General features: G+C 50.7%; 6 protein-coding genes and 1 non-coding gene across 22 annotated transcripts; 3 read left to right on the plus strand and 4 right to left on the minus strand.

Annotated features, from left to right (window-relative positions):
• Nucleotides 1-9,209: 9,209 nt before the first annotated feature.
• On the minus strand, nt 9,210-15,752 carry NDUFA11 (NADH:ubiquinone oxidoreductase subunit A11). Its single transcript, XM_037042680.1, has 4 exons — nt 15,580-15,752; nt 10,842-10,934; nt 10,601-10,723; nt 9,210-9,389 (listed from the first exon to the last, which is right to left on the minus strand). Exons 1-4 carry the CDS (start codon nt 15,674-15,676, stop codon nt 9,277-9,279), a joined length of 426 nt encoding a protein of 141 aa, XP_036898575.1. The 5' UTR covers nt 15,677-15,752; the 3' UTR covers nt 9,210-9,276.
• Nucleotides 15,753-15,816: 64 nt separating this feature from the next.
• On the plus strand, nt 15,817-19,683 carry VMAC (vimentin type intermediate filament associated coiled-coil protein). 2 transcript variants are annotated; one of them, XM_037042679.1, is made up of 3 exons: nt 15,817-16,096; nt 16,525-16,936; nt 17,814-19,683. In XM_037042679.1, exons 2-3 carry the CDS (start codon nt 16,746-16,748, stop codon nt 18,130-18,132), a joined length of 510 nt encoding a protein of 169 aa, XP_036898574.1. In that variant the 5' UTR covers nt 15,817-16,096; nt 16,525-16,745; the 3' UTR covers nt 18,133-19,683. The 2 variants fall into 2 exon arrangements, with proteins under 2 accessions (XP_036898574.1, XP_036898573.1); XM_037042678.1 differs by lacking the exon at nt 15,817-16,096 and having other exon boundaries at nt 16,104-16,936.
• A 1,334-nt stretch (nt 19,684-21,017) lies between these two features.
• On the plus strand, nt 21,018-22,813 carry CAPS (calcyphosine). Of its 4 annotated transcripts, XM_037042677.1 has the most exons (5): nt 21,028-21,194; nt 21,278-21,376; nt 21,452-21,629; nt 21,821-22,027; nt 22,103-22,813. In XM_037042677.1, exons 2-5 carry the CDS (start codon nt 21,294-21,296, stop codon nt 22,202-22,204), a joined length of 570 nt encoding a protein of 189 aa, XP_036898572.1. In that variant the 5' UTR covers nt 21,028-21,194; nt 21,278-21,293; the 3' UTR covers nt 22,205-22,813. The 4 variants fall into 4 exon arrangements, with proteins under 4 accessions (XP_036898571.1, XP_036898572.1, XP_036898568.1 ...); XM_037042676.1 differs by having other exon boundaries at nt 21,018-21,194; nt 21,821-22,813; XM_037042673.1 differs by having other exon boundaries at nt 21,113-21,194; nt 21,270-21,376; nt 21,821-22,813.
• A 993-nt stretch (nt 22,814-23,806) lies between these two features.
• RANBP3 (RAN binding protein 3) lies at nt 23,807-76,190 on the minus strand. Of its 9 annotated transcripts, none has more exons than XM_037042665.1 (18): nt 76,104-76,190; nt 57,891-57,946; nt 51,805-51,993; nt 43,978-44,014; nt 43,804-43,890; nt 41,852-41,923; nt 36,126-36,191; nt 35,123-35,215; nt 34,032-34,150; nt 32,813-32,932; nt 30,922-31,025; nt 30,483-30,561; nt 29,327-29,429; nt 28,667-28,776; nt 27,189-27,309; nt 24,901-25,043; nt 24,420-24,603; nt 23,807-24,252 (listed from the first exon to the last, which is right to left on the minus strand). In XM_037042665.1, exons 1-18 carry the CDS (start codon nt 76,123-76,125, stop codon nt 24,209-24,211), a joined length of 1,749 nt encoding a protein of 582 aa, XP_036898560.1. In that variant the 5' UTR covers nt 76,126-76,190; the 3' UTR covers nt 23,807-24,208. The 9 variants fall into 9 exon arrangements, with proteins under 9 accessions (XP_036898560.1, XP_036898558.1, XP_036898564.1 ...); XM_037042663.1 differs by having other exon boundaries at nt 28,667-28,791; XM_037042669.1 differs by lacking the exon at nt 51,805-51,993 and having other exon boundaries at nt 28,667-28,791.
• On the minus strand, nt 72,187-72,307 carry LOC118984668 (small nucleolar RNA SNORA26). Its single transcript, XR_005065964.1, has one exon. It is a non-coding gene; the product is annotated as a small nucleolar RNA SNORA26 (small nucleolar RNA).
• An 8,803-nt stretch (nt 76,191-84,993) lies between the features above and the next one.
• Nucleotides 84,994-167,619, minus strand: RFX2 (regulatory factor X2). 4 transcript variants are annotated; one of them, XM_037042681.1, is made up of 19 exons: nt 167,544-167,619; nt 125,330-125,442; nt 122,671-122,760; nt 122,078-122,143; nt 120,630-120,709; nt 118,624-118,885; nt 109,324-109,398; nt 103,096-103,277; nt 102,126-102,245; nt 99,519-99,634; nt 98,394-98,512; nt 97,895-98,007; nt 97,376-97,530; nt 95,711-95,808; nt 94,626-94,775; nt 93,502-93,710; nt 87,910-88,063; nt 86,867-86,909; nt 84,994-86,341 (listed from the first exon to the last, which is right to left on the minus strand). In XM_037042681.1, exons 2-19 carry the CDS (start codon nt 125,432-125,434, stop codon nt 86,238-86,240), a joined length of 2,241 nt encoding a protein of 746 aa, XP_036898576.1. In that variant the 5' UTR covers nt 125,435-125,442; nt 167,544-167,619; the 3' UTR covers nt 84,994-86,237. The 4 variants fall into 4 exon arrangements, with proteins under 4 accessions (XP_036898576.1, XP_036898577.1, XP_036898578.1 ...); XM_037042682.1 differs by lacking the exon at nt 122,078-122,143; XM_037042683.1 differs by lacking the exon at nt 109,324-109,398.
• Nucleotides 167,440-212,397, plus strand: ACSBG2 (acyl-CoA synthetase bubblegum family member 2). Its single transcript, XM_037042770.1, has 14 exons — nt 167,440-167,633; nt 187,539-187,639; nt 190,833-191,068; nt 194,402-194,490; nt 195,155-195,275; nt 197,497-197,583; nt 198,758-198,907; nt 203,575-203,751; nt 205,792-205,979; nt 206,106-206,339; nt 209,195-209,412; nt 211,085-211,224; nt 211,368-211,614; nt 212,324-212,397. Exons 1-14 carry the CDS (start codon nt 167,440-167,442, stop codon nt 212,395-212,397), a joined length of 2,256 nt encoding a protein of 751 aa, XP_036898665.1.
• The last annotated feature ends 14,854 nt before the right edge of the window (nt 212,398-227,251 follow it).

Genomic DNA, 227,251 nt, shown 5'->3' on the forward strand with positions numbered 1-227,251 from the left:
CTTCAGCCTCTGCAGGGCACCTTCCTGGGCTCCTCGGGAGCCCCAGGGTCCAGCAGCTAAAAGGGGCGCAGCTGACAGGGAGGCCCCTAGCATCCCGTGGGGGCAGGGAGCCTCTGATGGGTGAATGCCAGTCACTATCTGGGCGTTCATCCATAACGCAGGAAGAATGACTGAGGCTCCCTGTCCCTCTGGCGGGATTAGAAAAGGGCGCCAGGGAGAATCCAGCTAAATCTGAACTTTGGATAAACAACGAATCACGCCTTAGCTTAGGTATGTCCCACATATTGGGTGGGCTATATACTGAAACGTGGTTCATTTTATATCTGAAGTTCAAGCGTGACTGGCCGTCTGTACTTTTATTTGCTTAATCCGACCCCCTTGGCTGGAGGGTCCCAGGGAGGGCGGGCAGTGATGATTGGGCTGCCGGCAAGGTGACTCTGGTGAGCTTCACGGGGGCTGGAGCGGAGGGAGGGCGGGGGCAGGAAGCAGGATGGGGTGGGGGCCTCGGGGCCTCAGCCCCCAACCCCCTCCAGGTCTTGCCGGCCCCTGGGCTCATTACTCATTTGTAATGACGGTCACCGGGCCAACTGTGGGCAGGAACACCTGGCCTGAAGCTGCCGCAGCAGGCGGCCTCACTAATGGGGGTGAGAGAGTGAGTGGGCTGGGGAGGGGGTCCCAGCCCACCAGGGGGCTGGCCCAGGGCAGGAAGTATCCAACTTGGGGCCCTTCACTGGTCTCCACTGCCACTCCCGGCCTTGCCCCACCCTCTGGCTCCCCAGATGCCAGTCTCCGCCCGGAGCGTGTCACCGTCAGGAGGTTATTGAGGCCTCACAGCCATGCTGAGGAGTGGAGACTGAGGCTGGAGAAGGGGCTGACTGACCACCACTGGCAGAGCCGGGCCTCGGGCCTCGGTTCTTTCCTTCTCACGTCCGGGCCATCCTTTACGTGGTTCTCCTGACCAGGCACTCTTCCCCCTCCTCCTGGAAACCTGAACACAGGAGCAGGTGCCGTCTCTCCACCCCCCTCCGCCTGTGCCATCCCAGTGCAGCCCTGGTCAGCCCGAACTGTACACGTGTCTGCCTTTTCCACGGCACCTAGAGTCCTGGGAGGGTGGGTCGGCTCTGTCTTGGCCATGGCCGTGTTTCCAGCACCCAGCACAGGGCCTGCAGCACTGCAAACCAAAGGGCGCTGGAGTCAGCCACCGGGTCCTGGCTCTACCCCCACTTGCTGTATGACCCTGGGCATGGAGCTATCCCTCTCTGAGCCTTGGTTTCCCCATCTGTAAAATGGAGCCCTGGCAGCTCCTTCCTGAGTTGCAAAAAAGTCACATTTTATGACAGATGTTGGAACCATGCTTGGCTCCCCAGGGGAAGCTCAACAAATATTGAAATATTTTGGCAGTTTAAAACTACGTGAGCTGTCCCTACACGCCTGTCAGAACGGCCAAAATCCGGGACACCGACACCACCAAATGCCGGTGAGGATGTTGGTGTCCCGGTGGAACAACGGGAACTCTCCCTCCCGGCTGCTGCGAAGGCAGCGTGGAGCTCCCGCTCTGGGAGGCAGTTCGACCGTTTCTTACAAAACTAAACAGACTCCAACCATATGATCCAGCAACTGTTCCCTTTGGTATTTACCCAAGTGGCTTGAAAACTTACAGCCACACAAAAACCCGCACATGAATGTTTATGGCAGCTTTACTCATACTTGTCAATACCTGGAAGCAAACCAGATGTCCTTCAGTAGTTGATGGGTAAATAAATCTGTGGGATGTTCAGACAGCGGGATGTTATTCACTGCTAAAATGAAACGAGCTCTCCAGCCGTGAAAAGACAGGGAGGAAACTTAACCGTGCGCTACTAAGTGAAAGCAGCCCGTCCGAAAAGGCTGAGGCTGCACGACTCCAACTCTGTGACCTTCTGGAGAGGACGGAGCTCCCTGGGCTGCAGAGGATCAGAGGCTGCCAGGGAGGGGTGAGGAGGTGGAGCACAGAGGGCTTTTAGGGCAGCGAAGCCACTCTGTGTGATGCTGTGAGGGTGGGGACACCCGTCATACAACTGCCTAGACCCACGGAGTGCACGGCACCGGGAGTGAACTCGGGGTGAGGACGTGTCCGCGTTTACTCCCCGAGTGTAACGGATGCAGCCACAAGTGCAAGGTCTTAATCTGCAATAGGGGAAACTGCATGTGTACCTCTGGGGGCAGGGTGGTGTATGGGAACCCTATACATTCTGCTCAATTTTTCTGAAAATCTAAAACTGCTCTAAAAATACTTTATTAATTAAAAGTTTTCAGGACGGTTGCAAGTATATTCAGCCACATACAAAATTACATTTGCTACACTATTTATAGGAGCAACAACCTAGGAATAAGGAAATATGCCTTAATGGGACAGCACCCAGCTGCAGGACACAATATTATGCAGCTGCATAGAAGCAAACAACAGCCCTGGCTGGGTATCTCAGCTGGTTAGAGTATCATCCTGATACGCCGAGGTTGTGGGTTTGATCCAAGCAATGAATATATCAACAAGTGAGACAACAAACTGATGTTTCTCTCCCTCTCCCCCCCCATTTCTCTCTAAGATCAATAAATAAAAATTAAGAAAAAGAAACGAAGAGAAAGTTCTTTACAGAGACCTGAGATGTACTGTTATGAAGAAACCAGACTAAGGTCTGCGATCCAGCAGGGAGCGTGAGGCGCGTTTCCACAGGGGGAGAAAGTACCCAGACAGGTTCGTTTCAGCGGGGAACGCGGCTGCGGGGGAAACAGGAAACTTGGCCGCTGCCTCTGAGGGGAGCGAAAAGCATGGGGAGGCTGGGGAGGATGGGTGCAGAGAGTTTTTTCTCAATACCCTGTGGTTTATTTTAAATCCTGTGGCCTGGGCCTGTTCTACCTATTGGAAATCGTCGGTACCGTCTACAACTGCTTTTTGACCCAGCGATTCCACTTCTGGGAACCCAACGAACCTCGACACACCAGTTCACAAGAATGTATGCACCCCTGCTTTCATAGCAGTGTTATATACAATAGCCACGATTTGAAAACAGCCCAAGTGCCCATCAGTAGATGAGTGGATAAGAAAACTGTGGTACATTTACACAATGGAATGCTATGCAGCAGAAAGAAAGAAGGGCCCTGGGCCTGTGTGGCTCAGTGAATTGAATGCTGGGCTGTGAACCAAAGGGTCACCAGTTTGATTCCCAGTCGGGTCACATGCCTGGGTTGCAGGCCAGGTTCCTGGTTGTGAGCCTATGAGAGTGTGTGAGAGGCAACCAGTCAATGCTTCTCTCCTTCCCTTCCCATCTCTCTAAAAATAAATAAATAGCCCTGGCTGGTGTAACTCAGTGGATTGAGCATGGGCCTGCGAAGCAAACAACCACAGTTCGATTCCCAGTCAGGGCACATGCCTGGGTTGCAGGCCAGTTCCCAGCAGGGGATGCACAAGAGGCAACCATACATTGATATTTCTCTCCCTCTCTCTTTCCCTTCCCCTCTAAAGATAAATAACATCTTAAATAAATAAATAAATAAATAAATAAATAAAATCTTTAAAAAACCAGCAGAAGCACTGAAAGGCATCAAAATCAATGAGTTCAAAAGCTGGTTTGAGCAGGAAAAAATGTCCTGATAGGTGTGTTGCATCCAACGGAAAGGACTTTGAAGGCGACTGAAATTTAAACATGTGAGAATAAATACACAGTTTATTATATATTCCAGCTTTGTCGGGGTCCCCCTTGTAGTGAATCCTTCCATAACTCAATAAAGTTGGCCGATATAATAAATTTTTTAAAGCGTACAGTATACTTTAGAAAGACGGCCATAAAAAACAAGGGCAAAAGCAAAGCGCCTGGATGGGTGTAGAAAACGGAGGGGGTGGTTTAGGCTCGGCCGTGGCTTTGCCTGCAGCCCTTCCATTTGGGCTGAAAACCCTCCCATGGGCCCTGAGCCCTGCTCTCGCCTGGCTCACACCTCTCGTGCTTTGGTTCAGCGAATGTTCAGAGCCCAGCGGGGCCCCGCGGGCTGGGTTGGGGCCAGGCCTGACAGAGCCCCTCAAGACTCAGCCGACCACCCAGTGCTCCAAGAAGCCACTGGGAGGTTTGGCTGGCTCCGAGGAGGGAGAGTAGGGACCCCTATGCACCAATATGGGGCACCAGTGAACCAGGCTTCCCTTAGCCCTCCTATGCAAGGAGTACCTGAGGGAAGGGGGCGGGGTGACTGGAGGGTAGCCTGGGGGGAGGTGCCGTTCTGTGCCTCAGTGGCCCCACAGGCAAAGCAGTCTCTGGCAGGGGATGCCCGAGATGACCTGCATCAGAGAACTGGGGGTTCACTCCACTGCATTGAGCCCTAGATGCGGAGCCAGACAGGTAGGGAGAGGCAAAGCTCTGCCCTCCCAACTTCCAGACCCCTGAAGTGATGGCCTACTCAGCTTCAGCTTTGGGCTTTGAGAGTCAGATGGGAGGGTGTGCTGCCCCCCCTCCCCCCAGAAATTAGCCAGAAAAAGAGGGTCCCCCTTTCCCAAAACCTCCACCTCTCCTCTAGGATGGGGACCCTGTTAGGTACAGCAGCATGGTGCCCCCAAGGCGGCCAGTCCCTGGCCCTCTCCTACAGCAGCCCCTCCCTTTTGGCACTGCTCCAGGGGGCTCTGCCAGGACAAAGGGCCCACTACAATGAAAGTATGGATTTTGTGGTGCTGGTGGCCAGTGCTCCCCACGGCAGTAAATCCTGCCCTGATCTGCTGCGTCCCCCCGGGGCAAGATGCCTGACTGGGCCTCTCCTCTCACTCAAGGTCCTCCCGCCCCACTGCAGGACTGCCTAGCTGTCCCAGCGAGGGGTGGGGTGTTCAGCCAGCTCGTCCCAGTTCCAAGGTCTTTACACTCTCCGCTCCCTCCACCTGGAACAGCCTTCCTCCACAGTACCCTGAGACTGGCTTCTTCTGGTCCCTCTCCGACCACCCCTAGCTAAGGACAACCTCACCACCTCACCCGTGTCTTTCGTGTCACCTTGGTTTTCTCTCTCAAGCACAGTTCATGTCCATTTACATGTTTGTTCATGAAAAGATTTTTAAAAATTTATTGGTTTTAGAGAGAGGAATGGGGGTGGGGGGAGAGAGAGAGAGAGAAGGAAACATCAACTTGCTGCTCCATCCATTGGTGACTCACTCGGTGACTCCTGTATGTGCCCTGACCAGGCATCGAACCCATAACCTTGGCATACAGAGACAGTGCTCCCACCAACTCTGCTCCCTGGCCAGGGCTCATTTTTTCTTTAACTGCCTGTTTTACTCTTTCTCCCTCCAGACCAGAGTGAGCTCCAGGAAGGCAGAGACCTTGTTGGCTGACTGCAACCTGACCCCTAGGCTCAGTGGGGACCACGCCAGCACAGAGAGACAGAGAGACGTGAGTGCGTGTAGGCAAGCCCCGACTCTTGACTGGAGACTGATGCCTCGGCTTCTCTCCCAACCTCCCTCCCACAGCCTCACCTGATGGGGTGGGGCAAGGTGGGGTGGGGAGGGGCCTGCCTGGAGCTGGCATCCAGGAAGGGGGCCACATATTAGGGAGTCCTGCTGTTTCTAGGCTGGGTGCAGACCCAGGGGTGACACCAGGATATGTCACAGCCCTTAAGGAGACCCACGCCCCACCAGACAACACATGTGATGGTGACATGGGATTTAGAAGTTGAGTGCCATGGGCAAAAGTGGAAGGGGGTAAAAGGGATGTGGCACCCCGGACAGGAGGGATGGTGTGTCAACGAGGCTTCAGGGAGGCCTCGATGAGGTGACATTTGGGCTGAGAATTGAAGGAGGTGAGAGAGTGAGCTGTGGGAGCTCTGGAAAGAGCAGTCCAGGCAGAGGGAACAGCACATGCAAAGGCCCTGGGGCAGGACAGTGTGGGGTGTGTTGGAGGAACAGCAGGGAGGCCTGTGTAGCTAGAGCAGTGATGACGGGGAGAGGAGGTGAGGACAGGGAGGGGCCCGGGGCAGATGGAGAATGGTTCCGTTAACCACAAGAGGACTTGGGCTTTTTATTCCAGAAAGGTGGGAGCCCTGGAGGGTGGGGGTAGAGAGGGGCAGGACCTACTTGGGTGCTCAGTGGCGCCCCTGGTGGCTGCAGCAGGGAGAAGAGCCTGTTGTTGGAGATGAGCGTAAACTCAGGGACACCGGGAAGGACGCTGGTGAAGCAACCCAAAGGGAGACTGCCTGAACTAAGGACGGAGCAGTGACGGTGGTAAGAAGTGGGGGGATCTGGACGCAAACATAACTTTTTCCATGGAGGAGAAATTTTCTATGGGGACCAAGGGTGACCAAGCAAAGGGAGGGGGTCTGACTCGTACTCACAGGCGCCCTCCGGTGGCTGCTATGGGGAGAACAGACCGTCGGCGGAGAGCGGTGGGAGCCAGGACCAGGGTGGTGGTGAGTGCCGTAGGTCCAGGCAGGTGAGGAGGGACTGGGCCTGGTGCCTGGAGCCTGTGAGTGGGCCATGGAGCGGGAGAGAAGTGGGCTCACAAGGGGGTGAGAGAGCAAAAGGACCCAGGCTCCTGGCCCAGACAGCAGGGGCAAACCCCAGCTCCAAGGAGCCTTCTCCATAGCCTTGTGTGTCCCCACTGCTTGCACAGGCACCTCAGCTCACATCCAACACAACTTTGTAGAGAAACTTGTGGGGGTGTGATTTTGCTCTTGAGATCTGCTTGTCCCACGGGGTTGCTTTTGTTCCAGTCACCGTGACCCCTCCACTTGGAAGGTCCTCGGAGACAACTTAGTGTTGCGTCCTAACAGTAGCTAATAATAACAAAAGAACCACATTGAGTGCCCGCTGTGAGGCCAGCCCTCTGAGGTCACCCCTCTGGACCTCAGTTTCCGGTTTGTAAAACAGGACTCATATGAACAGCGGCAGGCGGGGAAGGTTCCAGGGTTTTTCTTTTGTCTGACTCCAAACGCTTACATTTTCTTGGGTTACAGAGACCTCCGAGACCCCCTGGCCACAGTCCTTGTAGGCTTGTCCCTCCCCCGACCTGGGAAGTGTCTCAGGGCTGGGGTCTTCAGGGAGCACCTGTCGCAGTGGGAATGTGATCCCCTTTCACTCCCCTGCTGCGCTCTCCACCCTACTGCCCCCCAAGCAAGGCCTGTGATCCTACCAGGTCCTCTGCCCCATGCCCTTCTCCCTCATGCAAACCTGGAAATATGCCTCCGCCCTCACCTGAGGCTGGGAGGTGGAGCTCTGTAACAGTCCTCCACTGTCCCAAGCAGGGGCTGCCAGGGCAGGAGGTAGGGTCCCAGGCAGAGGGGTGGGAGGCTGGATGCTGTGGACATGGGCCTGCGTGTGGGGTGGGATGATGTCAGCCCCTCACAGCCTAGTAAATGTTTATGGGCAAGGGGCCCCGAGTTTTGGGGCTCCCTGGAGCCCGGCAGGCAGCTGCTCCCTCCTGCCCCATTCTGGGGGGCCTGGCAGGTCTGTTTCATCACTGGCAGCCTGCCTGGGTGAGGGCTGGGTGGGCAGTGAGCACAGCCCCTGGTCTGAGCTATTTAGAAGGGAAACCAAGGCTGGGAGGTAGGTAGAGGCTGGCTGGCTGGCTGCAAACCTTCTCTCCTTTCCCACCTGGCCCAGGGTTCGGGCTTCACGGAGAGGTCGTGGGGAAGGCTAAGGATGTGCAGGAGAGGGAGGCACAGGCAGATCTGGTTCTGGCTGCAGGTCTCGGACCAAGTGACCAAGCACAGGTCCTTGGACAGGTCCTGGCCCATAGTACCTATCCTTAGAATTTTTCACCCCTGCTGCCTCACACAGAGTGAATGGGAAGAGGAAGGAGGAAGCAGACAGGGAAGCAGGAACATAATGTGGCTCCTCCTTGGACACCGCAGGGCTGTGGACTTGGGGATGGCCAGCCGTCGTTGAGTGTGGTAGGCCCTGCCCCCTGCCGGCCACCGCAGGAACAGACCAGGTTGGTGCAGGAGCGGGGCTGCCCTGCCCCCAGAGGGTGTGGGGAGGGCGCTCACCCCCAGGGTACAGTTATTTCCCTCCTCACCGAACATCCCCAAGGGACCCCATCACTCCCACTCGCCAGGTGGGAAAACTGAGGGCAGAGCCCGGAGAGAACCAAGTGCTAGGACCAGGAGGCAGGGCTGGGAGCCCAGCACCCTCTCAGGGCTCATCCAGGCCCCTGGGCCCTCCCCTCCCAGCTCATGGCAGTGGGTGGGGGAAGAGGAAGCATGTCTCCATCCTCTCTCAGGGAACCCCAGGTCCAGGAGAGACCTGGGGTGGCTACACCGGGGCAGTGAATGATCAGCAGTGAGCGCCAGCGGCTGAAGGCAGCAGTGCCAGGGCGCTGTGCTCTGTGGAGGTTTAATTTTAGCCAATGAACACCCGCCTGAGTTATTACCTGGAGTGGGGGCTGAAGAGGAAAGCAAGGGTCCAAGTCTGGCTTTCAACCATGTCTAGGCCCCAGAGGTGGGGGTGAAAGAGGAAGGGACAGGAAGGAGGAGGGTGAGGAGGAGGTGGGGCGTGACGGCTGTGACCAGCCTGGTCTGCCCCTGCTGCCCCCCAGGGCCACCTGCAGAACCCAGACCCCGCCGTGGCACAGCCCTGCTCCCGAGGGTGGGGCCTGGAGAGCTTTAATTTATGACCATCTCAGCATGCTGCAGCAAGCCAGGCCTTCCTCTCCAGCTGCCAGAAAGCACTGGGCCAGTTCCATGGAAAGCCTGGGGGCTGAGCAGGCCAGCGTTCTGGGGCTGCCTAAATCACTGTGCCTGACAGGAGGCGGCTGGTGAGGATGTTGAGTCTCTCCTCTTGTTGCTGCCCTGGGCCTCTGCCCTTCAGGCTCTGGGTGGCCTGTCACCCACCTGTCAGATGAGGACAAAGCTCTGGGGCCAGACCATCTGGGACGCTGTGCTCCAATGCACGGGAATTTGGAGTCGGGCAGTGAGTGGGCCCTGGGTGTGTATTCCACGTGCTGTTGGCTTTGGAGGAAGGCCCAGACAGGGGGTGCCCTGCTGCCGGCACCGTCCTGGCTCCCACCTGTAGGCTCCTGCCCCGCAACGCCCTCTCCCTGCTTCAAGACGCACCCAGCTGATGTCTGTGCCTCAGTGGGGGAACAAGATGCCTAATCTGCTCCCTTCCTCACTTCCTCCCAAATCCCGCCCCCCCAGTCTCCCTGACCAGAGCTGGCCTGTCAGTCACCCTGGAGAGCAGGGGAGGAGACAAAGGAGACGCACACGCATGAACATACACAGGATTTAATTTAAGGGGTATTTCCACCTGCCCAAAGTTGAGGGAGGCGGTGGGGCTCACACCTTGGGCTCTGCAAACAACTTCCAGCCCTCCAGGTGGCCCATCTTGACCAGGGCTGCCGTTATGCCCATGTACGCGCAGGCCGTAGCTCCGATCCCGTAGCTGTGAGCTGTGAGGGCAGAGAGGGCAAGGTTAGGAACTGTGGGGCCCATGCCCACTCCTCCCTGGAGGAATTAAGTCACTTGACCCTGACTTTGAAGGCTTGATTGGAAACAGGCAGAGAGAGGCAGGGGCATAGGCTGTCAGGACTGGGAGCAGGGGCAGGGAGACGTTCAAGCTGCTGAACAGATGCCACGTTGGTGGGTCTCGGCCTGTGCCCGGGCCACAGGCACTGGGCCAAGAAACAGATTGCCCCTGGTCCCCGAAAGCTGCTGTCAAGGACAGGGTTCTGCTTGCTGTATATGGGGCTCATACTCCTTCACGGGCTTGGGGACCTATGTTAAACCCAGACCTCACCCCAGGTCTCAAAGCAAAGGCAGGATGGTGTGTGCTGCCCCCTCTATGATGCCCTCCTTCCCTGCCTTCCACTGAGCTGCGCCAGGGTAGCTGATGTGCCTGTGGCCTCTGAGGCTGTGGGAGGCAGGACGAACAGGAGGCTCCACCATGCCAGGTGGGCCCGCGCCAGCCCACTCCCACCAGGAAGCCATGCTCTGCTGGGTCCCAGGTGACCGCTGGCCACCTCAGTCCCCGCTCTGAGCCTTAGTCCCTGCATCTGTATGTGGGGACAATGAGAGTAGCCCTACCAGGCTGTGTGTCTGTCAACCAGGGCCGTGGGCACTGGGGAGAGGGATGGCAGTGCAAGAACCAGCACCTTTCCGTGCTCATGGGCTGGTGGCAGAAACTGGCAATTTCCTCAAATTCTCTGACAAAGTGTAGCAGACAAAGGAGGGGAATATGGGGTGAGAGCGGGGGTTCTAGATTGTATGCAGAGAAGTTGGTGAGAAAGAGAACTGTTTTGGCATCTGGTAGAAGGACGTTCAAGCCGAGGGAACAGCTTGTTGCAAAGGCCCTGGGGCACGACGGCACCTCCTGTGTTGGAGGAGCTGGCGGAAGCCAGTGTGGCTACAGCAGACTGAACAAGGGAGAGAAAGGGGCAGGGGACAGGGGGCAGGGCTTGGTGAGGTGAGTGTGCAGTGGGTGTGTAAGCAGCAGGAGCTGCTACTGTTACTGAACTGGCTGGTGGCTGAGGTTTGAAAGCACTGGGAGCTTTCATCTGCTGAAGCAGGTGTCCTCCACAGCCGGCCCTGCCTGGGCCCTGGTCCACAACAGAACACAGAATGAGGAGGGTCAGTGGAGGGCAGGGTTGGGGAGCTCACTCACTGCGTGCTCCTAGGGTCAGGCCTCCGGCGCAGCCTCCAATGAAGTAGTTCAGGGGGTCGTCGGGTTTTTCGCGGACCTGGGCACTGACGCAGGAGGTAATGCCAAACACGGCACCGATGGCGGCTATAGGACAGATAGGATGGGGTGGGCACTGGGTCAGGGGCCCAGAGGGGCAGGATGGCCAGGCCAGTTTCGAGGAAGGATCCTGAGGAGAAGCAAGATGCCCCACAGGCTCACTCACCTGCAGTAAACGTGTACCGTCCAGTCCTGGCCACTCCTTCCAGGAAGGAGTCGGGAGGATTGAGTGCAACGCTGTAGGCGGAGGTGATCAGGCCTGTAGAACAAGAGGGGTACCAGGAGGCTCAGACTTGGGCCTCTGCACAGTGGCCCTGGCTGGGGAGAGGGCCCCTTTGTTGTCTCACGAACCCTCTCTCCTTTGGTCCCCATTGAGCCCCACAAGGCAGCTCAGCTGGGATGGGAACTTGGGTCCGCTGCTGCAGGGCCTGGGCCCTTGCTCCACCCCAGCCCCAGGCTTCACTCCTAGGGCCTGGCCAAGCCAGTTCCGGCAGAAGGCCTGCCAAGGTCTCTGTCACCCTCATGGGCCCACCCAGGGCACCAGCCCAGCATGCAGAGGACCTGAGGATGGGGCCCGGGCCTCCACAGCCAGGCTGCCCCCTGGCTGAGAGCAGGCACAGCTAGCTGCGTCCCCAGAGCCCTTGGCACCCAGCACCCCTCTGCTCCCATGAAAGGCCCTGTTCTCCTGTGGGCCTGGGGCTCCCTGGCCTAAGCCTTCTTGGCAAAGGTGTCGCTCTCGAACCGCCAACCCCGCTTCATCACCGCTCACTACCCCTTCCCCACGGGCAGCTCTGGCCTGGGCCTGGCCCTCACACTGGGCTGGCTGCCACACTCACTAGGCCTCGACACTTCTGTCAGCCTTTCTACCTCTGCCACTGGCCTGGCCACCATGATCCTGACTTTCATGCATGAGGGGCCTGAGCAGGGGCTAGGCTGGAAGCTGAGTGCCAGTGGCTGGCAAGTACCAAGATGCTGTCCCGGAGCGAGCACTGGTATGGGCCAACATTTGGGTCTGGGGTAAGGCCTGGGCTGGGGCAGGCCCTCAGGCAGCCTCTCCCACCAGACCCTCCTTGGGGAATGGCCAGACGAGGGCCTACCTGGCTGGCTGCTTGTCACCAGAACAGCCCAACACGAGGCCCTCACCCTCCAGCTGACCCTGCTCAGGGCAACAACACACCTCTCCTTTCCCTACTGACCCCCCCAGGGTTGCCTAGTTGCCAGCAGGGACTGCTTGGGCCAGCCCATTTCATCCCAGACAAAACAGAATTGTCACCTGCCAGGTGGCATGCACAACCACTGCCCCACTCACCCTCCTTGGGACCCAAAGGGTTTAGCAGCTTGGTACCTGTTGCTTCATGGGAGGGGAGTGGCCTCAGAGAGGCCGAGTGATCTGCCTGAGGTCACCAAGTAGAGCAGTCTGGAAGCCAGGTGGGCCTCTAGGGCAACGGCCTGTCCCTCACTGCAGCCCCGAGGAGTGGGTTTCACCCTAGTCCCCAAGTCTCCAGCTTCTTAGGGCCCACCCATGGGCCTTCCTGGCTGAGTGGTGCCTCCCACCCCAGCCTGGCTCGGACCCAGCTCATTGGAGTCACTGTGGGGGACTTTTCACTCTGGACTGTGGGGTTAATCTTCAGAGCAACCACGAGAAGGGCCAGGACTGCCACCTCACTTCCAGATTGGTAAACCGCAGCCCCAGGGACAATGGGAAAAGAGCCCCATATAAAGAGGGCCCTAGTATACCTTCAATTCTCACGTTACATGTCACACTGTCCGCTACAAAAAAAAGAGGGCCCTCATGTGCTCGGCACCTGTTCACAGACTCTCCAAATCTCATTTTTCCCAGTTGGTCTCATGACGAACCTGTGTCCCCATCTGAGCTCAGAGAGCCTAGAGGCTGGGCGGGGTGGGAGGGGCCAGACTGCAGCAGCTCCATGAGCACTGCCCTCCAGGCGCCATGTTCCGAGCCTCGTCCCCCACCCCTTGTAGAGACTTAATTGGAGGGGCTTCCAGGCCTGCCTGGGACCTAGTGAGTCTTGATCTCAGGAGCTAGGCCAGGAACGAGGGTCTTAGGACCCCCTGATGGGGAACCACCGACAAGAGTCAGTGATGTCCTCAAACTCAGTCACGCAGTGAGCCCTGGAGGGCACCCGGTCAACCCCATCCCATATGCCTGTGGTCCTGGCTGGGCACCGAGAGAGTGCCCCTACCATCCTATGGGCCCTTAGAGGCCCTTGAACTGGGAGCGAATGACCCAAGAGCCCCCTGATTAACCCCAGGTCAAGACTGCTCCATGCCAACTCTCCCCCAGCAGTCACCCAGTGTGGTGACCTGCCACAGCCCATCCCTGCAGAAGCCAGCTCAATCCTCAGGTACCATGACCCCCTGCACCCGGGGATCTCTGACTCAGACCTTTCCCAGCACCCCCACTGCTCCTGGCCCAACCTTCAGTCTGCCCCGGGCTTCCTCTCAGCCTCCCAGTTACCTCAGGACACAGGGTACATTCATTCTTCCATCTATTTACAGTTACTGTGTGCCATCCTTCATTCATTCCTCACTTACTATGTACCCACATCCACCCATTCTTTCAGTTATCCACGACCCCGGTCCATTCATCACCCTCTCACAAATAGTTACGGTGCACCTACAACCATTCATTCAAAAATTCGGCCCTGGCTGGTGTAACTCAGTGGATTGAGCACAGGCCTACGAACCAGAGGATCGCGGTTCGATTCCCAGTCAGGGCACATGCCTGGGTTGCAGGCCGGTTCCCTGCAGGCCAACTCCCAGCGGGGGACGCACAAAAGGCAACCATACATTGATGTTTCTCTCCCTCTCCCCTTCCCCTCTAAAGGTAAATAAATAAATTTTTAAAAATATTAAAAAAATTCATTCACTCACATAGTTATTGTGCCCTGATTCATTCATTCCTTCCTTCCATCATTCATTCATAGATACTGTCTTCCTTCCTTCCAAAATAGTTACAGTGGACCTACGAGGTGCTGGGCTCTGTTGGCAGTAGGGCTCCCTCCTGGGGCTAAGCAGCTCAGGAAAGCAAAACAAGAAAGCTGTCCTCTTGTGAGGGCTGAGGGGAATTAGGGAATGAAGAAGTGGGCAGGTGAGGGAGGGTCCAGGAGCATGTTTGAGCCAAGTTTTGCATACTTAACGGTGCTGGCCAGTGAGAGCACACTCCTGCTCACAACACCGGCACTGATGTCCTTCTCAGTTTCAAAATCCCCCAAAGCAGCGGTTTTAAAAGCACCTGCCAACTGGTTTGCTGTGGCAGGCACACTCTGTGCTCCAAGGGTTTTTAAACCACGCAATACCTGACTTCAATCAGGGGCACTGATTTCTTTCCCCTTAGATTTTTGAATTAAAAAATGACAACAGCTAACACAACAATTGCTGTCTTGTGTGAATAAATCAATATTATACCTTTTTTTTGCCAGACCAGCAAAAAAAATTTTTTTTGGTGTGCCATGACATGAAAAAGGTTGAAAATTGCTTCCCTAAAGCATCCACGTCTTCAAACCTTCTCCCTGAGAGCCTCCACACCCCTCGGCAGATCCCCTTCTCCTTCGATTTCCTGAGATGCAACTCGACCGACCCTCTGGGCATTAGCCAATGTCAGCATCTCCCCACAAGCATTCCCCAGAATAACTTTTCCTACAGTGACCCGACCCCAAGCTGTGCAGCTTGCCAGGGCCAAGTGCCCCCATGGAGATTCCCCTGCACACCCTGAACTTTCCCAGTAAGTTGCCATTCCAGCAGGGTCTACAGAACCCATCCCATGGGACTCCCTCTTCAGCCCTTTCTTGTCACCACCCTGGAGAAGGGCCCTATGCGCACATTCCTTGCCCCAATCCCCCCCAGGAGATCAGTAGACCTGGATTTGCAGCCTGGCTGCAAAAGACCCTGGGGACAGCTAATATACCTCCTCGACCTTCAGTCTCCACATCTGAGAAATGGGGATGATAACGGTCTCACTAAATGTGCAGATGATGACAGTGATGACTAATTAGGCCTATCCAAGTGCAAACACCTCCCAGGGGAGGCTCAGCTTCTGCCAGGCCCTGTTTCATGGAGACACAGAGGTGCCCCAAACCCCCACATCTACTTCTCAAGGACACTGAGAATGAAAAGGGACCAGAAGTGGCGAGACTTGGGGGTCTCCTCTGCAGGGGAGTGCCAATGCTGTGAGTCCCCTCAGGTCCCAAGGCTTGTCTTATAGAAGTGATTCACTTCACCAAAGATCTCCTCAGCACCCCTAGGGTCCCTCTGGTGGACCCAATAAAACAGATGTCCCTGACCACCCAATTCTTCTGGATTCTATAAAGACCTCATCCCATTCCAGAACTTTCTCAAATTTCTGTACCCCACTCAGTAATAACCAGCAATAACCCATACCCTCCAGCTCCTTTGACCCTGATAATGTCCCTATCCCGCTCCATGAGTTCCAAAGAGCCAACTCCAGCACCCACACGGCTTCTCATGATCCCAGTGGCTAGCCTGTAATATGTATCACCACCTCCAGGTGCCCTGCAACCCTGCCAAACCTTCCCCCCACCCCTCCCAAAACGTCTCTCACACAAGAGTTTCCCATGACCGCCCCAGACACCCCGTCTAGGGCCACGTACCGATCCACGTGATCCCCAGCTCCTCCGTGACCCTCTTGGACAGCTCCCACGGACCCTATGACCTCCCCGCACCTTTTGAATTAGTCCGAACCCAACAAAGGCCATTTCACACAGGAGCTCCCCAACGTCCCAGGGCCTCCCCAGAAACCCTGAAAGCAACCATATTACCCCCACCTCGAGGTCCCAGCTCCTCAAGCCACCCTCGCATAGCCCCCAGGGACCCTATGACCTCCCGGCACCTTCCGCCCTCAGGGCCGGGCAGCCGGCGCTCACCAACGGCACCACTGATACTGGTGCTCACGTAGGCTTTGCGGTGACACTCAGTGCCATCAGGAATGTCCCAGTACCGCTGAATAAGCGCCCGCGCCATTACTACACACGCCGAGCACCGAACTACACAACCGGCAGCCCTCCGCGGCCAAGGGCAGCAGCCTGCTATCGCGAGACTTCCTAGGCGGCGCGCGCAGCATCCCTTGTGGATGGGCCCTCAACAAGTGTGTAACTTTATTGAGTGCCGCCACCTTGGATACGGGATGCGCGCATGCGCCGAGTTCGGAACTGGAGTAAAAGAAGAGCGCGTGTACCCTCAGTCAATTTCTGGGAGGGGAAACTGAGGTCAACGAAGATCAGTGAGGGCAGATTTCACTAGTTCTAGCTCAAGAGGTCGTAGGTTAGGAGTGATCTGACTCAGGGAGGTGGGGCCTAACCTAGGGGCTGCACTACAATAGGTACTAGGCAGGAACAGATTAGGGCTAGGACGGGGCGGTACTGAGCTTGATAGGAGGAAGAGGTAAGTATGGGGCCCGGCACAACGGGAATGCGGTCACTTCTAGCACCAGACTCCGTGTGGAGGCGTGGTCACGCACTGTGGCCAGTCCCCAAGTCGGAATCTGAACCGCGTGCGACTATTTTGGGGCGTGGCCAGGATCGGGGGCAGGGCTTAACGGGAAAGGGACCAACCCTAGAGCGGGGATCTTAGAGGGACACGGCCAGTACCCAGCTTGTGGTTTGTCCAAGTCCTGCGCCAGATGAAGTACAGACTACGCTTGGGGGCGTGGCAAAGACCAGAGACGGAATTTACAGGGGACTTGACTAACCCGGAGATTGCCTAAGGGGTATGAATGAGGCCAATCGTGTGGATCTCGGAGAAGCGCGGCCGATTCCCGAGACGTGTTCAGGTTTGATCGGTCGCAGAATCTGGACCAATCGTGGTTTTAGCTCCTGAGCAGGGTGGCCAATCGCATTGCCAGAGCCTGAACAGAGGCCTGAGAAGAAGATTGGGCCTGAGGGGCGGAGTTTTGAGGTGCCGGAACCAGTCAGAATGATTGGGCTTGAGGAGGCACCACCCAGTCGGCTGCGACCAATGGCGACGAGGTCTGAGCCGACCTCTGGGGGCGTGGCCCTTCCGGGAGGCTGGAGCCTGAACCATCGCTGGGGCTATGTCCGCCCCACCGCCCCTACAGATCCGCGAGGCAAATGCACACCTGGTGGCTGTGCACCGGCGCGTCGCGGAGCTGGAGGCGCGGCTGGACGCGGCGGAGCGCACGGTGCGCGCCCAGGCCGAGCGCCTGACCCACCACGACCAGGAGCTGCGCGCCGCCCTGGACGAGCTGGGCTGCGCCAAGGACCGGTGAGGCCCGGGGCCCGCCAGCTGAACTTCTAGGTGGAGGTGGGCGGAGTCGAGATTGGAAAGGGAACGCTGGCTGGGGGAACTGAATGCATTCACGTGAAGGCTGGACTACTGGAGGGATTGAAAAAACAAACACCAAAAAACCTTGAATTAGTCATCGGTATATAAATGTCACACACGTGTGGATTTTTAACTTACAAGTTTCCCACAAGGCAAAACCAGCTGGTACTGAGTGGTGCAGGGGCCACCGACCTCCTGGAGCAGATATTGGGAGCCAAGGCTGGTGCTTGAAAGAGGAGGATGTGATCTATCGGAAGTTTTGGAGTCACTCTAGCAGTTGACAGTTGAAAAGGATGAGACAAGTGCCCAAGGAGGTACTTGGGCCCAGGTGGGAAACAATTAATTCAGAGCTGGTTGGATTCATTCATCAATACTGAGCACCTACTGTGTGCCAGACACCGCTGGATACTAGGGCACGTCTACACAGCTCTCCCTTTAGGCAGACACATTACTAGGTGATGGTCACCTTATTGCGTGCTCAGGGGAGCGGGTGGGAGAGCTGGGGAGGAGAGAGAGCACTCTGTTGTCTCTTATAAGAGCGCCAATCTCATCATGAGGATCCCACCCTCATGACCTCATTCAACCTTACCTTCCAAAGGCTCCCACCTTCAAATATCACCCGGGGATGGAGGAATTCAGCATAGGAATTTGGAGAGGACACAACCGAGATAACATGGGGAGGCCTTGAGGCAGTGGGGAGAAGGATCACCTTTATCCTGACAACAATGGGGAGTGGCAGCCCCAGAGGTCACAAGTAGGGAGAGGAACCCCTCTGGTCCCCTGGTACCATTACTACTAAGTTTTGTTTTCCTACCAGTGAGATTGCGGCTCTCCAGGAGCAGCTGCTGACCTCCGAGGCCACTGTCCACAGCCTGCAGGCTGCCGTGCACCAGAGGGACAAGCTCATCAAGCAGCTGCAGCCCCGGGCCGAGCTGCTGCAGGACATGTGCCGATGGCGGCCACCCTTGGCTGGGCTGCTGGCAGCCCTGGCTGGGGCCGAGCGCCTGGGTCCCCTGCCAGCCAGTGACCCTGGCCACCCACTCTCTGGCGAGTCCAGTTTACTCCTTGCCAACAGCACTGGGGAGGAGGGGGACGGGGACCACCTCCAGCCAGCAGTGTTTGGGACCACTGTGTGAGCCCCAGAGGAGATTGCAGAATGGAGACAGAGGATGCCTGTGGAGACTCCACTGCTGTGGGTGTCCTGGGGGTAGGGAGGGGTGTGTCATCACTCTGCCAGAGGGAACCCCCTACAGAGCTGTAATCCTTTCTGAGCATCAGACCTGCTAAAAAGTCAGGTTTCCAAGAGGCAGCCTGCAGACCAAATGAAAAATGTTTAGCCCAGCCATTTTTTAAAAAACGGAACCAATTATCTCTTTTGAAAAATTGGTGACATTTACACACAAAAATCTGGAGGTCCAGCTGAAGCTGGCCATGACTTGGCCGTGCCTGCTGGGTCTGAACCCAGAATACCCTCCTTAGCCAGATTGTGAATTATTACTTAGTGCCCTCATCTCTCCTAGGGCCAGGTGTCTGGGCCCCGAGGCATCTGAGTTTGAGACCTCTCTTTCTCTGGTAGAGGCAGGTGACAAAGTTCCACATCATTAGACTTTTTCTCATCCCCTACCTGCCGCCCTGATTTTTGTCCTTCCTTCCTAAAGAGAGGCATTCTCCATCCCAGGCTAAAGCTTTCTCTTACTCCATCCCAGACCAGACTTAAGAGCTCCAAGCTCCATGCCATTTCCATGCCATTTGCATTAGTTATTGTGAAGACAAATTTTTAGTCCTAGATGTTCTTTTCCTAACTCTATCCTAAACCCTCAACCTTTAACCCAGAGGGCAGTGTGTGGGGCGTGTGAGTGCTGGCAGCCAGGCCACACTGCCCGGGAAAACTCAGGCATCCCTTAACCTTTTCTCCATCATGTGCTGCCTCAGGGCCTTTACATTGGCTGCTCTCTCTGCCTGGGATGCTCTTTGCCTGGGTGTCACATGACTGATTCCTTGTCACTCAGGTCTTGGCTTTGATGGCACCTCCTCAGAAAGGCCTTCCGTTGACTGAGTTACTCCCCACCCCTGGTCACTACCACTGCATTTATTTTTCTTTATGGAACTTTTTACCATCAGAATGTAAGCTCCACGAGGGCAGAGTTTTTCTGTCACCAGAGCCTGGTGCACCCCAGGCCCTGGCAGGAACAGGATGGGTTGTGGGCCCTGAAGGGAGTCTGGTCCCCAGGCCCCCACCCCCACCCCCACTACTCCAGCTTTTGTAGTAGGCAGCTGGCTCCTTTTTTATAGTCCCCAGAGAATCTATTTTTTTAACTTTTTTCTACATTGCCCTCTCTTGGCCTGAGACATTCAGGCAGTTTCGCTTTTTATCAAACCAGGGGACCCCCACGCCTTTCTTAGCCCACTCAAGTGTCCAGCCCGAGCTGTTTCCCCACCTCTTCACTCAGGCAATTGTCACTCCAGGAACTGCCGTGGGGCAGGGCCTATTTCAGCCTGGAAAGGCTGGTGTCCATCGACATCCTCAGGATGGGGACGGCTGCTGGGCCTGGCATCTGACACTGACCCCCCCCACTGTGTATAACAATAGCCCTATTTTTCTCTGGATGAATAAGAAAGCCGGGCTGTTTGTCTGAGGGAAGGCAGGCTGGGGCTTGTCGGCTCAAGAATAAATGGGGTGATTTGTCCACCTTGGTCCTTCCTCCTTTCTTCTATGTGAGGGTGCTGGAGAGGTGGCCCCTGCGTGGGTCACGGTCCAGGGAGCAGCCCTGCTGGTCAAGGCCTTGTCCTAGTCACTGGAACTTGTGCCACGGGCAGTCTACACACACACACACACACACGCGCGCGCGCGCGCGACTGTATCTAATCTTGGCAGCCACCCATGGACACAGGTTGCCCCATTTCACAGCTGGGAGAGTGAGGCTCAAAGGCGAGGTGAAAAGGCCTCTGGGTCAGGAGGGCCTGGGCCACTACCAATTTATGGAGGAGTTACATTAAAGGTGTCAAACAGCTACAATAATTGTGGTTAGATTTTACATTCTCTATAGAAAAAAAACCCCAGTTTTTTTTGTTACAGTTGATTGTAACACTTGTTAAAAAATGCAATGCAGTATTTCTCTGCCTACCCAAAGAATATGGAACTACAATAAGCCACTGGAATTTGTGCAGCAGAATGTCACTGTAGCTTCTCAGAGCTGACAGTGTGACATTGGCCATGGCTTGAATTGCAGCGCTGGGTCAGTCATCCTCCGTGATTGGCTTCCTACAGCAGCAGAGACTCCCGAGCCCGTCCCTGTGCTGAGTGCAAGACCACGCTTTGAAAAACCTGACGACCTCTGGGTCTGTGTAGGCGGGGAGGTCCCCAGTGGGAACCACATTTTCAGTCCTGGGAGGGAGATCAACCTTTTTTGGATCCTGCTGGTTAGCGTAGTGCTCCCTCAGTTGGCAAAGTTGTCCAAAGTCTGAATCGAAGGCCATCTGTGAGGGTGGCCTTGGTTCCTCTTGGATATGTCACAGGGCTTAGGGCCTCTCCTCTGTTCGGTACCGCAGCCCCGGCTCACCAGCTTGTCACAAGAAAGCCCATCAAGTGTTTGAGAACTGAAAACCAACAACCAAAAGACTCAGACAACAAAAAACACTGTAACTGGCCCCTAAATAACCACCAGAAACCGCTTTGTGGGTCTTCACTCTGCTGTGTCCTGACTCAGCCAGCACTGGCCTCAGGACCTTTCCACTGGATGTGAGCCTGGGCCACTTCCAGTCCTTTTGAACTCAAACCCCTCAGCAGCTTTGGCTGCTACCCTGTGAAATGGGGTAGGGGGCCTGTCTCAGGTCACATAGGAACTGGGCCTTGAGCCTCCTTCCATCTAGGACACGCCCCCACAGGGCTGTGGCTCACCCCTCCTCACTGTGACTGGAAAGGAACCCCACCGCCTGCCCTGGGCCTGGCTCTGCCCCAGGCCTGAACACTGCAGCGCTGGGCTGGGCATGAGCAGTACGGTGGGGGCCAGGCCGGTACTGGTGACGTACTGCTGTCTCCTGGCCCTGCCTCCTGGCGGTGTCAGGGTTATAGCTGGGGCCCCTCCCAGTCTCCAGAGCCACTGTCCCTTAGCAACAATCCTACCAGGCAGGACGCACTGCCAACACCGGACAGAGCAGGCAGGAGCCAGAAGAGGGGCTGTGGGACGGACAAGGCCAGGTTAGTGAGTAGGGGCACCCAGGGTGGAGCCTGGCTGGCCGAGTGGGCAGCCTGCTTGACCTCTCTCTCACCCAGCTGCCCAGAGAGCCTGGTCCTAGCATGAACACGGTGGACACCACTGTAGAGAAGCTCCGGAAACAGTGCCTGTCCCGAGGGGCCTCTGGCATCCAGGGCCTGGCCAGGTGAGCTGTCCCCTCACCCCTCCCTGACCACTCAGCTCCAGGGACCACTCTCCAACTGTACCCCTTGCTCCCCAGGTTTTTCCGCCGCCTGGACCAGGACAAGAGTCGATCCCTGGATGCCAGGGAGCTCCAGCAGGGTCTGGCTGAGCTGGGGCTGGCGCTGGACATGGCTGAGGCAGAGGGCGTGTGCAGGCGCTGGGACCGTGACGGCAGTGGGACACTGGACCTAGACGAGTTCCTGAGGGCACTGCGGGTGAGGCCCGGCTGCCTGGGGCAAGTCCCTTTACCCAATTGTCTGGGGGATGGTGGGTGCCAGGTGCCCAGGGGGTTACCTGTGTCAACACCCAGGGACTCATCCCTAAGAGATGCCTGAGGACCCCCTGAGCTCTGCGTTCCATGCCTGGAGGAGTTGGGGTCCCTCAGTCATCACCCTCCCCGCTTCAGCCCCCCATGTCCCAGGCCCGGGAAGCGGTCATTGCAGCTGCATTTGCCAAGCTAGACCGCAGTGGAGATGGCGTGGTGACTGTGGATGACCTCCGGGGGGTGTACAGCTGCCGTGCCCACCCCAAGGTGCGGAGTGGGGAGTGGACTGAAGAGGAGGTACTCTGCCGCTTCCTGGACAACTTTGACTCCTCTGAGAAGGATGGGCAGGTAGGTGCCCAAAGGGCACTCCCAGCTCCTCCTGCCCTGGCTCTCCACACTCACTCAGCGCTCATCTGCCCCCAGGTCACCCTGGCTGAATTCCAGGACTACTATAGTGGTGTGAGCGCCTCCATGGACACGGATGAGGAGTTTGTGGCGATGATGACCAGTGCCTGGCGACTGTGAGCAGTACTCACTCAGCCAGCCCAACCAGTGGCATACGACCCCCACCATGGCACCTGAGTGTCCAGCTGGGAAGCCCCAGGGGTGGGGGCTGGGAGGATTAAGGCCACTGAACCGGTTGGACCAGGTCTGAGGCCCTTGCTTGGTCTGGAGGACCAAGTGGAACAAAGGCCCCCACGTTTCACGAGGCTACTGCTGATGCCTTCCCCTCTCAAGCCCTGTTGTGCTCAGTGAATCCTTGGCCTGTTAGCACCCCACTGTGCCCCTCCCTTGTGGTCCCTGGGAAGCCAGGAGGACCCTGGTAGAGTATGTGAGAATGCAGTGGGGGTGGGCGAGAAGCCAGGCTCTGCACCGAAGAAGCAGGGCTTGGAAAGCAGCTGAGTTGGTGGCCTGTCCAGGCCTGGAGTGTGGGGTAGGGGCCCAGGGCAGCAGGCAGGCCAGGCTGCTCGAGGAGCCTTGCCTGGGAGGCAGAGGCCATTCCTGGCCAGGCCCTCGGGCTTCCTGATGCCCCTGGGGCACACAGGAGGCCAGGGTGTTTAGTTAAAAGATTTAATGTAGTTCCCAAATACATTTCATATGACAATCTTACATAAATGTTCCAAAACACATGGGCATTATCTGGTTTTACTTGTCACTAACTGGCTAAGGCGTAAGCAGAGGAAGGTGACCAGATCTGCTGGGGGCCTTTGGTGTCTTCCCACGGCTCAGGCTCGGGCCACACGTGGCTGACCCAAGGTTCTGGTGGCACAGCTGCGGAAACTAAGCCTTCTCCCTCCCCACGAGGGTGGAGCTGGGCAATTTCTTCTGCAATCCCTCAGGGCCCTGTGTACAGGGACCTCTGCAGGCAGGCAGTGCCCAGCCGGGCTCTCAGCCCTGCTCTGGGGCAGGGGGCACAGCACCTGTTCCTGTGTGTGCTGGGACGGTGGCCTGTTGTCTGGAGCTGGGCCCTGCCTCTCAAGAAGGTGCTGCTAGGGACTTCCTCTGCCTGTCACGGAGGTCTCAAGCCCTGGATGTCTTGGGTGTGGTGATGTCCAGGGCTGGAAAGGAATGGCCAACAGCAGGAAGCAGGTGTTTGCCCAGGTGCCTGATGATGGGTGACCCACATGATGGGGATAAACAGGAGGGGAGGGGCGCTAACGGCTTCGTCAGCAACGCCCGTGGGAAGTAGTGGCCTCGCCATCAGGTCCCCATTCTGGAAGGCACCCTATGCCCAGGGTCAGGCTTCCACACCAAGACGTCACCCTTGGGCCAACCGCAATGGGTGTGAGAGGACCTAGGAAATCAGCCCCTCATGCCCTCCTAGATCCAGTGACCCTTTTCTAGAAAAGTTCTCTCCAGGCATGACGCCTACCCCTCAAAACCCCATGACAGCCTGGAGGAACCCCAGGTGGGGAGCAAGTGGGGGCCTCTCCTCCCAGCTCCTCGGCGTGGCCCCAGCACATAGGCCGTGACCACGGGGAGAGCACGGGCGCTGGAGCTGCGCCTGCTCAACATGTGGGAGCATCCGTCACCTAAGAGACCAAAACAAAGCCTTGAGGGGAGGGGGATTAAAAATACACACCCCAAATCGGAAGGGGGAAATGAGATCAAAATAGTAGCAGAACGTCCAGCAGAGCCAGTGTTTACACTTGTGGGGACAGACCTGGTGGCTGGGCAGGCGGCAGGAACCCACAGGTGTGGTGGTGGCAGGAGGGGGGGTGAAAAACCAGGCGTCCCAGTCCCAGTGAGAAGCCGTGACAAGTCTTAATGTGCCATTTCAATTCAAAGGGGGGAGGGAAGAAATGTTCTTTTTGTTTTGCTCATCAATATGATGAGGTCTCGTGTCCCAAACCACGCTCAGGCAGTTCCCAAGTCTGCGTCTGAACGGGCCGTGCGGATCCGGACTGTGGCCAACCCATCGGGGAGTGTGGTTCCCAAGTCCCGCGCCTCAACACTGCCAGGGAGGGGCGGGCGGGCAGGTGGACAGACGGACAAAGCAGCAGGCTCCTGGGCGGCCAGCTCCCGGCGCTATGTGCTCCCAGCCGTCTGCCCGTCCCCTTCGTCACCAGCACCTGTGGGAAGCAGTGGCCTTGCCATCAGGTCCCCATTCTGGAAGGCACCCGCAACCCCCAGGGTCAGGCCTCCAGACCAAGATGTCACCCACAGTCAGTGGCAATGGGTGACGGGATTTAGGAAACCAGCCACCTCATGCCCTTCGGAGCAGGGACTGCTGGCTCACCGCCTCCTGTGGCACCTGATGGAGCCAGGACGTCGTCATCATCACTGTCATCCTCGTTGGATGGGGCTGCACCAGGTTCGGGGGCAGGTGTTCTGGCCTCCTGTTCCTGCTCCACGCGGCTGCGCAGGGCCAGGATGCGGTGGTGCAGGGCTGCATACAGCTGGCCCGTGTCTTTGGAGCTGGCCTGGTGGGGCCGGGTGGGCGGAGGAAGTGCTGGTTACAAGGCCTCATGGGGAGACTACCCCCCAGGGCTCTCCTCAACCTGGGGACCACAGCCCAAAGCTTCCACAGCCCAGGGACAGTGGCTTCCCCGCTCTCTCCCTGGCCCATGCCCTCAGGGCAGTGCTCAGTGCTCCCCTGCAGAGGGGCACCCAGCCATCCAGCCCTGTAGTGACCGCATGTGACGAGGGGCTTCCTTCCTGTGGTGGCTCGGCGTTGCTGCCCTGATCCGGGCAGCCCAGCCTGCCTCCAGGCTGCTCACCGAGATCAGGAAGACCTTCACACCCTGGTCCTCGGTGTCCATGGCTGTGATGCGAATGCTCTTCTCACTGGCCTTGTCGATCTGCATCTGGGCCCACAGCTTAGTGTTGAGGATCAGCCGCAGACTACCCTGGGTCCGCATCACTGCAACCAACAAGGCCACTCAGCCCTGGTCCCAAATCCCCACCTAAAAGCCAGCTAGAACAGATACAACTTGGAAGAGCAAACCCCAAGGGCAAAAATCCCATGCTTCTCAACCAAGGTCCATGAAAACCACCCACCTGTCCACTGAACTACAGCCACTCACATGCTGGGGTTGGCCCGGTGCCACAACCTGGCTTCCCGGGCCCAGAACCACTAAGGCCACTGGTGGGGTCAGAGCCCACGTGTAAGAGTGTTTTGTTGGTTCACACATCATGTGTCAGGATTGGCAGCTCCCTTGTGGAAGGGGGTGATCTGGCAGAAGCAGGAGACAAACTACAAGGAGGCAGAGCCAGACAGGGACATTCCCAGGCTGCACATTGGGGACACTCACACTTTGTGTGACACATGTCACATAGAAGTTGATGCCTCCTCACAGGCCAAGTCCCAGCCCCTGCCCTGTGGTTTTCTTAGGAAAAAGGGTTGAGACCTCCCTAACCAGTGTGGCTCAGTTGGTTGGGCACTGTCCCACAGAGCAAACGGTTGCTGGTTCGATTCCTGGTCAGGGTGCATGTGAAAGGCAACCAACAAATGTTTCTTGAATACATGTTTCTCTCCCTTTCTTTCCCCTCCCTTCCCCTGCTCTCTAAAAATAAATAAAACCTTAAGAAAATAGGGTTGAGGCCACACTGTGCTCAGAGCTTCCAATGGGAAGGAGATAAACAGACTGAGGGAAGCATATGGCAGAGAAAAACTGGGCACAGACCTCCCCTCTCTGGATGGACACGTGACACCCCCAGTTCTAACCATAGCAAGTCCAAGGCCATAGTCAACCTGCTCGCTTGTCAGAGCCCTCCCAGCCCACCCGTGCCTTGACCGCATGGACATGGGTGACCCTCGCCTGCCTGCCAGCCCAGCTTTCCCCATTGGAACAGGCCTGGAGAGGATTTGTCATGCCATCCTGGGCCACGGAGGGCCACATAGGACAGGGAGCAGCTTGGGGAGCCCTGTGGGGTCCTGGGCCCCTGCTGACTGCGTCCTCTGAGCCCAGTCCTGCAAGCCTGAAGTGCCCACCTCTGAGGCAACAGAGCATTTTAGATGGGCTTGGAGGGAAGGGCTGTGACAAGCATCAAAGACTGGGGGAGTGGGGGGGGATGAAAGGAAAGGGTGCCCGGGGTGGATCTCAGTGAGGGAGGCGAGGGCGTGATGCAACAAAGCGGGCCCCAGGCTGCAGCCTGAGGCGGCGGATGCTGAGCGGTGGGGCTGGAAACACTGTGCTCTCTCCGTCCACACACACTCGAACATTTCCCTAAGAAAAACGGAAAAGGGACGTCCACGGGGGGAAAGAATGGTGCCCAAACAAAAGGGCCTTCTTCATCCCTGTTCCAATCTTGGGGTCCATCCTAAAAGGATACAATGTGAGCTACTACTGGGCCCGAAACTGCTGTCTCTGTAAGGGCCAGAGGACGATTTTAGTTTGGAAAGATTACACACACACACACACACACCCACACCCATTTCTGCAACCAGCATATTGCTGGGAATAAGATTCATGAACAGACAATCCCAGAGCATCATTCCTGATAGTGAGAAAAATCAGGAACAAGCTGCATGTTTGTCACTGGGAAACGGTGACACACGCTCACTGTCAGCAGACATGTTACTGTAACAATTTCCCAAACAGTTGCAGTTTTAAGATAGATTTACCGACACAGCGACATGCTCACCACACAGCAAGTGGAAAGAGCAGAGTACAAAGTCACCCCAGTTCCCTAAAGAAGGACCACAGAGCAGAAGCGGACCGCCACAGCACTGCTGGTAGAGAATTCTCTTTATAGAGACACTGCTGTTGATGATTAATTTCTTTTCCCATTCTACCATAAAACAGTGGGCACTTTCATGATCAGAAAATAAGTGTAAAAATTGCTATGTGCTTTTATCCACTTTCAAACCCAGAAAGTGGCAGAGCTGGCAGCTGGGTCCTCTGGGTCAGACCTGAGTGTGGATACTGGGGTCTCCCCTGTGGGGACCCGCTTTCCTGCTCCTTGGGTTGAGGGGTAGATTTGGGGCCTTGTCCTTCACCACCGTGGGAGCTCTGCACCAGTCCAGGCACCCCCCCCCCGCCGCCAGGGGCCCACCGAGGCTCACCTAGTCGGGACTGCAATGTCCCATCGTCAGTCGATGCCATGTCGTTGAGTCTGAGCAGCCCCCGGCCTCTCTCCACCCAGGACTGAGAGGTCTTGTCAAAGACAAACAGCTTACACTGGATCTGGAACACAGGGCGTCCCTCCGGGTGATCGGGGCCCTGGCTGGGGGAGCCATTGCCGAGGGGCTCCTGGGAGCCTCCACCTAAATCCTGTGAACTACCTGGGTCACTAAACTACACCCTGGGATCCACATTGGGCACTTGGCCAGTTTTCTGTTCTGCCCTCAAACTAGAGTGGATTTTTATACTTTTAGGGGGCTATTTAAAAAATTAAGGAAATGCAACCCAGAACCCACCCAAGGAGAAACTTCATAGTCATTAGGATGGCTACAACCAAGTGGACAGATGGTAACAGGCATTGGAGAGGACGGGGAGAAATCAGACACCTCACACAGAGGAATATTACTCAGCCTTGAAAAGGAACAGAGCGTTGACTCACACTACAACGTGGGTGACCCTTAAAAACATGGTGCTCGGAGAGACTCCTTTTATTAAAAGGTCTAGAACAGGGAAACTTGCAGAGACAGGAAATAGATTCTTGGTTGTCAGGGGCTAGGGGAGTGGGATGGGGAGTGATTGTTAATGGGTACAAAGTATCTTTGGGGGGGACAAAAATGTTCTAAATTAGAAAAACAACAAAAGAAAAACTATTCTAAATTAGATAGTAGTGACAGTTGCACATCTTTGCAAATATACTAAAAACCACAGAATCGCATGCTTTAAAAGGGTAACTTTCTTAGTATGTGCATTATGCCTCAATAACTGTTGTATTAAAAAAAAAAGAATATCAACAGACCATAGGCGGTCCTTTATAGAAGAAGTTTGCAGATCATCATGCCAATCTCTCTTAACACAGAAAGATTAAAAACCAGTGCTGACTGGGGAAAGAAGTACCATTAAAACCCACACTAAAAACTCCTTTATCTACATTTATACAAGGTTTATAGACACATGTGTGTGTGAAAAATGAAAAGCAGAGGAAAGGGCACGCAGACCTGGACATGCTGCCCGGGGCCGGCCGGGGAGGGAGACGGGGGAGAGGAGAGGTGGGGCTGCATCTGTGGTTCTTCTCCCAGTAAAACAGGACGAGGGGCCAGCGGGACAATACAACCACAGCTGTCACTCTGGACAGCAAGAGAAGTCACGACAGTCTTATAACCCCCTGATCTACCAGAATGTTTCAAAACAGAATCCTTTTGTTGGAAAACAAGGCAATATAGACCCTTAGGGCCGGGGTGAGCTCTTCACAAAAGTCCAACCAAGGTCCTGAATCAGGGGGGCACTCAGACCCCTCTGGCACGTCCACAGGAAGCCCGAGCCTTTGGGAACTGGACCCCCAGATGCACAGAGAAGCTGCGGGCTACTGTCGGCCCTCGCATGTCCACCTAAGGGCCGCGAGGCCCACCTGTGGCCACCTCACCTGTAACACGTTGCTCTCTGCCTCCTCCCCGGTGATGACTTCCACTTTTTCCAACAAACACTTCCGTGCTGTTGCCTTGGTGTAGGCAGCTGCCGACTCAGCCAGGGACTCTGCAACGTTATTAGCTAAACGACATTGACTATTTACGTGGTGGGGGGAGAGTGTGTACCTTACAGGAGACAAAACGGCTGGTTTGGCCTCCAGGGTGCCTGCTATCCCAGGCAGGGACACTGGGACTTGGGAGTGGACCCTGAAATGTGCCAAGTAGTTTGCCCGCAGGATCTGTAGGGAGGCCAGCGAGGAGCTGCTGGCATGACTGCGGGTCTCCCATTTCCCATTCAGGAGGGGACAGACCTCCAAGAGGGCACTCAAGAGAAACTCCCTCTGAAGGGAGAGGGTGACAACCATCTCAACTGCCCTACCCCTGAGCCACACGCAGAGCCGAGGGCCTGGCTGTTTTTAGACAAACATGCCCCCTTTGTGCTCACTGGAAACCAGAGCCCGCGGCTTTCTGGCTCTGCCCCGGCAGCTGGCTCCCGAGGTTGTCACTGCTGTGCTGAGTTTGAGTTGGCCTCTGCGTCCCTCCCCAGCAGGGGCGTGGAAGGACAGCGTCCTGTCACTTGGCACCCTCCCCTACGAGGCAGCAGGATTGCAACGTACCTTTCTCGGGGGTGGCCTCCTGGGACGAGGACTCGGACCCGGACTCGACAGCTGAGCCTTCCCTGTTGGCATCTGAAGTGGCCTCATTTAATTTGGGTGGGCTCTGCAGGAAAACGAAGGCACGCGGGTAGGGGCGTGTGTGAGGGGTCCGGGGGCCAACTCCAGAGTAACAGAGAGCCCCCGGGCCTGGTGGGCAGCCCGCACAGCCCTTTCCCTGCCAGGTGGGTCCTGGCCTGCTCCCCGCCCCGGCACCACACAACCATTGCCAAGCATCGTTTGGTGTTGAAACCTAACAGAAAGCTGTCCTTGCAGACCTGCCCTGGTGGACCACACATGAGCTGCCCCAGGAGCCCCCAAAATGGGGCTTCTTGTGGCCTGGCTAGAGGCGTGTGCCCCCAGCTGACATTACTTTGGGCTGCAGTGGTCACCTTCCTCTGTGTGAGGTAGTTCTGTGACTATTTCATTTTAAAGAAAGAAGAACAGCACTGATGCTTGAGAAAAGCAGCAGGGGCCACCTCGATGTAATGCAGACTGAGAAAAACACACAAAGAACTGGCTGGGCCAAAAACAGCTCCTTAGCCACACTGACGACAGACCCAGCGGGGCTGTGTGTACGACTGGGGAAAAAAGGCGCCGAGGGAGGGGGCACATGGACAATACCAGAACCCAGCGCTGGCTGTGGTGTGTATCTGGAGAACATGGCACACAGGGTCCCTGAGCCCACTGTACCCATCCCCCACTCAGGGCTGCAGCCCCGCTCCCCCCCAACATCAGGTGGAGCTGACCACCCTTGGCCCCAGAAGCAGCTCAGGGCCCCAGCAGCACGCAGATAAAGGCTGAGGTTCTGACGGCTGCCACTGCCCTAGCCCCCGTGGGAAGAAGCTTGGCCTGGGGCCAGGAAAACCTGTCTCCGTGCGGAGAGACAGGAAGAAGGACACCAGCTCTGAGAGAGCAGATAACCACCCCCAGCCCTTGCTTTAAGTGGAGTCTAAGCTGGGTTTACTTTCTCCTACTTACAACTGAAATCACCCTAATTTTCCAAGAGAAGTGGTAGCCACACCCATTTCCCTTTGACCTGAACGGGGGTGGGGTGGCTCTAAAGGCCTTCTGGGCCTTCTGGGTCCCAGGGAGAACAGTCCCTGCAGGGGCCACTCACCAACACGCGCTCGCTCATGTTCTGGCCAAATATGAACTTGTTGCTGGTGGCATCGGCACTGCTGTTCGAGTTCTCTAAACTGAAGAGAAGATGGGCTGTGAATCGGGTGGGACCTGGTGGGTAACAGAAGGCAGCTGGGCTGCCACCAGCCCACTGGGCTCTGCTTGGGGCACCAGGTCCAGGTGACAGAGGTCACTGGAGGGCTGGGCTAGACAACCGCACAGAACTCAGGCCTGCCTCAGGTGTCCAGCAAAGCCCACTGTTTTGGCCCCTCCAGAGCTGTGCCAAATAGAAAAAAAGGAAAGGGCTGGAGGGCAACCGGGATACTGGAAGATGCTGCCCCTCTGGGGGTCTGAGTTGGGGCGGATGACTGACCTGGGCCCCTCTGAGGCTGAGGCTCACTCTGCACAGGGCAGGGCGCAGGGCCCAAGACACATACCTGGGGCTGATATACTGCAGGAAATAGTTGGTTGCGGCCGGCGTTTCTGAACTGGGGTGTCCGGCATGCTCCACGTCAGCTGCTTCGGTGTTCTCATTTATCAACTGGGGAGCAGAAACCCCCGCACTCAGAGAGCGATGCGGTCGGGCCCTCTGCAGCAGCCTGGCCTGGCCGCACGACCTCTCGGCCGGGCAGCGCAGCTGCCCCCACACAAACCCCACCAGATGTGCGAGGTGGTTTGTGCGCGCACGCAATCAATGGCACAGCCTTTTGCCTTTAATGGCTGGGGTATAAAACAATTCATAAAGTGTTAGGGAACTTTTTCTACCTTGTTAAAAAAACACAAAAACGCACTCAGGCTGGCATCTTGTTAGCATTTTCATCAATACTTCTGCACAGAGATCACAGAAGGCTTAGAAATCTGCTGCTTTAAGGGGTTTACTACGAACATAAAAAGCACTGTTTCTTGACGGCTGCTTTGATGCCAGCTGCCACGCCTGCTCCCTGGCACAGGTGACCTGACACACTGCTCCTGGGAACCTGATGGGGGGTGCAGGATGGACCTGGTCCTGCGAGCGACGGAGCACAGACGTGGCGCAGCTTGGAGACTGTGGCCTGGAGTCACCTTCTGGGAGGGGGTGGGGCATGACCAAGCTCTCAGAGACGTGAGCCCTGGACCTCTAGGAGACACTGCCCCAGCCCCGACGTCCAGGCGGCGTACCTGAGAAGCAGACTCGACCTGAGGTCTGGCCAGGTGCCTCCCTGAGTGCTGGTGGGTATCAAGGCCCTCCCTTTACTTCTGTCCTCTTCCCTGGAGGAAGCAGTCCCCCAAGGGACTCATTGTTTTGGCTACAGTCAGATGATGGCAACACCCATTTCTGTCTCCCGGGGCACCTGTGCTTCTCTTGGACACTGCTAGCACATGAGAAATGTAGACGGTGTGACCCGCTGTTTTCTATGCGGTGGTGACTTCTGTTTCCTCATCTCAGGGCGTCTTACCCTCAGCATCACCGACACTGGGGCGGGATCGTCCCAGGCACTGTGGGGTGTTGTTGAGCAGCACCCCTGGCCCCCACCCAGTCAACGCCAGGAGTGCCAACCACAGATGTCCCCAGACATGGCCTCTCAGTCCTCTAAAGGTGAGCTGCTGGGAATGGCACAGCCCGTCCCTGTGGCTGCGAAAGGTGGTGCCGCCTGCTCTAGGCTTTCTGGGGCACTAGCAGCACATGAGGCGCAGAGCTGAGACCCTTGCCACTGCCAGACACCCTCCGCCCCAACTCAGTCCCCACACTGGACCCACCTGCCTGGGGGTGGCCAGGAGGTGACAGACACGGCTGCTCCCATGGGAGCAAAACTAGTACTTCTCACCTGCCCGGCTTTAGAAAAAAAGGTGATGGTTCTCAGCCAGGAGCGATTTGGTCCCATGAAAAACCCTCGGCACTATGTGGGGACACGTGTGGCAGTCACGACTGGGAGGGTATACTAGAGGGTGGGGGCCAGGGATGCTGCTCGACAGCCCCCACGTGCTGCACAGGGCAGGTCCCCAGCTACTAGGCACAATTCGGGCTGACTGCTGCTAGTGCTGACATAGAAAGCCCCGAAGGAAACAAACCTCTCTCACGGGCTGCCTCTCTGTGCCCTGCCACCAGGAGCCACTGCTCAGTCCCACTCAGGGGGGAGGGGTGCGGGCAGCCTGGGTGCCTGAGCAGAGGAGTGTGGGAAGGACGCAGGACAAGCAGCTACCAGCTGCGCTGTGAGTCACAGGACCACCCACACCCCGCTCTGTGTCTGCCCCATCCTTAAGAAGCCAACTCCTGGTGCTGAACCTGGGGGAGGCATAAAAAGATCAATGCTTGTGCTCGATAGCTCGTCCAGCCCTTTAAGTGCGTACCTTAACTCTGTCCCTCAAGTTCTGCCCGAACACAAATGCTTGCTGTGCGGCGTGTTCTTTCTTCTCACAGCTGTCCTCCTCGGAAGGATTGCTAGACTCACTCCTCTCGGGCTCCTTCTCCTAGTTAAACAGAACAATGACAACTGAAAAGAAGGGACACATTGCCTTGATGAGCAAGCTGAGCCACCTTACTGCCGCAGCACCTATCCTTTGGCGAAGGTCCCGGGGCTGAGGGACAGGAGGTGGGGCTAGAACCAAAAGGAAGGGTGAGGCAGGCAGACCCCAGGACTGGACGGGGTGAGCTCTCGGCAGCTGGGAACACGGGGGCACAGGACAGCTGGGCTGCTTCTGGATCTCCCTCCAGCATGGAGCTGTGCGGCTGACCGCCCGCCCTAAACCCAGCCATCGACGTTTCCAAGAAGCGTATGGTACAGAAACAACCTTGAGTTCCAATTCTGCTAACTGGTTTGAAGGTGGGGGCGCTCAAGGAGGTTTCCAAATGGAATTGTAGATGATCGTTTTTCACCATCTGAGCCTGAACATCTACAAGGGGGTGGGGTTGGGCACGGAGGAGGCAGAAGAAAGAAAACCTTCGGCAGCAACTTGTCTGCCGAGGTTGCTGGAGTGCAAAGCCCGCGGCTGCAGGCTGACTCGTGTACGAGGCCTGGTGCGGTGCTGCAGACCAGGCTCCGAGTCGGTTTCTGCCAGCCCCAAGGGCGGGCGCTTCGTGAACACCCGTGTCCCGGCTGCTCTGCAGCACTCCTGGAAACCGACGCGCCTGGCCTCTATAATTTCAGAACCCGGAGGACTGTTTTTTAAAAAGAAATAATTTCTGAACCTACTTCGATCAGAAAGGGCACACTGTATGTATCCCCAGAGTTGCTGGAATATGGAAACAAAGAGGGGAGACACTGTCCGCATGAGACGGTGCAAGGCCCTCATTAATGAAAGCCATCCTCCCAAACGCTACCTGGGACACGTGGAAGGTCATGCTAGCCTTGGGCAGTGCAGACTGTGCCAGAGCTGTGCTCATGGCACCTTTCTCTCTGGACCACGGGGACCCCCCACCCGGCAGACTCTCGGTGTTGATGCCGCTGAGCAAACCCAGAGGCCCGAACACAGAACACTGGCGCTGCTCAGAGCAGGAAGTGGCCTATGTGCTCGGCAAGGCCCGAGGGGTCTCTCGTGAGGTGTGTTCCCCTCCTGAGCACAGACGAACCTCAGGGGCTGGCGCCTCATCAGGCGGACTTCTCCGTGTGGGGATGCTGGGTGATGTCGACGTCGTGGTTCCTGTGCAGTCTGCTGGGACACTGAGCCCATTTGTGCTGCCGGTTGGGACTGTGGGAACAAAAGGACAGGGGGAGATTTGTGGAGTTGGTGCTGCATCGCCTCTGGTGCTTCCTTCTGCCCCCATTTGGACCAACAGCATAAAGGACCTGGCACACCACTGAAAGCAACACATTCTTAGATTAAAATAAAACCAAAACTAAAACCACACAGAGGTGGGGATATCTTATTGCTTATTCTACAAAGACTGTGTGAGTTTTCAGTGTATTTAGAAGCAATACTAATGAAGGTGGGGGTTGGGAAGAAAAAGAACAAATACTGAGGGAATGATTATGAGTTTCATACAACAAATTTTACAAATAACATCCTCATTCTGCGCGGTTTTTCCTTTAAACAAGTGAGATTACATGACACGTACAGCTTTAAATCTGGCTTTGACTGAGCACTACATAAACTTCCCCTGGAATTAAATGCTCTTCAGAAGCACGTTCATGTCCCTTGTGTGGGATGCTGTGTTGCAGCTGCTGAAGAGTTCCTGAATCACAGCACGGGTCACGAGGAAGACAGGAAGAGCTCACTCACACGAGGGAAACTAAGGGTTAACTGAAAATCACTGCCTGTGCGAATGCAATGGAAATATGGTTTAAAAGTCATGTCTCAAGATTGGCGAGTGAAATGAAAACGCACGTGAAAGCCACCCTTTCAGTTTTGGAGACTGCAGGGCTAAGCTCTGCCTGTACTCAGTAGGGGCAGACCTACTTCAGGTCTGGGAGTGGAGGCAGCGTTTAGAAGGCTGGTGCGTGCACAAGGTAATGTTTGCACCAGGAGGCAGGCTCAGCCTTCTGTCTTTCCTGGGCTCCCTGGGGACATCAAGGGTTGTTTTCCCAGTGCTCTCTTTATTTCTTTATTTCTATGTGCATTTGGCAGATATGAGCAAAGTCACCTGTGTGGCTGTCCCAGGCACGACTTCTGAAATGCTCTACTCTGCCATGCGAGCCTGGGCACCAGGGCTGCGTTTCTTACCGGCCTGCGACAGTGCCTTTGGCTGTGGGGCTTGTAGCACTGCCGGACGAAGCACGCTCCGCTGCTGCTCCTTGGGCTTCTGGCTTGGCAGACCTGGGAACAGAGGATGGTTTGCCCAGGGCCCTTGGACCTCTCAGGCAGAAACATAATACCTCAGGCTCTCAAGCACTTTCCAAGACAAACCCAGTGATCCATTTCATGGCCCTTACAGACTACACTCTGTAGGGAAGCAAAAAAAGAAAAAGAAAAACAAAACAAACAAAAAAACCCCGAGGATATTTTCTTTACAACTGGACATGCAAAGTCTGGCTACTGTTATTTTTATATGTGATTGAATGGCACTCCCAGGTAACTGATCATGTCTGTGAGTTAATGCAGTGAGTACAGTAATGCTTTGGGAAAGCCAAGGAACACCTGTTCTCAAGTGCTGGGCTCAAGGGTCAAGCACAGATGTGAGGGGAACGAAGTGAAGCCAGGAGACACTCCAGTGTAGAATGCTGCTTGGCAGTTACAGAAAGACACCCTTTGCACCTGCTGTTTGAAAATGCCAACATTGAGAAAATGCTTCTGCCAAACATGGCTTGGGCAAGGACCGTGAAAGAATGTTTCGGCCTTCACTGGGCCCCACTCACCAGTAATGTGCCACTGGATGGAGGCCACTCTGCTAATCAGCACTAATGCCAGGGCATGCTGGGGCTAGAATGCTCTGGAGAAACAGCCTGAACCAACTGAGCTATCGCTGGGCATGGAGCCCAAACTCCCAGACCAAGCCAAGCCCGTTCCCTTGCCATCTGCACTTCAGGGCAGTGAAGGGTTCACAGGTGGGAGAAGCTCCCTGGTCTAACAGGCTCTTTAAAGTGGCTTTCCAGGGCCCAAGTGTCAGGTAACAGCCCAGAGAGTGCTGGTGGGGCTGCCTTAGGCAGCTGTGCAAACAGATGCTGCACAGAGGCCTGGAAGGATATGAGAACCGTTCCACTCTCCACCAAGGCGGGCGGGCACTTACCTGCGCTGGGTGCCTGGCCATGGATCAGCGTTGGTGGCTTCAACCGGAACCCACTGCTCTTTTCCTCTACAAGTACAAGACAAGAGATAAAAGCAGGGGTGGAGTGGCAAGGCTGAGAGAGTGTGTGGGCAGGAGAGGGCCGTGGTCTGGGCCCTACGGGCTGTGGGCCTGGAGAACCAGGGAAACAATTCCAAACTGAAACAGAAATGCAGAAATCCTGTCCAACCACCAAGGCTGCCAGGCAGCCAGGGTGAGGTGGCAAGGGGCTGTGGGAAGTGTGGTTTGGGGGCCAAATGCTATGGGCTATGGAAGACCAGGGGGTGTCAGAGATGCCAGACAGAGGTGAGGGCGACCACTCCACCAAGGAGCCCTTCTGTTGGAGGGTGAGTACGAGACTGGCCAACCCATGGACCACCTCATCCAGAGGCCTGCCAGGAGGAACTTGAATGCCATGCTGCACTTGCAGGCCCTGGAGAATGTCATAGGGCCACAAATAAAGATCTCCAGGGACCCATTTCCCTTTCCCAGAGGATTTGTCAGGGATGCATCTCTAATTAGGAGAGGTCTCTGTACAACCAGCAGATGTCTGGGAAATGAGACACGTTTTCTGTGGCAAGAGATCAAGGGTGGCAGTCAGCAGGCTGGCTCTCTTTCCAGATGTGCCTGCAGAGCTTTGCCTTGTTGCTTAATGAGAGCGCCAGAAGGTCCAGGAAAAGGCAGCAGGGCTGTTCCTCCTGGTCACGTGTGAGCAGGCGGATCCTCCTCCAGGCCTAGATTTCAGGCTGACAAACACAGGGGTTCCTAGGACATTCAAAGTCTGGTTTCTGCTCAGCCATGTGTCCATAGATCCCTTAGTCCATACACCTTGGTGACTCTGACCATCTCAGGAGGGGGCGGGGTGGTGGGGACAGTTTAATGCAATCTTTGGTGGAAAGGATCAGCACCCAAAAAGCTCTGTGGCCCAAACAGGCCCAGGTCTGTGCCCGCGGAAGCAGAGGGATGGCAGCATTTTGGGTCACCAGAGGGAGCCTGGCTTTTGTGCTAAGGTACAACCCATGAGAAACAAACCCTTGTCAGGTTGCAGGGAACAAGATCACCACACAAAAATCAGTTGTGCGTTTCTATACACTGGCAATAATGACTCAAAAATGAGCTCAAGAAAACAATTCCATTTACAGTAGCACAAAAGGAAATAACATACTTGGGAATAAATTTAACAAAAGAAAACTACAAAACATTGAAAGAAAGTAAAGACTTAAAATAAATGGAAAGATACCTCAAAATATCATACAGTATGTATTTTCATTAGTGTGAAATGTCCAGAACAGACAAACCCAGAGACAGAAAGCAGGTTTGTGGTGCCAGGCACTGGGGAAGGTGAAATGGGGAATGACCAGTAAAAAATACAGGGTTTCTTTGGGGGCTGATTAAAATGCTCTAAAATTAATTATGGTGAAAGCTGCACAACTTTGTGGACACACTAAAAACCAACCAACTGTGCACTAAAATGACAACATAAATGCTTGGTCAGACCAGACCTTCAGGTAGGAAACAAAACCCAATCAGAATTCCGGATGAAACAGAAGGGCCCTCTTCCTGCTGTCTACATGCTGGTGAGCCAAGCTGCTCTCCTCAGGCGAAAATGGGATTATGGGAACTCTCACTGCTACTTAGTAAAAAGGATGGAGGCTCTGGCCGGATAGCTCAGTCAGTTAGAGCATCGTCCCAATGCATCAAGGTTGCAGGTTCAATCCTTGGTCAGTGCACATACAAGAATCAACCAATGAAGACATCAATAAGCAGAACAATGAATCGTTTTCTCTCTCTAAAAATAAATAAGTAAATAATTTTAAAACATTTTAAAAAATTAAAACAAAAACACAAAAACAAGTGGAGCCTGCGGACTTCTAAGGGCCTGTGTTTGTGTGCTGATGCCTCTCCCACGAGAGTCTAGGTCACAAAAACCACACTCGGGAGAACCAGACAAATAGGATACGGGAAAACGTGCTGCCAGGTGTTCCTTTTTAGAAGGAAAATATCCAGTTACATTTTCAAAGCTTGGAGCAGGGGCGTCAAACTCATTTTCACTGGGGGCCTCACCAGCCTTGCAGTTGCCTTCAAAGGGCTGAGTGTAATTTCAACTCCTTAACAGTTAAGGAGTAGTTACATTTACACAGCCCTAAAATTATTTCAGCCCTTTGAAGGCAACTGTGAGGCTGATGTGGCCCCCAGTGAAAATGAGTCTGACACCCCTGGCTTAGAGTTATTCAGCAGATGACTGGCAATTTAAAAATTAAAACTGAGGTAAAATTCACAACTGAGATCATTTTTTAAAGCCCCAAAAGCTGGCCCTGCAGTGCTCTCACCGTGGCCACGGTGCTGTGTGCAGAGCCAATGCTGACAGCCGCCAAGCCAGGGGCCGACCTGGGCTGACCAGCGTGGGCAGCGGGCCTAGGCACTACTGCCGCTGGACACCCATGAGCTGTGGGCCTGGGGCCCAGCCCACCCTGAAGGTGCACAGGAAATCTATGCTGCATGCTGCAGGGAACCGACAGGCAGGCGGACAAGGTGTACCACAATTCTACTGGAGACTGGGACCTGGGACAGCAGGGGCCCAAAGCAGCAGGGAAGCGTGCCTGCAGGGCAGCCACACCCTGAAGATCCTGTCACAGGCCTCAGAAATCCACTTTCCCTGCAACACAGTCAGGGTATAATGAAGCAGCATTGCCTGGAGGCCAAAGTGCATCTCCCCACCCCATGCCAGGGTCATGGGGTTGCACAGGTGGCTGCGCTGGTGTCTTCTCAAGAGCACATGCATGCCCTTCTGTGAGCTCGCTGGGGAAGAAAGAGGTCTCTCCTTCTGGGGCACCTTTTCCCTCTTCCAAATCATGTCTCAAGCCAGCAGCTCCTTTGAGGGAGCTTCCTGCCCTGCTCAGGAACATGCTGAGTGGTTTCTGAGCGATGCTTACCCCTCAGGGAGCTGCCGATCGAATGGTAAAACATATCAGACTGTAACCTGATGTACACCAGAGGTTGAAAAGGAGCCCAGAGAAGGCAGCAGCCTGATGAGGGCTGGGGCCTTAAGGGCGATGCCTGTGCAAGGCAAGGAGAGCGCTTGGCCACACATGGGGGATGGAGCAATGAGAAAATGCACTGAGGACAGAGGGAGGCAGGTTTCATACAGTTGGGAGACAGGTAGAAAGACAAAGAGGGGAGGCTAAGATGAACCCTGTGGTGCTGAACTGGAAGTATCCACACGAATGTGGAGTTACCCACATCTGCAGATAGACAGCTACAGAAACACAGGTAAATGTAAGCATACAGGTGCACACAGGTGCACGTTCCTAGCTGTGAGCGTGTTCCTAGCTCTGAGCACTGAGTGTCCTGGGAGTAGTGACAGCCCAATGGTGGTGAGCACATAGGGCATCCAGATCTTGGTCCCTTGAGGCTATGTTCCACTAAGAAGAACCAAGACCCCTTTGAAAAAAGGGGAAAGATGATGAGCCTGGAACCCCGTGTGATGACAAACAGTACAGAACGTGATTAATATGATGGGGACCTACCAAGGGGCCCAGGAACGTGGCTTGATGGGGCCACTGGCTAAATCTGGAACAATGAAAATAAGCTGATCAAAATAAAATCTGAATATTAGCCCTGGCTGGTGTAGCTCAGTGGATTGAGCACGGGCCTGCGAACCACGCGATCGTGGTTCGATTCCCAGTCAGGGAACATGCCTGGGTTGCAGGCCAGTTCCCAGCAGGGGACTCACGAGGGGCAACCATACATTGATGCTTCTCACCCTCTCTCCTTTGCTTCCCCTATAAAGATAAATAAATAAAATCTTAAAAAAATCTGAATATTAAATAGTAATAACAACAGATTATAACCCACAGATTAAAATAGGAACCAGTAAATCCATGTGATACAAATGACTAAATGAAGTGGGAAAAAGAAAGCTGTTCTTTACAGTACAATGCTGATTAATAAATGTCCGTTTGGCCTTCATCAGAGTAGTAAGTAGTTCAAGAACACAAACATCAATGGATGCTAACACAGGATGGCAAAGTGAGAGAAGATTTCCTCATGTCTCAAAATCTCTGTCCATAAAATAGCGACCACGAAGGGGCAGACACAGGGCAGACCCCACTGTGACCAAGTGACGACAGGGAGCCCCACCAGCACCTGCACGGGGTGCACCTGCAAGAGCATGGCTGCACTTCTGTGGTTCTCCAGCCCCAAACACACAACCCGGTTGGCAGCACCAGGAAACGCTGGATACTTCTCTCTTCGGGAGAAGTCCCCCAGTGGAAGGTCTTCTCCAGAATAACTGGCCTGTAATCTTCAAGGTCACAAAAGTCAAAGAAAGAACGAGGAACTATTCCAGATGGATAGAAAGACATGGGACAAGGGACTGGAATCTGATGCCTTGTTCTTGCAGAAGGCCCAGAGCCTTTGGGTAAAGGGGTAAAAAATTCCCTTAAGTTTCTGGGTTTTTCCAAATTAAAGCTAAAAAGTAAAAGGCGGGCAAAGATATGAGGTTTCCTTTGCAGAGCTAGGGGCAAGTCTAATAGGACAGGCCCACTGCACCAGGCTCCAGCTGCTCCCTTTCTCAGGTCTAGCCCTGCTCTGTGCTGCTGCATAAAGGTTTTGGGGGCAGAGACGGGGGAGTGAGGCTGCCACTCACAGACCTCAGGGGTGATCGTGAGATTCAGACAGAACTCCACGGCATAAAGGGATCAAGACATGTGTCTTTAGCGACTGATCCCTGAGCCAAAACAGGCTCACAAAGGCTAACACCGCCCACACAGCTCAGGACTTGGCTTGCTAGGCAAGTGCCCCAGGTACAATCAGATTTTTAAAAACTGAGCTCCTCTCCAGGACTGGGAAGGGGGTCAAGTCTGAACAGTTTGCTTTTAGAGTCAGAATCAATTCAACAGTTTGAAATGCCACCATCAAATTAATCCTCAGAGTTATAAAAACTTGCCTCTTCCCTTGACATTGCTCTCATGCCAGAATATGAGTTATCTCGTAATGCTTTTGAAGTTGGGAATGAATTTATATAAGGCAGGTTGGGTTACAGAATCCGGGTGGTTAAACTTGCTCATTAAATCTTTTATGAGGAGAACCTTCAGGAATTACTGGAGTTGGTTCTGCTGCAAAAGACCAAAAAAGGCAGGCTCCATGTTCTTCAGGAGGGAGCAAGCTTGCTTCCCCTCAAGTTTTAAAGCCATGAATAAAAATATGTATTTATCTGAACACATCTAAGAAATGTTAATTAATGTGAGAATTTAATACACAGAAAGGGGTCTGGGCAATTGCACTTCATATTAGTTACCTCTGGGATGGTGGTAAGGGGGGGAAATAGGCAGGCTAATTCTTTGAGTCTATGTATTTCTAATTTGCCTTTTAAAAATGATATAAATTGTTACTCTTGTAAAATTTTGAAAAACTAGTAATACACCTCTTTATTCTTTTTCCAAAGAGGACATAAAAAACCCCTGTAACCAGGCCTTACAGAAACAGAAATAAAGGCTCATGAAGCCTCTTTCACACTGGGTCCAAATGTGCCAGCTGAAGAGTTGAGAAAACATTTAGGCACTGGAAAAGAACCCTCATTTCAATCTGCCCACTCTTGTTAAGACATTATTTTACAGTATCGACTGCTTTTCATCCCAGGAAAACCCCCAGTGACTGCCTGTGAAAAGCAAAGGGATGAGAGGGCTCACCTGGTTCTGAGTCAGAATTGCCTGCAGATGGTTCGCAGAAGGTTGATGGCATAAAAACATTGTTTTTTGATACTGTCAGCAAGGAGGTGCAGGCAGGGAAGGGAACAAGAGGAAAAACAGAGTGAGTTGGAGGGGCAGACATGCCCCAGGTCACCTCTCTGACCTGAGGGGTTGTTCTCCAAGCCCCACTGTGGCGAGGGAGGTGGGGTCAGCATTATGAATAAGGCCTTTACACACTCCAGACTCTCTACGGCAAGAAGGGGGCGTCTCCAGCCTAATGGCCTGTGTCGATGCCTAGCAGTCAACTCTGGCCTATTCTGGCCACCTCCCCTATCCTCTTTCCCCTGGCTTTTCCTTGGCACTCTGGGCTCCTATGGGAGCAGCGAGGAGGGAAGTGGAGCACACCAGATGTTCTGAGTCTTACCTGGGACCAAGCCCTACTCCCTGCTCCTTGTCGCCACTGAAGGCTCAGATGTTGGCTGCACCCCACCCCCACAAAAACCACATTTAGGATTTTAATGGCACCGGTCATCTTTCCATTTCCCCTGAGGACCGGGAGCTGGTTATCTCCTAGTGTCTAGGACCTAGATCAAGGCACTAGAGAGAAAAACGTTTGGTGTTCCTTTGCCCCATCAGCCTAGGGCCACAGCACGAATAACCTAGTCTCTTCCCTGCTGCACCTTCCTGATAAGAAAGTATGGTTCAGTGGTAGACAGTGAACGGGAGGAACACAGTCAAAGCCAGGAGGTGGCAGCTTTCTCCTTCTGCAGAAACACCTATGCCACACGTGGGCATGCCACCTATGCCACACCCTCAAAAAGGATGTCCACAGCAGCCTAGGCTGCAAACTGGACAGTTCCTTACTGTCTGATTGGCAACTGACAGTGCACCCATTCAGGGGGTGAAGAAGAGCATGGCAATGTCCAAAAAAAGCGTTAAGGACAACAGGTAGGAGACCAAGTGTGTCATAGAGACAAACTTGAGAGGATGCTCACTCTGCCCTATTCCTGTAAAGTTCACATTACTGTTGTAAAAACAAACAAATCTTCCAAGAGTGTCTTTCCCCCTTAAAGTGTCCTTTTTAGGGTTCATAGTTGTAAATGTTTTATATGAACTTTCCAAGGATGAAGTGCCACTGGGATAACTGGATATCCTCTCCCAACACACAAGTATCTCTAGTCATGGGTACAGAGAACACCGGACAATGCCGGAGTGAACCAGATCCCAATAAGATGGAAAGGACCGGGGGAGACCCTGCGGAAGCACTTACCAGCCAATCTGCAGGGGCGTTCCAGGCTCGAGGGGCCCCCATTAAGTAGCCCCAGCATCCCTCTCTACTCTGGAACCAGTTGCTATTCTGTACCAGACTTTGTACAAGCCTTGGCTGGTCTACTAGCCTTGTACACATGCTCAACCTGTGCCTGGTCCAGAGGCTCGGCCCTCCCTTTAAAGACCCAAGCCCTCTCCTCTGGGAGCTCCAGGCATTCCACCACCAAAGTGTCGGCTGGAACCACTCAGCTCACTGTGTACAGTGTGTGTGTTTGGGCTTCTCAACTGGACCACCAAGCTCTACGCACACGGCAGACAGGTCCGACGAACCCCCCTCCCACCTCCTAGTGGCGTTTGAAAAGCAGACTTGTGATTAACAGTCGGAGGCCCCAACAGGGCTCGGACAGTCCCTTCTCCATTTTGGAGGGATGTTTTTTCTTGGTGCATCTTCCTTTATCAGTCCAGTAGGCCACACCTCTCTGTAAGTGTCACCAATCCCAGACTAGGGCACCTGGTGCCACACTTCGGGCAAGCTCTAACCTTATGGCGACAGCGCCCCAGTCTCAGGGTGGTTCTAACTGTGTCTGGACAGGAGACAGACGACAAGTGGGGAACAATGGAGGGGAGCAGGGGGCTTCTAAACATGATGCTGTCACTGCTCCATAAAGGTCTGCAGCTGTTACCTGACTGTGAAGGTGGGAACTGGGTTAAAGAGGACGTCCTTTCTCGCTTGACAGGAGGGCAGTAATTTCCATCTTCTCGGTCAGAATCTACAGAAAATAATAAGAAGAGGAGAAAATCAGGCCGCTTTCACTTTTATAACCAAAGACGGTGAAACGTTTTAGAGGTTTCCTTACCTTCTCCACCTTCAGGGCTGGAGCCGCCAGCTGGCCTCTGAAACAAGAGCACATATCAGGGTGGAAGAGAGGGCCAAGCTGCCCTTGCACCCAACAGCTCATGGTCTCTGCAATAAATGGGTCCCAAGGGCCGACCGCCTGAGCTTGGCCACCCGAGTCACAGATGAACTTCCAAACTCACGCTCAGAACTCCACCATGAACCTTTTACATCTGGCCATCCAGGTCACGAGCCAAGGAACCCTCTCAGTGACTGAGAGCATCCTTACAGCATGAGGATCGGTTCCTGTTTCTCTGCAGGTCATAGCTGACTAGTGTGTCACCCCCAAATTCAAACGCAGTGAAACTATCTGGCCAAAACTCGTTTTGCCACGAGCTGGAAAGTGGCCTGTTCTCTACTCTGAAGGGCAGCTGACTGTCTAATTTTAAAACGGTTGCCTAACACCAGATTGTGGCAGTTTCCATTCCTTGCCTTGGCACATTTTGTGGCAAGGAGCCCTGTTTCCAGGTAGGCCATTGCTTCCTGAGCAAGTCAGAGCTCTGGTGCCGCAGACCAGAGGCTGCTGCAAAGCGCTCAGCACAGAACACGCCAGCAGACCGCAGAACCGTAGACACGCTGAGAAGGCGGCTGCAGAACCTCCCCCTGACCACCTTTACTTTTTGAATGGGAACTAGCCATTAAGAGGCCTGAAATGCGTCCCCTCCCTATCCAGGACAACACTTGATCCCTTCCACTCACGTCCCTGGTCCCTTCTCAGCGACTTGTGCTTTTGAGAACTAAGCCACCTGAAGCCAAGGCGGGAGGGTGGACATCACTCCTCTGGGGCTGCTTATGAGCCAGAGAAGGAGCCAGTTTTCTTAAGTTTGAGCAAAGCCCCTGAGGCTTGAGTTTAGCCAAATGCCGACCACCTGCCTGGAGGAGCTGTGAGGGACCAAATGAGCCAGTGCCTGTGGAAGTGATTTGCACGCCACAGAGCGAGTGTGGAGGCAGCAACCATACTAAACCAGACTGGGCAAGAGGGAGCTGGAGGGACCCTCCTGCAGCCTGGACAGCTGGGCTCCTGCTGTTGAGCCAACGTTCTCTCATTTCCACCCGAAGGTGGAACCTCAGACTGTGCTAGTGAGCACCTCCTAAAGCCCGGACAACACATTGTTCTCATTAAGGGCCAGAAAGTACTTCCTACTCCGTGAGCCACAAGTCGTGTGTGGACTGACCCCTGTCCTGAAGGACAGTGAAAGCTGGGACATTAAGGAAATGATCCCAACTCTCCTGTGTGAGCCAATGCCTCAGATTTAGGTCAGAAAAACCAGCCTGGCCTTCTTGATCCAAGTCTGTGTCCTGAGAACTCCCTGGAAATGTCTGTGAAGGGAAGAGGATGACACTGTCCCCAGGTGTGTCTCAGGGGATTGGAGGCTCAGAGACCACGCACCCAAGTGCTTGGCGAAACGCAAATCCTTGTAACAACACGGGCTCAACAGTCCTTGGGGGAGCTGTGAATATACTACTGGGCCCAAATGGAGCACAAGTGGGGCATGAGGCTGCTCAACCCCCCTCTCAAAAGGTCGGTAGGTCTAGTCATTTTCTCCCAGCTCTTCCAATGCCTGAATGGGAAACCTTGGGCAAACAATCTCATTTGGAAAACAAGGTGCTGGCATCTCCCCAACAGGAAAGTGGCAAGGGGTCAATGGGATAAGCAGGAGATGCCAGCTCAGCCCAGCACCTGACCTTGGTATAACTGTTCACAGCTCACACCTGGTGGTGACTGCGTTCCCTGAGCAAGCTCACATCTGTTGGATATTACACCCTTAGGCAGGGCTTGAGAGCTCAGAGACAGACGTGGATGGGAGAGTTGGGATGTGGAGTCATGTCCCAGGGATGGCCGGGAGGTGAGGGGCACATTTGGGGAACCCTAGGACTTAATGTGGGGGCCTGAGAGATGCACCCCCACAGAGCTGATTCTGCAGAAGCCAGGGCCTGGGGTAACACATGTTAATGAAGAGCTATGTTATCACCAGGGCTCCTTCAAATCATCCCCCTCCTCAGGTGACATCATCAAGGTGCAGGCTCCTATTTCTTCACAGCAGGCCCAGCCCGCCTGCCCCATCTCCACCCCTATTCTCAAATCCCATGGCTCTGCAAGTCCTGTGGGACCTGCCACTTCCTGGATTAATTTTTGGGACCTGGAAATATCACCCTCCTTGGCCTCTGCAGACACGGCTCCTTCAACCGCTGATGTCCTTTCCCTACTCAAGCCTCTCTTTCTGAACTTCCCACACGAGAACAGACCCTTTGGTCCTCTAGCCTCACTGCTCTCTCTTACTCTGACTGTTTGATCTGTGTCAGGTGCCCGCCAGACTCAGTTCCAGGCAGGCCTGGCCTCGGATTTGCTCAGAGAGACTGGGAGAAGCAGAGAGGGCCTGCGCTGCTGAGTTATGCACGGGGCAATGGCTTGCGTCCTGGCCGTGGACTCCTGAAAGTTGTCAGGCCCAAGTTTCCTTGGATGTTGTAGAGGATATTCGTCTAGCACCTCGATCTCAAGAAGCCTCCATACTTAACTTTCCTTTGCCTGCTGGGCATCTAGGTTAGTTTCCAAGCTGTGAATCTTCCAGGCTCCTTCTGCTGTGAATTTCTAATCTCATTCCGCTGTAGGTGGAGAAGACTGCATGTTTTCAATTCTTTTAGATTTAATGAGACAGGTTTTATGGCCCAGCAAGTGGTCTACCCTGGAGAATGTTCCTTGTGCCTGGGAGGGGAACGTGCACGCTGCTGGGTTCTAGCTGTTTGAGTCCTCGATGTCCTCATTCATCAGTCTGGATGTTCTACTGATAACTGAAAGTATGGTACTGCGGTTTCCAATTGTTGATTGCATTGTCTACTTCTCCCTTCAGTTCTGCCATTTTTTGCTTTCTGTATTTTGGGGCTCTTTTAATGACACCAAGTTTCTTTCTTTTTTAAAAAATGTTTTACTTTATTTACTTCAGAGAGGTGAAGGGAGGGACAAAGAGGGAGAAATACATCAATGTGTGGTTGCCTCTCATGCGCCCCCTATTGGGGACCTGCCCTGTAACCCAGACATGTACACAGACATGTACACAAACCGGTGACCTTTTGGTTTGCAGGCAGGCACTCAATCCACTGAACCACGCCAGCCAGGGCAGACACCTAAATTTCTTACCAATGATACCCCAAATTTCTCTGCCAATGACACCCCAAAACCTCAGGCACCTGGCTGTCCTTTTGAATGTGAATGGTCCTAGGAGCCTCTCCCCAGACCAGAAGCTGAGGCCTCTGGAGCTTTAGCTCCATCACTCAGGGTCCAGGACTGATGGCCAGGATCCTTGGTCTGTCCCGCACCGACCCTCCTTACCATCATACTCTAGCCTCTGTCTTCTTCCTGTTTTCTGAGCATGTCAGCACTGTTCCTGCCTCAATGTTCCTTTGCCTTGTACTACTCCCAAGGCCTGGAATGCTTTTCCTGCAGGTCTACCCACTGAAACCTCCTGGAGGCCTTTCCTAACCACCTCCAGGGTGAACCTATGCTCATGACTACTTCACTGCCCAGAAGGTGCAGGCAGCTCCTCTCCACCCCACACTCCAGCCTCTCTGGGCCTCTGCCGTTTTGTATCACAGTTGGAAATGATTGAATGAGTCCATCTGCTGTGCCTCCAGCTATGATGAGGCCCTAACCTGTCTGTTATCCAGGACATGAAACATCCAGGACACAGTGCACAAAAAACTCGCTGCACAAATGGAGCCCGTGTCCTCCACTATAGCTCCTTAGGTAACCTGGAAAAGAAAAGGTGCCTGGCCAGTCACGATTCACACACTCCTAGTCCTCTGACTCTAGAAGATCCTCAAATCCATGCCCCAAGTCTCTTGCAGAACCATCCTGTGGGCATGCGGTGGGCTTCTTGGTCCTGGAAAAGCTGCGAGGCAAAGGCCTGGAAAGGACAACACAGTAAAACTCCCTGAGAGAACCTTGCAAAACTGCTGGAACCTCCTGTGGGGTCTGAAACAGCTGAGATGCAATGAAGAAACTGACGCTGGCAACTCTCTTCAAAAGAAACTAGTGCAAGGACACAGGAAGACAGAATGCAGTCATTTCTGCATTAGTCCACCTCTCCCCACCGTAGAGTCCACCTCTTCGAGAATGACGCCTAGGGGGTGCTGGGGTCAGCACCGATTTGGGACACCATGACGAAAATATGCCTAAGTGACACTGACTTAAGGAGGCTGAAGAGAAAGTCAAGCAAGATAAACCCTTCAGCTGATTTCTCTGGCGCCAGGACATGAGAACGAACACAGCAGGCGCACAAAGGTGGAAAAGCCCTCTGAGACGGCAGAGGGCTGTGGGCTGGTAAGCAGGCCAGCCTGCAGAAGACTCAAAGGGGCTGCTCACCATGCGCTTCAGGGCGGCAGGGCCGGGCCAGCTGGCGGGGATAGGCAGGGGCAGTCCTCTCCCCTCAGAAGCCACAGGGTCCTCCAAGGAAGCAGCTCATTCTGGGAGGTGTGTAAGTCCCTGTCACCAAGTACAAAGTCAGGGGTAACGTCTAACCCAGGATGGGAACGCAGGCATGGGATGCTTCTGTTCTTTGTATAAAGGATGAAACGGTAAACACTGCAATCATTACATTTATTAAGTATCACTCTTCTCCAAAAAACCATGGCTCTGTGAGGCCAGCTGGTGTGGCCTGAGGGAGACGAGGGCACCAGTCCAGGAAAGGGGACGGAGTAGGAGGCTGTCTCAGTAGCAGACACAGACACACAGGGAGATGCAGGCGGAAGGGTGCTGTCTTCCAAGACCAAGTCAGAAAACACTGGACACCACTTGGCCTGCCTTGGCTTTGGTGACTCTGGTCTGGACTGACCAGTTAGAAAGCCTGGCTGGCTATGGCAGGGGTCCCCACCTCTGGGCCTCGGGGCCTGTATGGGAACCAGGCTGAGGGAAGCTTGCCTGAGCTCTGCCCCCTGTCCCATCCTCTCCTGGTGGGCAGGGCGGGGGGAACTGGTCCCTGATGTTGAAAAGGTTGGGGACCACTCACTGGCTATGGGGTGAAAATCAGTTAAGAGCAGGGCCTGCTGACTGTGTACTTCAAACTAACTATGAGCCAATTCGATGCTATTTATTCTGTGACTGAGGCAACCAGCTCAGAAACTCTTACGAAAAAGGCACACTGAAAAAAGAAAAACAGAAGTGGTCTCCAAAGACATGAAATAGGGTGGTGGGGGGGGAACAAAAGTCAAATCCTGTGCAGGAGCTGGAAGATGAGGGAAGCTATCCAGCCACGGAACTTGTTCCAGAATCCATCTAGACTTTCCAGTGGGTCTCATACACATAGTTTAGGCTCATCAGCGCCTTGGCTTGGAGCTTCAGTCCAGCAGACTTCAGCCAGGCTTGGAGTAAGCATGAAGCTGCTCGTTTCCTCCCGGCCAGAGAACTGAATCTGAATGTGGTTTGGTCTTTTTCAAACTGCCTGCCGAGAGCCAGGAAGTCTGATATATACACTTTTCTCTGGTACCGAGTCTTCCATGGCTAGAGTGCTGATGAGACTGAAACACGATCAGGGCCCTCTTTAACAATTCAGCGATCCACTATTTACCACAAAGGGCTTGTGCTTTATAGCCCCCCGAGGGACAGCGGCACAGTAAAGAGACATAACATGATGGATGAGACCTGCTGAGTAACATGTGGGTGACTTCCTGGACTGTGGTGAGATACAGAACAAGATCCAAATTTGTTCTGATGCAAAAGCAATGAGTTAACCAAGGGAAAATCTCAGCCTGAGAAGCTGGGATTGGGTTCCTCTGCCTTGATTTATGTTCTAACTGACCTACAAACCCACGTGTACTTTGCTTGAACTTGTCCACTCAGTGGGGAAAGCCAGTTGATAGGAGCCACTAGCAACCTGCCAGGGTTTTCCCTGCAGAGAGCCCCACGGAGCAAGCCCTGGCTGAGCCCTAGGAGCTGTCCCCGGATGATGTGATGGTGGCAGCGCTGCTGGTACTTCAAACAGAATTGAGGATTCCTATAGTTACAAATGCTGAAACAATGCGTATGTGTATGTCAGATGCATGGCCTTTGATGCTGTGCTGCTCTGTTCACAAACCGCTTCAAGGCCTGGCTACCTCCCACGGTGACTTCACAATCCACCCTGGGGTTCCCTGCCAGAACACTTGACCTTGCATTTGCCAGTCCTGGGACCATATGAATTTCTTGGAAGTACAGCCTCCAACCCCAAGTACACAAGAACGGAGGAGAGTTCCTCAGATATCAACATTTGGACTGGCTGTAGGTGGAAGGTAAGACCCTCCAGGACACTTTCTGCATGGGTCTCTTAGGGGCAGGGACCCACCAGTCTTACCACGTGGGTCCTAGAAGTGAGAGGACCCAAAAGAGCCTGCATGCCTTTGGAAGAGTAGCTGCCATGAAACAACCTCTGTGATCTAGACACCTGCCAATCTCAGTTGAAAACTGTCAACCTTTCCAGCTGATGTCTCTGTAAGTTGTGTCTTTCAGACTAGGCAGCAGAGCCTCTCAGGCAGATCCGTGTGAAGGTCATCTGTTCTTGGGACACTGAGAACATGACGTCCCGTGTGTGTGAGGGCTGAAGACACAATAACGAACAACACTCAACTCAGAAAGAGGTTCCAGGAGCTGCTCTGCCTGGAACCAAAAGAGCAATCACCTAATTATTGCTCTGTCGGCTCTCGTGTGAGGGCTTGGAGGCCAGGACACTCTGGCCTAAGTGCCTCCTGGCTGGAATCTTCACTGAGCTTCTGAGTTCAATACCCCAAACCCACTTCTATGCTAGCAACGACTGCTTCCCTGCTGTTCCCAACCGTGGTAAAAATGGTTACTTCTTTATCCACCACACACTGATTTCTCCAAAGTGTTCAAGGTGACTCCAGTCTCACCTCGGCTGACACATGGCTTCCTCCTGCGTAGCCTAGGGTTTGGTGCCTGTAACTGAAATTCAATGGTTTCCTTAAGAACACAGGGTGCTGGTAATGTGACACCGGGACTGCGATAGGCCTGGGCTTGTGACGCCCTGGAATGCTGCCTGGTGTTCTGTGTGGCAGAGTGGGGTCCTCTCTTTTCTTGTTAAAAGTCATTTTTCCCTGTCACGGCATTGGGGAACTCGGCCATGAGGTAGCTATGGAGTTTTGATCCTGAACATACGATGATGTTTACCTCTCCCAATTTATCAGACTCCAAACACTCAAGACATTTCTTGTTCTAGAGAGTTCACAATCTTCTCCACCTATAATCTTCAAAAGCCTTCTTAATACAAAGACAGAGGGCTCAGGGGTTCCCTCTGGGTTCAGAGAAGAGTCTTCTTCCTGCCTGACTGAAGGCAAGCAGCTCCCAGCCTGGCCAGTGCATCACAGCCAGCCTTGCGGGGCATCTGTCAGGCCCCCTCCCCCCCAGTTAAGGGAGCCAGAGCTCCTCGTGTCCTCAGACACTGAACTGGGAGGCCCAGACTCAGGGAGAAGAGAAAGAACAAATGGAGAAGGGGTCGAATCTGATTTGGAAGGTTCTACCCACTACGTGTTTCCTCTTTTGGCCCCTGGTGTCTCTTTCAACAAACAGGATTGGCTTTTTGCTGTGGGTATTTCCCCAGCTAGAGAAGTCCCCATGTAAAGGGGACCTAATTTTCCCTGGCTCTTTGGCAGCACGAATTAAAGAGAGGTGAAGAGATCCTGGTCATCTTTTCAGTTACCATCAGCTGCTTATAATCTAGAGTCTAAACCTGAGGGACCCGGAGGGATAGGGTTGGTCTGGGTGGGGACCCCTGGGCCACGGAATGCTGGGTGGAGGCGGACTTACCCCTGCCAGTTCTCGTGGAAAAGGAGGAAGATGGGCTTCAGGAGCGCTGGCTGAAGCGCTAGCGGGGGCAGGAGGCTCTAGAGCATGCTCACCAGCTGACTCGGGGTGACCTGTGCCACGGTCAGGAGCCTCAGCCTCCCCCCGAGGCTCCTCTCCCGAATCCGACAAGTCTTTTTGCTCTGCAGAGGACTGGGAGCAAAAAAGACAATTTTCCTTCAATGTAAATAAAGGCTGCAACATGGGGCAGGGGGCGGGGGTGGGGATCGAAGGGCTAGAGATGGCTGGAACTCCAGCAGTTCCTGCCCAGGAGGATGGGCCAAGAAAGCTGGCACGAAGTGTTGCTGTGCAGGAAGTCTGGACCTTCGTTTTCAGAAGTACAAGGAGGCCTGGCACAAAGCTAGCCTGCTTATGGGCCACAAGTGAGGAAAAACACTCCTGGTGATGAAAAGGGGGGCAGTGCCTCTATCAGATGGGAACAGGGATGATTACATGTTAATAACATGTCTCCTCAGAGATACGGATGAGGGAACTGCCCTCAGCACCATTTCTGTCTGCTAGGAAAGGTGGGGGGCAGGCTTGGGACACCACACAGATGCAAAACGGCACATCCAGGGTCAAGGGCTTCTGCATCTCACTCTAGTTCTTCTAGCTGCTTAAACCTGAGCTGAAGGAAGAGTTTCTCATCTCAGTGACTGCACGTGTGGAGTGACCAAAGGAGCTGGCAGAGACACAGAGAGCTGGTTTCGTGTTGGGGAAAGGGTGGGAGTTTAGCTGGAACCTTGGCTGGGAATTTCCCCGGGCTCAGTCCAAACACCCTGGGCGGGGGCTTATTTGGAAAACAGCCAGGGAAAAGAAAGCTGGCTCCAGAAGTCTTCATCCTTGAAAGTGTAACACCCCTGGCATTCTTTGAGCTGGTTCTTGGGCTTCTGTGGCCAAGACTCTCTTCTTGAGAAATGGGTTAGAAAGCTGATGTTCTGGAAGAGGTGGGGGGTCTGCTCCTGCTTGGCCTCTCCCACAATGCGAAGCCATTTCTCTGAGTTTGTGAACTAAGTGACCACGGAGCTCCCTACCTCCTCGCAGATAGCACTGTGTTTCTTCTGAGTGTGATGCGACTGAGACCTCTTTGGAAAGGGTGTGGGGCTATTTCCTAACACGTGAGCTTGTCGAATTAAAGGAACTACGTGAAAGGAAGATTTAAGAGAACTTTCAAATATTCTTAGGAAAGCAACAGCAACATAGTGTTAACTCATGTATACATCTAAAAAACTACCAAACCAACTCTGCCTATCCAGGGTCTGAGACCCACAGACACAAAGGCCTCCTCCCCACGCTGCTCCTCCCGCCTGCCAGGGGCGCCCAGGTCAGTTCTTGCACTAGTCAGCTGCTACTTTACGGCTAGAGATTTAACACCCGACAAGAGAAAATTAAACCCAGAGCTCTGTGGGAAACTGCCTTTCTAATTCAAACCACTTGGATTTTTTTTTAATCACTGCTTTTAGAACATAAAATGCCCCCATGGCATGGGGGACTCAAAATGAAGTCTAAATCGGAGCACCGAAAAAAAGTACGAGTGCTATTCTAGCATTCTCTCCCTGGGTCTGGGTGTTTCTGCTGGACAAGAAAAGCTCAAACACCCAAGACAGGGCCTGCAGTTCTCAATGTTTGTTAAAACTAGACATCAGATCCTGACCCTAAATCATATATCATCAAATGTATGTGGCTGACGAAAGTAACAAAAAACGCAAACAAAAATGTGCACATAGGATATACTTGTTCTACTAACAATAAGCTTCAAAATTAGGTCTAAACATGCTATACAGCGTTTTCAGCAAAACTGGACTTTCTGCTCGGAAGCATTTCTGCAACTGCTTCCTGTCTTTTTACCAAATGGGCATTATCCTGCCAGCACAACCTCAAAGCCACCCCCTTCAGGTTAACAAATATTTGGAAGACAAACGAACTGAAAAAAAAAATTAATCATCACAAACAATAAGAAAACCTACAGGAGAGTCAAATTCTTTTCACATAAAAAAAACTGCCTCCAATCAAGGCAGTTAATAAAAGGTTTCATTTTTGCTTTAAAAACACAAATGCACATAAATGTAATAAGCATTTCACAAGGAGTGCCACCTTGAGGAAGCCTGGAGACATGCAAAGAAGAGAAGACTGCGTTCAGGCTGTGAAAAGCTTCTCTTAACACTGGATGACAGGAGGATCTGACAGCTCAATCTGGGAGGCCCCCGCAGGCTACTAACAGCGCAGTCCGCTGTGACCGCGTGGATCGCCAATGGGGGACTGACAGTGAACAAGTGGCTTCACCGCTGCACAGAAACAAAAACACCTATGGCTGGCAGCTTAGTTTTTCTTTTTCCTGATTTCAAATCTTTCATCTCAATCCTGATTCAGTGACAACAGCTGGGCCTGTGGTGTGCTCTCTTTTAAAAGGGGAGTGTATAGGGGTTCTTTGAAGCACATACCACTGGTGGGTTAGACACCATTTACTGACAAAGAAATGAATGGTCCCACAATGACAATGGGACTACTTAATCTTTGTGGATCAAGAAGTGGCTCAAAAAATAGCTGTAAGGGATATTTTGGTGACAATTAGGATGATTTATATACTGGAGGTGGCTTCTGAATTAATGATCATTTTCTACACTTGATCTTAGCCCAAAGGCCAAGAAGCAACACTGACCACATTCTTACGGGTGGCAATGGCACGGGACACGGACCGGCGGCCCCTGTGGAAGTCAGATGGGCACACACTGCAGTCGTGTGCTTCGGCCGCCAACAACAAAGATGTTACAGTGAAACCTGGTGGAGCATACCCACCCGAGTGTCCTCAGCACCATTCTTCTTACTTTTCTGAGGCTGAAAATTTCAAAATAAAACACTGAATATCAAAAGAGAGAGGAAAGTTCGCTCAGAAAAACACCAGCTCCAACAACTTTTTCCCTGCCCTGGGCCTACAGTGTGAGAGGGAAGTGGGCAGGGAGAGAGAATGAAACAGGAAGATTCTCCACCGCTAACTTTCATCCGAGGTACTGTGGCTGCCCCTCAGAGGTTGCCCTTGCATCTTTCTTGAAATGGGACGTCAAGGAACAAAGCTAGCCGAGCTACTGTGTACTTCCTGCCTCACTCCCAAGCTGTCACAGCAACAGGGGAAGAAAGGAAGATTCTGTGTCCACATGGCCGCTATCTACCTGACAGCTCAGAAAGCAGCCCTAAAGGACAGTCACAAAAGCCCCTCCCACTCCTGCTGTCAAACCCAGAGGTTTCCCATACCCCTTTGGTGATCTTGCAACAGAAGTGGGGAGCTGACCTCTGAGGACCTGGGGATCAATTATTTTTAGAAATCTAGCCAAGTTGGCTTTGAGTCAGTATTTTCGTAAGAACTGCATTTGCACACTTTAAGATGAGGATGACCATCCACCACTCTTCCGGTTCAGTGTCACCATTTACATAATTTCCATAAAATTTATGAAGGTAATGGGGGGGAGTGAGGAGTAGAAGAGGGTAAAGGGGGATAAATGGCAATGGAAGGAGGCTTGACTTGAGGTAGTGAGCACACAGAATACGATGATGTGTTATAGAATCGTATGCCTGAAACCTTTATAATTTTAGTAACCAATGTCACCCCAATAAATCTGTAACAAAGTAAACAAAGAAAAAATGCCCCAAAGCAACAGGACCACCTCAACTGTGAAAATAATACTGAAACAGGAATTAGTAATTTTTAAAGCATTTTGAATTTAGCTGAACAAATATGACATTTTAGTTTTTCATCCTGTTGGCTATTCAAAAGTCCTCAGGTTTAAAGAATTATTAAATTCTATTGCTTACTTAAATCTGAGGTCGGCAAAACTTTTTCAGTAAAGGGCCAGATACTAAATACTCCTGACTCTGCAGGCCTATAGGGTCAGAGTCCTAATTACTTTACGCTGTTAATGGGAAATTAGCTTCAGCTACAGTGAAGGGGCTGGGCCAGTAAAACTTTATTTACAAAAACAGGTGGTGGTGCTGGGCCTTAGTTTGCTGATCCCTGCTTTAACCTAAAAGGGAGTCAAAAGATGATCATAATAAAATTAAAAATTCTAGAAAACCCTGACTTAATGGAAAACCTGAGAAGTGACTTTTACACCTATAAGAGAAATAAATGGAATACATCTATTTCTAAAAAGCTAGAGGAAACACATCAACCCTTCAGGGACTGACCCTTTTCCAAAGGAAGGATGATTAAAAACACAGGTAACTAAGCTGTTAGTACATGTCAGACTCCCAGGGAGAGGAGACAGCAGAGGTTGATATGCCTTTAACATACCTCCTGGAAAACAACAAAAGCAAACAAAAACAAAAGGAGGGAAGAACACTCCCTCGGTTTTCTGCTTCTTCAGCAGAGGACTAAAGATGGGAACGTTTAATGTGGGAAAGAGCCTAGCAGAGAAGCCCCTGCCCATACAGAAGACACTGCTAAATGAGAGGGGGTATGGGTGATGGGTTTTAGGGCAACCTCCCTCTCCTTCTTGTCCCCTCTACACACAAGCTTTCTTCCTGGTCTAGTACTTGAACATTTTCCAGAAAAACTGGGCTGCACCAAAAAAAAAAAAAAAGTCTGGCCTTTCCTCCCAGACCAAGAGACAAAATCTACAGCCCTGGCTGGTGTAGCTCAGTGGATTGAGCACGGGCCTGTGAAGCAAAGGGTCGTTGGTTCGATTCCCAGTCAGGGCACATGCCTGGGTTGCAGGCCAGGTCCCCAGTAGGGGACACATGAGAGGCAGCCACCCATTGATGTTTCTCTCTCACTCTTTCTCCTTCCCTTCCCCTCTCTCTAAAAATAAATTTAAAAAAAATCTATAAGCAGTAACTGTTCTAGCCCTGGCTGGCGTAGCTCAGTGGATTGAGCGGGGCCTGTGAAGCAAAGGGTCGTTGGTTCAATTCCCAGTCAGGGCACATGCCTGGGTTGCAGGCCAGGTCCCCAGTAGGGGACACATGAGAGGCAGCCACCCATTGATGTTTCTCTCCCACTCTTTCTCCTTCCCTTCCCCTCTCTCTAAAAATAAATTTAAAAAAAATCTACAAGCAGTAACTGGACTGCCAGGAGTCTCAAACTGCCAGGCCAGCAGCCCCGAACCTCAGAGCTGGCCACCCTGCTGCAAGACTGGGGATCCAGCAGAGCACCTGGCCTGTGGATACCCAGCCCTGACCCAAATCTCAAATGTGCTTCTTATTAACAAGATTGCAAATGGATTTCACAACACGCCGGTTCCTCTGAAATCTTGCTATGGGCATTAAATTACCTGCTATCTTGCTTGGGTCACGGGTGGGGAGGAATCATCCTTTTTTTTTTGGACAAATAGAGGGAGTCCTCAGACAAGCTTGGGAAGCATTGCCACAGAACATCAGCTAAGTTTGGACACAACCTCGACCCTCCACACTGATTTGTCAGACAGGGATATAAAACCTGTGACTTCAAGATAAACAACATGAGACAGCTGAAATGTGACTGAGGTACCAGGTCATCACTATGAATTGGACAAGGTATTTCCAACAAGAGTTTGATCAAGACATTGAAGATCCAAGAGGGGAAAGTAACCCAACAAAGATGACTGGTATATATACAGTACCAGCCAACTAATAATTATTCTAAATACATTTATGCCAAGTTGGTTGGGGCCAAAAAATCCCGCGAAAATCTTTAGATAAAGCTCCTATTTCCCCCCCATAACCACCAGCTGGTCTCTCACACAGCTTTTCTCCCCCTCCAGTCCCCCCTCTCCTTCCTTCTACATTTTCCTTCTACTCTTCTCATTCCCACTGGTTTCCCTAACGTACAGTAGTATTTCTAAGTCAAATAGTTCAGAATGAGGAGAAAGCTTTCTACCACCATTTTTAAGGGGAGGGTCTGTGAACCCTTTCCACACATGCCTGTCTCAACCTCTCGCCATGGTAACCGGAAGCCACTGGACCTTTTTACTCCAAGCTCAATGTGAAAACGCTTAAAGGGCAGAAGCACCCTTGGCCGTGTGACCTAGGGAGAGAGATCCCGAGGAGAAAACAGGTGAAGAGAGAACATACCAGCCCCTTACCTTTTGTCCTTTATCCTTCTGAAACACAAAGACGGGCGGAGCAATGGCAGGCTTTTCTGCAAAAAGAAAAATTGGTGTTTTTCCCCCCAACACTATTTCATACAGTAAACAAAACTACTTTCGTTTGTAATAAGTTAAAAACAAAAAACAAACCCAATACAAAACTAGTCAAACCCAATACAAAACTACAAAGGACATCAAATACTTAGAAAACAGTTTTGTGACTTGGAGACGTGGGGTGTTCAGTTTGTGACAATGCAGCACTTAATGGCAGGTTATGTGAGCTTGTTACACACCAATAAAAAGCCTTTAAGACTCACTTAGAACAGGCTGAATCACCGATCAAGGGAGCGTGGTGGGGAGTGTGCCTTGCGGCGGGGTGTTGGAGACGGCATGGTTGGAAGAACCCTGACATAGGGAAGTCGATCTTTATGTGGCATCTCCTGGATTTCAAATGCTGGAGACTAGCTTAGGTTTTTTATTCTTATTTTCTCAAACCACAGGCCCACTGAGGCCACGGGGCAACCAGTTTGTAACCTCTGCCCACACGGCTCGAGCTTGTGGAGCACTCCACCTGGTTCTCTGAGAGCAGCCAGTAAAACAAGAGGATTTATGGAGCTGTGTGAGTCTGAGAGGCCAGCTTCCATGGCTGCTGAAGGAGAACACCCTCTGAGACGTCCCGTCACTTGACGGGACCAGGGCTGTGCTGCCTGCTGTTCTCAGGCAACACAACTTGTCTCCTATCCAGAGGCAGCCCAGGCAGCCTCTGCGGGGAGCCAGGGGCTGTAGTTAGGACAGCCTTTACCCCTGGAGGCAGCCCCTTGTCCTTGGCTCTGGGTGTACTGACAACCCTGAGGGAGGTGCCCAGGGCCTCCTTCGGCATCCAAAGGCAGGCAGTGGATGGGAAGCCAGGGGAGTCAGGAATTCACAGGGTACCCGCACGGTCCTGCCGTCACAGAGCCACCAGTCGGGGAGGCTGAGATTTACCAGGAATTTACATCCACCCGGCTCTCCCCCAGCAGGACTGCCATGCAGAAGGGAAACCTGTGTGGGTCACAGTTCCTAAGGGAGGTCACGTGGGGGGAGCTGGGAAGTGTCTGGTCGTGAGTCTCAGGAAAACGTCCCTGAGAAGAGGCTGTTGTCCTGAAGTCTCACGAAGAGCCTGGCAGGGAGAGTGGCAGGTGTGAAGGCATGGTGCCCAAGGGCAGACGGTGGCCGTGGGGAGAACTTAAGAAGGCATGGTGGTTGGTTTCAGTTTACAGAGACAACAGTTTGGGGGAGAGGGTGATATGGGGAGACCAGTTGGGAGGGGACAGCGATCATCCAGAGTAAAAACAGGGCGAAGACAAGGTTTGAGGAGGAAAAGGGAGAAGACTGAGACAATCAAACAGACCCTCTTCCACTCCCCACCCCCCAAACTGTCCCTCCCTGGAGAAGGAGGACAAACATCAGTCTCAACCTGGGGACAACGACCCACTGATGGTGACCATTTCCTCTGGTGTGCTCACTGATGCTGCACCGTTCCAGAGTCCGATTCTCCGCGACAGTCCTCAGTGTGCACAGCCCATGGTGGACACGGGTGAATGACATGCATGAGACCAAAGTGCTAAGGGAGGAAGGCGGAAGGATCACCATCAAGGCTTCCATGCTTCTGTATGCAGCCATGTCCCGGCACGGTGTGCAGCTGCTGCCCAACACACTGGGATGGGGGGGATGAATGAACATGCCTACGCCAGGCAATAAATAACAGCAAAGCAATGCTGGAGGGACACTTGGGGTGGCAGCAGCTTACCCACACGTCTACCACAGGGAATCCCCAAAACCTTCCTGGGCTGCCCTGTATACCACAAGCCCAGCATCAGGGGCTGGAGGTCCAGGCCCCAGCCTCATTTCTGTGTTCAACTCCCCGCCAGCAGCAAGGCACTGGGGTACACAGGAAGCCAGGATTTTGGCCAGCCCAGCTCCTCCAACCTCTCATTTTCTTTAGAAAACCACCTCTCCCCCACCTCCGAGTTTCAGATGGAGCCTAGCCCTTGGTCCAGCCTGAGGAGAGAGAGGTACTGCGTGCCCTGAGCCCTGGGGATGCAGTGACGTGGTAAGGCCAGGTTGCTGATGGTGAATGAGACTCAAGTCCAGGATTTTTGTTGGAGCTACTGGGGAAGGGGAGTTCTCTCTCTGCTGAGCTGGTGGGAGGTAACAGGGGACTCTGGACTTGGAGCCAATCCAGTGGGATGTGGAAGAGGAAACTAAATGCTGCTGCTGGAGGCCCAGGGTCCAGCAGGCCCAAAGCTAATCCCACCCCCAACACTTTTCAGCTAAGTCAACAGATGCCGAGTTTTGCTTAATGCACTATGGATTTCTGCCCCTTGTGCCTAAGGGCCTCCAGCCTGACAGTGGGGCCCTGTTGCTGCGGACTTCATTAAACACACACACTACTCCCCAGAAGAAACCATGTTTAGCCTTACAGGGGTCTTTCTCTTCACAGCAGGGATCACCAGCTGATACACGATGTATTTACGGTCTATCTCCCTGACTAAGATGTCAACTATAGGAGAAAGGAGACTGCCTGGTTCCCCGTTGCTGTCTGTGGTGTGCGAACAGTACCTGTGCCTTGCAGCGGCTCCACAAATACCTGACGAGAGGATGAGCAAGGGGAGAGGACACTAGAGGAAATTACTGCCAGGCTGGTTGGGAAGGACTGGACAAAGAGAGAACCATCTAGATGGCAGAGGAAGGGCTTTCTGGTCTGCAGGCACACAGGAGGGTAACTAAAGGAGGCCTGGGCCATCTGTGGGCCCGGGGACAGGACAGGACCATGTGGCAGGGTCCAGTGTAACTGGGAGAGGACCTATTCCGAGGAACAATTCTGTATTTCAACTGGCATGTTGCTCAGCTGGGGCAGAGAGAGGTTACGGAGGGGACCATGGGGGTCTGAGCTCTGAAAGCAGCCACACAAAGAGCAGGAGCACCAGGTGAGATCCAAGCAGATCTGTCCTTATGAACTCCCAGAAGCGGCTGCTGGACCCACACCTGCCACCACCTTCCAAGTGCAGATATTCTTGGCCTCTGCTTGAGGGCCCCCTTAAGCCTGGCTTTTGCAGAGCAGCCACAACCACTGGGGTGAAACGCACACTTAAAACTCTGCAATGCCCTCCCAGACTAGGGTTGGAGACCCTTCAAACAGGCCATCTCCCGCCTGCCCATTACGGTGGCACTATCCCTTGTGTACCCCATGCTTCTGTCACACTCCTGGAGTTCTGCCTGGTTTAATCCCTCTGCCCAGAACACGTTCCCTCTTCCTCTTCCATGGTCAGCACTCATTCATGACACAGACACAGACACCATCTCCTTCAGGAAGCCCCCAGTTTGTTTATGTATTTACCTTTATTAATTTTTTTTCTTTTAGCCCTGGCTGGTACAGCTCAGTGGATTGAGTGCTGGCCTGAAAATCAAAGGATCCCTGGTTCGATTCCCAGTCAGAATACATGCCTGGGTTGTGGACCAGGTCCCCAGTAGGGGGCTTGTGAGAGACAACCACACATCGATGTTTCGTTTCCTCTCTTCCTCCCTTTCCCTCTCTAAAAAATAAAACCCTTAAAAAATATAAATATAAAATAAAATTTTTCTTCTATTGATTCTAGAGAGAGGGAAAGGGAAAGAGAAATAGAGGGAGAGAAACATTAATCAGCTGCCTCTTGCACATGCCCCTACCAGGGACTGAACCTGCAATCCAAGCATTTGTCCTGACTGGAAGTCAAACCCGTGACCTTTGGGTTTGCAGGATGACAGCCAACCAACTGAGCCACACTGGCCAGGGCAAACCCCCAGTTTAAACTGTGCTCCCAAGCATACTCTAGCTTATATGGATCATATACCTAGGCTACTTGTCAGGGAGACTGGGAGACTGGGAGACTGGGAGACTATGCGTACAGCATCCAAAACAACTCTGCACCTTACCTGATGGGTACCATGTAAGAATCATACAATGAATGTTTGAACACGAGCTGCTATGTAATCACGAGTATCTATTAAGCTCTTATTCTGTGCAAGGCATCATGAGAAAAATGGGAACTGGAAGCTAGGGGCAGAAAACTTTAGGCTAAAACATTTGATTAGAAGAGAGAAGTATGTTTGTGTACAAGGCCCAAAGCTCACAGCGGGTTGTGTACCTGCTCGTTGGCGGCTTCTACTTCTGGAAGAGAAGCTCTGTAAGAGCCAGGCCTCTGTTGTGTTCACCTCAAGTCTTCAGAGCCACATATGAAACGAATGACCAACAAGCAGTTACTGAGTGAATGAAATGTTCTTCACTACAAGGACTACGACTGAGAAGGACAGAGCTGTGGCAGCCCACATTGGGTCCTATGGGGACCCCCACTGAGGGGAGGTTTGGCAGTCATGATAAACCCAACCATCGCACTAAAACATACCAATGAACTTCAGTCAGCCAGTTCTCTACCAAAAACATGAAGCACCAGAGTCACATTTCATTTCTGCTCAGCTCCAAGAGAGCCAGAAGTCCACAGATTGCCAAATTAGTACTGGCATTACAAAATGACAAGACATGCACCCCTTCCAAATAGGCTGGCCCTGTCCTCATTGGAGTAGCCACAGATGGTTTTTTCAACTATTCCATCACCAAATAGCTTCTGGTTGTCAAGGAATGAGGTTTCTACATGATCTGCTTGAATGCCCAGCCTAGCCTTTCTTTTACAAGGGAAAACCACCTCAGAAACTTCTAGAGATCCAGGACACCACTAAGACCAAAAATATTACAATCTTAATCAAATGCAAATTATTCAATCCAGACTCTGCCAACCAGGTGTTTTTGTGGGGTTTTTTCTTTTTCTGTGAAATGCTGCCTGATCAATTAGCTTGTAAAAAAGCAGCCTTCCTGGAGAATTGGCTTGACACACCGACACAGGAAGGGTTACAGAAACTCACAGTAAACAAACTTGTCTAACCAAATGCTGCCCAATTACTTGACCAGGCATCCCCCCCACCTTCCAGAACACCCTCGACAAAAGCCCAATAACTGTGTTCTATGGATGACTGTGGCCACAGTGGTGTGTGCAACACGGTGAGATACAGAATGCCCAAGTCACCTCAAAAAACAGCCCGTCTCTGGGTGGCATGGGCTCTACTGTCTGGGATGTGTCAGGTGCTTTGGCCTCACCATGGCTTTTCGAGTGCCACATGCCAAGTCCAAGATGGCTACTCTGCTCCATGCAGACCCTTTCTGTGCCCAGCAGAGCACCAGCCCTGTGCCTGATGATGATCACACAACCCAGGGGAGCAAAATCCTGGCCTACCGTCCCCGTCCTCACCCCCCAGGGCAAACTGTATGTGTGTGGGTGGAGGGGGGCTCACTGGTCAGCGGAGGAAAAGCGTGAGCCCCTGATGACATCCTGGCTCACAGCATGGGCTCTCCCCTCCACCACCCTCCACTTAACTGTGAGGTTCAGATGCAAAATGGGAAAGCCCAGCTATAATCCCTGAGGGCAGGGCCTGTGTCCTGCATCTGGTCCGTGCAGTCTTGGTGTCCTGGTGGTGAGCACGGACAGATGAGCCCAGGTGCATCTCTGCTCTCATTCCAAACCTGTGCCAGATGTCTGGGTCCCCTCTGCACACCCTAACCTCTGCTCTCATGGCCCAGCTTCCAAAGGCATTGTTGACATGGCCACAACTGTCAGGGCTGCTCTGCCCAGCCAGCCCAATAAAACTAGAGGGCGAGCGATGAGTTCTGGAGTTGGCCCAAGGCTTTCAACAAGTAACATGCCATCTGCTTTGGTCAACTGTGCACTTAAGTCAGTAGCCGATTCTTTGAATCCTGATGGAAACTGTGAATCAAGACACATTCCAAGATACAGTCAGTGGGGCAACAAATTGCACTGTCTTCATCGTCAAATGTTCAACCATGTAATGCTTTACGTAACAAATTCCGATTCTAAGCTGGAAATACACATGTTCTCTACACTCCCCCCTTTCACATAAACTTTCCTTCCTTCAGGCCGTGGAGGGACTAGCACACGGAGATCCCGAAGGTGGACTGTCCTGTGATAAGCTTTGGCACCCCCCTGTGGCTGCCTCCGACCTTGTCTGAGGATCTTGGTTAAACTAAATGGAAGAAAACACGCAGACCCAGGAAAACACGGAGAAGGGAACTTGGATTACCTCTCCTGTTCTGTTTATACCCCTAGTAAACGATGACTCGACCACCTGCCAGGAAACAGTCCCCCTCTGGAAGGCCACTTGGAATTGCTGTCTAAAATGTCAGCGAGGTTCTTGTGTAAAATGAGCTTTAATCCTGGGCTGATGTGTCTTAATCTTCTCATCTGTGCAAAAAATATGGAAAGCATCTCGCCCACACAAATAACAGTATTAATATGTGGCAACTGCTTTAATCCTGTGACACCACCTCAGCCCTTCGAGTCATTGCTCTTCTCAGGAATTACTATAAACAGCTCTGCGCAGGAACATGAAGGTGAATTTGTCACTGAAGTGTCAACTCTGTTCACAGGCTAATTCTCTGGTGAAGAACGACACTGATCTCAACCATGCTGTTGCTAGGTGATGCCTCCCTGCGTTAGTGGACCTGCTCAGTGGCTGCCCAGCCCAGGTAGTAGAGGGTAGTAGGCCCCTGGATTCTTTTTCCTGGCACTCAAACACATCAATATTTTTCCTCAGGTGACTCTCAACTGGTCCCATGCAGATCACAGGGGGCACAATTCTGGGAGACAATGCTGTCTTTTATTTTACTCATTTTTTTCCTGGAATGCTCTTTATCCTGCCATCACCCTCACCTATTGAAACCGAAGACAATGTTTACTGGTCTCATCTTACTGCCACACCTTGACATTTTTAACAACAGTGAGAGCAACAAGTAACTCACGATTGTTGAATGGCCTTACCAGACAGTGGTAGGTGCGCCACATGCCCAGTCTCACTGAATCTTATCATAGCCCCCACAGCATAGATACTATTTATCATCTCTGATTTGCAAATCATGAAACAAAATGAAGAGGCCTTGGACAGACCAGGGTCTTGCCTGACGTCACGAACCTGGTAAGTGGCAGAGATGGGTCAGAATCCTAAGCCTGACTTTCCAAGGGAGCAGGGTGCCTCCTGGCCCGCCCCACCCTGCCCCCAGAAGCCCTGCTCAGGCCAAGCAGCAGTCTGCCTCTTCTACTTAATTGGCCTGCAACCAAACCCTCCACCCCCGCCCCACGCACCCAGACTAGGCTGCTGAGGGAAGACGTTATACTTTGGGCACCTCTGTACCTTGATTTCAAGGGAAACCCCACAAACTTACTAAATAAATCATACAAAGCCAGCAACTTCACCTAAAATAGCTGATAAATGCAGGGATCCAGTGTTGATAGCACTTCTCTCTTCTGCAACTAGATAGCATGACACAAGCGCAGCTGAGGTGAAGTATAGGTGGCTGAGGACTGGAGAAAAATTTCAGTAAAGACAACAGAAACCCCCTCACAGAAAGGAAATAAGGACTACAGAACTCCTGCTAGGGCTGCAGACCCAAATGACGAAATTCAGAAATGCGGGCTCTGGTTTTCGCGTGCACTCAAACTGGCCTCAACCGTGTTAATTCACTTTCTTTGTACACTGTCCTTCGTCCAACAGGGCTGGTACCTAGACCCCAGAGAGCTTCGGGAAGGACTGAATGAGCTGATGCCCACAGAGTGGCGGGTACCCAACCCCAATTCCATGTTGGCACTATCATCATCATAATTACACAGAGAAGACTGCAAATACTCCCCCTTAAAGCATGGGACCTCGGGTCCCCAACAATACAAATGCCTTACATTTAAGGGAGGGTTTGGCCCTTACAAGAGCTGCCTGGACACCAGGACACCTCAATTCAAACACTCGGCAGCTCAGATCCCCTCCGGCAAGATCTGATGGAGGGCCAACTAGCCAAGCCTCGCTCCCAGAAGCACGATTCAGAGTGCCTGCTCCATGCCAGGCACCAGGCTCGGCATGGTCACAGCTCACTCGTGGGAACAGAAAACAAGTACACAGAGGGGCGAGAGATGATGAGGTAACTCTGAAGACAGGTGCTATGATAACGCAGGGGGTGGAAAAGAGTGGCTGGGTAGAAGGGGATGGGTGGGTAAGGCTTCTCTGAAATATCATTTGAACCTTAGACACAACGGGGTGAAGGCCAAATACACTGGGTGGAGAGAACCCCAAGTATGAAAGTCCTAAGAAAAACAAGAACCTGGAGGCCAACATGGCTGAAAGTGTTCACAGGGAAAGGTGGAAGGTGAGCTGGGGAGGGGGGGAGGGGTCTGGATTTCTCCAGTCTAGAGGGAGGCTTGTGGAGTCCTCCAAGCAGTGGAGTGACACAATCTTGTGTGTGTATATGTGTGTGTGTTTAAATCCTCACCCAAGGATATGTTCTTATGGATTTTAGGGAGAGGAAGAAAGAAAGAGAGGAACATTGCTTGGTTGCCTCCCATATGCACCCCAATTGGGAACTAAACTTGCAACCTTTTGAGTATAGGATGATATTTCAACCAAGCCACCTGGCCAGGGCTACTTTATATTTTTAAAAGATCCACCCTGGCTGTGGCCCTCATGTGACCCTCCCCTTTATGTGTGTTAGATAAGTTTTGTAATAAAATGTTGGGACACATCATCCTGGGAGCAGCGAGGAGAAAAGATCTCAAGGAGGTATAAGTAGATGTAAGGGGAACACGAGGAGGCCTCCAGGAGTCATCCAGTGGGAAGTCATCCAGGGAAGTGGCAGTGACAATGGTGGCTCAAGCTAGTCTTGTAGCTTTGGAGAAAGGACAAAGTGGGTGGGGCTGCATATCCTGGAGACAGAGCCTGCAGGTCCCTAGCTGTGGGGACAGAGACAACTGTAATGAGGCTGTGAAGGCACGTCCTGCACCCTGAAATAATTCTTGCTCCTCTGACAAGAAGACTCCACAAGCAGGGTGCCCTTTGCAACGTACAGCAATGATGATGAATAACCCAGACCCTGAACTCTTGGATGCACAGCTCCCGCTCAGTGGGGAACACCAAACTCTCAGAAACTGTTTTCCCCACTCCTGCTCTGTCGTTACAGATGCACTTGTAGGCATTAACTGAGTCAGCAAACTCCCAAGATTCTGTGTGGCAAACCTGGGGTAGTTTAACTTAGTCAAAGCATTTTAAACTTACTGCAGAAGCAAGGCCTGCTTTCTAAACATGTGCACGGGGTAACCACTAACGTCTGAGATTTCCTACTTTTGTCAGAGTGAGAGCAAATACAGTGCCCCATGCCTCAGTTTTCAGGAGAAGCTCCTATTAAGCTGACAGAACTGACCCACAGGAAAGGATGCCCATGGGCTCTTTGACTCAGTGCCTGGAAGTAGGCATGCCGGTACCAGCCAGCTCTCCTTGCTTCAGCCCCATGCAATGGAATGGCCTGGACCTGAAAGGCCATAGAAAATACGGTTCCCTCTTACTAACAATGATATGAAGTCCACAATGCCTACGTAGATGCTAAAAGGCCACAAAGGAAAAGGCCACGAAGGTCAGGAGGGTGAGCTCTAAGCTCTAGTTGGCAAATAATTTATTCCTGGATAGTTTTATTTAATCCTATAAGCCAATTCTCACCAGGGGTGTAGAGGGCAACAGGCATTGTCTGGGGACATTTTTGGTTATCACAGTCAGGAGGAGCTGCTAATGGCACCTACTGGATAGAGACCAGAGATACTGATCAACATCTTAGGGTGCACAGGGTATTCCTCCAATCACAAAGAATGGTCTGACCCCAAATGTCAACTGTGCTGAGGTTGAGAAACCCTGCATTAATTATTCGGGAAAAAACTGAGTCGCAACCCTGACTCGTATCATACACCAGAGTAAGTTCCTGATGTGTCGGACAGTACAAACAGGAACGAGCCCCAGCTCCTGTGACTCACCTCCGTCCTCCCTCCCTACTCAGTCTAAGTGTACTCAAACATGTGCAGGACTAGGACTTTAGAAGACTGATGATTACAGAAGAGTCCCGGGGGATACTCAACAGACTCCCCTAATGCAGGGAGTCTGAAATGGGGTGACTCTGCCCCTGGGGGGACATCTGACAATGTTTGGAGACATTTTCCTTATCATGATTGGAGGCAGGTGGGTGCCACTGGCATCACAGGGGTAAAAGTGAGAGACACTACTAAACATGCTACAGGCACAGGACTCACCCAGTGTCAATAATGATGAGGGGCAGAAACACAGCTGCAATCCCAGAGTTTTTCTCTACTCAGGAAGCCAGTCAGAAGAGTAATAGCCAGTTGTGACTGACAGGTACCAGCACATGCCAGAGAGTCAATGACCAGACATAACTATCACACGACTATCCCCAGACTGGATTAGCACTGTTCCCATTCCACAGATGCAGGAACTGAGGTCTGACAATCTGCTTGAGGTCCTGGGCAAGTAAGTGGCAGAGATGAGGCACAAACTGAAGTCAGTCAATCCTGGCGCTTCTAAACGTGGCACAAGGTATCTACTGGAGCCAGCTGGGCAATCCCAGTTTAAAATCACCTGGACGGTGGTAGAAGGACGGGAGAAGCCCGAGTGAATCTCCCTAGAGGCCCTGCTCAGACCCTTTACATTGGGGATCCACATCACATGCCAGGGATTCTCAAACTTTTTAGAATTAGAACCCCTTTTCCCACTTGCAAATTATTGAGGCTCCCCAAGAACTTTTGTAAATAGCTACCGATACTTACTGTATTAGAAATTAAAACTAAGAAAATGTCAAAAATTAGTTAGTTTAACAGTCAGTAAAGGTTTACCTAAATAAATTTTTTAATGAAAAACAGCTTTTTGAAAACAAAGTAAACTCATGAAAAAGGGGCATTCTACATTGTGACAAAGCTCTAAAGCATGGCATAGAAAACAGCCAGACTCTCACTTGCCTCTGCAGTCCATCTGTCGCTATTATAACCTCTGGAAAAAACTCCACTGTCCATTCGCAAGAGAATGTGAGTGAAAAGGGGAAAGGATGCCTTTGTATTGTTATGAAAATAGTTCTGAACTCCAAGTCCCCTTGAAAAGGCCTTGGGGCTTCTGGGGCCTCCGGACCATCTCGGAAAACCGCCGCCACCTGCTGCTGAGTATGAGCACCGGAGGACACTGGATCCTGAATCAATCGCCGACAGTCAGAGCTTTTGGCTGGAGTAAAGAGTACCCCCAGTGAAAAGGACGCTACATCAAAGAGGGGTACGGGAGGGCCGAAACCCAAATGCCAACCCGGGTTGGGCAGGCGCCAGAGGAGGAAGAGGGCCAGGCCCAAATGACCCAGTGGGAACTGTGGTGTCTAGGAGGGCACACAGCCTATCTCAAGGGCAGCAGCTGCTCCTCAGACCTGGCAAGTCATGTTATACAGGGATGCAGGCCAAGGCTGGTTCCTATTTTTCAAGAGAAATCAGAAACTTGGATTATTTTTCCCCCCAGAAACCTCAGAATTCTTAAGTGTTGGTTCATAATTAAAAACAAGCAAAAACCTAAATGGGCCAAATTAAACATGTCTGCTAGTCCCTAAAGCAACTTGCAACTGCCTGTGGTTTTCAACTCTGGCTTCATGTCGTAAAAATATTTGTGGGGCTTTTTAAAACCATAGATGCCCTGTATCTTCTGCAGCAATCTCTGACCGTATGGCCCAGGCACCGGTTTTTATTTTCCTCCCCGACCTCCTTAAACTATAAACAAGTGGGATACAAATGGGATAGCAATCAGGCTTAAGATTCACAGTGAGTGCTATGCAATAGCTCCATGTGGCAACAACCGAGCAAACTGTGGATAAGCAGGGCTTTACTCTGAGGCCCTGTGCTACATAGTTTTGTAGTTTGCTACTGAGTAGCAGTAACAGTCACATTGAACAAGACTCCATGAGACTGCAAGAAGGTTACTGCACACAGGCGGCAAAGGCAAAAACAAATTCTGTTCGAACAAAATGAAGAAACTTGCCACCTGCACTACCACTAGGTCCTGGGTAGGATGCAAATGATACAAATGCAAACCTATTTGCCTCTTAACTGCTTTAGAGTACCATGGAGAGCTACAGAGGCTCCGCCCAGTGTTTACCAGCCACCTCTGCCATCTGCCTTTCTCAAGTACAGGAGATCTCCCCAATGCACCACACTACTCCGGGAATGGCCCTCCTCTCCCACTCTACCCTATTCTATGGCCCTCCTCTCCCACTCTACCCTATTCTCTGCCTGAACTCATCTGTAGGCCAGAATTCAAGTGGTGCCTAAAGTACTTACTTCACCAGCCCCAAACAATGTCCCTTCTCCAACTTTGTTCTAACCTCACCAAATGTCTATCCCCTCCACTCACTCCAACTCCCTTGGACTATAAGCACACACCAAGTCCTGACTAGCCCCAACTCCCAATGAAGGCGAGAAGGTAATGGGACTGCTGGGGCAATTCTGTTTTCCAGTTAATTTAGAGGCAGGCTGAAGATGTGGTTTAAAAGTTTAAACTTGCAGAACTATAAGCTTTTCAGTTTATACATAAGAGCCTGAGCAAAACTGAAACTTTCTTCAAAGTGTATAAAGATTTTGTAGCCTTTTAGGCAGCATGACACCCCTCACTACTGCCAGGACCCATGTGCTGCAGACATGAGCGGCGCTGGAGAGTCGAACGTGCATGCTCTGACCTGAGGACAAGTCTCAGAGTTAATGTTTATCACAACTTCACGAAAAATTTTAAAATAGGTGTCTATCATTTATCCTAAAAAATTAAGTTTAGTGTAGGGGAAGGGGATGCTGAGAATCCAACTGAGTTATGGTTCATCAAAAAAAAATTTAGTCGCAACTCATTCTCTTGGGGTTTAGGCTTTAAGCCAACAAGTAAGATAAAAACTTAGAAAAGCCAAACCATTCTTGAAAATGTCTAGACTGACAGCTGGTCAGGCTAGAGCAGTGGCTGAACTGGAGGCAGCTGTGCCACCCTGCCAGGGGACACTGACCAATGTCTGGGGACATTTTTGGTGGTCATAACTGGGGGAGGGTGCCATTGGCACACAGTGGATCAAAGCCAGGGAAGCCCACCAACAGCCCACAATGCACAAGGCCGCCCCAAACAAAGAATGATCTGGTCCCAAGCGTCTACAGCACTGGAGCAAAGAACCCACCGCTGGATGATCACAATGAGGCAGGACAGAAGCTCCACCAGCCTCCATCGCCATGGAGGGCTGACCCACAGACAGTCGCCAGCACTATTCGAATTCATTTCTTAACTCTTTAAAAAATTTTGTTTAGATTTTATTTATTTATCTTTAGAAGGGAAGGGAAGGAGAGAGGGAGAGAAATATCAATGTATCGTTGATTCTCATGTGTCCCTTGCTGGGGACTGGCCTCCAACCCAGGCATGTGCCCTGACTGGGAATCGAACTGTGATCCTTTGATTCACAGGCCCGTGCTCAATCCACTGTGCTATATCAGCCAGGGCTTAACGCTCTTTCTTCAGCACTCAAGCTGAATGTGTCTATAACATGAGTTCACTGTAGTAAAAATAGCTCTCATTTACTGTTTACCACTATGGGCTGAGACAGATACTAAACAATTTATATGCATTAATTCAGCCAGTGCTCCCAGAAACCATGAGATAGACATGATCATCATTATTCCCATTTATTGTGGAGGAAACTGAGGCTCAAAAGGGTTAAGAATTTCCCTAAAATCATTCAGAGAGCACAAGACAGAGTCAAAACACAAATCCAATTTATAGGGCAAAGCCTGTGTCTCATCATCACTTTATTATTTTTTTCAAAGATTTATTTTTAGAGCGAGATGAAGGGAGAAAGAGGGAGAGAAATACTGACTGGCTGCTTCTACCCACCTGACTAGCGATGGAACCCACAACCCAGGCATGTGTTCTGACTGGGAATTGAGCTGGCGATTTCTTGCCTTGTGGGACAACACCCCAGCAACTGAGGCACACTGGTCATGGCTCACCTTCAATTTATACTAGTGGATCTCCACTGCTGATGTTTCTCCTCACCCCCTGACCTGGGGCATTTTTGGTTGTCACAACCCCTAAGGAAGGAGTGCAGGGGAGGGTGTGTGCTACTGGCATCTTGTGGGTAGAGTGAGGGTCGCCACTAGGCTGCTGACATCCTATAAGGTACAGGGTAGCTTCTATCACAGAGAATTATCTGACCCAAAATGTCAATGGAGCCAAAGTTGAGAACTCGGCTTCATACTGGATCTCAGGTTTCTACCATACATATCTGCAGGCCAGTAAGGATACAAATGTATGAGATCTTTTTGCTTGTTTTTGTTTGACCTGTGACTCCACACTGGTTTCAAAGAGGAGTTTATCATCTTGTCTCTGGGTTTTATGGAGACTTACTTTATCCTTCTATGTTAGCCATCTAAGACACTGCATCAACCTTAAAAGAGCACAGGAAAGGGTGACTTGGGATTTTTACAGGGTTTTCTATGGCTTCCTGCACTCCTCTTTCATCAACATCCCACGGATCTGAGTGGTTTCTTTAAGAAGTCTGAAACCCATTAGATGCCTGTTGTTCAACCCAGGGAGCTTGGGGATGTAAATTTCCTTTCCACTAAGGAGAGCCAGATTTCAGCCTTTGCACCAAACTGGAGCCTAGGAACCTTCCCATTGCCATTTGCCATGTGCTCTGGGTCATTTCATTTCAAGGACAGGGACATACAGAAGCTTAGAAGTCAAGATAATAGAGACAAACTCCCCAGGCCCAAGGTAGGTGTGGGACAGGCTCTTGCCCTAGCCCTACAGATAGGGTAGGACCAGAACCCCAACCTGCCACAAATAAGCTGCAGCTGCACCTGCCAAGTTCCACGAGACTAGGAGGCCGGTGACCCACGTGCACTGCAGAAACTGGTTAGGCATGTATGTGGTATCTTTTAACACTGGAATCTTGAATTCAAGACTTCCTATAGCTCAAATACACTTTGCTTACCCCGTTCCCATTCTTATCCTTACCAAGGTCAAAGTGCTGCCATCCAATGTCAGCCTACCATGAAGAATAACTCCAGAGACAGGATGATTAGAATTTGGGATGTTATCAATAGTGAAATGCCAGAATATCCCAAAACACAAGTGTAAAACAAACACACACACACACTCACTCACTCTCTCTTCTAGGGGAAAAGCATCCAACTGGACTTTAAAAGTCACAGACTACAGGACTACCAAGAAAGGGCTATGGGAGTTGCTGTCAGCATCCCTGAAAAGATCACCATGGAAACAGGGGCCAACAAGATACTGTATTGGATACACTACTGGAAATGTTTCTTTGTACACAGAGGTACTCCTAACCTGTCCAACTCAAGCCAGTGGTTCTCAACCCTGGCTGCATAACGGGATCACCTGTGCTGCTTTTTAACTGTACAGATGCCTAGGGCCTATCAGACACCTCACAGAATCAGAATAGACAGGGTGTGGGGACTGAGCATCTGTGGTTTTAAGAAAGTTCCCCCGACAATCCTGATGCCCAGCCGGGGTGGCCAGCCACTGTCTCAGACTCACACACACAGAGAGGCAGCAATGGCCTAGAGAAGAGAGATAAAGGGTGTGCAGATGGACTAGTTTAGGATCCCAGTCTGGAAAGACAGAATCCAAGAGGGCAGTTGGAGCTTAAACAGCAAGAGGAAAGCACACGGATGGGGACAGCCCTCAGAGCTTCAAAATGCACAGGTAAGGAAGTCTCAGTTTACACAGTGGATAAGAAATTAAACATCCAACAAATGGAGTCAAGAAGCACATATCAACAATTAAAGGATGGCAGTGGTATGTGAAGCATAAAAAGCCATTGAGAGTTGATTTTCTGAGGAACACTATGCCACAAGTAGTGTTGGAGGCAGGTATTAGGTGAGTGTGGCATTTATCAGCAAAAGACATTCCACTTCTCTATTTTACACTTACCCGGTCAACTATGTAATTTACAACTGACAGCTAATGTGTCAAGCATATGCTAGAAATGGCATCCCTAAAAAGGAGGAATTCATAATTTTCACTTTATGCTAAAAGATGTACCTTACAATGAAGGTCCTCACTGTTCACTCATTCATTCAACAGATGTTTCTTGGATACCTACTCTGTGCCAGGAACTGCTCTGGATGTAAGGGCTCCACAGTAATAATGACAGACAGAAAGCCTTGCTATCATGGAGCTTATATTCTAGTAGAAGAGTAGCTGAACAAACAAGTAAGCCTTGCATGCCAGATGGTGACTAAGTGCCTTGGAGTAGAATGAAGCAGGGTAAAGGGGATAGGGAACGTGGATACAATTTAACATAGGTGGGCAGAGGAAGTCTCAGTAATAATCTTTGAGTAAAACTCTGAAGGAGGTAAAGGAGTGGGCCATGGGGACCCATGGGGAAGAGTGATTCAGGCAGAGGAACCAACATAGGCACAATGGAGGGAGTTTATGGACTACTCAAGGGGCATTGAGAAAGCCAGTCAGGGAGAGAGTGGTGGGAGAGGAGGGTAGGAGGTATTGGGGGCCACTATGGCTTCTGGGCTAAGCAGTTGTTGGATGGGTAAGGGAAGGACAAGGGGTGGCAGTGTGGGTGGTAGGTAAGTGGTCACCCTCTGGAAATATTTTTGAGGCAGAACTGATAGAATTTGCTGTGGCATATAAGAGAAAGAGAGAAGTCAAGGTGACTTCAAGGTTTTGGGCCTGATTCAAAGAATGGAGTTGCCATTTACTACAATAAGAGAAAGACTGTGGGATGGACGCGTTTTGGGGGACAAAGACAGGAGTTTTGTTTGATATGCTTATTAGACATTGAAACGGAGGTGTTAAATATGATGTTGAAAATGAGTCTTAAGATCAAGAAACTGGACAGGCTATAGATGTAAATATATAAAGTATGTCATATTGATTCCCACTTGCCCAGTCCCTCTTCTGCCTTTAAATGGATCTTATGAATGGAAAGCTCAACCCTCAATGGGCCCCTTTATCTTATAGAAGACACCTGGCATAAAATGGCCAAGGTAGGAGGGGGTTCTGAAGCCAGACCTCATTGATTCATCCCTGCTCCTTACTAGCTGTATGACCTGCTTTGGACAAATCATTTAACCACTCTAAGTCAGGTTTCTCACCAAGAGCACCGGGCTACAGTACCTACCTCAGGGAGCTTTTGTATCAATCAATAACACATGGTGATCAAGACTTTGAATAGTACCTGGTACCATCCCAAATGCTCCACCAGGGTGAGCACTTATTATTATCATTCATGCATTCATGCGGTCCAGTATTGAAACCTCAGGACACCCTCCCATAGCAGGGAGCGTGTTACTGGGAATCAGGGCCAGGCAGGGAGATAGCCCGACTGTAGTTGCACCTAGAAAAAGAGGGAGCTAAAAATAGGCCTCGGAAGTCCAGAAGCTACAGCGGTTATCAACCCATCGGCTTATGGATTGTTTTCTCTGGGGATTCGGAACTGTAATCTTGTCAAAACGCTCAGGTGAGGGTGTCAGCGCTCTACAGAGGAGGGAGATCACAGTCTCCGTCTCTCTCTGTAAGTGAAGCAAAAAAGGGCCAGAGAGAAGCCAAGACTTTCTGCGGCTCACATCCTGTGGCCGGGCCTAAATGTGGCTAGACCAGGCGCGACTCTCAGGTCGCCACTAAGGATCTGGGGGAACTGGCGGGAACTGGGGGCCGAGTTCAGGGCGGGAGGAGGGATTGAAATCAGACCGGGCGTATGCTGTCCTCGTAATGGGGCAGGCCCACAGTGGACGAGAACTCCACAGGACCAGGTGGGTGGGTTGGCGAGGCAGCCAGGTCGAGGTGTAGGGGGAAGGCCGGGTCCCCAAGAACGAAGGGACGGGGAGAGAGTGGGGTGTGCTGGGCCCACTACCAGGCCGGGACGTCTATTTACAACAGAGGCCGAGGAGATGAGGCCGCACCTCCCACGCCCTTCAGCCCTCGGCCTGGTCCGCAGGCAGAAAGGCGTCAAAGCCGCGGCCCCAGCGGCCTCCCGAGTCCTCTAGTGGGTCGGCGGCAGGGTCGGGGCTGCTGGGAGTGATGGGCCGGGCCGGTAAGCTCGGCCGGAGGGGACGCAATACCGGGCGGCTGCGGGACTCACTGTGCCACTACCCCAGAGCAAAGGGACCCCCAGCACGCCGAGGTGCTGACCTCTCGAGCCTGTGACGCCTGATCCTTCCCCCGCCCGTTCCCTGGCAGCCAGCTGGCCCCCGACGGCGCCTCCCCTACCTTCGTTCGCCAGGTCCGCCATTTTACTTCCTCAAGCCCTCCCACAAGGCCCCGCGCCGGTCGCGGCTCGCCTGCTTTCTGCCAAAGACTCCTGCGCGTGCGCACTTCCCTAGCCGACTCCGAGCGTGGCTGACAGGACGCGCCTGCGCGGCGAGTCCGGCGCGGAGTTGAGCTCGGTATACCTGTCAGGTCCTAGCCAAGCTCTGAGAGAGCGCCTGCGCACTAACCTCCCTGCCGCCTTTTCCCGCCGATCTAGAGGACTGGGACCCGGCAGAACGCTTGCGCAGTGCCCCTAACAAACGTCGCCGGCCAGGTGGGACAGACGTTGTGTGAGGCGGGAGCGGCGGGCGCTGGGTTTTAACGCGGGTGCTTTCCGCGGGACCCCTGTGGTGGGAGCCATCCACAGCACCGCGATGGAAGCCTTCCTCTAGGTAAACCTCTGGGTCTGCGGGCGGGGGAGGCGTCGGGGACTTTCCACGCGTGCAGGACAGTGACTGGAGACGGGGGCGGTTTGGGGTTCTCTGTCACCTCGGGCTTCAGTTTGCCCTTCGAAGGGTCAAGTACATTGGACGTACGCTTCCTTAAGGCCCCACATGGAGATGGGGGAGTGGTTGAGGGGAAGCGGAGGTCAGAGGTTAAACATCCCCGTCCGGAGGGAGGGTGTCCGTGAGGGAAGGACCCAGCGCCAGGGACCTGACCTCTCCGAGCCAACAGAACGGGAGCTCCAGGACGACTGTAGCCCGGTGCTGCTTCTCCCCTCGCCGCTCGGCCCCTCTCCGAGCTCCCCGTGGGCCCTGCCTCAGTCTCCCGGGTCCAGGCCAGACCAGAGCCGTTCTTTGGGAGTCTAGACAGCCCCCTCTCCCTCCGCTCTCCTTCCCTTCACTCCCCCAGAGCTCCGGGCTCTGCTCTGCGCGTCGCAGCGCACCGAGGAATCTTCTAAAGATATAAACTGGATCAAGGGCTCTTCTTCCCTTTTAATGCTCCCAGGCGGCCTGGTGCCGAACTCAGAGTCGGTGCTCGGCCTCTCCTCTAGGCTCACACTGCTTACTGCCGTGCTCCCCCCGCCCCCTGCACTGGGGCCCTTCGGCCACGTGGCTCCTTCCTCCCCGAAGCGAAGCGTGTCGGGCTCCTACCAGCCCCGGCACCGTTGCATTTGTTGATCCCTCTTCTTGGGACTGGGTCCTGTGTCTCACGTTAGGTGGGAGTCCCGCTTTCAGTCCTTCCCCGAGTCACCTGAACGAGAAGGGCCTCCAGCCTGTGGTCCAGGTCTGCCTGTGAGCTAAGGATCTTCCATTTTTAACAGTTGGGAAAAATTCAAAAGAAGAGTGTCTCAGGGCATGTGGCAATTGTGTGAAATTTACATCGCAGTGTCCATAAATAGTTTTACTGGAAAACAGCCACACTTACAGAGGTTGGGTCTATGGCTGCCTAGAACTGAGTCCTTTTAAGACACTGTGTGGCTAACAAAACTTAAAATGCTTGCGATTTAGGTCTTTGAAGACCTAAATAGAGGCCTGCCAACCTCTAATGTAGGACACGTGTACCTACCTTGTCCTCCTGTGTGTGTCTCACAACCAGTGGGGTGTGGTAGGTGACCAACAAGTGCTTCTCTGGGGGGAAATGTACGTGTCCCTGTGTACGGGGTGTGTGTGTCTACTGATATTTTTCTATTTCTGAAATCTTAAAGACAATAAATCAGTTAATTGAACTTGTCAGGATGGGCGGGGTAGGACAAAATGGCGGCTGGACTACAACCCAGAAAAGACGGTTGACATCAAACCAGGGAGCCCAGTTGGCGGGCTCTGCCAAACGGGTATCTGCATAGCAACCTGAGCCCGAGGAGAACCACCAATGATGTATTGCCGCTTTGTTTAAAGGGGACCGATCCCCAGCTCCCACGAAGAGAGCCAACCAAAATAAAACCCCACCACATTCCCTGCTTGCATGGCTTCTTCAGCCCCTACTTTGTGGGACCAGAGAACCTCGCCTGGTGCGCAAACCCCAATAAAGCTCTATACTGCCTAACTTTGTGGCTGATTGGCATTTCTTTCTCAGTGGAGCCTAAGAAAACTTCAGAACCTTGGTTTGCAGTGCTGATTTTGTTTTTTTCATTTTTATTTTATTTCTCTTTTTTGCAGTGCTGATTTTCTTGGTATAAATACTCCTTTGCCGATTTCGGGCGAGTGGTGTGTGGCACTAACCGTAAAGTTGGGAAGAAATGCACAGCAGTACACTCGATTTCTTTCTGGAGCTTGCTGCTTTCTCAGTCGTCCCCAAACCAGCAGCATCCACATCACCTGGAAGCTTGTTAGAAATACAGAATCCTGAATAAGAATCAGCGTTTTGAACAAGCTACTCAGGGGCTTCCTATCCACATTAGATCTTGATACTCACTGTTCGGAAACTTTTAAATAGAACTTTTATTTATTATTGGGGGTATATTTAATACTATTTTTCGAACTTTGTTTTATAGACACTTGGGTTCTCCAAACCTTGGTTTTGCCACCACGCCCTAGGAGGGTCACCAAGTCCATGTGGTGGTCTGCAGCAGTGTGTGGATCAGGCTTTCTCATTTCTAGCTTGTTGGTTTCATTATATCCATTACATTTCATTGCATATAACTCCTTCTAGGCCCCTGTGGTATCCCTGAACCCCCTGACCTTTAATGAATTAACACTTTTCTTTCTCTGTCTTTTTATTGGTTTAGAGTTATATTAAATAGATACTGTATGTCACCATTTAAAATAGACAACTACAGACCACAAATAGAGAAGTGTAACAAATAAACAGCAAGACAAAATAAAGTTTTAAGATTCTGGGTGGCTACTGTTGCCTGCCAAGGTGAAGAGCCCCAAGCTGGCTTTTTCTTTGGCATAAAGAGAGATTAGCAAATATTAGAGGTGGATTAAGGGCCTATTATCACTCAACTGCACTTTCTCCTTGACACGATGAGGAGGCATGAAAGATCACTGAAAATGGGACAACTGTAATCCATGTGATTTGGTGTCATAAAGCCATGTCTACATGTCTCTTCAAGTCATTTCATGTATTGCATTCATCCCACACTTTGGGAAACTCCCAGAAACATGTCATCACTTGCTAAATGTAATCCAGCTGTGGTTTTTCAAGGCACTCGAGAGATACTAAACCCATTAGCCTGACAGGCTGACTGAATTTCCACTGGTTTCACAGTTTTCATCACTCTCAGTGGCTGCCAGCATTGCACCCTTTAGGCTTTGCTTTCTTCGTCTGGTCCCCCTAACAAATTAACGTAGCCAATATTTATTTGTTGAACAAACATTTGTTCATTACCTGCTGCGGTGGTTTTAAGACAAGGCCCCAAGTTCTTTGACCCTCTACCCGTCAAGAGGTGAAGTCTCGGCTCCCTTCCCATTAATGGGGGTGGGTGTGTTACTGGTCCATCAACATGAGGGAAAAGACACTGTGACTTAGAAGGCTAGGTCACAACGGGGGTGTAACAGGATGTAACCCGCCTGCTTTGCTGGAACAGTCTTACAGCCTTTAGCCATCACATAAGCAGTCCAACTGCCCTGGGGCTGCCGTGCTGCAAGGAAGCTTGTGGGGGCGACTTTCCTTGCAAGACCCAGGCTTGTGCCCTGACCAAGAATCGAACTGGTGAACTTTTTGGTTTATGGACCACACTCCCAACCAAATGAGCCACAGGGGTTAGGGCAGAAAGGATATACTTCAGGTTGGCTGATCAGGAAAGTCCCCGCTGAGGGGGTGACATTTCAGTAGAAGCTCTACAGGAGTGGCATTCCAGACAAAATTGAGTGCAAAGGTCCTGAGGCAGGAACCAGGGCAGGGAGGAGTAGGCAAGGCCTAGTGAGCCACAGGGAGGAGTGGAGTTTTCCCTAATACAAGGGTTGGAAGTGGGAAGTGGAGGGGTCTAAATTATTTACCTTAAATTACTGAGTGGCTGCCTGCTTCCTCTTTGGCTTACCAGGAGATGAGGTCCCCAAATTCAGGCTAAGCTCTGAGAACTTCGAATATCCTTATCCACAGCCGAGGTGGAAAATCACTTCTACAGCTGGGCTCCAGGTATAAGGACCTTCACAGCTGTAGTTCAGTGCTTGTTTCCCCATCGTGGGCAGGGAGCAGGCACATGAAGGAGTCTGCCCTGTGCCTGGCCCCACAGAGGTCAAAGACTCAGAGATGGCTGAGCTATAGTTCCTGCAGGGACCTTAGAGGCAGGTGGGGTCCTCCTGGTTCCCTCCCCTGCTCCGCCTGGTTCCGGGTTTTCCCTCAGCCCAGTGTTGAGCTCCTGATAGCAGGATGCCCACCGTGGCTGCCACTGCCACTGAGTGGGGCCTCTGACCTGGGTATGTCAGCTTCCCTCCTGTATTCTGAAGTACTTACTCTTCTTTATTTAATTTTTTAACTTTCAAATTAAATTCAGACTTACCAAAAGTTGCAAAAATAGTACCAAGGCATCCTATGTAGCTTTCACCCAGCTTCCCAGTATTCACATTTTATGGTATGTGAGCAGTGCAATGATCAAAACCCAGAAATTGACATTGATGCAATACAATTCACTAAGTACAGACCTGAGTCCAATTTCATCCATTCACCACCAACGTCTTTTTTTCTTGTTCCAAGATCCAGTCCAACATCCCTCGGTGAATTTAGATGTTTCACTGTAGTCAATCTCTTTCAGTAGGGATCAAATTCCTGTCTTATTTTTCCTTGACCAGGATACTGGTAATGAGTACTGCCAGTTATTTTGCACAATGTCCTTAATTTGGGGTTTGTTTGATGTTTCCTCTTGATTAAATTCGGGTGATGCATATTGGGTGGGAATAACGTGGGAGTGATGTTGTGTTCTCAGGGCGCCCTATTAGGAGATGCAAGACGTCCATCTGTGACATTACTGATAACTTAGGTCACTTGGTTTAGATAGTGTCTGACCGGTCACTGCTTTTCCCTTTGTAATTATTGAATATCTAGCTGGGAGAAAGGTGAATAGGGAATATTTGAGGGAGAGAAGGCAGTGTAGCAATTTACTAAACAAAACAGCCCAGGAAATAGGCAAAACCAGAGCTCGCAGTGTCGCGGGGCCAGAAGGAAGAGGCTGTGTTACACAGTGACCACTGGGGGGCGGTAGAAGATTGGGATGAGTTCCTGTGACTAGACCACAGGGGGAAAAAAGCAATTCATTCCCTCTAAGTAATTAACTTGGGGGAACTCAGAGGTTCTGTGTACGTTGGGGTCTGGTATCCTGGGACCCAAGTCCGCAGACTCGGCTGCGCCGGCAGAGGTGGAGTATGTCTCGGTTGCACCGCGCCTGGCCGCTCAGAGCGTGACGCTCCGGGCAGCTCGCGTGCGCCGCCTCTAAAACAGGGGCTGCAGATCCTGAGGGAGGCTTCAGGGGTCCGAGAATCCATTATGAACCTGCCTGCAAGACTCATGGGACTGAGAGTGTCTCGGTTTGGAGACTGGTTGCAAACGCCAAAAATTACCTCTGGCAAATGTGAGCAAACGGGGGATTTGCTTGAAATTTAAGAGGATGCTGATAAGACCAAAGAGAAAAGAGCGCAGCGCCATTCCAGCGGTTCTCTGGTTGGGAACCGTGTGACAGTATTGGAGGGGCACCCCGGAGAATGCCCAAACTTCAGTTGCTTTCAGTCTTACATCAGCTCCCGGAGGAGTGGGCCCAGCACCACAGGGCTCGCATTAACCCCTGCCCTGCCCGAGATCTCGCCTCCCATGGTCCATTCCTCCACCAGATGGTGATCAAGCAAGTGCCTCTAGGTGCTCAGCTATTGATGAGATGCCATTGGGAGTGTCCTGATGCCAGGGAGGCGTCCTGAGGCCTGAGGGGGGGACTTCTCAATTGATTTTTCAGTCATGGGCCTCTCATGGGCCACCACCCTGGAAGGAAACCCCACGTCCTCCCCAGGATCTAGGCAGCCCTCCCCGTTCCCCCTGTGTCCCCTCCTGTCCCATCGCTCACATACACAGGCCAGGGCAGCCTCCTTGCTGCTCCCCACACAGGACAATGCCTGAAGCAGTGTCCTTCAGTGAGTGAGGGCGCCTGCACAGAGACGGTGTTTAAAACAGTGAGAGAAGGCTCCTCCCAGAAGGAGGTAGAACAGATGCTGGGTAGCAAACCCCACAGTCGTCCATCCCAGAGGTTCTGGAAGGAACCCATGACCTCAAAATAGGGTGAGAAATACCCTCTCGTATTGTGCCTTTTGATACATATGAACATTCAATACAATACAACCCAATTCCATACACATATGTATGATACATGGATTAATACATACTGAAATTCAGATTTTATGAAACCATGTTTATTTTTATTACATAGACACCCCTGATCTCTTCTATTTCTGTCCTGGTCCATTTAAAAGAAAACTAAGCTGGTCCTAAGCCACAAGCATGATTTCCTAACTCACTCTGCCTGCCGCTGGGTGCAGAGCTCCCGCAGGCCCCTCAGGCCCCTCAGGCCCTTCCCCACCCCGCCTTCCGGCCTCCCATCCAGCCCCCAAAGCTCCCACTCGGTCAACCCTGATGCGTCCCCAGGGGACTTCCTTGCTTCCAGTCTCCTCATGAGTAACCCACCCTGCGAGAATCAGCCCAGCTTTGATCAAAAAATTCTGGTGGTGGCCTCCTTTTCACCTTTAAAAAATTTTTAAAAAAGATTTTACTTATTCTTAGAGAGAGGGAAAGGGAAGGAGAAAGAGGGAGAGAAACAAAGAGAAATGTTGTTTGCCTCTCACATGCCCCCAACCAGAGACATGACCCACAACCCGAGCATCTGCCCTGACTGGGAATCAAACCAGTGACCTTCATGTGCAAGATGACACCCAATCCACTGAGCCACACCAGCCAGGGCTCCTTCCTCTGCCTCGAGTCCTCCTCGTTCCCCCCCATTTCTGCTCTTTTCCCTTACCTTCTCATGACCACCTGGAATAGTGCCTCCTCTCAGAAACCTCCCTCATTCCCTCATTCACTAAATGTTTGCTCAGCAAATAGTCTTGAGCAAGGCAGACAAGTTAATCCTTTCGGTTGGGGTATATGTAGGCATCTTGTATCTTGCTTGAATTCTTGCTACCAGTTCTTGGAGGAAGGAATATCAATGCCTGCTCCCCCCAACACACCTTGGCTTATTGAATTCTGACTGGAGGCTGTGAGGGCTGTAATGACCACCAGGGACACAGGCTCCTTCTCATTTCGCCATCCTAGTTGTGTAACATCCACCTCAAAACCTAAGATAGATGTTGGTGCTCCACCTATCATGTCTGTGTTCCAGCCAGCAGCTTCCATTTTCCCACGTGTGCAATGGGGGTAACACCTACCTTGGAAGAGCGTCAAAAAGAGGAGATCAGACCACTGTCTATAGTGGAGCTTCCGTGATCAGGCAGAAGCTCCCAGAGGCTCTGGTAGGGCTGGGTTCCCCCTATTGTGTGGTGCCTGCTCCCCGGAGCCCTCCCCAATGGGCCCTCGGAGGGACTGGACAGTCTGTGGGCCTTCAACAGGGCCCCCCCCTCTCTCCGGCTCCTGGGGCAGCAAGCATGTGCGCATCAACCAGGTTCACTCCCTCACCAGCCACTCAGGCCCAGTGGGCGGGCCTGGTTCTCCTCCTCCAGGGCCTCTGCCACNCCCCCCCCCCCCCCCCCCCCCAGCCAGGCTCTCTGAGGCGGAAAACCAGGGCTGGCTGCTGTTCAGGAGCTGAAATTTGTGACCCACCACAGGGCAGGGGTGAGTTGGGGCCCGAAGCAGGGGTGGTTCCCCAGGATCAGCCACAGAATTTATGGGGCCCATTGCAAAAGCAAAATGCAGGTCCTTTGTTCAAACATTGGAGAATGTTGAGATAGTGACAGCAGAGCATTAAGGTGAGCAAAGACTCCGGAGTCCCAGCCCAGGAAAGTGATGGGTGATTTTAGTGTCGCCTGGGGGCCCCAGGGCCTCGTCCTGGGACAGAGGGGCCTGCTCTGGGGCCCAAGGCTGAGCATCCCTGGGGGGCTGTGGGGCACTGGCCTGGCAGTGAGAAGCCGATTCCAGGGGAAGCTGATTGGGAATGGTGTCACTCTCTTCTGCAGGGTTTTTTCAAGGTCCTGTGGTCCCCTGGGAAGGGGTGGTCATGCTATGGATTCCCAGCCCCCACCCCAGTCCCAAGAGGCAGGCTTACCAGTGGTAGGCTGCTTCAGAGGCTGGAGTGGGGATTTATTCTGTAATATCTGAATGGACTTAGTCTATTTATGAATGGCCTCAACCATCCTGGGCTGGGAATTGTTTCTTGCCGTCTTTGGCCCTGGGCTGGCCTTGCTAAACAGAACGTGAAGAACACACTCCTTCTCCATCCCCCCCGCCCCCCCCCCAGGGGCTGGGAGGAAAGTGCTGGAGACACAGGGGATGGGCAGAAGGGAGGGCCTATCCTCCAGGACCTCTGGCGGGGGGGGGGCCAGTTGGCATGTGGATTGTGACCCCCAAATGGGTCACAATATGTACTGCATATGTACTGCTTAATATGTACTGCAATGCAAAATGAGAATGGGCTCAGAAGGCTTGTGTCCTCACTGTCATTTGCCATCCTTCCTGTGGAATCCTGCAAAGGACAAGACAAAGCCCAAGGTGGAATCCAGCTGGCCTGGGAGGGAAGAGAGGGGTGGAAGCAGTTCCTGGACGGCCAGCGTCAGGGCCCTCCAGCAGAGGGCGTGTGTATTTAAAGACGCTCGGCCTGTTTCTGCTTCAGACTGGAACTCTTAAGACCAGACAGACATTGGGATCATCGTGGACTTTGGGTTTTTAGAATCAGCACGCATCTTTCTCGCCACCCCAACCCCTACTCTGCACACCAGGCAAGGGCTGAGGTGAGCCCCGAGCTCCTGCTCGACGTGAATGAGGAAAATCGCAGATGTGCTGCGATACACATGAGAAATGTTCTAATAACGACTGGAGACTGGAGCACAAAACTATTGGTATAAACATATTTCCAAAGAGAGAAACTATTGCATTGCATTTGACGGCACATCCTAGACTAGAGGTTTGTCTTTCTTCACTGCAGTTCCTTTTGGGACAGAACTCTCGCACGGAGCTGGCCAAGTGCAATGTGTTGCAGTGGACACAGATTGGGAGTTTAAAGTTCAGGGCTGTGCAAGTCCTTGGGTCTGTTTGTCCCCAGAGAAGATCTCAGCTTCGAACAGTTCGGCGGGACCTGGCTGGGGTCACGGAGCTCCAACGTTGCCAGTTCCAGGGCAGGCCTTCTCGAAGGACCCGTGGAGCAGGCTGCAGGCAGGGCTGTTTGCACAGACTCGGTGGGAGGGTGGCCCTCTGAGGGCACCGCGGAAACACTGACTGCCCTGGCCCCCTGTGACAGACGTATTCCAGACTCTGGTTTGGCTCCCTGTTGGTTGTGACCTTGGACAGAACCACAGTCCTCCCTGTTGCTGGTCACCTCTGGTGCTACCTCTTACAGGCACAGCAGGCCTATTTCTGGGACTTGTTCTGTGAGCCACGTGGGGCAGTGGGCTGCCCACCATCCAGGGACAGGCTGTGAGGTCCTCGGGCATCTAGAGCTGGGGACCCCACAGGGTGGCCTCCCTGTGTCAGCACAGGGAGGACAGGAGGCTGAGGACAGCCTGTCCACAAGAGACCATGAGCACAGTGCAGAGACGGTCCCTTCCCAGCACAGGCAGGGTCTCCGTGGACGAGGACAGTGTAGGGCTGCCCTACAGCTGCGAGACACCCTTCCTTCCAGAGACCTGCCTGAGCTTTAAAAGTCATGGTGAAAACTGGACCAGGCTGGATGGAGCAGAAGCCCAATGTGGAGGTGCCGACTCGCCCAGCACAGCCCTCCCAGCTGTCGGCAGGGTGTGTGGAAGCGGCCGGGAGGCTGCAGGCCAGCAGACAGGAGGACTAAGATGGTCTGGAGCAAAAGGAGACCTGGGCAGTTCCCAGGGGAGCCATTCAGGTTCTGAGAACTGGGTATCGCCTTTGGCTGTGGGGAACAACGGTTTTTCTTCGGGAGGAAGAGCGTGTCCTTCCAGGGTGCCCATGCCCTGGGATCCCGTGAATCAGAGTCAAGGTCACTTCATGTAGGAGGCACAACTGCGGTGGAGTGTGAGGAGGTTGGGTGGAGCTGAGGAAGGGTCTCGTGCTGGGTCCCTACAGGGAGTGGTTGAGGTCGCTGCGCTCCCGTTTCACCAGGGGCTCGCCCAGGCTGCGGGCATCTGCATCAGCCTCACTGCTCCGGTCTTCACCGATGTCTTCTGTGGGATCAGTATTGGGGACAAGGGGGTTGGTGGGGGCCATGGGAGGGAGAGAGAGAGAAGCACACCCTCAGAGAAGTGCCCAGACGTGAACAGGCCTCAGTCCTGATCTGGGTTCGCCGGGCACTTCCTGGCACCTTGACCAGTGCTCCTTTGCACGGGTCACGTTCTTGGCAGGTTTACCCTTGGCACTCGATCCTCTGGCCCATGGGGGCAGGGATGGGCCAGAGGTGGAGGGATTTCTGCCCCACTCCCCCCCTCAGATGCCCCCTCCACCTCATTCCTGGCTGTGGCCCTGCTCCTGGTGTGGGGGTGCCCAGGGATCAGGATTAAAGGTCTCCCCAAAGCACCACACATGAGTAGGAGGGAGCAGGGCCGCTCCTCTGAGCCCCGCTGGGCCCAGTCCTCTGGAGGCTTCTGCCCCAATGGCATCTGCCATCTGGGTGCCAGTTCTCGAGGCCCTCAACCCACCCCACCAGGCCACAGGTGGGGGGAGCCTTGTGGGAAAGCCACAGACACACCTACCTTTGTCCAGCAGTGTCAGCGACAGGGAGGCGAGGTCGCTGAACTGAAAGAGAGAGGACCAGAGTTAGGGCCCCGCAGAGCGGGTATCAGTGAACGTCAGCAAGGTCACTGCCAGCAGCTACAAACTGGTTGTTGCTTTGTGAGGGAGGGGCTCTGACACAAGGAGCAGCCCTGACGCTGTGTGTCCCCTGATGCTGCCTCTGTGAGGTGTGGCGGGGTCGGGGGTGCTGACGCTCTGCCCAGCAAGGCGCGGGGCTGTGGCCTCTGAATGGGGACAGTGGAGGAAAAGCTGGCATTCATCAAGGGCATTTGTTGTGTTCCCAAACTGCTTGAGTGTTACGGCCTTTCTCCCTCAAAACATCCCACATGACCCAGAAATTCTACTCCTGGGCAGGTACCCAAAATACCTGAAAACAGGTGTTCAAACAAAAATGCGTGTACACATGTTCCCTGCAGCACAACTCGCAGCAGCCAAAAGATGGAAAGAACCCAAATGTCCATCAGCAGATGAATGGACAAATAAATGCGGAACACCCACGCACTGGACTGTCACCCAGCCAGAAAGACACTCACTGCAGGTGGGTGAGCCTCGAACACGTGACGCTCAGGGACAGGAGCCACAGTGTGTGGTTCCATGTGTGTGGAGTGTGCAGAGCAGGCACACCCAGAGACAGGAAGTGGGTACGTGGGTGCCAGGGGCTGGGGAGGGGGTGGGAATGGCTGCTGGGACAAGGTTTCTCTTTGGGGTGATGGACTGTTCTGGAATTAGATTGAGGTGATAGCTGCCACTGAATTGTTCACTTGAAAATAGTCAAAAGGGTGGTTTATATTATGTGGATTTTACCAGCTAAAACCCTCCGCAGGGTGGGGTGGTTGAGGCCTCACTCGGAGGCAGGAAATCCTGCCCCGGGTGAGAGTAAATGGGTGGAGGTGACCCCAGGGCTGTGGGCTCCAGCAGGAGAGCTCCTTCCTGCCCTCTGTCCACTGTGCCCTGCCCAGCAGCCTCCTCTCACCCCTGCAGGCTGCTCCGCGGCGGCGCTCACCTCTCCCATCACCGCAATGGGTGTCTCCCCGGTTGCCTTGGCGACGCGGTGCTCCACCAGGTAGAACATGTACTCATCATATAGCAGGCGAATCAGGTGGAAGGAGCCGAAGCTGGCAGCGCTGCGCAGGGTGAGGTCTCTGATCACCATGGAGCTGGGGGATGGGCAGACAGAGGCTAGGCGCCTTCCGGGGGCACGGAGCCCCGCCAGGCAGGTGAACTGGGCTTTTCTTCAGCTCTGAGGTTGTCTGGGGACCCTTTAGACCTACAAGGGGTCTGCTGGCTGCCAGACCACCCCTGTGTCCCAGTGTGACTGAGGAGGGGACAGGCAGATGTCTCAGGTATAATAAGCCTTAGAGACCGCCTCTGGGAAGGAGACTTTTCGGTGCGGTTACTGACTCCCCCACAGCAGGCCGCCCTCCCTGCCTCCCCCGAATCCTCCCCTCCCCAGTTAGTGCTCGAGGCACCTAAAATCCAGACAAAATTTCAGGGTGCTTTTGCCTCTGCAGTTGGCAAACCAGTCCAGACCAAACCCAGTTCACCGCCTGATTTTGTACAACCTGTGAGCTAAGAATGGTCTTTATTGGGCCAGAAAGTTCATTTAGTTTATTCTGTAAAATAAGACACATTTTTCATTTTCACCAATAACTTTTTTGATTTGGATATTCTGAGTGTGTCAGCTGTCTCCCATGTGGTAGAACGTTCATTGTTCTCAGTTAGTGTCTCGATTGGATCATTGTCAACTTCAACTGGTCGGCCCAACCGTGGAGCGTTGTCTGGTGGGAAATCTCCAGCACGGAACTTGGCAAACCACTTTTAACACGTTTGATCAGTCACAGCACCTGCATACACCACACAAATCTTGTGTGTGTTTCAGTTGCGTTTTTACCTTTCTTGAAATAATAAAGCATAATATGCCAAAAATGTAGTATATTTCCTTCCGTCTTCAATATTAAAATGGCCACACAAAAATTCACCAATTTTTTTTTTTTAATTTCTAATGAGAGTTTTTTTTTTTTAAAGATTTTATTTATTTATTTTTAAGGGGAAGGAGAGAGGGAGAGAAACATCAATGTATGGTTGCCTTTTGTGCATCCCCTGCTGGTAGTTAGCCTGCAAGGAACCGGTTTGCAACCCAGGCATGTGCCCTGACTGGGAATCGAACCGCGATCCTCTGGTTCGCAGGCCTGCGCTCAATCCACTGAGCTACACCAGCCAGGGCTCTAAAAATTCACCAATTTTGATAAATTTTTTAAAATGCACACTGATACGACAGCTGTCACAATACAATCTAACAAAATTGTTTCAAATGAAGTTAAAGACAACTAAGCACTGCTAGAGCCATTTTATGGAAAACAAACAAACAAACAAACTTTTTGGCCAACCCAATACATTTTAAATCCTGGGAAAGAAAGTCAAAAGAAGAATTATCTTGTGACCCAAGAAAAGTGCCTGACATCCACATCTCAGTGTCCATAAATAAACTTTTATCGGCATACAGCTGAGCCTGTTTGTTTACATGTTGTGTGCCATATGCCTATAAAACTATTATTCAAAAATACTTAATATCTGATTCTTTTTAAAAATAAAAAAAATGACCCCTGATTTAAAATAAGTGTTTAACATGACCCAGCCAGAAACCCTGGCCTACAAACGCATCTGCCGAGTGGCCACAAACACTACAATGCCCATCTCAGAGCTCACCTACTCTCAGTCGAGTCTAATCGTTACTGCAGCAAAGAAAGGAACAGGCAGGGGCAAGACAGGGAGAGAGAGACCATTCCAGTAGCTGAATAAGAGGGTCAGCACCCTGGGGTGGTTCTGATGTCCTGAGTCTGGTAAGCAAACCAAAATCTAGGCCACATCAGTGCCCTGGAGCCTGAGAGAGAAACTTGCAAAGGAGGAATCACCAGCAGCTGGTTCCCAAACAAGGCAGCTGCCGGAGCCGTGGCCAATTAAACCACGTCCCTGCTTCGCTTCCTCGTCTTCCCCACAAACCCTGGCCCTGGCTCCTGTCCCTGGGTGCTCCTGGCCACTTCGTGTTTGATGCCACCCAGTGCCGACCAGTGTTTGCTCAAATGTTTGGACATGTTAACGTGCCTCTGTTGAACTTGTGTGTTCAAAATAGGGTTGCAGGCCAGTCTGTAAAGACAGCTGACAACATCAGCGTATTTCACCTTCTGGCACCGTCCTGTGCCAGTGCGTAGGCACACTCTGAAGGCAGTTTTGTTCAGCCATAGAGACAAAGAGCTGATTTAGTTGGTTGTGGCTTTGAGCTGACTCAGGAGGGGTAACCATGAAAGGAACCCGGGCGGTCACTGTGTCCAAACTTGCACTGTAGAAAGCAAAGGTCACTTGAAGGCCATTCATGAACACAGAGGCTGCACGTGTAAGGGGACAGCACGAAAGGGCTCGGGGCTTGTGGGGTGTTTTCTCTGTAGAAGCTTCTTTGGCTCTGTCTGGCCAACTCCGCCTGAAGTAATGAACGAACATGGACTGCAGGTCCCGGGGCAGGAGGCTGTCACCCCTGCCCGCCTCTCCCCCTAGTCCCTACCCAGGAAGCTGTGTGTGGTTTGACTTCGTGACAGCTCCCTTTTCTGGGACGCTGTTTGCCAGCCACGAGGCAACAGAGGTCTGGATGCCCCTGCCGGCTCAGGCTGCTCAGACACTGCCCATCTGCTGCCGCTCGGTGAGGGGCCTCAGGTCCACATGCTGCAGGTCTCGGTCCCCACCTGGGGCCCACCCCGAAGGTATTCCTCACCCCAACCCCCCGCCTCTGGTGCGATGCTTCAGCTCAAGTAGCTTTTCCAAACCATCTCCATGGTTACTTGGTAGGTTTTGGGCTCTCCACATGGTCTAGTAGCTTCCTGCTGGAGGACCGTCAGCTCAACCCGAGCTCCGCGATCCCCGAGGAAGCCCCTGCTCACCCATTGACCACCCTCTGGTGGGTGCTGCAGAACTCAGGCCCTCAAACCTCATAGGATGAAGTCAGGTGGTGCTCCAGTCCCTGCAGAGAAAAGCGCCCTACGCCACAGAGGCAACAGCCCCTTTCAACCCCAGCTGTGTTCTCGTTTCCACATTTCTACATCACAGGCTCGTCCTGCTGCTCTCGACTCCTCAGGTCACGACTGTCCCCGAGACCCTCCACCACGGGGACACTGTCTCTGTGGCCCCTCCTCGTCTATCGTCTCAACATTGGCTTACAGCACTGTTGTGCTCAGTCAGCATTCCCTCATGCTGCGATGCGGTGTTGAGTTCACAGCAGAGCCAGACAATGTATCAGGTTCACATTTCCTTCCTTGTTCATTCACTCAACTAACATTCCAGTGCTGGGGACAGTGCGGCAGACAAACGTCCTGGCTCTTGAGGGCTGTGCTCAATCATGACCAACAACAGACAGAGAGCAAGGTGACTGGTGACCATCAAGAACAGCGGGGCGTGGGGGGCAGAGGATGAGAAGGTGCACGCTGTTATTTAAGGTGGTCTTGAGGGGCCTCTCTGGTGATGGTCCAGCCACGCAGCTATCTGGGGGAAGGGTGTTCCAGGCTGGGGGGCAGCAGTGCAAAGGCCCTGAGGCGGCAAGGCTAGAGTAGAGCAGGAGGAGGGAGTTGAGAACAGAGTTACTGGGTGCTTGGCTGAGAGACCAGCAAAGTTTTTTTTTAAATCAGACCCAGACAGTAAATACTTTCAGCTTTGTGGCCACATGGTCACCATTCCACTAAGGACCCATAAATGATGAGTATGGCTAAGTGCTGCCAAGGTGTTATCTGCACAATCAGGTGAAGGGCGATCCAATCCGCCAGCTGTAGCCCCCGGTCAGTTGGACCATGCATGGCCTAAAAGCCTTAGAATGACTATCATTTTCCTGGGGTCAACTGCCTCCTTCTTAAAAAATGCTCAGTTCTCCATGCATTTCTCACTAACTGAGACCAGGACCCCTGACAAAACTGCTGGGCTGCTGTCCGCAAGCACAGTCCATGTCTCCTGGGCGGTGTCCCTGTGAAGTCCCAGTTCCCTTGCTGCTGTCTGGGCGGGTCAGAATCGCAGCCTGCACACTTTTCCTTTGGAATTCTGAAGATACTGCCTTCTCACCGACTGCATGCTGCATTGTGGCTCAGTCGGAGGACACTGTTCCAGGACTTCAGCGGTCCAGTCGCTCCCTCCTGGAAGCCTGCACAGCTGTCCCCCAGCCTCGCTGCCCTGACGCCCCCTGTGGAGGCTGCCACTCCTTGTGACGGGGCTGTGGTGCTTCTTCAGTCCAGTCACTCGCGTCCTGCAGTCCTGAGACGGCTTCTTGATGACGGTTTTATTATTTCCTTTCCCTCCATTTTCTCTCTCACTTAAAAAAAACCCTATCCTTTGGATATTGAACCTCCTGGATCCAATCCTTTCATTTTTCTTTCAGGATTTTTCTTACATTTTTTCTTTCTCCATATACTTTTCTCTCACGGTTGCTTTCGGGAATGGTTCATGGCCAGGCTCTAGCACCCAGTCATTCAGTCCAACAGTGGTCTTGGTGCCACTCAGGCGTTTTGTGGCTGAGGTTCACCTCTATCACCAGTTGCCATGAAGTGAAGAAGATGGGCCTCATCCAATCAGCTGAAAGGCCTTCGGAGCAAAACTGAGGTTTCCCGAGGAAGAAACCCTGCTCACGGCCTGCGGAGCCCGCTCTGGTCCGAGACTCTCCAGCCTGCTGGCCAGCCCTCCAGATTTCAGACTCGCTGGCCCCACCACTGCAGGAGCCAGTTGCTTGAAGTAAATCTCTTTATGTGTTACCACATAATAATAATTAGTTCCATATGTATATAAATTATGACTCACTAGAATACATTTACATATATAATTTATGTATTTATAAAAGATTTTATTTATTCTTAGAGAGAGGAGAAAAGAGGGAGAAAGAGAGGAAGAGGAACACGATATGCGAGAGAAACAGTGACCAGCTGCCTCTCGCACGCCCCCTTCTGGGGACCTGGCCCACAACCCAGGCCTGTGTCCTGACTGGGAATGGAACCGGCAACCTTTCAGTTCACAGGCTGGCGTTCAATCCACTGAGCCACAGCAGCCAGGGCTGTGTATAATTTAAAAATATATAGTCCCTGTCACACCTGACCCTTGCCCAGTTCCATTCTGAGGGACACATGGATCACAGGGGAACTGACGCCTGTTTTTGCCTCCTATTTGGACTTGGCAGTGAGGAGACAAAAGTCCAATGGTAGACCCCCACCTGGGTCCCTGACCCAACTGACCACCTCGCACCATCCCCCAAACTCTTGCTCGTACTCCTCTCTTCTCTGCCATCACCCGCTCTCCTGGTTTTGTTCTGGGGGTACCTGCCTCCTCACCACTTCCCTTAGTGCCACTTGGTAGGGTTTTGCTAGGGAGAAGTAAGCGTGTGCATCAAGATGCTTTGATCCTCTACAAGGCCTGAGGATGATTTCAGTCTGCAGAAGCCTCCCACCCACTTTTAGGCCACAGGGGGCTCTGGGCCTGGCCCTGGGAGCCAGCGCGGCTGGATGAGGCCCACAGGACAACTTGTTACACCCTCCCCCTCCCCCTCCCAGAATTCTTGGGGAGATTAAGGGGCTTTTACCTATAAAAGGACCATTTCAGCAGGAACTGCCGGGCAGCCTTGGGAAAGCTGGGGCTGCCTGCGTGCTGCTTCAGGACCTGGGTGACCACGTTGTCAAGCCAGCTGGCCCACTGGTCCAGGGAGCTCTGCTGCTGCAGGGTCAGCTTGAAGTCCTGCTCCAGCTGCTGCACCACGCTCTCCTTGCACTGGCACACCCATGAGGCCTGCTCCTGTGGGTGCAAGGGCAGTGGGTCAGCGACAGCCCCCACGTTGGCGTCACGGGTGACAGCACAGCGACCCGGCTGTGGCGGTCTCCTGAGCACCAGGTGCTCCAGGCCTGACCTCACAGCAAGCATGCGTGCATCCTCACCCGTGGCCTTTCCCAACTGCAGCCAGGCACAGTCAGTGCCCACCTCACGGGGGCAGGGCAGATGGACCAGACAAGTAGCCTGCCTGGCATGTAAGGCTTCCTGGACCCATCGCTCTGATTACACTGCGTCTTTGTGCTGTTTTATTTTCGAGCGGTCACTCTTGTGAGTGCATGTGTGTGTTTAGTGGGTAAACCCAGGGCCTGAACTAGACATAAATACAGAAGCCGATCCATTTGCTGACAGCCTGAACTTTTCTAAGCCCAAAGAGAGAACTATGGCAATACAAAGGCACTTTTAAAAAACATTCTCATCCGGGGATATATTTATTGATTTTTTAGGAAGAGAAAGAAAGGGGGTGGGGGGGAGAGAGAGAGAGATGTTGATCGGTTACCTCCCATATGCACCCTGACAGGGGATTGAACCCGCAATCCTTTGGTGCACGGGGTGATGCGCCCATCAACTGTGCACCTGGCCAGGGCTGGAAGGCACATTTTTAAAGAGAGTGAACACAGGTGGCAGGCACAGCTCCTGGAGAATCAGAGATCCTAGAGCGAGACCTGGGTCCCTGGGTGGGCCAACCCTGACTCTGGTTCATGCAACAGAAATGTGTGCTAGCTTTGCTGTGAGCGCAAGATGGTCTGGGCACTTTTTTAGAAGGTGGGAGGCTGGATAGAGGGGTGGGGGGCACACGCACATTGCCCCTGCTCTCCCGGCTGGTTCCAGAGACCTGTCCCCAGCTGAGGAAAGACCTGTCCCCTTGTTGAGGAAAGTCACCTGCACGTTGGCAAAGTCCACGCGGTTGAGGTCGCTGAGCATCTGGTTGATCTGGGAAGTGTTCTGAAGCACGGCCCGGGCCGCCTGTGCCAGGTGATTGAGGGACGTGTATCTCCGCAGGGTCTGGGCGAAGGCACTGACCACACCGACCTGTGGCCACAGACGGCACCAGAGGGTGAGCTGCACGCATGCATGCTGTACGCATGAATGCACTCACGCACACGTGTAGGAAAAGCCTGTTCCCTCTGCTCCTTGGAGGGCGTGGGCTCATGCACAGTTCTGGGGCACCTGTCTGACAGTCTCAAGGACCCAAAGAGTGAGAATCAGTGAAGGACACAGATGTCACCAATGCATCACGTGGCATCTATAGAAGACACCATGGCATAGGTGGGTTAGAACTCAATTCCTTCCGCCTTCTGGAGGGGCTGGTGAGAGTACAGGTTTCTGGGTGCTGCTGGGTCACACTCCGTGGGGGCGGCCTCAAAATCTGCGATTTACCAACTACCTAGGCAGTTGTTTCTCTCCCTGAAGTTGCAGTAACACCAGCCTAACGGCAATTCCCGGCTGCAGGCGGGTAGACCAGATGCCCAGAATCTGGCCTTCTCTGTACATGGCAGCTTCTTTAGAAATGTGTGCAAGAATAATTGCCAAGGTTATTTTCTTTTTCTCATGTGGGCCAACTATCCACGTTTAAATTCTGATTTGTGGCCAAGACTACAGTAGAAACAGTAAAGCAAGGAGATTAAATTCCTGTCTTTTCGTGAGCACAGAAACACTTCATCTGTTGTGAGTTGACTCAGATGTGTCACGTTAAGTGGCATCTTCCGCTAACCCTCCCTGACAGTGCCCATCCCACATCCACTGCATCCTCGGGACCCCCTGAAGGGATCACTGACCCTCAGGACACACTCTGGGGTCCCGTGGTCAAGTTTCCCCAGAGCAGAGGGAGAGGAGCCCCCTCCTCTGAGCCACTCCCGGCCCCCTCCCTTCACAGGGTAGCCGGGCCTGAGGGGTCCCCAGGCCTGTGGCCTTTGCTTCTGGCCACAGTGAGGTCTGAAGGCCCAGCCCCCAACCCCAGGGGTTACCTTGGTCTGGATGACCTGCTGTGGGAAGTCGCGCATGGCGTTCGTCAGCCAGCCTTCCAGGCTCTTGGCGAAATTGCGAATGGCCTGTGTCAAGGTGCCTGGGAAGTCGAACCAGAGTGTTAATGGAGAGAAAGGCAGAGTCTTGCCCAGCAGGATCCGCAATGAGCATAAGATATGCAAACTTAATGAAAGCTCCCACTCAGTGAGCAACAGAGAACAGGAGAACGAAGGAGCAGCACAGGCCCAGGGCAACCTGGGGAGACCCTCAGGGCAACCCTCAGTGAGGGGCCTGGGTGGGTTCAGGGCCGGCAGGACTGTTCGTCTCTCGCACCCAGGGCAACCCTGTCCCGAGGGGACACTGGGTGATACCTGGGACATCTGTGGTTGTCACGACTGGGGGTGCTCCCGGCATTAGTGGGTGGGGGCAGGGATGCTGCTCAGCACCCCAAAGACTCTGGGACAGGCCCCACAGAGAGTGGCCCGGCCCAGTGTCAGCCGTGCCGAGACTGAGAAACTCTGATACACATGCATGTAAATACATTCCAGCAAGTTCTAAACGTATTTTGAGACAGCTTACAATAGGAAACAAATAATAAGACTCTTTAGAAAAAAGAAAAAAAATCCCTAAGTGTAAAGCTAAAGTGTAAATCCCTAAAAGTAAAGCTACCCAAACTCAAACCTAATATAGACATGCAGTTGCACACAACACTTAACAGTTGTGGGGCTAGCAAGGCCGCAGGGCAAATGCAATTGTTTTGCTGCTTCCTGTTTTTGGGCACAAACGCAGCAGCCGCAGCAGCTGGTTTGTTAAGAAAGAATGAGGTTTTCCGAACGCTGACACAAAATGTGTATAGGTCATGTGCCAAGTGCAACCGTTGGCGCCCCCCAAGTCGCTGATTAAGAGAAAGGCCTCAGTGCCCAGCCTGCTGGCCCGTCACTGGGGACAGTGCTTCCACCTGCAGGATGCTAGGAGCCCACCAGAGAGCCTGAGGTCGGGACTAGTATGATGGGTGCCCCCTGGTGGTGGGTTTTGTCACCACCACCAATGGCCTGGCAGCCAGGTCCTAGTGGTCCTGGGAAGGTCCCCCAGCACATGTCAACCCCAAGGCATGTAGCCACCAAGGCCCGTGATTTCATTTTTTTCACCTTTCCTCAATTAAGGACGCTGGAATCTGGAGAAAATACTATAGAGTCCACCTTTTGGTGCTAAAGAGATAGGGGGTTGGAAGGAAGCTTGGCTCAGCCTCAGATCAGCATGGGTAAAGGGTTAAAACCGAATTCAGGCCATCCACAGGGCTTTTAGCAAATGCAGAGCCTAGAGGGGAAGAGACATCCTGTGACTTTGGCCCCATCCTCTGTGATCTCCTTTGGGGACAGCAGAGCCCAGAACCCCACAGCACTGGGCAGCAGCTCAAAGTCCCAAGCCTAGCCCAGGCCTGGGTGGGCAGCCCTCACCAGAGCAGGTGCTCCAGCCCCACCCCCCCCGCCTTCTCTCCCTGGGTCAGTGACAAAGGAAGCAGGCAGGCGAGGGTGAGCACCTCCAGGGGTGACTGCGCTGCTGCTCTCCCCGGACACTTGGCGTCCCAAGTCTGAGCTGGACCTGACAAGGTGGCTGTAGGGGTGTGGGGACGGGAAGGAGGGAAGGCAGGGCAGCGAGCTTCTTACTGGGTACTGGCCGCAGCACGTCGGGGATGAGGACCTCCACCAGGGCCTGGTAGAGGATGTGGTCACAGCTCCTCATCCACTTAAGGATGGGGTCGCATTTACACAGAGACACCAGCTTGTCCTTCGGGAGGATGACGGCTTTGGGGTCCTCGTCACTGTGGGGAAATGGGGCAGATCAGGTGAGCCGCAGTCGAAAGACCACACGAGGAGTGTGCCCACCCTGGCTTGTATCTCCATGGGGGTCTCGCTGTCCCTTCCCCCACCCTGCCTGCAGCCGAGGTAATGATGTGTCCCACTGTGGCTACAGCTGAGGTGAATTCCCTCTGGGATGGCACACGGTCACCAATAAAATCACTCACTGGAAACAAGTGAACGGGCAACACAAATTACAACCACTGTCAGAAGGTCAAAAAGACCACGTGGTTGGGAGAAGCGCCAGTTCTTGGAACGTTTACCCATGTGTCTGTGGGTTACAGTGTGGGTGTCATGAGGCCCCTCTGGGGGGACAAGGACAGACACCTGGCTGGTAGAGAGGCAGGGCTGTCGCTGGAGGAGGCTTTAGAATTCCAGAAAGAAAGCCACAGCTTCTCGATGTAGTGGAACTGGAGGTTCATCACGACATCCAAAGTTGCCTGGAAGTAAAAGCGTCTGGATAGACACGCGGACATACACATTCGGAAGGTGTGGGTCACCCGTCACTGGGATGTTCCCGGGAAGGGGCTGTGATGCAGGCTGCAGGGCAGGCAGGGGGTCTTTTGAAATCCAGGGAGGGACCACAGAGGAGATGGAAATGGACAGAGGGGCACCATCTAGGGGGCAGAGATTCTATCTGCTCCATAGCTGGAGGGAGCAGCATCCCGGGTCCTCTGTGTTGTCAGGGACACTGGGGACATCTGCGCGTTTGGCGGTCCTGAGGAGGCGCGCCAGGCTCTGCACCGGGCCCTGGGGGCACTGAGTCTCCCACTGAAGCCCACAGACTGGCTGTGGGCTCACCCCAGGGCCACCTGCGGGTGGTCACCTCGCAGTGCTGCCGGTAGGCCAGCTGCAGGGCCTTGATGTCCTGCAGCGTGATGCTGTCCTGCAGCAAGAGGCCGCCCAGGTCAGGTGCTGGGAACTCCGGGAAGACATGGGAGACGTCTGTGGGGGAAAAACAAAGTTGTCGGCAGACCCGCAGAAGGTCCACACACAGAGGCCCGGCTGGGAGGCCCTTGGGCTGGGGACGCTGTCCGGACATGCCGGTGACTGCTTGACAACCCTGGGCAGCGTCCTGGCTCCCTGGGCAGTCACACAGCTTTTGAAAGCTTCGGTTTTCTCAGGTACAGAATGGGGAGAGCATCCTCACCCCCCAGGCACATGAAATACGTCCACACAGACAAGCATTCAGCCACAGGGCCCAGGACACAGTGCGTGCTCGCTTCCCCCCGGCCCGGGGCCAGCCAAGGCAGCACATCTGGGGACAAGGCTGGCCTCATGGTGACCTCCCCAGCCTGACAACCTCTCCAGAAGACCCAACACAGGTGAGCCCTGTCCAGGTTTGAAGAACACACTAAAAGCGGACCCAGGCCACTGACGTCTGAGTGGGGGCATGCTAATGACGCCGGTCTCAGCGGCCCTTCCTAGGCGTGCCTGGGCCGGTGGCAGGCTCCAAGTCAGGATGCAGTCCCAAGAAATTGGTGGTAGGGAGACTGTGGCTCCCAGGGAAGAGGGTCAGGCAGTCCCGGTGAGGGCACTGGGTGGGGAAAGCCCCGTGTCAGGGGTCCCGAGCACCCCAAGCATCCCGGTAAGCAGAGAAGAGTGCCCAGAAGGGCAGTGGATCCTGCTGCCGCCCTGAGCTGACAAGTGTCAAAGCCGGGCCTCTGGTCTTCCTTCTGATGGGCATTTCATTCTGTTTACTTTCTTTGTGATGGTCACTTTAGGCATTAATTTGGGGGGCATATGCTTACTGTTTAAAACCTCAGGAATGCCACAAGAGAAGTTTATCTAGAGTTATCTATGTAATTGAAGAGGTGTCACACAAGAAAACTGTTTAGTGCACCCCTTTAGGTGCCGCTGGTGACGAAACCCAGGAGCGCCCGGAAGCTCGGAGGAGAGCCGGGGTCTCGCTCGCAGCAGGCGCTGCACCCGGGGCTGCGCCACCGCTCACCGATGTACTGCTGGTGGTGCTGGCTCTGGGCGGCCGCGGCCGGCTCCGTCGTGCTGTGCAGGCTGTTGTGCGAGCCACTGTCCCCAAGGCTGTCTGACTTCTGGGCCGGCCGGTACCTGGGCAGGGGACACACGTGCCATCATGAGGCCCCAGCAGCACTGCCCAGAAGGGGCCTGAGGAGCAAAGGGCTGAACGGGATGCAGTTTGGTGTGTGTGTAACTTTAAAATAATTGTGCTCAAATACACACATACGAAATGTATCATCGTAATCATTTCCAAGTGTATAGTTCAATGAAGTACATCACATTGTTACACAACCATTATCACCACCCGTCTCCAGGACCTTCTCACCTTCCCACACTGACTCCGTCCCATCACACACTGACTCACACCCCTCCCCCGCCCCCGGTCCCCTCTGTCTACTTCCTGTCTCTGTGGATCTGACTCCTCCAGGGACCTCCTGCGAGTGGAATCACAGGGTCTGTGTCCTTTTGTGCCTGGCTTCTCTCACTGAGCATAATGTCCTCCAGGCTCATCCCCATTGTCACATGTCTCAAAATGTCCTTCCTCTTTATAGCTGAATCCTATTCCAAAATGCATGTCACACCCGTTCACCCGCTGTTGGATGTGCGGGTGGTTCATACCTGTGTCTGTGCATATACAGTATTCTAACACTTCTCTCCTACAGAATTCCAAACACCTTGCTACTGCACTGTCTCGAAGGGAGCTCTGACTTTCCTTTTGCCCCGAGACAGGCAGCAGCGGACAGACGGCCTGTGTGGCAGCAAACTGAGAGGCATGAACAGGGAGGACTTCCCGGGCGATTGCCCCTCTAAGCCCAGAGGGGAGCTTCGAGGTGGTGTGTGTGGCAGAAAGCGGGGCAGGGTCCTGGCCTGAGCTGGGAGTGCCACCGTGGAAGGGACCGCTCACTGCGAAGAGGAAGAAATGCCACTCAGGTGTTCGTGGACCACCCTACTCAGGGCGGTTCCAAGTGCTGCCATGAAATGCATGTGGCGGCTCCCAAAATAACACCCTGCCTGGTGCGTGTGAGGCCGACACCATGTCCGCTCACAGCCCGGTCAGGGCGGACTGCCTGCTCTGCTCTGATGTGCGGGCTCCTGGGGGCTCTTTTCTGGGACCTCTAACTCTTGGGACTGGCCGTGGGATGGGGAGTCCCTGGGACACTTTAGAGAGGCCAATGTGGGACTGACAGCCCCACAGACTTGCAGCGGCATGGGGACCATGGGGGCCATGGGGGCCATGGGGGTAAAGGACCCAGTGGGGGGCGGTCTGGGCTCTGCAGAGGGGCCGGGGGGCCTGAAGGCTGCAGGGGAGGCGACACTCGAGTGGGAGCCCGAACCGAGGCAAACGTTAGCCGTGGGGGGCCAACTCCGCCACTTGTTTGTAAGTTCACAATTCAGGGCCCATAAATAAAGTTTTATTGGCACATATCCCCCCCCTTATGAATCACCAGTGGCAGCTCTCACGCAAAACAGGAGATTTGAGTGGATTGCGAAGCTCAAGGTACTTGTTTTCTGGCCCTTTATAGAAATGTTTGCTGACCCCTGCCTTACAAGAGGCGTAAATCAGATCAAAACGTCAGGAAGAAAGCAGCAACTTAAGTCCACAGGCTTCTTTCTCTTGGCTCCCTGGGCTATTTTCACTGTTCTCTCTCTCTCTCGTTTTTTGGTAGTTGAAAAATTAAAGATCTATGTTTCCAACTTTTTGACATTCTGGGAAAGCAAAAACTATGAATCAGGGCTGCCAGGGGCTGGGGGAGGGAGGGGTGGGCAGGCAGGGCACAGAGGACTTTTAGGGCAGTGATGCTACTCTGTGCAACACTGTGGTGGTGGTGGACACATGTCATCAAACATCTGCCCAAACCCACAGAGCGCCCCACACCAGGATGAAGGCCAGTGCAGACTACAGACCAGGGTGATCTCGATGTGCCAGTGCGGGGCCATCGGGTGGCAGGAACCCATTGCTCTGGAGGGGGACAGGACAGCGGGGAGACTGTGCATGCATGCAGGGCTGGGGTATATGGGAAATCTCTGCACCTTTCAGCCAATTTTGCTGTGACCTAAAACTGCTCTAAAAAATAAAGTCTATTTTTGCCCTGGCTGGTGTAGCTCAGTGGATTGAGCGTGGCCTGCGAACCACACGATTGCGGTTCGATTCCCAGTCAGGGCACATGCCTGGGTTGCAGGCCAGTTCCCAGTGGGGGACTCACGAGAGGCAACCATACATTGATATTTCTCTCCTTCTCTCCTTCCCTTCCTCTCTAAAGATAAATAAATAGAATCTTTAAAAAAATAAAGTCTATTTTTTTAAAAGGGAACACTCTGGAATTTCTGTTGGCTAGCAAGGTTGTACGCACAGCCCTCGAGTCCTGCTGGCCTCCCTGCCCACCACTGGCGGTGAATGTCTGCGCTCTCCCAGGACAGTGGAGACCCAGGTTATCGCGGGGTTCTTTTCCCCACCGGGGGGTGGTAGTCCCTTTGTACGAATGCACAGTACCTAATGTTTGACAAACTCCCTCCCGGTGTCTCCCTAGAAAAACCCAGGCCCCGCCCCCTTCCGCAGGCCGGACTCCGGCGGATCACCCACCTCGGTTTCTGATGCACAGGCTGCTGCCGCATGGCCATGTACTGGGTGTCCTCCTGCAGCCGGTTCAGGGGTGAGTCCGGCTTCAGACGGATCCCATAGTAATGGTACTTGGAGTTGCCCCTAGAAACCAGACACCCGGGCTCAGCTCTCCCTGTGCACGTCCTGAAGGTCAGGCAGTGCTCTACCTCCGTTGCCGCACTTCGGGCCTTCCGGCCCTGCGTTGCCTGGGCCACGAGGGGAACGCTCACTCCGCACACCACTCCCCGCTCGGGCGGGTTCCCCTCATGCACTTTCGTGATAAAGGCTCCGTGAAGTCCCGAAGTCAGAAAACCAGTTCTCTGCCTGCATCCAATGAAGATACCCTCCCTCTGCCAAGGACCAGAGGCGGCAGAGGATGCGAGGAGGCTCTGCCATCCATTCTCCTGGCCAGGACGCTGGCGTCTGAGAGCCCCGCCCGCCGCGTCTGCGCGACCTCACTGAGGGCAGGCACCCAGCCTGCCGCGGATCACGGCTCGTGAGCTCGGGCCTCTCACTTGAAGGAAAGTGTGGCCACCTCTTGTGTGTTTGTGTTAGTGAGAGCGGTGTTCACGATACTGGCTGGTTAAGTTCATGACACGTGAGGTTCCCTGGCCGCTGTAGGCCAAGGGCAGGCCGTAGCAACAAGCATCGAGAAGTAGTAAATCCAGCTCTGTTAGATAACCCAGAGGCAGCCTTTAAAAACCTGTTATTGTGAAAAACTTCAAGCAAAGCGAGGGAGCTGAAGTGAACCCTGGTGTCTCGTCACCCGGAGGGAACGGAAACACAGCCCACACCCTGGCCCTGGCCAGGCTCTGCTGCTGCCAACTCGGGGCAGCTCCACATTCACCCAGAGCCATGCCAGTCGGGATGCTCGGGCAGGGGAGGGGGCCCCAGGTTCCTCAAAAGCTCCATTTCCATATAAAGAAGGAGGTCGGACGGTCGCCCCACCCACCTGGTGCCCAGCCGCCGCGTCCGCAGGCCCATGAACACCGAGCGAATCAGCTTCCCGAAGGAGGCGGCGTTCACGGGGTCCAGCCTGTGCTCCTGGCAGTGCCGAAGGTAGTGGCTGTACAGGGAGCTCCGGGGCAGGCTGACGCCCTCGGCCGTCTCGTAATTGTCCAACAGCCACTGGAGCTGGAGAAACAAAGACACGTTTCCGGTTGTCGAAGTCCTCCCAGTACCAAAACGCTAAGGTGGACTCCTTAAGGCAATAACATGCTTCCCCTCCGCCTAACACGAGGGGGCAGTTCACAGCTACTGCCATGGACTTGGGTTCAAGAGACTCTGGGCACGTTACTGAGCAGCTCTCTTTAACCTGCTTCTTGATTCCCGCTATTTCAGCCCGGCCTTAGGCTCTTTGACTTCACTGAGAAAAATGTGCATGGATGGAGACCTCGTAGAAGTGGTCCTTGTCATCATTCAAACGTGCACATGCCCCGTACCTGCTTCAACACCAAGTATCTCCAAACCTTTGGGAATGCAGGTCAATTCTGATGACGAGAAAGGGGCAGAGTCAAGAAAACTCGGGGGGCCTGGGAGCGCCACACCCCACACTGGCTGTGGCTGTCAACAAACTTCTATCTCCTGCAGGCCCAGACCCAGTGGGGCACAGATGGAGATGGAGTAAAACACCTAAGAGGCACACGGGCCACTGCATTTAGGCTGAAGCCGAAGATCCTGCTCCCAGAGGTGGAAGGGCAGGAGCCCTCCTAGGAGAAATCCCCGCCCCCCCGCGGGTGGAGGCAGGCCTGCCTGAGAGCCCCAAGCACAATGCGCCCAGAGCTGGAGTTTGATCCCGGCTTCTGCTCTGTTGTGTGAGCACAAAAGGCCAGTGTGCAGGCTTTTCCGACAGGCAAGAGCCGTGTGCACAGGAAGCAGCCTGAGGTGGGATCCCGTGAAGGATCCAGCACCACTGTGGGCGGCGGTGGCCTGTCCAAGCTGCCACCCCTGTCCAGACAGGCACCCCCACCCCACTGGCCCCTGTGCAGTCCTGGCTGCTGGGCTCTTGTGAATCCCCGCGCCCTCTGCTTCCTTCCAGACCCAGAGTGAGCACTTCCCCTGGGAATCAGCGCTCCACTCCCCGACCCGTGGCCTATACCTCACCGCAGTTCGCACCCCACTGGCCCCACGCAGACTTAGCATCTGGGCTGGGAAGTCAGCCTTCACTGCCCTTTTAAAGTCGTTTTATTAAGTGAAGGTTCTAACACATACAGAGGTAGCCAGACCAGCCTAAGGAACTCCTGCTTCAAGGTCAGCTGGGGCCGCCGCTTTCATCTACGCCCCACCGGGACCATTCTAAACTGAACCCCTCCATCTCATCCATGGGCCTCTCCGTTCTCCCTGGAGCCAGCTGGGGGGCCTGGATCCCCAAGTGAGGGAGGTTCCAGAGGTGGGCATGACGGAGGTGCAGGACGAAGGGGGGGACAGCCAGAGACCCAGGTGAAGGGGCTCCTGGGGACGTGGCGGAGCAGAGGGCCTTGTAATGAAAAGACAGGCACTGGGCATCAAGAAGGGCTAGGCGAAGGGCTCTGTTGGGGGGAGAGGGGTTCCAGTGCTGGGCTGGTGCCGGAGGGCCATTTATGTAGACCTGGCACAGAGGAGACACGGCAGGGTCTCGGGGGAGAGGGGCACACAGAGGGCTGGGGAGGGAGAGGGGTGTCAGGCCTGATGTGGGGGCAGCGGGAGAGGCCCCTCCCTATGCGCCACAGTGAGCTCTCAGCCATGCAGCCCTCCTCACCGAGGGGGTGGGGCACAGCCCTGGCTTATTCCTGGGAGTTGGGTTGAAACCAGGGGCCACCCCACCCTCAGGTCACCAAAGCCTCCCTCCGTTCTTTGTCCCGCGTTTCCGAGCATGTCTGTGTGTGGCCCTGAGGTGTCCTCCTCTCCTGGGCTGTGTGTCTGCGTGACTGGTAAGTGGCTGTCCACTCTGTCCGTGTTGGGTGTTGTGCGTTTGGCCGTTCCTGCAACCCCAGGGTGGGCCTGCGCTCACCAACGGGGTGAACGAGAGATGGTGACAACAGGGAGGTGGGAAGGAGGGTGCAAAGCGACAGTGGGAGGGTGGCAGCTGTCAAGAGCAGAGAGCTCTTGGCAGAGCCTCTGAGGCACGAGGTGCGCTCAAGGTCATGGGAAATGAGGCAGAGCCCTGCAATGAGACTCATCCTCTCCAGGTGTCCCTTCAGGAGAACAACAAACGGTTTACTTTCCACCAAGCCACTCTGACCTCCCATTCTCACTCTTCCCTCAAATGCGCGTTTTCTGATTGGGGCACAGCACCTCCCCCAGAGCTCCGCTCAGGCCCAGGGCTTGGAGCCTCAGGAGGCATCTCTGTGGTCCTCCCTTGCCCCTCACCTCCCTGTCCACGTTTGCACCCCCAGGATCTTAAAGATGCCTCAAGAAAAACCAACCAAAGACGAGATCCCAAAGAGCAAGTGGGACCCCAGCTTGTGGGTGCAGAAGGTGGGGGCTTTTCCTCTCCGCTCTGGAGCCCAACACTTCAGAGCCCACCGCGCTGGCGGGTGGGGCAGGGGCTGTGCAGTGACCCTGGTCCTAGCTCGAGGCTGAGGCAGACTGTTTGGGGCGGGGGGGGGGGGGGGGGNCGCCGCCCCCCCCCCCCCCCCCCCCCCCCCCCGGGGCCCTGCTCCAGGAGTCCTGCAAGATGAAGGCCAGCACCTGGCCCACTGCTCAGTATGACCTTTCTCGTGAAGAGAAAGGCCTGGGAAATATGATGCCGCTCCACACCCGAAAGTTATTTAAACTAGAGGTAGACCTTCCTGTTTGGGTGGTTCTGTTGAGGTGATGGCAAAGGCGTTGTGAAACTAAGGACGCGCGGTTACCTCCCTGCAGGAGAAGTGACCACAGAGAGAACTGACCCTCCAGCTGCCTCCAAAAGAAGAGCTGGTCACACTTCCTCTCTCTTTTGCACTCACAAGTCATCAGGAAGGAAAAGCGATTTGAGTGGTAAATGAGTAAAGACGGGCAGAAGCTGAGGGAGGGGCCACCAGGGAAGTGTTTCAGGCAAAGGACCAGCTGTTCAAAGGCCCTGCGGCAGGCCCCGGCCTGCAGCAGGAGAGACGGGAGGAAGCCTGCGTGGAGTTGGGGGTGGGGCTCCAGGCGGACGAGGCCTGGAGGAAAACAGTCTGTTTGGCCAGTGGCCAGGGTGGGGTTGGCAAGGCCGTGAGGGTGGGTCAGGAATACTGAACGAACAGTGGTCCTGCCAAGACCACTGCCAGGCAGTTGCCACAAAGACTGGGAGCAACTCCTGGACAAGGGACCCGCCCCCTGAGGCTGCTGCTCTAGCCAAGCCCCAGCGCAGTCTGCAGGTGACAGCTTGGGCAGTGCACCAGCACGTGGCCGGCCACCAACTAAAGGCTGACGGATCTTTGACCATTTGTGTTTCTTGATTAAAAAGTCGTATAGTCTGAATACAATTAATCTAAAAGCAGGGCTTGGAAATAAGAGTTCATTTTAGTGGACAGTGGCCAACTCCCTGTGACAGTGACCTGGTGAACATGCTGTGGGGTCCCCGAGTCAGCGAGCATCAGGTCGGGGTGCTTCCTGAGCCAGGATCTGGGGGACAGTGGGGCAGAGGCTCTGGGAGGAGCTGGCACCTTGGGGCCTGTGACCGAGGCTCCCCAGGCCGGCCGCAGTAGGGAGGCCGCAGTGCCACCCCCATGGGTGGAGGTGTCTTCACCCTCAGCGCCATCTCTGTCACCGCCTTCCTCTGAAACAGCTATCCCTTATTGTCACGCCTCCAAATCACAGCACCCCCACCCCAGTTTGCAGCCGGCTCACTCGAGGCTGCGGGTGTCCCCGTCAGGCTGGAAGGCCCTTCAACCTGCAGACCCTGGGGCTGAGCCCCTGCGGGCAGCATGGGAAGCTCCGGAGGGACCCTGACGCCAACTGGGTCTCGAAGGTGCTGCCCAGCCTTCCCAGGCTCTGGGTATCACCACCCGCGCTCTCCCAAGGCAGCGGCAGGGAGGGAACCAAGCTCCACAGGAGACGGGAGTGGTTCCCAAGGCCAGCCTCTGCGCTGGCCGCCTGGGCAGCCTTGGTGAGCCTGCACTGGGGTCCTCACACCTGCCGAGCCCTGCCACACTGTCCGAGCTCCCTGCAGCGAGTGCTCGTCCCCACAGTCCCCACGCCCAGGGCCGGGGAGGGGGACACTGTGACTGGGCCCGCCCCCCAGCCAGGGTCATCTGCTCTGGGGTTGGGCTGGCAAAGGATTGGGGACATGGCCTGTATCACCCAAAACTCAAGCAATCCCAGCTGTAGGCCTCGGTGGTGACAACTGTCATGGGTGAGTATGGAGAGCTGGCGGGAGGGCAGGCTCAGCCAGCTGAGACCAAGACAGGTGTCAGCAGGACTTGCTACCCATCTGTAAGGCAGGTCACGCTCTCCCTCTCCCCTCCCTCCCGCTCTCCCATCTGCAAGGGCAGCGCCAGGAGATTCCACCCAGGGTGCATGGTCCACTCTTTGGAAAGATCTGCCGTCTATTCCCTTTGAATCCAAATCACCAAGCCCCGGCTCTTGCTCCTCACAGCTCCTAATGGAAGGAGGCTCAACCACAGATCGCCAGGGAGAAAATGGACACGGGGAAATTCTCCTGCTGGGAAAGTGAGCTCGGGAGTGTAGACCAGCTGGAAGCGTACAGGAAGTCTGCCTGGCAAAAGACTGATGTTAGCAAGCCGGGAGCAGCCCTGCAGCCAGAGCAGCAGCTCATGCGATCCCCCCCCCCCGCCCCCCGAGGCATTTTCAATCTCCCACCGACAGGACACGCAAGCTGCCTGCCTGGGGGTTGTGCCCCCATCCACCTGACGGAGGCTGAGACATGGCCACGTGTTCCTGCTGGGCAACAGCTAAGGAAATGCCTGTCTCCACTGAACAGAGACTGTCCTCGCTGAACAGACTGTCATTCTGCAGACTTTTCCACATGGTGCACTGAGCTTTTTAAGACAGGGTTGGTGGTGGGTGGGAGGTGTCCTTCCCACCAAGCACTCACTGAAGACTGTCCCTCCCCAGTTGTGCCCAGAGGGTGACACTGTCTAGCAGTGAGGACAAGAGGGTGGCCACGATCCACCTAGCCCTGGGGGGGGGGGGGGCACTCGGGAGAAGCCTGTGGTCTTTTGTGTTTTTCATTTGAGACATTGGGTGTGAGGCTGCTCTTCCTCCTAGTGACCAGCCTCGGAGGCCGAGGAGCGCAGGCCCTTGTGTGCCTGGCGCAGCTGCCTCGCCGGTGGCCCCAGGTGCCTGGAAGTTCGGGGCCGTCTGGCTGGGTTCTGCCCGGCACCCCCCACCCCCTCTGAGCAGCACTTTCCCCTGAGCGCGTTGGTGCGAAAGTCTTCACGGGGCTACAGTTAGGATTGTGGTCACCGTTTTCTTTGATGTTTTAATTCTCAGGAGAATTAAAGAGATTTGGGGTCAAATCCCAACCTGGTGCTTGAGAAGCACGTTCTGACTTCAGTGGCCCCCCACCCTACTTTCAAGTTTCCAGTAACTGGCAGAGCTGATTGAGCGCATTTGGAAGAGTGGGGGGAAAGGGACGAGTGTGAGGAGACCAGAGCTTTCCTTCTGAACTGTCCCAGGAAACAGACTCTTAGCTGGTCACCTCTTCCAGTGCCATCGTGCCCCAGGACGCTTCCCAGCGACAAAGACGTTTGCCACCTCCGGGCACAGGGCCCAGGATCACTGTTTCCCCCGGAGGCAAGAGAAGATCTTACAAAGCACCAGCCAGTAGGAATGAGTTGCTTTGCGTTTTTCTCAAATTACTACTTTTTTTTGCTTTCAAAGAGCTGGTCCCGGGAAACTTTGCTAAGAAACTCTATGGCATCTGCAATCCTGTGTCATCCTTGGTTATTGTTGCTCATTTTAGTGTAAACTTTATTTACAGTGCTTGTGATGTGCCAGGCAGTGCTAGCAGTGTGTCACGTGTATTAGATAGTCTAACCCCCACAACACGCCCCCGAAGAGACAGGGGCTCCAGTCACCTGCCTTCGGGAATGAAGAACCTGCCCCCACCCCTCCTGCACTGCGGAAGATACTTCTGACTCGTGGAGAACTCTAGGCTGGCCCTTACTCCCCCCTTCAAAACGAAAACGGTGTCACTTCAGAGCCTGCACTTGTCTTGGAAATGCCCACGCAGGTCCACGCACAGTGGGGCAGACCGCCGGCGACACGCACTTACATGGCTGTTGAGTAAACCGCTTTTGTGTGATGTGATCCCTTCGCTTTTTTGGAGGTTTTCAATCGCCATTTCAAGCTAAAGAAAATGTGTGCAGAAACAAAACAAAACAAAATGGGGGAAAAAAGGGAAATCAGATGGTTAGCATCAGCCAAGATTGGTTTTTATTAATATCCAAATAATGATTCAAGCTCCTACAAAATAAAAACAAGGCTCGAGGCAGGCAGGAGAGATGGGTTAAGTCGGGAGCTGAAGCTATAGCCAGGCTGTTACTTTGTTACGTGCAGAGGGGCCAGGAGCCCTGGAGCACAAGCAGCAGGTGAGGTCATGGAGTGGACACCGGCTATGGAGCGGAACACAGCGCCTGCGTGCGCGCATGCACAACGCGAACTCCTAGTTGTTGCCTAAGTTCAAGAGGAAGCAGAGCCAGCAGAATAATTGCCAGCTGCTCCCCGCACATGTCATCTGTTGCTAGGGAGAATCAGGTGACCAACAGAGCCCAGGACAGTTGGTGGCACTGACGTCCTGGCCAGCCTGTCTTGTCACAAACCCAGGGTCTCTCTCCTGGATGCTTCAGGAAAATACCAACAAGGCCAAAGACCCAGGTCCTGTCATCAATGGTGTAGGACCCTGGGTCACTGGACACGTCACAGAGATAAGCTCCTGAATGTTTATGAAGTGTGAGCTGTGCAAAGAGGGCTACACAGCAATGAGAATTATACACAGGGGAATTATACACAGGGGAAAGTCACGTGATACTATCAGGGAGGCCTTCCTGGGGGAAGGGCCTTCTCAGTTGGGTTCTAAGGACCCCCTTGGAGGCAAGGAGCTGAGGTGGCGCCCAGGTCTAAGCAGAGGCTGAAACACCCAACTGTGTGTGGCTACCGCATTTGTACATGCTGAATTTGACCTCAATTTATATATGAAAAATGAAATTTTAAACTCTGCTGTGGCCCACCACGTAGGCAGAGATCTGCACCGTAAGGAAATGAACCTAAAGTATGCTCTGTCTGTCTTCAAATACCGGGGAAAGCAAAGACTTTAGTGACGCTTCTGCAGAAAGCAGGTTGAACGTGCCTTCCAGAAAGTGCAGCTGGGCCAGGTTTGGGGCTGAGAGGGCTCCTGCCCCACCCACCACATCTGACCGCTGTGGTTTGTGTCCACTCCCGCCACTTCTACTCCACAGTGTGTGGGAAGTCCTGGCCAGGGCGATTACACAACAATAACAGACAAAAGGCACCCAAATAAGAAAGGAAGAAATGAAACTATCTCTATTTGCAGAAACCATGATCTTAAATATAAAAAATCTTAAAGGATCCACAGAAAGCAACTGGCACTCACAAGTGAATTCACAACAGTTGTAGAATACAAGGTCAACATACAAAAATCAGTTACATTTCTGAGCAATGAACAATGTGAAAAGGAAATTAAGAAAACGATTCCATTTACAATAGCATCAAAGGGAATAAATATTTAGGAATAAAATTAACCAAATGGTGAAATACTTGGACAATGAAAACTATAAGACACTGTTGAAAGAAACTAAAGATGACCAAAGTACCCCGCCCCCCCGCCCCGCCCCACCCCAGAAAGATACCCTGTGTTCATGGATTGGAAGACTTACCACTGTTACCATGGCAATGCTCTCCAAACTCATCTAGGGAATCAGTTAGACCCCTGCCAAAATTCTCTATTAAACTCCCAACTGCTTTTCAGAAATAGACAAATTGACTGTAAAGTTTATGTGGCCTTGTAAGGGACCCCAGAGAGCCAATACAACCTTGAAAAATACGAACGAAGTGGGAAGACTCATACTTCCTGATTTCCAAAGAACACGAAGTCCCAGGGACTGACCCAGTGCAGCGCTGGGGTAAGAAAAGACTGCAGGTCAATGGGATGGAATGGAGAATCTAGAAGTAATCCCATACATCTGTGGTCAACTGATTTTTAAAAAAAGATTTTATTTATTTATTTTTAGAGAGTGGGAAAGGGAGAGAGACAGAAAGGGAGAGAAACACTGATCAGTTGCTTCTTGCACACCCTCATCCAGTGACCTGGCCCTGCAGCCCAGGCATGTGCCCTGGTTGGGATCGAACCGGTGACCTTTTGGTTTGTGGGACAACACCCAGCCCACTGAAACACACCAGTCAGTTCTATGGTTAATTGATTTTTGACAAGGGTGTCAAGACCATTCAATGGAGAAAGAATAAACTTTTCAACAAATGGTGCTGGAATAATTGCACAGTCACTTGCAAAAGAATGAGGCTGGAACCTTACTTACACCATATACAAAGTCAGCTCAAAATGGATCAAAATTAAATGAAAAAGGTAAAACTATAAAATTCCTAGAGAAAAAAATCAGGTAATCATGTAAAACAAGGTTACCTTTTTTAAAAGACTTGATTTAGTTATTTTTAGGGAGAGGGGAAGAGAGAGAGAGAAACATCAATAAACTGCTTTTCACACACCTCTAACGAGTGACCTGGCCCAAAACACAGACATGTGTCCTGACTGGGAATCGAACCGGTGACCTTTCAGTTAGCAGGCTAGTGCTCAATCCCCTGAGCCATACCAGTCAGGGCCAAGGTTATCTTTTTGACCTTGGATTTGGCAATGGATTCTTAGATATAGCATCAAAAGCACAAACAATGAAAGATTAAAAGAAAATTTAAGGATAAATTTGACTTCACCAAAATTAAAAACTTTTGTGCATCAAAGGGCACTATTAAGAAGGTGAAAAGACAACCCACAGAATGGGAGAACATATGGGTAAGTCACATATCTGATAAGGGTCTTGTATGCAGAATATATAAAGAGCTCTCACAACTCAACGGCAAAATGACAGATAACCCAATCAAAAATGGCAGAGGTTCTGAACAGACGTCTCTAGTTAGCACATGGGAAGATGCGCAACACCTTGGACGCCGAATGATGCAGCTGCTGTGACAAGCAGTGTGGCAGCTCCTCAAAAAGCTAAACATGAAGCCAGTTAAACCATGTGACCCAGCAATTCCACTCTTAGGTATGTCATCGAGCTTAAGACTGGCATTCACACAAAAAGTTGTATGCAAATGTTCGTAGCAGCATTATTCATAACGCCAAAAAGAGTGGAAGAACCCAAATGCCAATCACAGATGAAAGGATAAACACGGTGTGGCCCCTCCACACACTGGGATCTCACTCCGTCGTGAGCAGGGGTGAGGCGCTGACACTCGCTACAACGTGGACGGACCTTGAACGCATCCATCAATGAGAGAAGCCAGACAGAAAGGCCACCCGGTGTGTGAGTCCATTTAACTGAAACGTCCAGAACTGGCAAATCTGCAGATGCAGAAGGCAGATTGGGTGCCAGGGCTGGGGAATAATGCTGACTGGTTACCGAGTTTGCTCTCAGGGAGATGGCAATGTTCTGGAACTGGAGAGGGTGATGGTTACACACCATGGGGAGTATACTAAACGTCATGGAATTTTACATATTTAAACGGTACACGTCATGGAAATGGTGAGTTTTATGTTATGTGAATTTCATCTCAATAAAAATATATAATTAATTTAAGAATCCATTTGTCCCTCTTGAAATGTGAGTGACTCTTACTCACATGCATGGTTTTAGTATCATGCACTATTCACTAGGAAAATATTGGTTAACCCACTTTGCAGATTTTCCCAGTGTCGACACAGTTCCTTACACAATACCAACAAATCACACTCATTAACATCACTACCAGTCTCATTGGAAGGACACCAATTTTTCAAAGTCTCTTCTTTCAGCCAAGAAGGGTTGAAAATGTACTGGTAACACACTCTGTCAGTTGTTTTCATGAACCCACCAGGCTCACACCACTCCTTTCGGAGAAAGTACCAGCCACATCCCTGAGTCTGAATAATCACAATTTGTTGTTGATTCTTTCGAGCAAAAGTGACATTTCATGAACAAAGTGGCTTGTTCTGCTCACACTCGTCACACGAGCACTTTTCCTCAAGGTGCTCATTGCACTCTGGCGGGCTGGCTGTGGTGAAGGATACAGTAACTCCTAGGAGAGTCTGATGCCTCTGCCTTGACTCCTACCTTGATTTGTGACCACGTGTTTCAAGGGTGTTGATTTTGCACAACGGGTGCAAGAGACGACACAGGGAAAACGGCAATGGATGGCTTTGCGTTGTTACAAAAAGTTTTAAGCTCGTGGAGCCCCTTAAGGGGTCCTGGGGACACCCACAGGTGTGCTGAACATATTTAAGACTGACTGCTAAAAACCATGGTGTTATGAGTATAGAGGAAAAGAAGACAAATTAAGATTTGCTGAGTAAGACCATCTTCAAAAACCCATAGCTATTGACTAGGATTTAAACAAGTCCACTGATACAGAAAATCAATATTCAGTGGAACGTCCCAAGGTGTTCACTATGTTTGAAAAAAAAAACATCCCTTAAACGTGTGAAGGCGATGAAGATCAGGAAACCACCATCAAGCCCCAGAGGCCAGACCCCAAGACAGGGAGGTTGATTCCCAGGAACCAGGACTGAGGGCCTAGTGGGCACTTGTGTCCAGCAGAGGGCGCTGCTGCACCACCTCCCGGCCCTGCGTGGGGAGACCTCTGCAGCACCTTTGGACAATGAATGTGAGTGACTTGAGGGAGGGATTCTTCTTGCCTAAGTACAAGTGCCTTTATTGGTCCTCTTAGTAGCTGGATAAGTTAAGGGCTAATCTTTAAATTATGCTTAAAATGAAAACTAATTTCATGCTTGACTGGAGTTTGTTATTTTAAAGGTCTCATCAAAGTGCTACCTGCACAGGCCCACGAGCCGTGCAGCACGCAAGGGCCAAGGAGGGAGGCGTGCAGCGAGCCCAGACCCCAGCCCAGGCCCGCGCAGCCTCCCTGAAATCATCTCTGATTTGTGACCTTCCGGTAGTTTCCTTCACAGTTGGGTATTATGCATGTGCTTGTGCATCTGCTTCTCGATTTATCAGGAGCTTAATCTTTCCTGATCTGGTACAGAGCAGCACACACTCCTCATTGGCCATTCGCTTCTGCCACACAAGTCAGTAACAGAGGCCTGGCTTAAGGACTCGTCCGGATGAGGACAGAAAATGTATAAGGACTTTTGATCAAAGATACAGTGAGTGTCTCGAGAACCTAACATAGTAGCAACAGATAAGTATTAAAGCTCCCAAGTATATTAAAATTAGCCAGTCCTTTCAAAAATTTAAAAGAAAAATTTTTAGAAACCTTTCCTTTCATGTATAATCTTAGCAAGATTTTACCTGACTTAAAGACTATTCATACCTCCTAAGGGAGGGTGGAGGTTAATTTTCAAGTTCATTAGCATCTGCCCCCAAAGCCACTCCATTTATACCATAAAAACCTCATTAAAAGGACCTACCGGACAGGGGTCAGCCCTGCAAAGGGCCAGCAATGACCGCTGCTCAAGAAACACCCTCTTCTTTACGCTGGGTCTGCCCTAGTTCAATGTCTGGACCATGTCTCCTGGGGCTAGAAGTGGGAAGGGGCAGCGAGGCGGGGGTTCCTGGAAAGACCACAAAGGGGCGGGGACAGGGACAGAAGCCTGCTGCAGCTAGCCCTCCATCCTGAAACACGGCTGACTTGTGTGACTGTAAAAGGGGAAATAAAAGTTCAGCTGGTGCACGAGCAACCCCTTTGGATCTTTAGAGAAAACGGAGAGCATTTTAGAAGAAGGAAGGCAGCGGTGCACGACTGGGGTTTTTGAGGCAGGTCCACAAAGCATAGAATTACACCTGAAGAAAGGAACCACCCAAGCTGCACAGTGCGGGGCCAGCAGGCAGGGAGAAGGAACAGCGGGCTCACCGCTGGGGAGAGGGGGAGGCCGGCTTAGGGAAGTGGGCCATGTTGAATGTTTGTCCATTTTTATTTTGCTAATTAAATATCTTGAAGTTATGTAAGTAATATTGTACAGGCTTGCTGTGAAACATCTGATTCAGCCAGTGGCATATAAATCTCCACACTGGACCAGGACTGGGGTGGGGCCCATGAAGCACCCAGGACACCAAACTTAAGGAGATGAAACCCTCCTTACACTTGGCACCTGGGCACTTTGCTCTTTGGGTTGTGTCAAGGAGGTTTAACCTGGACCGAGATGACAAGAGCAAACCTTTCAATTTAGTGTCTCTGCCCCATGTAGTTAAAAAAAAAAGTGTAACAGAAAACAGTTTTTATCAAAAACTAACCACCTGGGCAATTCACTCGTAAGATTTATAACACTGGGGGCATTTGAGATTGTGCTTCCCAGCACATCGTCTGTGGGGCTCAAATAAACTCATAAAATATATTTTAAAAGACTTACAATACTGATGAAAATTTAACCAGAAACCAAGACTCAAGAAAATTTGTCTCCAAAAGTCTGAAATCACTGAGGGTATATAGGTGGTGCGTTGCTCTGGTCCTCATGCTCCCTCTCCAGGATTAACGTAAAATCCCAAAACTTTGACATAAAAGAATTGGCAGGCAGATACAAGAGCCGTGTTTTACCTCTTTTGCGGCCTCTGCACCGTTTCTGTCTGTGGCTCCCAGAAAGCCCCTCTGCGCTTTGCTGCGTGTGTCCTTGAGAGAGACGTTCCCAAGTCCAAGCCGAGCCACTAAGCCACACAGACAGGCGGCATCAGTGACCAGGTTCTCATCTGGGCCGATCACTCCCTAGGGGCTTTCATGGGGACGTGTGTCCAAACACAGACCATCCACGGATTTCCAACTGATTTAAAAACTTGCTCCTTCAAAAGCAACACAGACAACAAACCAAAGTAGCCAGTGGCCTGGGGTCTGAGATGCGCACTTGCCTGCGACCAAGAGGGTGTGAGCCAGAGAGAATGTTGCTGTCTCTCAGTGAATTTGTTGCCTGCAATTCTAGTATTTTCTGTTACTATAAACTGATGCAGTTTGATAAAACTGAGCCTGCTGTGTCCATGAAAACTAGTGTAGTATGTGAGGAAGGCTTTCTGATCGATGAAGAAAAAGCATTTGACAAATCTCAACACCCACTTATGCTAAAGACTCTCTGAACAAACACTAGGAATAGAAGGAAACTTTCTCAACCGGGAATCGAGCGTTTAGGAAGACCGAACGCTGACATCACACCTGCCTGTAAAAGGCAGATTCCCCCAAGACTGGGGACAAGGCCACAGCACAGGAGTTCTGGCCAGTGCAGCAAGGCAAGAAAAAGAAATCAAAGTCACCCAGATTGGAAAGGAAGAAACAAACTTGTTTCTATCTGCGGACAACAAAAGAACGCTTAGAACTAAAAAGTGAGTTCTACAAGGTGGCAGGATTCGGGGTCGACAGCCAAAAATAGCCGTATTTTCACATGCTAACAATGAACAGAAACCGAAATTAAAAATTAATATCACTTTCAATAGCTCCCAAAAGGTGACACACTTAAGTATAAATCTAACCGAATAGGTACAGGATCTGCATGTTAAAGATTACAAGATGCCAATGAGAGAACGCAGAAGAAAACAGGGAAGCAAACCATCCACGTTCACCGACTAGAAGACCCACGTCAACTCTCTCCCAAATGGACGTACAGGTTTAGTGCTGTTTAATCAAAATCTTACTAGGAATATTTGAGAGATACCGAAAATTCTGAATTTATATAAATAGCTTATACTATATGAAGCAAGAATAAAGTTGAAGAAACCACCCAACTATAAAGCTACTGTGAGTAAGACAGCGGTCCTGAAACAGCAACAGGCACAAGGACCAATGGAACACACCCACGCAGGGCCGACAGATTCCTGGCCGCGGTGCAAAAGCAATCCGATGAAGGGCAGTCTTTTCAATAAATGGTGCCAGGACCACCATAGGGAAAGAGTTCTCAGCGTGACGTCAAAAATATGGTCTTTTTAGATAAGAAACATCAATAAATTAGATTGTACAAAATAAAGTTTTTTTTTCTTCTGCAAATGACACTCTTAAGAGAATGAAAAGACACTACAAAAAGTGGGAGAAAAATATTTGCAAATTGCATATCTGACAGATGATTTGTTCTATAAAGAACACGTAAAGAATTTTCAAAAGTCAACAGTAAAAGAACAAACAGCCCAGTCTGAAAATAGGCCAATGACTGGAACTGACACCAAAGAGCATGTACAAAAGGCAAACAGACACGTGAAAAGCTGCTTACCATCATTAGCAATTAAGAAAATGCAACTTACAACCACCACGAGATGCCACCACACACCTACTAACACGCTAACACGAAAAACGCAGACAACACGCAGTGCCCGCGAGGGCGCGGCGACGGGGACTCAGACACACCGCTGGCGACGTGAAATGGGGCGGCCACTCGAGGAAACTGTTGGTGAACTCGAATAAAGTTAAACACTTACCATATCAGCCAGCAATCCACTCGTAGGTGTTTACGCAAGAGAAAGAAAACGTATGTCCACACGTCTGATCGCTGCTTATTCATCTCGCCCCAAACTGGGAACCTCCCCACTCGCCCCGCACTGAAGGCGGAGGAGCGCGCGCTCACTCAGCGCGGAGCCCGGGGGAGCGCCGGCTCGCGGCACCTCGACTGCGTCTCAAAGGCACCACACGGAGCGAAAGGGGCCGACCCAAGGACTCCGTCTGCACGACAGTCCCGGAAACCCCAGGCTACAGCAATGGAGACAGGGTCAGCGGTGGCAGGGACTGCGGGAGAGCGGAGGCGGGGAGGCCGGACTGCGGAGAACCCCGGGGGAGGGGCGTGGGGACAGACGGTCGCCTGGGTCCGGACTGGGCAGTGGTCACGCGAGTCTGCACGTGTGCCGAAACTCAGGGCTGCACGCCCTGAAGAGTGGGTTTCACTTTGCATTCATTTAAAAAGTAAAAGGAAGCAGGGACACTAACGCTCCGGAAGGTGAACCTCTAAAGCGGGCGCAGTTTGGGACCGGAGCGCGGCCCACGCAGCCGGGCACCGCCTCTAGGAGAAACGGCCTCCGGTTGCGTTCAGTCCGGCTTCCTGCGCGGGGACTGACCTCAGCCTCGCGGAGCTGGTAACAGTGGCCGCGGCGACGATGGCGCCGCCCGCAGCAGCACCTACCAGTATGGAGGTTTTTAAAATTCATGTACTATGTTCACAATAGCTGACAATGGAAGATTCACCCCCTTTTTTAACCAGGGGAGGAACTGAGGTTCAAAGAGGCCGAGACTCGCCTCGGGTCACAGGGCCTGGTTGTGGCTGGCAGGGCTCCATTCAGGGGCTCCAGGCTGCCCTCTACTCACCCCCGCCCCAACCTCTGCTGCTAGTTCATTCGGACTCTGACCTGCTGCCCCAGAGCCTCGTACGTACCGTCGCTGGTGACGACCTCGAAGTGTGGGCCAGGGCATGTCTGGTGCCGTCCATCCCCGCATGGATGAGGTAGGCTCCCGCGCTGGAGACGATGGGGCTCCCGCCAACATCCATGGCGATGCCCACCATGCTGTGGGAGGGGACTGTCGGCGGGGAGGAGGCTGCCACGGTCACCTGGGCGTCGCCGGGGGCCTCGAAATAAGATGCCGCGCTGCTCGGGACGTACATCGGAGGCTCCGGGTTATAGGCATAGGCCGTCCGCCTGCCAGAAAGGGAGAAGGTTCCTCCTTTGAGTCTCGAAGGAATCCACGGAAACTTCGTGTTGAAGCGGGAGCCTGACAAGACTGAGCTTACGGGTAAGTCAGACTCCGAACGCCCAGGCAGAGCCAAGTCCAAGTCAATCATCTCTGCGAATATTCAGAACTGAAGGCTGACTCCCAGAAAACCGACCATTGAAAAATTCTACGTGTACAAATGGGCTGCACGAGGGAGCACGTCTTTGGGGACGGAAGGAGTCTGGGTCTCACTGTGCCTACATGAAATCTATACCCAAGAAAAAGCTACAGAGCAGCACACACGTGCACACATGCACACGGATGCTCGGAGATTGGTGAGTCTGAGCAGGGCCTGTGGGCAACCTAACACATCGTCCAAGGTCATTGCCCTGGTGCTGTCCTACAGTCAGAGAAGATGTCCCCACTGGAGGAGACTGGTTTTAGGTTGCTGAGTGAATCTTACAACTTCCTGTAAGTCTATAATGCTATCAGAAAAGGTTAAAAAAGAAAATTGCATAATAAAAACAATCTCTAAGTGATATAAAGAATTTGTCTAATATTCCTTTAACATCTGGATCAAATGTTTAATTAGCTATATATGTCAACCCTTAAAATTTTAAGTTCCAGCCCTGATCGGTGTGGCTCAGTGGGTTGGGTGTCGTCCCACAAAGCAAAAGGTCGCTGCTCTGATTCCCAGTCAGGGCACATGCCTGGGTTGTGGGTTCGGTCCCCAGTTGGGGCACACATGAGAGGCCAGAGATAGATTAAGTTTCTCTCTCACATCGATGTTTCTTTCTCTTTCTCCCTCCCTTCCCCTCTTTCTAAAAATACATAAATAAAATCTTTAAATAAATATTAAAAAATTTTTTCTTTAAGTTCCACTCCAGTAACGCTGGCCGTAGTACAAGGCAGTTTGTAACGGTTTTCCCTCGGTGGTGACTAAAGGTTAGTGACCTGTCCCAAGAGAAGGCCCCTTTGGGTGGCAGGGTAGCCCTGACATCTGGGAGGCGCACACTCCTGTCCCGCCCCCCAGGTGATGTCACATATGACTGTAGTGCAGTCAAACACAGGAAGTCAACAGTGGTCAACCCACACACCTCAGTCAAATGTCATGGGTCTTATATGTGCTCATACGTGTCTGTGCATAAGAACCGCCAATGTTGGGCTGCAGAAGCTCATATGGCTCTTGACCGACGCCCTCACTCTTGACCCCTGAACTTGCGAAGGGGAGCTGTTCAAATACAATGAGCAAAAGGACTCGTGTCTCGAGCACAGTGAACCTCCTGGGAAATGTGTCATTTTCTGCCCCAAGCATCATGTTGTCCACAAGCAGAAAACTCTTTCAGTCCTGACAAAAGACCAAGTCATATCAACAGTGTAGGGAGCAGGGGGTTCCCAAGGGCAGGGGGAGGAAGCAGAGACAGAAATGGTTTCTGGAATGTGAAGACTTAATCTTCGTGAAGTCTCAGAAGCTAGATTAAGGTTTATTTTCTGTTTGTTTTTAAGACTGCCTTTTCTAGAAGTAAAAGTCACGCAGGTGTGTGGTTTCTCTAAGCCCCACAGGGCTGACATGACCCGTGGGGATAACCTATCCCCCAGGGGATAAGGGAGAGGAATTTGTGCAAACACATCCTGGAATGGACAAAGGTGGGGGGGGTTGTGGAGGAAGGCCCCAGACATGGCCTGAGGTTCTCTGCAGGGACCCCTCCGAGGGGAGGAGAAACCACGTACAGGGCTCCGTTCGTGTAGACAGTGTCCGCGCCGTCCACATACTGCACTTGGGGTGGGAACACGTGCTGCACAGGCTGGACCTGAAACATCAGATGTCTTGTGTTACGCACAGAGAGTCTACTTGTTTGTGATTTTCTGTTACTTAAGCTGAAAATAACTGTGACTGCCCTTAATAGATGTTGAGTACCGCACTATCGTTTTCCTGCCCACAGTTGGAGCTTCTACAAAGAAACCAGGAGAGACAGCCCTGGAAAGGCACACAGGGATATAACTGTCACTGATCCACTGCTGTGCACGAGGGGAGCCAGGCCTGTTCCACGGGGAGAAGAGCCCAGTAGACAGCTGGGAGCAGGCTGCAGAGCTAGGGATGGCCCCAGGGCCTGCCAGCCACTGGCCATAAAGGCCAATCGCGCCAGACAGTGGAAACCAGAGTTGTGGACAGAACGCCAACCTCTGAGCATTGGACCTGTCATCTCCACCCAAGGGATAGGCAGAGGGCTCAAGCTAGTCACACTCCACACACCGCCACCCCCATGCACCCTTGAGGTGGCCCTGGTGCCACTCCCCAGCAGAAGGGCCGGGGTCGTGGGAGTCACACTGGGGTGAGACTGTGAGGGTCTGGACAGAACTGGAAGAAATGATGGGCCCGGGTGGGCGATGGAGAGAGGGGGTGATGGGAGGAACCCAGTGGAGCCCCGCCTGGTCCCCGTCAGTTCAGCACCTCAGCTGAAGCCCCTGAGGGGGGGCAGAGGCCCAGAGCTCTGCGTGGAGAACTTCAGAATCTCACCTCAGAGGGAGCCTTAACCAGCAAGCACCTAATTCAACCTCCTTTGGGAGTACCAAAATCGAGGGCTGGGTCCCATTGTGACCTCTCCCTAGGCCTGTGTGTGGAGCTGACTGCCACCCCTGATGACAACACAACACGGTGTGCGCTCACACACGCTCAGCCCCAGGGTAATAGGGCATGGTGAGGAGCCTGGGGGGACCATGTTGAGTGGGCTTTGCCTGAGGGGACCAAGTGAAATGCGCAAGTCACCCCACAAGTCCAAGCTGCCCATAAAGAAAGAGATGGCACAGGCCCAGTCCCACAAAGCAGGGGAAGGAATCGTGACGTTGGTCTTGGTCTCCCCTCCCTCAAGGGGCTCAAGTTCCTTCTGGGCCTGCTTAGAACATGTGCTTCCCCTCCGACCCCACAAGACTCCTCTTTTCTCAGAACAGACAAACCCCTTACACACTACTCATCGGAGCAGGAGCCCCTGAAGAAAGTGTCGTGTTCTCTTGGCTGTCTCTGTATTTCACTCATGGTCCCTTTGAGGCAGGAGCACGCACTAATTTTAATTCAGCATCTTGCAGGGCATAGGCCGGCAAACCCCAGCCCCCAGGCCAGATCCGGCGTGCCTGCCTCTGCAGATAGTTTTACTGGCACACAGCCACGCCCCTTCTCTTACATCTGTGGCTGCTTCTGGAGACCAGGCAGAGTTGAGTGGTTGTGCCAAAGACTCTCGCCTGCAACACTGAAAAAAAAATGCAGTATTTGACTTTTTCCCAAAGAAGAGGTTTGCTGACCACTGTCCTACATCCCCTGGACTGTGGGAGCTGATGGCCTGCTGCTCTTTGGTGGGCGAGCCCGCGCTCTCAAGCTTTCTTCCCAGGTAGTGTAACTTCACGAGAGGCTCCTCCTCAGCCACGGCGCCTGCCCCAGGAGGGTTTGCCTCCCCCAGAGCTTCCACACCCCTCCGATCCAGAGCACCTCCGCTCTCTGCTTGCACGTACATCCACCTCAGCACCCAGTGCCCTATCGAGGGGCTGGCTTGCACCCCACACATCGAACTTCTGAATGAACAAAATAGCACCAGCTGTCTTGGCCTGCTGCCAAACTGTTTGAAGTGAAAAGATTTTTTAAAAAAACATTCCCTCCAAAAAGCTTTCTGGTAAGGAAATGAAAACATCAAAGAAAAAGGAACAGCAAGGAGAGAACACCAGAGAGGGCGCCAAGATCCCTAAGTGCTCGTATGTCCCATGTTGCCTGTGCTGTGGTTACCTGCTGTGGCACCTGCTGGACTCTGGGGAGGGAGATTGGCTGCATCTGGGACCCTTTGGAAGCTGAGCCCGCTGCCTGGACCAGCACTCTCTAAAAGGGAAGGAGAGAAGGACATTCAGACTTGTCAGAGGTTAGGCCTGAAAGCAGATACAACCCAAACCACTGCTGCTCGGCCTGCTGTTGCTTTCCTGGACACTCAAAACTATGAAATGAACAGGAGCAAATGGACCCCAGAGTCAGGAGGGAAACAGGAGTGTTTTGTCTGCGTAAAGCTGGGGCTTGAGAAGTCAACGACTTTGATTCTGTGAGTTTCCGATGTGGACTCTAAATGCCACTAGCTGTGGTGATTCCGCAGTCTTTTGCCTCCTAAACACGACTGTATAAAAAGAACTCTGCAGGGACCCAGCACTCCACGAGCTCACGATCGAAGACAAAGAGACCATGAATAGTGTAAAAATCAACGGACAAATGAATATACACACTGCGGTCCCTCTCCACAACGCAGAATATCACTCAGCCACGAAAAGGAGTGCAGCGCTGATGCGCTACACGTGGACGGGCCTTGAACCCAGGGAGAGGAGAACCCTGGTGCTCAGGGAGAGCAGCCAGACTGAACAGACCACACGGGTGGGATCCCACTTACGTGAAACGTCCAGAACAGGCAGATGCATAGAGACAGGAAGTAGTTCGTGGTTGTCAGGGGCTGGGGAGGGGTATGGGGAGTGGCAGCTAAGGTGAATGGGGTTTCTGTTTTGGGCTGATGAAGGTACAAAAAATGCCACGATTTGTTCACTTTAAAATGGTGAATTTTATATTATGTGAATTTTGCTGCAATTAATTAAATAAGAGCACTAAGGCTTTACATTCATACATTCTAAAACTGAGCTGTCCAATATGGTAGCCACAGTTATGCAGCCATTTGACCATTTAAATTTTACCTGAGTCAGCCCTGGCTGCTGTGGCTCAGTGGATTGAACGCCGGCCTGTGAACTGAAAGGTCACCGGTCCCATTCCCAAATGGGGCACATGCCTGGGTTGCGGGCCAGGTCCCCAGTAGGGAGTGTGTGAGAGGCAAATGGTCTATGTTTCTCTCACACATCGATGTTTCTCTCTTTCTCTCTCCCTTCCCCTCTCTCTGAAAATACATAAATAAAATCTTTTGAAAAATAATCACTTGCCCTGGCTGGTGTAGCTCAGTGGATTGAGTGTGGGCTTGTGAACCAGAGGGTCGTGGTTCGATTCCCAGTCAAGGCACATGCCTGGGTTGCAGGCCAGTTCCCAGCAGGGGATGCATGAGAGGCAACCATACATTGATGTTTCTCTCCCTCTCTCCCTCCCTTCCCCTCTAAAGATAGATCCTTAAAAAAGATTTAAATCACTAAATAAAATCTTTAAATAAATCTTTAAAAAAATCACTTGATTTAAATAAACTGTAAAATTCAGTTTTGCAGGTGCGCTGGCCACATTCCCAGTGCCAGAGCCACGTGGTGCTGGTGGTGGAACACGACTGCATGCCGGGAAGTTCTGTTAGGTGGCTCAAGAGGGGCTGTGAGAGGGAGCAATGCCCCGTGGGAACCAAGCTTCGAGGACTCCTCTTTCTGGCAAGGAACTGGTCAGGAAGCCCAGGGCACAAATTATGCAGGGAACACAATGCAGCCTGTAGGCAGGAGAGCTGGAGGAAAGAGCGTTCCCTGCATAGGCCTGGGGAGGCTCAGTAGGAGCAGCTGATGGTGCACCTGGGGATGGGAAAGGAGGAGTAAAGCGTGAGGATGTTGCCATTGAGACTGTGGTAGTGGGGTCCTGGGTGCGTCTCTAGCAAGGACAGGAGCCCTAGAACCTGGGAGAGACACGATGGCTATGGCAGGATCCATTTCAGCCACGGCCACACTCCTCCGCAACCACCAACCTGTTCTCTGCACCTATGAGCTTAATGTGCGGTTTTGCATATAAGTGAGGTCCTCTGGTCTTTGTCTTTCCCTGTCTGACTCATCTCATTTAGCATAACCCCCCTGGGTCCTCCAGGTCCTTGCAAAAGGCACGGTTTGAGCCTTTCCTGTGGCGGGGTGGGACTTCGTTGTGTCTGTGCGCTGCCTCTTCCCCACCCCGTCTCGGTTGGGGGCGCCGCGGCCGCTTCCACATCTTGGCTACTGTACGTGAAGCTGCAGTGAATGAGGGGTGGCCGAGATCTTTTTGAGTTAGTTTTCGTTTTGGAAGAGGCTTAATGTAAAAATTATATCGCCACAAATTTTAAATATATTCATTCTGATGCTAGATTCAATTCTGAACCAAATGCTGAGAATTTCCACTTTATCTTTTGCCTTACTCAAAAAGTCATTCTGTGTAAAAGGGTCATTCCCAAGGTGGAAGAAATTTTCCCTTAAAAGAAAAGAACAAGTTAAGTCAGATTTGGGGGTGTAGGGCTTTCTTTTTGTTTTCGTCATTGATTCCTTGGTGAGACCTTTTGAACAAATAGACAAAAAGCCAAATACCCTGACGTGGGGAGACAGAGAAGTTGCAGCTATTTCAACGACCGTGGCCTTGGGGCTTGGAAGGCAGGTCAGGAGAACATGAATAACTCCCTGCTGACTCAAGTGCTTTTCCAAACCACAGCAGATGAGGCCACACTGGCTGTAATGGTCTTTCTGGGCTGGTCCATTACCTGTGGGGAGGCTGGCACGGGCTGGGCCACAGGTGTCTGGGCGGCTGATGAGGAACACAGAGCCACAGAAGCTGGCGAGTCCGCTGCTCCCTCTGAACTCTGCATGCTCAGTTCTGAAGAGAGGCGGAGAGAGGGTGAGTGGGCAGGGCGGGGCTGCAGTCCCGAAGTCCACAGGGGCAACTTCAGGGGCTGACAGGACAGGCAAGCAGGAATTCCCTACAGCCTTCCAGGTCCAGGGCAGGGACTCGGCCTGGCTGGGTAAGGAATGGGGAGCAGGTTGCGTAACTATTGCAAAGAAAGGGAGAGAGAAGGGGACCAGGGACTGTTCTTTCAAACATCAAACCAAAGAGTAGCCCTGCAGGAGGCCCTCAGGGGCAGGCCCGGGACAACTACTTGTCCCTGTTCCAGGCTGATCAGGCTGAACTATTTCCAGGGCTCGTGAAACTGTTTACACATTTACCCAGCAAGTCCCAAGCTCCTGCTGCATGCCTTATGTTTGGGGAGCTTGGCGAGTGCACTCCCCTAGGGCAGGGTCTCTCCCTCTCAGCACTGTGGCACTGGCCCATTCCCTGGGCCAGAGTTCTGGGCACAGGGGGGTGTTGAGTAGTGCCCCTGGCCCCTACCCTCTAGATGCTGGGAGTACCCCCTCTCCAAGTCAGGACAACCAAAAATGTCTTCAGAGACTGTCCAATGTCCCCTGGGGGCAAAATTGCCCCAAGGCTGAGAACAAATAACCTAGGGAGGAAAACATGATATTCAGTGAGAGTGAAGAAACACTTTCTCCCGGGCTGGATAAAAGTCCTCAAGAATTTCAGCAGTAAGTCAAAATTGCCTTCTGCCCCTAGGGATCTTTGCCCATGAGAAAGCAGAGTGTATTTCCTTGTGGCCAGATTCATAAATCTTTCTAACAGGCAGTTTTACAATTCTCTACAAAAAGACTCATTTAATATTGGAATGATATGGCAAATGATACAAACCATTTTTTTAAAAAAAGTTTTTATTTTTAGAGAGAGGGAAAGGGAGAGAAAAGGTGAAGGAGAGAAATATCAATGTGCAAGAATGGATTGGTTGCCTCTTGCACGACCCCCAACTGGGGACCTGGCCCGACCCAAAACCCACGCACATGCCCTGACCGGGTACTGAACCAGCAACCTTTCAGTTGACAGGCCGGTGCTCCATCCACTGAGCCACACTGGCCACGGCGAAAACCATTCTATAAAATGCCAAAAGTCAAACTGTATTCACTTTAAAACAAACCACTGGCTGCCTGAAGCATTTGAGAGGCAGTAAATACACACACTGCAGAGAGGAGGTGGCTTTGTGGGCAGACCCACCCATCCCATCCCTGTCCTGTCCCCGGCTCTGAGCAGGCCACCCCCACGAATGGAGTTTCCGGGCCCCTGCCTCACAGGGAGGGCTGACTGGTGGCGGCACGGGCCACAGAGCCCGGGCCACAGGGCCCGAGCCTTCACCCATGTTTCTCCATCACCCCAGGAATCCCCACCTGCAAGAATGAGTGAAGAACTTTTTAAAAGCCTTTTTTTTAAATGTTGAGAAAAGCTAGTTACGGAATAAAATAATTTGCCTAATGGAAGCAAAAAGGGGGGTGTGTTTGAACCTGAATGGATTTGTGTAATCTCATCTTTATTTACAGGGACTGTTCCATTTATAAGGACTTCCTCCAGTCCCCTTCCCAAATGCCTTTGGTACCCGTGAGAGCATCGGATGGATCCGTGGTCTGTGTGACATTTTCGTTTCCTGGGGGCCTGACTCACTTCTCACCACTAGATGTCCCCAGCGTCCCATGGTGACTGGTAACTCACACAGAGGAGGAAATTCTGAGTTTTCTTTCAGTCCCCTATTACCTGGGTCTCCAACTCTCTCTGCCTTCCTGACAGAAATGATCTTTGGAATATTCTGTTGGGAACTGTTTAATTGAGGTCTCTTATTTACAGTTTTCCCTAACATTTAAATCAATCATTTGCACATTATCGCTGCTGTGTTTGCATTTGAAGCCAAGAAGTGGGTAACTCCAGTAACACTAGGAGGAAATAAGTGGACTAAACTCTTTGTGAAAAGAATCCACTAGCTCCCAGTCAGGGCACATGCCTGGGTTGCGGGCCAGTTCCCGGCAGGGGACACACGATACATTGTGTGTCCTCGGCAGAGGCAACCATACATTGATATTTCTCTCCCTCTCTCCTTCCCTTCCCCTCTAAAGATAAATAAATAAAATATTTAAAAAAAAAGAATTCACTAGCAATAAAGTGAGAAACCTGACTTCACTGAGACCAGTGCTTTGTCCACAGGCAGAAATCCTTTTGCTCCGAAGCCCAAGTCTTATCGAAGCAAGGAGAGCTGTAAGAGCCTTGGGGGTAGTGAATCCATTCTCAGCCTACTATGGGGAGAACACACCTTCCAGAAAACAGGTTACTCCATATCACAAGTTTTTTTTTTAAGAGAGGGGAAGGAAGGGAGAAAGAGGAGAAAAACACCAGTTGCCTCTACTGCAACCCAGGTGAGTGCCCTGACCAGGAATCAAACCAGCGAGCCTTTGCTTTGCAGGATGGAGCCCAACCAACTGAGCCACTCGGGTCAGGACTCCGTGCCACGTGGAGTTTTCCTGCTAACAAGTTCCCTGGTTTAAGACACAATTTTCCATTCACTGTCTGAGTTTATTGCACTGCTCAGCTTGTATTGTTTAGGGCAGGGACAGCAAACATTTTCTGTGAGGGACAGACTTTCGGTCAGTCCCCACTGCAATGACTAGACATTGCGTCACAGCACAACAGCGGCGTTTGCTCGCATGCGAATGAGGGATCTTGACTGTTCTTTTTTTATTTTTAAAAAATATGTTTATTGATGTTAGAGAGGAATAGAGGGGGAGAAAAATCAATGTGAGAGCAAAACAAAAGGAAGTTCTTGAGGATGAAGGGAAATGATGCCAGATGGTAAACTTGGATCTAATTTAGCATCTAGTTTAGTGAAGAAGGAGTAACGATTATTTGAAATGATAAATATGTGGGGTAATGACAAAAGACAGTGTATCTTTCTTGTTTCTTTTAATTCCTTTAAAAGTCTAATGAAGAAAGCTGGAGTGGCTATAATTATTAGACAAAATAGATTTCAAGAGAAGGAATATTTCTAAAAATAATGATAGACATTTCATCATTATGGTATGATCAACTTATCAGGATGACAGAATCATTACAGAAGTGTGTACATCACATAAAACAGCTTCAAAATACATGAAGAAAAAAATCAACAGTACTAACTAATCACAGTTGGAGATTTTAAACACCCTTTTCTCAGTAATTCGATAGAAACTAAACGGAACATCAGTAAGGATACAGGATACCTCAATGACACGGTCAGCCACCCCGATCTAAAGGGCATTTACTGGACACAAAAAGCAAACCCTGCACATTCCTTTCAAATGCACGTGAAATAGTCACTGAGCAGGTCATATTATTGGCCATTAAGTAAATAGATCTCAAAAAACTAAAATTATACAGAACATGTGCGTATTTTGATCACAATGAATATATAGATCAGTAATATATCTAGAAAAATGCCACACATTCAGAAAATGTAAAATATATTTCTAAAATAACCCATAGGTCAAAAATAAAACATGAGAGAAACTAGAGAATATTCTGAACTAAACTTGATGCGAACACCACCCATCAGAAACTGTGGGATGCATCTAGAATAGCGTCTGGGAGGAAATGATCAGCTTTATAGGCTTACATTGGGAAGACTTAAAATCAGTCATTTATGTTATCAACCTCAGGAAGCCATAAAAAGATGAGCAAATCAAACTTCAGTGGAAAAAAGCAAATAATTAAGATAAAACAATGAAATAAAAAGCTCCACAGTAGAGAAAATGAACAAAACCAAAATTTCTTCAAAATTGAAATTTCTTCCAAAAAGAAATGAATTTTCTAGCCACGAAAAGACATGGCAGAAACATAAATGCATATTGCCAATTCGAGGTAAATGTACACACACAGTATAACTCCAACAATATGACATTCTGGAAGAGAAGAAAACTATGGGGACAGTCAAAAGAGCAGCGGTTTTCAGGAGCTTAGGGGAAGGAACAGTGAACAGGTGGAACAGGAGCGTATTTGGGGCAGTGAACACACTCTGTCGTACGTGCGCCTTTGTCCAGACCCACAGAACGCACAGCACGAGACTGAACCCTAACGTGAAGTGTAAACTCTGGGTGATGGAGATGTGTCGGCGCAGGTTTCCTAAGCTGTAACAAACGCACCGCTCTGGTGGGGGGTGTGGACAGCGAGGGAGGCTGTGCAGGCGCGAGGGCAGAAGGTATATGGGAAATTTCTGTGCCTTTCTCTCAGTTTTGCTATGAACCTCCATAAAACTGCTATTAAAAAATCTTAGAAAAAAGCCCTGGCTGGCGTAGCTCAGTGGATTGAGTGTAGACTGCGAACCAAAGGGTCTCCAGTTTGATACCCAGTCAGGGCACATGCCTGAGTTGCAGGCCAGGTCCCCAGTGGGGGCATGTGACAGTCAACCACACATTGATTTTTCTTTCCCTCTCTTTCTCCCATCCTTCCCCTCTCTCTATACATAATAAATAAAACATTATATACTAAATTAGGGAATAAATTTTTAAAAAATCTAAAAAAAACCCCCAAACAAACCAAAAAATTCCTTAAAAAAACTGGTAAGACCAATGGAAAAAAAAAACCATGAATTGCCTATATCAGGAATGAAACAAACAAAATATATCCACTACAAATCTTACAGAAATCAAAATGATAATAAAAAGCTATTATAAACAGCTTTAGCCAATAAATTCAACAATTTGGATCAAATGAATTTTTTCTGAAAAAGACAACATACTAAAAATAATACAAGATGAAATAAAAAATGTGAATGTCATATCTTAAAAAAACTCTGAATTATGTTGAAAAACCTCTCTATAAATTCCAGGCACAGACAGTTTCACTGGTAAATGCTATCAAATACTAAAAAAGGAATTTCATACACAAATTCCATCAGAAAATAGAGAAAGAAACACCTCATAAATCACTTTATGAGGTCAGCAAAACCCTATACCAAAACTTGATAAAGATATTACAAGAACAGTATTTAGATCAGTATCTCTCATAAATATTTTTGCAAAAATCATAACAAAATAAATCTAACCCAGCAATATGTAACCGATACAGCCAATGCTCACACTGTCATTTGATTTTTAACAAAATGCCAAGGCAATGCCGTAGAAGAAGCGAAGTTGTTTAAACAAATGGCACATTCACACAATGGGGGGAAAAGCCACTCCAAGTCCTACCTCCTGCCACACACAAAAATGATTTCAAATTGAAACACAGACTTAAACATAAAAGCTAAAACTGTAAAACTTCTAAGAGAAAACATAGGGGTGTAGGCAAAGATTTCTTAAACAAGATGCAGAAATCATAAATATAAAAGAAAAACAATAAATTAGATTTATCCAAATGTAAAACTTGTGTTCATTGGAAGACTTCATTAAGAACACAAATAGGCCCTGGCTGGTGTAGCTCAGTGGATTGAACGCGGGCCTGCAAACGAAACAACTGTGGTTCGATTCCCAGGCAGGGCACATGCCTGGGCTGCAGGCCAGTTCCCAGTGGGGGATGCACGAGAAGCAACCATACATTGATATTTCTCTCCCTCTCTCCTTCCCTTCCCCTCTGAAGATAAAAAATAAAATCTTTAAAAAAAAAGAACACAAATAGGTAAGCCACAGTGCTGCAAGCAAATATTTGCAAAACGTGTATCTGACACAGGGCTTTTATCCATGATACCAAAAGCTCCTGCAATTCAACAGGAAGACAGATAAACTAATGGGCAAAAGACCTGAACAGGTACTTCAGAAAGATACACAGATGCTCAAAATGTATACGAACTAGTATTCGACACTGTGAGTCACTAGGGAAATGCAAATTAAGACACTCTGATCGAGGTTCGATCCCCAGTCAGGGCACTTGCCTGGGTTGCAGGCAAGTTCCCCGCAGGGGCCAGTTCCCAGTAGGGGATGCACAAGAAGCAACCATACATTGATGCTTCTCTTCCTCTCTCCTTCCCTTCCCTCTAAAGATAAATAAATAAAATATTAAAAAAAAAAGACACACTGAGATCCTGCCGAATGCGCACTAGAATGGCTAAAATAAAATCTGACCACAACCAATGGGAGCACGTGGAGGAATCGTAACTCTCACACACCTGTGGGGATGGAAAATGGTACAATCACATTGGAAAAAAGGTTTGACGATTTTCCAGAAAGTTAAACCTATTCTTTAACCTGGAATTCTTCTCCTAGGTACTTATCCAAAATACATGGAAATACATGTCTTCAAAACACTTGTACCAGCGTGTTCACAGCAGCTTCATTCACAATCGCCAAAAAGCAGGAATAATGTAACCCAAGTGTCCATCGTCAGGAGGATGGATAAGAAACTAGACAGTGGTAAGTTAAAAATGCATACGGTAACTTCTAAAAAAAGTATGGATATAGCTAACAAAGCTAATAGGGAAATACCAGTCATTAATACAAAGGGTTGAACTCACATAAACAATACATGGGTGAATTTCAGAGTCATTATGCTGAATGACAGAAGCTAGACCCAAGGCACAGAGTGCAGAGTGGAGCAAACGAATCTCAGGTTTAACACACAATCGGAACAGTGAGCGGCAGGGATGACTGGCAAGGGACAGACGGGAGCTGCCCAGGAAGGTGGATGGACACATTCTCTGTGATGAGAGAGTGTGTGTTACATGAAATAGCCAAATATTAGATGCCAAGGCTTGTGCATTTACTGTAGGTAAAAGTTAACCTAAAAAATCCTGTAAAGATACAGTAACAAAGTGGAGACTGGGAAGCGGTCCAAGACAGACAGAAGGGCGATAACTGTAGAGGCCGGTGATGGCTACACAGCCTTCGCTAGCCTGTGTGCTGACTTTGTTAACATTTGGAATTTCTGTTATAAAAAGTGAAACAAAAAGCTGATCCAGCTATTAGCTTCCAGCCCAAAAGAATAAGTGCCAGCATGTTTTATTGCTGGTTCGCCATGCTAGCGCTCCTTCCAGAAGGGGTGAGGCTAGATCCGAGCGACCCTCCAACTGGCAGAAGAGGGGGCAGCAGGGGGAGGAAGCTGGCTGGCCCCACATTCAGCAGGAAGTTCAGAATCCCCCTTTCCTACTCTGCTGTGCCAGGCTCCTTTGTGACCAAGGTTACCCTAGAAGCAGTCTCATAGGCCTGAGTGCAGGTCTCCACTTCTCTGGACTTGAACTTGCGAAAAGATCTGGGAACCATTCAGTTGCTATCTCTGTCACATTTGTTTGTCCTCTCTCCCATTTTTCTTCCCAAGGCGGGATCCTGAGTGTGGCCTCAGGACAGCCAGCACAAAGGAGAAGGGACTCCAACTCGACCCAGCCTGGCCAGGCTGGCCCAAAGTGCCCAGGGGCTCAGAAACACGCCTGGTGCATTTATAAGCCAAGCACTTTCCATCTGTCATCTGGTCCAAGATAAGGGCAGGCTGGAAATGCAAGTGGGAAAGCGCAGCGTCATCGCTGCCACTTCTCCTCCTGGCAGCATCAGTGTATGGAAGGCACATCTGACCTTCTGGAGATGCTGCCAGGAACGCCCACCAGCGAGGCTACGTGCTGAGGTTCCTGAGTGCGTGTGAGGGGGCACAGACCCGTGGTCAGCAGCCCTGGGCTGTAGCCTCCATGAATGAATCTGCCCGGACACAAAGGGAAGAAACTTCTGTTTACAGGAAAATACTCTGGTTGCCTAGTAACCAGTAATGACAGAAAAGGAAATGCAGGAAATGCTGAGGGCAATTTCGGGGCCTGCTTCTGGCCTGACACTGACTCACCGGGACAATCTCCTCTCATTTCCGTTCCTCCATATGCCAAGCCGAGGGATCACCTGCCTCACAGAGGTCGGGTATTTAGAAAACATCGGTCATCTTTGGGTAATTAGGAAAGAGCACACAGACGTTTTTAGTTCCCGTCGTTCCTATTGGCTTTGGGGAGACATACGGCCTCTTGTACTTGGAGGAGAGACCGGGTCTCCTCAGGCCATCAGTTCATGCTTTCCTGGTACTTGGTAGCATCTGGATGGCACCAGGGATCATTTTCCCCAAGAAAGCAATTAACTTCTTCCACATGAACAAGAAGCAACAAGTCCAGAACACTCTCAAGAGTTCTGGCTCTGACTGATGTCGGTGCTGACATCCCCCGTGGTGTTACGGTGACCAGAAAAATCAAGGCCATTCCTTCTCTTGACCCGCTTCGATCTGAGTCCAGGTTTAAGGAGTGAGGGACGCGTGGTTTGGGTTCTGTCTTCACTCTCCCTGACCGAGTGAGGCCCAGCCCTCACCACAGCCCCACTCAGCTCCAGGCGCCGAGAGGAGACTCGCATGTCTGCGGAACTGAGTGTCCACCACTCTTCGCCGAAAGGTGGATGCCCTCACAGTCCGTGACGGCAGAATCCACGTCCTTGGTCACACCTGGCTCACTCCCAGCACACCCAGCGGACACTAACTCAGGGTCGTGGGCTCGGCCTGCCCACATGCTCTGTCCTGGGCACTGCGGATGCTGAGAGGCACCCCTGGCCTCTGGGAATGCCACCAACACCCTGCGTCCCAGACACTGCCGAGTGTCTCCTGGCAGGCAGGACTGCCCCAGATGAGAGCCACTGCTCTAAACGAACGTGAGGTGTCTGAGAAGTGAGCGGGTAAATGGTGCTTCAGTGCGATGAACCTGCCCGCAGGTGGAGAATAACAGGGGACTGCAGGGACCTGGACGTGAAATCATTGCAATTCTGTCCGACAAGCAGTGTGGAGTTAGGGGGGAAATGAGGGACCCTGTGAAAGCTCCCCACCAAGGAGAGGGATATAAGGGGACTATATGGTAATGGAAAAAATACAATGAAAAATTGAAAAACAAATAAAAAATAAAAGCTCCCCAGCATTTCCAAGAGTATCAACTCCAACTTCCAGCAAGGGTGACCCGTCAGATTGTCTTGGCCTAGAGCTTTCGGACATCTGTCACTCCCTGGCAATGCCTGACTCTTTCCTTTTGCAATTAAGGACTTTGAAGGATCAGGGCTGGCCCTGAGTTTCTCTGGAAGTATCTTCAGAGTTCAAATTCCTTTTTCTTTTGGTAAGAACTGGGCATCTGTTCCTGTTTTCTTCTTAGCAGCCAAATTTTTCCTCTTGCTCCAGCGGAGGATCAGGCCCGAGCACTGGAAACTGGCTGTCTGTCCGAAGGGCTCGAGACAGGAGGCAGCCGGGCCCCAGGCAGCCCCTGCATCATGGCCGTCATCCTCGGTCACCCGGGACAGCAGCCTGTCCCCCCTCCCCCGTCCTCACAGGAGCTCTCTCTTACTTCCCTCTTAGAGAGAGAGATTTGACTCTAAGGTCTGGCTACCTCATCTGGGATGTGGCCTAATTTTAGCAAGCGACAATGTCAGAGATTCAGGACAAATGGGAATTAAAGAACCTTCACCAACATTTTCACCCAGCAAATGTTGGAGGCAGGCTCCTAATAGCAGCTCTCATTAGTAAAGACTTAAACACCGCAGGATTTGGTGTTCAGGAAATGAAACTCCCCCCAGGCTGGGGGTGGGTGCCCCAAAGTTCGTCACATCAGAGGGAGTGGGAACTGGGTGCTGAGTGGGAGACCAACTGTCAGCTGTTGCTTTGTGCTAGGAGAGTGAGCAAGGAAGGTGTCTTACACTCCCACGTGTACACACAAACAAGCCACATCACACTCACACACTCAAAACACAGTGCCCACACAAACACATGCAGTGCAAACATATGCACACACACACACACAAACACACATAACACATACATGCTCACACAGAGAAGCCACACACACAAAACACACATATGTATATACATGTATAACACAGGCTAATATGAGAAAAATGGCCAAAACCACTCAGAAGACACTACTGACATGTTCCTTCTTACTCTAGACATTTTTCTATTATGTGAACATTGAGCAGTCCCCACATAGAAAAATCAATGGTTCTCATGGTAAAAAGGGAAGGGAACCTATGTTTACATATTTGCACCCGTGTAAATGGGGAGAATACCTTGGAATGCAGGTTTTTCTCTGCGGGTAACTTCCTCATCCTGGGGTCCTGCTGTGAGACTGTGACCCCACCACCCAGACCCTGACCCAGCCTCTGCCCCCAGCTCTCAGCTCCCCTGTGCACAGTCCCTGTGTCCTTGGCCCCGCCCCCGCAGCCCACCCCCCTCCCTCTGTCCACAGCCTGACCCTGACAGCTCTACTCCTCCTGTCCCAGCACCCTCAGTCCCCGTCACACGCTGTCTGTGGCAGCTTCCCCGCTGCAGCGGCAGAGTGGGGTGGCCATGACAGCGGCGGGCAGAGACTGTTCCTCTCCGGCCCTTCTCAGAGCTCCAATCCAGTGTGGGCGTATGTTCCACAGCCTCTGTCCCCACAGAGGATGCGCTGCCCTGGACGTCCTCTGCCTTCTGCTCCAGCCCCATTCTCGCAGCCCGCATGTCACATTCTGTCACACCATCCTGGAGGCACGTCCATCGCCCCCAAGGCTCCAGGCCTTAGTTCCTTTGCTGGCCCAAGGCCTGGGGAGAGAGCCTGTGTGTGCTCTTTTGGCATCTTTGCCTCCCTCTCATGCTCTGCCCTCCATGTTCTAACGATGGCCCGGCGGTTCTCCCCAGCCGAGGTCTTACTGGGCAGTTTCAGGTTCATCTGAACTTGACCTCTCCATAGTGTTTGGTGTTGTTCCTTGAGATGCTTTCCTCTTGTTTCTGATCTCTTCTGCCCCCTGAGGATGTCTTCTCAGGCCCCTGCTCTGGTCCCTCTTTGTCCCACACCCTATTGGGGTCCTCCCCTCCTCCAACTCTGTCACCCTGCACTGTAACTTCTAACACCACCCACGTGCCTCGCTCCAGGTTCCATTTCCAGTTGCCTCCCAGAGCTGGATGCCTTTCAGGTGCCACAACAAACCCAAAAGGGAACTTCTTTCCCCCAAACTTGCCACTTCTCTTGTATGTCCTCAGCCACTGGGCTGTCAGCCAATGGGCATCTCCTTTGGCCTTGGGGCCATATCCACCTGGGACCCTGCCTGCTGTTTCTGCTGGGCACCACCTCTCAGGGACCTAGGGCAGTCCCTGCCCCTTGCCACACATCTGGAAGTCTGGTGCTGCCTCCCAAGTGGATACTACCAAGATGGGGTCTGAGACACTCGGAGGTCAAGGGTCTGTGGCCCTTGAGGAGGTTAGGTGTCAGGCGCTAGATGCTTCCAGGCTTGCCCTTCACATTTAGGGACAGTGCAGCCTACTCTGGGCCACCCAGACCTTCTGACCCAAAGACTGTTGATGCTCAGTCAACAGTCTTTGTTGAGAGCCTGCTCTGCGGATTGCTTCCAAAAAAGGGACACCTGATTCTCTTCCTGCTCCCCAACCTGCCGCTGGATCTTAGTTCCACCAGGGAAAAAACTGAACATCCTAGATAAGAAACTTGACTTCTGAACACATGCTGAGGTGAGTGTACAGTTAGGCAGGGAGGAGGTGGGGCGGCATGGACTTTGGACTCAGACACTACCAAGTTCAAATCTCGGCTCTGTCGCTTGCTATGGCCGTGGCCTCAGTTTCTTCATTTGCCAAAGGGATGGGGAGGATGAAGGGGAATGAGGTACTGGATGTGCCGCCTCAAGCCTGGGTCCCATCGTGCTCCACAGATCGATACAGCTGACTTTGAACAACATGGTGTGAACTGTGCGGACCCACTTATATGTGGGTTTCTTTCAATAAACATATTGGGAAACTTTTTTAGAGAGATGCAACAACTTGAACTTGCCTTGGCAGATGACCCATATGATTTTCTCCTAACATCTTATTTCTCTATCTCACTGTATTGTAAGAACAGAGTATGTGATACAGAGAACAGTGGTTTCCAACCACTGTGCCACGGCACACTGGGGAGCTGCAAGGGTGTGTGACCCACGCAATGTCTGACTGTTCAGCCAGGGGCACTCATCTTGTCCCCTTAGACTGTCAAACGAAAAAACGACAACAGCCAATACAACAATGGCTATCCTGTGTGAACGAACCAAAGTTATACCTATTTTTGGTCAGATTGGCCAAAAATACATTTTTTGGTGGGCTGCAGAATTTTATAACTAGTTTATGTGTGCTACGAGAGGAAAGGGTGAAAATTGCTGACACAGAACATAGGAAATACGTGTTGCTCCACTGTCGATGTTATCGGTAAGGCTCCCAGTCCACAGCGGGCTATTAGCAGTTAAGTTTTAGGGAAGGCAGAGTTATGTGTGGATTTTGGACTGTGTGGGGGATGGGCACTTCTAACCCCACGCATGGCCAAGTAAAAAGGAAGACCAAGGACCCGGAAGACAATCACAGACAGTGGCGGCAGCGATTTCCTCGGCACTGACTGCATGTGTGCCAGACTCTGGCCCACGTGTGTTACACGTGTGTTCCTACTTAGTCTCAAGGAAGCTGGTCCATCGTCACCCTCATTCTAGAAACAACAACAGACGGACTGAGGCTCTGAGGGGTTTGGCAGCCGGCTGGAGGCCACACATGCACATGAAGGGGCAGCGCGGGACTTGCGCCAGGACGTCCTCCTTTACCAGAGGAGGCAGGCGTGTGGAAAGACCCCCGAGTCTCCTGCTGTCTGAGCTACACAGCCCTGCTGTCTCCCCAGAGAGAACGCAAAACAGGAACAGGAGTTCGGCTTGGAGACCCCACCATTTACGAATGGCGCTGGGGCTCTGAATGGACAGCAGGGCCCACTGGCTGAGTTCCATGGTCCTGGTGGGGACCGCACACGTCCCTACCCTGCTTGGTTCTGGTTAAAACGGTGCTTTATCCACCCCTGTCACTGGTAAATAACTGCCCTAACCACCACCGCCCCCTCTCTTCCCCACAGGGGCTGCCCACACAGAGCGCTGCATCGGAATGGCGACATCNTGTTATCGGTAAGGCTCCCAGTCCACAGCGGGCTATTAGCAGTTAAGTTTTAGGGAAGGCAGAGTTATGTGTGGATTTTGGACTGTGTGGGGGATGGGCACTTCTAACCCCACGCATGGCCAAGTAAAAAGGAAGACCAAGGACCCGGAAGACAATCACAGACAGTGGCGGCAGCGATTTCCTCGGCACTGACTGCATGTGTGCCAGACTCTGGCCCACGTGTGTTACACGTGTGTTCCTACTTAGTCTCAAGGAAGCTGGTCCATCGTCACCCTCATTCTAGAAACAACAACAGACGGACTGAGGCTCTGAGGGGTTTGGCAGCCGGCTGGAGGCCACACATGCACATGAAGGGGCAGCGCGGGACTTGCGCCAGGACGTCCTCCTTTACCAGAAGGAGGCAGGCGTGTGGAAAGACCCCCGAGTCTCCTGCTGTCTGAGCTACACAGCCCTGCTGTCGCCCCAGAGAGAACGCAAAACAGGAACAGGAGTTCGGCTTGGAGTCCCCACCATTTACGAATGGCGCTGGGGCTCTGAATGGACAGCAGGGCCCACTGGCTGAGTTCCATGGACCTGGTGGGGACCGCACACGTCCCTACCCCGCTTGGTTCTGGTTAAAACGGTGCTTTATTCACCCCTGTCACTGGTAAATAACTGCCCTAACCACCACCGCCCCCTCTCTTCCCCAGAGGGGTTGCCCACACAGAGCGCTGCATCGGAATGGCGACATCCTGGCTGACCCCGACCGACTGCGCACATTCAGCACCCGCTTTCACTCTCTCCCCTGGAGTCCGGTGCCGCTGGTTCTCCCTGCCCGCTCTGTCCTCTTCGAACCCCGTGAGCACACGTGCTCACGCCCCTGTCCACCCAGGCGCGCTGTGTGTGCCCTGTGTGTGCTGCACTTCCCCTCTGCCCAGGGTGCTCCCTCACTGGCACTCTATGGAGAAAGCCACTTTCCTCTGATTTCTGACTGAGGGTCTAACTGGCATGCCCACCCAACCCCTCGGGCCCCCCAGTTCAATCCAAGTGGAACTTGATGAACCAGGCGTGAGGCCCAGCCCTGCAGGACCCCAGGTGGGCCACTGACTGCACTGTGTTGCCTACACCTGTGAGCCGGTGTCTTTACGGAATCAAGGGTGGCCAGCATGGTGCCAGTGGTTCAGAACCAGAGTGACAAGCAGGTGGCACTCATTTTGGCATGGAGGGCCACTGGAGGTTGGACATGCCAGGACCACTGCCACAATGGCACCTGCCAGAATGGGACCAATGTGACCCCCATGGAGCAGGGCCACAGCCAGGCTGGAGAGCACTCTGTTCCTTAAAAATCTACCTGCCTGCTACAGCTAAGGACAGAAGGGGTGCTCAGGTGACAGGGGGCAGGGAAACCCACCATTGGCTCCAAAGCCGCTGTGACAGGGGCGAGCGGTGATTAAAGCCCTCCGCCCTGCCAGAGGGCCCGTGGTCCAGTGCGGGGTTCCTGGCCGCAGCGCTGTGGACGCAGGGCAGGGCATTCTTGGTTGTAGGGCCATCCAGGCACTCTGGGGAGTTGAGCCACATCCCTGGTCTCTGCCAGATACACACCCATCATCCAGCTGTGACAACCACAGACGTCCTGAGACATCACCCGATCTCCCTGGGGGGCAAAGTCAGCAGGGGCTGAGAGGCACTGCTTTGCCTTTCATGGGACTTCTCATAAATTCTAATCTGCATTTTAATGCAGTTCCCAGGAGACCTGCATCACATTCGAGTTTGAGAAGCACGGCTCTGGACCAGGGTTTCTCAGCCTGGATAACGCAGACTTTGGGACCAGGTCGTTCTCTGTGGGGCCGTCCAGGGCACTGTAGGGTGTGGAGCAGCCCCCACCCACTTGATGCCAAGACCTCCTTTTCTCTCCCAGTCATGACAACCACAAACACCTCCACATATCACCCACGAGTGTCCCCTGGGGGGCAAGGTCACCCCCACTGGTAACTACTGGTCTAAGGCCCTGCCTCACGACACACGGCATTTCCAATCAGCCAAGCTGTTTAGTGCCCTCAGTGCCACTTCTTGCTTAGTGCCCTCAGTGCCTCTTCCCATCACACAGTTGTTCACACATCGGCTTGGGGACCAGCCGGGCCTCCTTGAAAAAACCAAGTCTGGGTCTTAGTCACCCTTGTGACCACTTCCTGGCCCCCGCTCGCCACTGCTGGCCCCTGGCATGTTCCCCATAGTGTTGATCCTCCAGAACTATTCCAAAGTGAAAGGGGACAGGAGGTTCTTGCTGCCCGGGGCTGCCCACCCACACTGCCCACATGGGGCTGAACCCCGGCCTTGTCCCAGGTAGGCTGTGGGTCTGGGTTCCAGGTTCTGGGCATGGTGTCTTCGGGGCCCCGCTTTTAGATGCTAGCTCATCCTCTCAACAGATGTTCCTTCCCTCTGACTTGCACCCTGGTTTCTACATTTTTCTCTCTCTTCTGCACACTCTCCAGCAGGTGAGCAATGTGTGAGGCTGGTGAAAATGTGGAGAGCCCGGGGGCTGCCAGATGCCAGGCTGGAGACTGCTTTAAGTTGTCCCCTTCCACCCCGGCTTTCACATCTCAGAGCCACCTAGACAGCTGGTGGGAGGGACCGAGGCAGGGCCACCAGGGGCAGAGCAGGAGCTTCTTCCTTGATAGCATCTCCTGGGTCTGAGCCTGGTGACAACCTGGCACAGGGCACGGTTGACTGGTGGCAGGGGTCTCCTGTTCTGTCCCCACTGCCACCCCTAGGGACAGACAATGACCACAGGCAATGGGCAGTCCCTCCACAACTGACTCAGGCAGAGAGGAGGCTGACTTCCTTTGTCCTACCAATATCGCACTCGGGACCTTTCCAATTTACCCCGTATCTCCCCTCCTTCATCACTTACTCTGAAATTTAAAAAGGCTTAGTGGAGAAATGGCTCCACTAAGAATCAAGAACTTCTGGAAATCACAGCTCTGGATGGCCCTGGGCGATTACGTAGCCCAACTCTTTCACCCAGTGGGTAGTGGGTTTACCCACAATGGTAAATGGTTGGTCGAAGCTACAAAGACTAACATGGAGTAAAGCATTTCCATTCATTCAAAAGAACATTTTAAAATGAGGCAGTAATTCCTGAAAAATAACTTGCTTGCCCTGACTGGTATAGCTCAGTAGGTTGGGTGTCATCCCCCTGAGCGAAAGGCCGCTGGTTTGATTCCCAGACAGGGCACATGCCTGGGTTCCAGGTTCGGTCCCTGGTTGGGGTGTGTATGAGAGGCAACCAATCGATGTTTCTCTCTCACATCAATGTTTCTCTCCCTCTTTTTCTTCATCTAAAAAATAAATAAATGAAATCTTTTAAAACTGACTTGCCCACATGAGACTGGATGGGAAACAGCTTCCTGGAACGCAGGGTAGCATTCCAATCGGAAGGATTTATCTTTTCCAGTCTCGGTGCTCTGCAGCGACCCTCTGCAACAGGCTTGCAGGAACAACCGTGGGCTCGAACGAGCCATCTAGGGAGTCTTGGGTAAGCCAGAATTCAAGCCGCTGCCAGCAACACTCACTGTGATTGGATCTCGATGACTATGTTGAACAGGGTTGGTGGCTGAAGAGCTTGCTTTTTTTCTTTTTTACACGCTTGCTTTTACCTGTTCTAGATCACAAATGACACTCCATTGTAAGTTTCAGCTGCAAAAGACAGCTGGGAAACTTGCTCAGGTACTTTAAATTGCCCTGAGACGCTAGCTGGAATGCTGGCATGGAAATGAAATGAGCATTTCCTTGAAGCTACAGGGTGAGCTGCCCTTAAAGGAAAGAACATCCGTGTAACTAAAGCACGTCTCGCCAAAGGGCTGTTTTGCTGACCACAGGCTGTGGCGTGCTGATACGGGCGGCACTTTTGTGGCTGGTGGTGCATTGGTTGGGCAGATTGCACTCCTGGTGAATAAGACAGGATCAAGTGCCCTCCGAAAACCTGCACTGCCTATCATTTCTCAATTTATAGCCCTGGTTGGTGGGCAGCAGCAGGGGGGACAGTGCTGAGAGGAGGGAAAGAAATGTGTCACCAGCTTTGAATGAAGTTCAGGGGCAGTGTTTACCTAAGCAACCAGCCCTGGTAAACAGTCACTATCTCTGGCTGGCCCAGGAGGAGGTGGGGGGAATGACACTGTTTTGATCAAAATCCACCCTGTGGCTGCAAAGTGCCCATTAACAGGGTCAGGGTTTTCCACTCCCCTGTTAGTGGGGACACACCTGCTTTCCCTAATGTAATATTCATGTTCCCCGGAGGGTCAGTGACCTCTTCGGAGGAACAGTGAAGAACCAGAAGGTTCTGGGTTCAGTTTCCATCGGCGGCTGCCCTTGCGTGCGAGCCGTCAGTGTTCAACTCCTCCTCGGGCGGCAGGAACGGAAGCCTCACACTGAGAAGCGCTCCGGAAGGCGCAGCTCACTGGAGACCTACAGTAGCAGGCTGGCCAGCCAGTGACTTTGTAAACGTGAGAAGGTAGATCAGAAAAAAAAATTCCACAAGACTGAAATATGTCTTCAGTTGAGAGCAGTCTAGGACAGATTCAAAAGGCTAAAAATTCCCCCCCCCCAATATCTCCTCTTGGTTTATACACAGGGTAAGATGTCAATGTGACAATATGCTTCCTTCTAAGTAGACCCCAGGCGAACCCCCCTTAACCTGTCACAGCAGATCAAACATAAACATAATTTCATCAGAGAAAAATATATGCAGATGTTCAATTAAAGCCCAGGAGTCTGTAGTCCTGGCTTTGCTTGCCAGCCCTCATTGTTTGCTGAGTAACAACAGTTGCCAGGGGCGACGCAGTCCACTCCCGTCTCCAAGAGCCTGTTGCTGGGCAACCAGGAGAATACTTCCCAAACCAAACAATGTCATCCCAGGAGCAATCCTCTCTATCTCACATTAACCAGATCTAAAAAAAAACCCTCCCAAATATGTAATCTATTATTTTCAGAAGCCCTAAGAGAAAGGCAAATAATCTCTTCTCTATAGTAACCAAGGGGGAAAACAGTTTACCATATTTGTTCTGAAATAACAAACCCGAGAAGGACCAACTCTGTGAGCAGAAGCATCAGAGAAGGGACTTCTTCAGGCTTCCCCAGTGCCCAGAGGAGAAAGTGCCTTTTTCTCCAAGAAGAAAGAATTTATTTAACATCCAGCAAACTGTGGGGTAGTTCATAGCTGCACAAGGGTTTTTTTGGGTGGTGATTTTTTTGGCTGGGGATTAAACTATTTGGAAAAAATGTAAGAGAAACAGCTCCTATTAAAAAGACTTTTGAAAACGTCATGGACACACACAGTAGGTGCAAACTGAATCTTTGACTCAGCGTTAGAAAATGCCTGCCGGGGCTTTGCCGGAAGGAACTTAGAGCATCTGGCGCCCCTCTGCCTGCTCTTCCTGCCCCACTCAGTGAAGGGGGGGCTCTTAGAAGAGGAAGCCAGGCCACATCAGAGGCCCCAGATGGCAGGACGCACCGGGACACGCAGCCCCAGAAAGAGGTAACAGGGAGGTCCCAAGCATTGGCCAATCTTGACCCACAGGGGAAAAAAAAAAAAGAAAAACAAGTTAAATGGAAAGCACACAGCCTTGGCTCTGTCCCTGAGCGATGCAGGCAGAGCATGGACCCCTGTGGCTTCAGCACCGGCACAGGGGGCAGGCAGCACCTGGTCTTACAAGGAGCCGAGAGTTCTTAAGCGGATGTCTTACTTGGTGATGGTGGGGGGCAGGCCCAAGGGTGGTAACACATTTTGATAGAATGGGGAACATGTGACTTTAACTTCGAGGCATCCACATCTTAGAGGATGAAAGCCCACAGCAAACAAGGCCTTTGAGACAGATGCAATCGGTGTTCAGAAACTTTGTTTCCATAAGATAGTTTCCAGGAGTTGATCTTACAACAAACAGGAGGGAATCAGCATGTCTCCCCGAGAGGAAGGGAGGTGGATGCCATGCCGTTAGCGTCTGAACCTGCGCTCCGGGAGCAAGAGGAATTTAAAGCCGGACTCCTGTGCCACTAACCAACGGTGAAGCGGTGACGAGGAAGGAGGCACGTCTCTAGGCCTGGAGGTGAGACCACCAGCAGCCAAAACCACCGGAGCTGCTGCCCGGGCCCTGCCCTGGGGACACTGACGACCTGCCTGGGCTCCCCCTCGAGGGGAGGCTCTGCCCTGCAGCATGAAGACCCCAGACTCTGTCTCTGAGAGAGGATTGACACAGGGGTTCACTTGCATTATCCATTGACCTCAATTAAAAAAATATATTTACTGACTGCCTAGCACGGGCCAGCACTGGCTCGTAATCAAAACAGGCATAGTTCCTTCCCCAGTGGAGCTAATATTCTAGTGGAGAGTGAGTGGGTGGGGAGGGGTGGTGATGGCTATAGCCAGTTAACAAAATAAGTAAGAAAAATGTATATAGCACGTTGGATGGTGAGGGGCGCCAAAGGGGAACATGGAGCAGGGAGAGGGAGTGCTGGCGTAGGGCTGCAATTGTCAAAGGGCTGTGTCACATGCCTCGGTGAGAAGGTCCATTGCAGCAAAGAGATGAGGAAAGCGAGGGGCCAAGCCCTTCCGACAGCCAGAGAAAGGATGCTCTGTGGAGGGAACAACATCCCAGGGGAGGGAAGAACCGGAGCAAAGGCCCTGGGGTGGGTCAGTGCTTGGCTGGTGACTGGAGCTGAGTGAACAGGGACACAAGGAGAAGAAAAGACCCACACAGACTGTCATGAGCCTCAGCTTTTGCTCATCGTGAAATGAAAGTAAGTGATCAGAGGGTTCGAGGCCAGGAACGACCAGATTTGACTTCTGCTTTTACCGGGTCCCTCTGGCTGCTGGCTGAGAGCAGGAAAAGGAAAAAGGTAAAAGCAGAGAGAGCAGTTAGGAGACGAATGTGACCTTCCAGATGAGAGACGGCCGTCCGGGGAGGCGACGGTACAGAGCGGTCAGACTCCGGATAAACCTGGAGGTGAATCACAGGGTTTGCTGATTGGTGGAAGATGGAGCGTGAGAGAAAGGACTCGGAGTGTCTCAAAGGTTTTTGGTGACTGAAAAGACGAGATCAGGAAGAACGCAGGAGAAGGTGGCCTGAGGAGTGCCCAGGAACTGAGTTTAAGGGTGTGAGGTGTGAACGACTCCTAGACCCCCAAGTCGGGAGGCTGAGAAACCAGGCCGATGTAGTGTGTAAAGGAGGGCCTGAGGGGCGAGGGCCAGGCTGGAGCCCTCAGTGTAGAGATGACCCATTTAAAGCCATGAGACTGGCAGAGCTCGTCACGGCACAGCAGCGAAAAGGCTGGGCTCTGTGGCTGTCCACCACTTAGGAGCCCTAAACAGGAGGGACTCTAGCCAAGGAGCCTGAAAGAGGAGGCCAAAGAAGTAAGAGAGAGCAAGTGGTGTGCTGAGCACCGAGTGAGTGGCGGCCCAGAACCGACCACTAGATTCAGTGAAGTGAAGGTCACCGTGACCATGAGAGAGCAGTTCCAGGGGAATGATTAGGCCAAAGCCACAGAGATTGAAGTGGGTTCAAGAGAAACCAGGAATCGAGGAGCTAGAGACCCCAGGCACAGATAACTCCTTAGAGGAATCTCTTCTGGAAAGAGGAAGGGGAAGAAGTGGAACCTGGAAGGGCACGTCCAGCTGAGAGAGGGTTTCTGAGATAGAAGTAATAGCAGGTGCTATTGTGATGGGCAGGACCCTCGGGTGGGAGCTGGCCCGGGAGAGGGGAGAATTGCTAGAGGCTGTTCTTACGCAAATGGGACAGGATGAGAAGTCTTGCAGAAGAGGTGAGGGCTTGGCCAGAGCTGGGTGGGCAGGTGGCGGTCCACCAGCCCGGGTAGAAGGCAGCGCCTCTGCCTGGATTTAGGGAGGTGGGTGCCACTGAGTCATAGATGGTTATTCCACACCTGCAAGCCCCTTCAGGGAGCCCCTGGCCCCAATCCCATTTTTTTAAAGATTTTATTTATTTTTCTTTAGAGGGGAAGGGAAGGAGAGAAGGAGAGAAATATCAATGTATGGTTGCCTCTCATGAGTCCCCTGCTGGGAACTGGCCTGCAACCCAGGCATGTGCCCTGACTGGGAATTGAACCGAGATTGTGTGGTTCGCAGGCAGGCGCTCAATCCACTGAACTACACCAGCCAGGGCCCAATCCCATTCTTTAGCCATGGGATCCCTGTGTCATAATTCAAGGTTAATTAATTAGATTAATTAGATAATTAAACAAATTAACACGAAACTGACTGTGCTGCTTTCTGCCTACTTAAATATCTGAAGCCCTACAAGCAGCTGTGCACTTGGCTATTTCAAAAACAAACAAGCATGACGGGCAGTTCGGGGAGCACCTCGAGCTGTGGGCTCTGCTCACCACCGGGCACATTCGGGCCGGCACTTGACCCTCTTTCCCAGCACCATGCGGAACGGGCACCTCTCCTTCCAAATTAACGCCCCTGAGCTGCTGTCAGAAAGATCACTTCTTATCATCAGCCCCCTTTTTCATCTCAGACATTGCACTGTCCTGTAGGGCATCAGAGCACGTGCAGTACACTCTCCATGGCTGGGTGTCTCATAAATTGCCTGACAAATGGTGACAAAGACAGACTGTGTTGAGTGCTGTCCTTCCCAGCGAGAGAGCTGGTGAGTTTGTTTAGTTCTCCATAAGGAGATCCTCTTTGCTTCCTGTACTTTGCCCCAAGTTTCTGGGGTTCGCATCACTACACCGCTGACTTGGCCAGTGCCCTGTCCAGCACTAGCTCAAAGACGGGTGAGGGCCCCGGGAGCACCCTCCGTGAGCGTGTGCGACAGAGGCAGACACAAGGCCATGTGCTCTGGCTGCTGGGCAAGGGGTGGGGACTTCTCACCCAGAACAGGGGACCCTCAAGACCCAGGAGACGTCCAAACCCACGTAGTGAGAGAATGAGGAGCTGGCTGGAAGCACGTCTCCCTTCCCCCTCAGAATTTGTCTTATGGAAATACACATGTCCAGGATCCAGGAAGGCACATGGTCACACAAGCACTGTCCACCAATGTCCATGATAGCATGGATGATAACAGCTCCCACACACAAACAACCCATTGTCCATCAGCCGATAAAATAAAATGTGGCCCGCCCACACACGGACCGCCACTCAGCCATGAAAAGGAGTGAGGCTGGCGCCCGCTACAGCCTGGATGGACGCCGAGCACATGGTGCTCCGTGAGAGACGCCAGACACAAAGGCCGCACCATGTGTGGTTCCATGTGTGTGACACGTCCAGCTCAGGGAAACCCACAGAGACAGGAGCCAGACTAGTGGCTGCCGGGGGCTGGGGAGAGAGACAGGGAGTGACTGCTCATGGGGCGGGGCTTCTTTTGGGGTGGGCGTGAGGTTCTGGAATTAAGAGGCAGCAGTCGCACAACTCTGTGGACGTACTAACAACTACTAAACTGTAGGCTTTACATGGGCCAACTTTATGGTACATGAAATAAATATATCTCAAAAAAGTTGTAAAAAAATAAAGGTACATGGATGACATGTCCCTGGTAGCATTATTTGAAGTCATAAAAATTAGAAACTTTAATGTTCATAGGAAAAAATCTCAATAAATTATGGTACATCCTCGCTGTATACTTCGATCCCATTAAAAAGAATGAGGTACATTCTCCGAGACAGAGCTCCAAGAAATGCAGAGCCTGCCACGTGGCAGGCTCTCGGGTGTTCGTAGGATCTATGTGTGTGTGAAAGCTCAGACACCCTGAGAGGTGAACATGACTACATAAACTTAAACCAGAAATGAACAAAGAGAGAACATAGTGAATTTACTGAAGGCCAGGCACTATCTGAGACTCTGAGCGCTTACAGGTGAACAAGTCAGATAAAAGCCCTGTTCTTGGGGAGCCGAAGTCCTTGTGCAGGGGACTCAGACAAAAGACCAGACACCCGATACACAAAGCGACTGCAGAGAGACCTGGGCTGGGACAAAAGGATACAGCAAAGGGACGGGGCTGGGACAGTGGTGGAGAGGGGCTCCCAACCTCTCAACAGACCAGCTGAGACCTGATCCAAGCAGGGGCCCACCTGGGTAGATGTGGGAGAGAGCACTCCAGGCACAGGGAACAGCAGGTGCAAAGGCCCTGGGGCTGTGGAGGGGGGTGTCCAGAGAGATCAGTAGAGACCCTGAGGGCGTGGCCACAAGTCTGGATTTTATTCCAGTTCCTGAGGGAAGCCTAGGGTGAAGGTACAGTATGATCCGACTCATGCATCTAAAACAGCACTTTTTAGGCTATTAAGAGAAAGAATGAAAACAGGAAAACCAGGGAGAAAGCTCCCTTGGCATTTACAATGTTACAATTTTAACAATAATTATAACTTCTTAAGTTCTTAACTGAGCTTCTTAAGACCTACATATGGCAGCTGAGCAAGAAATGTATCATTTTATAAAAGAAGCCAAGTAAAGTCAGCCTAGTAAATGAAGGGTTAAATAATTAAGCGCTTAATTAATGGGAAAGTAAATGATGGCCTCTACAATTTTAATACAGGTAATTTTACACTCAATCATCATAATCCACAAGCACCAACTTGCTTCTTAATTCAGTGTGAATTGTCCCTATTGACTTATAAATGACCGCCAAATTACAAGTGTACACTCCTTTTTAAAAAGGCACATAAAACAGTAGACAGAGGGAGAAGGCATTGAATCCGTAGTCTGGTTGCAGTGACTTGTTGTTTGGGATTAATGTAGTAAATTGATTTCAGTCAGCATGGCAAACTTTTTTAATAGAGGGCCAGAGAATATTTTTCACTCCATGGGCCATTGGATCTCTGTCGCTCTGCCTAGAAAGTCACCACGGACAGTAACGAAGTAAGGAGTGTGGCTGCCTTCATGCCCTTCAGAAGAATTCTACCCGAGCCTGGGGCAAAGGAAAAAAATCAGCAATGCTGATTTGGCCCTTATTTAAAATTTTGATATTTTGCTCATCGTGGATTTTTTGGCATTTATTTGGTTTTAAAAATATTGCATTAAATTATTATTCATCTTAGTGACAGGTTTTTTTTTTTTGGCACCACCCGCCCCTTAAATTTTGTGTTCACCACTTGCCTCACCCTAGTCCCAGGCCTGGAGCTGTCCGATAAAACTTTATGGACAGTGGAATTTGATTTTCATGCAATTTTTATGCATCACAAAATATCCTTTTGATTTTTTTTCAACCATTTGAAAATGCAAAAACTGTTTTCAGCTCTCGTGACTCACACAAACACAGGCTGCACACCAGACCCGCCCCGGGGTCAGGTTGCTGACTCTGTTAGTCGCCATTTAGGAGGTGTTCCTTCACGATCTCTAGTCACAGAAAAATAACTGCTGTCATGTGGGCACTCAGGGGACCCCGAACAAATCAGTCCTGTTGTCTTCTTTCCGAAACCCCTGTTAAGGTTGCCTCTCCCTCTTTGTCCATCCCCGGACCCTCAAAGGCACACACACCCGGGACGTGACCACGCACAAAATAAATTTGTAGGGTCTTCACGAAACTGTGAGCCTATGACTCTGCAGGAGAGGAGGGGCTTACAAGGTGCAAACTAAGAAAGAACACACCTCTTTAATGTCTTACTGGAAATACAATCCGAGTAACATATTTATTATTGTTATTTTTAATAGTGGTAAAGTAAAAAATTTAGCACTCTAACCAATTTTGTGGGCACAGTTCGCTGGCACTAAGTACAGCCGCAAGGTTGGGCAGCCAGCACGACCGTCCGTCCCCGGGACTTCCTTCCCCTTGCAGAAGTAAAACTCTGTTCCCACCGAATACCCTACTCACCAGCCCCTGGCACCCACCATTCTCCTGTCTCTGTGAACTTGACTCCTCTAAGCTCTCCTGTGAGTGGGAATCATACAATATTTGACCTATTGTGACAAATACTGGGATTATTTCACTTAACATAATGTCTTCAAGGTTCACCCATGTTGTAGCAGTTGTCAGCATTTCTTTCCTGTTTAAGGCTGAATAACGCTCCATCGTGTGGACTGGCCCCCATTGTTCGGATGGGCCCCGTCGTGGGGATGGCCCTTGTTGTGCGGATGGCATCCTGCGTCAATGGACATGTGGGCTGCGGCCACCCTGGCTACTGAATGAAGCCACTGTGAACATAGGTGTGTGAAGATGCGTCCAGTATCCACCCAGAAGTGGTTCTACGTGCAATTGGTTCAACCCCATAGTGGTTCTACGTGCAATTTTTTGAGGAGATTCGGTACTGTTGTACACCAGCCACGCATAAGGGTTCCAATTTCTCCACACTGTTGCCAACAGGTTATTTTCTTTTCTTCTTTTTAAATAATGGCCACCTCTAATAATGTGAACTAGTATCTCATTGTGATTTTAATTTGTATCTCTTAGTGATTAATAAATCTGAGCATCTTTTCATGTGCTTATTGGCCATTTGTATCTTCTTTGGAGAAGTATCTGTTCAAATATTTGCCTATTTCTTAATTGAGTCAGTTTTGTCCTTGAGTTGTAGGAGTTCTCTGTATAGCCTGCATATCAACCCTTTATTGGATAAATGATTTGCAAACATTTTCCCCTTTCCATGGGTTGCCTTTTCACTCTACTGATAGTGTCCTTTGATGCATGAAAGTTTCTCATTTTCATGAACTCAAATTTATTTATTTTTCTTTTGTTTTCCTGCCTTTGGTATCACATGCAAGGACTCACTGCTGAATCCAATGTCATGTAGCTGTTCTCCTGTGTTGTCGTCTAAGAATTCTATAGTTTCAGCTCTCACGTGGAGGTCTTTGATGCTTTTTGAGTTACTCTTTGTGTGTGGAGTCAGGCAAGGGCCTGACTTCAGCCTTGTGCACGGGGACGTGCGGTTTCCCAACATCACGTGTCGTAAAGACCGTTCTTTCCCCCACTGAACGGTCTCGGCACCCTTGGAGTAAAACATTATAAACAAGTAATTAAAGCTAATTAGTAACACATGAAGATTTAATTGTGCCAGAAAGAACACCCGGAAAGTGAATATGTGAAAGAAATTCATGTGCATTAGGTGAATTCTGCTTTCCCCCGGTAGTAATGGACATATCTGAGTATGACCTTTATTCCTATTCTCAATGGCGGCTTCTTTACTATCATTTTCACGTGGAATTCATGGCTGACTCACACCACTCTACAGAGATACGAACATCACTCAAGGATCCCTCCTGTTTTGTTTATAACAAAGTGTTAGGTTTTCACCTAATTTTTGCCCTTCTATTTTTAAAACCCAGAGGATATTTGGAAAGCGGTTTAAATTCTGCAATTTGCCCTGGCTGGTGTGGCTCAGTGGATTGGGCACAGGCCTGTGAACCAAACAATGGTGGTTCGATTCCCAGTCAGGGCACATGCCTGGGTTGCAGGCCAGTTCCCGGCAAAGGGCCACTTCCCAGCAGGGGATGCACGAGAAGCAACCATACATTGATGTTTCTCTTCCTCTCTCCTTCCCTTCCCCTCTAAAGATAAATAAATAAAATATTTTAAAAAATAAATTATGCAATTTGCCCATTCAAATGACTACAGTAGCATCCTATAACTGGGCCCATGGATTCGTGAAGGTATACTTCAGAGAGTCTGTAAACCTGAACTTGAACATGAAACTCAAGTCGGGGGAGGGGGGTGCATATGTGTATGCCTGTTCTTCTGGGTAAAACATTCCCAACTTCCAGCACATTCTGAAAGTGGCCTTGACTGAAGAAAGGTTAAGAACGACTGGGCTGTGGTGGCACGTTGTGTTTTTTTTTGTGGGGGAGGGGTGCTGCTTTTCACTTAAGTTCACAAGTTCAAGGATTCCAGTTTTAGCTGAGCCCCACTGTACAATCCAGGCGGGTCAGCAGTCTTCAGACATGACACGACTAATTCACTTCCTGGGGGAGGGGCAGAATGGCGGCAGTTGGCCGCCAATCACATATGGTAGAGACAGGGGGCCAGACGGGACAGTCCCAGGAGTGGAGTGGATGCATGTCCCGTCTCAAGTGGGAAGCCACTGTACAAAAGCAGCTAGACTTCTTTCCCACATCCCATATTTAGGAATTCAAACAGTTCAGGAAGGGATCTGCTGACAATCAGCTAAATAATCTTCAATGACCACCTTGGTGTTACCTAACATACAGGCCCCCAAGCCCAGGAAATGCCCCAGATTTAAGGAAACCTGAGAGAGAAACATCTGCCGGTGGGGAATAAAGAGAGAAGGGAGAAGTCACGTTTTCTCTATGGTCTATCCCAAAGGAACCAAGGACACGGACCTCCTGACGTCTTTGGTGGCGCACGTGGACAACTCCCACAGCGAGGGGGTTAGGTGAGCTGCATTTACCTTCTCACCCCAGAGAAGCCCAACACCAGTTCTCTTCCTCCCGGGGCCCAGCTGGGTCTCAGTCCTGAAAAATCCAGCTACAGAAAACGATTTCGAAGTCATGGAGAGTGCATTTCAAGCGGGGTTTTCGCTGTGTATGGAAAAGACTAAACTGTGGAAATAGTTTGTTTTTTCGATCTTTATCTAGACACTGATATTTTTCCTTATGGAGGGGCCACGATGCATTCTTCTCCTTGTGTGTCGCTGTCAGAGTGTGCTCCCATGCGAAGCTGACTAGTTTTAGGTGTCGGTGTTTCCCCCACGGGAGCCTGTGTCCTGGCGCCATCGTCAGCAGCTGCCCTTCATTTCAGAAACCGTGTTGGTGATGCGCACACCAAACTGCAGAGCTGGCCCAACCTGCCCAGAGGGAGGAGCTGTCCTTGAGTGACAGCCACCTGGAGCCAAGTGTCGGGGAGCCTGGGGCCAGAACGAAAAGGAACCAATTCTTCCTGACTGGAGTGCCTCGCCACCCAGGACTGTTGGTCTAAACCTAACCCCAGCTCTGGGCCTGAAAGACAGAGAGGAATGCCACGGAGGGAAAGGCTGGGTGCTGAGGAATTAGAGTTTTAAAAAGGGCACAGTTTTATAGACATAAAAAGGCAAAGGGGATTCAGCCTGCAAGACCGATGTGGCCAGAGGAAGGCTCTTCTTTAATTACAGCAAACGAGAAAAAAATAAGATAGATACTATTCCTCCCACCAACAAAGGAAGCGAAAAGCATGTTAAGCACTCCTACAGATTCTAAGGGGTTTCATAACCCCCTAACTCAGCCTCACAATGTGGTGCCAAGTGCCAGTCACACGTAACCAGTGCTGTGTGTCAGCCCAGTGCTCACACGCTGTTCTGTAAAGGCCCCAATGGCAATTATTTTAGGCTTTGTGGGTCAGTCTCTGCTGAGACAATTCAGCTCCTCCGCCATAGGGCACCAACCACTGCAGGCAACATGTGTGCAAATGAACATGGGCATGTGCCAATAAAACTTTATTGATGAACACTGAAAAGTGAATTTCATATAATTTCATGTGCTCCAAAATATTATTCTTTCATCAACTTTTTCAATCATTTAAAATTGCAAAAAACCAGTCTTAGCTCTCTGCTGCACACAACCAGGCAGCGGGCTTGCTTTAGTCTGCAGACCGTTTGCTGACCCTGCACTAGATTCAGACATTTGCGCTCATGTCTCTATAAGAGAACCTAAAATAATTCTTTGTAAATAAATGAACAGGTATCAAAAGCCCATATAATTGCAAGCAGTCCTCTGTATCCTCCAGTTTCCTATCTGCAGATTCAACTAACTTTGAATAAAAAAAAATATGGGAAAAAATTCCCAGAAAGTTCCAGAAAGCAGAAACTCCGGTTGCTGTGCGCTGAGCACTGCACTGACTCCACATGAGGGAGTGTGTGTAGGCACACACTACTGTATATGTGTGTCCTGCACGCAAATACAGGTCATGTGCAAGCGCTTCACCGCTTTACACAAGGGCCTCGATCATCCGAGGACTTCGGTGCTACCCGGGTCCAGGATCCGATCCCCATGGATACTGAGGGACAACTATACAAAGAATATTCCAGAAGTCTCAGTGTCCAGAGAGTCAAGGACACCAGAAGGGTAAGGACCAACATCCCTGTCATGTCTGCCTTCCAGAGAAAGAGGAGGCAGGATTTCGGGAAGTCTCTGAAAAGGGGGTGCTGGAAGCCAGAGCCAGAGCCATGTCACCAGGGAGAGAAGAGGCCCTCACGTCCTGTCAATTCTGAACCTCCACCCCCTGCATAGCTCTGATGCGTGTGCCCTGCACCTCCCTGATTCAGGGTCTTTGGACATTTCACAGAGAAAGGGACACCTGTGGTGAGAATATTGGATATTGGATAGACATTTGGAGAGATATTTCTCCAAAGAAGATGTACAAGGAGCCAATAAACACTTGAAGAGATGCTCAACATCATTAGTAATTTGGAAAATAAACTTAAAAGCCAGAAGATACCAGTTCACACCTACTAGGTTGGCTATAATAAAAACCAAGGAAAATAACAAGTGCTGATGAGGATGTGGAGAAATTGGAACCCTCCTACACAGCTGGTAAGAAGGAAACATTAAGCAGCTGCTGTGGAAAACACTTGGCAGCTCCTCAAGAAGTTAAACATGCAGTTACCATATGACCCAGCAACTCCACTTCTTGGGTAGGTATCTGAATGCTACCCAAGAGAAATCAAAATCTACGCTCACGCAACATCATAGCAGCATTATTCACAATAGTGAATAATGTCCACAAACATCATAGCAGCATTATTCACAATAGTAAAAAGAAACAACTCAAACATCCATCACGAGAAACGGGTAAACGAGTGTGGTCCACCCACACACTAGAATGTCACTAAGCCGTGAAGGGAATGAGGCATGGACACTCACCACAACGGGGATGGACTTCAACACACGGATGCGCCATGGAAGATGCTGGTCCCAAAAGAAGCCACCTGTGACATGATTCCATTTACAGGAAAGATGCAGAACAGGCAAATCCATAGAGACAGGAAGTAGATCAATGGTTGTCAGGGAGGGGCTTGGGGGGTGACTGGTAATGGGCACAGGGTTTGTGTTGGGAGGGGTGATGAAAACATTCTAGAGTTAGATAATGGTGATGGCTGCATATTATTTCAAATATTGTAAAAGCCACTGAATTTTACTTTAAAACTGTGAATTTTGTGTTATGTGAATTTTACCTCAATTTTAAAAAATGACGTAGCAAGTGTTGAAAAATGCCAGACAAGAGAGAAATACATGACCTATAACCCAGAACAATCCTATATTATACTTTACCTTAGAAGTAAATGTGATGTTGATTGAAATAACCAGAAAGCTAGGCTGGGAACCTGGTGAAAAATTTTCGAGTTTTTAGAAACAAACTTTGTTAATAAACAAAACACCCCTAGCATACTGTCCCTTTCTATTTGAAAACCTCCAGGGATGGGGTGGGGGAGAATACAAGCAAATCTGCTTTAGAAATGTCAAGACATTTGCAAAGAGGTGCCTTGTAACCGGAACCAATGGTGGCGCGTGGACAGTGAGCGAGAAATGAACAGCTAGGACAGGCGTCTCGCCGTCAGGAATTCAAAACTGAAACATGTCTCAGTTCAAGAGTCGAGAGAATTGTAGACTTTCCGGCCCAAGTCCTAAGAGAACATCATCACTGGAGAATAAGCAGGTAGTTTCTAAAAGATTCTATATTCAGGTAACGTTAAAAATGAAAAACCAGATTAGGTTAGTGTCTCACATGTCTTAAAGGACATTAAGAAGAAAAATATCCACTGAATTTAAAGTGGGAGAAAAGCGCAGATTAAAGATGGGTGACTTTATCCATGATTAGGTCATCGGAACTCGGGCGTTAAACTGCTTGCATACAGAAGGGGTCTTCACTGCACTGAGAAGTCACCCACGTGACAAGGACAGAGGGTCAAGCGCGGGATCTAGAGGGGGCACGAGCGGGCTCCCTGCTGAAGCTGGCAGGAGCAGGCTCTGCAACGGGACCCAGACCCCTTTGCTGGCCTTGGAGGACGACGGCGGGACTCGGCAGGGGATGGATGGAGGGCGGCCCAGAGGTTACATCGGACTGCCTGGCCAGGCCTCTGCTGGGAAAGCGGCAGGACGAATGCTTTGGTGGATTATCAAGGTAGCAAAGAGGTGAGTGCCACATCTCAATGGGGAATTCAAGGGGGAGGGAAATGCTGTTGCTATATGAGAATCGGCTCAGTCAAGGCGACAAGAGTGAACTTGTGTGGGCACAAACCGGCTGCAAGGCAGGGCCTTCCCCAGAGGCACACACGGGCATGGGCGCAGCTCTGGTGACAGGCTGGGGCTGAGTCAGGCACATCAGGACGGTGAGACAGACAGAGTGGAACTGACCAGGAAGCAGGGGCTGGCCCAAGGAGAGGGTCCAAGGGGCCCGAGAGCCTGCAAATGCCCAGGCAGAACCAGACAGATGTGCTCATTGTGCACTTTCCTGAGAGGAAGACACGCATTCTCACCCGGTTGTCAAAAGGTCTGTGGCCTGCTACTTTCTGAATGGGACCAGAAGTTGAGGGTAAAGGACAGGCATAGTGTGACAGCCCCATGGTGTGGAAGTGAGAGAAGGTGGTGCCAGCCGGCCATGCTGGAGGTGGCGTAGGTACAGGGAAGGACATGAGTGGATAGTGACCTTCAGCACAAGAACAGAGCGTGGAAGTAATGAGAGAAAGCTAATGCAGGAGCGAGGAAGCCCCTTGGACCCAGCTATTCCCCTTCCGAGAACTTGCCAACACTTCAAACACATTCACAGAGATGCTCAGACAAGGCTCTTAACTGCAGCGTCACTGAAAAGAGATTAAGGCCCCTGGCCAAGGAGCTAGTTGGACAGCGCAACCAGGGCTGCGCAGTGGACTCTCCTGCAGCTCCATGGGGAAGAGGAGGTGAGCACGTGAAGAGTGATGAGGAAGGACACGGACTAAATACTAGATGGGAAAAGGGGGGCTGTAGGAAAAGTGGTTAAAATATGATCCCTTTTTTGCCCCCCCCCCAAATTAGCTCAGTCGTGAAAAGAAGTAAAGCACTGATACTCACTCGCTACAACTAGTGGGTGGACCTTGAAAACATCTCTGAGCAGCCAGACACAGGAGGCCACCCAGCATGTGGCTCCAGGTATGTGACATGTCCAGGACAGGCACATGCACAGACACAGGAAGTGGGGTAGTGGCTGCCAGGGGCTGGGGAGGGGGACGAGGGTGACCACTAAGGGAGATGGGACTTCTTTTGGGGGCGATGAAAGGCTCTGGAACTAGACAGTGCCGACAGTTGTGTAACTTGGTGAGCACACCCTAAATCACCACACACTGCCATTACTTGACATAGGCTGTGCCCCCTGAAGAACACCCTGGGGTCAAGTGCTATATTCACTCACATATTAAATAGGAAGTCCTATGGGAAAGGTGGTAGGGCCAGCTGCCCCTGTCCTCCAGGAGCGTACAACTGAGAATAGGAAACAAGACACATGAACCACACCATGTCCAAGTAGCCTTGTGATGCTAAATCTACGGGCTGTGCCGATTCAGGGGTCACTGCCACTTCTGCCACTAATTAGTTCCATGGTCGCTAACTAGGAGGTGATTCTGTCATCCAGGGGACACTTGGCCACATCCAGAGACACAGTTGTGCCAGGACTTGGGGGTGGGTGGGTGCTTCTGGCAGATGGAGACCCAGGATGCTGCTCAACACCCTGCAGTGCCCAGGACGGCCTCCCACCCTCCACCAAGAATGAGCTGGCCCCAAACGTCAACAGCGCTGACAAGGAAAAGCCCCGCCCTAGTCTGGCATTTTCCCAGTCAGCTCACCAGTTAAAACCTCAAGGCTCGGTGGTGAAAGGGCACTGAAGAAGGGTCTTTGGAGAAGAGTAAGACTGTCATCAGTAGTCACCACATTCTAGAGAGAGGAGAGAGAAAAGTATAAGGCCTGTTTAAGGGATGGCCAGCCCATTTGGAGAACTAGTGGAAGACGAGGCAATGAAAATGGAGATGGGGCTGGACGGAGACAAGTCTCGAACCAAGCTCAGTAGGATGTGGTTATGACAAAGCGGAGGAGCCAGGCCATCATCTGGCCAACAGACGTAGAGAAACCACCCATCTCGTCCTCTGGACACAGCCCAGGAGAAATGAGGCAGGCCGGGGGAGGGGATGAAGATATCGGTAAGAATCTCTTCCTCGTGAGACAAGGAACCCAGTCTATGCAGGATATGAGGTGATGTGGCGTGGCGTGCCGGTACTGGTGCTATACTGGTGCTGAGCTGGGTGCTGGGGAGACAGCACTCCCAGGACAGGAGAGGAGGGCGGGGCCCCTTGCAGCAAGCAGGAGAGAGGACTCCAGTCACCTCTGCAGCTACAACGGGGACAGAAGCTAGGCTCTGTAGACACCACAAAGGGAAGGGGAGAAGCTTCCAACCAGAAGTCTGGTGAAGGCACCACCTTGTGCTGTTTCTGCTGCCAACTCCACCATCCCGTAGTGTCCAAAATAGCCGCTCACCGTTGGACCTGTCCCTTGCACACTGGGTCGCTTCAGCGATTAAGGCCCAGCTGACAAATACATGCCCAGTGTGACCTAAGGCCAGCAATTAACTGAGTCACACGGGGCTTCCAGAAATACTTTCTATTTACTCCCGGTTGTCATTTTAAGAGTTGGCTGTATGACCATACCATGATTTACACGACTGGCCAGCTCCTGAAATAATATCCCCAGCTTATGCTTTAACTTTGTATCTGAGTGTCAGTGGCCAATGGTTGCTAACAATTTTTAAATTTTCTAGCATTTTCTTCCCTCTTAGCTTTTCACCTGATGATATATGAAAACATTCAAAATACTCAACTCATTATAAAATGTTTGATATTTGGAGCTCCAAAATATTTGCTGAGTAGACGGAGTGCCCTGAGCGCTCCCCACATAACGAAGTCCCTCATAAGTCCCTTCATCAGAGAAAATGAAGAGTTCTCTGAAAAAAGCGGAAGCCTATCCTTTAAGCTGATTTCTGCGGGTCCAGAATTCCAAATCTATTTTTTCTCAAAGCAGGCTGCATCTGCCTGTACACATTCCAAGAAGAACGGCAGAGGTGGGAAAGCACTCTGTGTTTTCTTTGGGTTCTCCCTGGTCAGGGTGGAGCTGGAACATATTTGTGGGTTGGTAATTTTTTTGGAAACTGCTTCTAAGGCCTTACCCCACGAATCACCTTTTGGACAGAAACGTATCCTAGAAACATGGCGCTGTTTCTAAAAGATAAACAGTTTGCATTTTTAAAATGTAAGCATAATTAAGTGCTAGTATGACTTTAGGAATGGACTTCTGAATCAGTAGGGTGATTTTAGCACATTTCCAGGGAGACAGGTGCTCCTGAGTTGAGCCTTCTGCCTTTCTATGGGGAGTGGTCTTGTCTGGCAGGTCTGGTCTTGGTCAGGCTGCATGTGTCCCCGTGCTCAGTCCTCGAGTTACTCCCCCTGGGCCTGCAGAGTCCATTTCCAGTTTCTCCTTCCACCTGAGAATCCCTCAGTACCCCCTCTGCCCAGCGTCATACACAAAGGCCAAACAGTGGAACGACCCAAGCGCCCGTGGATGGACAAACCAATGAATAAACACAATGTGGTCCACCCAGAAGATGGAATATTATTCAGCCTTGAGAAAGAAAGAAATGTTGACACCTGCTACAATATGGATGAATCTTAGGGACATTATGCTTAGTGAATTAGCCAGACACACACAAAAAATACTGTGTGATTCTACTCACAGGTCGTCCCTGGAAGAGTCAGAACCACAGAGACAGGAAGTAGATGGTGGAGCCAAGGGCTGGGGGAGGGGATGGGAGTCAGTGTTTCATGGGGAGAGAGTTTCAGTCTGGGAAGGTGAGAAAGTTCTGGAGACACATGGTGGTGGTGGTGGTGATTGCACAACGATATGTACTTACTTCGACCAAACTATACACTTAAAATGGTTAAAATAGTAAATTTTATGCTTCCAAATTCTGTATTTTGCCACAGTTTAAAACACTTCCCTCTGTGTCCTGCTCCTCGGGTTTTGATGGCTGTGCCCTGGCCCTCTCTGCTCCCTCCCCACCCTCTCCGTGGGTGATCTCATCTGTTTTCCTGACTGAAATGACCGACTGTCCGCTGACAGCTCCCAAATCCCGACCTCCAGCCTGGCCTGTCCCTTCAGCTCCAGAGGCCGCCACTCCACTGTGCACACTGGGAAACATCCCCACTTCGCTGTCCCACCAATGGTGGCTCAAGCCAGCCAGGCTAGTGACTGAATTCATGACTCTCCCACCCCAAAGCAGCTTCTCCTATGGTCCCCCACTCATTGAAATGACATGTTCCACCTGATCCCCAAAGCCAGACACCTGGGAATTGCTATGGGATTCTCTTGTCCTTTGTCCCACCGCAAGTCACCGGGTCCCCAAAGTCTCTGTGAATCCCACAGCTCTGTCTTACCCAGCACCCCACCACCCGTTGGGGCTGTCAGGCAGGTCCTTGTAACCATTCACCTAGATACGGCAACAGTAATCTCTCCCCCGCCAACCTCCAGACACCAAGACTTCCGATGCATCTGCCAATATCATGCCTGGTCACAAAGCTGCTTTCCCACACACCTCTCAGCCCAGTGCCAGAGACACAAATCTCATCTGTCCGTGGGGTTGCAAACATTTTCTGTAAAGGCCCAGACAGTAAATATTTTAGGCTTTGAGGTCCGCATTCTGCCTGTGTCACAAACACTCAACCTTGCTGTTGCCTTGCAAAAGCTGCCAGAGATGGGAAGTAAGTGAATGGGCGCGGCTGTGTTCCAATAAAACTTCACTTACAGAAAACAGGTTGCGTTGGTCTATACCTGCTCTCTGCTAATCTTCCTCGTACCCTGCTTGCTGGAAACACAGCCATGCCGCTACTCACCCCAGTGACAGCCTGCAGGACACCACTATCCAGAATCAGCTCAAATCCATCACCCCTCTTGGCCCCTCCAGGGAGAGTGGCCTCCCTCCTCTATGTGCTCACTCACGGTGCACACAGAGACATCCAGCATAGCCCCTTTTTAAAGCCGGCTTCCTTTCCTAGTGGTAATCTGGTCTCCATCATCTCATAGGATGAATTTCTAGTACGAATGGATGATGAGCAATTGTCAGAGGCCCAGAAAGCAGGTCTTCTGGCTAACAACTAAACACCACAGATCAGACAACTACAGGCAGAAGAGAAATCAGGTCTAATTTATACTTAGAATAGATTCTAGACTCTTCCCCATGGCCTCTGAGACCTTCTGCCTGTCCTTCTGCTCACCAGGGATTAGACACACAGCTGCCTTTCTCTTCCTTGACAAGGCCTGGCTGATTCCTCTTGCCCTGATTCCCTCTTCCAGGACCTTTGCACCTGCCTCCTGCCTCCTGCCTAGAAGGCTCTTTCCTCTGAAGTCCACAGGGTCTTTCTCTCTCACAGTGTTAGTCTCAGCTCAACTGTCACCTCCTGAAGAGTTCCCTGGACACCAGTAGCCGGTTCTTAAATTCACACATGCATGCAGGCACACACACACTCAAAATAATACAAAGATCTTAGTAGAAATACGCTTACTGTATATGGCAAATCTGGCTTCATTACATGGTAAATGGCAATTGCTATATTGGGCCATTGCATGTAAGTTCTACATATTTTTAATGGCTTTATAATTTTTAAATACAGACTATGGAAGCTGTCATGTGATTCACAGCATCCAAAATCCACTTGCTGCATGTGTAATTTACAGGTTTTGGGAGTCAACTTAGTTTTCAGAAAGTCATAGCATTCACAAAAATGAAAAATAAGAATAAGGAGTTGCCGGGGCAGGAAATGGGGTTCTCAAACATACAAAACCCATGTATCATAAAAAAGGAATGCATTTCAGAAAAAAAAGAAGTGAGGTGGAGCAAGGAGCAAGGCCAGGCTGTCTGCCCCTGAGGGCTTAACTCAAGTCCTGGCACGAAGACCAGGCCAGGTCTCACCTCCAAGGGACTGACTCCAGACGTCTCCTAGTGGCATTGAGGAACTGGTGATACCAGAGAAGGGCAACCTTTCTCAATGTTCTCATCTCAGAGTCTGCCTGCAGGGCTGGTCACTCAACAAAGTCCACCCAAAAGTGTGATGTATGGGATGTAATTTCAGAAGGATCTATACCACAGCCAAGATGTGAATGACTTGTTTCATTTTTGCAAAGAACTTGCATTTGCAAAGTAATACATTTGTACCAGTGAATTTCTATGCTAACAGAAGGGCATTCCCCACCCTTAAACGGACAGTGTAAGACCGAGTCGGACATGTCCACTCAACGACTACTCAACATTTGGTACTGGACAGGAAACCAATACAAAAAACATCTCAGGCCACTTCTGCTTGTCCCAGGAAAAATAGAAATAATGGTTGGAGTGTTGTCCTGTATACCAAAAGGTTGCAAACTCAGTTTCCGATCAGGGCACATACCTAGGTTGCAGGTGCGATCCCCATGTCGGGGCACGTGGGGGAAGCAATTGATCAATATTTCTGTCTTACATCAATTTGTCTCTCTCTCTCCCTAAACCCTTTACTTTTTAAAAAACAATAATTACTCTTTGCGGAGTACCAGGCCCTATGCTAAACAGTTACGGATATTAGTTCTAACAAAGCAATCACAGAGCTACTACCAACCCCCTGTCTTTCCAGGCCCTAAAGCCACTTCCGCAGCACATCCTACATCCGACCTTCGGCTCCTCCTTCACTCTTCCCTCCGCTGTATTCATCTGATCTGGTCTGTACTGGGTCTCAGAGCTGGTTGTATGTGCTGGATAAGGAATTACTCTTAATTTCTATATGCTTTCCCATAGCTGTGCAGAAAAACATTTATTTATTCATTTAACAAATATTTACTTATTCTGGCATACAGTGCCAGAATTATTCTCAGTGCTGGGAATATGGACATTAATAAAACAGCGCTTCTTTCCCTCACTGAGCTGGCTTTCCAAGAGGAGACAATGATAATAAAATCAATAAGCATAACATACGGAGTATTAGACAGTGATGAACTCGAAGGAGGCCAAAAGTACATCACCTTCAAGTGGGAAGGTAACATTTTGAAAAGGTCTGAAGGCAGTGAGGGAGGAGCAATCTCCACCCCCCACCACTCCCGGTACCTGGGCCAAACTCTTTCCAGGCAGAGGGTCTGGGAACTTCTGGGAGGCTGGCATAGGGTATGTAGTTGGAGACAAGGCCAAAGAGATATTGGGGTGGGCAGCCAGGGTAGGGGGAGAGTTTGGGGTGGGGGGAGACCTTGGCTTTTGTTCTAAGTGAGATGGGAGCTATGGGAGGGTTTGAACCAAGAAATACACAACAGGACACAATATGACCCCCGCCCCCATTGGGTGAACAGGCTAGAATCATCTGGGCAACAGGTGATGGTGTCTTGGAGTAGGGGCTGGCAGTGGAGGCTGCCAGCCGTGGTTGGATTCTAGGTCCCCACCAAAGGTGGGGTGGGTTATTTTGCGGATGACTTGAGAGAAAGAGGAATGGAGGCCAACGCCAAAGTGTTGACCTGAGTGGCTGAGAGAAGTCAGCAGACACTTAAAAAGGGAGGACAGAACTCAGGAGAAGTGCGTTTGGCGGGGCACAATCTTGGTCTCAGCTTGGTCACCTCATGTTTAGATTGTCATCTGAATCCATCTGGATGTGTCCAGCAGGCAGCTGGCCAGATTTTTCTGCTAGGAAGCTCTTAGAAGCCTGAGTCCTCACTGGTGATCTTGGTCTGAGCTTCCCCAGCATGAATTGTTCCAGACTCACCTACTTCGTATTCCACATCCTACTACCCAATTCTGCATCGTCCTCTGCTCAAGTTCTCCCACTTTTAGTTTTTCCTTTAAGAATTACTTTGCTGATCTTGGGGTTTACAAAAAGCATGGAGGTAGTTTTCAATTTTCTCTCTAATTCCCAACACATGTGCCACTCATTCATTCATTGGATGAATGAAGCACACACTCCGTGTCAGGCACGTATCTGAGAGAACACGGGCTGTGGTAGAGCTGATTGCCATTTACATTCTAGGAAGGGGATCAAAATGCTCTTTTTTATATATAAGTTCATGCTTCTTTATAATAATACTGAAATCCAGACAGCTCTGAAGTTTTCGGTAAACTTGGCATTGACTCATTTGGCAACAAATCTGACCCAAAGTGGCCCGAGGTTGTTGACGGTCCTTATCTACCCCATTGAATGGGAATCTGTATACAGTTTCTGCAGAGATATGAATGTGTGTGGCAGGTGTGTCCCAGCTAGGAATTTCAGGCACTGGGTCAGAACTTGTACTTCCCTGTCCCGGAGTTTATGAGGGTCCCCAAGCAAGGCAGTTTCCCTGAAAACTTCTTGTTTTGTCAATACCTCACATTTTACAAATAAGTAGGTGTGTATGGGGGGAGCATATTATTTAAATAAGTGGTCAACCTGCAGTTTATTAAAAAGAGTCAAATATATTATGGTAAGATATGGTTCCTTTAGGCCCTGGAATTTTATGAGTAAAATAACCACACATAACTATAAAAATCCTACAAGTGCCCTGGTTGGTGTGGCTCAGTGGAATGAGTGCCTGGTCTGTGAACCAAAGGGTCACCAGTTCGATTCCCAGTCAGGGCCCATGCCTGGGTTGTGGGCCAGGTCCCCAGTGGGGGGTACATGAGAGGCAACCACCCATCAATGTTTCTCTTCCTCTCTTTCTCCCTCCCATCCCTTCTCTCTCTAAATAAATAAATAAATAAATAAATAAAATTAAAAAATCCCATGAGAACATCCAAAATTTTGACTCAATTATAATATTAATTAAAGTTACACTAATTATCCCTGGCTGATGAAGCTCAGTGGATTGAGCGCGGGCCTGCGAACCATGCGATCTCGGTTCGATTCCCAGTCCAGGCACATGCCTGGGTTTCGGGCCAGTTCCCAGCAGGGGACTCATGAGAGGCAACCACACACTGATGTTTCTCTCCTTCTCTCCCTTCCTTTCCTCTCTAATGATAAATAAATAAAATCTTTTTAAAAAGTTACATTAATTAATTACTGACTAATATTAATTTTATAACTTGAAACTGAAACTACAAGTTAGATCTAAGGAATAAGAAGAGCCAGATAAACAATTTCACAGCATTCCCACTTCTGGTGAATGGCTGCATACCAGCAGCGCTTTTGTGATAAACGAGGTTAAAAGATGAATATTAAGGTAATCTGTGCACTTCACCCAGAAAGCAAACACCAGCTGAATTTCAAAGGATTTCTAATCTGCTAATTGGGGACAATCAATAACCTGGTTTCTGTCCTCCTGATACCCCTTTTAAGCATCTTGGATGGTTTACTTGGGACAAGAGAGGTGTGGCCCTAAAGGGCTAATCGATTTGGTATTGCTTTCACTGCGGGGCAAAGGGCTTCTGAACTCATTCCTCACCCAAGTCAGTTGGAATACCACAAGATCACAGAACAGGTTATCTTTTCCATCATATAGTATGGGAAGTCTTTTTAATAAAAAAAACTACCATGTCCCCTCCCATACTTTATGAAGCCTGTGGGAGAAGCAGCGCTGGTCATTAAGATTATGAAATTCCTTTTCTGGGGAGGGCTTACTGCCCATGGGTCAGAGCAGGTGAGTAGTCATGTCTACAGTTATTCAAGTTAGTTCAAGTTTTTAAACTTGAGTGGGTAATCAGTCCCTCTACTCCCCAGGACAGAGGGTTAGGGTCTTTATAAAAGCAAATAAAAAATATTTCAAAGGCAGAAAACTGTACTTGAACAACAATAAAAAATATTTCAGGGCATGAAGCAAAAAGGTGAAGACATACTGACAATATGCGCAATCATAAAAACAGTTATTGATGTTTTGTGTCGTTATTATTATTATTAATACTTGTTTGTTGGGGAAGTCAGAACTGAGAGCCTTGTATAGGTTTGATAATTTGGATTTGAAAAGATAAAGCTCATTGGGACTGGGAGTGGGGGGATTTATGGAAATCTGCACTGACCGCTGATTTCACAAAACAAGGAAATGACTGGACCGAGCCCTCACACGCAGAAGCAGGAATAAGGTCTACGGGGAGCGCAGCGCAGCCCAGCCCTCCTACGCATCATGCCCTAGTCCCTCATTCCTGCGGGGCAACCGGGAGATTAAAATTAGGACGACGAACCACCCGCGTCGCCGCCCTCACGGCAGGGGCAGCGCGCCCCGCGGGCTCCGTTTAAAGCCGCTCGGAAACCCAACTTTCCTCGCGCAGCGGCGAGAAAACCCTCAGGGACGGAGCCGGAGGGAGCGTCCCGGCTTCTCGCAGAGCGAAAAGGAAAGGAATAAAGAACTTCGCGGGGGGTCGGGGTGTGGTGCGGATACTGACGGGGTTTGGATTCACACACGCGCACACACACTTACACAACCGCAGGAGAAAAACGCCACGGAGGAGTTCGGGCCACAGGTTGGGCTCTTTAATAGAGTAATAAATGAATAATAGTAACTATAAAACCTTTTGGGGAAACTTCGATCGGTCCGAATGCAGGAGACAGCGGTGGGGTGCGAAGGAACGCGGAGTTCAGAGGGAGGCGGGAGCGAGGGCCAGAGGGCCGAGCGCTCCGGGGTTTGGGGGCGAAGGCGAGAAACGGGTCCCCGGGACACCGGAGTCTCCGGGACTCGAGAAAAAGTGAGAAGAGGGAGGGGTTCTTCACCAAGACCAGCTCACGGACTTTTGGTTAAAAACTGAGAAACGGGGTCAAGGGGCGCCTTCCGATTGAGTACGGTGCGGGGGGTCAAAACGAGAAGGGGGTCCCCGGGCTCCCCAACACAGGAATTTGGGGTGACGGCGAGAAGCGTCTTCGAGCCCCTCCTAACTAGAAGTCTAAGGTTAAGAGAGACGAGGGCCCCGGGGAGCCCCAATTTCACAGATTTGGGGAACGAAAGGGGTCCGCAGGAGCTTCCGGTTAAGGAAGTTTAAAAGAAGTTTGAGATAGGTCATCGGGGCGCCCCCGACTCCGGGATTTTCGGGGTAAGACTGCGAGTGGTCCGCGGGCGTCCTATCCCGGAAGTTTTATAAAAAGTGAGGCGTCAGATCCCCACTTCCCCCCGAGTTTGGTTAAAAGGAAGGAGGAGTTTCAGGGAGACTCTAAACTCAGCAGCTTCTGCGGGACTTGGGGTTCGAAGGCGGGTCCTGCGGACGCGCTGTCCGGACGTTTAGGATGGACGGCAGGGGCTGCGCTGCTAGCCCCCCAGTCCCTGTCCGGAGCCCCGCCACCCCAGCACTCCCCGCCGGGGCAGGGCCCCGGGCGATCGCATCGGTCACCTGGAGTTCTGGCCGGGAGTTCAGGCAGCGGCTCCCCCGGCGGCGGCTGAGGCGGCGGCTGCAGCGGCTGCTGCGTGTTGGTCCCCGTTGGTAAGTAACAGTCTCCACGGCTACAGTCTCTATGGCGGCGGCGGTGGCTGCCGCGGCTGCTGCTCCTCCTCGCGCCCGGCTGCCCGCCTCGCGCCGCCCGCCCGCCCGCCCCAACGGGGTGGGGCGTTGTTACCGGCAACGGTTACCAGGCTCCGTGCCCCACCCCTTCAACGGCCCGCCCATGCCCGCCTTCAACGGGCATGGGAGGGCGTGGCACAAAGGTTCTGCGGCATTCCATTGGCTGATGGTGGTGCTTGTCAGAGAGAGTGTCGCTGGGGAGGAAAAGGACTGCCGACCAGTCACCGGGAAGGGGGGCGGGACTTAGTTGGAGGCACCCACGGATACCAGAGTTGAGGAGGGAGGTTTGTGTGGGCCTGTGGCTGGTGGCGGGGATCCCGGAAGGCTGAGTTTGGGGAACCCACCTTCCTTTATTTCACAGATGATGAAGGGTGTGCATGAAAAGGGGCCACACACTGAACCTGACAAGCCCCAGGGGAAGCCTATATAGGATGGTCTGAGATTAAAACTTTTGAACTGAAAGTGGTTCAAGGCAGGTGGTCGTATCCTAGGCTGGAATCTTCCCTGACAAGTCAATCTTTACATTAATTGAGCCTGTCTATTGCCTTATTTTCATCTGCATTATTATACTTGGAATGTCAATGTAACTGTCCTTTTTCAGGACTACTCTGGGCACAAACACATCAGAGCAGAGACCACAAAATCCCCATCGTTTTGTTACCGTGTTAATTGTTAACTGTCTTATACCCACCTGCATAAAAGAAGTAAGGTGCTTTGCTCTGTATAACGTGCACCCGCGTTTTGGTGCGCATTATACACGGATTATACCCATGGGTAATTGTGTCATGTGTAATGCACATTCTTATTTTTCCCTCAAAAATTTGGGCAAAAAAGTGCGCATTTTACACAGCAAAATGTGTGTGTGTTTCTTTTTACTTTTTACCTAATCCCAGAAGTTTCTTGCTTTCTTTTCTCCTGCCTCCCTAATCTATCACCAAAGGATTTCATGTAACCCACTTATGCTTCCTCTTTTGACTGTAATATATAAAATAAGATGTAAAACTGCCATTTTATTGAGCATTTTCTCAATTCATTAGGGTTTTGCTTCCTGGCAATTGCTGTCAGTTTGGCTCAGATAAACTCATAAAAATTTTGTACAGGTTTGAACATTTCTCATATTGACAAGTGATATCCAGGCATAGTCTGGGTCCAGTGTCGGCAGACTGACCTGTGGGTGCCTAGTACCTGTTTTTTGAAGCCCATAGATTTCAATATAAAAGATTGAAAATTTTAAAATATTTTTAATCTAAATGGTTTTTAAAAATCAAAAAGAATAATCTGCCCTGGCCGGTGTGGCTCAGTTGTCTGGAGTGTCGCCCTGTACACTGAAAGGTTATATACATTCAATTCCAGCACATACTTGGGTTTTGGACTCCATGCCCACGCTACAGCAGGCGACCAACAAATCCATGTGTCTTTTTCACCTCTCTCTCTAAAAAGCAATGATAATATGTCCTCAGGTGAGAATTAAAAAAAAAGAATTATCTTTCATGAAATGTGAGAAAACATGAAACTCTTTGATTAAAAGAGTTTCATTGTCTGCTTAAGAAACTGAAAGATAAGAGTAAACTACACCAGAAGCTAACAGAATAAGTAAAACAATAAAGATTAGGGCCAGAATAAACAAAATAAAGAATAGAAAATTAACAGAGAGAGTTAACAAAAACACAAGTTAGTTTGAACTATCAACAAAATTGACAAACATTGAAGTAGACTGACAGACCCACATAAGAGAGGAGCCTCAAATTACAAACTCGTGAATGAAAGAGGGTGCATCTCAGCCAACCTAGAAAAGATGATAAAACAGTATTATGAACAATTGTATGCCAGCAGGTTGGACATCCTAGATAAAATGGGCAAATTCCTAGAAAGACATAAACTACCAAAACTGACTGGAGAAGAACCAGAAAAAATCAAATGATCCTGTAATAAGAACCTGCATTAATGATAATATTGATGATGATGATAATAATAATAATAATAATAATAATAAACAACTGCCCACAAAGAAAAACCCAGGACCATATGACTTCACTGGTGAATTCTTCCAAATGTTCAAAGAAGAATTAACACCAATCTTTCACAAACTATTCTTAAAAATAGAAGAGAGGTAATACTCCATGAGTCCCTTCTAACATTATATGAAACATATTGTCTTGTTACCAAAAGCAGACAAAGATATCACAAAAAGAGAAAACTAGAGATCAATATCCTTTTTGCTGTCCTGGCTGGTGTAGCTCAGTGGATTGAGCGCGGGCCTGCGAACCACACAATTGCGGTTCCATGCCTAGTCAGGGCACATGCCTGGGTTGCAGGCCAGTTCCCAGCAGGGGATGCACGAGAGGCAACCATACATGATATTTCTCTCCCTCTCTCCTTCCCTTCCTCTCTAAAGATAAATAAATTTAAAAAATTAAAAAACAATATCCTTTTTGAACATAGATGCAAAAGTCCTAAATGAAATACTATTAAACTAAATCCAGCAACATATAAAAAGAATTATACCCCATGACCAAGTGGAATTTATCCCCAGAATGCAATTTTGGTTGGTTCAATATAAAAAACAACCATGTTAGTAGAAATAAAAGACAAAAAACACATGATCATCTCAACAGATGCAGAACAAGCATTTGACAACATCCAGCACTCTTTCATGATTAAAAAAACACTCAGTAAACTTGGAACAGAGCAGGACTTCCTCAGCCTGGTAAAGAACATCTACAAAAATGCCGTGGTGAGTGAGACTTGTGAGGAACTGAGTGCTTGCCACCTAAGCTCAGGAACGAGACAAAGACGTCTGCTGTCACCACTTCTCTCCACCATTGAACTGGATGCTCTAAACTATCTCTACTTGCAGATGACAAGATCTTGTATGTGGAAAATCCTAAGGAACCGTTAAAAAGCTATCAGGACTATTAAAGGAATTCAGCAAGGTTTCAGAATACAAGCAAATATATTCAAAACTCAATTGTTTTTCTATACATGAGCAATGAACAATCTGAAATTTAAATTAAGAAAAGAATCCCTTATATAATAACACCAAAAACAATAAAAGACTTGGGAGCAAATTTAATGAAAGAAGCCAAGACCTGTACAAGGAAAACTAAAAGGAAAAAAAGTAATTAAAAGATTAGAGATCTAAATAAGTTACAAGACATCCCATGTTCATGGATGAGAAGAGTTAATGTTATTAAGATAGTAATACTCCCCAAACTGATCTACAGACTCAGTGTAATCTCTATCAAAATCTAGAGCTTTTTTTTTTGCAGAAATTGACAAGCTGATCCTCACCTTTATGTGGAAATGCAAGAAATCCAGAATAGGCCAAACAATCTTGAGAAAGAACAGAATTGGAGGACTCACACTCCCGCATTTTAAAACTTACTGTGAAAATCAAGTGTGGTTTGGGGATAAGGCTAGACATACAGATAAATGGATCACCACTGAGAGTTCAGAAATAAGCCTGTGCATTTGTAGTCCCCTGTTTTTGATGAGGGTGTTAAGACCATTAATGGGAAAAGAACCGTCTCTTCAACACATGGTGCTGGGACGACTGGGTCTCCACATACGAAAGGAGAAAGTTGGGCCACTACCTCACCCCATGTGAAAAATTAAAATAGATCATAGACCTAACTGTAAGGGCTTAAACTATGAAACTCTTAGATGAAAATACATGAAAAAAATCTCCATGGCCTTGGTTTGGCAACAGTTTCTTCAACAGGATGCTGAAAGTACAAATGCAAAAAGAAAAAAGCAGATAAATTGGACTTCATCAAAATGGGAAACTTTTGTGTTCTAAAGGAAACCAGGAAAGTAGAAATGCAGCCTAAAATGCAGTGGAATATTTTGGGGCAATAAAGAGGAGTGAACCCCTGATACGTGCTACTGCGTGGGTGAGCCTTCACCACACTACACTGAGGGAAAGATGTCGGTCACCAAAAAGGTCGCACATGGTAAGATACCACTTACACGAAATGTCCAGAATGGGCAAATCAGGGAGATAGAAAGTAGATGAATGGTGGTCAGAGGCTTGTCAACGTGAGAAACACCCAAACCTGCAAGGATTTTTATCAGTTTATTTGAGCCAAACTGACAGCAATTGTTGGGAAGCAAAACCTCAATGATTTGAGAAAATGCTCTAGAAAATAGCAGCTTTGCACCTTATTTTATATACTACAATCGAAAGAGGTGGTGATAGATTAGGGAGGTGAGAGAAAGCAAAGTGGGGGAAGCTCTGGGATTAAATAGAAAAGTGAAATGATGAACACACACTTCTGTTACGTAGGTGGGTACAAGACAGTTAACAATCAATGATTAATAGCAAAGCTCCACCCCATGTGGCTCAGAGGGTTGGAGCACCCTCCGGTACACCAAAATGGGGGGGTTCGATTCCTGGTCAGAAACACATGCCTAGGTTTCGGGTTCAATCTCCAGAAAGGGAGCATATGGGAGGCAACCAAATGATGTTTCTCTCTCATACCAATGTTTCTCTCTCTCTCTCAAATCAACCAACATACTTTAGAAAAATAAAAAAAAATAACAAGGTAACAGTAACAATGAGGGGATTTGCGGTCTCTGCTCTGGAGGGGCGGTTGGAAAAACACCTTGACATCCCAAAGCTATGTTGTCAGAGATGCAAAAAGAGAAGAGACAGACTCTGTTAGGGGAAAGATTGACCTTCGTCGGGAAAGAGTCTAGCCTAGGACGTGACTCTGCCATAAACTGCTTTTGGTTAAGTTTTCATCCCAGTCCACCCTGTGTGGTTACTTTGGTCTCTGAGTTTGTGGGGCCGCCGTGCAGGTCACCCCTGAGTTTGTCAGGCTTCGTGCGTGGGCCCTTTTGGTCCACAGGCTGGGGGAGGGGCTGGGGAGTGGCCGCTAAAGTGTATGGTATTTCTTTCTGGGGTGGTTTCTGAAAATGTTATAAATTGATTGTGGTAATAGTTGTACAACTTTGTTCATATTCTAAGAAACACCGAACTATATGCTTTCAAAGGGTGACTGTCACATTTGGGTGAGTTATACCTCACTGAAGTTGTTGTTGAATAAGCCTACTACCATATTAGTTTAAGTTCATTTCTTAAAATTGCGCAACTCACTGACGAAGTTTTTAGGTATTGTCACTGTAATCCAATTTTACCACTAGCCCTGTGGTTTTTATTGTGCAATTTTGCCCAGGGTAGGACTTTTAGGGACATATATACCATGTTATAGCAGAACCAACCGATACTATGTAGTAAGGTATTTTGGTTCCGTGTTGGTAAGCAGTAGGTTTAGGCTGGTTAAGTGACAGTTGTCCTTGATAGAGAGAAAGGACAAGGTGGGGACCTGCCAGGCTGCTTTTAAAGAAACTCCAAGGACTCTCGTCATTTAGTTAACAGGGAACTTCCTCAGTTGAGCAGCAGCCTGTAACGTCACGACTCTCCCCACTAAGGCCCAGCTTCGCTCGGCTGTCTGACACCGCCGCGAAGGCCTGTAGCTCAGTCCCTGGAAGGAGGAGACCCAAGGAAAGCGTCAGAGCAAAAGTCGGCAGCACAGGAAGCTGCAGAACCAGAAAAGCTGGGCGATGGTGGAGAGCAGGGGTGCCAGGGAGGCAGGACCTTGCTTGCTTTGTCCTCTTATCTGAAGCTCGAGGGCAAGTGATGTCAACGGGGAATCATTTATAGGGTGTGGGCACTCCTCCCAGTTTCCTTGGGACTTTCCCACTTTTAAGACTGAAAGTCCCAGCTTCTCAAAAAGTTCAGCAGTTACTGTGTGACCCAGAGGAATTGACGACATTCATCCACACAAACACTTGTCCATGAATGTCCGTAGTGTTCACAGCAGCATTACTCACGAGAGCCTCAAAGTGGAGATGACTCAGATGTGCGTGGAAGGATGAATGGATACACAAAATATGGTCCAGTCCCACAGTGGAATATTACTCAGCCGTGAAAAGGAGCAAAGCATTGACACTTGCTACATTGTGGATGGACCCTGAAAACATGGTGTTCAGCGAGAGAAGCCGGCCACCAAAGACCACAGAGCATGTGATTCCATTTACGTGAAACGTCCCAACCAGGCAAATCCACAGAGACAGGAAGTGGGTCCCTGGTTGCCGGGGCCTGGGGGAGGGGGTTGTCGAGGAATATGGGGTTTTGAGTGCAGCAATATGGGGTTTCCTTTTGGATTGGTGAAAATGTTCTGGAATTAAATAGTAGGGACGGTTGCACAATTTAAATACATGAAAACAACCAAATTGTACTCTTAATGTAATAAAATTTATGTTAGATGAATTGCATCTGAATAATATATTTTTTAATGTTTTTAAAAACCCGGAAAGTTCCGTATCCCAGGCTGGGACCACCTCGGCCCTGAGCAAACCAGATGGCCGCCCACTCCAGCTGATGCAACTGTAAGTCTGACTGCAGACAGACAGACATTGCATCCCTGTGACCCTTTGCTTACCAACTGTCTTACTGACTACAGGCAGGTGCTCCGTGAAGAAAGGGCTCTGCGATGAAATGATGACAGCGTCCCACAGCTTGCTATAGGCCCTGCGAAGTCCTGCGATCAGTCAAGGTTATGATCACAGCCTTTGGAACCCTCAGCTGTAATTTGAATTTCGGATCTGCTGTGTGCCAGCTGAATCTCCTGGGCAAATCGCATAACCCTATGAATTGTAGTCTCTTCTTCTTTAAAAAGGGTTTCCAGTGAAAGCTGGAAATTCCCCCCTCATGGGGTTGGGGATTAATTGCAATGAACCCTGTAATGTGCCTGGGATGTCCCAAGTGGCCAAGAGATGTTACTGTTATTGGTGAGTGAACCTGGTTAAGTCTTTTGGGCTCAGCATTTCCTAAACCTATTTAACCACGTGCCCTATTTCCCCTTCATAACGCCTATTAACCCCTCTCACCTGGCAAACAGCAGTTTGCGGTTCGGGAGTATCCCAAAGAGCTGGCTGGGAAATGGGTTTCTTTGCCACAGTCATTCCCGTGAGAAAGCTGCAGTTCCATCCCACAGAGGGCCTGTGAGTGTGGAGCAATCAGTAGAGACCCGTGTTTGGGGTCACACAGCTAAAAAGACCGAAGTTCTGATGAAAGGCAGGGGACGCCACAGAACGTTTGGCCTCTCAGGACCACAGTTTGGAGCCCTGGTACCAAATGATTCCACAGATCCATTTCTTCTACTTCCAACAGTCCGTGACTGAAAACATCACAACTGAAATGGGGCTCTGAGACAAAATGAAAGACAAAAACCTGGGGGCATCCTAAACTGCCAGCAATTAAAGACTGGTTAAGTAAAGTGGCATTTGGGTTTTTTTTTAAGATTTTATTTATTTATCTTTAGAGGGGAAGGGAGAGAGGGAGAGAAATATCAAAGTATGGTTGCCTCTGGTGTGTTCCCTGCCGGGAACTGGCCTGCAACCCAGGCATGTGCCCTGACTGGGAATCCAACTGCGATCGTCTGGTTCGCAGGCCCGCGCTCAATCCACCGAGCTACACCAGCCAGGGCTTGGGTTAAACAATGGAATATTATGTAGCAGTAGAAAAGGAAGAGATGACTTTGTGGGCAGATGTAGAATAATGGCTATGATCTATGTGGTAAACCATAAAAACTAAAGTGCAGAACACTATGTATAGTGTTTTCTCATTTGTATTTTTCAAGGACATTTGTTTCAAAGGGGGATGAGCCTACAAATATGCCACCCTTCTTAAGTAAATGTGTCAGCATGTACTGATGCTTACTATGTGCAGGCCATTTCCCATCGCTTCACCAGTATTAACTCATCTGACCTTCCCGCTAACTCTTACAGTATGAGTCCCATTTTACGTATGAAGGAGCTGGGTGGTATTAGTTATCCACTGCCCTATGACAAATGGCTCCCAAGTTCAGCAGCTTAAGCAACATTCATCATCTCAGATAGTTTCCGTGGGTCAGGAATCCAGGTGCTGCTTAGCTGGGTGGTTCTAGTTCAAGGTCTCCCATGAGGCTGTGGGCAAGCTGTCAGCTGGGGCTGCACTCTCATTTGAAGGCTTTCTTTCTTTCTTTCTTTCTTTCTCTCTCTCTCTCTCTCTCTCTCTCTTTCTTTCTTTCTCTCCTTTCTCCCTTCCTTCCTTCCTTCCCTCCCTCCCTCCCTTCCTTCTTTCCTTTTCTCTTTTTAAAATTGTGGTAAGGGCAGTAACACGAGGTGTACTGTTCTAGCCAAACTGTGAGTGTGCAGTGCTATGTTGCTAACCGGAGGCACCCTGCTGTGCAGCAGCAGGTCTCTGAAACTTTCTCACCTTGAATAACCGAAATTTCAGAGCCACTGGACAGCAACTCTCTGCAGGGGTGGGTTCACTTCCTGTATGTGCTACTGGCTGGAGACATTCATTAGTCATCACATGGGCTTTAGAATAAGCTGCTCAAGTGTCCTTATAATGTGGCTGCAGGGACCTAGCAGCTGTCTTCCCCCATGCACTCAACCCAGAAGCCACTGACTTTTTATAACCTAATCTCAGTAGAGACGACATTGCATTAATTCAGACGTAGTTGTTAGAAGCCAGTCAGTAAGTTCAGCCCCCACTCCATGTGAGAGGCTTGCATAATATTTACACATAAGGGCAGGAATAGGAGGAAGTGGGGATCACTGGGGGCCATCTTATTGGGGGGCATCGTAGAGGCTGCCTGTGCTTTCGGAGTGCAAAAGGGTGCCTTCACTCGCCCCAGCTCGCAAGCTAGGTGACAAATCTCGGAGCTGGGACTGGAAGCCAGGCTGCCTGGCTCTGACACCACGTGGCTGGCTCTGCCCAGCACACCCTCTCCTCCTTGCCCTTTGCGGCCTGCTCATACGTGCGGAAAATACTCCTTGAAAAAAGATAAATAGAAACTAAGAATATACGTCACGGTGGGAGGGAACTAGGCTTTGTGTACTGTCTGTGTCTCCATGTGTGAGTATTTCCAAGCATTAGCGTTACACTTCTAATTGTGGGGGGAGAGAGCCCAAAAGCCCCAAAGGCATGATAAAATGAAAGGATGTCTTTTGCTAAAATATAAAATAAAAACCAAAAAAGAAATTTTCAACTATGTGTTTATGAGAAAAGGATCGGCCAGTAAAACCGCAGGGCCGCTGAGAGTGAGTTTCGTCGGAGTACAAGGATGGCCGGGAACACATCCGCCCGGGAGCCGTCCAGGTCCCCCGGGGGCTCGGCCGGTGGTTGTTAAACCTCTTTCTTCCCCTCCCAGACGGGCTTCTTCCTAATTGACTCTTTTTATTCCACTAATGACTGTTAATTAACCAGCACTATTAGGACTTTAAAGGCCATTTATACACTCGTTGGTGGGTGGTTTTAAGAGCCACTTACTTGGCGCAGACCTGAGGGTGAGCATCTGACCCTTTCGAGGGTGGCGTGAAAGGACCATTTCCATAACGACGGGCCTCTGAACGCAGGGTTCTGTATGGAAAGCACCTGTGCGCTGCGAAGACCTTTCTTTCCCTCCGGGCTTTCTGGCCACCCGCAGCCACATTTCTTCGTAGCACTGAATGATTTCCATAGCAAACGGCCGCAGCTTCCAACAGCCTTCGAAGGACAGGCTGAATACACGTCCAACACATTTTTTCCTAAATCCCATTTTGTTAGCCAAGTGTATTAACCACCTCTAGGCAACCGGGGCGCAGGGGAATAGAATGGCCAAGCCTGTGTTCCTCGCTGACTGCAAATGAAAGGGAGAAGGAAAGGAAAGAGGAAAAAGAGGAAAGGGAGAACTGGAAATAAACCTAAGTGAGGCATGAGAAGGAAAGAGGTTGATAATTCAATGACAAAAGCGGTCAAGAATTCCGATTGCCCACTTGACAGGAACGAAGTGGAGAATGTTTGAATCTGGACTAATTCCAACCGCTGCAGTGGCAGCGGCAACACCGATGACTAGACGGGATTCCATGCGTGAAAACGGCGACTTTTAAGAAAGCATAGAAAGGTCTGCCTGACATTTGACACAGCAGTCTACGCAGGGGGCGGCAGGGGGACGGCGCTTCATAAGGTGGACACCATGTGCCTATTATTTGGGGGACACCTCCTGTGAGTTCTGTCACGGTCATTACTACTTGGAGGAAACTGCAGACAGGAAGAAGGATGCCTGCTCTCAAACAATGAGAATGGGTTTATGGAAAGAGTTAAATGTGTGGATTCGGTTCCTCTGATTTTTTCTCATGGATGTCCTTGCCTTTTTCTCCAGACCACTACTGATTCAGAATATTCGCTTTTTTCCCTCAGGGACACCCACCCTTCATAGGCGGAGGTGGAAACAGGGCCCCCTGCTGGCCACCGGGAGTCTAAGAGATGCATCGTAGGGAACCCGAACATGTGCACCGGTCTTTAACACAGGTGATATAAAACTCCTGATGCTGTTCAAGTTATGGTGAATTCTGACTTCATCTGTCACATTTAGTTTGTGAAGTGGTTACATAGAGGCGGAAAAAGCTGGTCTTCCCATTCATTTTGGGATTATTTATTTTATCCTGTTGTGAGGACAGGCAATAAAGATATTAATAAGTGTAAAGACATGGATTAAATTGTACAATTCTGAGTCTTGACATATTCTAAATTTTAAAAAGACTTCCTTTTGTTACCTTTTAATCCAGTGCTTCTCAATCGTTCTTGTTGGAAGGTGCACAGGTAAAAGGATATTTAGGCATTGGTATAAAATTCCCTTTTAATAAAAAATCTGAGCTTTCTTGCATGAATATAACATTTTTATCCTTGCCTGAGGATATGTTTGTTGTTTTTTACAGAGAGAGGAAAGAAGAGAGAGAAACATTGATGTGAGAGGAACAGCAATCAGAATTATTGATTGGTTACCTTCTGTATGCACCTGACCGGGGATCGAACCTGCAGCCTAGGTATGGGCCCTCACTGGGGATCAAACCTGCAGACTTTAATGTGGGACAACACTCCAATCAACTGAGCCACCTGGCCAGGGCAACTTTTAAAATTAACTTCTATGCTTATAATCACTATCGACAATTGCTGCCTGAGAAATTTTTTTAATGGTCTCTGAAATTCTTTTTAATGTTATGAAATGTTCATAACCTATTTAATGACATTTCTCTTTTTTATGGAGCTATAAGTTACATCAAAGTGAACAGTTTTTAATTTTTTACATATGTGTGACTTTTTATGTGCTTGTGGACCGTCATCACCAGAACCTAGGTCAGGGTATAAAATATTTCCAACCCCACGAAGGGTTCCTTCATACCCTTTTCCAGTTACTACCCCCGCTTATTCATTCTGACCTCTATCACCATATTTATTTTGCTTATTCTTGAACTTCATATTGGTAAAATTATACCGAATGTTCTCTTTTGTGTCTGGTTTCTTTTGTATAATATTACCTCTGTGAGATTTGTCCCTATTGTTAACGGGATCAAATGATTCTTTTTTAAAAATCGTTGAGTTGTATTCTATTGCATGAATACACCACTATTTATCTATTCATTTTCTTGTCGATAGACATTTGGTTTGGTCCCAATTTCCTCCTATTCTTCTTTTCAACGATCTCTGAGCTTTTTATTGGCCTCCTGCCCCCCGGAGATGGCCCCCTTCTGCTGCCCCGGGACTTTGGTGTCACTGATCTGAGACACCACTTTGCTGACCACAGTCCTGGGCGGGGGTCTTTCAGGTGGACCACATGGAGTGGCTGGTGTCCAGTGTCCCCGTGTTTGCAGTCCTCCTTTCCTTCCAGTAGGTAGCGGTAGGTAGTGGTCTCAGCCCTGGTCTTGACCTTGATGTTCAGCAGGGCCTGGTACTCCTGGGCTTGGCGCTGCCCCTCTGCCTGTGGCTGGGCCAGCTCTGACTCCCGGTGCAGAGATTAAAAGCAGACAATTTTTGCAAGTCACTCAAAATTTACAACTGTTAAAATTATACCCGACAGGTGATGGGAAATTTAAAACCACCTTTGTGAGTCATCCATAATGAGTGAAATTATATCGGAAGACCCCTGTTCTTCCTTTGTTCATTGACAAATACAAACTTGAAAAATTCTTCTAGGGATGTGCATGGATTTTGAATCCAGTTGAACATTTTTCTTTTTTAAACAGATTATTAATTATTTTTTACTATTGATTTGAGAGGGACAAACATCAGTTTGTTGTTCCACTATTAGTGCGTTCATCAGTTGATTCTTGTGTGTGCCCTGATGGGGTATTGAACCCTCAACCGTGGTGTGTAGAAATGACTCTCTAACCAATGGAGTACCCGGCCAGAGCCCCAGCTGAACATTTTTATACCAGGAATCTCAAATAACAATGAAGTTCTTATTTTCAGGATATGCTTGCCCTGTTAGGGTAGTCACCCAGCTGCTGACCTTGTGCTTACTAAAGGGCACAGCAAACTGATAGCCAGGACTTGGGACCTTTCCCTGGGCTGTCTCCATGCAAGCCCTGTTCTGTCTACCTGTGTGTCGTCTCTCCTTCCTAGGAGGACGCCAGTCACTGAAGGTAGGGCCCACCTTCAATGTTCTGGTCTGACTTCATCTTAACATACCCAATCACATCTGCAAGGACCCTCTTTCTAAATGAGGTGACATTCTGAGGTTCGAAGTTGGTGTGGATAGTGGGAGGGACACTGCTCAACCCAGCCCAGTATCTTGCAAATTGTAGAGTGTCATGTCATGTTAGGAGGACCAAACAGGACACAGAAGGGAATGCCGATGCTCTGGCGCAGCTTCGGCAATAGCGGGAACAGGCACCAGACTGGAAGACTGGGACTTGGGGGACAGAGGGTTCTGAGACCACGACTCCCCGAGAGGGAAAGGGAAGCTGTTAGATCATCCTATATGCGGGGTTGGCAACCTTTCTGGAAAGGGCCAAGCAGCAAACATTCACTGTATGGAACCAGAGATGATACATACATGAATGGTGTGGCTGTGTGCCAAGAAAACTTTATTTATAAAAACAGGTAGTGGGCCAGATTTGGCCCACAGGCTGTAGTTCTCCACTCCTGTCCTGTAGGGTGGACAACCTATCCTCCAGGTGTACAACATAGGGATAAACAACCCATTGGCGGGCCTGTGGCAAACGTAAGGGGGAAGGTATTAAAACACATAGGGAATTGTCAGAAGTAATGTCAAGGGATAATGTCTAAACTGAGGTTAAAGTGTTGTTGGTTGTTGGCTACTCGGAAGGATATCTGTGGGGTCTGAGGAGGCAGAGGTGGAATAGGAGGTGGTTACTTAGTTATAAACCTTTATGGTCGTTTTGATACTCAAACAACAACAGTAACAAAAAATATATGTATCACCTTAATAAAAAAGTAAAAACTTTATAAAAAACTGCCAACTAATGTCAGAGCATTCTGTCTTTGTTTTTGGCATTGATTCCGCCGCATATTCTCTCCGCGCCTGCGGAGAGAGGTAAAAGCTCCCACCAGGGGGCGCTGTGAGAAAAGTTACAGTTTTTCTCTAGGAAAATAAAATAAGAATTAGCCTGGCTACCCTGCAGTAGGACTCACCGATCTACCACCCTGGGGGCCAGATCCGGCCCTCTGCCTGAATTCGTTTTGCTCATTCTTTCCTTATTAAGGTATGGTCGACATATTATATTAGTTTCAGGTGTGTGACATATTCGCATATATTGCAAAATGTGTTCATCATTTTTATAACTTACAATGTTGTGATCACTCCCTGAATTCCAGTAGGCATCTGTCACTGTGTAAACTTATCACAACATTATTGACTATGTTCCCCCTCCCCTTTTTACACATACTCCATCCTGGTAACCCCTTTGGTCTCTGTTTCTATGAGTCTATTGTGTTTTGTTCATTTTTAGATTTCACGTATAAGTAAAACCATGTAGCACCTGTCTTTCCCTGCGTGACTCATTTCCCTGAGCACCATACCATCCATCCATGCTGTCGCACATGGTAAGATTTCATTCTTTTTTTATCGCAGAGTGATACTCCATTGTACATATGTTCCACTTCTTTTTCATCCACTTGTCTATTGATGAACTCCCAGGCGGCTTCTATGTCTCGGCGACTGTAAATGGTGCTGCAATGTACACAGGCGCACGTGCCATATGGAATTCGTGTTTTGGGTTTCCTTGGGCAAATGCTCAGAAGTGGAGCATTTCTTTTGCAATGCTGGGTCAAAAGGCAGTTCTGTTTTTAACTCCTCGAGGGCCCGCCACACTGCTCTCCGGAACGGCTGCACCAATCTGCACTCCCACCAACAGCTCCGGAGGGGCCCTTGTCTCCACACCCTCGCCAGCACAGGCTGGCTGCTGGTTTGCTCCTGGTGGCCGTTCTGACGGGTGGGTGTGATGCCCAGTTGCGGTTTTGATTTGCCACTTCCCGGGGATCTGTGATGGGGAGCACGTTTCCACGTGTCTGTTGACCATTTCGAGGTCTTCTTTGGAAAAATGTCTATTCCGGTCCTCTGCCCATTTTTAATTGGGTTGTTTCTTCTAAAATTTTAAAAACCATACACATGTATAACTTTCATAATATTTTTAGAAATTAGTTTAAATATGAACAAGTAATGAACAAGTAACAAGATTACTTGATGAACAAGTAATCGTTTAGCCCTATAGAATAGTGAATTGTTATACAGTGCAGGGAATGGGAAAAAACAGATGTAGTTTTGACAAATTAAGAGGTCAAATTGTTCTTCAATGCGTTAGCTGTACTAACTCACTACTACCAATAATATATAAGCATCGAGAGTGGATTCTAAGACTTTTATCTTGGGAAACTGGGAGTTAGTCACTTAGATAACACATGCCCATCACACACTGTTAGCTTCTAAAGTCAGCCCAGAGCCCTGACTGGTGTGGCTCAGTGGGCTGAACATCGCCCCGCAAAGGGAAGGGTCGCTGGTTCGACTCCCAGTCAGGGCACACACCTGGGTCTTGGGTTCAGCCCCTGGTCAGGGCGTGTACGAGAGGCAACTGATCCATGTTTCTCTCCCACATCAATGCTTCTTTCTCTCTCTTTCACTTTCTCTTCCCCTGTCTAATAAATAAATAAATAATGAAAATGTCAGCCCAGAAATGTCATTTGAAGATTGTAAGTTAGCACTCAACGGCACCTAAAAGAAAACCTAACAAACGTGGGTTGTGAAATACTGGCTTATTTTTCTCACCAGACGGGGTGGGGGGCAACTGAAGGCACTTGAAGCAGGGCCGTGTGGTAGGAGGTGATGCACTCAGGGCTGACGCCTGCCTCTCCTTCACGTCTCAGTTCAAGGGCCTGTCCAGCCCCCCTAGCCTAGGTCAGATCCCGCAGCAACCTCTCTCACACCTGGGTCTCCCTGCCTGATTGTAAGTTTGCACTTGTTTTCGAAATTCTAGGTTTCCCTGTGATTTCCCTAAATAGACCTCATCTGGATTTGCTCATTTTTGTGTCCCCAGCATCTAGCACGATGCCCGACCTGAGGGCGGTGGCTCCGTATAAACTTCATCAGCACACACAGCAGTGCAGTGCACACATGCACGAGCGAGCGAAAACTGCAATCCTCCTGCCCGGGAAGCATTTTCTTCCCGGGGTGGGGGTGGGGTGGGGAGGCAGGGACAGCCAGTGATGTCACAAGGGGTGGCTGGGACAGAAGGTTCTGGAAGGTTGAAGGGGGATAGAGGGGCTTTCAGGGAGGGACACTGCTCACCTTCCTGCTGCTGGTCACTACCAATATCTTGGCTGCACCCAGACAGCGACAAGGGCTGGGAAGGGACAGCACATGCCCTGGTTTCCAGGAGAGGCGACTCGCTCGGTACCTTTGTGCAAGGAGAAAACACCTTGAGCGTCCAGATGCCTCGGCTACCAGTGCCTTGCTGCGGTGGTCAGACCCACACCTTGTGAAGAGTGGCAGGTGCCAGTGGTACGGGAGAGGGTCACATGGGGTCTGGTGGGGCTCAGCGTCTGACTGTCATTCAGCAGTGTACTTCTCTAGGATCTGGTCTCACCATCAACACACATTTTGGTCTTGAGCGAGACCCTCAGTATTTTTTCCTATCGAATTTCTTATTGGTTGCTGCCAGCATACAAGAAAACTATTGATTTTTGAATATTGATCTTTTGCCTTGTTACCTTACAAAACTCTTATTTTTAACAGCTTTTTAGTTGATAGGGTAGTATAGGTACTCAAATTATTTGGAAAATCACAATCTTACTTGTTTCCGATCTTTATTCTTCTAATTTCCTTTTCTTACTGCATTGGCTAAAAACCTTCAGGTCAGTGCTGAATAGTATAGCAGTGACAGCTGATTTATTTGTCTTAATCCTAACTTCATGGGACTTCTTCCGGTGCTTTTGTTGCTGCTAAATATAGTCTCAAAATATTTTTACTACTCCAAAAGAAAACCCCACCCTCATTAGCAGTCACCCCCCCCCCCCCCCCCCCCCCGTCCCCCTGTCCAGCCCCTGACCCACCTCCTGTCTCTGCGGATTTGCTTGTTCTGGACATGTCACAGAAATGGAGTCACTCAGTACAGCGGTGCCCCATACCTGTGGTGTCGCTTGCTGCAATCCAGAAATATTACATGGAAATTCTACCCCATTTCACCTCACCACACAGCCTCATCTTATCAAACAGCACTTGGGGTTCTGCTGCCCCCCGCCACCCTCTGGGCAAAAATTCCAGAGGCAAAGGTTTGGTGACGAAGGAGAGGAGTCTTTATTCAAAAGTAGTTCTTAGGCCTATCCAGTCACAGCTTCAGTCACTTAAGCCTATCAATTAAGGCTAAACTCCAACACCTGAGTTCTATCTTTTTTTTTTCCTGTTAGTTCTCAGTTATCTTGTTTCTATAGGGTTAGTTTACAAACTAAAAACAATATAATATACAAAACTACACAATTTTGGAAGAATGGCAGGCTTCTGCCTCAGAGCCTGTTCCCTCTAGAACCCCCAAAGAATAACCCTGCCACCCTCTGCCAGGACAGCCTGATCCCAGCCTGCACCTGGAGTTCCTTCCCATACAAAATACTGTCCACTGGGAAATGCAGGCGGCACAATCCTCCAGACATCCCTGAGGAAGAAGAGCCAGGGCCAGGGCCAGGGCCAGGGCCAGGGCCAGGGCCAGGGCCAGGGCCAGGGCCCCGGCCGGAGCCCGAGCCCGAGCCAGCTTGGGAGCCAGAGCGCCTGCCCTCATTTTATTGCCATTGGCTCCACAGGCATTCAGCTTCTCAGCCAATCCTGTCCCAGACTCCCCACAATCGCCTCTACAGCCCCTCCCTACTTCTCCCCAGCGATCCCAGTTGTCTTAATCAGATCTCTCTGCGTCAATTTCACATCATCACTAGAAGGGTAAGGACAGTACAATAAGATATTTTGACAGAGTACATTCACATAATTTTTATTACACTATATTGTTTTAATTATTTTATTTTATTTTATTATTAGTTATCATTAACCTTTTACTGTATAAATCAAACTTTATCATAGGTATGTGTGTAGGAAAAAACAATGCACATCCGGTTCAGTACAATCTGCGGTTTCAGGCACAACTGGGGGTCTCGGAACTATTCCCACAGATGCGGAAGACCAAAAGTGTCTTCTGGCTGCTTTCACTCAACGTGGTGTTTTCCAGGCTCTTCCTGTTACTCTCTGAACTGATCTTTGTTTATGTCTCCCCTCGTAAACTCGGGTCGAGGGTTGTCCCCAGTGCCTGGAATGCTTGCCTGCACACAGAGGTCGTTCAGGAGACACTTGGGAAAGAGAACAGCTGAGACCCAGGATGGAATCGGCCCCTCCTCTCTTGCTGAGTAGGCGAGAAAGGTTCTTGGTGGTGGTGAAGTTTGGAAGAGTTCAGAGCAGGCTCTTGGGGACTTCCTGACCCACAGCTGTGATCACTCGATCTACCTTCCCCCTCTCAGGGCAGCAGCGGTCAGCGCTCGGGCCAGGTGGCTTGCATTTTGCTTTCTGATCGAAAAGGAGGTAATGGCTTCCTAGACCATAGACACATGCATTTTTTCTCGAGTCATAAACACGCATCCATCGCTCACACAAACGGCCTTCTTCTTTGTATGGTGTCCTGCACCTTGATCTTTTGATTTAATATTGTGTCTCAAGGCACATCCATTTCAGAAACAGTAAACAACTTTTCTGGTGTGTTTTTTTTTTATCGAGGTGAGATTCACATAAGATACAATTAATCCTTTTAAAGCGAACAGCTCCCTAGGATTTAGAACCTTCACAGTCCTGTGCCACGATCACCTCTCTTTAGTTCTGAAACATTTTCATCCTTCTCCAGAGGAAATAGTCACTGCCCACCCGCCAGCCCTTGGCCACCACTGCACTGCTTCCTGCCTCTGGGGCTGTGCCTGTCCCAGGCCCCGCAGGTGAGCGGGGTCCTACACTGCGCTGCCTGTTGTGTCCGGCGTCTCTCACGGAGCAGCGCGTCCTCAGGTCCATCCACGCTGTAGTGACTGTCAGAATCTCTTTCCTTTTTATGGCTGAGGGATACTCCAGTGTGTGCAGGGCCTGCATTCTGTCATCCACTGATCTGTCGATGGGTCCTTGGGCCCCGTGAACTGCTGTGAACGTGGGTGTGCATTCCTGCTCTTTTCCCAGATCTAGAACCCTCCGCCACGTGAAGACCCACGGCGTCTGTTACTAGCCTTCCACCTCCACGTGTTGCTTCCTCCCGGGTCTTTTCCCCTTGGGATTGAGCAGCGGTGACTGTCCTCTGCGTGTAGTTCAATACCTGCCAGGTGAGTCATCCCGTGACGGTTCCCGTTCACTTCAATTTGTCCTACTGGGTGTTCTGTGTCCGACTCTCGCTCTGTGAAAACAGACGCCTTCTGAGTGCCCTTCATGGTGGCCACGGTCTGTCCAGGTGCCTGGCGTGGGTAGATCTTCCACAACATTTTTATTACTTCAATATCCTAAGTTTCACTTTGGGGGGGATAGATGCAATTTTGGTGTATAATAAATACACCTTTTCCTTTTGCTTTAGTTTGCCAAGGTAAACCTTTAATTGACTATAAGAGATTCTTCTGTTTAGGCCCATGGAATACCATCACCACGGAACGTGTTTGGGGAAGAGATGAAGCTTTTTTAACAACTAAGACATAACTGACATGGGAACAAGACCCAAGTTTACACAGAAAATGAGGAGCTGCTCGCCAGTAATCTACTTTCTCCTCATATTCTTAGTAACACCTGAAAACCAATGACTTAGCCACAGCATGGTTTTGAATTGTTCATTTTAAGATGTGCCGTGCACTTTCCCCACATAGAGTTCCCTTTTCTGGTGCACCGCTCCGTGAGGTTTGCCAAGTACGTGGAGCCCTGTGACCGCCAGCTCGGCCAGGCACCGTGCTCCGTCACCCCCCAAGTTCCCGCACATTTGCCCCTGGGAGGCCACCCCTCCGTTCTCCTGCCACCGCCCCCAGCCACCAACCTACACCTGCTCTCCATCGCCACAGTTTCACCTTTTCCAGAAAGTGACATAAACGCAACCGTAAAGCGTGTGGTTGGTTTTCAAATCTGTCTTCCTCCACTCAGTGTAAGGCCTCTGAGACTCGCTCGGATGGTCGTGTCCGCAGTTCTTTCCCCGCCGTTGCTGAGGTTCATTCTGTGGGGCTGCCGCAGGGAGGGGGGCGGGGAGGCTTCACAGCGTTCTTACCCGCAGGATCGCCTGTAGACCCGACCCCTGTATTCCAATGTGTCAGAGACTTTGGGAAGCTCACAGACTGAACAGTCTCTGGACCCCACAGCCGCCCTGGCACAAGGGCCACTCTCCTCCCCTCCTGGGCCCAGAGCAGCCGGGACTGATGACCCCGGGGACTCTAGGCGGACACACCCATGGACGGGAGTTGGCCTCTGCCGGAAGCTCCTGCGTCAGTCCTACTAAGTCCCTCTTTGTGCCTTGCAGTACTGTGAAGAATGGTCTCTGCAGGCCCGGAAGGGCTGAAACCCCAGCAACTCAAGAAGAGGAGGCCGAGGACCTTGAAGTAGACATGAGTAACACAAAAGGCATGTGGTGGGAGAGAGGAAGGCGCGCTGACTCGGCCAGGGCTCATCCTCAAGGATCCTGGTCGGGAGGGTCGGGACACAGCCATTCTGTGCCTGAGGCCCGGGGGTGGGGGGGTGGAGGGGGTTCCCCACTGCTAAGAAGGGGTTGCAGGCCTGTGATTTCAGAGCCTTGTTTGTGCTGTTTGTCTCACAGCACACTGACAAGAGCACGGCCTGTCAGTAGGGGCCTCTGTGTGGGGGAACCACACCTATACAAACGCACATATATATCAGATGTAATTATGTATACAGTGTAGGTATAACATGTATACTATGAGTGTGTTTGTTTGTTTATGGCACAGATGCAATAGTATATATAGTGCAGATGTAATTATGTTCATGTATAATACAGTCATGATCATGTATATGGCACAGATATAATTGTGTATATGCACATATTGTGCACATGTAATATTACATATGTAGTGAAGACATACAGTGCAGATGTAGTACATGCCGTGTGGACATAATGAATACAGTGCAGGTGTGGTACATGCAGTGTGGACATAATGAATACAGTGCAGGTGTGGTACATGCAGTGTGGACATAATGAATACAGTGCAGGTGTGGTACATGCAATGAGGACATAATGAATACAGTGCAGGTGTGGTACATGCAATGAGGACATAATGAATACAGTGCAGGTGTGGTACATGCAGTGAGGACCTAATGAATACAGTGCAGGTGTGGTACATGCAATGAGGACCTAATGAATACAGTGCAGGTGTGGTACATGCAGTGAGGACCTAATGAATACAGTGCAGGTGTGGTACATGCAGTGAGGACCTAATGAATACAGTGCAGGTGTGGTGCATGCAGGGCAGATGTGATATATATTTAGTGCAGGTATAATAGAGGTGTGGGCAGAGTACGTTTACAGTTGTTCACACAGCTATGTTTACAATAGCTTTATGAACTCAAAATAGTTTCCCAATGGCAAAGTGCACTTAGGTACTGTCTGGTAAGTGCTCTGCTTGCTGGCCTTCATCACTGATGCGTTTTGGGAGTCTGCCTGCCGCTCTCAAGTGTGCCGCAGCACAGCGGGCTTTCCTGTCATCGGTCAGCCCGGTCTTGCCCACCCCAGCATATGCAAAGAAGAGGTAATGTTATGTATGTACATACATAGAGTGCAGATGTACTTGCATACATACAGAATATCATATATAGATCAGAATATCATATATAGATCAGATGCAAGATACAGTACTGATGTTATAGTGTATATATAATGCAGTGCAATGTACAGAGTACAGATGTAACATATAGTGAAAATTTAACATTGTGTATAGTGCAGAATAAATAGCGGCCTGGTGTAGGGTACAGCACAGATACAGTATCTGCAGCCGAGAGGCAACACTCACTGTTACCCACAGTGCTACCTGCAGTGCAGATGCAGTACTGATGACGTGCTCTCATCCTGTGGCAACCGTTTTACTGCCCGAACCACAGGTGCGGGGAGCACCACAGGGTGTAACGCACCTTCCCTCTTTCCCAGCTGCCCTCTGCAAGTGGGTAGAATGTTGGTGAGAAGAATGAGCTTCACAGCCATTCTCAAAACTAACGATCTTCAAAATCTCACTTGATTGCTGGGTTAGCCCCCTGGGATGGCCGAAACAACAGACGTGCAGCCTCCTGGATCTGGGGCCAGAAGCCCACTGTCCAGGCGTCGGCCAGGTTGGTTCCTCCTGGAGGCTGTGATAAAGCCTCTCACACCCTCCCGGTGGCTGCTGGTGGCCTTAGCGTCCCGCAGTTACACCCTCGTCACTCCAGGGTCTGCCTCTGTCTTCTTTGCGTGGCCTTCTACTTGGTGCATTTTGATGTCCTCTTCTCTTCTTCCTGGGACATCAGTCACTGGACAAAGGGCCCTCCCTCAATCCAGGGTGGTGTCCCCGTGAGATCCTCGATGGGTTTCACCCGCAAAGACTTTATCTCCACACAAGGTCCCATTCTGGGATTCTGTACACGAACTTTGAGGAAACACTATTCAACCCACTACAGTCATTAAAATATCCCCACCCATAACCAGGTGGCCCCCCTCCACACTTTTGTCCAATTTAAAGCTTTTCTCCCAGGTGTCACCCAGATGCCTGGAGCCGTGGGGGCGAGGGAGGCCTGAGGAGCTGGGCTTCGGGTTCCTGCGTGATGTCCTCCCGGCACCCCCGGCTCCACCGGCTCCACTGGGGATTTGCTGTCAAGACGGTGAGAGTCCCAGCACCCATTCTCCTTGTCGGGTGGGGGGAACCTCTCCGAACCAGCCTTCCTTTGATGCGGTTTGTTGTGGGGTTGAATTGTGTCCCCCATTAATATGTTGAAACCCGTCCGCTGTCCCCCAGGTGATGGTATTAGGAGGTGACTAGGTCACCAGGTTGGACCCTCCTGAGTGCTGGGGTGACAGGCGCTGGGGTGACAGGCCCCAGGGAGCTCGCTCCGCACTTCCGCCAGGTGAGGACACAGCGCTATGACCCAGGAGGCAGGGACACCAGATCTGTCGGAAATTTGATCTTTCAGTTCCCCACCTCCAGAACTGTGAAAAATAAATGTCTGTTGTTTCTAAGGACCCAGGTTACGGTATTTTGCTACTGCAGCCCAAAATTTACAGGTTGCAGTCCCGGCAGTTACCCAGTACTCCAGAATGTGACCTACTTTGTAAATCGGGTCATTGCTGACAGGATGGGTCTTAATCCAATAAGACTGCTGCCCTTATAAAAGGGGGAAATTCGGACACAAGGAGGACGCCCTGTGAAGATGAAGGCGGAGGGGAAGGCTTGTAATGCTTCTCTTACAAGCCTAGGCACTCCAAAGATTTCCGGCCAGCCGCCAGAGGGCAGGTAGGGAGAGGAGGGAACAGCTTCCTCCTCCTGGCCTCAGGAGGAACCAACTGGCCGGCACCTTGACCCGGGGCTGTCTGCCTCCAGAACTGAGAGTGGGGAAATATCCACTGGCCCAGCCCCTCAGTCCAGAGAGCAGGCACGTCCACTCTGCCTGTGCACTGCACAGTGCAGACACTGCGTCTTGTACAAATTGGAGGTTTGTGGCAACCCTGCTTTGACATATCAGCACTGTTTTTCCAACAGGTTTAGATGATGGTGAGCATTTTCTTTTAGCAATAAAGTATTTTTAAATTAAAGTATGTGCCTTGTTTTTCCACACATAGTGCCTTTTAATTCCGGACTGTGGACCATTCATGCAGATGGAGAAGTCCTTCTGAGGCTGTCAAAACATGGGCCAGGCCACGAGACCCCGATAACCATCCCAGAATTTTTTCAGGAGTCGGTCAGCCGATTTGGGATTTATCCAGCCCTTGCATCAAAGAACAGCCAAAAATGGGAAGTGCTGAATTTCAAGCAGTACTATGAGGCCTGTCGGAAGGCTGCCAGGGCCTTGATCAAGGTGAATGAGTCCTTCCTTCCTTCTTCCCTCTCTCTCTCTCCCTCCCTCCCTTCCTTCCTTATCACTTATTCAATCATTAGTTCAGAATAGGAAATACACTCACACACACACACACACACACACACACACACACACGGTACAGAATGCACAAGACACCACAAGCTACAAAAGGTAACGTGAATATTTTCCTCCAATTCTTGACTCCTTCTGTGTGAAGGTGGCCACTTCTGCCAGTGTTTTGTATGTCCTTTGGGGAAATATATTGTGTGTATCTATTATATAACTTCTCTTTTTGCAAATTTTTGCATAGATGATAGCCTACTATACCCATGATTCTGCACCTTGTTTTTTTCCTTTAGCATAGTATCTCTACGCATTAGTTAGCTACTGCTGCATAACAAATCACTCCTAAATTAGTGACTTAAAATGACAAACATTTATTATCTCAGTTTCTGTGGGTCCCAAGTCCAGGAGGGGCTCAGCTGGGTACTGCACTTCTGGTTCAGGGTCGCAGGTCGCAGTCAAGCTGTCAGCGTGGCCTGCCTCATCTGAAGGATACATGGCTGGAGGGTTCACTTCTAAGCTGGTTATTGGCAGGACGCCTCACTTCCTTGCTCCCCAGCTTTCCCCATCGGGTATCCTTGGAGATACCCGATGGCAGGCAGCTCCCCTCAGAAGGAGTGATCTGAAAAGAGTGGGAACAAGATGGGAGCCAGGATATCTTTCTATGACTTAACCTCCGCCATGACACACAATTGCCACTTCCACATTCTGCTGGCCACACAGACCCACCTGGAGGCAGCGAGGGGGGAGAGTGTGCAAGAGCACAGCTGTCCGGGATGAGGGCCATTGAGGGCCATCTTGAAGGCTGCTCCCGCACTCTGAGATCCTTCCATCTTGATTTATTTTTTGTGATCCACACTCTTTTCGACAACTGGAACTACGTACACAGCAGTTTGGACTTAACTGGGCCCTGCCAGTGTGCATTTAAGTTGTTTTCCAGCCATTTGTACCACACATGGTGTCACCACAAACCTCCCTGGCACCATGAGTTCTCACCCAGAGGCGCCTGCGAGCGCCCACTCAAGTGGGTGAGAGGCTCTGCTTGCCTGTGTCCGTGCCAACATCATATTATCAGAAATGTTCCTCTTGGCCAGTCTGATAGGCTTGTGAGGCAGAATTCTGAGATGGCCCTGCGGTTCCCAGCTCCTGGTATATTCATGCTTAAAGTCCCCTCTCCTTGAGCATGGGCAGGACTTGTGACTGTGAAGGATTTTTTTTCCTGTGGTGGCAAAGGTGAAGAGATTTAGGAGATGTCATGAAGGTCTCTAATCAGTTGACTGTGAGTTCATCAAAAGGACACATGGTCAGGGTGGGCCAGACTTAATCAGGTGAAGCAGTAAAGGCAAGCTTCTCTGGCTGGCCACGAGAAGACAAACTGAGGTTTGTGGACAAGGCCATGGGGCAGTGGGTGGCAAGCACCTTCGAGGGCTGAGACCCATCTTCAGCTGACAGCTAAACGAACACCGGACCTCAGTCATTCAACCGTGAGGAACAGATTCTGCAAACACGGTGGGAGTGCAGGAGAGGGTTCCGTGCTTCAGAGGAGGCCACCGTCCCTGCCGAGGTCCTCCCTGCAGCTTTGGGTGACCCTAAGCTGGGGACCCAGTTAGACTGCCCCCAGCCTCCTGACCCGTGGAAACTGAGATAACGAATGTGTGCTCTTTCAGCTGCCAGATTCGTGGTGATGAGTTATGCAGCGATAGACAGTGAATACAGTAGGTGTCTCCCACGGCAGAAAGGTCTCTGCTGGTGGTTTTCATAGACAGGAATATAGGCCGCGTTTTGCCCTCGACCCCAGTCCCTCTCTCCCCTTCCCCGGGGCCCAAGCATCTTCGTGGAGAGACTTTGTGAGATGCCTCGATTGAGACCCCTCTGCTTGGGCTAGGTGTTTTCTTGGCTGCCCTGCCCAATGCCATCGTGCCGTGGTTAGGTCACCTCTCCTGAAAGGTGACCCTTGTCAGCTACGTGCCCTTAGCTGTGGAGCTCAGGGACCTTCTGCTGTCCGGACCTTGGGGATCCGATCAGAAACACGTCAGTTCCTCCACATGCGTAGAGATGCACTTCCACAGTGAGCATCGCCTTTTTCTCGCTAAGCAGAAACACTTGGCACTGTGTGCTGAGCTGCCGCAGATGCGACCCACATGCTTGTGTTTTCCCTTAGAACAGGGGTCACAGCCAGCCTCGCCCCTTTCAACTCAAAGAGCCAACAGGTTTGGACCTGCCCCAAAGCAAAAGGGTGACTCTAAGGGGGTCACCTTCAAGTCCAGGTTTTCTGGTTCATCCTCAACCACACCTAAACTAAGGCTGCATCTTTAAAAGTGCCATTTATCACCCCTGCAGGATATCACTCTTGGAGTGCTTTTGTTATTAAAAATGTAAATAAATCCACGCTCATTAGAATGTCTATCATTTTACAAAAGAACAGAAAATAACAAGTGTTGGTGAGGATGTGGAGAAATTGTAACCTTTAGGCATTGCCGGTGGGAAGGCCGATCGGAGCAGCCGCTGTGGAAAAGTGTGGTGGCTCTTCAAAAAAACCCGAACCTCGAATGCCAGTGGCCCAGCAATCCCACCTCTGGGTACAGGCCCAAAAGAACTCAAGGAAAGACTCAAATAGAGGTGTGCACACCCACATTCACAGCCGCTTTATTCACAACAGCCAAAAACTGGAAGCAACCCAAGTGTCTGCCAACAGATGATGGATAAACACAGTGCGGTCTGTCGCACACTGGGTGTCACTCAGCTTCAGAAGGAAGGAATTTCTGGCCCACAACATGGGTGAACTCAACCACCGTGAGATTCCACTCCCAGGAGGCCCCCAGAGGAGTCCGATTCATGGAGACAGGAAGTAGAGGGTGGGAGCCAGGCTGGGGGAGAGGAAGGAGGAGTCAGTGTTTCTTGGGGACAGAGTGTCTGTTTGGGAAGGTGAGAGAGTTCTGGAGACGGGTGGTGGGGATGTGGCTGCACAACAGGAGTCTACTTAATGCTGCTGAGCGGCACACTTAACACTGGCTAAGAAGGTACATTCATGCTGTAACTTACCACAGTAAAAATCAAACGTACAGAAATAAATCAATGGCATATTATGTAGATGGAGGCAAGCCAGCCTCCCAGGAGTAACGAGTACCCAGATTTTAGCCGGAACTTGGGCTTCTCCGCCACCGCCGGGGTTCCGAGGCTGCTCTCCCACTCCAGGGAGCGCCCTCGGCCAGCAGCAAAGCAACTCCATGTTTCTGTTTCCCGTTCATCTGTTTGTTTTTGCTTCCCCAGCTGGGCTTGGAGCGGTTCCACGGAGTCGGCATCCTGGGGTTCAACTCCGTGGAGTGGTTCGTTGCTTATGTTGGTGCCATCCTAGCAGGGTAAGAGCCTGCGCTGAGCTCCATCACATGGGGGGGCTGGCGAGCTGCCCACCCGGGGCCTGGTAGCCCCGGGCCAGTTCCTGCTGAGATGCAAGGGGGGCTCAGATGCAGCCGCAGGCGGGCAGCTGAGACACACAAACCCCTGAGCCCGACAGAAGGCTGGTATCTCAAGTATGGAAGGGACTTCTAGGACTCAGGTTGTGAATAGACAAGAGACTACTCACAAAAGGCCTTGAAAAGGTGCTTGCTTTCATCAGCGTGAGGGAAATCCCAGTGAAAACCCCGACAGAGCGGCCAAAAGCAGGAATGAAAGGCTGAGGAAAGGCGAGCAGGCGCCCAAGGGGGTCCAGAGGCCGCCTCTGGCGTTCGCTCTTTGCCTAAGCACTCTGCACGGCGGCTTCAGCGCCCTGGCTCTCAGTCTCCTCCTCTATAAAGCGGGGTGCTGTGGCCTCTGTCATTGGATGTGCCAAGGACACCCAGGAGTCACTGCTTTCATCTTCACGACCACTTGTGCTGTGTTTGTCATTGTTAGGTTGTGGATGGGGGAAGCCTGTGCCCAGGCTGCAAACTCAAAGCTGCCTGTAGACCCTCCCCCAACCCGCCCCCAACACATTCTCCCCTCCTCCTGGTGCACATGACCGGCACGGGTGTTTTCTTTTTCCAGGGGCCTCTGTGTCGGCATTTATGCCACCACCTCTGCGGAGGCTTGTCAGTATGTCATTGCTCACGCCAAAGTGAACGTCCTGCTGGTGGAGAATGACACGCAGCTACAGAAAATTCTCTCGGTAAGCCCCACCCCAGCACTGCCTGCCTGTCACCCCGGGGGACCTCAAGGCTCTGACCAGGTGTCTGCATTCCCAGGCAGAAGCTGCTAATCGGGTGGGGTGGCAGGGCTTGCTGCACGCACAGGTCCAGGAAGAGTCAGCCGCTGCTTTAGTGTGACTGGCAAAGCGGCGCTTTTGGGGAGCCCGGTGCACTGGGGGAGTTTAATTTCCAATTCATGTTAACTTAGTTTGCTACTCAACCTCCATTTAAAAAATGCATCTACGCATAGTTTTATATACAGTCCACTGCTATTATTCTTTCAGAAACACGATTTTTGTGAGCCTTGTAGTTTTCTTATAACTGTCTGCATTTCTGCAGTGCTTTTGTCTTCCTGGTCTATTTCTTCCCCTAGTTCTACCACCTCCTGTTTTGCGTCTGCCTGGCGTCTGGCCCTCTCTGCCCTTGTAGGTTTGCTTTGCGTTCTCCCTTCCCAGCCTCCTTTACTTCATTAGGTTCGAAATCGTATGCTAGAATGTGAGGTGGCAATTTTTCTTTGCTTTGTGGTGACTTGGTAAATTTTGGCTTCTCTCTCCTTTTCTCTTTTTTTCTTTGTAGTATCTTTGTATGAATGTTGTAGAGATATTTCCAATTCTGTGTGTTTGAATGGGCTGCAGTTTCCTGAACTGGCTTTTGGCAGGAAGATGCTGAGGGGAGAGGAGTTTGGGGAGGTTGAGCCTCAGTGGCCAGATTCACTGCTCAGCACCAGGGCCACCGGGGCTGCTTTGTAATATTCCATCACTCCGGAGTTAAACATTGCTCCATTTTTTAACATCTCTGGAGTCAAGGTGCATCTCACCATCAACAGCGTCCTCCCGGATCATCGCTGGCCACGTTTTCCCACATTTTAACGTCTTTGAAATTAGGGCACATTTGCCAGGCTTGGTGAAATCCTGGCTGGACTTGGCGACGAAGAACACGCTGTGCCACCGGGCCTCTGTCGGACCTGGTTCGGGAAGGACAGGTTTCTACCTCCAGCCTTGAGCTGTTCTGAAACTGCTTCCTTACATGATGCTTCTATGGTCCCTGGTGCACACGTTGTGACCTGCCTGCTCGAAGCAGAGCACACCGCAGCGCGGGCGATAAGCGGGGTGCTTCTCACTCTCACCATGAACACTGGCTTGCAATTTGGGGTTCTCCACTGTTAGAAAAAGCATGTGCCCCCTCCTTCCCAACTGTGCACCCGCGTCACCGCTATGCCTTCCTGTCCCGCTTCTGGTATGTGATTTCACACGTATGGAGCAATGCTGGGGTTATTTCCATCTCATTGTTGGACCAAAGGTGCTGCTCATGGGGGATTTGTGGGTCTGGTTGCTCTGTGTGGAAGAGTTGAGGCCAGGCCCCTGACATGCCCTCCCAAACTGCATGTTCAGCTCTGCTGGGCCATCTCATTCTACGCGATACTCACGGCTCGCAATCCTCCAGCACTCCAGGCCTCCCTGAACTCCTGGCCATGGCCACCAAGGTGGCCACAAGGCCCTCACCATCCTCTCCTGCCTCCTCCCCTGTTCCTCTCCCTGCCACCCCAGCCCAGCTTTTCTGAGCTCATCTCTTCCTCACACAACCCGGGCTCCTGCCTGCTCCCCGTGTTTGGATGTCTGTTCTCTCCCTCTGGGAAACTCTTGTCCAGCTGTTAGGAGCACGTCTGTCCCGTGAGCTATGTGGCTGTAACTGTGATGAGCACAGTGACTGCTGGAAGGGACTGTCTTGTTGGATTGGCTGGCAATGCACACTCCTTGTGTGCACGAAAAGGGTACAAGCACCCCACTGGCCCGGCCCCCTAAGTCTTACAGTTCCAGGTATAGGCAGAGAGTTCTGAGGCTGCCCAGCCCCAGCCACCTGCACAGAGGACTTTCAGGGCCCGACTCCAACAGGAGTGTTCACTGGACTTGGCCACACAACGCAAGCTGCCCACCCAGCAGCTCTGCAGCAGATTTCAGCTTGAGGCACGTGTCTATGTGAGGCTGTTGTCTTCAGCTATGGTTAATTGTTGGGGTTGCTGATACCACCACAAAGAACCCATCAATCCTAAAATTAGTCAAGACAAGGAGCAATGTTACACAGAAAAGAAAAGGGGAATAAAAAGAGGTGGGGGTTGTAGTAGGAGAGAGCTCAGGACACCCACCAGCATCTGTTTGTCCCAGGGCTGGGCTGCCCTGAGGCCCACACTGAACTTTCTTTCAGATTCCACAGAGCAGGATGGAGACCTTAAAAGCAATTATCCAGTACAAACTGCCAATGAACAAGGGCAATAAAAACAACCTGTACTCCGTAAGTGTGGGAGGGGGCACAGGGCCAAGGGGAGGGCAGGGACTCTCAAAGGAAGTGGGTAGTGAGCTAGGAGAGGGACAGGCTCCCCAAGGGGAACGAGGGGCCTTTGAGAGGCTTTTTTGGCATGAAGGGTACAGCTTAAACAGAGAGATAATTTGTTGACTCATGTAACTATAAGTTGGTGTGGATTTCAGGCATGGCTGGAACTAGGGGCTCAAATATGACCAAGCTCCATTTTAAAATGGCCCTCTTGGTTTCTTTTTTTAAATGTATATATTTCTTAAATTTTTGTTATTGATTTTAGAGAGATAAGGAGAGAGAGAGAGATAGATAAAGAGAGAGAGAGAGACATTGACTTGTTGTTCCATTAATTTATGCATTCATTAGCCAATTCTTGTATGTTCCCTGACCAGGGATTGAACCTGCAACCTTGGTATATCAGGATGATGCTCTAACCAACTAAGCAACCTGGCCAGGGTCCCTCTTCATTTCTTGACTCCACTACAGTGGCCCTGCTTTCCCTCATAGTCCTGAGATGGTCCAGCAGCCCCCAGGGCTACATTTGTACTCATTCTTGTCCAGACAGCACTTATAGCAAAAGACCTGACTTGCTCTGTAATTGGACCATCTGAGGTCACAGACCCCAATCCAATCCAATCAGAGGGCCCATGCAGATGGCACTCTCTGCCTTAACCCAATCAGGGTTGACCCCTGCAGTTGGGGTGGAGTTGATCCCATCAATCTGGTCACTGAGAAATTTGGGGTACAGAGTGGAATCTGGGAAAGCAGAGATCAAACAACATGAAATTCCACTGTCTAAGCATTTTACACATATTCATTTACTGCTTAGAACAACCCGAGAAGTTGGGTTCTGATGCCGCTCTCGTCTTACAAATAAGGAGTCTGAGGCTCAGGCAGCTTCTGGGGCCCGCGCAGGGTGCAGGGGCCAGCCGCACACGCCTGTGCACTGCTGAGCACCCTGCAGCTGAAACGACAGCTTTGGTAAAAGGACCCAGGATGGCGACCCTAATGAACCTTTCTTCCTGTTGAAAACCAAGCTTTAGGAGAGGCTGATGGGACGAGCTCTGACTGGGAAGAGGGAACGCCTAGGTTTCAAGGCTACTTCTCACACTCCCTGAGTCCCCCGCCTTCTGCCTGTCTTTTCTTTCCACAGTGGGATGAATTCATGGAACTCGGCAATAGCATCACTGATTCCCAGCTGGACCAGATCATAGCAAGCCAGAAAGCCAATCAGTGTGCTGTGCTCATCTACACTTCCGGGACCACGGGCCACCCCAAAGGAGTGATGCTCAGCCATGACAATGTAAGTGCTGTCTCTGCCAACAGTTACCAGCTTGGTAACATCCATAAACCCTTCATTCAGGGACACTGGCCTTGAGGATGTTTTGCTCTTGACCTGCAGGGGCAGTGTGGCACTTAGGGCTCTAGCACACAGCCTTTAACAAGCGGCGTACAGAGAGTCACGTGGACACTCATGAGGGGCAGCGGAGGGCAGGGATTGAAATTGAGGACCTCGGAGCAGATGGGGGCCCACACCTGACTCTGTGATCTCAGGCAAGACACGCAACATCTCGAACCTCAGTCCTTTGTCTGAGAAACGGATGTGATATGTAATAGTCCCTGCCTGGTGGGTTGTTCTGAAGATATTAGTTAATATCTGCAAAGAGCTAAGAACTGTGTTTAGTAAGTACAGGAAAGAGCAGCGAATACGTCCTGTGTTTCGGAGATAAGTACAAGTCGAGGTTTTGACTCCTCTTCCTGTGGGTTTCAGGGGGATGCTTACGGACCTCTAGCTGGCTGATGGTCCTTTAGATGACTGCTCTGAAACGAGAGGACACACACGCTAAAAGATTCCATGTATAGAAAACCCTAGAAAAGGCAGACTTGTCCACAGGGACTGAAAGCAGATTGGGGTTGCCTGGGGAGGGCCCCAGGGAAACACCACAGAGGGATTCGTGGAAATTTGTAGGGGGTGAGGAAAGTGTTCATATTTTGGTGATGGTGACGGTTTCACAGGTGCAGACATGTGTCAGCTTGTGTCAGCTTGCAGACTTCAAATATGTGCAGTCTGCTGTATGTCCATCACACCTCCATAAGCTGTTTAAAAAAAGAATGAGACAGTAACATGTCACTCATGTAGCAAGGCCACTGACCAGGCAGGCACTGTTCCGAGTTCTACGCTTAGTAGAGCCTCACAGCAATTCTACTGATTCTATCAGGCGGATACCATTTTACAGGAGAAACTGAAGCCCAGAGAGGTTAAATTACTTGGCCCAGGTCACACAGCAAGCAACGAGGCGGAGCTGGGATTTGTCCCCAGGCAAGCGGGCTCCCCAGTCACATTTTTAACTGCACCATGGATTGATGTGGCTAACGTGAGGTGCCCAAAGCTGCCATGTAAACACGTAAGAAGTAGTTACAGAACAGTACACAGAGCACAATACAAGTTTTGTTACAAACTGAAAAGGGCAGCGAGAGGCATGCACACGCGCTGAGTTTGAAAGCAGAAAAATATCTGGCAGCACACGCACCCACCTACCCACGGTCATTCCCCCTGTGAGTCAGAAAGATTGCGGGTCTTTAAACGAAGCTTTGCAACCTGAAAAGAGCCTTTCCCCCCAACCTAGCTTTATTGTCACCAGCACACACTGGCCTTTGCCCTGGCCATTCCCTCCGCATATCAGAGAGCTACACACTTGCTCCCTGGCCTCCCACCCATCCCCGTTCAAACATTACCTCCCCCGTAAAGTTCTCCCTGGTTTCCATGCTTAAAATAGCAAACAATAAACCATTCCATTGATCCCTCATCTCCTCTGTCCACTGTTTTCTTTATACTGTCATATGATATAGTCATTTGTTTATCATGAACATCAGCTTCTTGAGGGCAGGGGTGGTCTGTCTTGCTCACTGCTGTGTCTCCAATGCCTGACATATAGGAGGACTCAGTCCACTTTTGTGGAATGAATGAATGCATGAATGAATGAATAAAAGGCATCGGCTTAAACTCCCACCTGGCCCCGGCCAGCGTTTACACTCCTAGTGGCTTCATATCTGGGGCGACATTTTCCAAGCCTTGGAGTGACAAGCACAGACCCTGGAGCGAGGCTTCCTAGCAGTGCGGCCCGGACAAGTTCTTTAGCTCGTCTGGAACTCCGTTTCCCCACCTGTGAAACAGAGATGAGAATGGTTTCCACTCTGAGAGCTGCCATGCAGGTTAAGTTATTTCATACACTGTGCTGCTAGCTACTGCTGCGTAACAAGTTATTCTAGAACTAAGCGACTTAAAACACCCGAGGTGTGACTTGCCTGGGTCTGGAATTCAGGCAGGGCCCAGCCGGGTGTTCCTCCTGCCCCTCATGGTGTCAGCTGGGGTCGTTCAGCTGCATTCAGCCAATGTCGGGCTGGGCAGAGAAGTTCAAGGGCTTCACTCACATGTCTCCTGTGGCCTGAACATCCTCACAGCACAGTGGCTCAAGGTTTTTGAACTCCCTACCACGGCAGCTGGCTTCCCCAGGGCAAACACTGCCTTTTGCCATGGCAGAAACCAGTCCACGAAGGCTCAGTGTCATTCTGCTCCTTCTGTTGGTCAGCAAGTCACAGAACCAGCCCTGTGAAAGGAAAGGAAAACAGACTCCAGCTTTGCATGGAAGGGCGGCAGAGAATTTGCGGCCATCTCTAACGTACCACACACGAGCGACATTCTTAGAGCCACGCCTGGCACACTGTGCGCCATGTCAGCATTAGGTATTATCATTTTTAAACTCATCATCATCCTCTTGATAGTGAGAAGTTAAAGCTAGCCCAGTGTTCCCAACACACCAACGACTCAAAGTCTCTCTAGTGTACAGGGTGCTGACTGTGTGTCCTGCTGAGATAAACGCATGTTCATCTCTCACAACCCCCCACGAGGTAAGTTGTGTCATTGATGCCTTTCACAGATGGGGACACTGAGGCTCAGAGGGGGGAAATGACTTGCTCAAGGTGACAAATGACAGAACAGAGAAGGTCTGAGCCAGGCTCTGAACCCAGGAGTGTCCACACCACTGTCCCTCAAGGCCTACGCACGCCAAGCCTCTTCCCTCAGTAAGTGGGTGTGGGTGCCGAGGGGCACAGGCTGTGAGTGACGGTACTGGTGGGACAGAAGTGAGACCCTCCATCCTACGGCCCAGAGAGGGAAGTGGGACTAGCCTTGGGGGCCTCCTACAGGCCAAGAGCTTCGAAGCCTTACTGGACTCAAGCCTTTCTATTCTCTTTCACTCGTTCATTCAACTGCAATGCGCTGAGCAGGGACTGTGTGCTGGGGATATACCTCCCAACCAACAGGCCCCACTGTGGCCCCAGGAAGACAGAGAGGGAATGAAGCCACTGGTTCTCCAAAGATGACAGCCAGATGGCCAACACACGGAAAGATGCTCAGTGTCGCTGATCATCAGGGAGACGCAAATCCAATCCAGGAGGTGACACTCCCCCCCCGCGTGAGAATGGCCGTCAATACCCCAACAAAGAGCAAGTGCCGCCAAGGGGGTGAGGAGAACCAACCCTCGCGCACTGTTGGGGGTCATGCGTCACTGGTTCAGCCACCACGGAAAACAGTGTGCAGGCTCCTCAAAAAAATTAAAAATAGAACTGTTATATGACCCAGCAATTCTACTTCTGGGTATTTACCCAAAGAATCCAAAACACTAATTCTAAAGATGAATGCACCCCTACGTTCGCTGCAGCATTATTTACAAGAGCCAGGATACAGAAGCAACCTAAGTGTCCATCAATAGAGGAGTGGATAAAGAAGATGGGGCATATATTTATTTACCTATGTGATGGAATATTACCCTGCCATGAAAAATAATGAAGTCTTGCCATTTGTGACAACACAGATGGACCTAGAGTGCATTATGCGGAGTGAAATAAGTCAGACGGAGAGACCAATGACTTCACTTACATGGACTCGAAGAACAAACTATGCGAACAAAACAGAAACAGACCCATAGAGAGAACAAGCTGATGGCTGCCAAAGAAGAGAGGGGTGTATGGATGGGAATAAAGAAAACATTTTAAATAAAATAAAACCATTCAGGTAATGGTGAGTGGTCTGCAGAGAAGTAGGCAATGGAAACTTCGGTTTGGGGGGTGTGAGACCCCCTCTGAATTGATGACATTTAAGCGGAAACTTGACGTGTGAGAAGGAGTCAGTCGTGGGGAAAGCGGGACAGACAGCAGTCCAGGCAGAGTGGATGGCCAGTGCAAAGGCCCCGAGGCCAGACCCTGTCTGATGTGTTGGAGGAACAACGCAGGGGCCCGTCCTTCTGGGTTAATGAAATAACTGCTTACCAGAGATTTATGACAGCAGTGAGAAATACAGATTGCCAAATTATAAGTACACTAAAACTTTCCATTGAGGCGTGCATCGGAGAAAAACATTAATATGCTCATCATTGGGTGTTTATGGGATGGGGTTCTGGGTGGCCTCTTTGTTCATTGGACAACATTGGTCCCAGAATTTTATTCTGGGCGGGAGACACCTCTGGGCCCATTTTACAGATGAGGAAATAGAGGCTGCAAGAGGTTGTAAGCAAATAGCCCCAGTGTCACTCAGCTGAGCGAACAGCAGAGTCAGGGTTCAATTCAGGGGCACTTACTAGTCCTTCGGGTCTCTAACTCTCTGGGTAGCTGGTCTGACAGGAGGACCTGCTGTTGGACCCACAGCTGTCGCTGAATGTCACAGCCCCTTCCAGCCCCAGGCAAGTTCGTTTCCTCTCTGTGCTTCCGTGTTCTCTCTGTAAAGTGGGGACGACCTGGCTGCTGACGCTGCGTGTTGTGATGAGCATTCAAGAACTGGACGTTTGTAAAGGACAGGGCAGTGCCCACCACCCGGTCGGTGCTTTGTGAGCATCTGTTGATGGGGAAATGCATTTACACGACCCTCCGGCCGGGACAAGGCACCCCGGACTGTGAGTCCCACTTGTGTTCCAGATCACGTGGTTGGCCGACATGGTGGCGAGGGACTGCAGCCTGTCTTGCGCCTCGGAAAAGCAGGAGGTGGTGGTGAGCTACCTTCCCCTCAGCCACATTGCCGCTCAGATGATGGATGTCTGGGTGCCCATGAAGATCGGGGCTTTCACCTACTTTGCTCGACCAGACGCTCTGAAGGTGAGGCTGGGGCAGCCTGGGCCTGTGGGTGGCTGCACGGAGCCCCAGTCCCAGGGCTTCCTTCTCGTCCTCGTCTCATACTTCACTTAGCAGCATCAGGAGCAGCCACATTCTCGTATTTCTTATCTTTACCCAGGTCAGGACGCCCGTGTCGACGGCACACTGACCAACCCAAGACTAAGATGGCAATGTTATTGAAAGCAGAATGTGTGTGCAGGGTTTTTTTTTTAAGTCAGGATTCCCAGCTCCCAAAAGCTCTCCAACCAAACACATCCCAAGACCCCTAACTTACTCTTCTCTGTGAAGTCCCTTTTTCTGTGAAAGGGAACATTCCCAGGTTCCGGGTGAGGCCGTGAATATCTTGGAGAGTGTCGTGATTCCGCCTTCCACACTCTACCAAACAGGCTGTCTGGGTGCCTCGGACTTCCTTCTGGAAGGTTCACTCTCCTGCTCTTCGAATGGCTGATGACTCCTTGTCATTTCGTTCTCTGCTTAAATTTCTTCCTGGCCCCTCTCACCCGCCCCAAGCTCAGTGTCTGAGGTGCAGTGTCCACTTTCGTCACTCAGTACTTTTCAATCAATACTTCTGGCTTTGGGCTGCATGCAACATGTGTATGTACACACTCACCCCCAGGACCTGGGAAGTTCCCACTCTCCCACCTCCCTGTCAACCTCGTAATATTGTCAAAAAACTTTCAGACAATCAACCTGAAGGGTGCGAAATGTGTGTGTCCCAGTGTAAGGAACCGCCAGCCTTTTCCAAAGTGACCGCACCACTTCGTACTCCTGCCAGAAGTGTGAGTGTCCCGCTGTGTCCTCCTCCTCCTCACTGACAGCCACCGTCATCATTACTGCCCACCTGGCGGGTGTGAAGTGGCGTCCCCTCACTCGAATTGCCGTTTCCCCGGTGACTCATGGTGGTCAACAAACTTTCATGTGCTTATTGGCTGTTCATATATCTTCTCTGAAAAAAATGTGTGTTCAGATCTTTGCCCATTTAAAAATGTGGTTCTACATCTTATTGGCGAGTTCTGAACATAAATTCTTTCTTAAATATATGATTGGCAAATACTTTCTCCCAGGTCTGTGGCTTGTCTTTTTGCTTGGACTCCGGGGTCTCATTTCTTTCTCTTTTTCGTACTTTTGGTGTTGTGTGTAAGAAGTCGCTGCCCATGCCCAAGGCGCAGAGGTTTTCTTCCAGAAGCTTTTTGGTTTCATGTCTTACATTGAGATCAGTGATTGTTTTGAGTTTATTTTTCTGTTTGGTGAGAAGTAAGGCTCCAGGCTAAGTTCTTATTCTCATTTTTACTTTTTGGGGGGAGATGTGAACATCCTTCACACCTTTCAGCTGCCCGCGCACCATGATTGTTGACTGATCAGAAAGGTGAAGGTCCGTCTCTGGGTTTCTGTCCCATCCCACTGGTCTGTACGTCTGATCTCACACTGAAACCACACTGACTTGGCTTTTCTGGCCTCACAGTAGGATGGCTGCTTTGTCCTGTTTGCCTAGGACTTGACTGGTTTCGTGATTTTAAATTCCACATTCTAGGAGCTGCTTTAGTTCTGGGCAAACCAGGATGGTTCGTGACCCTATTTCATAATAAATTTGAAAATCAGATAGTAAGTCTTTTGATTTTGTTCTTTTCCAAAATTGCTTTGGCTATTCTAGGTCCTCCACATTTCCGTATCAATTTTAAGATCAGCTCGTCAGTTTGTATGAACACCCCTGCCTGGATTTTGATAAGGATTGCAACGAACCTTTAGATCTGTTTGGGGGGACTTTTGCACCCTCTGAAACAGTTGCATAATATTCCACTGCATGCTTGGGCAACAGATGTTTTACCAGCCTGCCACGCTCCACCCTGGGGGGAGAAATTCTGATTAGTTACTGACCAGCCAATGGGTTGGCTTGGCTTGCTCAGCCTGGTCCAATCAGCCAAGAGAAGGTTTTCCTGGGCTGAGTTGAGTAGCTGGGCAGAGATGGACATCTGGGGTCCATGGAGGTTTCAGGTGTGGCTAACTGAGCTCTGTCCCATGCAGGGCACCTTGGTCAACACTCTGCAGGAGGTAAAGCCTACTGCCTTCATGGGGGTGCCCCGAATCTGGGAGAAGATACAGGAGAAGATAAAGGAAAATAGTGCCAAATCCTCAAACTTGAAGAAGAAGGTGTTTTCATGGGCAAGAACTGTTGGCTTAAAGATCAATACAAAAAAGATGTTGGGTTTGGGGTAGGTGGAGCGCCCGGTGGGTTGGGTGGGGAGGGTGGTGGGTGAGGGGCTCAGCCTTCTCCAGTTGGAACCCGTCAGCCCATTTTGGACCCCTGGCTAAAGGGCTCTCCTTGGCGTTGCTCACAGGACACAGGACACACCCATGAGCTACCGCATGGCGAAGGCACTCGTGTTCAACAAAGTCAGGAACACCCTTGGCTTTGACCACTGCCACTCCTTCATCAGCGGGGCTGCGCCCCTCAGCCCCGAGACCTCTGAGTTCTTTCTAAGCCTGGACATACCTATAGGCGAGATGTACGGTATGAGCGAAAGCACAGGGCCTCACACCGTGTCCAATGGGGATAACTACAGGCTTCTAAGGTAACGGCCTCCGGGGAAGACCCCAGTCCTCCAACCACACAGTCCTCCAACCCAGTCCGGGAAGGGAGCTGGGAGGGCGGGCAGGGTCTGTGCTAAGATGAATTCTGACTTGTCTCCAGAACGAGCCCTGTTCTCCAGCTCCCGAGCCCCAAGTCTTCATGGCCATGGGAAGCCCGTTTGTCAGAGGGTCCTCTGACATGATGAAGGGTGCTCAGAATGCTCCATGGTCTCCCCTTGACTGCCACTGCTGAGTTCTGCCTCCAGACTGACCACCCTGGGCTCTTGTGCAGGGACCTCAGGACCCTCATCTCCAGGACATGCCATCTCAAACACATCTGCTGCGCCCCTCTGGCTTTCTCCCAAGCTCAGCTTCCCCCCCACCCCCGCCCCGCCGGGCTGCAGGACTGCACCCAGTAACACTGAAAGAGTGAGAACACCGAAGGCACAGTGCACTCCCTGCCTGAGAGCCATGCTTCTTCACAGAACCTTCTGGTCGTCTCTCTTCCTTCCCCGTTGTGTCTCATGCTTGGCCAGGTGCCAACTGCTTTGCACTTAGCAAAAACTAAGTTCCATCTTCCTAATCTGGCAAAATCAACTCTTGCATTTTACTTTGCCTTGCAGGGGAGATTTGCACCTCAACATCTCCCCCTCTCCACTCCATAATCCTATCTGAGGACTGTTTTCTGCAGAACCCAAATGTCCACTAGAGTTTTTCCAAAACTATAGGGTGGTCCTCCCCTGAAGAGGAATGACACAGTCCCAACCCCGGAGAAAAGGTACAAACTCCAGCCTCTGTTTAACTATTTTTTTTTCCAGTGGGGAATACACGCACAAAGGCAGAAGGCATGACATGATAGTGTGAAACACGCCTTCCCTCCCTCCTCTCATTCACCCTGGATGAGTTTGTGGGGGCTGCAGTAACGAAGTTCCCCACACTCCAACAACAGAAATCGATTTCCTCACAGTCTGGAGACTAGAAGTCCAGGCTCACGGTGTCAGCAGGGCTGGGCCTTCCTGAAACCTGTGGGGGAGAATCTGTTCCGAGCCTTCTCCCAGCCTCTGGGGGTCACTGGCAGCCGGGGGCATCCTTGGCTTGTAGAAGCGTCATCCCTGCCTTTGTCTCTGCCTTCATTTTCACACGGTGCCTGCACGTACCTGTCTGTGTCCAAATCTCCCCTTTTGTAGTAAAGACACCAGTCAGACTGAGTGTGGGGCCGTGCTCCTTCAGGGTGACCGCATCTTAATTCAACCAGTAACGTCTACAAAGACCCCATTTCCAAACAAGCTCACATTCTGAGCTCCTGGGAGTGAGGACACGAACCATGAATGGGGAGACACAATTCAACCCGTAATGCCCTCCCAAAGGCAAAGTAACCACATCGTGTTCTTTTAAATGAACCCAGCATGCGGGTGCGTGGGCCTATCTCCTCTGAGCCCAAGCAGAAGCGTTTCCCATGCGAAAATGGACACGAAACCCATCCTTTCTGCTATAAGTTCAGGAACCAAAAAAACTCAGATGGCATGACATGCCTCACTGCCTGGATTCGTAACACAAATGTCCCCTTGGTCTTGACTCCCACCATCGAGACTCGGGGACCAAACCGTTCCCTCCGGGAAGGGTTTCTTACGGAGAATGTTGCCTATCAGTGCCAATAGCCGCCTCATTCTTAACAACTGCGTAGCAGTCCCCTGGGCAGGTGTACCATAATTTACGTGACTGGCCCCTTTTCTTGGTGGGTATTCAGGGCTTTTTATTCCTCCATTATTTGTCACCATAAACAATGCCAAAGTGTATATACGCTCTATTTTCGCTAAACCATTGGAGGAAAATGAGATCCCTTCACAACTTTCACTGACACTCCTTTTGTTATAAATGAAGTTGAAAAGGACCCTTTCAGACTTTTAAAAGCCCTTCGTATTTCCTTTCCTCTGAACCATCCGTCTGAATCATCTCCCCTTCTCAAAACTAGATTAGTAGTCCCTTTACTATGGTTTACTGGCACTCTACACCCTGGGAAAATCAGCCCTTGGCTTTTTCATACGAGTGGCAAATATTTCACCCTTAGGTTTATCAGTGGTATTTTGTTTTAGTTAAGGTGGTTTTTGCTGTGCAGAATTTTAAAAATCTTTACATGGTTAAATTTATCAAATTTTTTTTATGGCTTCTGGGTTTTCCCACATTCTTCGAAAGACCTCCAGCAGGGAAGTCATGAGGAGGCTCTCGCTAAATTCTGAGATGCTTGGGTGTGCCTTTCTCTTTTGCTAACTAAGGAAATCCCTACAATTCGCCCCCAAACCATCGGCCCTTCTACCCGTGAGAGGGGTCTCAGTGGAGCCGGAGTGCTTTCTTGGCTGCACTCTGGCGGTAACCCCGCCCTCTCAAGTGGTACCTGCAGGAAGAGAAGTTTATAAGAATCCAGATTTCAGGTGGTGCCGTTCTAGCTAATGGAAGCAACTTGAACCTCTGAAGAGATTCTGGTTGAGTGTTGCGTGGTCGTCGTGTGCAGGCCTGTACACCTGTTTTCTAAAAGATGAGGCTGTTTTGCTGCCATTCATAGGCCGGGGGCCCTTTGTCCCCCTCCCATTTATGTGGAGGTTAAAACCTACAACTCTGCTCTGCATCCCAGTTCATCAAGTGTGTGGGAATTTGACTCCCTGGATTGAACACTCCCTCTCCCCTCACTGGGCAAACATCACCTTATGCCCCTCAGGTCCTGGAGAGGGTGAAAGAAGCAGACCCAGCTGGGCCTGCTGGGCAGAGTGTTAGGAACCTGGGCTACGGACCAAGGCAGACCTTTGTGGGGGACCTTGTGAGTCTCTCTGAGACTCGGCTCCCCCCTCCCATTCATTGGCAGCTGCGGCAAAATCATAAGTGGGTGTAAGAACATGCTGTTTCAGCAGACCAGCGACGGCATTGGGGAGATCTGCATCTGGGGCCGGCACGTCTTCATGGGCTACCTGGAAAGGCAGGACGAGACCATGGAGGCCATCGACGAGGAAGGCTGGCTGCACACTGGGGACCTGGGTCGCATAGACAACCAGGGTTTCCTCTACATCACTGGCCGCATCAAAGGTATGGGGAGCGGCTCTGCAGGGGTCTCCGCGAGTAGGGCCTCCCCAAACACTTAGGGGCCTGGCCCAGCGGCGCAACACAGGCCCGCAGCTCCCACCTCCCACAGGGCATCACAGGTACGTACAGGGTCGCCCTGTTCTGCATGCCCCGGCTCTGTCCCTGTGCGCTGCACTTGGCCCTCGGCAGGATGGGCCTGGGCAAGATGCCCACCCCCACCCTGAAACCTGTTTCCTGCCCTATAGTTTCAGAATAATGATAATAATCTACAGTTATAATGATTAAATGAGGATTGAATGAAATGATGTCGAACAGGGATTGGCCAGCTTCTCCTGTAAAGGGTCTGACTGTAAATATTTTCGGATTTGCAGGACATATGGTCTCTGCTACAACTCAGCAGAAGCAGCTGCAGACAATGCCTAGACAAATGGGTGTGGCCATGTGCCAGTATGAATGTCATATAATTTTCACGTGTCATAAATATTATCCTCCTTTGGATTCCCTTCCAACCATTTAGAAACATAAAAGCCAGTTTTGGCCTATGGCCACACAACAGCAGGCAGGAGGCTGATTTCAAAGAAGGGAAACTGGTTTCAAAAACTGAAAAATCCAAAAGTTCTTGCTTGCTTCAGGCATGGCTGGATCCAGGGGCTAAAACAATGGCACAAGGAATCTCTTTATCCTTCTCTTACTGAGCTATCTTCTGTGCTGGGGCCATTCTTGAAGAGGCTTTTCCCCATCTCTTTCAAGAACAGCTGCCAACAGTCTAGGCTTACCCTAACCCCCAAAGGATAAGTAAGCGTCTGTTATTTCCAGTAGTTGCAGCAACGGTTTAGTGCTGACTCTCACTGGGTACCATCTCAGAATGAATTACCACACAGGACGGGACACAGTGATGGGTCAGACCTGGTCACACACTCACCTGAAGTTCCCCTGCCCAAACTGCGTAGAGATGGAGAGTAGTTCCCTAAGGGGACTTTAGGGGGCATTTACCCCAAGGAGGAGTCACTGGGCAGACAACACCACAGATGTCCCTTACGTGATGATATTATCACTAATGCTATAATGACATCAGTAAAGGTGACTGCGAGAGCCTGAAACGAGGAGGAGAGAGCTCTGGTGGGTGGGATGGGAAGCGGCCAGCATCCCAGAATGAAAGCACAAGCGTAGGATGTGTCTGGGCAGGAGGAGGAGTTGCTGGGGAATTTTAGAGGCTTGGGGGAGAAAGCAACGCAGTATTTTTAGACATGCCAAAATTAGGGATGTGACACAAAACCTCTGGGTAAGACTGGATTTAGGTTATTTTGGAGTTGCCAAGTGATGGAAAAATCAGTAGACAGAGAGACGGGGTTGGCCAGAAGCATCTCACCATCTTCCAAACAGACGTATCAGAGGGCCTGGGCCAGGGTCTGGGGGACTGAGAAATAGTCAGTGAACCAGTAAGTCGCTGTCCCAGTGGGATGCACAGGATTTGGATGCTTCGTGGGAATTTGGAGAAAATAGGGGAGGGGGGCCTGCAGCCTGGAGAAGGGGCTGGCCAAGGGCAGACCTCCTCCTCTGTGTCTGGGTTTTCTAGGTGAGTGGCTGTCGTGCCACTGCCTGTCCCCTCAGATCCTCAAGCGGGCGGGGGTTTCAAACTGTCGTGGTTGAACCTACACGGCACCGTGTGTTCCAGAAATCCTCATCACGGCTGGCGGTGAGAATGTGCCCCCTGCTCCCATCGAGAACATGGTTAAAGAAAAGATTCCCATCATCAGTAATGCCCTGCTCGTGGGGGACAAGGCCAAGTTTCTGAGCATGCTGCTGACACTGAAGGTAACGTGGGCGCCTTGCAGGGTGTCTGCCCCAGGGTCCAGAGGGCATGCCCCCATGGGTTCCAGACCACCTTCTCAGACCTGAGGGCCGGCTGGGGAGTGTGTGTAGGGGTTGGGTATGGTGACAGAGGTGTCCTGGGGCAGTGCGAGATGGACAAGACAAGTGGAGAGCCGCTGGACAAACTGACCTGGGAGGCCATCGACTTCTGCCAGCACCTGGGCAGCCAAGCGTCCACGGTGAGTGAGATTGTGAAGCTGCAAGATCCCCTGGTCTATGAGGCCATCCAGAAAGGCATAGAGGCCGTGAACCAGAGAGCCGCTTCCAACGCGCAGAAGATTCAGAAGTGGACCCTCTTGGAGAAAGACTTCTCTGTGCAAGGCGGAGAGCTGGGTGAGTGGCCTGGAGAGCTGGTGGCCCAGGCACTTGAAGGCTGGTTCCCGGCTAGTGTCCAAGGCCATATGGGCTCTGAGACGTGCCCTATTCCAGGGGTCAAAGGGTCTGTGGGACCAGCAGGGGACAGAAAGAGATGCTGCCACTTCTGACTGACTGGTGTCCAGATGCCTGCCACCAGGCGCCCCCCCCCACAGAGTCCCTTCTCCCCAGGGCAGCCACATCCCGCACTCTGGGAATAAAAGCCCAGTTCTCGCTATGGCACCAAGTGAGCTGTCTCCTGACCGCTCCTCGCCACTGACTCCACTCCAGTGATGGCAAAGGCAGTGCACCTGGGAAGGGGTCGCCAGCTAGCCCTGGCCCTGCGACCCTCTTGCTTGGTCCCGCACGGGGCGTATGGACTTTTANTCTGACTGACTGGTGTCCAGATGCCTGCCACCAGGCGCCCCCCCCCACAGAGTCCCTTCTCCCCAGGGCAGCCACATCCCGCACTCTGGGAATAAAAGCCCAGTTCTCGCTATGGCACCAAGTGAGCTGTCTCCTGACCGCTCCTCGCCACTGACTCCACTCCAGTGATGGCAAAGGCAGTGCACCTGGGAAGGGGTCGCCAGCTAGCCCTGGCCCTGCGACCCTCTTGCTTGGTCCCACACAGGGCGTATGGACTTTTATTTTATCTCCATAACCAAAGTGGTTTCTCCTTCCTTGACAGGTCCAACACAAAAGCTGAGGAGACATTTCATCATCGAGAAATACAAAAAGCAAGTAGAAAACTTCTACCACTGACTTCATCGGCAGAGCGGCTGCTGGCCGTCCTGAGGGTGAGACCGGCTTCCCTGGGCTGCGCCTCTAACCAGTGCAACAGGCAGTCTCCGTCCTGTGTGCAGGCAGGCTCTGTGAGCAGCACGGCAGAGGCCACGTGTGCATGCACGTCTTTGGTGGCCGTGGGTTCTCGGGAGTGTCAGGCCTCAACTCAAGTTCTCTCTGCCAAGGTCATGGCAGGGCTGGTGAAGCCCCTCACCTTTCCCACTTGTCTCAAAGATGGAGCAGAGCAACCTCCCATCCTGGGTGAGAGTTTTCCGTGGAACACCCGAGCATCTCACGGCGGCTTATCTGGAGAAAGCCTTTGCCGGGAACTTTGGTGGGGGGAGTACTGCTTGTCAGGAACCCAAGGGGTCAGTGGTGTTGGCCCATCACAGATGATAAGGGATGGAGGTGTGAACTGCTCCTGTCCACTCCTTACCCCGTCCTTTCCCTCAAGTCTTGTCCAGAGGAAACCCCATGATGCCATGGGTCTCCAGACGCTCGGCGCAGGCAGAGTAGAACGCACGGTGGGCTGTCTTAGGGGCTACCTGTAGCCCTTCCATGGTCAACGCACTCTCTGCTGGTGCTCCAGCCCCCACACCTGTATTTTCCCATTACGGCTGCTCTGACAAGGCACCACAGATGGACTAGAGCCCATTGGCACGGATGGGGGTGGCACGGGTCGGGGTGCGCCTCTGCGCCTGTTCTGCCTGGCGGGGTGCACATGCACAGAGTGAGCAGCGAGACAGGCGCTGGGTTCGGAGGCCCGGCACCAGACAGAGAATGTAACACATCCCATTAGTATCTTATAACATTCGTTACATGTCGCAATGGTATTCTTTTGAATATGTTTCATAAAATATATCACTTAAATCGATTTCACCAGTTCCTTTTTTTTGTGGCTATTCAAACACTTTCAGGTATGTAGGCGGTTCCCATAATACTCTTCTTGGACAGTGATGCCCCAAAGCTCATTGCAGAGGGATTCACAGTTTTTGATTTATACGTGGGTCCATCCCCTCACAAATGTGTTCAGCTCACGGTAACTGTGGGGCCTCGCAGGATGAATGCATTTTCCGAGCGCCCCCGTGTGGTAACTAGTGTTTCTCCTCTCTCCAGCCTCCCACAGAGAGACGCCATCCGACCCCCGATGTGCTGCTCTGGGTAGGACTCTCTCCTGTTTTCAAGAAGCCAGATTCTGTATGTGTCGGTCTCTCCTTGAAGAGGGACCCCCATGGGGACCTGCCATGCCTTCAAAGTGACAGGATCTTCCTAGCTATTTAAATTCTGATGAGCCTTCAAGGCTTGGTCTCCTTCTAGGGGAAGCTTATGGGGAGGTCTATGAAGAACTGCATGTTTTAGAAGAAAGATCTGACCTTGTGGGTTCCAGCTGGATTTTTTTTCTCCACAGAGGACTGACCAAGACATCAGAGAGAAAAGCATTCACGAATTTGAAGATCTGGACCCCTAAACGGATTCGCTTTCTGGGAAGCAGCTGGGGACTCTTCCAATCAGTTCTGGTAATAAAGCACACCAGCATCCCGTGTCCAGACACAACCATTTTGCCCTTTGTTGAGAAGCTCAGACTCTGAAATCAGTTCTGGGTTCGAATTCTGGCTAGCTATAAGCCAGAGTTGCTGAGTCTCGGGGGTATTTTGATCTGCACCATCAGACCCCCACCTCGCGGGGTGGGGGCTGGGAGACGACGGAGCACAGCGCCTGATTCCTGACACGTGTTCACAACGGTCATCAAAACACCCAGTGGGTCTTGGTTAATAGCCATGATTTGTTTCCATTTAGGTAGAGATCAGTTAGCTTCATTAACAGCTATTATTCTGGATAAATTCATCTTTGGGGATGAGTTGTGCTGTCACAAGGTCCAAAATAATGACAGCTTGAAGACAGAAGGTTATTCCTTTCTCACCCAGCAGTCTACGATTCACCCCCCAAACACCGGAATTATCTCCTGGAGGGCAGGCCCCTTGCAGTACAGGCTTCCCTGCTAGGTGAGTGCTCTAGGAGCCCATCTGTATCAGTGCACCAGCTGGTGGTGGTGTGAGAGGCTGTGTTCGGCATCAAGCAATGTCTTTTTTGAAGGCTCTTTCAACACGTTTGCCTACTTCATGATGGGTGGTTTGAGCACACCTGCCCATGCTGTGGTGAGTGTTCAGCAGTTTTTAACTAAAAATGGCTAAAAATGCCCCACACTCCCTATTCACTCAGAGTAACTTTTTTTTGTTGTTTCCCCGGATGAAAAAAGTCCTCAAAGGGAAACATTTTGCCAATGTGGAAGAGGTGAAACAAAAAATGGCAGAAGCACTAAAATGCATCAAAATAGATGAGTTCAAAAACGGTTTTGAGCAGCAGGAAAAAGTCTTGACAGGTGTATGGCATCAGATGGAGAGCCCCTGGAAGGTGACTGAAGTTTAAACATGTAAGAATATAGTTTTTTATAAATAAATTCCAGGTGTTTGGGGTTCCCCCTCATAGGAACAGGCAGATCAAAGCTGATGCGGCATATCCATGGCTTTAGTCCCTGAAAAAATATTAGTGGGGGGGCAAGGAAGGGGACAGCTCTCAGACCAGAGAAGAAAGGCCCAACAGGACAGAAGAGAGAAAACACTCCTGGTGTCGAAGTCCTAGATGCCCAGATGCAGCCCAGAGCCCTTTTCTTTTTAAAATATAAAATCATAAGTGGATCAGAAATACAGTAAACCAGCCCTGGCTGGTGTGGCTCAGTCGATTGGAGCATTGTCCTGTACACTGAAAGGTCGTGGGATCGATTCCCAGTCAGGGCACCTACTTAGGTTGCAGGTTCCATCCCCTGTTGAGGTGAGAAACTACATGATGTTTCTTGGTCTCTCCCTTTTCTTCTCTAAAATTAATAAAATGTATCTATCCTAAAGCTTTTTAAAAAGTATAAGAAACCAAATCTTAAAAATAAGGGATAGTATATTAAGCCATTCTCCCTGCAAAAAAAATTTAATGCAACTGTAGGTAAGGCATAAGTCAGATGTGAGGGCCCTCCTCATCTGTCTGGCAGGCTTTCATTTTTTAATATGTAAATTCAGTTAATGCTCTTATTGGCCAATTCCATACTCGCAAGCTCGCCCAATCGCTAACACGTCTTTGAAACCCTGAAATCGAAGCTGCTGGCGCTTTTGTGGCCATTTGTGGACACGCACAGAGTGGCGAGCAATTCCAGTTGCCTGGCACACACGTTCCCAGCGAAAGTTGAGGAAGTAACACTCTGCCTGTTCCTCCAGCTCACACTGTAAATGCATGTCCTTTGGGGGGTCTATTTGGTGCCTTTTTAGTTTTGCATTTTCGTTCGTGATTTTGCCGTTGAATATGGCCCCTGAGTGTGAGAAGGCTGTAATGTGCCTTATGGAAAAAATATGTGTGTGAGATAATCTTCGTTCAGACGTGAGACACAGTGCTGTTGGCCATGAATTTGATAGTAATGAACTAACAGTGTGTATTAAATAAGGTGTCCTTGAGCAGAAACACATAGTACAAGGCTGTGTATTGATCAGCTGATAAAAATGAGACGAGAGGCTGCCAGAAGCCTAAGCCTGTATTTCTCCTAAGAGCAATAGTTCAGATTTGCCAGTCCAGTGTTCACTGCAACTTCGCAGAACACCGCTGGCTGCAGACAGCCAGGCGCCACTGCAGGAAAACGTGTGTGTGCGTTCATTTTTACCCAGTCCTCACCCAAGGACACGTTTACTGACTTTGGATAGAGTGGAAGGGGTGGGGTGGGGAGCGAGCGGGCAGGAGGGAAAAGAAACATTGGTCGTTGCTGCCTGAATGCACCCTGACCAAGGACTGACCCCGCAACACCTATACATGTGCCCTGACTGGGGATCGAACCCACAAACTTTTGGTGTTTGGGGTGATGCTCCAAGTCACTGAGCCCCCCAGCCAGTGCGAGAATTCGTTTTTATGTATAAAAATGTATAAAATGTATAAATGTATAAACTTCCTTTCCAGGCAGGGGGAAGTTAGCACAGTGGTTGGGGATGGGGGTCGGGAGTAGGGTGGGCAGCCGCAGGGACAGGCGGGCGGCAAGCTCAGAGGCCAAAGTTCTGAGTGGTGAGGGGAATATGAGTGCCGGGTTGAGAGGTGCAGTGTGGCTGAGAGACTGGGTGCACGGAGCAGAGATGTCAAAATACCGAAGAAAGTAGAAGCTGAGTTTCTCGCTGCCAGAGGGGACATTTAGGAGAATTGGAGGTACTGGTACAAATTCAGAGCTTTATACAGATACAGAAATATAGACACATGTCTATCCACTTCTCCCTTTCCAGTTTGAATGCCTTTTATTTCTTATCTGATGGCTGTGGTGCCCTATAATTTAATATGCCCTTGTAGACTAGAAAATCATCTTTTTCAAGTTAAAAAAAAACCTGAGTTTGGCGCTGGAGGGCTTTGGAGCTCACGGGTCCCGGACTGCTGTGAAGAAGTAACACGGGCCGACCACAGGGCCCTCTTTGGCTCACTTTCACAAGAAAAGCGTGGCCTGAGTCTGCTCCTCAGGAAACAGCAGACGAAGCCAAGCCGAGGGTCATCCTATGAAATATGAGACCCGTGCTGCTTAAAACTGCCTGGGAAGGGAAGTCAGAGAATGTGTGGAGAACTGTTTCCAATTAAAGGAGTCTGCGTAGACATGCGGTCCTGGACTGGACCCGGGATGACAGAAAGAAGGCGTCGCTGGATCGGCTGGGAAAACAAACGGGATGTGAGGCCTGGACCGTCAGGCAGCGCTGCCAACCTCCAGACTTGGAGGGTTCGGGCCTGGTTGCGCAGGACACCGACACTCTGGAGTGCCGTGGGAGCGGATTACTCTCAGAGAGAGACTAATGATAATCTGAGGGACGGAGGAGGAGGATGGAAGAAATGCTGGTAAATGTTAACTTGGTGAATTTGCATAAAAGGAGACTTCTCTGTGCTGTCTTGGAAACTTTTCTGTAACCCTGAAATTTAATAGTTCAAAATAAATTATTTAAAAGATACACTAGGACACCTGTCCTTGATTTTGCTCCCACTTGAAAAAACAAGCTACAGACACTGTCCTCTGTGACAACAAATTCCACCACCTCATTCCTTCCCCCGCCCAGCACTCCAGAGCGTGAGCTTGCATGGCACTCGCCGTTCCCCCGTCACTGCACGTTTCGTTGCTTCCACTTGTTCACTGAGAAATGCCCAGGGAATGCTACAGTGGGTACCCTCGTACACGGTGCCCTGTGCACGGGGCACATCTGTTCAGGCTGCTTCTTTGTTACACCAGGTATTCTTCTGACATTTCAATTCTAGTCTCGAAGGCCAGCATGGCGTTCAGGCAGTTAACTAAGCTTACAGCTGGAAGAAGCTCCCAGCTGCCTGAGCGAATGTAACAAGTGCACTTACACAGAGGCCTCAACACACCTCTCCTGACAAATTCAGTCTGATTTCACATCGTTTCTCCCTCCCCAGTGTTGCACCCTCAGAGTCCAACCCCATATATGGTCCCCAGGAATTCTGCCCAACATAAATTAGCCAAATCTTGTAAGACATTTGCAAGTCTTCATCTCCAAGGTCTGGCTTTGCAATTGGCCTCCTGGATCACTCTGATGTTTGACTCCGTTTCAAGTGTGGAGGCCAGGAGGTGTGTGTGGCTTATTCACATTAGACAGCAGTAATGGCTAGCAAGGGCAGCTGAGTGGAATTGGAAGTCGACAAAGTCATCTAAATTCTCCCACATCACACCATTACAATTCTCAGGGTACCTCTTTTCTCAAATAATACTCTGATTTTCACACAACAGTTATTATGTAATTCAGCAACCTGTAGCTGGGAAGAAGAGGTCATGGAAGGCATCCACAGAAACTGATTCTCTGAACATGATTTGAGGTGAGAATTTGAACTCAGAGCCTATTTTTTTAATCCTCACCCAAGAATATATTTATTGATTTTAAAGAGAGAGGAAGGGGAAGGAGAGAGAGAGAGACAGAAAGAGAATGGAACACTGATGTGATTGGTTGCCTCCTATGTGCGAACTGGGAATTGAACCTGCAACCTAGGTATGTGCCCAGACTGGGGATTGAACCCACAATCTTCTGGTGTATGGGACAATGCTCCAACTAACTGAGCCACCCAGCCAGGGTAGAGAGAGAGGAAGGGGAAGGAAGGGAGGGAGGGAGGGAGGGGAGGGAGGGACGGGGAGAGAGACAATGCAATACTATCATTCTCTACGTTCTCCCATGTTGTCAGAAACAGTCCACCTACTCAAAGTCCTTGAGATTCTGCTGTCTCCCACAGTGGTCTACTCTACACCACACCCCCACATAGCCTTGCCTTTAATAAAAGGGCAGAGGTAGAAGAATTTTGATTAACGACTTACCGTTAAGCTATATAATCAAGACAGTGTGGTACTGGTGTAGAGGTAGACATGCGGACCAACAGAACAAAATAGAGAGTCCAGAAATTAAAGTTCCCCCTTATGGGCAACTTATTTCTCATAAAGGTGCCAAGGTAGTACAAATAACAGTGGGAAAAAATGGCCTTTTCAGCAAATTATGCTGGAATAGTATGCAAAAATAAGTAAATAAATAAAAGAACCTACAACGGTGATGAAACAGCGCCAGGTACTAGTCCCGTGGAGCCAGACCGGACCTCAGTTCAGCAACCCCGGTACTCGAGTTCCAGCTAGGACAGAATTCAGGGCCAAGACTCAAACTCTAAGAGAAAGTGTATTGAGAAAGTCACAGAGGGAGAAGAGACCTGCAGAAGAAACGGGCTCGGGAAACAAGAGGCAAAGGAAGGGCCCCTGGAGCTCAGGGGAGAGAGAGGCAAGGAAAACACACTGGGGGGGGGGGGCGCGGGGAAAGGCGCTGGTGTGCTCCAGAAAGAGAGCGCATGGGTCCTCAGTCCTGAGGGCTTTCAAGGGCAGGTCCCAGGGGAGGGTCTCAATAGACTATCAGCTTTCTAGGCATATCCTTTCAGGGTCATGGTCTCCACTGATTGGTTGGCACCAGGGCAGAGGGTCATTAGTATTATGTGTACAATCATATATATATATATATATATATATATATATATATATATGTATGTATATACACACATACATATATATATATCTCCAAAAAAGTTGGACTTCATCAAAATTAAAAACTCTTGGTTTTCAAAAGATGCTAAGATACTGTTAAGGACTTCCGGCCAAAATGGAGGCATAGGTGGAAACACTGTGCCTCCTTGCACAACCAACTTTAAAAACAACAAAGTTTTAGTAACAAAAATGCAGCCGAAACACAGAAAATTGAACTGTATGGAAGTTCGACCACAACAAACCATTCAGCCAGACCGGTAAGAGGGGCAGAGCCAGCCACTGGCGGAGTGGGGTCAGGCAGGGAACTTGGCCAGACCTACCCAGGAACCCAGGCGCATGGGTGGCGGTTGGTAGATTTGGGCGTGGGGTTGCGATGGGTGGACCCAGTGAGGGAGTAAGGCAGCTGGCTGACCATGTCACACATTCATGCACAGATAAACCAGGCAAAGGAGCGAGCTGTGAGATGGATCATGCAGGTCCCAGGGGCAGAAAGCAGCAGAGGGGACCGCCATTACCCTTCTTTGACCCCGCCCCCACATACAGCATCACAAGCCAGTGACTGAGTTGCCCCGCCCTGATGAACACCTAGGGCTCTGCCCCTCATATGTAACAGGTGCAAACAGATCAAAACATCATGGCTCAAGAACTCAAAGCCCCAGAGCCAATAACTCTAAGTGACCAAGAAATAGCCAACCTCTCAGATGCACAGTTCAAAATACTGGTGATCAGGATGCTCACAGAACTGGTTGATTTTAGTCACAAATTAGAGGAACAAATGAAGGCTAAACTAAGTGAAATGAAGGGAAATGCACAGGAAACCAATAGTGATGGAAAGGAAACTGGGACTGGAAATCAAAGAAGTGGACCAGAAGGAAGGAAAAAATGACCAAACAGAAAAGAATGAAGAAACAAGAATTTAAAAAAAATGAGGAGAGGATTAGAACCTTCAGGACATCTTTAAATGTTCCAACATCTGAATTATAGGGGTACCAGAAGGGGAAGAGGAACAGCAACAAGTGGAAAACTTATTTGAACAAATAATAAAGGAGAATGTTCCCAGTCTGGCAAAGGAAGTAGACTTCCAGGAAATTCAGGAAGCTCAGAGAGTCCCAAAGAAGTTGGACCCAAGAAGGAACACACCAAGGCACATCAGAATTACATTAGCCAAGATTAAAGTGAAGGAGAGAATTCTAGAAGCAGCAAGAAATAAGGGGACAGTCACCTACAAAGGAGTTCCCATCAGACTGTCAGGTGATTTCTCAAAAGAGACCTTACAGGCAAGAAGGGGCTGGAAAGAAGTATTCCAAGTCATGAAATCCAAAGACCTATATCCAAGATTGCTCTATCCAGCAAAGCTTTAATTTAGAATGGAAAGGCAGATAAAGTGCTTCTCAGATAAGATCAAATTCAAGGAGTTCATCATCACCAAGCCCTTATTATAGGAAATGTTAAAGGGACTTATCTAAGAAAAAGATAAAAAAAAACCTGGCTGGTGTAGCTCAGTGGATTGAGCATGGGCCTGCAAACCACACAATCGCGGTTCGATTCCCAGTCGGGGCACATGCTTGGGTTGTAGGCCAGTTCCCAGCAGAGGACTCACGAGAAGCAACCATACATTGATATTTCTCTCCTCCTGTCCTTCCCTTCCCCACTAAAGGTAAATAAATAAAAATCTTAAAAAAAGAGAAAAAGATAAAAAAATGAACAGTGAAAGGACAGCAAACTCACAGTTATTAATAACCACACCTAAAACAAAAGCAAACCAAGAGGACAGCTAGATCAGGAGTGGAACCATAGAAATGGAGATCACATGGAGGGTTAGCAACAGGGGAGTGGGAGGAGGAGAAGGGGGGAGAAGGTACAGAGAATAAGTAGCATAGATGGTAGGTAGAAAATAGGGGGGGAGGGCAAGAACAGTATGGGAAATATAGACTCTAAAGAACTTGAGACACGTACACATAAACTAAAGAGGGGAATGGTGGGGGAGGGGTGTGTGGGGGGGAGGGGAATGAAGGGGGAAATAGGAGAACTGTAATGGAATAATCAATAAACTATATTAAAAAAGATACTGTTAAATAAATACCAACTTTGAAAACAAAAAGACAAAATATTTAAGAATTATGTATCTGCCAAAGAACTTTTAGCTAGAATATATAAAGAACTCTTATAATTCAACAATAAAAAGAATGATGACTCCATTTTAAAATGGGCAAAGGATTTGAATATTTCTCATAAGATATACAAGTGGCCAATTAGCACTTGAAAAGATGCTCAATGTCATTAGCCACCAGGGAAAAGCAAGTCAAAATCAGTGAGGCACCACTTCACATCACTAGGGTGGAGAAAATGGAAAAACCTGAAAAACTGGAAGCCTCACACGTTGTTGGTGGGACTATTATGGCACAGCCAGCTAAAGTGTTCAACTCAGAGTTACTGTGTGTTCGACCCAGCAATTCAACCTCTAGGTATATGACCAAGAAACGAAAACATGTGCCTGCACAATTGTACATGGATGTCCATAGCAGCCGTGTGCATAATCACCGAATGCTGGGGGGGAGGCCAAATGTCCACCAACTGATGAATGGTAAACGGAAATAAGAGAACACCACTCAACTGGAGAAGTGGACGAACTACCGAAAAATGCAGATAAACTTATTCAAAGTAGAAGCCAGGTAAAAAACTCCATGTTCTATTATTGCATTTATATGACATTTCTAGTAAAGGGAAAACTGTGGAGACAAAGCAGATCGGTGGTTGTCTGGGGCTGGAAACAGAAGACTTAACCTCACACCGGACAAGGAAACTTTTCAGGGTGATAGAAAGCGTCCTAAAATTAGACTGTGGTGATGGTTTCACATCTGCATGGATTTGGTAAACATTGCAGTACTGTATTCTACAGTGGATGAATTTCCATGCTTTGTGAATTACAGCTCAGAAGAAAACAGGAAATAATCACTGGAAGGGCTGGAAGAGCAAGCAGCAGAGACAGCCCCTCGTTCGCCAGCTGAGGAGGTCCTGCCACCTCTGTAACAGCCGACGGTGGGATCCCGTTGCCCCTACTGTGGTCAGGAAAACTGCTTATGCCCACAAAGCTGCTGAGTCAGGAAACTGCTGGCGAGAGCAGAGGGCTGCTGTTGCCTTCACTGACCCCATAACCTCATCGTTTCTACCACAACCACCCTGTCTCGTCCCCTCACAACTCACTTCCAAATCAGTCATGATCAGTGGATCCTGAGTCACACTCGGAAACAACCCTGCATGGGACTCCGGGGAATAGACTTTAGCTATACAGCCTCTGCTTGTTGGAACGGGGTTGGGATCCGTCGTCGACCAGGCCACAGTCACACGCCTCTGAGTCCAGACTTTTCACTCTGACTCACTGAACTCCATATAATACATAGTCTTGTGTGTCCGGCTTCTTTCGCTTAGCATAAATTCACCCGTATGTATCAACAGTTCATTCATTTTTTTATGGTTGAGTAGCATTCCATTATTAATTGAATGTAACATATATTCACGTTTATCTTCTTTAGAGAAATGTCTATTCAAATTATTTGCCAATGTTTGAACTGAGTTATTCGCCTTTTTATTATTGCGGTATAAGTGTTCTTTAGACTCATACATTCTGGTTACAAGTCCTTCGTGCTGCTTAAAAAAAAAACAATTTATTTATTTATTTTTAGAGAGGAAGGGAAGGAGAGGGAGAGAAATGTCAATGTATGGTTGCCTCTCCTGCATCCCCTGGTGGGATCTGGCCTGTGCCCTGACTGGGAATCAAACCGCGATCGTGTGGTTCACAGGCCCGTGCTAAATCCACTGAGCTACGCCAGCCAGGGCATGCTGCTTAAAAAAAAAAAAAAGATTTTATTTATTTATAGAGAGAGGGGAAAGGAGAAAGAGGGAGAGAAATATCAATTGGTTGCCTCTTGCACACACCCCAACTAGGGGCCTGCAAGCCAGGTACTGTGCCCTGACCAGGAATTGAACCGGTGACCTTTTGCTTTGTGGGATGTCCAATGAACCTAGTGGCAATGGTTAGAAAACCCTTCATGCTGTTTCAATTACTATAGCTTTATAATGTTTTGATTTTGTTGGGACAGAGCCTTCATATCATTTTATCTAGTGTTTTATTTATGTAAACTTGAAAACCAACTTCTCACATTCCATAAAAATTCCTATTTGGATTTTGATTGAAATTGAATTTTATTGATCAATCTGGAGAAAAAATAACTTTTATAATATTGAGGCTGACTATTAATTAAAATGGTGTCTCTTTCCACTTATTCATGTGTTTTAATAAACCTTAACAATTTTATCCATAACTATCTTGTATTGCTTTTGGTAAATTATTCTAGCTTATAATTTGTGTTTCTATTGTGGATGTGATTTCTCCCTTTTTCTAGGTGGTCATATTGATATATGGGAAGGAACAAAGTTGATTTTTGTATGTTAATATTATATCCAGACAGTTTACAGCCAAACTTCTCAAAATCTATCTAGGCTTTTTACATAGATCAGCATCTCTGGCAAATATTTTTCACTTCCTTTTCAGTATTTATTCATCAATAAGGAAATACAGATAAATGATTAGATTGTCAAAAATGCTCGTCCTCAGTAGAGAAATATATGTACTTTCTCAATGATTCTCACCCTGGCTCAGAGCCTCGAGAAGGAACGTAGGCCTGCTGACACCTTGATTTTTAGCCCCATGAAACTGATTTCAGACTTTTAAAAAAATATATTTTATTGATTGTACCATTACAGTTGTTCTATTCCCCCCCTTCATTCTCCTCCACCCTGCACACCCCCTCCCCTACCATCCCCCCCTTTAGTTTATGACCATGTGTCTCAAGTTCTTTAGATTTTATATTTCCCCTACTATTCTTGACCTCCCCCCATCTAGTTTCTGCCTACTGTCTATGCTATTTTCTGTACCTTCTCCCCCCTTCTCCTCCTCCCACTCCCCTGTTGCTAACCCTCCATGTGATCTCCATTTCTATGGTTCCGCTCCTGATCTAGCTGTCCTCTTGGTTTGCTTTTGTTTTAGGTGTGGTTGTTAATAACTGTGAGTTTGCTGTCCTTTCACTGTTCATATTTTTAATCTTTTTCTTAGATAAGTCCCTTTAACATTTCCTATAATAAGGGCTTGGTGATGATGAACTCCTTGAATTTGATCTTATCTGAGAAGCACTTTATCTGCCTTTCCATTCTAAATTAAAGCTTTGCTGGATAGAGCAATCTTGGATATAGGTCTTTGGATTTCATGACTTGGAATACTTCTTTCCAGCCCCTTCTTGCCTGTAAGGTCTCTTTTGAGAAATCACCTGACAGTCTGATGGGAACTCCTTTGTAGGTGACTGTCCCCTTATGTCTTGCTGCTTTTAGAATTCTCTCCTTCACTTTAATCTTGGCTAATGTAATTATGATGTGCCTTGGTGTGTTCCTTCTTGGGTCCAACTTCTTTGGGACTCTCTGAGCTTCCTGGATTTCCTGGAAGTCTACTTCCTTTGCCAGACTGGGAACGTTCTCCTTTATTATTTGTTCAAATAAGTTTTCCACTTGTTGCTGTTCCTCTTCCCCTTCTGGTACCCCTATAATTCAGATGTTGGAACATTTAAAGATGTCCTGAAGGTTCCTAATCCTCTCCTCATTTTTTTTGAATTCTTGTTTCTTCATTCTTTTCTGTTTGGTCATTTTTTCCTTCCTTCTGGTCCACTTCTTTGAGTCCCAGTTTCCTTTCCATCACTATTGGTTTCCTGTGCATTTCCCTTCATTTCACTTAGTTTAGCCTTCATTTGTTCCTCTAATTTGTGACTAAAATCAACCAGTTCTGTGAGCATCCTGATCACCAGTGTTTTGAACTGTGCATCTGAGAGGTTGGCCATTTCTTGGTCACTTAGAGTTATTGGCTCTGGGGCTTTGAGTTCTTGAGCCATGATGTTTTGGTCTGTTTGCGCCTGTTACATGAGGGGCAGAGCCCTAGGTGTTCACCAGGGCAGGGCAACTCAGTCACTGGCTTGTGATGCTGTATGTGGAGGCGGGGTCAAAGAGAAGCAATGGCGGTCCCCTCTGCCGCCTCCTGCTGCTGGGGCTGCGGGGTCTGTCCCACTGCGCGCAAAAGTGCGACAGTGGTCAGCCCACCTTGCCCACTCACTGGGTTAGCCCGCTGGAGCCCACGCAGTCATCTCACTGCGCACTCCTCTGCTGGTTTATATGCGTGTGAATGTGTGACTGTGGTCAGCCTGCCCTGCACCCTCACTGGGTCCACACTGCTACCCCGGCTGCCTGGGTGCCTGGGTTGGGGGATCTTTCCTGCCCGACCCTGCTCCATGTCGGCTCTGCTCCTCCTACCGGTCCAGTTGAACGGTTTGTTGTTGGACTTCCGTGTATAGTTCAATTTTCTGTTCTTTGCATCTTTGTTTACCAAACCTTTGTTGTATTCAAACTTGGTTGTGGGAGAAGGCACAGTGTTTCCACCTACACCTCCATCTTGGCAGAATTCCTCTGATTTCAGACTTTGAACCGAGAACTGTAGGAAAATAAATTTTTTGTTGTACAAACAAAAAGCACCAGAGACAAAAGACACATCATCCTCAAAGAGGCAATGAGACTTTACAGCTGACTTCTCAACAGCAGCAATGAAAGCCAAAAAAACAATGGAACAATGCTTTGGAAGTTAATGGCTGCCAGCCTAGAATTCCATACCTAGTAAATGTATCCTTACAAAACAGAGATGAAATGAAAATGTTTTTGGATAAACAACAGCTGAGAGAATTCATAACTGCACTGAATGAAATGCTACTGAGAACTCTTCAGGCTTAAGGGAAACAACTGCACAGTGAACCACGGAAAGACAGAAAAGTGACCCAGAAGGCAATTATGTGGGTAGATACAAATAAACTATGAATCTGCCATAAGCAACAATACATACCCGGGCCTGAGTATCAGAAATGCACCTACTAGCTGTATCACAGTAGGCAGGCAAATGCTGTTTCTTCACCTGTCCATGGAGATTCTGATGGTAGGTACCAACCTTGAGTGATTGTGAGAGTCCATGAGATCTTTTTATTCTTAACCCTCACCAGAGGATGTTTATTGATTTGAGAGAGAGAGGGAGGGAGGAGAAACACGGATCAGTTGCTTTCCGTATGTGCCTGGACCAGGGATAGAACCTGCAGTCTAGGTATGTGCTCTGACCAGGGTTCAAACCCAGCACCTTTTTGGAGAGGGGGGTGTATGGGATGATGCTTTGAGCCACCTGCCCTGGGCCGTGAGATAACGTAGTGCAGGGCCTGGCCTGCAGCTGTGTTTTTAACACACAAGTGTTCCCACTGCGTCGTACAGGCACGGGAAGTGTGAGAAACACTGCAGACCCTCACTTGGATCAGAAACTGCTCCAGAAGGCCTGCAAAACCTTTCTCCGGTAGGAAAAACAAGGACAGCAAAGGCCATAGCCCTGAAGTTGGAAAAAAATGTTGGCTGTCAATTAAAAGGGGGAGAAACCTGCTCCTGAGTGTGGGCAGCTGTCTCCCCCAGCTGCTGTGGGCACGGTGGCCAAAGGGTGTTGGCCTGCAATACTGACTGCTTGGCAATACAAGTTCTGGCTCCTCTAGTGGGGCTAGGGCCCTGCAACAGCTTTGTCCCCTTGGGGTTAATAACTCCGCTCTACCATACTAAGTCTAGAGCAAAACCCACCATGGACAAACTGACGGATGGGCAGCCTAGCGTCCCACAAAGAATGTCTTTGCCCAC

The sequence above is a fragment of the Sturnira hondurensis genome, unplaced genomic scaffold, assembly GCF_014824575.4.
Source record: "Sturnira hondurensis isolate 20B ecotype Veracruz unplaced genomic scaffold, ASM1482457v3 Scaffold0003693, whole genome shotgun sequence".
In the NCBI taxonomy this organism is placed as follows: domain Eukaryota; kingdom Metazoa; phylum Chordata; class Mammalia; order Chiroptera; family Phyllostomidae; genus Sturnira; species Sturnira hondurensis.

Excerpts from the sequence above, each read along its gene's own strand:
- CAPS (XM_037042676.1), top strand. The coding sequence starts at position 21,294 with ATGAACACGGTGGACACCACTGTAGAGAAGCTCCGGAAACAGTGCCTG. Across the intron at positions 21,377-21,451 it reads GGCATCCAGGGCCTGGCCAG|GTTTTTCCGCCGCCTGGACC; the intron begins GTGAGCTGTCCC and ends CTTGCTCCCCAG. Across the intron at positions 21,630-21,820 it reads AGTTCCTGAGGGCACTGCGG|CCCCCCATGTCCCAGGCCCG; the intron begins GTGAGGCCCGGC and ends TCCCCGCTTCAG.
- RANBP3 (XM_037042663.1), bottom strand. The coding sequence starts at position 76,125 with ATGGCGGACCTGGCGAACGAAG. Across the intron at positions 51,994-57,890 it reads AGAAGGATAAAGGACAAAAG|TCCTCTGCAGAGCAAAAAGA; the intron begins GTAAGGGGCTGG and ends TTTTGCTCCCAG. Across the intron at positions 44,015-51,804 it reads TTCCACGAGAACTGGCAGGG|AGGCCAGCTGGCGGCTCCAG; the intron begins GTAAGTCCGCCT and ends CTCTTGTTTCAG.
- ACSBG2 (XM_037042770.1), top strand. The coding sequence starts at position 167,440 with ATGGACGGCAGGGGCTGCGCTGCTAGCCCCCCAGTCCCTGTCCGGAGC. Across the intron at positions 167,634-187,538 it reads CTGCGTGTTGGTCCCCGTTG|TACTGTGAAGAATGGTCTCT; the intron begins GTAAGTAACAGT and ends TGTGCCTTGCAG. Across the intron at positions 191,069-194,401 it reads CTGCCAGGGCCTTGATCAAG|CTGGGCTTGGAGCGGTTCCA; the intron begins GTGAATGAGTCC and ends TTGCTTCCCCAG.
- RFX2 (XM_037042681.1), bottom strand. The coding sequence starts at position 125,434 with ATGCAGAGTTCAGAGGGAGCAGCGGACTCGCCAGCTTCTGTGGCTCTG. Across the intron at positions 93,711-94,625 it reads TGGACTTTGCCAACGTGCAG|GAGCAGGCCTCATGGGTGTG; the intron begins GTGACTTTCCTC and ends TTGCACCCACAG. Across the intron at positions 86,342-86,866 it reads GCTGACACTGCTGGACAAAG|AAGACATCGGTGAAGACCGG; the intron begins GTAGGTGTGTCT and ends CTGATCCCACAG.
- NDUFA11 (XM_037042680.1), bottom strand. The coding sequence starts at position 15,676 with ATGGCGCGGGCGCTTATTCAGCGGTACTGGGACATTCCTGATGGCACT. Across the intron at positions 10,935-15,579 it reads CAGTATCAGTGGTGCCGTTG|GCCTGATCACCTCCGCCTAC; the intron begins GTGAGCGCCGGC and ends CTTGTTCTACAG. Across the intron at positions 10,724-10,841 it reads ACGGTACACGTTTACTGCAG|CCGCCATCGGTGCCGTGTTT; the intron begins GTGAGTGAGCCT and ends TCTGTCCTATAG.
- VMAC (XM_037042679.1), top strand. The coding sequence starts at position 16,746 with ATGTCCGCCCCACCGCCCCTACAGATCCGCGAGGCAAATGCACACCTG. Across the intron at positions 16,937-17,813 it reads CTGGGCTGCGCCAAGGACCG|TGAGATTGCGGCTCTCCAGG; the intron begins GTGAGGCCCGGG and ends TTTTCCTACCAG.